Source organism: Ursus americanus, chromosome 32 (genome assembly GCF_024610735.1).
Source record: "Ursus americanus isolate L20-20 chromosome 32, mUrsAme1.1.p, whole genome shotgun sequence".
NCBI lineage: Eukaryota > Metazoa > Chordata > Mammalia > Carnivora > Ursidae > Ursus > Ursus americanus.
The window spans coordinates 29,314,311-29,558,103 of NC_142158.1; the positions used below are offsets into that span (position 1 = coordinate 29,314,311).

The 243,793-nt window shown below is 55.3% G+C and overlaps 1 protein-coding gene and 1 long non-coding RNA gene across 3 annotated transcripts; one reads left to right on the forward strand and one right to left on the reverse strand.

Annotated features, from left to right (window-relative positions):
• Positions 1-88,495: 88,495 nt before the first annotated feature.
• LOC148107344 (uncharacterized) lies at positions 88,496-93,173 on the forward strand. Its single transcript, XR_015722633.1, has 3 exons — positions 88,496-88,780; positions 91,897-91,973; positions 92,339-93,173. It is a non-coding gene; the product is annotated as an uncharacterized LOC148107344 (long non-coding RNA).
• Positions 93,174-124,892: 31,719 nt separating this feature from the next.
• GRM4 (glutamate metabotropic receptor 4) lies at positions 124,893-232,057 on the reverse strand. Of its 2 annotated transcripts, XM_045795736.2 has the most exons (10): positions 231,539-232,057; positions 190,025-190,241; positions 162,867-163,002; positions 159,376-159,530; positions 157,171-157,311; positions 143,335-143,535; positions 142,977-143,113; positions 139,001-139,936; positions 131,998-132,244; positions 124,893-125,842 (listed from the first exon to the last, which is right to left on the reverse strand). In XM_045795736.2, the coding sequence occupies exons 1-10, from the start codon at positions 232,055-232,057 to the stop codon at positions 125,793-125,795; spliced, it is 2,739 nt and encodes a 912-aa protein (XP_045651692.2). In that variant the 3' UTR covers positions 124,893-125,792. The 2 variants fall into 2 exon arrangements, with proteins under 2 accessions (XP_045651692.2, XP_087714154.1); XM_087858028.1 differs by lacking the exon at positions 157,171-157,311.
• Positions 232,058-243,793: the final 11,736 nt, after the last annotated feature.

Here is a 243,793-nt window from a genome sequence, read left to right on the forward strand (position 1 = left end):
ACAAGATCCAGTTCCTGAGAATTCTGGAAGGGAGCTTCAAGCACTGTGAGATCAGTCCCTTTAGCCTACAGAGGGTCTGGTAGAATCCCTTTAAAATTACAGGAAAAAAATAAACTGATATCTCACTCCCGAGAATGAGTGTGCAAACATACCATCTAAGGCAAATTGTTTTAAATAAAATTCGACTTAGTGTGCCAGGCACTGAGCTAAGTGCCATAAGGAATAGAAAGTAAGACAGCGCCCCAGCTCTTGAGGGGCCAACAGTCTAGCTGGGGTGGCCAGACTGTATGCAAGTCATGGGACAGATCAAAGAAAGGGGAGATTAAACTACGCTCCACCATGATCCAGCTTCTTGCTTGCCAGGCCCTCTTATTCTTTCCCTTGTCCCTCCTGGCACCCAGATGTCTGTGCAAATCCTCTGTTCTCAGGTTTCTCTTGTTGGGCGAGGACGCCTACCCTCAGGGATATCCCCGGGGACTTTCTGTACTTAAGCCCCAGACCACCCCATTTCTGCCCATACCCCTCCAACCCACTTCTACTTTGTACAGCAAGCCCCAAGGGTTCAGTTTTTCTCGTTTCTCTGAGAGGGATCTGGCTCCTCTCAAGCCTAGCTGTTGAGAAGAAGTTTTCCTGCTCCTCACTTCCTTGCTGGGTTAAGGGTTTAACTACAGAGAAAGAAAGTTGACCAAAATAGAAACATTCAAAAATGATGAGACGCAGAGTCTTCAAAAGATTCAATGAGTCCTGGCCACTAGTTTATAGTTTCTGATTTCCTCTTGGAAGCACCATTGGAGTTTGGCCGTCTGCTTTTTAATGCCAAGGCTGTGCTAAAAAAAAAAAAAAAATTGCCCCTGTATGGAGGCTTTCCTGAGCCTGACCCTCTAGAGAAACTGGCAGAGGGCTTCAGAGGGGAATCGCAGTCAACTGCAAATGCTCCCTGTGTTCTGAAGTCCTCCTGGTGTGGCCAGGCATTCCACACTCTGTGGCCTCTCCTCTCTACCATCCCAAGCCTGGTTATCCAGTACTGATGCCTGGTTAGCCCTCACACCAGGCTTCAGCCCCTTTCCTAGAATTACCAAGGTTTTCAAAGACACTCTCATTTGGGATGTGACATAACCGAGCCCCGAGCCCGTCTGCAGGTGATGTGAAGTTGGCTCTTCCGAGAGAAGAATCTGTTGAGAGTGTGACTATCCCCCTCTCAAACCTCAGCCTACCCCTCTGGCTCCCCATGAAGCTTGGTTCTCACACACACACACACACACACACACACACACACACACACACACACAGAGCCAGTGGCGGTGAAAGCACAGCAGAGCACAGCTGGGAGCCCTTTCTAGTTGCACCTGCTGTCACTACCACTTTCACCAGAGACACGCTGTGCTTCTCTTTAGTCTGAGACCTCCTCTCGGCTGTGCAGCAGAGCAGCTCTGGCTTCTGCTGTGGACCACCTTAACCTGTCTGCCCCGGCCACAGGGAAGAATTCTCCACCCTGTCTTCCCTACATCCTTCAATATCTCCCCCCTTCAGACCATCACAACACACATCTGCATTTTAAAGGTGAGTAGTTGGACTGGGGTCATCGATGAAAATGAGGACAATTATAAGCTTTCTATTTTAATGGATTTACACTAACAGATGGTATAATTCCAGAGCCACCTCTTGTTTGCCTCAAGAAATAGCCAATTCACTTTACATTTTGTAAAAGGTCTTCAGGTATTTAAAAGCAATGGTCGGGGGGTGGTGAGGTGGGAGTATGTCAGGGATTGGTGGCAACCACTTTCAGCTTATTAATTCTACTTCCTCCAGGTTCCTCTTAGAGCCCGTTAAACTGAAAGGAAATGACTTTTCACACCCTCTCTTTTCACACCACTGCTTTATCTCCTCACTAGAGTTGGAACCTCAGTGGGGAGGAAAGGCAGAGTAGGAGAGGAAAGACAGGGATTACCCAGGACTCTGTCTAGAATAGGGAAGGAGATGTAGCCTGCCAGTCCTTCTGGCAGGAGGGTGCTTTGGAGAAACTGAGGCCTGAATTTTTCTTGAGGAAGCTAAAAAAGATCCTTTAATTTCAGGGTGGATGGGGAGGAACGGAAGGTTCAGGGGGGAAGTGAGCCCCAAACTTCTGGGCAGGGCTTTCAGTCTCGTTGGGTGAGGGGAGTCCACCCTAACCCCACCTCTCTCCTGCTCACTCAACGTCCTTGGCCTTGGCGCTGCCCATTCCTCCTCAAGCCCAAAGACTTGGAAGGACAATGTCCATAGCCGTCCCCACCCCGCCCCCCCCCCCCCCCGCACCTTGCAAAAAGACCTTTCTGATCCTGGGACAATCTGGTGGATCAAGCTATCTGAACATAGTAACCCTCCATCAGTTCTATTCAGCTCAATCTGAGACCCTTTAGGACGTGTACGATTGGGCCATTCTCCAGAGTGCGGGGAGGGGGGCTCCGTCTGACAACGGGACAGGATATTTGAAATCAGGGATGTCTCCGGAAACCCTCTAAGTTGGTCCTCACCCCGCCCCGCGCGCGGAGCCTGGAACAAAAGCCCGGGCTGTCTGGCATCTGAGTGTCGGACATCTGAGCCCACAGGGGCGGAGGGCCGCAGACACCCACCGCCGAGAATCTCCGAGCAAGTGCCTCTCCGCAGGGGGCGGCGGAGGAACGCGGCGTGGGGCGGGGCGGGGCCCTGCTGCTCAACCCCACCTCCGGCGCCGGCGGTTGGGGTGGGGGGGCTTAGAGGGGGCGGGGCTTCTGGTCCTCACCCCGCCCCCGCGCGGAAGCCCTAGGGTAACGGCAGTTCCTAACCGCCGCTTGGGTGCCGCCTGCGCTGCAGAGCAGTCCTGCGCTACCTGGGGGGCGGGACGGGCTTTGACCACCAGAAGGGTCCGAGAACTCGGGCGCGGGAGGAAGCGGGGCTGGGGGCGCCGTCCTGGAGGCTGGGGAGCCCGGAGAGAGGCCCCCAGTCTTCTGGGTTCGCGGTCCCCCGTGGCCCCAGAGGGAGAGGAGGTGGGCTGGCTGCTGTCGCGCTGCCGGCTTCTGCGCCTTCAGCCCGCCTGCTGCCAGGAGCCTCTGTTCTTGGTCACCGCGGGGTCCCAAACAGGCGAAAGGCGAAGGCTGGAACAAAGACGGGGCTGTCGGGCATCTGAGTGTAGGGGAGGCATTGCAGGGGCAGCGACTTGGATGGAGTATGCTGGGATGGAGGCCGCGCACCCCAGGGGTGCAGCATTTGGGCCCCAAATAGAAGGCAGGCAACTGTGTCCCACTCCCCAGGTCATGATAGTGTTGCGATGCTTTGGGGGCAAGGATCTGCCAATTCTATCCCTTTTAAAGTTGCATTTACAAGTCCGGATAACTTGGCCTACAACTTGGTTCCTGTGAAGTGAGCTTGCTAGGGCTGCCTCTTTAGGGGCAACTGGGGTTACTTGGAAGAAATGCTGGCATGGAGGGTCTAGGGAGAGGCACAAAGGAGCACTTGTGATCCATGGAGTGGGCTGGAGCCTGCTCTAACAGAGCAGAAGTCAGTGACCGCTCGTTGCACGTAGGCCCTGGGACTGGGACATGTGGGAAATTAATGGGACTTCGATCAGCTAAGGAGACTGGCAAACTCCAGGGGTGGGCAGGTGCCAGCCAGGGTTATTAGATAAGGACTAGGGTGTCATAAAAGGGCTTGGAGGGGAAGTGGGTGGGGTGCTCCAGGTCACCCAGCATCAGCCTTTTGCTCTCAGTCCTCAGCTACCTTTGGGAGACATTTCCTGAAGGATCTGTACAGTCAGTGCAGTGGGGATGGAGGAAGAGAAATTTGGGACCTTAACTGGCTCCCCACTGAGACACTCTAGAGAAACATCTTTAGGGCAAAGGAAAATCTTTTGAATCTGACCCTGAGTTCCAAAGGTGCTGGGTATCCAGGCCTTGATTCCATCAGGCATGACTGTTTCTGCCTTAGTTTTTATTTACATCATGGGCCTCTGGAAAGGCGCCCTTTCTATTCTCTTCTCCGGCGAGAACCCAGAGGTGATAAGAAATGATCTTGTGACAGCCTCCTGAGTGGAGAAGGGGAAGGGTTGGCGATGGCCGTGGAGGAGGCTTCCATCCTCTGGTGTTCTGCGAGGATCACAAGGCCTCAGGCCGAGATTCAGGTTAGCTGTGGTTCAAGATTTCGCCTGTGGGGCAAGTTCACCAGGGCACTATGCTCTTCAGTGCGTCTGGTTTTCCCGCCTGAGGCAGACTCGCTTCCAGGCAGGGAGTGTCTCTTTCCCCTCTGGGCCCCTGCAGCCAGGGCTTTGAACAGGCACATAGCCGGCATTGGTGGTGCCCATACTGGGTCCTGAAGGCCCAAACCATAGGCACATTTTGAAGATCCCCATGATCAACGGGGCAGGGAAGAGCTGGAGAATTAAGTGAAATCATGTAAAGTATCTGAAGAAATAGATCGATTTGAGCTTTAACTAGAGCATTCTCTCAGTTGGAAGTACCTTCTAGAAACATAAAAGCAACTAGGAAGTTCTCTTCTCGCTGAAACATGGAGGATTTCTGGGTGGACGCTGGGTTGTCTATAGGCCACAGCAGTAAATACTCCTTTACCTCCCAGATACCTTCCTGCTCCCTAAAAAAATGTATGGAGACTTCTTGCCTCCTGACCAGCGGGGGCTAACTCCTTGAAGAAAAGGGGCCAAGGAAGCCCTAGGCCTGCCCGCCTGGCCCAAACAGGTTAGAGTCGAAAGGGAAGCGTCTTTGAGGTGACAAGTGGTCCCAACAAGTGCACAGAATCAGAGCCGGGAAGGAAGTAAAGGCCCCTTAGCCTTGCTGGTGACTTGAGCCCTAGCTTTGATGACTGCCCATTGGTGCTCTGTGGAGTCGCTCTCTGCCCAGGGCCGGTGGGCCATAGTTGGCCTCCCAGGTCACGTCCTATCCTGGATGCTGTACTGGTCTTTGCTAGGTCTGGTTTTCACTGGCTGTGGCAGAGCGTTTGGTCCCCGGAGCCCAGGAAGCTGAGGCCTCATGAGAATAACCCTGAAAGCACCTGAGACAGCTAGCTGCTCCTGGGGACACCACCGCATGTGACGGTTTTCAAGGCTACCGAGTGGGAAATTGTCAGCCATTGTCATGGCCGCAGGCACTGATGTCATCATAAGCCACACCTAAGTCCTGTTAATATGCGTGCTTTCCAGACCCTCTTCAGAGGCAAACTCCCTCGCCTGCTCTGCAAAGTTCACTGTGGAGGCATGAGGACTCAGGAGACTTTCTGGACTTAGAGTAGCCCCCGCCTAAGGGGCCCAGGCCCCCACTGAGACAGTGGCTACCTACTTTGCCCAGACAGAAATCCCCCAACAGATGAGCTGTCTTTCAAGAAGAACAGATGAGAACAGCAGGATAATCAGGCCTCAAAAAAACCCCTTGAGAACCGTCAGAGAATTCTGTACAGTGGGTCCTGTCAGGATCTGTGTTGGGGGCTGAGAGCAGGAGCTCATTTCACAGGGACCTCTGCAAATGGTGTGTGACAACAGTCAAATATTGGACAAGGCCAAGGGAGACTCTGTCATGTCTGAAGTCATAGTCATGGTTTCTTCTGGACTTCAGCCAAAGGCAGAGCCGGCAGCCCCAGCCTAGAACCCTCCAAAGCTTTGCCTCGAAGGAAGCAGGGAATTGTTTTCTCTCCTCCGCTCTAGAATCACCAGTTCCCCTTTTGGGGAGGCACAGTCCAGCCTGTGATGGCTCCTTACCTGCGCATTGGGTCACATGAACCTAGGCACCAGCTACTTGCAATGGCTTACTCCTCTGTTTGTGTGGTGCTTGTGTGTCCTCTGCCTCCAGGACACCCGTCCCTGCACAGAGCCCTTGCTGGCCGCATCCTGGGGGTGTCAACCCACACTTCCAGTTATTGCAGAGTTTCCCTCCTTCCCCGGATGCATGTCTCTAATAATTGCAGTGGGGCCCACAAATGAGCTCTAGCCACATACAAGACAGTGAGGGATTCACCCCAAAAGTGGTCCTGGGACCATGATATACCCCTGGGAGTCAGACAGAAGCAAAAGCAAATCTCCTCCTGGGCACCTCCTCCCCCAGGTCTCCCAAGTAAAGATGGGGTGCAGGAGGAGGTGCTCTCAGCCCGAGGCTCTAGACCTCAGGCTACAGAACCTCAGAGAAGTCTAGACCGTGGCTGCGGTGGGATCAAGGCTGAGGGCATGGAAAGATTAGGAGAGGCGGTTCACCAGCCATGATTTACCTGCCCTTGCCCCCGCGCCTGCCGCTTAGAGCATCTCTCTATGGCAGACCCCCTAAGCCCCCAGAGAGCAGCTCCGGGAGGACGAAAGGGGGCCACGCAGGCACAGGAATCTCTGCGAACTTCCAAAGCACCTCCATTTCTCCCCGCCGGGGGCAGTTCCAGAGCCCAGAGGGGCCCTGAGCCGGGGCAGACAGAGGGCAGGGAAGAAGAGTCGCTCAGGGCAGAGCTCACCTTTCCTTTCTTCATCCTGGTTAGGCAGAAAAACGGACGTTGAGTGCTTAGCCCCCTCTCAGACTACAAATTCTCTGAGAGCAGGGCCTTTGCCTGTGGGGAGCGTTTACCAGCCCCCCACCCCAAATGTTTTAAGTTGCCCTCAGCACTTGGCAGGCCTGCCAAGGAGTTTGCCGTGAATTCAGGACGAGAACGGCGAGCCTGCCTTAGCTTTTTCTGCCTGCTCCAGCGACAAGAGAGGCACGGATGGGGTCATTTAGTCCTGCAGCCCTTTTTCCTTTAGAATTTCAGGCTGACTTCTCCATCCCAGCTATGTTTCTTTAATGGCATGACCTGGGAAAATTTGGCTTGAAGCCTGGGGAAGCATGCCCGGATCTCACTGAGTTACCATTCGGTCCAAAACAAGGGCTGATGCTTGTCTTTTCTGGTTGGAGAGTGAAGGATGGGTAACACTCTTTCTCCAAATCAAATTAGAATCTTGGCCAGGTTTGGGGTGGGGAGTAAAAGAGCAGGCAGCAGCAGGCTTGGGGCGAGCTAGAAACACTCATGACACAAGCTTGTCAGAGCACAGGCTTCCAGTGGCAGGGAAAAATCCAATTTGGCTTGTAGTAAACATGTAAACCTGTTAAAATAAATTGATTAGTAAAGGATCTCCCCTCAACACTCTTTAAACACCAACATCTGTTCCCAATAAATAATACACATAGTAGATATTAATTAGAAGGCACGGGAGGAGGGGATGGCAGCTTAAAAAGGACACTGAGATGCCTCCTTGCCAAGAACGGTATGCTAATACCCACACCCAGATGTGGAGGAAAAAGCATGGTGACAGGCCGCCTCCTTCCTTCTGTCCCTTAGTTCTGGACTCACTGTGGGGGGACACCTCACCCCACCCCTGTCCCCAGCAGGCAGGTGGCGTGACAGCTGTCTCCCACCTCAGGGACCACAATGCTGGGGAAACAGCTGTCTAAGCGCAGCTGGCCTGCTGCCCACAGCCACGAGAGGGGTGTCCCTGGGTTCCTAGAGCTACAAGCGGTGGAAGGCAGCCCCCTCCCCAACCCGCATGCCACACCTGCCCTCCCTGGCCAGCAGGCAGAGGACTGGTTGCTCAGACATCCACTGAGGACTGGGAAAAGCATCATGTCCTGAAGGCAGCCTGGAGGCTTTGCTGAGTGAGGCCACCTTCCCTGGGCTGTCAGAGCCCCCCACCTCTGATAAGGAGCAGAAGTTAGGGGCCAGCGATAGGCAGATATTAGACCTTCCCAGAGGACATAGCTCTCGCCTGGGTTTTTGAGGGGTGGGGGTGGGGTAGTTTCAAGTCCCTTGCCTCCTTTTCTCAGCAATTTCCTTGGGAGTTTTGGAAAGATCTGGGAACCCACCTTGGGGCCCTGTATTTACACTCCTGGACAGAGTGGGCGGCTGGGCTGACTTCTCCAGGCATGGCAAACCGGCTGCCTTCCATGGAGCAGGAGGGGAGCTGCCCCCACCAGCTCCTGGGAGGGGCCAGGGAGAGCGAGTTCATCCTATCTTCTCTAAGTGAATAGTTTGCAGCTCACTGAGACCAACTGGGATCTGAGAAGATGCACGGAAGTGCTGTATGCCCTCTGATGTCTACTCTCCGTCACGTACTGGAAGAGTCTAAGGACTGGAGTTGAGAAGCTGCTGGAAGTAGCCTGGGCCCTGCACCTGCCCTCACGGGCCTGTTGCTTCCTTCGTGCAGAAGACGGTTGCCCAGTTTGTGTTGGAGAACCAAGGTCACTGAGTACTGTCTCCACTGGCACCATAGCCTATTGAGACCCTAAGCCAGCACGTCCCCTGGGCTGGGAAGCCATAATACCTGGCTCGGGGCCCAAACGGCAGGTGGGGGAGCTCTCGTGGGAGCCACGTGGCTGCCCAGGTGGAAGGAGTCCAGAAGCCATCCACATGGTCTTTTTCTCCAGGAATGAACGGAGTGTTTAATTCCTGAAAGCTTTGTTCTCTTAAAGGGTTTGGCTTCATTCATTTTTGTTCCGGAATCTCCCGGCGCTGTTAGCGCAATGGCTGTTCTCCTTCTGATTGGAGGAGGTCTTTGAAATGGTATGCAGCTCTATGGAGGTGCCTCGGGTTGAGAAGGGAGAGAGCTGTTGAGCTCTTAGTGCACACTTTCAGAACAAAAATCCAGAAAGAAAGGGCGGTCTCACCTTATGGAGAACTGCCGCCTCCCCCCTTGCTACAAGTTCAAAGTCAGAGACGCAGCCCCGGGCAGGTGCCGTGGCGACTCCTGAGGCCAGGCTTAGTGGTTGGTAATCCGTGTGGACAGGCATGAGGGTGAACTGAAGTGGGGTCACAGGGAGCTTGCTCATGTCTGTAGGGCTGCTGTGACAAGGGGGTGGCAGCTGGTTGGCCTATTTCTTGGAGAACTTTTAAGTCCTCACGCCATGAGCCATAGGCTGCAGACAAGAGGCCAAGGTGGCCAGGGAAGTAGGCCAGGCCTTGGCATTTCTTGTGTTAGCCGAGGGGGTTCGAGGCATCAAATACAGGACGGCCAGGTGCTGTGAAAAGAACTACCACCTCACACATTTCAAACTTTAGTGGAGGTGGGGCGGGGGAGGGTAAATCTCCTGGGGGACGGAAGCAGGGCCTCCGTCCTAGGGAGACAAAAGGGAGTCCCTTTGGCTGGAGGTCAGTGCGGCGTCTCTGGGCAAAGAGCGGGTGGTTCTTGGCTGATAGGCTGAAGGGAGGGACTCGAGACTCTGTGTCACCTCTTCTTTCATTTAGGATGGTGCCTGTGGAAGCCTCTTGCATAGCCAGATGGGGCAGCCAGTGGTCAGACCACCATCTGGAGAGATTTAAGTTAGATGGACGGTGGGACCAGTGGCCAGTGGCCGGGTTAAGTGGCTTTGTTTTAGTCACAAGGATCAGCATTTCTTAACCTTAACTGAGAGGTGCCCAGATTGCAAGAGCAGAAAATGGCAGTGAATGAAAACATCGACCCCCCTCATCATGAGAAAGCATTGCCTGGCACAGATCCCCAGAGCTGAGAAAAGCATGCCTCTGGAAGCCAGCGGGGGGCTTGGCAGAACAGAAGCGTAGACTCATTGGTCAAAAGCCAACCTCCCTACCCTTGGCTGTGGCTCAGATGTTAACCTGTGCTCTCCAACGACTCAGTAGGAAGCGTCTGAGTGTCCAGCCAAAGGGAAGGGTTATATCTGCAAAGGCAGAATATAGGAAAAGAACAAAGACAGTCAATGAGAGGCAGGGTGGAGGCCTCTGCTCCCTGCTTCTCCCTTCTCCCCGCTTCTCCCTTCTCCGTCCCCCCCAAACTGTACAGGTCCCGTGGTCTGGGAGGGGCAAAGCTGGGGGAGCAAGAGTTCTTCTGTTCTTTCCTGTGGCTAGAAATTCAGGCAAGGTCAAGAGAAGGAATATCACAAAACACACATCTTATTTACCCCACTGCCTGCCTCTTGGCCCCAAGTCTTTCCCAAGCCCTCAGCCATGTATCAAACTCTGTCCTCCTGCCTTGAGGTTCCTGGAATGTGCCTTACTCCTCTCTGGCCAGGCCTTCTGTTCCAATGCCGAGAGCACGTCTCTGACCTTCATCTGCTCAAAGCCTGTGCATCATTCAGATCTCCGTTCTAATGTCGTTCCCTGGGGAGCACGTTCCTGGGCCCCTTGAATCTGGCAGCTGTCCCACGAATCACTCCATTGCGGCATTTAGCCACACTTTGAACTCCTACATCTATTTGTGTGATTATTTGTATTCACATCTCTTTCCCCCCCAAGCCTGGCCTTGCCTGGTTCAGCTCACCATTCCCAGCCCCGATCCCCACCCCGCTTCTCTTGTGATGCCCCGGCACTTAATAAGTTCTCAATAAATATTTGTAGAATGAATGAATGAAAGGGTCGAGATGAGTTCTCCTTTTCCTCACACTCACCTGTGCAACCCTCGTTCATTGGGCAGTTCGCTTGAATTGCTTGGCTTCCCAGCTCCTTGAGGCACGTGGAAAGAAGGGGTCTGGGGCTGCAGGGGCTGGTTAGAGACCCATGTGAGGCCCATTAGCATAAAGATGATACAGGAGGCCATTCAAAAAGTAAACACAGGAAATTCAGGAGACGGGGGTGGGGGGGTGGAGGGGAGGGCTGGCCGGTGTGGAGAGATGGGTAAGACTTGAGAAAAGGTCAGAAGAAATCCAAGGGGCAGAAGTGTTGGGGTGAGGGCATGCCACACATGTCCTGAGGGAATGGTTATCAGGCACCTGCCCAGGCATAGACAGAAGCAACTTCTGGTGCTGGGGGTGGGCAGGGAGTGGGCACAGCCTCTCTGGGGGACCCTTTTCTAACATAAAAAGCAGTTTCACTTTTGGCCGTGCCTCCAACAGAAATGCTCGAGCAGATTTGTGAGGTTATGCATGCAAGGAGAGTTGCGGTAGCCTTACGATGTTAAGCAAATTTGGAAACAAACTGAACAGTCCTTAATTGGGGAGTAGCTAGATTCACGTACACTCGTGTGATATATGACGCCCGCCTCACCGAAAACGCAATGGGGACTGTGGGCCCTGATAGGGAAACATGTCGATGCATTAATTGAAATAGAGCAAGCCACAGATCGGGATGTGTACTGCAGTCCCACTTAAGTTTTTACAACTATTTGTGTGCATAAAACTTTATATATGTTTGTGCACTGAAAAATATCTGGAAGGGTACATACCTATTCCACCTTTCACACCATTTCCTCTGAAGAATGGCATTCAAGGTAGGATACTGGGGGGACTCACACTATTTGTCCCTGTGGGATGGTGCAAATGAGCGTGTGTTTCTTCTGTGATAAAAAGGAAAAAGATTGTAGGATATGGCAATGAAGAGGGATTCCTGCCCTCTGGGAGCTCAGATTCCTTAGACTGCGGAGCGCAGAGGCCAATCGCACTGGGTGGAATGGACAGAAGGGATGGGCAAGCTGTCTACAGACTGCGAAGATCTTTCCAGAAGTTTTCTGGTGAACAGCATTTTTGAAAGAGGATGCTAGCTTAAGGAAGAGGCGGGGTGGAGGGAGGGTTTCTATCTATTGGGAGGCGTTGGCACTGGGAGGCTGGGGGGAGGGAGCAAGAGCAGAAGTAATTTCACAGGATGCTAAGCAGACGGATACTGGCTGGAGGGCCAGCCTGGCGTACGCGCAGAACGGTCTGTGGGATCCAAAGTCCCGGGTGGAGGAACTATCCTGAAAGAGTGGGGAGCGTGTTTGGGGGAGGGTGTGGACAGATAACAGGGTGCGATAGGGCCAGGGAGGGAGTTCTGGTAGATGACCTGGTTTTTACCTTGAACTAAGAGTGGATATGTCGCTGAAGGGAGTGCGCTAGGGATGGAGACGGTTTTAAGGACAACGTCTGAGGGCGACGTGAAACTCTAGGAATGGGAAAAAAGGTTGGTAAACTGGCTGCTGGCTGGCGGCAGAGGAGCGCCCGCCGAGCTGCTCTTCATACCTTTGTAATAGAACGAGCGGGCAGCTCTGCATCTTTCTCTTAGCAGAGCTCAAGTGTAAGACTGGAGAGAGAGGTTGCATTGTTCCAAGGCTGGGGACAGATGAGGCCAGCAGCGCCAGCCCAGCAGCGCCAGCCCAGCGTAAGGGAGATGTCAAGAAGAAACACCAGGTAGAAGAAGAGGATCTAGAGCCAGAGGCGGATGAGCAGCCATGGAAGCATTTTGAGGGAAGGGGGCAGTAGAGAGCCAGCTAGAGCCTCGTAGGTGATGTCCAGGTTCAAGGTTTGGCTATGGCGATGAATGGGGTGCAGAAGCAGACAACGTGGTTTGCCCTTGGGAGTTGTTAAGACGGGCAGGATTGGGGCAAAGATAAAACCGTGAGCCCGAGGCCAGAGTTCTCAATTCGTTCATTCAACAAATATTTATTGAGCACCTACTATGTGCCAGGGGCTCTTCCCAGCCCTGGTGGGGCAGTAAATGTCGGGAGTCCGCTGGGTTGCTGATAGATGAAGATGGGAAGAAGAGGCTCATGTTGACAGGGGGCCGCGGGGCTCCAAGAAGAAGAGGAAGCGTCACCAAGGAAGGGGCCAGAATGGTCAGAAAGATGAGGCAGGAAATCAGGAGGGTGCTGCTGGCTGGGATGGCTAGGAAGAGGAGTCGCTTCTCTCTTAGAAGAGCTGGAAGAAGAGCACTGTCATGGACAGGCGGTCTTCAGATGGGGTGTAGGCAGGAAGCTAGCGTGTTTTGCCACTTCCTCCTGGCAGCCTCCCCTGCCTTCCTCACATTTCAGGTCTCTCAGAATGGTATGGGGCTGGTGGAAGGGGAGATGCAAGTCTTTCCTCAGACACCATGAGGCTCCACACAGGGACTGGGACCCCCTTTTCTATGACTTCAGCTCCAGATTCGGCCCTCATCTGCTGGGTTAACAGTGGAGAGAAACAAGAAGGGTCAGAGAGGAATGGTAAGATCAGATACAGTGGTAGGAGAGAGAAGAGTCCAGGAGGAGAGAGACAAGGATGAAAACAGAGGAGGAGGAGCCAAAAGATATTCCCGAGGAAAAGGGGGTGGATGCGCACGGAGGACGCAGGACTGGATTGGAGGAAGGCGACCAAGCCCAGAGCCAAAAGGGGCCGAAGGGAAGAAAGGGTATTATGGGGTAACCACCAGGCACACCTGGCTCTGCCACGTCTTAGGGGTTCCCGTTAGCCAGCAAACGTCCTTCCAATGGCTTTTTCCTGTCCTCTGTCCTTCAGGCCACCTTGAAGTCACAGGAGAGGGAGTGGTCCGGGGGCAGTGGTGCAGAAAGCCAGGGGGCAGCCCGGGGAGAGGGGGATGGATGGGGATGATCCAAAGACCCGGGTTCCCCCCCCCAGGGAGGACGTCTTTCCTTCTACTTGAGCACTCCGGCCCTCAGCCATTGTGCCACCTTCCAGATTGAGCTCCACAGTTTAGGGTTGCCTGCTGTTACTCTGTCCCATTCCCTACACTACTGACCTTGTCATTTGACTTGAGCACCCTAGTCCCCATTTCCCCAGAGAGGGGAAATGGGGACCTGCCCATTGGCACAGCTGGCACAATCAAGTTGTGCTCTCTTAGATTTCCAGATAACGCTGCGAGGCAGGATGACCTAGGGCTTTCAGCTTCCCCTAAAGGCCAAGAAGACTCTGCTCCAGGAGGAGGGCCACTCTGAGTCTGGAAAGGTCTTTCCGGAAGAGCTGGAGGCAGAAGCCATCAGCGGGAAGGAGGGAGGAAAGCTGAATTCCTGAGGTCTTTTTCCCCCTTTTGCCTTCAAAGTCTCTGGGATGACAGCGAGGCCTGGGGCGTCCATCAGCCCCACCCGCTGGTAGTCAGGTCTCTCTTCCTGCCCCTGGCTCCCATCTCAGCAACTGCTGCTTCTGGAGAAAGAAAACAAAAGCAGTTTCAGGAAGGGACAGCAGGAGCCCCCTGGGGACGAATGCTATTGCCCACCCTCCCCCCAAAGAAGGGTGGGAAGGAGACTCTACCCTTGTAGTCCCCAGGGGCACCTGTGTGTAGCAGCAGATAAATCCAGGGGAGAACAAGGGGAGAGGCAGAATGGCTTGAAGCTGCTGAGAAGAGGACCCGAGGCAGGAGAGTGGCAAAGTGCTGGAAACAGATCCCCTTCTGGGGTGGATGGGGTGGAACACGGGCTCCCTTCCACCCACCGTGAAACCCTGCCAAGGTTCCTTGTGGTGGGGGGAGGGGTCGTGTTACAGCAGGTTCCCTCCTAGGACCCACCCTCCTCCTGCAGCCGGCTCCCACGAGCACTCCCGGCGTCCCCTTGCCCTTGCACTTCCCAGAATGGCCTCCCTGCCAGCGCCTCAGGGATCTGGCAGACTGTCCCCACCCCACCCCCACTCCCAAGCTTTCGGCTCAGCCCCGACTGAGCTCTGCTTTCTGCGGAGACCATCGGGCTCCTAGCTGCTTGGAAACCACTCCATTTCTTACAGACCAAACCTCTTCACCTGCCGTTCCTTCACCACACGCAGGAAGCACTCGCAGGTCACAGCGCCAGATGACAGATGACATTGTGTGCGCACGCCACAGTGGTGGGAGTGTAAGAGAGGCCACACCTGGGCCCTCTGTCCAGGGCAGAGGCGCCGAAGGCTGACTTGTGGCAAGGGGCAGGACGTGGCCCTTCTGAGGCTGGGCCTGCTGTCGGGGCTCCCAGAGCTCCCCCCATAACTTTCATGGGGCTCCCCGCATGCTCTCCATTTGCCTAGCCCTACTTTAAATGCATTTTAAGCTTAGCAACCTCTCCTGAGAGAACTACCTGCTTCGTTCTGTGGGTCTGTACAGCCCCAGGGGTGCCCTAGTCCCGCGCTCTGATTCATGATCTCTGCCGACAAAGCCTTATGCACAGATGCTATGTCGGGATTTGTAGACAGCCCTTTTCTTTCTAGAACCCCTTGAGCTTCCTGGCTCCCTCGTCTGGACTAGAAGAAGCCTTCTATTGTCTCTCGAGGTCGAGTGAACAGAGTTTCCAGTGGGTGTCAGGTGCGGAAGCTCCTTGCTGTGTCTGGGTCAGATGAGCTTCGACCATGCTTTTTGCTGGTGGTCTCACCCCTTCACTGGGTTCCCATGCCCGGGGCGCCCAGATCCACTGCGAGGCCCTCCCGGAAGCCACGCTTCCCCCACGGGCACTATCATTTGTCTACCCTGAAGTTCGAGTCTGCCATTTCCTCCCTCCCGCCCCCAGCTGAGGCTTCTTCCGCCCTCCCCCATGGCTGGGTATCAGGATTCTCTTTTGTGTGCCCCGTGTCCCCAGGAAATAAGATGTGTCCCAGCGTGGCTCCTCAGAGAGCCCTCGTGCTAACGGTTCTCCGGTCAGATCTGTGTTCAGTTCTACTCTCGAGTTTTGCTTTTGGTGATCCATTTCTCTTCTCTATGCATGTGTTTGATGACCCATCTTCTGTCTCCGATTTCTTCCTCCTTAAAATCCAGTCCCTAGGGACCTGCTTGTTTCGTCTTTCACCAGCTGCCTCGACCGGCTTTCTAACTTGGGTGGCACTTCCCAAAGACAAAATCCTAGAGGTAGGACCCCGCCGTCCCGCACCTTGCTCTGCGCTTTTCTTCTTACATGGATGCGAGCACACAGACCCTCTCTAGTGAAGGCCGGGTTTGATTGGTTACTGTTCCAGGCAATACAAAAGGAGGACCAAGAAGGAGGAGGGCGGGGGGCTGAGGCTCCAGTGATGTCAGTGGGTCCCCCCAGTTTTACTTCATCTCTTCCATAGTGTCAGGGACAGTCCTCTGTCTTCATTTTATGTCCCAGTGGAGCTGACCCATCACCCGCTCACATTCTTCTCCAGAGCCACGCTCCAACCCGATCTGAGGCCTCTCTGTCCTGCTCTGGGCTGCAGGAGGCTGACCCGAGTGGACCGCAGCGATGTGTCCCAGGGGGAGAATGAAGCTGGCGAGAGGACAGGCTGGGTCCTTCAGTGGGAGGCCGCAGCTCAGGGCTGGCTGCCCTCTGCACACAGCTGCTCTCCCTGGGTCTCTTAACAAGGTGCTTCCCCTGCTCGAAGGTCTTCTATGTCCTACCGAAGCATGTTCTAAATCCTGTCCTTGTGGACAGTGGGATCACTGAGCTTTGCTCAAGCTCCCCGGGGAGGCGGGCCCTTTGTCCCTGCTGGCTCCCTAGCTGAGACAGCCCTCCTCTCCCGTGTGGTTTCTCAGCCTCTGAAATCCATGTTTCCTTTCGGTGAGCACGCAAATCTGGCCCTCCACCAGGAATTCTGGTGCACCTCTTGGGTAGTGTGGGAGGCCCCCCACCCCGTACCGATTAGGCACCATGGATGCTCGGGAGGGACAGACTGCTTGCTCTGCAACCCACCTGCCAAGGTTTTGCTGGGCTTTACATTGTGGGGTTTGTAGTGCAATAACACTTGATGGTTTGTTTTCTCATCTGAATGTGCTTTTATTGGAAAGGTGTCTTTCTGAGGCTTCTGGGATCTTCAGATGGGATGGCTGGGTACAAAGCCTGAACTCTGCGGTCGGCGGGGGGGAGATGGGACCAGGGATGGGGAGAGGTTGGGGCAGGGTCCCCCCAGTTGGTGTTGCTGAGAGGAGGATGAAAATGGAGATGAACCCAGAACACCGGGTAAACTTGACACTTAAGGGGCGGCCACAAGAAGAGAACCAGGGAAAGAGGACTCCGAAGGGCAGGCTGTGGGTGAAGGGGGTAGAGAGAGAGAGAGATTAGGAAAAATCACTCTCCTAGAAGTCAAGGGAAGTGCGCGCCCTTGACCCATGTCAAATGCTGCCTCAAGGTTACGTTTTGAAGGTGCCAGCTGTATCCTGTGGACTTAACAAGGCTGGTAGCAAGCTCGGCTGGGGCTGCTTCTGTGGCGTGGGGGAGGTGCTGTGTGGCCCCAGCAGGGAGCGAAGGCGCTGTCCAGTTAGCAGCTCGAGGGGGAGATGCCCGCAGAGCCAGAGGGGCCGAGGCGTTCTGGACTGAGGGAGAAGACTGAGGGCCAAGTCCTGGGCGGCTGGGGAAGGGGGTCCAGGCCCTGGTCGGGGGATCTGCCAGACCTCAGACCTCGGGAGAGAGTCAGGGGCAGCTGGTGAGCACATGGGTGGTGGGGTGGGAGGCAGGTGAAGGCCACCAGGCTCCAGGCCCTTCTGTCCTCGCGAGACAGCTGCTGCGAGGGCATTGTCAGAATTTTTGGCAAGTAGTTTCATGGAGTCTGGAGACTTCACAGACTCACAGAAAGAGGGAGGGTGGGTGCTGAGGGCATAGACCTTCCTAGATGGCAGCTTTCCTGAGACAGAGGCCTGAGCATTTGAAGTTGAAAGCCTGAGTGGGAGACTGTCCCCGTTTAGAGGTCTCCAAGGAGGCTGAGACAAACGGGCAAGAGCCCAGAGGGCTGAATCTTGGTGAGACAGGATCTAAGCAGTGAAGGAAGGAAGTGAATCCTGGATGCTGAGACCCCCAATGGGACTCTGGGACCTGGAATTCTCCATGAGATTGAAAAATGGGGGACATGTTTTAAAATGACTATTGGATTATCTTTGTAATCTGCCAGAAAAGAAAGCCAATTAAAAAAGCCAAATGGCCTTCATGCCCATCAACTGTATAATGGATGAATGAATTGTGGTGTATTTCTACAGGGGAACGTGTCGCAATTCCATGCAATAGCATAGATACACCTCAAAAACATACACCGTTGAGCAGAAGAGGTCAGACATAAAAGACTGGCGCTGTTTGCAATCCTTTCTGTAAAGTTGGACAAACAGGCAAAAGTAATCTGCAGTGTTCGGTTTCAGGACAGTGATGACTCTTGGGGAGAGAGGTCCCTAGGAAGGGGTACCCATACTCCCCAGGGGCTGCTAACTGTTCCACCTGCCGATCCCAATGCCAGCTCCACGGGCCTGTTCAGCCAGTAAAATGCGTTGCCTGTACATTTATGACCTGGGCATTTTTCTGTGTGTTTATTCTACTTCAATAAAAAGTTTAAAGAGAGACTAACGTGAAGCAATTCCCTTGTGCTCCAAGGCCGGTGGCTTCTGAGATGGCCTCCTGTCACAGAAGTTGGACCTCCTCCTGGCCAGGTGGAAACAAGAGCCGTCGAGTGGCCGTGACTCTTCCTGTCTAGTGCTGTAGGTGAAGAGCCCGCCACTCCGCCTTCTCCCCCTGCCCTCATCAGTCACGGCGAAAGACCTTCCCGATGTCCAAACATTCCTAAATACGAAAGGCCATTTCCCCTCTGGAATCCTCCGGGCCTTGTGTCCAGTGTCTCCTGCAGCAAGGCCTAAAACTACGGTACCACCTAGTTGCTTCGCCCGAAGTTGAGGACCCGGGAGGGCCGTCTCGGGGGCCATCCCTCCGCTGGCATGTGGCAGCTCCTGCCAGCAGGCCGATCAGCGTCCAGTTGCCCTGGACCCACCCCGGCGGGGGGGTTGGAGGTGCTTTTTTCTAACTTGTCCCAAGGTGCCCAAGAGATCCTCAACACCCCTACTAGAAGATGTTCGCGAACATTCTCGAAGTCTTACAATGTCGGGGCCAGAAAGAGGGGAGTGTGAAGGCTTAACCATAGTGTTACGCTAACAATAGTGGTGGGACAGAGAACCTTTTCTTGTTCAAGGCGCTTGAACGGACATTACGTGTGGCCAGGGCTTTGCCCAAGTCCTGGCGAGAAGGACCAAAGCATCTCTCCCGGCCCCAGTTGGCTCTGGCTGCTGAGGACCCAGCTGGGTGGCCATGAGGGGAGGGCTAGTGGGGCCAGCGGGCACGGCAGTCCTTCTCCCTCTGTGTGTCATGGGCGGACTGGAAGGACGCCTGCCACTAGTTTGTAAGACATGTGTCTGGGGTTCTGTGCGTCCTGCTGTCATTCTATCGCTGATGGAATCCTCCTGTGGCCCCCATCGTCCTTTAGTTCCTGCTTTTGATGTCCGCGAGCGGCCCCTTGGGAGGAGGGGGGGTAGGTGAGGAGCCCCGCGGCTGCTGGCCCCCCAGCACACCCCAGTGGGCTTTCTGCTCACAGCAGCTTTGCAATGGGCATTCCGTGGCATCTGGTCGTGGCCCGAGACTTTGTCCTGTAAGACGCTTGTTTTTTTTTTCTTCTCCTGTTTTCAAGTATTCTCCAAGGCTTTCTGTGGAGTTCTTGCTCTTCAGAGAGTTTCTTTTGATTCTTTTTCCCCCTTATTGATGGCCACATTTCATCCTAGGTCCTTTCTTGGAAATTGAGTACCTGTGGGGGCAAACCAAGGCCCGGCCTCTGCCACTAGAGCATGAAATACCACGTGGGCGTTAAGAGCCTTGCGGCGGCCCTGAGGACCCCTCCCACCCCGGGGTCGCTCCCTTTGGAGAAGGAACGCAGCGTATTTCCTATCTTTATGGATGAGAAAACTCTGTATTTGAGGGAGCAGCATTTATCTTCACCAAGAGCCTCATCTCCACGCCTCGTCCTGATGAGGCAGCCGGAGCCCAGAGAGGGGAGTTTCGTTCTGAGCAGTGAAATGGCAACTGACTGATGGGAATAACGTAGGAACTCATCATCCAGAAAAGTGGGGCCACTGGAAAAGATGAAAGTTCTAGAAAGCTTTGGGGGACATCTCAGGGCAATTAGTAAAATGAGATTTAGTTCTTGAAACCAAGTGCATTCTAGCCACGGGACACCTGCTTGCTTCTCAGTGTATAGTAGAACGGTTGCGCAGCCCCTGGGGTGCAGCCCCTGCTAGCTTCTTCCTTCCTGTAGAATTTCTTGTCCATCTGAGCCGCTTCCATCGGCCCAGCTGCCTTCCACCAATTCTCTTTCACTCACTCCTGTCGAGACCGCACCAACCACCCCATCTGATTTCTCCACTTATGATAGGTGTGTGGACACAGTTACATGTTTTCTTTGCTTTTCTGCCACTTCCCGGGCCTGCCGGGGGTCGGATTCCCTGGGTAAATGTCCTTACCATTTTTTTCCAATCCTTGCGCATTTCTTCATGTCTACTGACCAGCCCCGGGTAGGTACCAGCCAGAATCCTAGTACAGTGTGACACCAATTGTCCTTTTCTCCTATTTTAGTCAGAAAACCACCCTGATTCCATTTGAATCCCACTCCCCGCGACTTGGAGCCCCTCCATCCAGCCCGTGCTTTAGGTCTCAGAGGCCCTGCCTGCCTTGTGTCCTGCAATGTAACTGAAGTCCTCCCGGGAGCAGGAAAATTGAGGAAAATGAATCCAGCAGGCAGAGTGGGCGTGGTAGCACGAGATGGTGGACCAGCCTGGAACAGGCAGGGCCGGAGAGGGTGGCAGCAAGCACTCGCTATGTGCGGATTGACCTAGAAATCCAAGGTTCCAGAATCCAGGGCAGATTAACGAGGGGGCTGGGGTGGTGAAGAGGATGAGGCAGAGGGAGGCAGATGAAGAAGATCTCCAATGTATGAGGAGAAAGGGAGAGGTGTGAAGATTCCTGCTGGGGCAGGATGCTCTGTGGACCTGGAGTGGCTGGAAAGGCAGGCATTCTGGGCCTTGGGAGCAGGGAAGGGAGTAGGGGGAAATGACGGCCACCCTTTTGGGCCACCTCTAAGCAAATGATTGGCAGTGCGATGGGAACCTCTCTTCTGCAGCCAGACTTGTGTCACTTGGCGGGCTGCTTCACACCTCCCTTGGGGGGCTTGTCCCTGGCCGTGGCTGCAGCGCCTGTCTTCCCTCCTCCCCCTCAAGACCCTCCACCTGCACCAACAACAGAGCCCGAGGTCAGCCCACTTCCGGCCAGGCTGAAAGGGCCTCTTTCCTGGGCATGGAGGTGGCCATGCCTTGCCTGTCTCACTCTCCTGCATGCCCCCACATCCGAATTACTGAAGGCCCCCCCACCCCCCACCCCCAGGCTTTTCTCCACTTGCTTCCTCGTCCCCAGCAAGCTCTCCAGAACCACCCAGCCCTCAGCCGGTGTGTCCTCTGGGACAGACCAAAGAGGAGGCCGGCTGCTCAGCCCTCCCTGCTGGGCTCCCCAGTGCCTTCAGCGACACAAGGAAGCCGCCGGAAACAGGCCACCAAGGGCTTCTCCTTCTTCTTGCCCCAGGGATTCATTGGGTGTGGGAGGGGACTGTATCTAAATCCCTGCAACTTTCCCGCTGCTCTCCTGGCTTCTCCTAGCACTCTCAACCTATTCTCCGAGGCCTGCCTGGGCCCTTCTCCTCTGCTCCAGCCCACCACAATTCCCCAGTCCTCTGACATCACAGAGATGTGATGTCTGCATCCCATATTTTATTTAGCGCTTATGATACTCCATTTATGGCTTACCTTGGTTTTAATCTCTAAGACTAAAGCAAGGTCTAGCAAGATAGTATTGAAGACAGGCCTGACACTGCATTTTTGTAAAGCTCCCCTCCGACTCCCTGGGGATAAATGAGGAGCTTCAGGGAAGCCAGGCTGCCTGTGTAATGGTGGCCGATGGTCCAGAATGAAAAGGTATTGAGGGCGTACTGGGCGCTGGTCATAGATGGCATTGGCTCTGACATCAAGTGGCATCTCCGTGGGGATGGAACAGAGGAGTTCAAGGGCAACAAAGAAATTAAACTTGGTGCTAGGGACACTCTCGGGGAGCAAGGGAATGTAGGAAGGGCTCAGGTGGGTGTGGTAGGAGTGAGGTAGTGGGGGTGAGGGGGCCAAGCAGGGAAGACCTGCTCAGGAAGGATGTGGACTTGGACACTGGGCTGAGGGGACTCACAGGACAGACCATTGTCTCAAGTGGGCAGGCTGGCCTTGAAACAGCTGCTTTGCATATGCGACCCGAGCCCCCCCCCCCCATGTAATCAGGCAGCTCGGAGGGAGGGCTGTGGAGCAGACGGATCAGGTTTGGGACACAGGGAGAAGGAAGGACGTCCCTCCCAGGGCAGAGCTGGGGACCGTGGCCGGCTCCAGGATGGCTGCAAGCAGGCCACAGCCCAGGTGGGCCATGAATACAGGCTAGACTGAACTGAGCAATGGAGGCGATCAATCATCCTTCAGATGCTCTTGCCTCTTAGTGAGGGACAGACAGTGGGGAGTGGGGGAGAGGAACTCCGATGTGATTGTAGTCCGGGCTGTGCTTTGCCCTTCCTCTTCAATGACGGCCAGCTAGAAGTAGGGTAGCAGGGCAGGCTCCTGGTGGGGTGATGGGAGCAGGGTTCCCGTCAGAGACAAGCCCGAGGACGCTAGACAGAGGGGCCTGGACGGCCAGTGCTCCCTCCCTAGGGAGCAGAGACCTTGCCTTCCTCCGACCCCTGACTGGTTCCCAGAATAGAAAACTCCTGGCTTCTCCTGAATCACTCTCTATTCCTCCGTGCATTGCTGGCTCATCCTCGTCCCTCCAGCTCAGCTAATGTCCTCTCAGAGAAGCCTTCTCTGATGCCTCTCAGCTCCAGCGCCCACCCCCTGCCCCACTGCCCCAATTCCAAGACTGTCCTGTCACCCTGTTGGTCCTGTTTTCTTGACATTATCGGGATTGATCTTGTCCATTTCTGTTTCCTTATTGGTTGTCTCTCTCTCCTCCCTAGAGGGTAAGCTCCATGTAGGCAGGGTTCTGGTCATTCTTGGCTGCAGCTGTACCTGCAGCTTCTAGAAAGGGCCTGCCACAGATGGGCATTCAATGAGTATTTGTTGAATGGATGAATGGGTGGATGACCACAGATGGACAAACACCAGGTCTCCATGGTGGGAGTCTTATCAAACCTCCCGGATGCTCATCCCAGGACTCCCTCTAGGAGAGTTCCTGGCTGGGGTAGAGAATGCATTCTGGGCCTGGGCTGGCCAGTATTTATTCCCTGACAGAGGGCATGCTGAGAGATTTGTGGAATGAGACACAAGCCTAGTTTCATTTGAGCCTGAACCTCTGGAGACAGGGAAAGGAAGGACCAAAAATGTGTAGTTCTATTTCCCCTGCCTAGGCATAGAGCCTGCTCTTGAGGGCCGGACAGTCCAGAGGGGTCTCCAAGGGTCAGAGAGGGAGAAGCGTGGTCCTCAGACTGTCTGATGGAGTGGGAGGTGTGGTGCTGTGCACACAGAGCCCACGGGGTGTCACAGTCCTTGGGTGACAGCAGTCAGTCCAGCAGTGGGCAGCGGGAGGGCCTTGATCCAGGTGCAGGAGCAGGTGGGGCTACACCCCTCCCGCCACCCCCCACCCAGATGTGGGAGTTCTAGATGGAGGCTCTAACCTGGACCTCTTCTCAGCTTTGACATAGGTAGTTCCAACATAGGCCTCCTTTCTAGCTAACCACATTGCCACTGCTGCCTCTGAGACCCCAGCACGGCCAATACAATGAGAAGGAATAGAAGGCACCTTGAGATTTCCTCTTGGCCCACAGGGTGCCACCACTTCAAAGTTCAGGAAATATCAGACAGTGGGACAGGGAAGCTCAGAGAGGAACTTAAGAACTTCACTGAAGTTGGGTTCTAGAATAGGTTGATGATGCCTTTTTCTCTCTTCTAAGGGGCTCCTTCCCTTTTTTTTAACTTGTGAGGGAGTTCAAATCTCTTATTTTTAAGAGAGAAAATATCTGGGTTTGGAAAGAGGAACCCCAAACTGATACCAGTCTGAGTTGGGATATTTGGGACTGGTCAAAACTAGTCAAAGAGCGAGGATCAGGGGGCAGATTGCCTTCCACCCCATCTATGTCCTCTTGGCCTGTCCGGCCTTGGTCAGCCCCCTCACCCCCTAATGGAAGGTCTGGAAGTGTCCTAGGGCATTCCCGAAGAGCATTCAAGGCTGAGCCTTGGGAGAACCTCTAGGGCTTGGTGTCTGGGCCTGGGGGCTGTAGAGTGAGGCGTGGCTTTGGACTCTCCTCCCTTGCCCATCGGGCACCAATCTGATGAGCCTCTGCAGCCTCCCCATGCACCGTCGCCACAGAGCGAGGTACCCCATTGGACATTTCCTCTGCATGGACCCACCATCTTCCACATCTCTGTGTCACCCCCAACTCCCTAGCCCACTCACTTCCCACTCCTTATCCCAGGCCCCTGTGTTTGTAATGGGGCTCTTGCCATGGAAGCCCTGTCCTCCTTCCCGGGTTTGGGTCCATCCCTGTGGGTCCCCCTCTTGCTTGAGCCTCAGGGTCTCAGGTCAGCATCCTCTTTCCTTCACAGCTGCAACCACCTGCCCTACCCTCACAGGCTCTTCTCCCTGCCTTCAGCAGTGGCCTCGGAGGGACGCTCCAGCCGCCTGGCCAATCAGCTCCTGGTCAGGCATGGAGTCCTGTCCATTTTAAATGCGTCTCTGCCAAGAACAGTGGGGTAACAGATCACATAAAAGATGTTCAAGAAATCTCAGAAATGACATGTCCCTGACCAAGCAGAAGTGTCGATGGCTGGGAGGGCCTCAGCCTCTGGTTGGTTCTTTGTGGCCCCCACTGCACTTTCATACCTCTTGGGGTTTTCTTGAGTCTCCCGAAGGTCAGCTGTGATCCAGTTTGTTCTGGGTATTGTATGTGCATTCAGAGGCTGTAGGAAGTCAGGGAGAAACGATGGGGAGCCAGAATCAGCCAGCTGGAGCAACACAGGAAGACCTCATTGAAAGTGAGGCCACCACTCCAGATGGTGGGAGTTGAGAGAGCCTGAGATCGATGGGGGCCATGACAGATTCATGTACCAGTCCCTGGGCCTCCCTGGCAGCCCCAAGGTCCCCCTCGGTCAGAGAAGACCAAGTAAAGGGTCTTACGCAACACTGGTACAGGAAGAGGGGGGGTTTCTAGGCAGAAACACTCACACTAAAGGACTTCAAAGGAAGCAGTCTCCTTTGGGACTGATCCTGCCTGTTAGTCTGGTTCATAAGCAAAGGTAGTGGAATCTAAACTGGGATAACTGGCTGCAAAGGTTTTGGGGATTATCATTTTTGTAAGGATCAGGTATTAATGTTTCTGAGGTTTGACCTCACTGCTGTTCTGGTTTCTGGGGAATACATAAACTTAGGAGGTTAGAGTAAATAAAGTTAAGGGGACGGAGGGCTAATGGTTAGCCCCAAATAGCCACCAACGCGGAAACCTGTATGTGTGGCATTTGGGAGCCTAGCAGTACAGAGGGTGCAGGAATGATGGGGGAGCTATGAGGTGCCCTTTCTAGCAGGAAGGGGCAGCCAAGAGAGTGGGAGAATTGCTTCCGAAGAGTCTGGGTTGGAGCCAGGAAGTGCTTTAGTCCTAAGCACTGTCCCTGGTTGAAGAGCTTAGAGGTACAGAGGCAGGGCCCTGTGTCAGGACTGTCCATGGGGCCAGGCCCCTCTGGATGGCGGCCCGGCCTTGCTTGAACTTGGTCTGGATGGCCAAAGACTCTTCGTTTACAGGGCACTTGCATTCTACCAGCCTCAACTTTTCAGGAAGAGAATATATGCAATAACAGGGTTGGGGGTGGTTTGGGGATGGGCTGGGGCATTGGGCTTTTAATGGACTAGGGTGACATCAACTCCCATAGGGAACTGGCCAGTTTCCATGCCAAAAAAACCATCCAGGAGCAAGAGAGAAAACCCAGGAATGAAGCCCAGATAGAGAAGTGGCTCGGCATTACAGCTTAAGTTGGCATATGGGAGCATTCCAACAGGTTCTAGAAAGAGCAAAGAGTCAGTGGAAATGATCACCAGTGTCTGGTTCTACAGCAGTACGTGAGCTACGATCCCAGGAGCTAGCGAACTAGGTTTTAGCTCTGAAAGCAGGGTGTCTAACTCTCCCAATCATATTCAGTGTTATGTTGAGGGCCAGGCTGAGTGAGCTGGACTATGAAATTGTTGCTTAAGTGAGGTCCAGGTAGAAAAGGAAGGGGCAAAGCTGACCCTGCCTGCCCAGGGGATTTCTGGGAAGGAGAAGAAAGCAAGAGAAACCCCTCTCCCAGGGTTCGGCCCCAGAGCATCTGGAGGAGAGCATTACTAACTAAGCATGGCCAAAACGAAAGGGTGTCCCACAGATACCTTTCATGGGATGCCTTTCACGGGCAGACTGAGGGGTCACTGAGTCTGAGTTTTCTTGAGCTGCCCTGGTTCCCGTGTGCTTTAGGAAAGACCCAGAAGAGGCTGCCTATTCTGTTGGAGGCACCTGGTGGAGGGGTCACTCCAGCGCCAACACCATGCTGGACCACGTGGAGGCCACAGCTGGTGCAGAGTGTCAGCAGGAACACTGCTGGGGCCACAGAAGGAGCCACGTCTTTGCACCTGGGGTTGGGGGTCAAAGAGCCCCACCCTGAAGACCGGAGCAGGCCACATGTGGGGCTTGGAAAGATTCTCCATTATTGAATGGGACTGAACTTTAGACCAGATTGAGCATTTGGGCAGGTTTTTTGTTTTTTTTTTTTAAGCTATAGACCAAATAAAGAAATGTCATTTTCTCTGCCCAATTGTCATGTTGGTTAAATGTGAAGCCCTGCCCCATCAGTCGCCATTGTTGTCAAGGGCGGTGGCCCTTCTGCCATCAGGAGGGACTCCTTGGCTGCCAGCATCCCTGGTCCTTTCCAAGGTGTTCACGGGGTCATTAGTGTTGAGAGTCAGAGCAAACTGCTGATCCTGACTGATCCCACCTGTGGCCTTGGGCTGAGCTTCCTGTGTCCTACAAGACCATTCTGGGCCCAAAGCCTACAACAGGGGCACCGCACACACACCTGGGCTTGGATCCCAAGCAGGTGCGCCTGGCTGTCCCTCTCTGCACCGCCAGCCTCGAGGTCCAGATGATCCCTGGACAGCGGAGTGCCTCCTTGGGGTCTCCTAATCCACCCTTCAGGAACAGGGGACAGGCCCGCAGGGCCAGGGGTTTCTGGCAGCCGCAACCAAAGTAGATAGGGGAGACAGACCAGAATTCGAGATCTGGCAGTATATTAGCCCTTCCTCCAGGGGCAAGGAGGGCTCTGGGAACCTCAGCTCAGACCGAGGCTTGAAACACATATCACAGAAGCTTATAAGCCTGGGAACGTCCTGACTGGGCTTGTGGGCCAGGACTGTGCCTGGGGTAGGGTCTCCTGACCAGGGGTGAGGGTAAAGTGGCAGGGAAAGGAGGTGCCCTCAGGTCCCCAGGGGCAGCCATGCCATCTGAGGAGGGCAGGAGGAGTCTCCCCCAGGATCTTGGCCAATGGCCCAGGCACAGCGCCCACATCCGCTGGGAGAGGAAGCATGGAGGTGGGCAGCTGGGGTGGGGGCTCAGGCCATCGGGACCTTGTCTATCTTTCTGCCATCTTTAGCGTGTCATCCCCACCCTCATGCTTACATGATGCTAATTAACGCTCCTTCAGCCACCAGGCCCAGAGGAAAGGGACAAAAGGCCTGACGGGGCAGACTGGGCCCTTTTGGGCCTACCCCTTTGCTTACATCTCATCAGCCAAGACCACCTCCCATGCCATCCCTGTGTGCAGTCACTGAGGATGGCCAGGGAGGAGGAAGGGCCTTGGGATGCAGGCCAGCACCCCAATCGACTGCATCCTGGCACAGCTGCCTGCCTATCTCCTCCTCCATCCCGCCAAAGGCCCTCATGTCGAGGGCAGAGTCCTGGCTTCCCCAGCCTTCCTGCTGGCCCCCGAAGAGTGGATTAAGATTTTATGGCAATTCAGCAAAAAACAAGATGGATGTGGCCTTTACCACCACAGAGCAGGCGGGAGTGCGAAAGGTATAGGTTGGGGACAGCGCGGCAGATCTGAAAGCACACAGAAGAGGCGTGATGCCCAGTGTAGACGGGGCAACAGGCAGGAGAGCTTCCAGGAGGGGGAGTTGTCCTGGCTGAAGCCTAAAGGATGGAAAGGAGCAAGTGAGGGGAAGGAATCCGAGAGGGAGGCAAAATGGCACAGCTAAGGAACAGGGAGGAATTCGGCCAGAGGGTTGGGGAAGAACCATGGCTGGAGCAGTAGGCCAGGGCACACGGGGCCACGCCGCGAGGAGTGAGCAGAGATGGGACCCCGTGCGGGCTGGGGAGAGGTCTTGGCTGGCCGGTGGCACAGGGGACCAGGGCCAGTTAGGAGATGATGGCAGTTAGGCAGGCGGGGATGACAGGGGCCGATGCTCAGCGAGTGACTGAGATGGAGAGAGACTGCAGAGACAGATCGGCTTAAAGGCTTAAAGATCGGCTTAAAGATCGGCAAAGGGGTAGATGAAGCTGTCTGGAGAGAGAGTGACTCCTAGCCTGGGGACGCCAGGTGTGTGGCCGTGGCCTTCAGTGAGGGAGCGGACGCAAGGGAGGAGTGACTATAGGCAGAAGAGGCCACGTCCGGGTTGGAGAGGCCGGGTTCAAGCGCACGGGGGAAGAGATGGAAGATGTGGGTGCCTGGTCTAGGAGCTCTGCAGAGTTCTGGCCTGGGACCCAGTGCTGCCCCCTGGCAGAGGCCAACCCCAGGGATGAAACCTTCCTGCCACTGGCCACAAGGGAAACAAGGAAAGGCCAAGGGATGTACAAGTGGGTCTTTGCTTTCCTTTGGGCCACCATCCAGAGCACGCAGCCGGTCTTGGGTGGGTGCCTGGGTGAGTTCCCAGGGATCTCCCTCCCCCCTTCCACCCATCCCATCCCATCCTCTTGACCCCAGTCTCCCTCCTGTCTCCTGGCACCCCCAGGGGCCCGGCTCCCCCGTAGAGAGACTCAGATCTCAAGGTTCTGAGGGTAGCAGGGGGGCAGCACCTTTGGGCCCTTCAGATTGTTCCCAGGGGATGTGGAAGGGGCACAGCCCTGCCTCCATCAGAGTGGGCTTTGGTGCAGACCACACCATCCTGTGCAGGGACCTGTCACAGACGCCTTCACCTCTAGGTTGAGAGTGGGATCAGTTCCCCCGTTAGGAGTTCAGGAGAATCCAGAGAATTCTCATCCGGAGGCAGTGATCAGGGCTTCTGTCACCCTACGTGCCGCTGTGAGGCTGCCTGGGAAGTTCCGTCTTCCAGAAATGAGGAAGCTTTGAGCTTTGGGGGAGCTGAGTAGGGCTTCTGGCATCCCGCCCCAGCATGCCAGATGCCAAGTGGGGAGAAGGGTGTGATTAGCCAGCTCAGACCCCAGGTGTGGCTCAGCAGCACCTTGTGGCCTGTCCCAAGACACCTCTGCTGGTCTGTCCCAAGAGCATGTGAGCTACGGGGCATCCTTCATAAACCTCTTATCTCTCAAACCAACCCAAGGGGCTTTGGTGAAGGACCCCGCACAAGAACAGCACTGGGGGGAGGAAGAACCCCAGCTGACCCCACAGAGGAGGGGGCTTGACGAGGTGAGCCAGGAACAGACAGAGGCGGGAAAGGAGCCCAGGATGGCAAACAGGGTGCTGGGCCAAAGCTGGAAGACTTGAGGGGCCCCGGGAGCGGAGGGGCTGTTTTAAGTAGAATCAGGATGAGAATAGTTACTCACTCACTCATTCATTCACTCATTCATTCATTGAACAAATATTTTTGGGCCACAGCCACGCGGCCCAGGCCTCGGGAACACATCTATGAACAAGACAGAAAAGCACCCACCTTTCTGGAGCTGATGTTCCAGCTGAAAGGGTCGGGGAACAAACAAATGCCAAACAAATGAAGTCTGAGGGCTGTGGGTGTGGGTCAGGACACAAACCCAAGAGCGGTACAAGCCAGCCGGGCTGGCCTGGGAGCAGCGTGGGGGAGCAGTCCCTCGGCGCCGGAGGTCCTTGGGAGGCTGGGTGAGATGACAGGCTTCAGCAGAGGCCCTGCATCTAGGGCCCTGTGTGTTATGATGGCAAAGACAAGAAAAATGCTTAGCATTTATTTAGTGCCTTCTATATGCCCTCTCTTCACTGGTTGGCAGCCACAGCCTCTTTCCAGCCCCACCCTCCCAGCCCACTAAGTTCCCGGTCACTCCAAGTGAGACAGCTTGGTGGGCTCAAGGGACAGCCACTGAACATGCTCTTTGCCCAGAGAAAAAGCCTGTCTGTGCGAGGCCCAGGAATGGAGGCCCAGCCCTGGGGGCCTCCCCCTTCAACTGCCTCCCCCTTCGGACTGCCTTCTGAGCCCTGAGTGGTGGGAGAAGGTGGAGGCTTCATTTGCCAGGGAGGTGGGGGTGGGGGTGGGGAAAAGTCAGTGGGAGCCCAAGAGAGCCTGGGTGAAGTTCCACTGGAAGACAGGAGAGATTGAGCCTGAGTTGGGGGTGGGGCAGGGGGGAGAAAGGACACAGCTCCTGGGGAGACAGCCCCAGGGTTTGCAGGGCTGTGTGCTACCCTACCTTCTGGGGCTGCCCTCCATGTGTTTATGGCAAGGGTGCTTAGCCCGAGCTGGGCACCCAGCAGGTGACTCAGCAGCAGTGAGTGAATGGCAGCCCCATGCTTGGCAGCTCAGGACCTCAGGCAAATACCTAACCTCTCTGGGCCTCAGCAACCTCTCCTGTAAAATGGGGCTGCATACCTCTCCTAGGATCCCTGGGAGGCAAAAAATGTGATAAAGCATTTCCAATTCTAAGAAAGATGTCCAACACACGGCAAGTGCTCTCCACCCCAGCTCCATGCTCAGCCCACGCTCCTGGTCCCACCAAACTGCCAACCTCTCTCCAAATGGCCACTGCTCCTTTGTGGCCTCTGCTTTGTATTCGTCGCAGTTCCGTGGATCTGAACCATGCTGGCCTTGGCTTCGGGTCACCTTGCCAGTCCCCTCTTCTCTATCAAAGCTTCTCCACCCTGCCCATCCTCGAGACAGCCCTGGGGGCGGGGCTGCGCACACCTGTGCTGTGGAAGCAAGTTCTCCAGCTCCACGGACGACTAGGTGAGAACGCCAAGTCCCGGCCCTAGAAGTGGGCAGCGTCTTGATGGCCGAGGAGGGAGGCCACAGTCGGCCCTTGTTCTCCAGCTTCCTGCACCCTGACACGCTTCTGAGCATCTCCACAGGGACGGTGGGGCGTGGCAGCTGGCAGCCGCTGTCGGGGATCCGGAGTCCTTCCACCCTCGCCGACATTGACCATCCTGCCGGGCAGGGCCGTGGTCCCTATGTGACAGACTGCTCTTGTCCGCCTCGTCCAGCCCGGCCTCTCGGATAGCAGCCTGCCATTTAGGTGGAAGTGAAGTGGTTGCACAATCCCACAGCCCTCCTTGGCAGCCAGGCGCGGCCCTGCGAATGGACACGCCGACGATGGCCATGGATGGATTTCAGGAAGCGCCTCAAAGGGACCAGCATGTTCCTCTACCCACACTTTCCTGCTGCCCCTGGCTGGAAGGCAGACAAATGATGGCTGCCATCTCTGACCACGAGATGGAGGCCACGTCGTGAGGATGGAAGAGCCAGCGGTTAACCATGGCACCACCAAGAACCAGCCCCGATTGCCTATGTGAAGGTGAGAGAGAAACATCAGTCTTCTTCGTCCCCCATCATTTCCATGCAGGCAAACCTGATCCTGCCACCAGAACTGTGCTTCCTCCCACCCCCTGTCCCTGCCTCTCCCCTCTCTCCACCAACACTGATGAAGCATCTACCGAGTGGAGAACAGAGGAGGAATATGGAAGCTGCTAGAGGCGATTTAGAAAGTGTAGGATGCCAAGAAACGAGGCCATGGAGGCTGCACAGAAAGAGGAGGACAGAGCCCAGGGAGGATTTGTCAGTGCAGGGGTGGTGGGAAGAACCTTCTGGAAGAGCAGAGCAACAGGAACTTCCTACCCACCCATGCCTAGCTCAGCTCTCCCCTCGAGGGCCCAGTGCACTCCCTCACCTCCCCGCTGGCCAGTGAAGGCCCAGTGCCCCTTCCTGTTGAGGCAGTAGTTGGAGGGTAGGGGTGCTAGTCTGGTGAGAGAGGTGTTGAGTGAGGGCCTGAGGCTGGGGACAGCGAGGGAGTCTCTCCCCAGACCTACACGTTTTTCCCAAATCAAGACAACAGGTCTAGCGTTGACCACGGAGATCCCACCTCATTCCTGAGCCCCCGAAGTACCCACGTGGCTTGCTTCTTAAAAGTGGGCTTCCTCTGGGTCCCTGTTGAACTCGGTTCTGGAAACATCTACTAGTCCTACTGTACATGCTACATGTACACGGCGCCAAGTACTAAGAAGCCCCTGCACCCCAGCCCCCAGCGCATGCTGCCCTGACAGCCTGCCCCAGGATGGTTGTGTGCTGGTGCGTGGTTAACGACCGGTTCTCCGAGGGAAAAACGTCCTGTTCTGTAGTCTTTGCCGACTTCTGTGGCCTGAATCCTCCACCGAGGCTGTTACTAAGCTGTAAACATGAGGTGCCAGAGGGCGGAAGCATGATGGCCCTCGACTGGCCCTCAGTAGTGCCTGTAGTCCGCCACCATCGGGGCCTTCTCCTCACCTACCCTGGTGTCTTGGCTCTGAATCCACAGGTTGCCTGGCCTGGGTTCGGACCCCTGAGCCTTCCCACCAGCCTGTACCTTGTCACTGGTGGGTTGGCCTCTGCCGATGGGTAGAGAAGAACGAGGGGACAGTCAGCCACTAGAACATCGCCTTGTGGTGCTCACTTTCCCGGACTTCGGCCCCTGCCCTCCCATCCACCCCCCACCCTCCCGCACCCCTGCCAGGCCTTTTCCTTCCCTTCCATGCTTTTCCTTACCCTCAAGCTCTCCTCCCCCTCATCAGAAGGGACCATTCCCCCCCCCCCCCCGCCGAACCCCGCATTGGGAGCTTGGGCCTCCTCCCAGCCCCGAAGAAGCCCAAAGCCCGCTCTCTAACCCCCAGGCTCGTAGGCCCCGCTCCCACACATGCTTTGGCAACTGTCTCCTTCCTGGGCTCTCATCCTCTCAGTCCCGCCGCCTGGCTGCCAACCCCCTGCCTGTCCCAGAGGAGGCCTCCATAGACACTTGCTGCTTCAGGAAAGCGGAGGTTCTGTCAGCTCTCCGCTGGCTGCCACAAACCGCTGTCTTCGAGAAAGGGTGGCTCGTCCCCCTCAGCCTCCCTGCTGGCTCTCCCATCCCAGCCCCAAGACTTCTGGCATCATCTGCTCCACCTCCAGGCTGCTCAGAGCCAGGCCCGCATCTGCCCTGGCAGCCTGGGGCACTGAGGCTTTATGACCCCAGGGTAGGACACAGATCTGGGCCCCCCAGCCCCCAGGCTCCAAGGTGCCAACCCTGCAGGGGAGCTGCTTAATGACCTTGTGAGCAGTAATTACACCCCAGGGCCCGCTCTTAATAACCACGTATTCTCCCTGTCAATGTGCCTTAATTGAAAATGAGTAGGCGATACAAGTTGCTGTGAAGTTGGCTGGCAAGCCCTTAACGTGATATTAATTGTAGTAATTAGTAGTCACTTTGTGTTGGAGTCATCTATAAATAGGGGGTCCATTAGTTTAGCAAAAGAGCATGATTTAAAATGCAAATAAAAGCCCAATTAGACAGATAAATCACTCGTCTTTCCCAGCAAATTATCATCTTGGGGGGGTGAGGGCAGCAGCCACTCTGAGGATGCGTTGGTCAGTTCAGGGGCTCTGGAGTCTTACACCGTGTGAGTGGCCCATCTGGGACACTGTCCCTTTAAACAAGTGGGCTCGGGCTCCCTCAGGAGGCTGTCACTCTGGGGCCTTCCTACAGACTCTTTATAGGCAGGACCCGGCCAGGCTCCCAAGTTGCTCCTCCCCCATCTGCGGATTGGTTTCCTCTGGCAACACAGGAGTACTTTTTAAAGGCACAGTAGCAGAGCATGCCTCTAGACCCTGGGAGGGGTCCCATCTTTAAATGCAGCTCTTCACCATCCAGAGGGAACCCACAGATGCCATGTGTTATTCTGTGACCCTAAAGAGTTAAAAAAAAAAAAAAAAGACCCACAACATTGTTCTGGGGGTAGTCAACTTACTTTCCACTTCCTATTCCCCTTCCACAAAAACACTTATGGAGGTTACTGGAATCACACACACACACACACACACACACACACACACACACACACACACGCAGTATTTCTCACAGGCTTTGGGTGAACATTGGAGATGAAAATGACTGGACGTAGAAGGGGCTGGCTGGGGAGGTGTTAAGGCCAGAGGGACGACTGACTGATCGTCTAGTTCAGCCTTGATTTGATTAGAGCTTCACAAGTTCTCAACACCTTCTCCCAGGCCTGTGTCTCCAATCTCACAGCTAGGGAGGCGGTGAGATGTGTCTGGGCACGTGGGTCCTTCCCTCTAGGTCTGCGCAGCTGCCAGAGCCTGTGTTCAGAGCCCAGATCTGAGTTCTTTCCACCCCCCCATCTGCCTGCCACCACCTCCTCCAAAGGCCCATCACTCCCTTATGGACGAGCAAGGCTGACTCTTTCACAGTATCTGCGTTCTAATGAGTCAAAGCCACGAGATGAGGTAGTCGGGCCCAAGCTCCGGTGAGAACGGTCCATTCCAAGAGGGCTTTCCACCACTGCCCAAGAAATGAGGGGTATGAAGGCAGTTTGAGAGTATTATCCTTTATTTTATCTATTATCCTTTCTTTTATGACACAATGCTTGCAACAGGTGGTAGTACATGTGATTTTTAATGTCCTATTTAACAGCATAAAATGTTGGCAACCCCACGTGGATCCCAGAGACGTTTTAGAAAATTTGGCCAGGTATAAAATCCCAACTGTCTGGATGCCGCTGAGCTGAAAGCCTGAATAGGGACTTGAGGCCAGATGAGTCAGCTGCGTGGGGGGCGGGGAGAGGGAGAGAGAGCCAATGTGTGTGTGTATGGTGGGTGTGGGAGGTGGTGAACTGGGACGCATATCAGCGAAGATTTCCCTGTCTCTGATATAGCCTAAGAAGATGGCTACGTCATGGATAAGGAGCTGGAAGGAGGTCCAGGTGCGGGCCATCCCATCTCCCTACAGTACAGGTGAGGAAATTGAGCCCCAGGGAAGGAAAACGACTGGGCCCAGCCACACGGTGAGTTAGTGGTCTAGACTCTGGCCAGTGCACGTCTCCTATGGTCCCCACCTGCCCCTTGTCCCTGTGTTGGCCCCTAAAGCCAGCTTGAGAGTAGATGTTGTAGGAGACGCGGGGTCTGGCCTGGGTGGCTGGGGAAGCTCTGCTGCTTCTACGGCAGGGACAGTTTGTTGACTTCCAGAAAATAGAAAACAGCCCTGCTGACAATCAGACCAGGGAGTTCGCAGAGGAACGAAGATCGTGTTCAGAAGAGCACACAGACCAGGCCCCCACACCAGCCACTTCGAGTAACAGGGCTCCTCCACCAGTGACAGCTCTAGCCCTATGGAGGGCTCCCACTTCTTAGACGTGAGTGAAGAGCCCCAGCCCTGAATCGCCTCACTTCTTGGCAGCGTCTACCCCCAGACTGCCTCAGCTCCCAACCTCTCCTCAAATCACTCAGCACCAACCTGAACCCTCTAAGAGCATTCTCTCTCTCAGAACCTTCCTTTTGAGATTCTCAAGAGAGCCTGTAGGGTGTGTTCTCCTTTGACTGCAGCAAACTAAATGAACCTAACTTTTTTGATTACAGGTGTGTTCCTGGTGCCATTTGGTGGCTGGGTTTTGAACATCCAACAGATAATGTGAACAGGCAGGGTGCCAAGCAATACGGTGGTGACGAAAAGCAACAGAATTCACAATTGTGTGGTAATAGATTGTTAACTAGACTTACCGTGGAGATTATTTTGTAATATACAACAACATCAATTTACACCTGAAGCTAGTAGGATATTCCATGTCAATTAGTCTTCAATTAAAAAAAAAAGGATTCACAACGGTGTGGTACCAGCTTAAGGACAGACATATAATGTGATCCATGGAATGGAACTGAGAGTCCAGAAATAAAATCATGTGTTCGTGGTCAACTGATTTTTAACAAGAGTGCCCAGATCATCCAACGGGAAGAGAAGAGTCTTTTTAACAAATAATGCTAGGGGAACTAGATGGTCACATGCCCAAGAATAAAGCTGGATGCTTAACCTTACATAAAACTAACTCAAAAAGACTCAAAGACCTACCTATAAGAACTAAAATTATAAGGGCGCCTTGGGCTCAGATCACGATCCCAGGGGTTCCAGGATCAAGCCTCAATTCGAGCTCCTTGCTTAGCGGGGAAACTGCTTCTCCCACTGCCCCTCCTCCCTACTAGTGTTCCCTCTCTCTCTTCCCCTTCCCTCTGTCAAATCTTAAAAACAAAACAAACAAAAAACCCTAAAATTATAAAATTCTTGAAAGAAAACATAAGGATTAATCTTTATACCCTCAGACTTGGCAATGCCTTCTTAGATACGACACCAAAAGCACAAACAACAAAAGGAAAAGGTATATTGGACTTCATGAAAATTAAAACCCTGTGTGCTTCAGAGGACGCTATTAAGGAAGTGAAAAGACAACCCAAAGAATAGAAAATATTTGCAAATCGGATATCTGATAAGGAGCTTGTATCTAGAATAAAGAACTCTTACAACTCAATAGTAAAAAGACAACCTGATTTTTAAATGGGCAAAAGATCTGAATAGATACTCCTCCAAGGGTGATCTACAAATGGCCAATAAACACAGGAAAAGATGCTTGACACCCTTAGTCATAAGGGAATGCAAATCAAACCCATGAGAGAAGGGGCACCTGGGGGCGCAGTGAGTTAAGCACCTGACTTTTGGTTTCTGCTCAAGTTGTGATCTCAGGTTCACAATCTCAGGGCCATGAGATCGAGCCCCGTATCAGGCTCTGCGCTCAGCGAGGCGTCTGAGTTTCTCTCGCTCCTTCTGCCCCCACCTTGTGCACACACATGCACACTCGCTCTCAAGTAAATCTTAAAAAAAAAAAAAAAAAAACAAAACCATGAAATAGCACTTGACATAGGATGGCCATGATCAAAGAGATAACAAATTTGGGGGAGAATATGGGGAGATCTGAACCCTCAAACTCTTCTGGTGGGCATGTAAAATGGTTCAGCCACATGGGAAAGGAGTCTGGCATAAGATGTTAAACAGAGTTGCCGTATGACCCGGCCATTCCAACCCTAGTTATATACTCAAGAGAAATGAAAACATATGTCCACACAAAAATGTGTACATAAATATGTATGTAGCATTATTCATAATGGCCAAAAGGTGGGAGCAACCCAACTGCCTAACTGATGAAAGAATGGATAAACAAAACATCGTATATCCGTATGATGGCATATTATTCAGCCATAAAAGGAATGAAGTGCTGTTTTTTTTTTTTTAAGATTTTATTTGACAGACCGAGGGAACACAAGCAGGGGGTGTGGGAGAAGGAGAAGCAGGTTCCCAGTGGAGCAGGGAGCCCGATGCGGGGCTCGATCCCAGGACCCCGGGATCACGCCCTGAGCCGAAGGCAGACGCTTAACGACTGAGCCACCCAGGCGCCCCATGAGGTGCTGTTCTACACTGTTACACATGGATGAAACTTGAAAACGTTACGCTAATAAGCAAAGGAACCCAACCACCAAAGACCGCCTATTATGTCATTCCATTTACATGAAATGTACAGAATTGGCCAATCTCTAAAGACAAAGTAAATTAGTAGTTGCTCAGGGCCAAGGGGTTGCTTGGGTGGAGGGATGGGGGGCTGAGCAGTAGCTAATGGGTATGACCTTCTTTTTTGAGGTGAGGAAGATGTTCTGAAATTGACTCCACGGTCCATGAGTCAATGACGGTTGAACTCACCTGTGAATATACTAATTCATTATACTACCGAATTGTATACTTAAACTGGGTGAATATATGGTATGTAAATTATATCTCAATAAAACTGCTTGAGAGAAAATAAACCCAGCCCTTCCCCATGGAGGCTCCTTCGTAGAGGAGAAAGTCTGCCTGAAACCAGTCACCTCACAAAAGTATAGCTTCCCCAACACACGAGCTGTCAGGGAAAAGCAAGGGACCCTGAGACGGCGAGGAGCGCTGTGTTTGGCGGCAACCAGGTCTCCGTGAAGCCTGCTCTGGAGAAGTGACCCTTCAAAATATCTTTATTTTGCAGCTTTAGTGAGTAACATTTCATATATCCTAAAATCCATTCCTTTCAAAGGGACGATTCAATATTTAGTAAATCGACTGTGCTGTGTATCCATCATTATAATCCAGTTTTAGATCATTTGCATCACCCAGGAAGGTTCTTTAAATGCATATACAGTTCATATCGTTCCTGGCAACCACTAATCTACTTTCTGTTCCTGTAGATTGGCCTTCCATGGAAATTTCATATAAATGGAGTCCTATGATATGTGATGTGCGTCTGGCTTCTTTCAACTAAGCAGGTCTTGAAGGTCCATGTTCTAGAATGTGGCAGTAGCTCACGCCTTTCACTGCTGACTAGCGCTCAGCTGTATAGACCACATTCTGTCCATCCATTCACCGGTGATGGACAACGAGGCTGCTTCCAATTTTTGGCTTTTACGAAAAAGCTGCTCTGAACATTTCCCAGCAAGCCTTCGCGTGGATGAGTGTTTTCATTTCTCTTGGGTAGATTCCTAGGAGAGGAATTGCTGGGTCCTACGGTGAATTTAACTTTTTCAAAAATGGCCACACTGTTGTCTGAAGCCTCACCACCTTACCTTCTGTGGAGAGGTGACATTTAAGCTGAGACCTAACAGATGACAAGGAGCCGGCCCTGCAGTGAGTGGGGGAGCGTTCTCAGCATGGCAGACGGGGACTGGTGTTCCATGTGAAGGCCCTGGGGCCCGGGACAGTGAAAGTCCACCGGAAGAGGAGCCAGATCGCTCTGGGGAACCGGGTAAGATTTTGTATACTGAGCCCCCTGCAAGAGTATGAAAATGAGTCTGTCAGAGAGAATGAGCTTAGAGCGGGCAGACAGAGGAGGGACAGGTCATGATGTGACCACAGTGATCCTGGCAAGGTTATAGGAGCCCAGGGGAGGAAGAGGGAGGGGAGGTTGAGAGGGTGGAGGGGCTGCCTGGTGACTGGACTGGGGGGTGTGAGATGGAGTCAGGTGTCTCCAGGTGTCTGACTTGGGCTGGACATACAGGGGAAGACTGAAGCCTGGGGACAGCAGGCTTGGAGGGGGAAGGAGGGAGGGAGTGAGGTGTTCTATTTTGGACACACCGGGTGCGAGGTGCTTTTGGAGAGCGCCCACTGGAGGCCTGGCCGATTTCCAGAAGAGAGGACCCTACTTCTGGCCCAGAGTGTGGACTCAGCTGTCCTCTGCAGTGGGCCTCTCAGGCTTCTTGCCACCAACATGCCTGCGGTCACAGACCTCAGGAAGGGGCTGCTCTCCTTCCTCATCCATCTTGTTCCAAGCATGGGAAAAACTATTCCCTGATTGCCTGCCTCCCGGGAGGGTCCCAGCTGTGGCTTTCCACAAGCCCCTGAAGAGTTCGGAATAATTCTACCACACAACCACACCAAAGGGTCTCTTCTGCGGCCAGCTCCCTGCATTACTTCTGGCCTTGCCCTCTGCTTCCTTCCAAATGGCCACAGGCTCCTACCCCCACCTCTCCAAACCTGGGGGTCTGGCCAAAGTGATCCCTGTACCCAGAAAGCAAGGGTTCCCCTTACCACAGTCTGCTAATGTCCCCAGTGTCCACTCTCCTCTATGTGCTCCTTTTTTTTTTTTTTAAGATTTTATTGGAGAGAGTGAGAGAGAGCCAGCGAGAGAGAGAGCACCACGGTGGGGGGTGGGGGGAGATGGGCAGAAGAAGAGGGACAAGCAGACTCCCGGCTGATCAGGGAGCCCAATGAGGGTGCAGGGCTCCGTCCCAGGACCCTGGGATCATGACCTGAGCCAAAGGCGGACACTTAACCATCATGAGCTCCATCGTGAGCTCCTGAATGAGCTAGGCATATACCCATCCAGCATAACCTTACTTACCGTTGGATGTGGTCGTGTGATTAAGTCTGGCTAATGGGGTATAAGCGTTATTTCCAAGCAGTGTCTGTGGCGGGACGAGGTGTGGCCTTCATCGTCCTTCCTGACAGTTGGAATGCCGATGTAATATCTGCAGCGCCAGCAGTGACCCTGGATCATGAGACGGGGTGACTTGGGATTGGAAGCCACACCCAATGGACCGAAAGGTCTGGCATACCCTACATGGCCCGACTCCAGGTGGCACCCTTTCCATTGTCTTCTGTGGCAAACAGAAACGTGAAGGGCATCCCTGGAGTTTGCAAAGCCGTGGCGCTAGAGCCTGGGCCCCCGATACCAGCGTGCCATATCAGCCTCAACGGCTAAGAGTTCTGCGCCCAGTTTCAACACGGGGGGTGCGGTTTCCTCACATCACCAAGCAATTCTCCAACACCAGCCGGGTGGCCTATGCAACTCTAGTCTGACACGGTCTATCTGGAGATACCAGATTCCGCAGGTTAAGGATTCAGTCCGCAAGACCGCTCCCACTTCAGATGCCCATCCCAAGTCCAGGCTGTCACCTGTCCTTCCGACCGATTAAATCAGAGGTTCACATGACACCCTCCTTGGGTTTTATTAAGTTGCCAATGCAGCTCACAGACTGTCCTCCCCAGAGGTCAGGAGGCTGGGACTGAAAGTTCCAACCCTTCAACCACAGGGTGGGTTCACCTGGCAACCAGCCCCCATCCTCGGTGGGGTCCAAAAGTCGCCTCATTAACATAACAAAAGACACCATCAGGAGCTCTGTGCCAGGTTCAGTGGACAAAGACAAAATACATATTATAAATCACAATATCACAACTGCCTACCTCTGGACACTGTATAAGAGAGAAACGTACTTCCATTATGAGCAACTGCCATTTGAGAATTTTCTGTTCTCTGCAGTGGCATCTACTCCTGACACCCTTGGGCTAAGACCCAATCCCATGTCCTCCTTTGCCCGGATCCATTACGCTCAGAATGAGTGACAGTTGGCTCCCTTCAGAAGAAAGCTCACCCTACCCCGACAGTGACCCCACAAGACGACCCACAGAAGTGCCACAGCAGGGATTCCCCGAAGTCCAGGCTCTTCTGCCTTCAGTCTCATCCGAACTCATCTTGGATTTGATTATCTATTGCCATTCGTTCCGAACAGTGGCTTCACACACGATTTCTCTCTTATGGGCTTTCTGGGCTTGCCAGGCATTTCTGGCTTAGGGTCCCCATGAGGTTGCCATCAGGTGATGGCTGGGGCAGGAGTCCTCTGAAGGCTCGAGGTTCAAGATGACCTCACCCCACTGGCAGGTGGCGCGGGCTGGGAGCTCAGCTGGGGCTGTGGGTTCCTCCCAGCATGGAGGCTTGGATTCCAAAGATTGTCCCAGCAGTAAGGCTTCTAACGCCCCAGTCTCCAAAGCCACGCAGCATCCCCTCTGGCATATGATTTGGGCCGACCCAGGTTCATGAATAGAGGACTAGACAGGAGGTGAATACCAGGAGGTGTTTCGTGGGAGGCCACTCTAGTGCAGAGAGGAGTCTGGAGCTCAGAGAGAGGCTGGACCAGACCCAGACTGGGGTGTCAGCAGCATTTCCGTGCGAATCGAAAGCCCGGGAATGGATGAGTGCCATGCGTCCTTGAGTGTGCATGTGGCGCCTGTGGGTGTGTGTGTGGCGCGTGTGGGGGTGTGTGTTGTGTGTATACGCGGGGGTTGTTGAGTGGCACGTGCTGTGTGGTAGGTGCAGTGTGGAGGTGGTGTGTGTTCATGGCTGGGAGCGGGAGGCTGGCAGAGAAGAGAGGGGAGTCAAGGGAGGGGTGTGTCCTTGAATTAGAGTCTTCAGAGACTGGATTCTCTTTTCTGCCACCTCCCACTCTCCTCCTTCGGACCCACCCTGGCCCCTGCCAGGCAGGGAAGAAGTTACCAGCGATCACCTGGTGGGAGGAGCCCGGTCCTGGGCCCCTGGGGCAGCACACATACCCCACTCCCTGAGTACGGCAGGTCCAGGTCCGGCTGAAGGCCCCGCAGTGAGGCGGGCTGGGCTCACGGAGGCCGCCACCTTGCCGACAGCCCCCAGAGGGCACTGTTCCTGTCATACCTCTGCCTCATGCCCGCAGGCATCTGGGGAAGGTGGGGGGTGCTGTCCACCCGGCCAGGCCTTAGGGTCTGATGTGCAAAAGTTACCGAGCCAGGAGTCAGGGGTCCGCCATGTGGCTGCAGGTGGGTCATGCGCATTCTCTGAGCCAAATAAAAAGACCGTTAGATCCCTTCAGATTCCCTCCAGAGTCCCAGGACTGAGCACAGCCCCACTCAGCCTCCCCAGGCTCTCTCATTCGTGCTCTCCTGCTTTCACGGGGGAAACTTGGAAGGGTCCGCAGAGGCAGGAGAGCACCTAGGCTGCAGAGGTCATCTCCGGCAGCCCCCTGCCTGGGTTTCAGGTGTCCTCTCTGCCTGAGCCAGAGGCCCTCATCTGTCAGGCAGGGCCCAGCGGCTGCAGGGGAGGGAGCAGAGGGGGAGTTAATCTTCCCTGGAATATTAATGGCCCCGTCAGGAGTGCTGGGGACGAGCTGAGCAGCAATCTGCCTTTATTAACGAGGCGGGCGCCAGCTGGAGCGCAGGCGCCTTGGGAGACAGGAGCCGAAGAGCAGAGGCAGCTGGGAGGAGCCAGCATCCTAGCCAGGAGGGTGGGGCAGCAGGTAGATAGCTGAGGGGGTGCCCCACGGCCACCTGAGCCCCAGGCCGCCTCCCATCTCAGCCACACCACCACTTATACCCTAACCTCATCCCTCACCTTTTCTGCCCCTTCCTCCAGGAAGCTTTCCTGCAGTCATGCTTGGCTGGGACTCCCAGGTGGTCTCCATCTGGGCTGTGCCTGTCACCCCAGACCTGCTGCCCTCCCAATAATTGTCTGACACGGTGGTTTCGAGCCTTGCTGCATAGGAGAGTCCCCTGGAGAGTCTCAGCAATCCTGATGTCCTGCCCAGAGATACTGATATAAGTGGTCGGGAGAGGGCCTTGTCATGGATATCAATATGTGCCTGACCTAGGGGACCGCTCCCACCTCTCCCCAGCACCCCGCTGCTGCTGCCAAGAGTGCTAGCCCTTATGTGTGCTCACTGCAGGCCAGGCACAGTTGTCCATGCTTTATATACTCATTGGACCCTCACAACAACCCCAAGACCCAACTGCGATGCCCTGGTTTACAGATGGGGAAACTGAGGCACAGAAGGGTTCAGTAACTGGCCCCAGGTCACACAGATGCAGCCAGTGGGACTCTAGCGCTGGGCTCTTAGTCGCTCTGCCAGATGCACGTGCCAGGGACCTGGTGAGGAGAAAGGCTCAAGTTGCAGTTACCTGTTCCAATGTCCATGTTACTGATGGGGAAACTGAGGCTAGGAGCAGTGAGGGGCCAGGCCAACTTCTCAGGACAGTGCGGGCAGGGTTGGGGCAGAGCTGCATGTGAGAATGTGCAGAGCGCTGGGGTGGGAGGGCTGCTTCCCCAGCTCATCGCACGTGTGCATGCACATGTGTATGTATGCACACACGCGTGTGCGTGTGTATGGGGGGGGACAGGCCTGTGAGCGGGGGGTGTGCGCACAGGTCTGCAGGCATGGAGGCTGTGCACCCATGCCCTGAGCCCAGGCATCAGTGTGCACCGGCCATTGGCTCGCTGGGAAAGCCAGCGTGGGGAGGAGGGTTCATTTAGCCCACACACACTCTGCTTCATTATTTAAGCCACCACCAGGACAGGGTTAGGAAGCCGAGATTAACCACTGGCCCTACGACTAGAAGCAATACATATTTCCCTCTCTTTTGCCTTTTTTGTTCACCAAATTAAATGAATTTATTAAACTTGCTCACAATCGATTTGTTCTGATTCTCCAACACTGAAGAGAAATGAAGCATCAGGGCCCCGGGGCCAAATTCCACTCATTGCAGTGAACCCCAGCCGCCCGAGGGGGCCCAGCCAGCCTGTCACATGCCAGTAACCCCCTCCCCTTGACTCACTGAGCTGCCCCATCCCCCACACTGAAGGCCACCTTGGCCACATGCCCCCAAGATGAGACACACCCACACCCAGGCACCCCGCTCTCTGGCCCCAAATATTTCAAATCGAAACCAAATCCTGACCCCACCTGCCTCTATGGAGCTCATCACATCACTCGTAGCTCAGTGAGCTGTACTTTCCGAGGCAGAACCCCACAGGATGGGGGGCACGACCGACGCCCCACCCCGACACACTGCCACCGAGCCTCAAATGCCACCGTCGGAATTATTAATCATCAAGGTCATAATACTGACTAATGTTTGTTGAGTGTTTCCCTTATACCAGGCGCTACGAATTAACTTAATGATGTGACATTATAGTTACACCCATTTCACTGATGGAGACGCTGAGGCTGGAGCAGTTGAGTGACCTGCCCAAGGTTTTGCCAGCAGTGAGAGGTTGTGACCCACATAGTGAGTGAGCCATCCAAAAGCTATCAGCAGGGGCGCCTGGGTGGCTCAGTCGTTAAACATCTGCCTTCGGTCCAGGATGTGATCCCAGGGTCCTGGGATCAAGCCCCGCATCAGGCTCCCTGCTCCACTGGGAGCCTGCTTCTTCCTCTCCCACTCCCCCTGCTTGTGTTCCCTCTCTCACTGGCTGTGTCTCTAAAGCTATCCGCAAGTCCATTTTGGAGTCTGCCTCCTGGGAACCCAGCCCAGGTGCCTGAGCTGGAAAGACCTGCATCGTGTGGGCTGAAGAGGCCCCACCCTCCATGAACAGAGACGAGAAGCAGGAACTTGGAGCAGTGAGCAGCAGGCATGAGACCACAAGGCCCAGGGAGGGAGCAAGATAAAGCCCATGTCTGTGTTGATGCTTGATATTGCCCAGCTCATGGTGAAGCCCTCGGGTTCTGTGAGACACCCCTGATTGCTCCTAATGCCCCGTCCACTAGCTGGAGTGGATTTCTATGTCTTGCCATCAAACTCTCCTGTTATTCTGTGTTTTATGAGTAGGAAACCAAAGCCCAGAGGGAAGGGGCCTTCCCTGAGATCACAGCTCTTCATCCTTTATTCATGTAACAAGTAGCTACTGAGGTCCTACAATGTGCCATGACTTTTGTCGATTTGAGGCTTGTAACTTGTGAGCAAGGCAAACATAATCCCTCTTATCATTGAGCTCACAACCCAGTGAGAGAAAAAGACAAGCAAACAGACAATGACAATGTAGGGAGACTAGTGCTATGGAATCACTGAAGAGGGGCACTTATCCTGGGTGTGGAACCTCACAGAAACTTCCTTGGAGTAGTGACATCTCTCCCAAGGCCTGCAGGAGAGCAGAGCCCTCCAGGAAGAGGCAAGAGAATGCCAAAGGCTCAGAACTGAAAGGGAGCATGTGCGGAATCCGCATGCTGGTTTATCTGCTCGGCATCTTCTCGTTGGTCGGAGCAGGGGGGGCACAGCTTCCCTGGCTCGGTGTCACTTCTGAGAGGTGGCCAATCCCACTGATGGTAGGTGGTAAGAGCTGAGGCGGTTTGGGGCAGGACCGGAGAAAGACTATCTACGCTCCTCAGATCCCCCGAACTGCCCCTGCCCCTCTCCATCCCGAGGCCCGTGGTCTAGCTTTTCCTTTCACTCTGTGACCTGCTTCGCTGCCTCTTCAATAAATCACCCACTCTCGTTTCACATTTTCAGAGTCCAACTTTTGATGCTTGCAACCAAATAATCCCAAACCAGGAGTGAGATTCATGAAAACCCTTAGGGATGTATGAGCTCCTTGGAATTGGTTTTTGTAACTCCGCAAGGCCCAACTCAGGAAGCCTCGGGTTCGTATGATTAGACAGAAGAGAGGTTGACCAAGGGGACACAGTGGTGAACAACTAATCATGTTCCACCCTCCAGTCGCCCGGGACCATGTCCCAGCCGAAAGTGAAAGGTAGCAGCTGCCACGGCCAGTGTATAAATGATGACGAGTGCTGGGCCCATAGGCTGGATGCTTGTTCCTAACGCTGGATAATTTAAAGCCAGAAAATGACAGGTTCAAATCAAAACGTTTGCCCCAGGGCACAGAATACAATTTAGGGCCATTAGATGACCATGCTGAAGGAATCTTTCATTGCAGATAGCCACGGAGTTGAAATTGCAGAAGACTGAACTTACAGATTGATTCGGAAGTTACTGAATGACAGTGTCTATTGAATTCCCAACCTCACCAGTTCCCCTCGGTGGAAGGGTGGGCATTGGGCAGAAACATTTGTATCCTACTGGAACGGGGATATCTGGGAGGATTGTGAGGATTCGGAGGACCCAAGCCTCCAGGTGGCTCACTGTCCCACCCCTGACTTCCTTCATGACCTGCCCTTGGTTTCTCCCAGAATCTTGGGGATCTGGGCTCCATGGGGTTCAGATGATACAAGGCAGAACCAGAGGACAGGAAGAGGTATACCCCAAATGATCTGCAGGAAGTCCCTTCTTTGTCTTTCTATGGTATGAGGGATACATGTGGGGATGAATTTTGAGGGTGCCTCCATCAAGCTGGGAGGGATAGGAGCATGGATTGGGCTACATTGATGGAGGTGGGTGTAGTCCCCAGAAATGCTGCATTTCGGGTGCTCTCTGGGCAGTTGTCACAAGTTCTGACATTTTGCTGAAGTCACCAGTGCAAACCTGGGCCAAATGATGATCCTCACTAATTGGGTAAAAAGGCCTAGAAAATCCCTGGCGTAATGAGACGAATGGAGGAAAACAAGACCAGAATGCTGACTAGATCTATCAATCCCCATCCATGCCAGGACGCTCCCGTGCTGTTCCCCGGAGGATACCGCCAGTGACAGGGGATCATAATCTTTCTTCTTTTAACCAAAATCAGGAACATATTTCAGACAAAAGATATAAAGAATAATGTAACAAACATCCACGAACCTCTTATCCAACCTAACATATAGAATGAGTGAATTCGAGTCCTCCAGGAAAGCAGACATCGAGAGGGGACCTGGAAAGGTCTCTGAAGGGAAATGGGGAGGGAGGAGGAAGTGGGGGGGGCAGGGCCACCAGATCGCAGAGCAGCCCAACCACTGGGGAGAGTGCAGGGGAGGGAGAAAGTCTCACTAGGAAGAATCCCTGACAGCAGTGCTGTTCTGATACATTCATCAAGGCCAATGGGATGTCCTGGAGCCAAAGTCACTCGCAAGAGGAGCCCTGCGTGGACGAGACAGGGCTTGCCTGGTGTCCCTGCCAGGCACACTGGGGCTCGGTGCCACAGGGGGTGTGTTGCCTTGACACAAATCCAGGGGAGGACTGAGCAGAGCAGGGAGGGCCATGGGTCAATTAGGAACCCCGGAGGAGGCCACCTGCATTTTCATGGCCATACACGAAATACGGCAGGTGCCAATCAAACTCCTTATGAACTGTTACCTTCCAAGTCTTTAAACAAAGACTTTTTTAAGATTTTGTATTTATTTGACAGGGATAGAGACAGCCAGTGAGAGAGGGAACACAAGCAGGGGGAGTGAGAGAGGAAGAAGCAGGCTCCCAGCAGAGGAGCCCGATGTGGGACTCGATCCCGGAACGCCGGGATTATGCCCTGGGCCGAAGGCAGACGCCTAACCGCTGTGCCACCCAGGCGCCCCCTTCCAAGTCTTTAAAACGGGCTCAGCTACCTGCCCTCTGTAGTTGAGGAATTCTAGCAGAGGGGCTGCTCCTGCCACGGGGTTTCTAATCTTAGAGTGGGTGGCAGAAAGGAGCTTTGGGGGCCCAGCCCAGTAAAATCGTCACGTGACGATAGTCGGCATGGTCATCCTCAAGAGGCAGAGGGCATCTGGGAGGCAGGGATCCCTGGGCCTGGGTACGTGCTCGACGGTCCCTTGGGATGGGATGAGCAAGGAGCCCACTGAGGACTGCCTCACCTCTAGGTTTGCCAAGTAATGGGCTCCCTGGGGGCCCTGTAACTGAAATAGATTTCCCAGTCCAGGGCCTCTCAAATGCAAGGGTGGGCAGTGCCTCTGAGCAAGGACCTTGTTGTGACAGCACACAGAGGACGTGATGAATCTTCCGTCCAGCTTCCCCCAAAGGAAACTGCTGCCCTTACCCAGGTTGCTGAGCATGGAAGTGCGGGGTGGTTAGATGAGTACCTGGCTGATTCTCACTCCTGGGGACAGGACTCCTCGTGGCCCAAGGTCAGAGCTGACTTTGGGAACTCAGGGGTCACTGTGCTCCCCGCTGAAGTCACCCCATGCTAGGTCAGTGGGGCCTCAGCCCCCTCTATGGGTTATGTCTCCAGTTCCGAGAGGAGATGGAGGTCCTTGTGGGTGACATAAAACCCACATCAGCTTCCCGAACAGAAAACCAGGGTCTTTTACAAGAGGAGGGGCCAGGAGGAAGCCATGAAGCTCCCCCACCTACAGACCCAGTGAACCAAAGCAGCACCACGGCCCCGAGGGGACAGCAGAGCTGAGCGCCACCCTCAAACCCTCAGACGGAGCTGTGATGAGCCCAATCACACCCTTGCTCCATCCCACAGCCCGGCCAGGGCGGAAAGCAGCCGGTCTCGGCGAACCACCATGGCGCGCTGTCAGCTTACGCGGGTGGCGACTCTATTTGCAGCTGGATTCCAGACGCGGTCTTCTTGGTGGAGCAAATTCCTTCAGCCCCAGTGACTGGTATTCAGTGGCTGATCTGGAAAATGGAATGCACTCCATCTGACAAACAGAGCGCCCCAGAAGCAGGTGGCTCCCGGCCCAGAGCAGTAGGAGAATGTCACCGTCCTGCCTCTGGGATGCTGGCCTTGCAGCTCCTCCCTGGACCCTCGCCCCATCCCACGGGGCATCCCCCTGCCCATGGTCTGTGCTCTGAAGGGACAGCGACACACTGACAGCGTCCATCAAGAAGGACGTCACAGGTGCCCTAGACATCTCGGTAAGATGCACGTGACTGAGACGGGGACATAATTCAGGGCCCGCCACGTCGGTGAGGATCCTGCAGGCCCGGGTCTGAAGCATGTTGGAATACTCTCTCCAAAGTGAAGGAGAATTGGCTGCAACTTGACCTCCTGCCTCTGGAAAGGGGGCACAATGCTTGGTGGATTTCTTTGGATTTGGGCCTTGAAGTCAACTCTGCCAACACCTTTTCTAAGCAGGGAAGCGTCCGGCTTGGGTGGGGTCCCGAGTGAGTGCAGGCTCTGCAGGGGCCTGGGCTGTGGCGCAAGCCCCTCTGACCTCAGCGCCTGCCCAGCGATGCTCAGTGTCTGGGGCAGGGCTCAGTGCTCCAGGCAAACACTTCTCCAGGGGGAAAGTCCCAATGGAGTCTCTAGCACTTTCTCCTTTGAGGAAATGGGTTCTTGCCTTGGGCTCCACAGAGACCAAATACCTAACCCTGAGTCACCAAGCAGATGCCATGGTTGCCCCCGGCCCTATATGGGGTGTGCCCTGCAGAGCTCCATCTTTAGTAACCCCACAATTAACCCTGTGTCGGGGCCTCTCCTTTCCATCTCACATGGGAGTGACCCTCTAAACTCCCTGGAGCAGAAACCAGGACTATCAGGAGGGAATATTTTAGTTGCAAGTAGCAGAAAAACACTGGCTTAAAAAGTTGAAGGGCTCACATAATTTTGAAAAAATATGACATTAGCTGCTTCAGGTGAGGCTGGATCCAGCAGCCCCATGATGTCACTAGAGACCTTATTCCTGTCACTCCTCTCTGCCATCCATGGTATTGACCCTATCCTAACCTTGCCATCTCTGGCCCCCACAGAATGGCCGTTAGCATTCTGCATACTGCCTTCCAGTCTGCTGATGGCAAGCATAACTCTGCTGGCAATTTCTTAAGAAAGCAGAGAGTCTCCTTTCCCAGAATCCCTCAGCATCCTTGTGTCTCCTTGGCCTAAATTGGGTCAGGTACCCATTTGTGGACCAATTTCTGTGGCTGGGGAGGGTCACTGACTGGTTGTAGGCATCCAGTACCCCCCCACACACATATACCAGCCCCCGGAGCTGAGAGCCGCCCAAGCAGCATGTCCAAGGGTAAAGAGGGGCGTCCTCTAAAGGCAATAAGGGCTTTATTGCCATAAAGTGGGGACAATGGATGCTGGGCCCCACAAACAGCAGACTCCACCATGGGGAGGCAGGGAGAGGAATCAGGTTTGCCCCTCCCCACATGATTATAGAATCACAGCCCTTTCTGTGTTTTGGCTTGAATCTTACAAGCTCAGACTCTAACCCTGTCCATGAGGTTTTTCCTCCTCTGGGCCCTCAGCTAGCTGTTTGGAGGGGATGGAGCTCTGGCCCCGTGGGGTTGGAGGTGGGGAACACCACGTGCTTCAGCCCTAGCTCTGTTTCTCCTGAATTAGCAGATGCCCTCCACCACGAGGGCTGGCTTCTCCTCCCAAATCCGGAGCTCTGGCCCACACCCGGTGGGCGGGCGGGGGTCGTAGACGCCCCCTCCCAATAAGGCTGGGGACCTGGCAGCCAAGTCCTGGGAAGACACAGGCCTTTGCCTCAGACTCTGCACTTGGAGATTTTTGCTCTACTGGCTCTTAAACAAGGTACACAACTTTACAGACAACAACTCCTCCCTTTTTGTCCGTGATAAAACCATTGCACCCCCAAGCCCGATAATTAAATCAGCTCTAAAAGTGAGAGTTCTGCATGCTGTTTTCAGACAAAGACACTCTCGCATCTGTTTGCTCATCTCTGCGGTCTCTGGCAGAGGCCGTCCTGTGGAATAACACATCAGAGTCCGGGACCACGTCCCCACGGACCAAAGCGGTCCACTTTGTCACCGTGCACAAGCGGCGGGAGGCAGGAGGCAGCTTCCGCCGGCTCTCCGGCTGTGGCCACGCCTGCACTCCATCTGTTCGCAGCTGCGCTCCGGTAAGCCTTGACTTTGGCCTGAGGTCCACTTTCTCAAACTACTTTTGGGTGCTAGAAAAGCGTGAGCCCCCAAAGGCACTGCCTGAAAGTGGGTCCCGGGAGGCGCCCGCCCCTGCCGCCTTCCCCACCGACCATGGGGCCCTGCCCCTCCCGTGCGGGAAAGAGGAACCGTCGTCACGTTGTTTTAGTTACCGACCAGTGTTTAATTTCAGGCCGTTGTTTATTCCTTCCATAAACATGTTTCCCTTGTACAATTGCTGTTTTTCCATCTGTGAGAAACTGGGTGTCTTGGTATGGGATGGAGCACACTGTAATTTTTTCATTAAAATTAATGAAAACATTTTTTCATCTTTATGGCTTTCCAGCCAGGGGCAGGGCTTTTAGAAATTAATTAAAGTCACCGAGTGAGGGATAGGTGTATTCGCCCGGGAGCTTTACCTCCTCCCCGCACCTCTGCTCCTGACAAATTCCTCCACTTTTGCAAAGATGGCCTCTTGGGAAGGCAGGGGCTGTCCCCAGCGGGGTCCTCCAGGCCCCACGTTTTCCCCTCCTGTCATGACAGTGTTGGTCATCCCACCCACGCACCCACCCCTGGGCCTCAAGAGTAGAGAGGTAGGTGTGGCCCAACAAGATTCAGCCAAATCTAGCCTGCACCGGCCAGAGTGGGCTGTTCTGGACAGTTCCACCCTTCGGAGGGTCTCCAAGACGGCACTGGACTTCTGTCTCCCTCCGCCAGGAACCAGACTCTTCCCAGAGTTCCCTGACCTCCCCTTGTGGGCCATTCAGAGCAGTCCTGCCAGGCTGCAGCACCCCACCCGAACATCAGGGACCGAAGAGAGTTTGTCCCCAACACACCTGTGTTTAGAACGAGGCCCTGCCTGGCCTGGGTGGAGAGAGGGCAGACCTGGATGTTGGGGGAGAGAATAAGAGGGCGCTAGCACCATGGGCAGTGGCGGGGGGCAGTGAAGGAAGCCAGAACACGGGGGTGGGCCTGCCCGGGTGGAGGTGCTGGACTGGTAGGGCTGGGACCAGGGCTGCGGTGGTGAAGGGGACAGAGGGCTGCAGTGCAGGCAGGCGGGGGCGGATGTATTGAATCTGGGACATGTAGCAGATGCGGTGGGTACCAGGCTGTCTAAGCCGGCATGTCTGGTGGGAAGCTAGGTGGGGCATGTAGCTCCGGAGCTCCGAGGGGTTTCTGGGCAGAGACAGAGAGGATCTGGGCTCAGCAGTGAATCAGATAGAGGATGGAGCCAGCTGCCTGGGCTCACTGGAGAAGCCAGGCCTATTCCAAATATTCTAATATATTCCTTTCCTTAGCTTATTCCTTTAGGGTTTAAATACGTCTCCACCTCCAGAGCTCTTTCTATTTAAATCCAAATACCCATGGACAGGTGACATGGCAAACCCTTGTATTAATCAAGCTGTAAGTCATAGAAACTACATTCAAATTAGCTGAAGTAAATAAAAACGGGGGAGGTGGAGTTATTTCCTCAAGTCAAGGTGAAGTCTGAAGCTTCAGGTACAGCTGGATCCAGGAGCTCAGGCAACATCATCAGGATTGTCTTGACTCCCGTGAGCTGCTTCACTCACAGGCAGGCGGGAAACAGCCCAGCAACCCAGCTTTGCCTCCTACTAGTGGGAAAGCTCCCACAGAAAGGGGACAGCTCCTCAAAGCCCTGGTATTGCCGGGTTTTGTGAGGCTGGGGTCATGCGGCCACCTGAGCCAGGAGTGGTGTCCGCTCAATCCACACAGATGGAGGAGGACGGAGATCCCCAAGTAAAAACTGGGACTCTGTGGCTGGAGCTGAGGCCTGGAGGCAAGGCCCTTACTCTGCATAGGAGCTTCCGGAGGGCGGGAACTCTGTGTCTGCTACGTCCTCGTGGCCTTGAACACATTCGTTGAATGAATGAATGAATCAATCAATCCATCAATCATTCAAGCAAGCAAGCAAGTGAGCAGGCTAAGCTGGCGGACGAGGTTGGGAAACCCAGGCCAGAGAGGAAAGCACTCCCTAGCAGAGGCTTTCCTCGAGGCCATCCTCGGTGGGGCACTTAGTGTGAAGAAGAGAGAAGGCAGAAGTGTGACCCGTCAGGAAGGAGCTGGCGGGGACGAGGAGCGGCTGAAGACAAGCTCTGCTTTGATGTCAGCCAGGCCATGAGAGGAGAAGGTGGGATGTGGGGCCTCTGTGGGCAGGGTAGGAGGGGGAGTGTCTAGCCCAGGGCCTCCGGGGCTAGGGGCAGAGTCCCACTGAGTCCTCTTTGTTCTCCGCAGTGACATACATGTGATCGCCTCCTCTAACTCACTGACAGGCTCTTCAAGCTCCCCTGCACGCCCAGCGCCTGGCCTGGTGCTGAGGACCTGTGATACTGTGGAAATCCTGACCGCTGAAAAGAAAGACAGGTGGTGGGCCTGCCCTCACCAGAAGTTGCCCCCCTGGAGCGAGCACAGCGTCTGGTTGGCTCCTGGGCCGAGCAGGCCTTACTAGCTCAGGCTGTCCACCCCCCGCCTACCCCTGCCCTGGACCAGAGGATGTCGTGGTGGGCCACTGTCTCCCTGTAGGGTTATGTCCCCAGAGAGGCTGGACAGGGACAAACTCCCAGCCCATATCCCCCTGGGGAGTCAGCCAGGAACAGTGGGAAATGGAGAACACACTGAATGCGGGAGCTGACCTCTGGGGAAAATCCTGCTACTGATGGCCCAATATCTGCTCACCCTGTCTTCCAGTTGGCTATCTGAGTAGAAAGACGTTTTTCTTGCTGCTAGGAGTGGTCATGTAAGTTCTGGCCAAAGAGACGTATGTAGAGCTTCCAGGAATTTTGCTTAAAGACAGTTGGCATACACACTTTGCCCCTTCTTCTTCATCCCTTCTTCTTTTCTGCTGATGGAATGGAGATGAGATGGCTAGAGCTGTGGCAACTCTTTTGGACCATGACGTGACCCTGGAGTGGAGACCATGGTTAGCAAAGCAATAAGAAAGAGCTCAGGTCTCTGAGGACTGTAGAGCAGAACTGCTATGTCATCCCTGGACTACTTGACCCTGGACTTTTACATGAAAGAGAAATGCACTTTTATATGATTTAACGTATTGATATTTTGTCTCTATTACTCCCAGTCAAACCTAATCCTATTGAATTCATGCTTCAGTCCTATGACTCTCCTAGTGGGCCCATTATGAAAGCCGTGGGGCAGTGGGGTACAGGGGCTATACCCGAGCTCCAAAGCCTGAGGTTATTCCTCAAAGACACAGCTTCCCCCACCTCCCCACCGCCCAACTACTAATTCTCAACTCCTCGCACATATACACCCCCATATCAGGATCCCATAGCTGGAGTAGACCTCAGAAAGCACCTCGTGCCCCCTCACTCCCTTGGCAAAGAGTTACCGTGCACGACTCCATGTAGCTCTTGGGGGTATATAGCTGACCTGGCACGATCCTCCGGAAGCTCTGTGTCACAGGGCAGGTGCGCACGGTGCGAAAAGAAAGTCAAAGAGCAGCGTCTTCATGGATGAGCCACATGTTGCTAGACAGCAAAGAGCATTCTAAACTGAAGGAGGAGCCCAGATGCGTGGGGAAGATAGGGAGAAATTCCCCGTGGCTGGAGTGTGGGGCGCCTGGTGCAGGAAGCTGGGGAGCAGGGCTGGAAAGGCAGCCTAGCCAGGCCCCCGGGGTCTTATAGGCCCACAGAAGACCCTGGGCTTCCGTTCCATAAGTAATGGGAGCCATCTGGAGCTCTCTGCAGGGAAACTGCAAGGTCAGACCTAAGATGCCGGTTTGAAAGATGAGGAAATTGGAGACTAAAGAGAGGAAGTGACATCCCTGGGGTCCGTTCTGGTCACTCGTTTATCAGAGGTTCTGGGTACACGTGAGCCCTGGATGTGCAGAGCTGCACCCCCCGCCCCCCACCGCCTTCGGGCTGACCAGCCCAGGCTGCTCGCAAGGGGCGAGGCACATGGGAGGGATTTGTCCTTGCTCCCAGGTGGGCCTGCCCTGGCCCGGTATGAGTGCGCAGTCATGCCCCCGCCTCGCTGGGCTACGGGAGGTCGCCTTGAGGAGCTGGAGCCAGGGAGGAAGATCAGGGGCCTCCGGGAGCAGTGCTATTCAGGAGAAGGCCCCTACCCAGGCCCCGAGGCCCAAGGGTCCGTGTTGACTCCCGCTCCGATCAGGCACCAGAGTATCAGGGACGAGCTGTAGAACTGTCCCTGTCAGCTCCTCCGTCATGCCAGACCCCGGCCGGGGACACGGCAGTAAATAAAACCCAGTCCCCATCCTCTGGAGAAGTTGAATCTGTAGACAGTCGCCGAGGGAGCCCATTTCCTGTGGCGCTTTCCTACTACCAGTATGGTCACATCAACTGTTAAGGCCTCTGGTTGTTACCTGCCCCCCATCTGCTGGCGGGCTCCCGCGGCTTCTCACAGAGGCCCCACCCCGGGAGACCCCAAAGGGATGGCCCATGTGGGCTGCACGCAGCACCTTCTCAAGTCCTGGCAGCTTTGGGCCATGTCCTCCCCACGGACACTGTGGTGACACTGTCAACAAGACATCATTGTCCCCTGTGTAAAGATGCGGAACGATCCCCTCTCTGAGCCGTTTCTCGGCATGCAGACACTCTCGTGTCCCTCATGGAAGTGGCTCCTTCACCACATGGCACAAGGGCTGAACGGCGCAGGCCCCCTCCACCCCTCCCCAACGAAAAGAAACCATACAGAGCCTGGCGGGATGGATGGGAGGCATCTGGGCCGATGGGAGCAGCACGGAGCAGTGGATCTGTAAACAAGGCCCCCCGGGGGCTGGTGCTCAGGTTGCTGGAGCGCAGGGTGGGTTACAGGAGGCCACCGGAGGGCCGGGCCCTGGGGGAGACCAGGCAGACAGGCAGACCCCGCTCAGACATCACAGGGGCTTGAACATAGGCCTGAGACCCCGGTAACGGGGAGCCCCTGCATGTTACTCAGGACAGTGGGCGTGGGGCCTCATGCTGGCTCCACCCCCCCATCCCGGCCCGCCAGAGCTTCCCTCTGTGGCCCCTCCCACCCAGGCAGCACCCCTGCTCCAGACCGCACCTGTTTACAAAGCTCCCCTTGCTGCCCTGCCTCCAAGGCCGGTGATGGAGACCTGGGGACTGCAGGGGTGTGGGTGTGATGGAACCCCTCCTGAGGATGGACATGGGAGCGCCAGGAGTCTCGGCTGATGCAGTGGGGACACGCGTAGGCACCTGCGCCGGGTGGTGTGAACGAGAGGCCCTGCACCCCAACAACAGGGCCCTTGGCCCTCTGGCCTCCCACAGCATCCCCCAGAGGCCTCTGTCATTGTCCTGTGTTCTTGTTTGGTCTGATTCCAGGGGGTCTGCCGTTTCCTCTGGGGCAGTGACAGGTACTATCGTATCCCAGGGAGCGCAGGCCCTGGCACATAGTAGGTGCTCAAGAAATGCCTACGGGCTGAACGGAGGGCTCTAGGACAGCACAGGAGGCCAATGCGGGTCTGCGTACACCTGGGGGGGGGGGCTGTGCACGTGGGATGGCCTGGGTGGGAGGGGCTGTGGGTGCGTGATGTCCCGTGTGGTCAGGCCTGCATCTCACCTCACCCACAGAATTTTCTGGCAGGGCCAGGAGGAGGGGCCGGTTTTCCTTCCTGCTCCATTTGTGTGACAGGTGTTGGCAGTTTATCTAACTGTGATAATGAAGAGGATGGGGGGTGCTAATTCCTTCTCACTTTATTGAATCCACCAATCCTTCACAGCCTCGGGGCCCTGAGAGGGGGTGATTAAAAGACACTTCAGCGCGCTGGTTATTGCCAATTAACAGACTTCAATATAAACAATTAATAAAGCCACTGTGGGAGGCGAGAGGGAGGGATTCAAGGCCCCAGCCTGGGCAAGCTCCACCTGTTCCTGAGCCCCCCAGGCCCAGCCACACTCAGAGGGGTAATAAACACCTGGGAAGGGGTTGGGAGATGCTGGCAGAGTCTTCCGCGTCTCAGATCTAGAGATGGGGGAGGGGCTGCAAGTTGACCTCAGAGAAGTCCCAGGAAGGACAGCGGCAATTTTAGTCCCAGGAAAGGCAGGGGCTTGCCCAAATCCCCAGGGACGACCCCTCTTCCCCCACCTGCCCCCTTGCCAGGCAGTGGCCCACCCTGATGGGTCTCCTCTCCCACCCAAGGCCATGGTACTGCACCCTTGAGGAAAGGCCAGTTGACTACCCCGCTTATCAGGCTGGTCCTGCCATGGCCCTGGTAGCTTGCTTTCTCCAGGATGAAATGGGCCACACTAGCCTCTTTTTTTTTTTCAACATTTTATTTATTTATTTGAGAGAGAGAGTGAGAGAGAGAGAGAGCACAAGCAGGGGGAGGGGGAGAGGGAGAAGCAGACTCCCCATCAAGCAGGGAGCCCAACGTGGGCCTGGATCCCAGGACCCCGGGATCATGACCTGAGTCACCCAGGGGCCCTGCACACCCGGCCTCTTCAGGGCAACTCTCAGGGGTTGCGTTGTGAGCTTCTGCTCTTGCCCATTAGCGCCACCCAAACCCATCTTGTGAAATCCTCAAACTGCCCTTAGTGGGAGGTATGAATTACAGGTGGGAAAACGCTCACACCTCGAGGGGTAAAGGAGCTTGGTTATGTGATCCAAGCCAGCAGATGCGGGGGTGGGGGCATGGACTTGCCCCCAGGTCCATGCTCCACAGGCCTTGGGCTCTAGGCCAGGGGTCGGCAGACTTGTCCTGTAGAGGGCCAGCTATCAATATTTGGGGTTCGCAGGCCACATACTGTCTGTCACAACCACCCAGCTCTGCAGACATGGTGCAGAAGCTGTTGCAAACAAGACGTAAATGAAGAGTGTGGCTGCATGCCAACAAAACCCTATTTATGGACAGTGAAATTTTAATTTCATGTAATTTTCACACCACTAAATATTTTCCTTATTTTGATTCTTTTTCACATATTTAAAGATGTGAAAACCATTGGTAGCTCACAGACCATCCAAAAACAGGTGGTGTGCCAGATCGGGCCCACAGGCCATAGTTTGCCAACCCCTGGTCTAGTCTTTAGGAATCTTCTGGACTCCCTGAGCATCCCAAACGGCATTTTCCTGGGACACGACCCCTCCTGGGGCAGGGAGTTTGAAGTCCCATGATACAGCCTTATTAGTGGAGAGCTGGGACGGCAAAAAATGAGGTGCCAGACCCTGTTTCACGAGAACCAAATGGTCACAGTGAGGGACAGAGACAGGCTGAGAGGCAGGATGTGATGCAGAGACAGAGAGGAATGGGTGTGAGTGCAGAGAGACAGACAAGGACTGATACCACCAGCTCTTCCACCATCTAGCTGACTTCAGGGCAGGGCACGGACAATCCAACATGGCAGCCAAGCCTCAGCACTGGGACCTGGGACAGCCCCCCGATCTCATTTGGGTCTGTGGGTGCATCTGATGTTCTGGGACTTCAAGGTAAATGAGCGAGAACAGACTCAGAGAGGGCTGAGAAGGTGTCTTTCTCTCCTTATTATTCACCTCATTCATTCAGTCATCAAGCATGTTCCGAGCATCGACTAAGGGTGGCTTGTGTTTCAGTTTGGGACAAAGCCTCCTATTCTTGCAGCTGTCTTTTGGAAATGACCCTGGAGGAGGGGGAGGCGTGTTGGAGGACGTTCCTGAGCTGCCTGGGAAATGAGAATAAATAGGGGACATCCGTGTCAACAGAGCAGATAAGTAATCTCTTGAGGAAATCCCTGGGTGTTGGCAAAGCAGGTAATTTAGCAAAGCCAATACTATCTAGAGGAAGCTGGAAGGTGTCCTCAAAGACTTTTGTAAAAGGCAATAGTGATTGATGGGAGAGGGAGAGCGTTTGCTCTGGAACGCCCGAGGGGTGAGTTTACAATCCGGCCCCTGGTGGGGGCTCCCCCCTTAACCCTGCCTCCTGCCTCCGCTTCCGCAGGGCACCTTGAGGGGTAGGGACAGGTGGTGGGACCAGAGCTCCACAACCCCGTCTTGTGCAGCAGGGCCGAGGGCCCAGAGCCTTCGCTCTCCTAGCAACCCTCTGGCTGGGGTCAGGGAGTAGGGCAGGAACGCATCTCTTTTTCTCACTCTGACCTGCAACCCTCATCAGAACTCCTGCTGGCTCTGCCTGAAAAGTGTGCCCCATAAATCCAACCACTCCTCCCACCCCACTGCCACCACCTGGCACGGGAGCCTGGAGGAATGCAGTGGGTGCTCCGCGTGCGGCCAGAGCGCCCCTGTGACAACATTGGTCAGACCGCCGGCCTCCATGGTCTCGCTGCCCTGCGGTTCCTAGGAGGAATCCTAATTTTTAGCATGGCTCAAAATTCTGCAACCTCATGACCATCTCTCTCTACCCACTTGGGCACCCCCACCTCACTGGCCTCCTCCCCGTTCCCTCTTCCCCCAGATGCCCTCAGGCGCCCTCCCTCACCTCCCATAGGGGCTCCTGGGCTCCCTCCCTGACCTCCTCGCTGGTTGTCCCTGCTTTTCACCCCCTGGCTAGTAGCTGTTTGTTTTCCTTTGTCTCCAGCTCCCAGGAAGGGCCTCAGGTCCAGGGACTAACAAGGATCCCTGATCCCTGGGAACTCAGGGGGTCAGTGAATGGGAATGGGAAAAAAAAAATCACGTCTTTATTTTACTGATTTTAGCAGAAATTTAGCATTTCCTTCCTTGTGCCTGTTAGCAACTAACCATAGTAGTCACAGAACCCTGCAGCTCTGTCACACACAGAAAGCACAGATAATTTCAAATCATATTATAATTGCAGCACCAGTCTTGAAATATCATTTATGCTCAACCCTACTTCAAAGTGATGGTAGTTTTATTAGACCCACTGCTCAATCTTATTATTTAGTGCATTAATAAAGAAGGCCATGTATTACTCCATCCCATTTCTTAATATTTTGATAACTGCATTTTATATAATCAGTTTCCTTTCACTCTTATAACTTTTATTGTTGGATGTACAAATGTTATTCTGAGAAGGGGTCCTCAGGCTCCTTCAGATGCCAGAGGGTCCATTGCACAGCAACAGTGAGGGGCCGTCGTTCTAGAATGTAAACTCCGTGCAGAGAGGGCCCAACACGAAGCAAGAAAACAAATATGGATGGAAGAAAGGAAGGTGGGGGGGAGGGTGGAGAGAGGGAGGGAAGGAAGGAGTGAACATAGCCCAGGAGCAAGAGTGGGGCCTGAGTCAAAGTGCCCTGGGTGAGCCCGGCTCTCCATGCTCAGTGTGGAGTCCTGGGTTCATCAGGTAACCTGCCAGAGCCTCAGTTTCCTCATCTGTAAGATGGACACAGTCGTACTTGCTTCATACGGTCGTTGTGGAGATAAAAGAGTGTGCTTGGTACATGACCCGGCATATGGTAAATGCTCAATAAATTATAATACATTTTGATCAATGCTGTGGCTTCCCTAGTTCTAGGCTTTTGCCCAAAGATCTGGCTCTTCAGCCAGGAAGGCAAAGGCATTCCACAGAGCTCTCCCCCCTGCAGATGTCCAGGAGCGTGCTAAGGGGACTGACGGGGGCTGGGCCCTGGGCAGTGTCTGGAAACAGTGTCCATCAAGGCTGGGCTGGGGGTCGTGCCTGCACGGGCATTCTTGTCTACAGGAGTGGGGTAGAATTCTAATCATGCCCCTAGAAGGGGAAATCCTCCAAGACCCTAACTGGTGAGTCTGGAGGCATTTATGAGGATGGTCAGGCCAGGAAGGCATCTGGGAAACCATGAGGACTGGAGGTCCTGAGACTGGACCAGCTGGGCCGCCGTGGCCAAGCTCCATCCTTGCTGCTGTGCAGTCTGAGTTTCCCCATCTTATGCAACAACTGCATCCCAGGGGCCAGCATCCTTGCCCTTCCTGCACAGGGAGGGCTGGGTTGGCGTCTCTCCACTCCCTGGGGCACCTCTTGCCCGAGGCCCTGCTTCCCAACCTTCTGCCCACTACCGCACCACAGAAAATGAGAACCGTGGGCAATGGCCACAGTGGCGAACAGAGGTCAAGAGAGCTAGAGGCAACCAGCCTTGCCAGCACCCCGAGGGCTGAGGACACAGCCCGCAGCAGCCTCCTTGTCCCTACACAGCCCGGCACATGCCTGCCTCAGGGCTCTGGCCTTGGTCTTGGCCAGACCCCTCCGCTCTAATCCAAATAGCTGCGTGATTTGTCACCAGCACTTCCTCTCATCTCGGCCCAGATGCCAGCCTTCTGTGCAGCCTGGCCAGGAGTCTGAGGTGATGGGAAGACCCCGGCTTTGCAGTCTGTTCATCTGTAATTAGGACAATATCAGCGTCCTGGGGTTGGCCAGAGGACAGAACACGGCGACTGGGCCCCAGGATGACCGACCGTCCTGCCCAGGCTGGGCGTCCTGGCTGCTGCGGAGAGAAACGCCCATTGTTCTGGGCTGGAATCTCCACCCAGCAAGGGGCCTCCTGGGCCCCCAGCAGACCCCACTCTGCCTTAGAGCTTCCCCAGCTCAAGTACACTTTTGCTGATCAGCTCCATCTACTATCCTTTGAGGGAGGTGAGGCAGTCACAGTGCCCATTTTACAGATGGGGAATTGGAGGTTCCGGGAGGTGAGGTGACATAGCGTCCAGGTCACCGCCCTGTGTGCCGGGCTGTGGCCCTTTATCCTGGACTGTGGCAGGGCTGGTTCAGAGGTTATGTTGGGACGCCACAGAGGAGGGCCGTGTGAATTCAGGGCTCTGCAGTGATGCCAGATAATCTGCATTTCTTGAGCCCCAACCTGGAGCCAAGTGTGTGAATCCTCACACATCTAGGAATAGGCGCGCTGTCCCGGGCAGGGATGAGGAAGCGCGCCCCGCGGCCGCAGTGAAGCCCAGTCTTAGGGAGGGGAAGTCTGTGCTCGCTCAGCGGCAGCGCTGCTGGCCGGGACGGGGAGCGGGGACCGGGAGGCGGGCGTGAAGAGGAGAGACTATGCTGTCTTGAAGGAACTCTGAGTTGGGAGAGTCTGGGACGCTGGAGGGGAGGCGAGACGGGGGAGCTGATCCAGGAGACAGCTCTAGCCGGGAAAAGCAAGCTGCCAGCCACTGGGGAGCAACCCAGCAAGCCAAGGAAGCTACCAGCACATCTGCACTCTGGGGAGCCCGCTCTGCCGGGGTGAGGAGAGGGCTCCCAGGGACCCTGGGGAGATGCTAGGCCATGAACCCCACCACTCACCATCCCCGCTCTGCCAGGCAGCTCAGCCCCTCCTGACTCACACCGTCCTTCTCCTGAGCCCAGAGCTAGGAGCCGGGGATGATCAGACATAGTAGGTCCGTGGGTAGACAGCTGTGTTTCTGAGGGCTGGTGTCCCCAGCGCGGGGTAGCTGGGCCAGCACAAGGCAAGAGGGCATCTTGTCACTTTTGGTGGCTGGGTGTGTTTGCGTGCTCCTGCACGTGTGTGCATGCGTGTACTAAGCGTGTGGTATCTGTGCACGGCTTCACGCAGGGGCCCCTGGTGTGTTTGCATGTGCACCAGCTGTGTCCGTGCACGCATACGCTCACGTGTGGGCCAGGGCTCAAGAGCTCCGCAGAGAGCGCACGCAAGTCACGGCAGGAGGATCCCTGCTTTCCCATCACCCCCCCCCCCGCTGGAGCTGGGAGGGGGCTGTGCAGGGAAGGCCTGAGAAGCCAGCTCCCAAAGGTGCCACCAAAAGCAGGGGAGGCAGAGAGGGAGGAAGCAGCACCTTATTTAAATGCAAATGACTGAAATACAACTTTCTTTATTAAAATGCAAATTGCACTCCAGTCTCACACCTCCCAGTGCCAAAGCCAGAGAACACGATCAGGAATCAAAGCGGCAGGACCCCCAGTCACCTGGGATGGTGAGAGGCCCCACTTGCTGGATACGGGAAGAAACGGGGGACAGAGGATGGACCTCATCCTGCCTCTAGAACTTCTGGGAGAAATAGCTACTGATGCCAGAAGTGGGGGCCGGAGGTCTGGATGGTTGCCCCCACAGCAGACCAGGCTGGAGCTTTCCGTGGGTCCTCCGCTGGCTCTCTGCCCAGCTGGGGCAACGTGCTGTGTGGTTTCCCAGTGAGCCCAGAGCCCTCCGTGGGGCGATGGTAAGAATTGTTTGTCTACTTGCCAACATGGTTCAACAGACCGCCTCTTGGATGGCCCGAATCTGGCTGCCGGGGAGCAGAGCCTTGCGGTCCACCTAAAGCAGCCCCCGGCTCGGAGCTCAGGCCCCAAGGCAGGGTCGACTCCCTCAGCCTCTCCGTTTGCTGGGGACTCAGCCAGGCACAGCTGTCTAGGTCATGAGCGAGGCTGTGACAGGGCCTCTGTCCTGCTCCCCACGCTGGCTGCCCTGGCATGGGGCCACCTCTTCTGGGAAAAGGGTGTCTTTCTCTTCACACACAGACACACTTTCACCCTTTTCTAATTCAATCCTCCCACAGAGGGCGCCTTTTCCTAATTTGCACACAGTCACCGTGCTGGTGTGTGGGGGCTTGTGTACCCCTGAGACCTCGGACTTCTCTTCTGCGCTACACCTGCCTCTCAGATCTTACCTCTCCGCCCTGCTCCTTGGTCCCGCACCACCCCCACGTCTCTACACTCTGCTCCCTGCACCCCCTCCTTGCTCCTCATCTTCTAGCCATTATCCACCTCTCCGTACCCTCTGTCTATGGGTCTCTTTGGTTTGTCCCCGGCCCCCAGAATCAGCCCGACATGGAGTCCTTACCCACTAGGGTCTGAGGCAGGTGCAGGCAGCCCAGGAAGGGAGGGCCAGGCCCTCGCTGGCTCAGGGCCGTCCTGGCACATGCAGGGAGCCCAGGGCGTGGGGGAGGGTCCCGGCTCCTTCCATCTGCCAAGCTCCTAATATAGGCAACAGCAGCCGGGGCGCAGAGCGGGGGAAGCAGGGGAAGCAGAAGGCAACTTGGAGCTGGAGGGTGACAGGGCTGCATTTCCTCCATATAAATAGTCCCGTCTGTCTCCCTGGGGCGGGTGGCTTCCTGGGGCACTTCTGATGTCATCAGCTTCCCAGGAAAGCTCCGCTGGTATAGCGGGGGGCCTGGGACGAGGGGCCCCCATTGTGCCTCGGGGCCAATGGCTTGGGCGGTGCTGACCTCTCTCAAGCATCTTCTTGGTTGCCAGAGACCCAACACCCCAGGCTGTGCGGGTCATAGCACGAACCCCTCCGAGGTCTGGCTCTTCCTTGACGTCACCCCCAAATCACTCCGCTGACCTCACCAAGACCAGGGGCTCTGGGAGGCTGCCCTGGGGGACCTTGAGGGGATGGCCACCCCATTTAGATCCCCACCTCGCTGTGAGCCGGGTCAAGCACGAGAAATGACAGAGATTTTGGTGGGAGACACAGATGGCTTCCGGCTCTCGCCATCCTGGCCTCACCCTCCCCTGCATGGCCCTGCCGGGACCGGGCTCAGCACACTCCAGGAGTGGAGCGCTCATACCCACCACAGCCCCACCCGCCCCAGGTGCCGAGCCGCTGTCTGGTGCTTCTGAGCATCAGTGCGGGCTTCTTCAGAGCCTGCTACCCTGTCAAGAAGGTAGAGGAGACACACGGGGAGTCCCCAGAGGACAGGGACTGCTCCTCCCAGCAGAACCACGGAGGGGATCTGAGGAGGCTCTGCCTCTGTCCTCAGACCAGAGTTTCCCTCCTTCGAAGGCGGTCCTGCTGGCCTGCTGATGGTGCCCCTGGTATTCTGTCTCGAGAGCCGGATCTGTCCTTGAAAGTCCCTGGGGGGCCCGGGGGCCGCTGGTGTTCACCCAGACGCTGACTAATAACAACAGTCTTACGAGGGCATTGCAGTGGAAGAGGCGCCAGGCCGCTGCCGAAGCCCCGCACTGTGCCCCGCCCCCACTCCCACCGCTGGCCACCGCTGGCCACCGCTGGTCTGAGATCAGCAGGGCGGTGGCTGGGGGCCCCCCTCACCCTGGGGAAATGGGTTCAAACATCCTCCGAGGAGGAAATGGGGAGGCTTGGGATAAGCGGGCAGGAGGCTGTGGACCCCTTTGGGCCTGGTGGCTTTCCAGCAGTGTGGGTCATGTAGACTGGGGCGCTTGGTCTGTGGGGCCCCTCCACTCCGCGCTCAGGAGCTCTGTGATGACCCGAAAGGCATTAAACCCTCTGAGTCTCACTTCCTCTGAGGGGACTCAGAAGAGGACCTGCATCACGGAGATGATATCCTACCACAGTGTCTGCACACGGCAAGGACTGCCCCTAGGCCAGATGCACCTCCCTTCCAATTCTTCTGCTACAAAAGGTGCTCCCAGCCCCACCTGCCCCGTAGGGCACTTACTCACACTGAGCGGTGACAAGGTGCTTTGCTGTGGGGCTGACCGTGAGCGCTGCCCTACGCCCTAGGCCCTTTCCACTCAGTGCCCACCCGCTCAACGTCCAGCCAGGAGTCTCTCCGAGCACAATGACAGGTCAGCGCCGCCATCCCACGCGCCAGGCCTGGATTGGAAGCCCCCGTGGGGTAACTGTGGGCTTGCTCTGCACCCCTCCCAGAGGCCCCTAGGGGGCTTGAGCCCTCACTGCCCACGGTACTGCCTTCCAGCATCCCAGCCTGTCCTGGGATCCCCTCCTAATTAACCTTGAGTGTAATTGGGTTTGAGTTCTGGTCGCGGGGCCTGACTCTGGGGGAGCCCCAACTGAGAGTTTCACATGGTTGTGAGCTAGCTCTCCCCAGGACTGAGTGACTCAGGCTGGATCTGGGTCAGAGGGAGGGCTCCTCCTTTAGGGTCGCTGAGGGTCCAGGACAAGGGCTTTGTTACCAGGCTCTGCAGACCTTCTGCTGCCTTTGGTGCCATGAGAAGGGCCGTCTCCTTTCATGTTCTTGCTTCACGTGTCAACATCCTTTTAGCAGCCCTTGTAAAGGAGGCTGCCGACAGCATGTGGTAGCAGCAAAGTCATGCCCAGTTCTTGAGGAGGTAGAGTCAGAAAATTGGAGGATTATGAACATAAATTAGGTGTGATATGTTATTTACTCTCATAACAACCCTGGAAGCAAGGCCGCCACATACAGTCGGACAGGTTGTTCACTGCACAAGAGCATCTGGCCAAGAGGGCAGCACATGTTCTTCCTAGCAAGCAGCATACCTGGCACATATCTGTGTCTCTCTGGGTGGTGAGGGGAAGGGGAGGAAAGCTTTTCATCATTTGGAAACTGAGGCACAGAGAACTTAATTTGCCCAAGATTTCTCAGCATGTAAGAGGTCAGACAAAGCTCTGATTCCAAGAATTCTGGCTTTAGAGCCTCCGGTCCTTGCTACACGACTTCATACAGCCTTGGCAGGGCTGAGCCAGTAAGGAGGGCTGGAAAGCTGGAAAGCTGGGGAGAAATTTGACTCTTGGAGGCCAAGTCTGTCCTGAGACATGGGGACTCCAAAGAATCAAGGGGAGACAGTCCTCTCCCCTCGGCTGACCAGGGGTCCTGAGGCTGAGGCTGAGCTACATGCCACGCGGGATGAGGCCACAGCTGGAGGCAAGGAGACTCACACAGCCTCAATTTTCCCACCTGTAAAATGGAGTTCACAGGCTCCACCCCACCTGTCTCGCTGGCTAGGTTAAACCAGATGTTTGAAGGATTTCAAAGGGAAGGAAGCATTCTCCAGTGCCTAAAATCACACCTCGAATGGCCTAAGTTAAAGCTCAATACGTATTTGCCATCTGCTTAATAAAACCATTATTTCCCAGGTTTGTCTGGCGACACCCTCCCCACCCCCGCCTTTCAGCGCCTGAGAGCGTGTCCTTCCCTGCGCCGCCTGCTGCCTGCCTTCTCTGACACAGGAACGGCAGAGCCCAAAAGCAGGGCGCTCCGGCTAATGACTCAGCCTCCATAACGAGTCCAAACATCTGGCTGACAAAGGGCACGGCTTGTTCCCGAAGCGACTCCTTCTGCACAAATATGTTCTTAATATTCAATTAGTATTTATCCACCACGAACAACAATTATGCCACTGACTCTCAATGAAGTGCCTGGTTAATTCATTAAGGCCGTCTTTAACATGCTGGCAGTATTGCTCTGCGAGTGCAGCAGTTAATAAGCACGGTGACGCCAGGACGAGCCGGGGGCTGGCGGGGGTGCCCTGGGTTCCCCAGGCTCCAGATGTGAGTCTGGAGCTGAGCATGTGTCACACAAGTCAGCTTCTGGGTTAAAACACACACACACCCTGGGATTTATCACAAGCCTCTTCACCCCCCCGCCCCACCCCAGCCTGTTTCCTCCTTAGTAACAGGTGGTCCGCAGGACCGCCAAAGCTCCCTGGAGTCCTGAACGCATGGGTTCCGTCTGTGATACTCAGATGTGTATTGACCCCTCCCATCTCCACACACAAGGACTGCCTTACTCCACCTGGCCCCATCTCAGGGGGAGCTGCTGACCACACTCCCGGCACCTCTTTCCCCTCCACCAGCCCCCTTCCCCTGCTCCCTCCGTGCAGGTTCCCCAGAGCTAGGTCCCCCTTCTGCTTCTGTTTCTGACCTCTGCCTTCTCCCAGCCTCCCAGCCCAGCCCCTCGCCTAGCAGCCTCCAGGTCCCCACTGCCCCCCTCTGCCCCACCTTTCTCAGAGCCAACTGAGGGCACAGAGCGTGGGGATCAAGCTGCCTGGATTCATCACTCCACTTACCAGCTGTGTGACCCTGGGCAAGGTACCTGAGGCCCCGTGCCTCAGTTTCCCCACTTCCAGCATGCAGATCATCACATGGGAGTGACCCCTTCATTAGTCAGGGTGGGTTAAACTGCCATAATCGACCCAAAATGGAATGGTTCAGCTTATTTCCCATTCACATTTAGCCAGGGAAGGGCAGCCCACACCAGCAGGCGGGTCAGGCTCTTTTCCTCCTGTGGCTTTTCCCGGCCCAGGGGCCCTGCCGTTGTCCTCCTGGTTTCAGCGGGGTCTCCTCTGTGCCCTGCTGGCGGAGGGCAAGGAGCGTGGAGGCAGCGCAGTGGCCACCTCCCTTCTGCTCAGATTCCCTCCCTCGCTGAGAAAGGGTTACGTGGGCTCACTGGGCTGCAAGGCAGACTGGAGATGGGTCAAGTCATGTGCCCACGGAGGAGAGGGGGACAGTGACGGATGGAGAGCAGTCTTTGCCATGTGACCTCAGAGGGCTGGTAAGGAAGATCAAATGAGTTAATAAACATAAACCCTTAGCACCTGGCACATGGTAAGCAGCCTATGAGCAATTGCTGGGATGTCTCCGTGTTCCACACTAGGCTCTCCAGATCGCAAGGTGAAGGACACACGCCCTGTGTGTGAGGACCCAAAGAGGAGGGAGGCAGAGGAGAAACACATACAACTCACACAGAATTCAGAAGCTGCCACACCCGAGGTGCATTCAAGGCACGGTGGACGGCTGAAGTGAGGGCCTGGGAGGGGACATGGGGCTGAGTCTTAAGGAATGGCGGCAGTTGATAGGTAGCCATGGTCACATCAGGAGGACAGACACCGATCGAGCCTGAAGAGACCAGCTTTCTCCCAGGAGCACTGGGAGTTGGGGGAAGTTAGCAGAGTGAAGTGACATTATCTGACCTACGTTTCAGAATGCTCTGTGGGTGCAAAAAGGAGGGTGGACTGGAACAGAGCCGTGGACCGGCCCTCAGCCTCCCTTCCCACTCCCTCTGGCACGTCTGCCTGTCCTGCAGGGCCTGGCAAGCTAGACACTACGTTTCCAGACTCCCTTACAGCTAAGTTTTAAAATCTGAATTTTCTGAATTAAGTTCTGCCTGAAAAAAATCTGAATTAGGGGGCATGTGCTGGGCTCAGTTGATTAAGTGTCTGCCTTCAGCTCGGGTCATGATCTCAGGGTCCCGGGATCGAGTCCCACATTGGGCTCCCTGCTCAGCGGGGAATCCGTTTCTCCCTCTCCCTCTGCCCCTGACCCCCACGTGTGATCTCTCTCTCTCTCTCAAATAAATAAATAAGATATATATTTTTAAAAATCTGACTGAGGTTCTGCCAGGTAGAAGCAGTTGCCCATGGTCTGGAAGGCGCAGTGAGGTGGGGCCATCTCTCTCTCGCCTTGTCTGTTTCCTGCTGGCAAGGAAGAAAAGACACAGGGTGGCTCTGCCATGTCTGGTGTCTAGCCTCCGGCGTCCTGCAGAGACCACTGCAGGAGACAGGGGCCTCCTCCTCCAGCTTCCCCACCGCTGCTCTCAGCTCAAGGATACGGGCTGTGTTCTTAAACTAACAGCTCTAGCGTTGGCCTTGGGATTCCCCACCTTCATGACCAGACAGAGGCACTGCTCTCCTGCTGGGCCAGTTCTCAGTGTGGCCATTCTTCCTGCCGGCTCTTCGGCTCTTCGAGGACTGGGTCAGCACTCAATGGCCTGAGATAGGGAGACCAGCAAGGGGGTTTCAGGGGGGCTCTAGGCAAGAGATGGCTAAAAGCTTGAGCCAGGGCAATGGCTGCAGGCTGCAGATTTGAGAATAGATTTGGAAGACAATTCCGAAGACTCTACTTGGCTCATTGATTTACTGGAGGTAGATGAGAGGGATTAAAAGTGACTCCAAATCTCCTAGTTTGCCTGGCTGTGAAAAGATGAAGCCACTGGTCAAGATAGGGAAGAAGGAGGGAAGAGCAGGAACGAGGAGGAAGGTGATGATTCTGAGTTGACCCATTGGTTTGAGGACTTGGGGGGCGTCCAGGTGGAGGTGTCACCAGTAGGCAGGTGCAGACTGGAGTCTGGAGGGGAAAGACTGGGAGACACTGGCCCAAAGGTGGGGATTCTGGCCTCAGGTTGGGATGGGTGGGAGGATGTAGACAGAGAGGAGAAGGGGGTCCGAGGGTGAACTCCAAGGAACCCTGCTATTTAAGGGGTGAACAGTGGAAAAGCAACCCAAGGAAAGGTCTGAAAAGAGGGGAGGGGAATGGGCCAAAGGTGTCACCTCATAGTGATGGCAGCAGTGTCATGAAAGCCACCAGCAGGGACAGACCCAGTCAGATGGTGTTAGGTGCTTCTAGAAGTCACGCTCACTGGGATAAACCTTCCCTTGCAGCCAGCCCCATAGAAGCCAGCCGCCTCTTGCATACAAGGCTGGAATGAAATTCTATTTTCTTGGTTTCCTCAAGGGTTTCCTCATAATTTTAGCTCCTCGGTGGGCTTCTTGAGAAAATTGTCAATATAAGATGGGGTCAAAAGCCACATTGTGAGGGACCGAGGAGTGGGTGGGAGTCCTGTAGATGGGGAGAAGCAGCTGCTCTTTCTGCTTGTGTGCAGGGGATGGCGACAGGAGAGGGGAGAGAGTGGGACTAGATGGCAGGGCTGAAAGCGGAGGCACTACTTTCTTTTGGTGGGGAGGGGGAGGAGAGCAATACTGGAGACCGGGAGGAGGGAGAGACTGACGGGGAGCTCCCTCCCCTCCACTCCTACTGCCACCACCGGCCCTCAGTGGCCAGGCTCCCTCTCCAATGCACCCTCCAGGCAAATCAGAGTGAGCTCAAGCCTGTCACACCGAATCACTCATTGGTTCCCTGTCGCCCAAAAGGCAGTCCCTGACTCCTTGTGCTCCCAGGCCTCCGGCCCCAATCTCCCCACCGCCTGTCTTCCCAACCATTTGCCCTACTCCTTCCTAACTGAAAAACGGGTTTCTGCAGCCAAACCCCTCAAGCTTCATTGTCTCCAGATCGGCCGTAGTCCCTCATGCGCGTGAAAAAGCCATTTCTGACTCTTTTTTTTTTTTTTAAGATTTTACTTATTTATTTGAGAGAGAGAGGGAGAGCTTGAGGGAGAGATCATGAGCAGGGTGTGGGGGTGGGTGTGGGGGTAGATGAAGAAGCAGAGAACTCCATCCTAGGGCCCTAGGATCATTATCTAAGCCAAAGGCAGATCCTTAACGGACTGAGCCACCCAGGCGCCCGCCATTTTTTTACTTAAACACTTGTCTGAGTTCCCCTGATGGTTTCAGAAAGTGGGGAAGCAAAAAGATTTAACCTTTTGAGAAGCCAAGCGGTCACACCCACCCAACGGCTACGCTCTGTCTTCTGCTGTGGGGGCTCAGGGAAGGAACGCTCCTCCCCAAGGCCTGGGGGCTCAGGGAAGGAATGCTCCTCCCCAAGGCCAAAGCCAATCACAGCTAGCCCATTGCTCCCCTTTGCCAGTTATTGGATTAAAGGTGAGCATGCGACCCAGTCTGGGCCAATAAGTCATAAAGAGATGTTTGCCTAGGGATTCTGGGAAAGGTGTTACTCCCTGCTGAAAAGAAAGCCCTGTGCTAGAAGAGGAGGCCTTCTTTCCTGCTTTTGGATACTGAGGTGTGAGTATGTGATGTGGCAGCCACCTTGTGACCATGAGGGGAGACATGGCTGACATGCTGAGAATAGATGAATGGAATAATGAGCAGAAATGAGGTCTAAGATAATGCGCTGAGCCACTGTACTACCCTGGATCTGCTCAACCTCCTGACATCTTGTTAAGCAACCTACTTCGGCCTTCCCCATTTGTCAAATTCAGATGTAGGAGAAGAACGTGCAGGAAGAAGTAGAAGACCTATCACATAGGGTTGCTATGTGGATAAAAGTGAATCATTTATAAATCTTTTAGATATATGCCTGCACATACACCTGGAAATATTGGTGTTAAATAAATAAAAATAATGAAAACTAAGCCCCTTTGAATTGGTTTTTTTGAAACTTGGATGGTGAAGAATGAGCTCCTTCAGCTGAAGACTGGGGCTAAAAAGCTGACACGGAGGATCCTATATGGGGGGAGGGATAAATGTGCAGACTTGGAAGGATCTAGAACCTCTGGGACGATGGTGTGGCACACTGGCCTCTGGCATGTCTGGGGGGTTGGCTGGCATCTGCATGGTCTGGTTGGGGGGGACACCCACACCTCGTCTCCAGCAGCACTCCCCTCCCCACTGGCTCAGAGGGCCAGACTTATTGCCCTTACAGAGGAGTTAGAGTGTGAACAGGGAGCAGAACACGATGTCCTGTCAGCGAGGAGAGGCAGGAGGTGAGGCTCTGTGCACCTCAACTTCCCTTGCAGACCATCTAAGAGCCAGTTTGCTAACTAGACATGCCCTGCCCTGTTTCTGCGGTGAAGACCCTGACTCTCCTAACTTCGAGTCTTCTGCCAGATTCTGTGAGCCAAACCTGACCCCTCCCCAGGTGGCTTTGTGGCTCTGTGACCTGGGCAGTCCCACAGGCCCCACGCCCGGCCTGATGCTCTGCTGTTGCTGCCTTGAAATTATTCATGGTTTTCCAACAGAGGAGCCCATCAGGCCCTACAAATTCTGTAGCCAGCCCGGCTTGTCATTCCAGCTGCCTGCCCTGGGTTTCTGTCCTTGCCACCACAGCCCCGAGCACACAGGCGTCCCAGCCCTGGTGCCAGCAGGTGCTGCCCTCACACAGGGACACCTGGATGCCTCCCCTCCCCAGCCCTGGTGGAGTCTCCCAGGCACCTCTCCCCATGGCCACCTCCTGGGTTCGGATTCAGGTCTTGGTCTGGATGACTGACTATAATCGTCCCTAACTGGTCTCCTGGCTTCCAAGCCTCCCCCTCCTCTGCGCGGCAGCCACCAAGATCTTTCTAAATTACAAAGCAGATCATGTCTCTCACCCACTAATAGCAACTCAGGGGCTCCCAGCAGCTTAAGCTATAAATTCCAAGCCCCTGTGGCCCAGGGAACAAAGCACTTCCTGATCCAGCCCCTGCCTATGTATCTAAAAATCACCCCAAGCCATGTCCTCCCTGCTCCCCACCAGCCTCCCTCCACCCTCACTGCACCCGCAGCGTGCTTCCCATTCCCAGAAAGGGTCTCATGCCTAGTGTCTCTGCACAGTGTCTCTGCTGCCAAGCGCTCTCTCTCCTGCTCACCCAGCTAACTCCTGACGCCATCGGAACTCAAGTGCCACCTCCTCCAGAAAGCCTGCCCCTGTGCGCAGCCCTGAGGGCCTCTCGGAATGGTGGCCCTGATGGCCCACTAGTCTTTGTCCCTGTGTCCTTGGCAGCCAGCACAAAGCCTCCTGGTGCAACAGGGGCGTGCTGACCCCTGGGGCGCCAAAGCCACTTCTCTCTGGGCCTCAGTCTCCCAGTTCATTGGTTCAGCAACAAGTGCTGAGCACTTCCTCTGTGCCAGGCGCACCTGCCATGCAGCCGGCATCCAACCAAACCCAAGCCCTGGCCTCGGGCAGTGAGATGAGCAGGGAGGGTGACAAGCGCAAATGCTGCACAGGTGAACGGACACCGGTGACAATGTCCACTGGTGATGCGTGCTGAGCACAGACCACAGCAGGTCAAAGAGGGATGGTGGTGCTGTCTTCTATCAGGTCCTCAGAAGAGCCTCTCTGGCAAGGGGACCCTCCTGAAGGAAGTGAGGAGGGAGCCCTGCTGGTGTAGGGAGTGGGGGGGGGGTGTCCAAATAGAAGGGACAGGGCGGGAATGTTGGTGAGTCCCAGGGACGGTTTAGGCACCAGTGTGGCTAGAGCAGGGTGAGTGAGGGGGAGGATGGAAGATGGATGAGGTCAAGGAGGCACTTGGGGGCCCATAGAGGCTGCAGCAGAAGCCCTGCCCAGTCCTACTTGGCCCTGAAACCCACCCACCGGATCTACCTACTCTGGCTTCCCTCAGTCCTTCAGTGAGCAGGTCCGTCCCTCCAGGCCTTCTGCCCCCTGCCCCTTGGCTTTTCCACCACCTCCTTACCCCCTCAACACAGCACCTCCTTCCTTCCTCCTGGGGGAACTCCCAGTGATCTCCTCACCTCCCTGTCTGCAGACTGCCCAACCCATCCCTGTAATAATGCAGCCCTGCTGCATATCCCACCAGCCCCCCTGGGATTTCCACTGTAGACAGCTCCCCATACTCAAGCACCCCACCTGCCGCCCATCCACTCTGTCTGGGGGAGGGGCAGGGGCAGGGCTCATGCAACCTGCAGACACAGAGACGGAGGGCGTAGGAGTCAATACCCCAGGGCAACCTCGTTCATGGACGATGGGAGCAGACAGATAAACATCCTTCTGAAGGGCAATGCCTTCTGCATGTTCCTCCGAGGGCTCGGAAGGAGCAACGTCCCGTTGCCCATGGTGGTGACCGGCTCAATAATCTCGTCCCACCTTAGCTTTTCCTTCTTTCTCTCACTCCTTCCACTCCCTCATTTTTATTTCCTGGGATCGCCTCACAGATAAACCTGTCTCTGCGTTAGACTCGGCATTAAACTTGTACCAAGTCTTATCTCAGGCTCTGCTTTCAGGGAACCCAAATGAAGCCAGTCCCGGTGGTCTGGAGAAGGGGTCCTTCCTCCCTGCCAAGGTCACACTTGCCACCTCCCACCCGTGCAGTATAATTTCTCCCCTTTTCCAGAGAATCTCCACAATCCAGCCACCAGTCGCTCCTCTATGTTCACTTATAGTCTCTCTCCCATCGTTTACGTTTAAAAGGACTCAAGTCTCTCCCATCCGAAGGAAAAATGAAACATCCTTCCACCCCACTTCCCTCTGGCTTCTAGGACTCAGCTTGCTCTGCCTCACAGGTGGGTTTGGCACCACTGCCCACTCCCACACCTTGAGACACACTCTCTACTGGTTTACCTCTTCCTTCTTTCCGTCTTCTCAGCCTCATCTGCTGGATCATCCTCCTCGACGTGGCCACTTGTGTGACCCAGGCAGGGCCCTGGTCCTCCTATCCCTGCACAGCGTGCTCTCTGCCTGCAGGACCCCGCAGACACCTGCATCTGTGTGTGTCCAGCCCAGGCACATCCTGAGAGCCAAGCACCTGCCTCTCATCTTCACTTGCACGTCTCAAAGTTAGACTAATCGGTACATCCCAGCTGTCCACTACAGCCAACCCACTCCTTCTCCTGGCTTCCCCATCTCAGCAAAGGCACCAGTCTCCATCCAATGAGGCACAGGTCCCATGCGGCTGTGGGGCCATCCTGACTCCTCTCTCTCTCTCTTTCTCCCCCATGTCCCATCCATCACCAAGTCCTCTAGATTTTACCTTCTAAATCTTTATGGGTCAGTCTACTTATCCCCATCTCATCGCCACCACCTGTCATCCTGGGCACCTTCACTCAAAATAATGTCCTAACTAGGGTTGTCAGATAAAATGCAAGATGCCCAATAAAATTTGGATTTCAGATTTTTAAAAATGATTTTAAAGTATAAGTATATCCCAATATAACATGGGACATACTTATACAGAACAATTTTTCATTGCTTATTTGAAATTCAAATGTATTTTTTCATGTTCTTTTCTAGTTAAAATTCTATGAAATTCTCATAGTGTTTCAAGGATCATCTTGCATTTTTATTTGCTAAATCTGGCAGTCTTGTTCCTTACCGACCTCCTTGCAACCCTACACTGTGGCCAGATGACCTTGTTCAAACAAAATTTGCTGAGTAGTCAGAAAAGTTAAGTATATGTATTATAATCACTAGATCCGCCACCTGAAAAAAAACTATATGTAATGTACAATAATACTGGATTGTATATTTGAAGGTTACTAGGGGAGTACATTTAAAAAATTCTCATCACAAGAAAAAAAAATTCATTAATATGTATGGTGACAGATGTTAACTTGATTTATTGTGGTGATCATCTCCCAATATATACAAATATTGAATCAATATGTTGTGCACCTGAAACTAATGTTGCATATCATATTTCCATTTTTAAAAATAATAATTAAAACTTTATTTTCAGAAAAATGTAAGTACAGAAAATTCTGTTTAAAAAAAAGAAAATTCTGTTGATGACAATAACTTAAATCAGTTAATATTATCTTGAGTGTCCACTGTGTGCCAGAAATACATGGAAAATGAAATGTTCCATTTAACCAAAAATTCTGATTAGTCAAGTTATCATAGATAATATACATCACACTTAGCATCGCTATTTGCGAGGATATAACAATATAAGCAGCAATATGATTTAATTCAGGACTTTGAACCATATGATGCTTCAGAGTCACCACCATAAAATACCTTAGGAGCACAGAAACATTAGCCTAGAATCTGGAAAGCACATAGAACTGAGTGCAGGGACACAGAGGTCTGGTCCCGGTCTCATTCTTACCTTATTGTTGGATTTAAGCAAATCATTTTACCTCTCTCTGTTGCAGTTTCCTCCTCTATGAAACAAGGGGCTACACTAAATGAACTCTCAAAGCTCTTCCAGCTCTGATTCAATCATCTTACAGGGTGATAGACTGAAGAAGTGCTGCCTCATGGTGTTTCTGTTGAGAAAATGCTGAATATACTAGTTTTTACTATATTTTGATAAAAACAAAAAATCCATAACTTCATATCTTTGAGGGGAAAAGATTTATCTTCACTGGACCAGAGAAAATACAGTCAATTGATTGTGATTCTGGACGAATGGAAATGGATTAAGAGGGTCCTGTAGGGTCTGTAGGGTCCCCAGAAATCCGAGGACAGAGCAGACATTAGATCTCATTAATTCCAAGGACAAAGGTCCCTGAAGAAAATCTTCAGGATCTACTGAAGCCAACGTGTATGAAATGGGATGGTGAAGTCTGAAGAAAGTTCGCACAGCCTTTAAGCAGAGCACCTTCCTCCAAGTTCAGGGAAATCCAGGTGGATCTAGCTCCTTGAAGGCATGCACATAGTAAAATAATACAATGTGTTTTCAAGTGGTGGTTTATGTTTCTCTCAGAAGTCTCAAAAATGAGAATCTTGACAGATTCTTTTAGACTTAGTTTGTATTATCTCAAGGAGCTTTGTGAAAACTTGGGAAAATAATTTAGAATCTACTCAGCCTTCCTAAGGTAAAAGAAAAAAAAAGTATACAAGGAAATAACAGTAAAACAAACAAAAAACCCTCAATAAATAAATTCAAATATAATATAAAAAAATAGTCAAATAATCCAACAGAAAGTAGACAGGGGGAAACAGAGGAACTAAACATAGGAAACAAATGGAAATCAAATTATAAAATGGAAGTTCTGGGGCACCTGGGTGGCTCTTGGTTTCAACTCAGGTCGTGATCTTGGGGTCATTGGATCGTCCCCCTCATCGGGCTCCATACTCAGCAAGTAGTCTGCTTAAGACCTTCTCTCCCTCTCCCTCTGTCCCTCCCCATTGTGCTCTCTCTCTAAAATAAACACATAAATCTTTTTTTTAAGAAAGGAAGTTCTAATCCAAGCATATCAATAATTACATTAAATGCAAATGACCTAAATTTCCAATTAAAAATCAGAGATCATAAGAATGAATAAAAAACTATAAGACTCAACAGTATGTTGTCTATAAAAAAACCATTTTATAATAGATAGTTAATAGTAAAAGGATGGGAAAAGATGTATCTTGTAAACAGTAATCAAAAGAAAGCTACAGTGGCTATTTTAATACCAGGCAAAGTGGATTTCAGAGTAAGGAAATTTAACAGGGATAAAGAGGGACATTTTATACTGATAAAATGATCAATTCACCAAGAAGACATAACACTCCTAAATGTGTATGAACCTAACAGCAAAGCATCAAAATACATGAAACAAAAACTAACAGAACTGAACAAAAAAAATAGAGAAAATCTACAATTATGGGTGGAGATTTCAATAATTCTCTCAGCATTTAATGGAAAAAATATACAGATCAATAAAGATATAAAACTGAACAACACCATTGACAAACTGGATCTAATTACATTTTTAGGACCCACCTATCAACAGCCAAATACTCACTTTTCAAGTGCACATAGAACATTCACCAGTATAGACCATATCCTGGGTCATAAAACAAATGTTAACAAATTTTAAAAGTTGAAGTCATACAAAGTATGTTCTCCAACCATAATGAAATTAAATTAAAGTCAGTAACAAAAAGGTAACTGGTACATTTCCAAACACTGGGAATAAAACAATACACTTATAAATAATCTACAAGTCAAAGCAAATGTCTCAAGAACATTCAAACTGAACAACAACAACAACAACAAAATTACAGGTCAAAATCTGTGACATGTAGCTAAAGTAGGGCTTAGAGGGAAATTCATAGCTTTAAAATGTTTACATTAGAAGAAAGTTCTCAAAAGATCAATCCAAGTTCCATCTTGAGAAACTACAAGACTGGGGGTGAAGGTGGAGGAGGGCAAAATAAACCTAAAGCAAGCAGAAGGAAGGAATTAAGAGTAGAAAGCAATGAAATTGAAAATTAAAAAAGCAATAGAAAAAAATCAATAAAACAAAAAGTTGATTATTTGTAAAGATCAATAGAATCGATAAACCACTAGCCAAATTGACAAAGAACAAAGGAGAAAACACAAATGATTAATATTAGTAAAGAAAGATGTATGTCACTACAGACTCTGACATTAGAAGGATAATGAGAGAATACTATTATCAACTCTACACACATTACATTCAACAGGGTAGATGAAATGACTTACTCCTTGAAAGACACAACTATCAAAACTCACTCAAGAAGAAATAGATCAGAAGAAGAAGAGGAAGAGGAAGAAGAAGAAAAAGAAGAAGAGAGGAGGAGGAAGAGGGGGAGGAGAGGGAGGAGAAAAGAGAAGAAGAAGGAACAGATTGTCCAGAGTATCTATTTTAAAAAATTGAATTGTAAATTCAATTCAATGATTACAAAAAATGTTCTCTCCCAGCCCAGATAGCTGCACTGGCAAATTTAACCAAACATTTAAAAAAGAAATAACAGGGGCGCCTGGGTGGCACAGCGGTTAAGCATCTGCCTTCGGCTCAGGGCGTGATCCCAGCGTTCTGGGATCAAGCCCCACATCAGGCTCTTCTGCTATGAGCCTGCTTCTTCCTCTCCCACTCCCCCTGCTTGTGTTCCCTCTCTCGCTGGCTGTCTCTATCTCTGTCAAATAAATAAATAAAAATCTTTTAAAAAAATAAATAAAAATAAAAATAAAAAAGAAATAACACCTCTTCCAGAATATAGAAATAGAATAACATAGATAAATAGATAATAGATAAATAGATAGATAAATAACATAATAAAATAGAATAACATCACTTCCAGAATATAGAAAAGGGAACACTTCCCAACCTATTTCATGAGGCCAGCATTACCTTGATACCAAAGCCAGATATAGGTAGTAAAGGAAAAGAAAACAGACCAATATACCTCATGAACACATATTTTTAAAAATCCTCAGCAAAATATTTGCAAATAGAATCAGCAATAAATAGAGTGAATAATATACCATGACTAAGTGAGGTTTATCCCAGGAATGCAAGGTTAGTCCAATATTTGAAAATTGATCAATGTAATCTACCGTATTAATAGACTAAAGAAGAAAAATCAAATGATCATATTAATTGAAGCAGAAAAAAATCATTTGACAAACTTCAACATCAATCCATAGTAAAAAGCTCTCAGCAAATTAGGAATAGAAAGAAACTTTCTTAATCTGATAAGGGACATCTACAAAAAACTCACCATTAACATCATACTTAATAGTGAAGAACAAAATGCGTTTTTCCAAAATCAAGAGCAAGGCAAGGGTGTCTACTCCCATCATTCTTATTCAACATCATGCAGAAAGTCCTAGCCCATGGGATGAAGTAAGAAAAAGAGCTAAAAGGTATACAGATTGGAAAGGAGGAAATGAAATGGTCCCCATTTGCAGACAACAGGATTGTCTTTTTAGAAAATATGGAATCTACCCAGAAAGCTCCTAGAACTAACAAATGAGTTGAGCAAGGTTGCAGAATATAAGGTTGATACGCAAAAATCAATTATATTTCCATATGCTATCAATGAACCCTTGGACACCAAAATTTTAGAAAACAGTATCATTTACAATAGTTCCCTAAAATAAAATACTCAGGTATTAATAAAACAAAACATGTGCAGCATCTGTACGTTGAAAACTACAAATGCCGATGAAAGAAAGCAAAAAAGACCTAAATAAATGGAGTGACATACCATGTTCATGAATCGGAGGACTCAATGTAGTCTAATGTCAATTCTCTCCTATCATAATCCTGATAAGAATTTTTGGTAGATATAAGCAAGTTGATCCTAAAATTTACATTGAAAGATAATGAAACTAGAATAGCCAAAACAATTTTGAGAAAAGAAAGAGTTGGGTGAATCACACCACCCAATTTTAAGACTTAATAAAGCTGCAATGATAAAGGCAAGGTGCAAGGGATAGCAACTAGGGAAATGGAACAGAATGGAAAGCTCAGAAATAGACCCACATAAATATGGTCAATTGATTTTGACAAAAGTACAAAGGCACTTCAGTGGAGAAAGGGTAGACTTTTCAACAAATAGTGTTGGAACAAGTGGAGATGTATATCTCATATATACCTCAACCTAAACCTCACAACTTATACAAAAATTAACTCCAAGTGTATCATAAATCTGAATGTTAAGTGTGAACCTATAAGACTTTTAGAAGAAAACATAGGCGAAAATCTTCACAACCTCAAGTTAGAGTTCTTAGATATGACACCAAGAGCACAATCCATAAAGAAAACAATAGATAAAGTGGACCTCATCAAAGTTGAACAGTTTTGCTCTGTGAAGGATGCTTTTAAGAGAACAAAAAGGCAAGCTACAGAGTGGGAAGCAAATATTTACAAATCACTTGCATTGAGAATATATAAAGAACTCTCCAAACTCAACAGTAAAAAACAACAACAACAAAAAACAAAACACAAGTTTTAAAATGAGCAAAAGCCTTTAATAGTTCACCAAAGAGGATACATGAATGGCAAATACGCACGTGAAAAGATGTTCAACATCATCAGCCATCAGAGAAAAGCGGATTAAAATCGCAGTGAGGTATCACCGCACCCCGAAAGACCAACTAGAATTAAAAATGTCTGATGCAGATGAAGATCTGGAGCAACTGGGATTCTCCAAGTTGCTGGTGGGAATGCAAATTACACGGCCACGCTGCCAAACAGCTTAGCAGTTTCTCATAAAGTTAAATATGCACGTGTCATAGGACCCAGCAGTCCCACTCCTGGGTATTTATTCTAGAGAAATGAAAACTCATAGGCGCACACACACACACACACACTGTAGATGAATGTTAATAGCACCTGTATTCCTAGTCATTGAAAATTGGGAACAACCCAAATACCCATCAATAAGCAAAGGGATACACAAGCTGCGGTGCGTCCATTCAGAGACATACTGGTTCTCGGGAAAAGAGACTGAGATAAATCCCAAAGGCATTATGTCAAGTGACAGAGTAAGATCGCATCCCCATAACATTCTGGAAAAGGCAACACTGTGACAATGGAGAAGAGCGCAGTGGTTGCAGGGCTTAGGGCTGGGGGGTAGGATGATTGCACAGGGGAGTCTGGGGGCTGATGAAACTATTCAGTGTCCTGACGGTGGTGGTGATGCCACCAATCTCTGCATGTGTTAAAAACTCATAGAATCGTACGCACTCCCCCCCAAAAAAATTCCAGTTTTCTGTACTTCAATTAAAATTTTTTTCCCCTTAATTTGACCATATTATTCTGCTGCTGAAAATCTTTAAAGGCTTCCCAGTGAGGTCCAGCAAAAGCCAGACTCCTCACCAGGCAGGGTCTCCAGCCCTCATCTCCTACCGGCCAGCCTCCTTTCCCACCAGCAGCCCTGCCTTCTGCACGTGAGCCTTTCTTTTCTCAGTTCTTTGCAAGTGCAGGCTCTCTCCCGCCTCAGGGCCTTTGCCTAAGCCGGCTGTCCTGCCCTGAGGCTTCCTTCTGCTGTCTGCAGCCACCTGTGAGTAGCAAGAAGGGAGTGCGTGAGGAGGCGCCCTCTGACCTCACTCCCCGCACGCCCCCAGCCTACCCTGCCAGCCTTCACCTGCTCCAGCTGCCCCTGAACTTGCCATGGTCCCCAAGGACCAGGAGTTAAAGACGCGGAATGTAAAGTAAACCTCAGAACACACCGCTCACCGGAGGTCTTCAAATTTGGGCACCTCAGACACACGGGGGAGAGGGGAGGGTGGCCCTGAATGCAGATATGAGTGGTCACCCACGGGGCTAGTACGGGAGGTGGGGTCCCGGAGGCCAGCGCCGTCCCCCCAGCCCAGCCCTCCTAGCAGCAGCGCAGCTGCGTGGGAAGCTGGAAAGCGCGAGGCAGAGCTCCCTCTTTACAGGCAATCGGGAACCTTTTCATTGTATTCCTTTTAAAGGAAAACGGGAAACAAGGCTGATTTCTCTCCGCCGGATTCCAGGGCTCTGGAAAGCACGGGACACCGCAGGCTGGAGCGCACCCGGCACTGTGCGCGCCTGGGATCCTGAACCTGGGCCGCGGGCGCCCCGACAGAGGGACAGAAGGCTGGGGTAAGGACGCTGAGGACCTGCAGGGACACCTTCCCCCAAGGCGGCACCTCCCTATTCTGACTGCCTATCACCCCCTCCTCAGCGGTAAAGAGCCATTCAGGACCTGCAGAATCTCCCACTGTGGCGCGTGCGCGCGCGCGCGCGCGCACACACACACACACACACACACACACACACACACACACACACGCCTCATCCATCCACGGGGAGGAGGCGCCTTCCAGCCCCACTCAAGACTTCAAACCCTAGGGTGTACATCCGGGGTGCAAGGATGCTGGGGGTGGGTAAGAAAAAGGGTGGAAAGACCTCAGTAGACCATTCTCCAAACCTAGGCTGCTTCCCCCAAGGCCCCCGAAGGTTCCTGGAAGGGGCAGAGGGGCCAGTCATCCAAAAAGAGTCAAGACCCTGAAGGATAGGAAATGTGCTGCGTGGAAGGCTTGAGCTGGCCAGAGGCCTGAGGAAGACAGACCAGCCAGGACTCAACCCCGGATCTCTGCTTCTACTTGGTTCTACCCTCAAAAGATCCAGAATCCTAGCCCTTCTCTTACCTCCATTGTCCCTACGCTGGTTCAGGACCCCATCACCTCCTACCTGGACAGCTGAAGTTGCTTCCTCACTGGTCCAGCTTCTTCGTCTGCCCTCTATACTCAGTTTCCCCTTGGAAGCCACAGAAACCTTGGTCAAACCTTGTCCGATCTTGTCACTCCCCTGCTCAGAGCCCTCTCCTGCCCCCCATTTCTTCCCGGTGAAACATGGTGCACATAAGGCCTGTGTCCTCACGTGTCCCTGACCTCATCCCCCCTCCCCACTCTCCCCTCAAGCACCACACTTCCACTTACTCAGCCCCTGCTCCTCAAACAGACCAATCTTGCTCCCACCTCGGGGTCTTGACACTGGCTGTTTCCTCTGCCCCCATGCTTTTCCACAGATACCCATGTGCTCCCTTGCTTGCTTCAGGGCTCTGCTCAGATGTCATTTTCTCAGAGAGGCCCTCCCTACAGCCCCCTCTAAATAGCAGCACCTCCCCTCCTGCTACCGCACACTCAGCGTCCCCCTCTTTGTCCACCCTGCTGACCAGCTTCTAAGCCTTGGCTTAACATCAGCTCGGTGAGGACAGGATCTTTGCTGACGTCACTGTGTGTCCCCACACATAGCAGGTGTGCAATTCATATCTGTTAGAAGAATATGGGATCCCAGGTCAGGATTCCCCCTCCCACATCTCAGCTCCCTCTTGCCTTTCTCCCCCTCACGCTCCACCCACCACCCACTAAGAGGACCACTGGATGTGGAGTAGGGTGGGGAGGGAGCTGGAGCCAGAGCCACTGCCCCCAACACAAGCCTGGGATTCAGGTCGGGGCATGGGGCCCCTGTCCCCCAGAATCACGCTCCTCATCTTCTCAGCCATGTGCCTCACCCTCCCCTGGCCTCCTCCACCTCTCCCCAACTGCTCCTCTCCCCTGGGGCCCCCCTGGCACACTGTGGGTGAGCAGAATTGTCAGGACACCTGCTGCCATGCCAGGGGCTCAGCATGGTCTCCTGATACTCTACCAGGCCTCATGATACTCTCTGTGCCCATTTTAGAGGTGAGGAAACTGAGGCCCAAGAGGCTAAGTGACTTGCCCCAGAACATGTAGAGAGTGAGATTGCTACCCATGATGCCAGACGTGGGGACCGCTTTTCCTAAAGCCACACATCCAAGTTCCAGTCAGCCTACAGCCCATCCGTGCTCTGTAAGTCAGGAACTGCCTGGTGACTATTCCCCACTCAGCCCTTCGTCCTCCCTAACCCCAACCAGGCGGCCCCGCCATCAGCACAGGAGCCGTGGTTATCTGCGAGGGAAAGAGAAGGAACTGTTGTCTATTGGGTTCCCACCACGGGCTGATTATCACGCCAAGCGTTTTACATGTATCACCTCTGTGAGCCTCACCATGACCCCATTATACAGATGAGTGGACTGAGGCCAGAGTGGTTAAGTAACATGTCCCACACTGCTCAGCGAGTAAGCGGCAGAAAGGGGCTTCTGGACCAGCCCCCATATCCCAAGATGGTCTACAAGTCCCTGAGGCTTTCCTGTCCTTCCTCCCGAAAACTCCAGTACCCCCTGCCCTGGGGAAAATGTCCCTGCCAGCCCCTCCGCGGGCAGGAGAGAGTGAGCAGAGGCAGGCCAGGCCCTACCGAGAGAGGGTGGTGAGGGTAGCTGCTGTGTTTATTAATTTTCTGCCTCTGTGGGTCGGCCGCCCCAGCCGGAGCCCGCAGACTTACCATCCAGTCTATTAAATAATTCTATCTGGGAAGAACCTGGCATTCGAAGGACCATGCTGATGGGCCTCTAAAATTTAATTGCTCTACTAAATGAGATCAGAAATGGGGGGGGGGGTGAGCGGGGTGAGCCCAGATGAAAGGATGGCTGGGTTTCAGGAGGTGAGGGGGACATAGCAAACACATTTCTGTCAGCCCCTGTCAGCCTGGCATCGCACACCTCCCGGACAGACCACGGGAGTTGGTGGGAGCCCCCAAACCTGAGTCCCCTACACCTCCCCTCACCTGGCGAGTGTCGGCTCCCTTGTGGCCTGCCATCCTGCCCCTCCTTCCCCACCCCACAGGCTCCTCCAGGCCAGTCACACCAGACACCTTTCCTGAAGGTTCCCTGCACTTCCTAGCCTTTGCTCATGCAGCCCCTTCCTTAAGGTGCTGTTCTCCCTTCACCAAGCAAACTCCCCCCACCTATCAGAAGCCCTCCCAGGGGCACCTGGGGGGCTCAGTCAGTTAAGTGTCTGACTCTTGTTTTTGGCTCAGGTTGTGATCTCAGGGTCGTGAGATCGGGCCCCATGTTGGGCTCTGTGCTCAGCATGGAGTCCACCTGAGATTCTTTCCCTCTCCCCCTCCCCCAGCTTGTGCCCTCTCACTCACTCTCTCTCTCTAAATAAATAAATAAATAAATAAATAAATAAATAAATAAATAAAATCTTTAAAAAAATTAAAAGCTCTCCCAAACCCCCCAGACAGAGCCAGCAGCCCCATCTTCTGTGGGGTGGGACCCCTGCAGGGAAAGCCAGAGTTCCCCTAGGGTTCTGAGAAACCCAGAGCTGCGTGTCTGCTGCGGCCATTGGCTAACACTGTGACCGGATAATATTTTAATATCTTAAAAGCTCTTTTTCGAATTTTCTCCCTCCCTGCATTTCTCCCTCCACCTTTCTCTCAGCTAAGTAGGTAGCCAGCGCTGGGCCTCACTCCCCTGGAAAGTAGGGTCTAGTGAGGGCCAGAAACAGGGCCCCTCCTCTGTGCCCCCTTGCCCTGGTATCTTCCTTTCACATCACTGAGACCCAGAACCTTCTGCCTTCCGGCTGGCTTTCCCTCCGAGCAGGTTTCAGGTCTTCTCACATGCTAGAACTCCTGCTGCCGCCCCCCCACGCCCCCCCTGCATACCAAGGCTTCACTGGCTACACAGCCACTCTTCCCCTCTACTTTCCTGTTGCAAACCCCTCTCTCCATTTCCCCACTCAAGGCTCCAAGCTTCTGTGCTTAAAAATGAAGTCCCCCATTTCTCAGGAAATCATCTCTGAAAAGCATGCCCAGCTCCAAAGCTCTGAGCTCCTTGATGACACACACATTTGTGGAGTACCCACTGTGTGCCAGGCACAGTGCTAGGAGCAAGGGACACAGCAGAGAACAAGGCAGATGAGGTCCCCGCCCTGTGGAGCTGACCTTCTAGTGTGGAGAAACAAAATACTCCATGAAACAAGTAAGTAAACAAGACAGCTGTAGAAAACATGAGATGTGCCATGAAGGAAAGAGAACCCAAGTGACAGAACAGGTGGTGACAGGGCAGGTGAGGCTACACTGGATGAGGTGGTCAGGGGAGGCTGTCTGGGGAGGTGACCCCTGAACTGAGACCTGAGACTGAGAAGCAGCCTGCTGTGCAAAGCTTTGCAGGAAGGAACTTCCCAGTAAAGGACCTATAGTAAGTGCAAAGGTCCTGCGGTAGGGGCGTGCTTGGATGGGGGTGGAGAGGCAGACCAAACACTGGGGTTGCTGAAAGGTAGAGAGAAGGAGTGAGTGATAAGAGATGAGGTTGGCATTTTGATCCCCAAACCTTCACTCAATCAAGGCCATGTCTGGGGGCCATTTGGAAAGGGGGCCTTGAGTCTTGCTGGGCTAGCCAGATGGCCTCTTTCTGTGTCGAAGTCAGAGAGTCCATAGGGCAGACACACATGATAGAAATGAAGCCAACAGGCATCTATGTGACCCCATAAATAGCCTTAAAGCCCGGCAGACCCCAGAAGGGAATTCTGGAAGAGAAGACAGCTCAGGGGCCAGGGTAGCCACGGCCTCGGGGGCTCTTTGCCAGATTACAGAGCAGAGCAGGATCAAGGATGGAAACCAGCTCCCATCTACCAGTCCCTCTGTTCCCAGCAGAAGATGCCACATCTCTGTGTATTGTTCTCCTACCTGTGGCCCCTTCTCCCACAGTATTTCTGCTCACCCGTGGCCCCCTGCATCAGACACCTGCACACAACGTCTTCTGAAGGTGACTGGGCTCCCCCCCTCACCACCACGGCCTCTCCTCCAGACCTCCCTCCTAGGGGAGGACCAGCCAGAATGTTCCGGCTGCCCGTGTTTATCCCCGCACCACAGTGAACAGATAAGCTCCTTCCCCACCGCTGGCCCGGCTCCCGAGCCTGTGGTCTGTGTGTCCGGAGAGGCAGGGGCTGTAAATCTGCATCGCGACCCCCTCACCCCACCTGGCTTGGAAAGGGTGCGGGGGTGGCAGCCGAGGTCACTTTGCTGTGGTGACATTCCAGCGTTCTCAACAGCAGAGGTAGAATTACAATGGGCAAAACAGATAAAAGTCGTGCTTTGCTGGTATAAGCGCACTTGATACGCTCACACGTATGCCATGTTCTTATTGTAATAAGAGAGAACAATTACAACAAGATTAGATAAGATGAGAACAAGGTTGTTTTGTTGACTGTAAAATAAAACTAAGGGCTTATGGATGCAGTTTCTGTCCTCGCTTCCAACATGTCTCACATTTTGTTTGTGTCGTACACAATTTATTCGTGCAGATAAGTAATGGCAAGGTAAAAGAGGTTTTTTGTTCCCCTATTATCCCTCCTTGCAATATTCTTCAATTAAACGCAGATGCAGGACAATCTTTAGCCCCAGGTCCTCTCAAAGCAAACTTTCTGGTGATTTCAAATGGGTTAAAAGTTGTGTAACCTAATCGCCAGCCTCTATCTATTTTTAAATACTGCTTTATCGTAAAAAACGATACCAGAAATGAACTTGAGTCAAACATTTGTGGGCTCTGCAGTGCCTCCAGAGGACCCAAAGGGGTCCATGCAGCCACATCTCACTCAGCAACCCCTCCACCTGGGGCCCTGAGCCCTGCCCCCAAAACCCAGTTCATTCCCTGTTTCCCAAGCACTAACACAAGCTCAGAGTTGGGAAAGACCCCAGAGCTATGTAGTACAAAGCCCATCTTCTGCAGGGATTCCTCTATAGCCCCCCAACAGCTACTCCCCCAGCCTCTGCTTGAATGCTTGTAATGATGGAGAGCTCACCACCTTCTGAGGCTGCCTGGCCTGGTCCATTATAGGGCAGCTCTACTTGTTAAACATGGCTTCCTCTCTGAGCCTCTTTCCTTATCTATAGGACGGACATAATATTTCTCAAGCCAGGCTGCTGTGAAGACCAAATAAGATGACACAGAGCTGACACATAAGAAATGTACAACAACGCTTGTGTCTTTCTCTGCCCCCAGAGCACCCCATTTTAGAGGAACAGACAGCCTTATGCCTGTAGGGATAAGTTCCAGGTGTGGAAGGTGCTTTGCAGAATGGGCAAGGGGTGGAGGTGGGGTGGGGCGTTCTCATTCCCCCAGGGGTCCCTAAGGGAGGCCTGCCTGGAAAGGCTGCCCACAGGAGCAAAGAGCATGGTGCACTCCCCCCCACACCTCCCTGTGAGCTTCTGCAACTTCACCCCAGCCCCGGCCCCCTCCCCTCACTGGCCTCAGAGCCTCATCTGTCTTCCCTCCTGTCACCAGAGCTGGAGGCTTATCCCAGATGCAAAGGGATTAAATCCCAGGGCCAGCCGCACCCCCACCCACGAGCTGGCACTTCATTACCCGCCTGCCCAGCTGTCTGCGGCCATCGATCGGCCCTGGCCTGAGTGACCTCTGATTGATGGGCAGCATGTTATTTACTGGAATCTGTCCCAAGCCAGCTGGGAAGAGGGGAGAGGGGCCTGGGCAGAGCCTCTGCATTCCTGAGGCAGAAAGAATCAGCCACCAGCAAGCCCTGCGGTAGGAGGGAACTGAGAGCAGGCGGCTGGGAAGACTCCCCTGGGAGTCAGGGGTCCCAGGCCCAGCACAGCAGGGCGATCTTGGCTGAGGTCTCTGGCCGTCCCTGTCCCTGGGCCTCAGTGTCTCTATAAAAGGATCGGGTGCTACGGCCAGGCTCACAGACTCAGCAGCCCTCAGGGCAGCAGGTAATGAGGATAAAGTAAAGGGTCGAGTTGGGGCTGGCACCCTGTCCAAAGGGGGCAACATGCTCCCTCCACCTTGCCCCACGCCTTGTCTCCCCCCTTGTCTCTGACTTAACTGTAGCTGGGGAAGCTTCTTTGCCCTCTGCAGGTAAACACTGGCCCTCCTCTTCTCTCCTCCGTCCTGCCATGGGCCTTCTTGCCAAGCCAGCCCCTGTGCCATGAGCCGGAAACTGCAAGAAAGTTCGGTTTCTTGGAGGAGATTATATTTGAGACGGGCTTTGACAGGGCAGAGGACTTGGGGACATGGGGACAGGACGGCTGAGGGTCATCACCCCCTGCCCCCACGGCTCCGCCTCAGCCCTTGGGAAGGTCAGCCTGGTGAGGACCACGTGATCTCATGCCTGCCCCGAGTGGACCAGAGCAAGCACCTGACTGGGGGCAGCTAAGCACTAGTGACAGAAGCGGCCTTGACCTTTGTGGCTTGTGCTGGAATCTGCTCGGGATCTTGACCCAAATGCAGTAGACACGGCAGTTATCCGTGCAGGATGGGCAGAGGAAGTACGGGAGAGGCCACGGCGGGCCCTGTGCGATCAAACCCATGCGACAGCACATTCTATGAGGACTGGGGGAGCAGGCAGCCGCCTGGTGGCACAAGGAGAGGGGACCATGCAGAGGCAGGAGTGCCCAACCAGGACTGGAGACACTCATCGAGGGGGCCTCGGGCTCCAGGGGACCTACATCCTTCAACAAACCTTTGATTAAGGTAACTTGAGTGTCTCTGCTCTTTGAAGCCCGCCCCTGTGCCTATCTGAACTAGGACTCGAGGGGGAAGAGCATCCCAGTCCTGAGCAGGGTGTAGACAAGATGTAAAGGCAAGAAAGTTCTAAGAGGTATTCCCCGAGTGAGGACGGTGGATGGCCCACCGAAGCCAGAGCAGAGCACGGTACGCGGTACGTGTATATATATGTGTGCACAATTGCACACCTGTCCCCACCGGGTTCAGAGACGTATGTATATCAGACGGGGTAAGAGGCCAGAAGAGCCGGCTGGGGCCACGTGATGGGGGCCCGGAGCAGAAGAAAGTACTGCAGGGAGATGTGTGTCCCCCACAGAGCTGGCTCAATGGAGCGGGGAGGGAGGCAAGAGAGAGAGAGAGGGCACACGGCGGAGCTGGGATGGGGCGGCGGGAGTCGGTAGAAGACATCATCGGATGTCCTGTTTCCAACGTGGCCAACCAAGAGAACTGCAGGGCTACCAACCCAGGAAGAGAGCTCGGCTTGCTTGGAGGGCGTTGGGACCTGTGATTTGAAGGGGAAACCAGACCAGGCCACTGGAATCACTGACCAGGAGCCCAGGAGAGAAGTCAGTGGTTCAAAACAATTTCGGAGGCTTCGGCAGGCAGGGATCCAGGGGAGCAGAGTTCTCCAAGACTAGGTATTTGTGCCCACCAGGCCTGCTTGCCTGCCCACCTCCACTCGGAACCCAATTCCAGTTCTGACACCAAATCCAGCGTCTGCACCGGGTTTCCCCCACACCAAGCGCTCTGTGACAGCTGCCGGGTGTCCCACGGGTTAGCTCAATCGGGACACTCTCTACCTGAAGATTCAAGCTCCCGGCTCCCTTCCTTGCAGGTCTGAGGGTAGGACGGAAAGTTCCAACCCTCTAATCCCAGCGTGGGGTCTCCTGGCAACCAGCCCCCAGGCTTAGGTGCGGTCGGAAAGTTGCCTCATTAACATAACAGAAGACACTGTGGCCTTTCTCGCTTAGGAAATTCCAAGAATTTTAGGAGCTCTCGTGCCAGTCATGGGAAGAACACCAGTAAAACCACGCTTCCCAACCTCCCTTGCAGCTGGTGGTGGCCACGTGACCTCCGTGGGCAGCCGGCCGGCCATCCGGACTTCTCATTCTGTGAGAAAAATAAAAAGGGGGCCATCGGTCAAGTCTTCCTTGCTCGCTGCTGCAGCTGGACATGTTCCCAACAGATTCAGGGGTCAAGGGCGGTCCCTGGGCCAAGAGACAGCAGAGGGGTGGAGAGTTAGCCAAAGTACTGGAGAGGTGGGGGCCAGCAAGGTGGGTGGGTGCTGACCCCGGCTTGGAGGCCGGGGGGGGGCAGGGGTGGACAAGGCATCCACGGGCCTCTCTGCCGGGGTCGGAAGGAGGGGGTCGTGCTGGGGCGGCTGGATCTGACCACCTAGTGTCCATGGTGCACGCAGCACCCTAGGAGGGAGGCGTCTGTAAAAGCCCGAGCGTTTTGATCTGGGAAAACAGCTCAAATTGTTGGTTTGTAAGGACTGGAACTTCCCAACAGCCAGGCCTTGTCCTTATAACAAGAGATGACCACACGTCACAGGTCCCCTCCCCTCCCAGGATCCTGTGTGTACTGAACACATATGGATCTAGAACCTTCAGCCAGCTGTCTTACACATTCTCCCCTGAACCTCTCCCGTAAAACGCTAGGCATCCATCTCGGGGCTGAGAGGTCAGTTGTTAAGGCTCAAGACTGCTACCTGCCCCCCGTGGTCGTCGCCTCAAATAAATCCCCCCTTTTCTCTCTTCCAAAGCCCTGTCTCTTGAGTTATTGGCTTCATTTATGACAAATGAGTTTATCCTAGTTTGTTTGGCAACGGTGTTGGCAAATGCAGCCAGGAGCTTGCTTTCGATTTCTCCAGACCCCTCGGGATTCCCCAGGCCAGGGCAGTTGGCCCCAGCCTCGCACCTGGGCTCACCTGTTTCTTTCCGGAGTTAGCGGCTATGAGAGATGGAATGGTAACACTCATACCAGCCTGTGCTCTAGTAACCTGGACAATCTCCTGTCAGCTACATTTAGTTGAGTTGGGTTTTTTTAAAGATTTTATTTATTTATTTATGTGACACAGAGCAAGAGAGCAGGGGGAGCAGCCGGCAGAGGGAGAAGCAAGCTCCCTGCCGAGGGGGAGCCTGACGCGGGGCTCACTCCCAGGACCCCAGGATCATGACCCAAGCTGAAGACAGCTGCTCAACCAACTGAGCCACCTAGGCGCCCCACATCTAGTTGAGTTTTAAGGTTACCTCCTCCTGGGAGCCCTCCTGACTTACAGCAGTCAGTCCATCTGCCTCCCACATTAGCTCTCACCCTGCTGGGTATCACTGTGCTTGTTCCCCACCCCACATGTACTAGACCACTCAAAACTTTGGGTGTCAGGACCCCTTTACACTCTTAAAAATTATTTAGGACCCCAAAGAGCTTTTGTTTATGGAGGTTTATCAATATTTTACCTACCACATTTGAAATTAAAATGGAGAAAATTTTAAGTATTCATTTATTAACTCATTTAAAGTTGAAAATAATAAACTCAGTAGATGTTAACGTAAGTAATATATTTTTGTGAAAGATGACTATTTGGGGAAACAAATGAGAGAAGAGCAGAATTTTTCACATTTTCACAAATCTCTTTAATAGAAGACAGCTAGATCCTTGTATGTGCTTCTACATTCCATCCCCTGCAATATGCTGTTTGGGTTGAATTAGATAGAGAAAACCTGGGGGCGCCTGGGTGGCTCCGTCGGTTAAGCATCTGCCTTCGGCTCCGGTCATGATCTCAGGGTGCTGGGATCGAGTCCCACCTAGGCTCCCTGCTCAGGGGAGAGCCTGCTTCTCCTTCTCCCTCTACCCTTCCCCTGCTTGCGTGCTCGCTCTCTCACTGTCAAATAAATAAATAAAATCTTTAAAAAAAAAAAAAGAAAGAAAGGAAAAAGAAAATCTGGCCCCACCCAGATGGGGAGCTGGGAAAGGGATAATTCTAGTAGCCTCTTCCATTGCAGTGGACATTCTTCTTTGATATTACATCAAACCTCAACATGTCATAGATTCTTTATTTTTTTTCTTTATTTTTTTTTAAGTTAGTAGTCTTCGTGTCCAACATGGAGCTTGAACTCATGACCCTGAAATCAAGAGTCATGTGCTCTACCAACTGAGGGTAAGTTGAAATCTGGAATCTGAAACCTTATCAACAAACTTCTCATATTCTGTTACATTAAATCCATTGGTCTATCTTACACTTTGAATGGACCTTTTACCCGTGTGAGATTTTGCAATTCTATGGATTGGCCACTTGAAAATAAGGCCTTGAAGTGTTAGGAAGCTGTCCAGCTCCTGGCTGCAGACAAAAGTGGTCCAAAATTCCAAATTTTGCTTGAAAGGTCAGATTTTATCATTGGCAACAAATACTAACAGTTGTTCTCCTTGCAGCGACATGCTCGCTTCATTCATTTTCAAGAAAATGTATGTCAAATACCCAAGAAAAAGAACGAATTTGTCTACGGGTTTGTTTTGTTTTCCAAGGAAAAACGAAAGTGGCTGTTCTTGCTTCCAACTCAAACAAGCACAGAAGTGCGATTCTTTGAGACAATGGCCGTGCTTCGGGATGCCGCAGCAATGCTTTATATGTACTGCCCACCTGATCACACAGAAAATGAAAAGGATGTGTTCTCAAAGATAGAGATTTAATAAAGGTAATGATTTTTATTGGCAAATCAAGGACTCTTTGTGAAACTGGTGCTGGAGTTCAGGGCTGGCCACCCCCAAATATGCCACTTTGACATATTGATTACTTTGAGTTACAGTTACTTGGGAAACAGCCAGGGCAAGAAGGACTCTCTGACCCTCCTTTGTCCCCTTGAAAGCAGCAAATAAATACCCCGTGTGAAAGGTGCCCTCCCTGTACCGGGAGGTGAAGAAACAACCTTATCACCAGCAGTAGGGAATTTGGGGCCAACAAGGCTGTATAAATAAAACCTGTTACTTTGTCATTAATTTACTATCACCAGTCCCGACTTCGTTGTCTTATCAATTCTTCACAAATGTATTGTTTCTTGGCCTAAAAAGAAGGAAAGCTGCCTGCTTTGGTCACTTCTCTGAGTCTCATTTTTTTTTTAGAGGAAGAGAGAGAGAGCATGTGGGGAGGGAGGCACACAGAGGGAGATGGAGAGAGAGAATCTCAAGCATCTTCCTCGCTGAACATGGAGCCCAACACAGGGCTCGATCTCATGACCCTGAGATCATGACTTAAGCTGAAATCAAGAGTCGGACACTTAACTGACTGGGCCACCCAGGTGCCCCTGAGTCTCATACTTTTATGAGTTCCCATATGTGACATTAAATTTGTTTTTCTCCTGTTCATCTGTCTTCTGTCAATTTAGTTTTTAGACCAGTAGAAACAACCTAGAAGAGAAGAAGGGAAAAGTTTTCCTCCCCTTCCTGCAAGAAAAGAAAATGGCCGCCGTTCGTTGCGTAGTTTGCTGCCACTGCCAAAACACTTACTGAAGCACCAGCCTGTTTAAGCACCAGGGCCTGGGTACCGTCAGTTGCACATAGAGCGCACAGTGACAATGGCAAGTAGCACCTGAGTGTTATTATGAAAATAGTTTTGAACTTGAGGCTCCCCCAAAGAGTCTCCGAACCACATCTCGAGAACTGAGCCCCTGAAAGGCAAAGACTGTGTAATCTCTCTCTTTTTTAAGATTTTATTTTTAAGTAATCTCTACACCCAGTGAGTGGCTTGAACTCACAACCCCGAGATCAAGAGTCACACGCTCCACCTACTGAGCCAGGCAGGTGCCTCAGGGGCTGTGTAATCTTGTCCCTGGGTCCTTGGCACAGAGACAATACCCAACAACCATTCACAGAGTAACAGTCAACACTGCTGAGTGCTTCCTGGGCTCTTTCAAGGCACGAATTCACTCCCGTCACAAGCTTCAAGGGGGGTACTTTTACCATCACACCCTTTCCACAGGTGAGGGTATCAAGGCACAGAACGGTGCCTCTCTCTACCTCCTCTCTGTTAGAAAGAGAATCAGTCCACCTCCAGAAATGAGGCTGGGAAATGATGACACCCCATGTTTCTACTTAGCTCTTCAAATTCTACAAAGTTCCATCAATACACGGGAACCTCCCAGGGAGCCCTCACCTACCTACGCTGCAGCCAGAGAAACAGAGACCCCACATGGTTGAGGGGCTGCCCGGGTCTCAAGTCCTGGACCCCAGAGCCACCAGATCAGCTGGAGGACAGCCCCAGTGCTCCAGCGACAGTGCTTAGCCCGGCCCTGAGCGCACAGTGGCTAGACACCCCCGGTCCCTCACCCACAAATGCTTCCCCTCGGTTGGGCTGTGACCTCCCCTCTCTGGACAGCAGGGTGGGGGTACAGTTTCACTGACCTCCACGTTTCCCTCTGGCTTGCCGGGGCTGAGCCCTCCGAGTTGTCTCCACGCTGCCCTGACCCAGGACGCACGCCGATCGCCTCTGGGAGGTGCCTTGCTGGCTGACAGAATCAGTTAACACACAGACGCCTCTCTGCTGTTTGCCGAGGCCCCTGGAGGCCCCATGCTCATTTTCTTCCCCTCCCAGAATCCCAGAAAAGTAAATACCTACCCGGAGACGCTTCAGTGGGTAAACAAGCTAGAGTTTGCTCTCCAAATTGCCACCTGCCCCCACCTCCAAAGGCTGCCCTGAGGGCTGACAGGTTTCTCTGTAATTCATTGCCCTGGATTCCCCTGTCACCCACTGCCCACCCGACCCGTGCTGCAAGCTGTCGGGGGCTCTCCGGGGTGGTGGGAACGGCCTCCCCAAGGAGAGCTCAGAACTGTGACATTCGCGAGCTCAGAAGGAGTGGGCAGGCCTGAGGGCTGCAGACTGGAGGAGACAGATGTGACCTGCAGCCATCCAGGACCAAGGACCCTCTGCCAAAGAATGGCTCTCCCAGGAGCCAACCCCCAATGTCCAGATCCCCCTGGATGTCTGCCTGTTCTTTCGTGGTGTGCCACCAGGGGTCACCTCCCCAAGGCTGCCCAGGTCCTTCCACCCTGTTCTAAGACTCTCTTTGCTCTGTCCCCAACTGCTTGTCATCCTGGCTCCCTCAGATCTCTGTCCCTTGCCACCCTCGTGTCCACACTGCTCCCTGTTCTTACCTCCTCATCCCCACCCCACCCTAAGGAGCCCCTGTGACCCCTCCGCCCCCACCCTTGGGTCCCTCCGTGTCAGTCAACAGAATCACTGGCCACTCAGGTCAACGTGGGAGCTCTGAGTAAGGTCCTGGAGGGCCAGGCCCGAGGGGTCCCTGCCCTGGAGAGCCTAGGACACAGCCCAGGCATCCTTCTTCCCACTTGACAGGTTCAGAAACCCACGTGGCTGAGGCAAAGGGCCTTGCCCATGGTGATGCGGCTGGCGAGTGGCTGAGCTGCACTGGACTCCAGGCCTTTTCCCTGACTTTGGGAAGGACATAGCCACAGAGCTGCAGGACACTGTGGCCTGGAATCCAACCCTTGGAAGTGTCTGTTAACACCTCTGAGCCTCAGTTTCTTCATCTGTAAAATGGGAGCAAACAATCCTGCCTCAGGAGATGTAAGGACATCTGTCACCTGTAGGCATTTAGAAAGCAGTCACTCTAGGGGCACCTGGGTGGCTCAGTTGGTTAAGTGTCCAACTCTTGATTTCTGCTCAGGTCATGATCTCAGGGTCTTGAGATTGGGCCCTGTGTTGGGCTTGGTGGGTGTGCAGCCTGCTTAAGATTCTCTCTCTCAAGGTACTTGAGTGGCTCAGTCAGTTAAGCAGATGCCTTGGGCTCAGGTCATGATCTCAGGGTCCTGGGATCGAGCCCCAAGTTGGGCTCCTTGCTCAGCGGGGAGTCTGCTTCTCCCTCTGCCCCTCCCCCCGATTGTGCTTGCATGCTGTCTCTCTCTCAAATAAATAAATCAAATCTTTGGGAAAAAAAAAAAAGATTCTCTCTCTCCCTCTGCTCCCAGGCCCCACTGCCTCCTGCGCACGCGCACGCAAACACACTCTTTCTCTCCAAAAAAAAAAAAAAAAGCAGTCACTGTAATTACTACTATTACTGAAGTTATTATTGTTGCCAGTCTAGTGAAAGTTCCAAATCCAAGAATGACTTTTAAGGGATAGTTGTGCCAGATAAATAGCCCCTGGGATGGCCACCTGCTATGACTCAGTTGGCGGAGTGGGGGAGTGGAATGGTGACAGCTGGGATCAGAAGCCAAAGGCCGAGAGGACAGCGGGCCCAGAATCCGACAGCTGCAAGTGAGGACGGCCTGAGAAGATCAAGTATTTGGTGTGTGAACATCGCCCAGACCTCAGCAAGAGGGCAGGAGGCTATCTGATAACCTGCTGCAGGGCCCGATAAGGGGAACTCGCCTCCAAATCCCCAGGCCCCGGGAGGAGGGCCCTGGACACTGAGAGGTTGTCTGGGGACAGAGATGGTGACTCAGAGCCAGCCCACGAGCACAGGCTGGGAGCTGGCCCAACCCCGAGATGTCCGGTGCTGGGAGCCCCCAACATTTGGAAGATTTTGCCTCGGGCTCAAGGGGCCCCTGCCCAGCAAACAGGCAGGCGTCAGAGGGTTCACCACAGTGTGGGCCAGAGGAGTACCTACATCTCCTGGAAGGCACAACGTCCTGTGGTCACCTCAAGTGTGAGGCCCGATGGCCAGGCTTTATGTTCAGAACTGTGGCTTCCGCACTAACACGGAATGTTGGGAGAGTGGGAGCTGGCTCAGAAATCCGTGATATTGGCTGGCTCCAGTTTTTACATGCAGAGAAATACATTTCTATCTTGTTTGAAGCCACTGTTAATTTGGGCCTCTGCTGTGCGACACCAATCTGCAGTTGTCACTAATGGAACCAGCTGCAGTGTCACCACGGCTCTGCTGGGGCGGGAAGGGCAGAGAACAGTCTCTACGGTGGAGTCTCTCTTTATTTGTTTTATGTTTACTCTTGTGCAATGATTTGATTTTTTGAATAGATAATACATGCACATAATGCCACATTTAAAAAGCGCAAAAGTTTGTCATTAAGAATAGATTTGATGGTAACAGAGACTGTCGTTTGACAGTGGCTGAAACCAGGTGGCTGTTTATTTTTCTCTCACCTGAAAAGTCTGGAGCAAGCAATCCAGAGCATTTCTGCTCCTGCAAGAGCTCAGGGTCCAGGCTCCTTCCAGCCTCCTGCTCCTGCACCCCGGCTGTGTCCCCTTCTCCGGGGTCCAACGTGGAGGCCATGAGAGCCGTGTCCCAGGCAACAGAAAGGAGGTCGGGGCCAAGGACACCCCAGCTGTCTTTTAAGGACGGTTTTTAGAAGCAGCTGCATAATGCTTCTCCTTACACTCCACAGATAAGAGCTTAATCACAGAACCACGCCAAGCTGCCAGAAAGACTGGGGAATGTAGTCTTCTCCGGGAGCCACATGCTTAAGGGGAGAATGGATGCTGGTGAACATCAGTGATACAAAAGAGGCACAGGGAGGAGTGTCTGGCAGGGATTCTCTGGGAAGGGGCATCAGGGAGCTTTCTGGGGTGATGTCATGTTCTGTATCTTGACGGAAGTTGGATTACACAGGTATATCCATTTTACAGAGGTCTAGAAACACTCCACTTAAGATCTGTGCATTTCACTTTGTGTAAATATCTCCAAACCTCCCCACACAAACATAAAAAAAAAAAAAAACCCTAAACAAATATTGAACTCTAGTTAATGCCATACGCCCTGCGGTGTTTAAGGGTAGAATACACTGATGCTTGCAACTACTTGGAAATGGCTTTTTCTTTTTAAGTTTTATTTATTTATTTGATAGAGAGCTAGAGAGAGCACCAGTTGGTGGCGGAGAGGGGCAGAGGGAGAGGGAGAAGCAGGTTCCCTGCTAAGCAGGCAGCCTGAGACAGGGCTTGGCTCAATCCCACGACCCCAGGATCATGACCTGAGCCGAACGCTTAACCAGCTACCCAGGTGCCCTGAAACTACTTTGAAATGTATCAAAAAATTAGATGGATGGAGACCTGTGGGATAAAGTCAATCTAGTGAAATGTAATTGTAGAACTTAGGTGGTGGAGAGATGGGTGTTCTCTATTCCATTCTTTCAATCTTTCTGTATGCTTGGAAATTATCATGATAAAATATTGGAAAAAAATAAAAGTCCCCCTTGTCCCCCTCCCATCCTCAAGCCACCAAACACTCCTACCAGCTTCTCTTGGATCCCCCTGGCAATAGCCTAGACGTGAGCAAACATACCATCTTCCAGTAGTCTCTGTCTCACCCATCGCCAGCCCGGTGTGTGTGCTGTTTGCTCCTGGATGGAGACAAACCCAGATCAAATCCCTCCTGGGAGCCACTGTCCCCTGAGCTGGCCCAGGCAACGAAAAATGGTGGCCCCTCTAGAGACTTCCCCTCATCACCTCAAATCCCTGTGGCTTCCTGGCTGCCCACCAGCTCCTGCCCCACCTTCTACCTGCTCCCATGAGTCCCATCAACTCTAATCCTCTCCTCCCCACCCCCTCCTGGGTTATCACCGTCTCCCTCCTCTTAGAGCCTTCCTGCCACCATAAGGCCTTGTAAAACCCAGGTGATTCCTTCCCAGTACAGTCAACCGCTCCTGCACCCTCCCCGCCCCCTATTTCAGGATAAATGGGGCTGGAAGGTGACCTCCCTCCTTTGCTCCCCTGGGTCTCTCGGTCCGATCTTTCCTTCAGGCTCTTGGCCCCTGGGCTTCCTTGCCGAGCTTTGTAGTTGGTTGTCCTGATAACTCACTGCACAGAGGAGAGGCTCTGACTGGGGCTCTGGAGGGGTTCTCATGGAGGTGCCATCTTGGCGAGGTCTTGAAAGGTGACCCGGGTTTCAAGAGATGGCGAATGGAAATGGCATTCCAGGTACTGCTCCGAAGTCCCAGCCCCCTGCCAGTCCCCAGTCCCGTCCTCCTCCTGCCTGCCCTCCCTTCCCCTACATTTCCCAGGCTCACAGCTCCAGCCTCTGCTCTTCACCCCGGGGAACCCCTCCCCCAGGAAGCCCCACCTGAACCGCACACGGGCAGCGAGAGCCCCTTCTCTGCCTGCTGTTCCTGGTGGGCTTCGCTGCACCTCCACACCCATCTCTGTGCGCTGCAGCTCTTAGTTTAAGGTGGGGCCCCATGAGCTGTAAGCAATTTGGTGAGCGCGAGGCGGGTGGGGGGGAGTGGCTCTTCCATCTTTCCTCCTCTGCCCTAAAGTCACTGGTAGCCATTCAGCCAGCACTGCAGGTCTGCACCCTGCTGGTAAAATGGTCTCTCTGCTTTCTTTAAAAGAGGGCACAGCCGGATGCCTGGGTGGCTCAGTCGCTTAAGCATCTGCCTTCAGTTCAAGTCATGATTCCAGGGTACGAGGATCGAATCCCGCATTGGGTTCTCTGCTCAGTGGGGAGCCTGCTTCTCCCTTTCCCTGCTCTGCCTGCTGCTCCCCCTGCTTGTGCTCTCTCTCTCTGACAAATACATACATACATACATACATACATACATACATACATAAAATCTTTAAAACAAAAAAACAAAGAGGACACGGCCATTGCAAGATGGGTGTAAAGATTTGGCCATCACAAGATGGGATCCCAAGATGGGTGTAAAGATTTGGGTGGGGGGCGCCTGGGTGGCTCAGCCGTTAAGCGTCTGCCTTCGGCTCAGGTCATGATGCCAGGGTCCTGGGATCAAGCCCCGCATCGGGCTCCCTGCTTGGTGAGAAGCCCGCTTCTTCCTCTCCCACTCCCCTTGCTTGTGTTCCCTCTCGCTGTCTGTCTCTGTCAAATAAATAAATAAAATCTTTTAAAAAAAAAAAGATTTGGGTGGGACAAGTGGTTGGAGTGCAGTTTCTCAATGCCAGATTGGGGTGGGGGCAAATCCAAGAACTCAAAACCTACGGATGTGAGTGATCGAGAGAGACCGACAGCATGTGACTGCTCCGCATTTCCTTATCGTAAGGACAGGTGACAGACACACGGGCACATCGTGACAGGTAAGACAGAGGGAAGACCCAGGGGATTCAGAGTGCAGCACTGGGGTTCTGGGCTTGTCTGTTACTGCAGCATAATTGGGCCTGTCCTGACAACAGCAGGGTCAGATCCGAGAGCAGCGTCATCTCCCTTTATATAGACAAGGGACACAAGGCAGCACTTTCAGCCGCACAGCACTCACTGATCAATCATTCAGTGGGTGTTTATTGAGCCTGAATTGTGTCAGATGTGTTCTAGGCACTGAGAATACTAAGTAATGCACAAGGGTTGAAAGTCCCTGCCCTCATGGAACTTATAGTCCAGTGGGGAATCGACAGGCAATAAATAAAAAAGCAACAGATACATAGAATGTTTGTCTCGCACTTACGAAGGAAGGAAAAGCAACGCTGGAAGATAGAGGCCTGGGGAGTGTGTGCTATTTTAGATGGGGTGCTCAGGGGAGCCTTTCTGAGGCAATGACATGTGAGCAGAGACGAGAAGGAAGTGGAAGAGTGAACCATGTGGGTATCTGGGGAGAGAGAGGTCCAGGCAGCAGGGATAACAGGTGCAAAGGTCCTGAGGCAGAGTCTGCTTAGCACTTGGTATGCATCCTGGAGGCTGAAGCTGGGACCAAGACCTAGGTCTGTCTCTCTCTCACTCTCCAGCAGCCAGGAAAGACAACATTGGACCAGGTTCAAGAGAAGCAAGTCAGGCAGGCCGCCCTAGGAACTCCTTCCTGTGAATCCCCCTAAACCACAGCCCTGGATGCCTCCTGCCAGCCCTGGATGCCCTCCCTAGGTAACAGGTAGCCACATAAGTTGCTTCATGCCAGGAATCCAGAGCATGCCTTATTTGCAAACACCATAATGCCTGACTGCCCGTAACGACTCTCCCCATCTGGATGCTGTGGGCCAGGAACCAGACAAGGGCAAGTCCTGTCCCCGCCCACCCTTATGCAGCCTCTTTAGTGTCCAGGGGTCGGAGGAAGGAGGAAACCTTATGGGTAGATGCCCCGCCCCCAACCCCTGGGAGCAACTGGCTAAGGAGGGCCCCGCAGAGGGCTTGGAGCTCGTGGCTATAGGCCCGGTGGAGGGTCACCAAGGGCAGAATGCCCCAGGTGCTTCTAAAACGATGCCCCTCCTTGCCAGCTGTCCAGCGAAGGTGTATTCCAAGCAGGCCACCAGGGCTGATTATGGGGCCAGGCTACCTGGGCTTGAGTCCCAGCTCCGTCCCTCACTAGCTGTCCACCTTGGGCGGGTTAGGTTCCCTGTAGGTACCGCTCACCTATAAACGGGGGATGGTAATAACAGAGTTAGTGCAGGGCTAAATGAGATAATATGTAGCCCATGACAAGTGCTATGAAAGTGTTTTTTAAGTAAAAAGAAAGTGCTTAGTAAAGTGTATTTTAAAATCACTCTCTTCCATGTAATTGTATTTAAAATGTTCAGTAAGAAAAGGGTTTGCCCCTTTTAAGAATAATCTGGGAAGAAACTGCTTTTATCAGCACAAAGTCAGTGATTAGGAACCAAAGCAAGAGTTGCCAATGGTTTAATTAGTTCCTTTTAGCATTAAAGCCAAGCCCCCAGGTCTGCACAGGTGGGAGTGGTGGCCGGCTTGGGGAGAGCCAGCACGCCCTGGGTTAGGGGCACCAGCGGCCAGGGACCCACCATCCGAGCCTCAGCCAGCGGGCAGAGCCCAGGGCCTGTGGTCCCGAAGCTCACTATAGGCATCTGACCCTCAACAGCCAGGGCGGCCCAAGGTGGGGGGGACTGCGGGTGCCTGGGCCTTGAAGCTGGGAGGTAGAATGAAATACAAGTGTATCGAGAAAATGAACAGTGTTCTGATAACAAGAGGAGCACGTCAACAAGCCACCGAGCCAGGGCTCCATTATCTGTTCTAACTTTCTGGATAGATGTCATCTTTCTTTTTGCAGCTCTTTGATTACTAAGGCACTTTCCGTTCACCCTTAACAGGAAAAAAAGCAGGACTGGAGGGAGGTGGGCCTGAGCCTGGTCCTTTCCAGTTTTATGGCATCAGTCTTCTTTGAGGCCAAAACAAGCACCAATATCATTAACTGAGCATCTGCTAAGTGCCCTGCGCTGTATACTCTCCACTCCTCGCAGCTGCTGTTCCACACTGAGGCCACACTCCCATTTCTGTCTCACAGACAGGAAGACACTGTAAATGGTTGCTCTGCGAAATTGCCGAGCTCCGCCATCTCCCATGTGGCAGATTTTCCTGGAGAGCGGTGTTCGGTGATCAGGACTGTGGCTAGGGTCCCTACTGCCCCTTTACCTCCTTAGATCTCTCCACATGACCCTCTCCCTCTCTCAGGGCCTCATCCCCGGTGTCCCTTGGAAGGGCTGCAGCCGGCACCAAACTCCCTTCGAGTGACAGCAGTCGCAGGGATGGAAGTTCATTCCCGCCAAGTGCCTGAACGGCAGTGGGGTTTTAAAAAGAATTTAGGTTCCCAGGAAAAATTAAGGAAGACATTCCTAAATGGAGATAAACATGCTTCTGGGCTGAAGATTCCATATGGGTAGTGTCGATTCCCCCCCAAATTATCTGTAGATTCAGCACAAGCCCAGTCAAAGGCCCATTTCTATGGAAATAAACAAGCCTATTGTAAAATGTATATGAAAATGCAAAAGACCTAAAATAACCAAGACAATCATGGAGAAGAACAAAGATGAATGGCTTAAACAAACTGATGCTAAAACTTTCTGCAAACTATGGCAATTCAGACAGTGATATTGGTTTAAGGGTAGACAAACTAATATAATAGAATCCAAAAATAGATCCACGCATACATGGTCAACTGATTTATGACAAGGGCACTGAAGGGGAACAGAATACATGACCCCAAAATATGCCGCTTTGCCATATAGATTATATTGAACTGAGAGCAATCAAGACACAATAGACTCAAGAAAAACTTTTACTTTTCCCTTAACTACCTGAAACAATTTGATAGGGAGCATGACTCAGAGAGCTATTTCCAGAGATAACTTTTATCTGAAGGACCTATCTTTATGGCAGGGTAAACATCTAATTACCAAACGTCTGCTTTTCTTATTGCCCTGTGAATTACCCTCCTCCCCTTTGAAGCCCCAGGGCCCTGTCCCATGTCTTAGCTCAGAATAGCATACAAGCCTCACCTGCCTGACTTGCCCTTGGGTCTCATATTTTTATGGGCCTCTCATATGTACAAAATTTAATTTGTTTTTTTTTTTAAGATTTTATTTTTTAATTTTTGGGGGAGAGATTGAGAGAAAGCATGGGCGGCGGGAGGGACAGAGGGAGAGGGAGAAGCAGACTCCCCACTGAGCAGGGAGCCCCATTCAGGGCTCAATCCCAGGACCCCGAGATCATGACCTGAGCTGAAGGCAGACACTTAACTGACTGAGCCACGCAGGCGCCTCAATTTGTTTTTCTCTTGTTAATCTGTCTTACGTCAACTTAATCATTAGACCAGCCAAAGAACCTACAAGGGTAGAAATAAAAATTTTCCTCCCCAATGACACCGTTGCAATTCAGTGGAGAAAGGACTGTCTTTTCAATAAGTGGTGCTGGGCCATTTGGCTCAATTAGATCATTTGGGGGGGGGGGAAGCTTGATTCCTACATCATACTATAAACAAAAATTAATTCTAAATGGATCATAGATCTAAGTGTGAACAACAAAATAATAAAGTTTCTAGGTAAAAATATGAGAATATTCGCATGACCTTGGGGTAGCAAAGATTTCTTACACATAACACAAAAACACTAACTGGAAAAGAAACAATGGGTTTCATTGAAATTTGAAACATCTGTTCATCCAAGACAGCCATGAGGGGGGCCCGGGTGGCTCAGTCTGTTAAGCAATGAAATCCTGGTCTCCACTCAGGTCATGAGCTCATGGGTCCTGAGATCGAGCCCCTCGTCGGACTCCAAGCTCAGCAGGGAGTCTGCTTGAGATTCTCTCCTTCTGCCCCTTCCCCCCACTTGCTCTCTCACCCTCTCTCTGGCTCTCTAAAATAAATAAGTAAATCTCTCTTTAAAAAAAAAAAAAGACAACCATGAGAAAGTGAAAAGGCAAGCTGCAGGGCAGAAGCAGCTACCTGCTCATACATATATCCAACAACTCACATCCAGAATATATAAAGAGTTCCTACAAATCAAAAAGAAAAAGACAACCCAATTAAAAATGGGCAGAAGACTTTACCAGCTTACATTCAGTAAGCTATGAAAAAGTGCTCAACATCATTAATCGCCAGGAAAATTTGAATTAAAACCAAAATGAGATACTACCATACACCCACAAGAATGGCTAAGACGAAGAAAGAAAAACAGCAAATCTGACAACAGCAAGCATTGGGGAGGACGCAGAGCAACTGAACCTCTCATACACGGCTGGGAAGAAGGGAAATTGGTACAGCCACTTTGGAAAATTATTTGGCTCCATCTAAGCAAATGTCAACAAATGTCATCTAAGCAAACCTAAGCACATGTCAAACTTAAGACCTAGCAGTTCCATTCCAAGGCATTTACTGGAGAAAAATAAAAACATACGTTTGCAAAAAGGCATATGCAAGAATGTTCATAACAGCTTTATTCAGAACAGTCCAACTCTGGAAAGAACTTTCACGGACATCCAAGGGAGGAAGAACAAGCAGTTGTGATATAATCATTCGATGGAGAGCTACACGGCAAAGAAAAGGAGCAAACCTGATGTCTGATGACAGGGATGGACCTCACAGATATTATACTGGCTGAAATAATGATCACACACGGAAGAGTATGTACTGTACGATTCCATTCACCTGAAGTTCAAAACCAAGCAAAACTAACCAATGGTAACAGAAGCATGGAGGTAAGTTATTAGCTAGGAGGGTGCGTGGGGGACCTCTGTGAAGTTCTGGAATGTTCTATAAATTGATTTGAATAACGGTGATGTGGGCATATACATGTATAAAAATTCATCAGGCTGCAGACTTTTTTTTTCTTTTCTTGCCCCTCCCCTCCTCAGCTCTAGACTTAATATTTGTGTACTTAACTGTAAGTCTATTTTAGCACAATTTTAAATCTAATAAAAAGAAAGAAGAGCGATGGATGCTAGGGCTCCCAGGGGCTCAGCCTCTCTCCCCACAAGAGCCCCAAGACCCAGGAAAGGCCCGGAAACCTGAAAGGGGGTGAAGTGTATGCCTTTGATGAGATGAGTCCTTGGCCCTGCTCTGGGGCCCTTCCTCCGTCCACCTCTCATTCCCGGCCCATAAAAAATGGTAAAGACTCACTGTCCTGTCTATCGCACAGCCCAGGGTTATGATTCCACAGGGTCCTCTGCCTTTCATTGCTTAGGAGCAGTGTGTCCAACTCTGTAAGTGATACAAAACTGATGGTAAAGCAGATGCTTCTTTTCCATAGAGATGCAAGTGACTTTGGCCTGGTAGGGGCACAAATGATTATTGACCTGTGGCTATTGACCAGTTTCTCATCTATTTGTAAATTCACTTTCCCGTGTCCCATATACGGATCTTTGTATTCTCCTTTGAACCAGTTGTAACATTTTACTGGTTTCCACTAAGTCTTTCACACAGGATTATTTTTTATTTGTATGAAAGCTGTGATTTTTTAACGTCCTTTTGCTCCAATTCCCTCTCTACCACCCTCTCCTCTGGGTGAAAATCTTGGCCTCTCTCCATCTCCCACATGAGTTCAGGCCTGGGTTTCCTGGAGCCTCTGATTTTTCAAATCCACCCACATTTGTTAAACACTTGGTGTTGGCTGGGCTCTGCAGACACACAAAAGAGGGATGCCCAGTTCTGCCCTCTCAAGCCAGGAGGGAAGACCTCACCAGTTTATAAGAGTTTCCTGGACCTTGTTTGGTCCTTGTAATGAACCTTCAAGGCAGTGATCATTTTTTTTCTGAAGATTTTATTTATTTGAGAGAGAGAGAACGCGCACAAGCCAGGAGAGGGCCAGAGAAGCAGACTCCCTGCTGAGCAGAGAGCCCAAAGGGGAACTCGATCCCAGAACGCTGGGATCATGCCCTGAGCTGAAGGCAGACGCTTAACCGACTGAGCCACCCAGGCACTTGGCAGTGATCATTATTACTAATGTTGTTTTTCGCATCTCTATTTTACTGGTGGAAAAACTGAGACCCAGAGACGTAAACTAGCTGACTCAAGAGTGGAGCCAGGCCTCAACGCCAGGACCTCAATTTCATTAGAACCACTGAGTGTTTAAATATCTATTTCACAAAGGCCAACAACTCCCCGCTCCTCCAATGGAAACCACGAGAACCTGGGTTCCTCTACCCATCTCAACAGCTTTGTCCTCCCCCACATCCCCAGATAGCCTGTCCTGTGATGCACACCAGAGGGGAGAAGTGGGCTGGAGAGGAGGCAACCAGGGGAGAGGGGAGACTCACCCAGCTTTTGGTGAGATGGGCTGGGCTTGTGTGTGTGTGTGTGTGTGTGTGTGTGTGTGTGTGTGTGTGTTTAAAGGGGCTGATCTTCCTGTTGAGGCAAGGCCTGGAGGGCCCACTCACTGAGATGAAAGCCGGAGGGAGCTCTGGCCAGCCTGGGAGACCCTGAGACCTGAAAACCTTCCGAAGTCTTCAAAGGCACTTTTTTTGGAAAGGGAAACCGGGCTGTTGCCGTCCAGGCTGAGCCACACAAAATCAATGGTTCTGGCTAACAAGCCGCTGTCACTGGAGCGCTGATCGGAACACCTCAAATCCCTCCAGTTCCAGAATCTGTTTTATCCAAAACCCTGGCCAGCCCGTCATCCTGCCTCCCAGTCCTGCTCATCCACTTAGGGTCTCTCTGGAGCCCACAGCAGAGACAACCTCGAAGCATCAGAGGCAGCAAGAAGGCTTGCGAGGGGAAATGAGGGAACACAGGTGCTGAGGGTCGGGGAGGCCAGAAGCCCGGCAGTGGCCATGGACTGGTAACAAGAGGTGACTTCTGTGCCCACGCAGGTGTCCTAATCCCCAAAGACTAAACACAGAAGGAAACCACCAGAAACTTTTGCAGGAGGCCGGGTGATCTGGGGCTGGGGCAGCTCTCAGAGGACAGAGAGAAAAGGAGAGACAGGGTTGGGGGCAGGACCTCCCTCTCCCATAAAACCCATGGCCTAAGGTTTGAAGAATAAAAGCTGACACTTCTTGAAGACTCAGTATGTGCCCCCCTGTTCTAAAACCTTCTATATTTGGATCAGTTAATCCCTACAACAGTGCTATGGGGTCATTACAATTATTCTCTTCATTTCCCACATGAGCTAACAGAGGCACAGAGATGCTAACATTCCCAAGACCACACAGCAGTAAGTGGGGAAGACAGGATTCAGACCCAAGCAGCAGAGCTGGCCTATTCTCCAATATCCACCATGGTAGAATGTGGGGTCCCTCTTTCATCACTGAGCATTCCACGCATATTAAAGTACATGTCATTGTCAGGCGGGCATCAGGCCACAGTCTAGAGCAGACAGAGCTCCCGTCCTTACATAGATCACAGTCTAGGGGGCTCCCCAATGCTTCTGTGTGGGTGTCTCCCATCGTGCGTGTAAACAGGCACAGTGCGTCTCCCCAAAGCAGCTCAGGGTTGAAAATATTTTGTCTGCCATCACAAGCATGGGTCCTCCTCGTTCTCACCCTCTCCCCAATCTTGCACGGAAGGAACCAGTATTGCTCTTACGGAGGAGGAAATGAATGAGGACCAGAGGGGGAAGTGGTCGGCCCAAGGTCTCAGAGCCAGAGGGGGCAAGTGGAATGTGAACCCGGCACATGACGGAAGCAGCCTCTCAGAGACAAGGCTGTCGGGTTCCTAGGGCTCGGCAATTGTCACAGCTGGCTGTGCAGGTGGTGGTGGGCTGAAATCAAGTGTTGGGGTGCAGTTCAGTCGATGAACCAGCCGCCTCCCGCAGACACACGCGCGCGCGCACACACACACACACGTTGGGAGAGGTTGCGTGGTGGGTGCAGGTGAGCTAACCCGTGCGAGTGTGGACGAGCCACGACAGCGGGGGTGGGGCCCGGGCGCTGAAGGGATGTGGGGGGGCAGAGGGGCGGGCTGGAGCAGCGCTGGGTGCGGCGGCTACCGCGGTCTCCATGGCGATGCGGGGGCGGGGTGGGGGGAGAAGGAGGGAGGAGGGAGGGCTCTGCGCATTGATCTTGCTCCAGTCAGATTCAATCCCGAGTGAAAATGGATTTTTTAATGCGTCTATTAGCTGCTTTGAAAACGCAAATTGAGTTCAGGAGAGACCGGGCCGCCATCAGAAGGCAATCTGGCGTCTGAGGCCCTGGGCGACAAGAAGCGCCCCAGCATGGGGTAGCCCCAAGCCTGAATTTAGCCTCGATGCGGGGAGGGGGTACTCTGGGGCCCTTACTCCTCTCCAGCCCCCAGGGTACTGGGGATTTAGCCGGAGCGGAGGGCCAGCGCTTCTACAGAAACTAGCAAATGGCGGCCCCAGAGGAAAGCCAGTTCCGGGGAAGGGCACAATCCAGGAAGGCTTCCGGGCTGAGGCAGGATTCTAAGGAGCCTTTGAAGACACACACTCAACCCATCCCGGGGTCAGGTAAAAAATACTGCCCAGCAAGCTTTGACCCAGAGCTCTACAATTTATAAAACGCTCCCTCACTTGTGTAGTCGTTTCAAGGACTGCAGAGCGCGGGTGTGCGAGCCCATTTTGAAGTTAAGGAAATCTGGGTTGGGGAAGAACTTTGCCAAGATCACTCGGGTAGGGCCAAAACTAGACTTCCCCATCCCTGTTTTGTAATAGGCGCCTCTCTAGCGAAAGGAGCTGCAGAAGCCGGCCTGGGCCAGCGGGCTTGGGGAGCAGGGGTCCTGAGTGGCTGAGCTGCGCCCCGGGGGGCAGGGCGGGGGCGGCCTCTCAATCAGCTTTCTAGAGAGGCTTAGGAGGGGGCTGGAGGAGGCAGGAAGCGGTAGGGAGACATGAGCGTGCAGGTCAGATACACAATTACTTCTCTCTATTGTCATTCGCTGTGTAGGGAGCCTTCTTTGCATATGCAAATGAGTTCATCGTCCTACAATTACACAGTAATCAGAAGCAAATTACCTTCTTGCTGTTTACTTTCAGCGTCCTTAATTAATCTGGTTATTAGACGATTAATGAAGCTTGTTTGGTGAGAAATTCATAGCAAGAGTAGAGAAGGGTGTGTGTGCGTGTGCGTGTGTATGTGTGTGCGTGTGCGTGTGTGCGTGTGTGTGTGTGTGTGTGTGTGTGTGTGGAGGGGCAGGAGAGGCTGCATTTATCCAGAAATAGAGGCAGCCCATCCCTGGGTTTTCCCTCAACCTTCTGAGCCTCTCTCCTGCCCTCCCAGGTTTGCTGCACACACCCCGGGGCACCTCTCCCCCAACCCACCATTCTCATGTTTTCTCCACCAGGCCTTTGTGGATTGGCAAGATGAACACCACTCTCCTACACACACGCACCCCTTCACCGCCCCATCCCACCCGTGTCCTCCAGAGTCCCTTGAGGGCAGTGGTTCCAAATAGGCCTGGAGGCCAGGCCATCAATTCCCAGAGCCACTCCAGATCCCCAGTTCCTACTCCTCGTGTTCACTGGCTCTGCGGGCTGTGTCCAGGCAGTGTTCCAAAGGTGGCCCCCTCCCTGCTCCAGGCAGAAGTAACCTCCCGCAGCCTGTGGGCCAGGCTTCTGCCCAGAGGTGACCGAGTGTGTCCCCACCCCACACCCACATACTGAGCTGTGCAACCACCAGGCCCTGGTGAAGGGGACGCTGAGATTATAGTTCTGTTAATATTTAAATAATAACAGTCTGTGGCCCCACCCCTCATGCTGACAGCAGCAATGCCGCATCCCTCCCCAGGGACCCTTCCCCGGGGAATCTCTGGCCAAGTGTTCACGCCCCACAGTTCCGTCCTGGGCCCTTTGCAATCTGACTTTTCCTATCTGTCTGCTTTTAAGGTCTTTTCTTTGGAGTTCTGCAGTTTCACTACGATGTTTCTAGTTCTGCGTTTCTCCTTATTTACTCTGCTTGAATTCTTCATGCTTCCTTCCCAGCATTTGTCTTTTTTCTTTTTAATCATTTCTGGAAAATCCCTAATCAACATGTTGTTAAATATCGCCTCCCCCAATTCTCTCAGCTATCTCCCCAGGAATTCCTAGATGACATTTGTTAAATTCTGCATTCCGTATCCCATGTCTTTTTCCCACTTGTTCATATTGTTTTCTGTGTGCTGCATTGTGGCTAATGATTTCTTCAAATCTATTTTCCATTTCACTAACTATCTCTTCAATGGTATCTAATCTGTTGTTTAACCCATCCATTGGGTTTTAAATTTCAACATTATCACTTTAATTTCTGAGTCTTTGTTCATTTTCATATTTGCCTGGTTTTTCTGGTAGCATCTTTATTTCTCTCAACATTTTAAACAAGCAAATTTTTTTTTTAATATTCTGGATCTGATCATCCCAATATCTTAAGTTTTGAAGGTGAACTCTACCATTTGTTGTTTTCACTGACTCACTCATGAGATTCCTCATGTGCTTTGTAATTTTGTATTGTAAACTCAAGCTTGGTTGCGCTCTATCCGTGAGAATCCTATACAGCAGGAGTCAAGGGTGTGTCTCTCCAGGGAGAATTTGCTTTTGCTTCTGCCAGGTGCCCCAGGTCCTACCAACATACTTGGGGTTAATTTCACCACTCGGGAGTTTCCTAGAACACATAGGTAATGCAAATGTTTACCCCAAACCCCTGCGTGGGTAGGCATATGGTTACAAATGTAAAGGCTTTTCTTTCTACCTAGAGCACATGCTGAAATAGACCATTTCTTACCATTTCTCTTTGCCTCTGGATGGATTTTTTTTTTTCTCTATCCTTTCACCCAAAGTGTGGCCTTGGAAAGCCCTGGTTTTTCACAGAGGTCTCAATTACAACTCCCCACCATGAGAGCCTACAGCCTGTTTCCTTCTTCCTCTAGACCTTTATTTCTGCACCTGGATGACTTTGTTCCCCCAGGAGACATTTCTGGTTGTCACAACTGGAGGAGGGAGCTGCTATTGGTATCTCTTGGGTAGAGACCAAGGTTGCTGCCAAACATCCTACAATGCACAGGACAGGCCCCGCCCCAACAAAAAATAACCCTGCCCAGAACATCAACAGTGCTGCTACTGAGAAACTCCGATCTAGGTCATGGAGATGTATGTGCAAATGACCTGAGGTCTCCTGCAGGTTGAGAGCTCCCTAACACCCAGGCTTCCAGCACCCTCTTTATGTTTGACAGTCTAAAGCTTTCCCTTTCGTTCATTCATTTGAAAGGATAGTTGTCTATTTTATGGAGCCTTTCTGGGTCCTGTATCTCCACGTGTCACTCCTGTCTGCATCCACCTCTCTAACATTTGCTGCTCTGGCTCACGTCTTGTTGTCTGGTAACCACCCTCTCTATTTCCACCCCTCTCCCTGCACCTGTGTGTACCTGGAAGCCCCAAGAATGTTACTGAAGGCTTGGGAGGCAAGAGAGTCCTGAGAGGGTGTGATGTGCCCACTAGCAGCATGACTCTTGGGGCTCACAAACCCCTAAATCTTACCCTCATGGCCCCTGCCTGATTCCATAAGGCCGAGGCCTGATTCCTATGATCTCCTCCGCCCAGATCTCCAGGTCTCTTCCCCTCCCTGACCCACAGCCTCCCTGACCAACAGAGAGTGCCCTTTGCTCCTCCTGGCCCCAGGCTCAAGCAGTTCCCACAGCAGGAATATTCATCCTGTCCTTGGAGTCTGTGTTGGCCTTGTCCCCTCTGGTGTCTGGTGCCTGGCCCACAGGAGGCTCTCAGTGTGGACTTGTCGAATGGATGAATGGATGAATGAATGAATGAATGAATGGGGCTTGGTTTCTGGGCCCATACAAGGCAGTCATAGTAACTGCACATAGATGTCCTGTAGTCTAGATTATTCAACTTCAACGTGACACTATGTTGGGTAAACTACAGTTTAGCAGAGTTCCCCAAAAACACATTTAGGGAAAATTGTTCTCTAATGCTTTGAGGGCACAACCAGGCTAGAAACGCTCCCAATTTACACAACTTAGCGCACTTAACCTCGCAAACTGCAACATTCACACTCCAATTTGTGGTGACTTTATAGTTTCCTCCGAGAACAAATAGGGGCGGGCTCTCGCTTGTTTGTAACCACAGGGCCCAGCCTGGGATGAGGACAAAGCAAATGAAGCCTGTTCCAAAGCCATTAGTTCTCCACCTCTGAAAACCCAAACCAGCCTCTTCCTGGATAAAACAAAACAAGATCTCTGTTGCCCCAGCAGTCCCTGTAATTCCAAGGTCATTCCCACTATTCATTCATTCAACAGATATTTCTAGAATATCTTCCATGTGTTGGGCACACTTTCGGGCATTAGAGGTTTCATAGAAAACAGAGTAGAGTCCCTGCCCACTCAACACTTTTGTTCTCCCCAGGGGAGAGGCAAAATCAGTGTATTTGTGATGCCAGGGAGTGATGAGTTCCGTGAGGAAAAATGAAGTGGGGTGGCAGTAATGATAGGTGTGCTGTTGAGGGACCTGATTCCTATGACCTCCCCCCTCCCCAATCCGGAAACATTTCTTTCTGAAGACAATTTAGTTCAGTGAAGCTCACCAGAATTAGGTGGAAGAAGGTTCATGGTGGAAGAGCAGTACTTGAAGCACTGGGAAGTGTGAAAAAGGGGAGGGGAGGAAGGATGGGAGGAAGGAAATGAGGCAGGAGAAGCACCGAGGGCCCACCTCCTGAGTCTCCCAGGCTTGGCCAGAGGTCTGAGGGGGAAACCTGGAGGGTTTTAAGCAGGAGTGTGAAAGAATCCGATTTATATTTTCCCAACACCCCTCTGGCCACAGCTTGGGGAATGGAGTAAGGGGCAAGAGCTGAAGCCAAGGGCCACTTAGGAGGGTGTCTAAATGACCCAGGCCAAGGATCATGGAGGTTTGCACCCAGCAAGAAGCAGCTGGACTCTGAGACATCCTAAAGGTGAGCCAACAGGATTTGCTGACATATTGGATGAAGGGTGGAGATTAGGGGTCAAGGTTGAGCCCAAGGTTTCGGATCATGAGGTTGGTGGGGTCTTTTATTGAGAAGGGAGAGGAGGGAAGAGCAGGCTGACGGGTGCTCAAAAGTCTAGATCTGCACACGCTAAGGTGGAGGTACCTGGTAATGGGGTTCAGGACACAGTACCCCAAAATATGGTACCATGGCATATTGAAGGTTTTAAACTGAATGTGTTTGAGAAAACAGCTCTCTCCCGTGAAACAGGTCATAAAACCCTCAGGTGAGTGGCACCTTCCCTACACCTGAAGAAAGGAGCTTCCTTATCTCTGAAGACAAAGCGATGATGAGAAGAATCTCAACAAACAGGCCTGTTGTGTCCCCCTGGTTTGTTACACTTCCCTCGCACTCCCTAGCCCATCCTGTTTCTACAGGACTGCCCCCTCTTCATCAAACCTAGCATAAAAATAGTCAGCTCTAACTGTCTCTTTGGGTCTTCATTTCCTTTTTTAAGATTTCATTTATTTATGTGAGAAAGAGAAAGAGGGAGGGAGAGCACCGAGGGAGAGGGACAAGCAGGTTCCCCACTGAGGAGGGAACCCGACATGGGGACTCGATCCCAAGACCTCAGGATCATGACCTGAGCTGACGGCAGACGCTTAACCGACTGAGCCACCCAGGGTCTTTGTTTCCTTATGAAGGCTCCTGTATCATGTAAAACTTACATTACATAAATTTGTATGCCTTTCTTCTGTTAATTTGTCTTTGTTTTAATTTTCAGACCCAGCCAGGGACCCTAAGAGGGTGGAGGAGATCTATTCCCTCCTCTACGCTGGCAGAGCTGAGAAGTAGGTACAAGAACAGAATTAAAGATGCACATATGTGTGTCAAAGCCATAGGACCTGATACGAGCCCCTGGGGAGAAACAGTTGGAGAAACAAAGGAGGCTATGGCCTGAGCCCTGGACATACCAATGGTTCAGAAGTCATTAAAGGTGCATGTCAGGACCCATCCTGCTTAAAGCTTTCCAGAAAGCTTCTGGGTGCATGCTACCAGGTCCTGGGCCTCTCTGTCCTCACTTCCTTCATACTGCCCCCAAGTCACTCTGCACCAGACTCAGCCTTCTTGCCAGACCCCTTCCCAACCCAGTGCCTTTGCACGCACTGTTCCCTTTGCCCAAAAAGTTCTTCCCCCACACTTGTCCCCTGACTTCCTTTTTCTTTGAGTCTCCTCTCAAAGGCAGCCTCCTCAGAGAGGACTTCCCTGACTCTCCATTCTAATACAGACAGACACACACGCACCCCATTATTCTCTTTCATGCGACCCTGTTCTTTGCTTTCAGAGCACTTACTACAAACTGTAATTACTTGTATGTGAGTATGATGATTTGAGAAATGTCTGCCCCTCTTCCCCCGCTTGACCATAGGCTCCATGAGACAAGGAACATGACCTGTCTTTCACCACAGTGTACGTTGAAATACACGTCGAACGATGAACGACTAGGGAGCAAAACCCAGCCCTGGTTGACCACTGCACTACGTTCTCAAGATTGTACCAGACCTTTTACACACCCGGCTGTGGCCGCCATCACCAGTGCTAACCAGCGTGTTCAGTTCTCTTCTCCTACTGGCACATAGGATTACAAATCCTCGTCCCCTTGGAGTTATATGGGGTAATAGAACCTGCTCTGCCCGACGCCATATGAGCAGAAAGGATTGCGTCACTTTCAGGTAGAAGCACTTAAGAGCTGTTATGCAAATTCTGCACGTGCTCCTCTCCTGCCAAGAAAGCCTTGTGCAGAGATGACGAGGGAGCCTCCAGCATCTGCGTCCCTGAGTAACTATGATACGAGCGGTGCCCTCTCCCCCTGACCTGCAAGCAAGGCACAAAATCTTTGTGGTTTTAAGCCCCTGAGAATTTGTGGTTGTTTGTTACACAGCATAACCTGGCACACCTGACTATCACAGTGGGCTCACTGAATTCTCCCAGAAGCCTCATGATGAGCTCTCCACGCCCACCTCTCTGAATCATTCAACTGCCACGTATTGGTTGAGTCCCCACTAGAAGGGGGCTCCGGCCACACAACGAGGAATAACATATGGCCAGCCCCTGAGAAGTGGTGGTCCTGGATACAGAAGTAGTCAAGAAAACACGAGAAAGTGGAGTGCAGTGGAGGTACAGCAGGACTTGTCCCAGAAGAAGAAACACCAAGGCAGAATCTTGACCTGAAGGTGCCCGTTGTCCAAGCAAGTGCAGGTGGAGGTGGCAGAAGGAATGGCATCCCTGCTACAGGGACCAACATAGGCAACGGTTAAGACAAGAGTAGGAAATTCAAAACAGCATGATGGAGAATCAGCGGAATATAGGTTCATTTGTTCAAGAACATGCTAAGCTGCTCTTACAGAGACTGTAAAATATAATGGCTTGAAGACAGAAGTTGAGTTCTCCCACACAAACAGTCCAGAGCTGGGTGCTCGTGGGCTGTAATGTGTCTCTGCCAACCCCAAACTTGGCTTCAATCTCTGAGTTCAAGGTGGCTGCTCCAGCTCCCACCATCACATCTGCATCCCAGCCACAGGGAAGCGGAAAGCATTCACTGGAGTGCATGCCCACTCCATATAGAGATATAACTGAGAAACACAGCTTGCCACTCTTCCTTTCCAGCAGCTCCACCATCCAGTCATCCAAGCCAGCCTCGGCCCCAACTCTTTCCCCTCAGCTACCCTCTGCATCCAACCAAGTCTCTCCCCTCCAGCTCCTCACTTTTCTCCAGGTCCTCACCTCTCACCAGGCACAAGGCAGTGGCCTCCTCACAGGTCTCCCAGCCTCCAGGCCAGGCCCTTCCAAACCACCATCCAGAGAATGGCCATCCCACTTTGCAGTTCTGACCAGGTCACTCCCTCCTCAAAAGAAAGTCCAGGCCACTTGGCAGACCCTACAAGGCCCTCCTCCCCTCACCCTTGCCCACCTCTCCAGATTCATCTTTCACCCCTACAGTGCTCCTCCCCATCTTCCCAAAGTTCCTTCTTGGCTCCTCCCCCTGAATATCATGTTATTTATCACCTCTCTCCCTTTGCTCATCCCTCTTTCCCACTTACAGACCTCTCATCCTTCTGGGACTGGCTCCGGTGCTACTCCTTCAGGAAATGGACTCAGAGCCCCTGAGCTCTGGGGGCACGGACCTGCCCTCCACTTTCCCCCTGGTTCATCAGTATTTCTTCAAGCTGGTTGCTCTACATCTCCAGTAACTAGCAGCATACCTGCCCACGTGGCAGTGCTTAAGAAACAACCCAACGGAGAAAGGAACGGCAGACAGAAGCCGGTCAGTGGGTCTTAGAGAAGCAGCGCAGCTGGGAGGCTAAGGGTGGGCACCGGAGCGAGACCACCTGGGTTCAAATCCCAGCTCCACCACCTCCTGGCTGTGTGTGCCTGAGCAAGTGATTTTACCTCTCTGAGCCTCAGTGTGTCCATCTGTAAAGTGACAACAAAACCAGTACTCCCCTCACGTGTTAGAGTAGTGCCTGACACTGAGTTAGCCCTTCTTGTAGTAGGCCAACATCACCCAGGAACCTCGGATAAAAATGAGCAGGAGATGGCTGAGCCTGTCTGCATCTTAGAAAGACAGGAGGACACTTCCACTTCCAACCAACATGAAGTAGCAGGGCCCAGATTTACCTTCCTGTCTGAAACAGCAACAAAATGCAAAAAATACATAGAACCCTGGTTCTCAAACATTGGACATTAAGCAACAAATGACAGTGATCACTGAGACATGAGAACAAATGAGGTAAGCCCTGCAATTTCCCCCATATGCCCAAAGACAGCTTCCAGGCTCTGGCCCAAGGAGAGGGGACCCAGTCAGAGCCTGGAGTTTCCTGTGTTTGGGCAGACAGAGAGGCCAAGGTGGGTAGAGTTCACAGGTCAGAGGCCAGAGAGGAGAGGGCTACATAGAGAGAATCCCAGAGCCCTCCCTCCAGAGCTCAGCTGAAGAGCAATCAGGTTCCAGCAGGAAGCATGCAGAAGCTGCTTAGAGGGAATGATCCCTGGGATTGCACACACCCCACCAGCCGGAGCAGGAAGCCTACCGTTTCTGCTTCATAGTGGGGCAGAACGAGGCCTGACTGCCGCTCCGCCCCTCCCTAACAAAGCTTGAAAGCAAGACCTGAAAGGACGGAACCGTTTCCAAGTAACGTAACCACACTTCTGGACAAAGCTCAAGAGTATTTATTATATGTATACAAAAATAACCAGCACCCTATGAGATAAAATTCACAATATCTGGTATCCAATATGGAGCGCCTGGGTAGCTCAGTTGATTAAGCAGCCAACTCTTGATTTCAGCTCAGGTCATGGTCTCAGGATCCTGGGATTGAGCTCCTCACTGGGCAGGAAGTCTGCTTGAGGATTCTCTCTCTCCTTCCCTCTCTGCCCCTCTCCGTGCTCACTCTCTTGCTCTTTCTATCTCACTCTCTAAAATAAATAAATAAATCTTTTAAAAAATGATCAGGTCAAAGAAGGAAGAATATGCAGCCCAATGAATCAATTGAAACCAACGCAGAAATGACACGGCATCAGCAGACAGGGATATTCAGTTATTGTAACTGGGTTCCACATGCTCAAGAAGCCAGAGGAAAACGAACATTTAACTAGAGACATGGAAGGTATGAAAAAGACCCACTCAAACCTCTAGAGATGAAAGCTACGTACTGAGATGAAAAGCACACTAGAAACAATTAACAGCAGCTGGATACCGCAGGGAAAAAGGTTAGCGAACTTGAAGTCATAGTAATAAAAAGTATACAAAACGAAACACAAAGAGAAAAAAGACCCAAAATGAAAGAATAGAGCATCACTGAGTTATTGGACAACTTTGAGACCTAATACATACATGTGTATAGAAGTCCCTGAAGGAGAGAAGATGGGGGGGGGGGCAGAAACAGTTTTGAGGAAATAATGGCCAAAAACTTCTCAAATATGAAAACCCACAGATCCCAGACACTCCACGAAACCCAAGCACAAGAAATACGAAGAAATGCCATACCAAGGCACGTCATAATCAAATTCCTTAAAACCAGCGATAAAGAGAAAACCTTAAAAGCAGCCAGAGAGACACACTATATATGAAAGGACAAAGATCAGGATGACGGCCGGTTTCTCCCCAGAAGGACACAAGCCAGAAGGCAGGGAGCAACACGTTTAAGGAACGGAGATGAAGGCTGGAAGCTGGGGGAGCTGTGCCTGCCGTCCAGGCGACAGGTGGTGAGGGCATGAGGTCCAGAGGCGGCAGGGAGAACGGTGGAGACTTAGCCACTGACCTGAGGTGCGAAGCGGGGTGCAGGGGAAGGGGCGGGGTGTTTGGCTCAGGAGGCTGCTGGATCACCAAAACGCGGAGCGTGGGAGAGGAACACATTTAGGAGAGGCTGTGGTTTCCACCATGATGATTCTGAGTAACTAGCAGGGTGCACAGAAGGAGGTTTGGTGGCTGAGAGAGAAATATAAATTTGGCAGTTGTCTGATGATACATTAGTCAGAACAGGAAAAGCTAGAACTTAGAAACAAATAAATTCTGAAATCGCAGCATCTTAACAACAGAAAAAGCTTATTTCTTATTCATACGAAGTTCACAGTGGGTCGGCAGAGAATGTGCTCCGACCAGTGATTCTGAGACCCAAGTGCCCTCCATCTTAAATGCCACTATCTCAAACCGCGCCATCCACGGCTGTCACAGCAAAAGAAACCGCCTGGCCCAGGGACGCCTGCACCTGCACCTGCACCTGCACCTGCGCCAACGCCCAGCGCGCCGGTGGGATGGGCGTGGTCGCTCCCCACAGCTCATTGGACGGAGCTGTCACGTGACCTCAACCCTACTGCAAGGGAGACTGAAAAATGTAGGGGGAGGTTGCAGAACGTCGCGGGAGCGCTGAGGCCGCGAGGTTAGATTGGGAGAGACCATGGACTTTCAAGATAGAAGAGAAGAATACGTGGACAGGGGCCTGGAGCCCCAGCATTTGAGGAGTAGGGGGGAAAAAAAGCCCTAACCCACAGAGGAGGGCAAGTGGGATCTTGGAGGGTAAGGCAGCCAAGGCTCCGGGGCAGGCGCGAGGCCCCTCCTGACCTGTTGTGTTTCCTTTTGAAGGCTTGAGATCGTCTTCAGTAGATAGTTATCTCCGTTTCACAGATGCAGACACCTAGGGTCGGAGGGCTGAGTGTCTCAGGTGCCCGAGTCACAGTGACCCGGCAGAGACCAAAGCCAGGCTTCTTCCCTCCCAGCTCTGCTCCCTGCTTTCCCAAGGGCACCCACAGAAGGGACAGTGTTTCCCAGGAGAGGCTGGCCGGGGCCCTCTGAAAACCGTGCCTCCCTAATGTCCTAGGTTGACCAGGATGGTCGTAGGAAGGGTCTGTCCGGGGCCTCTCAGATCCTGATGAACTCCTTGACCCTCTGGGCCTCAGTTTCCTCCGCTGCTGCTGTTTCAAAGGTAAACCAGACACCACACCGTGGTAGAGCTCAGGGCTGGCAGGCCCACCGGGACTTGTCCTGCTCCCCAAACAACCCCCATCATTTCTCCATCCTCTTCCCCTGCCCCACGATCTTAACAAAGCCTCCTCTGATCACACACAGACGCAGACGTCAGAGACTGGGGATGCCAAAGCAAGGGCCTCATTTGCATAGCAAGCCCCTCCCCCGCCCCTTGGTGTGTGCAGTTGCCATAGCAACATGCCCCCAAAGACTCTTCTTTGCAGTCACCTCCCCTTCCTGTACTGCTGGAATGCTGGCTCCCTACCCAGGCTCAGAGGGCTCAGAGCTCCATCCCTCATTTTAGGGATGAAGAAACTGAGGCCCACAGAGGGGAAGCAGCGTGCCCAAGGGCACACTGTGAGTTAGCAGCAGAGCCTTACCTAGACTCCGGGTCTCCCCATTCCGACTCCGGGGTGCCCGTCACCCTGAGGGGGTGGGGGGGTGGTCAGCTCCCTGCCCGGTCACCGGCATGCTACATCCCCGCTCACCTCAGGCCTCTGGGGACAGACACTGGGCAGCTGCAATGAAGAAATGACCACTGGACTTTGCGCAGAGACTCAGATGGAGGCAAGCCCTGGGGACTGCGGAGGTGGGGATACAGCTAAGTAGGTCCCCCTGGGTCTCCAGCCCAGCCCTTCCCGCCCAAGTCCTTCATTCCACAGGGATTCATTATATGCCTGCTGTGCGTCAGGCACCGTCCTAGGCCCTGGGGGTTCAGCTGTGATCAGCCGACGGGGCCGACACTCTTGTGGGAGGATGAAGACGGTGGACAAACCACGCGGACGTAACACGATGCTGGGTAGATGTGATACTCTGAAAGTGGCGGAGGGACCCCTTGCTACTTGATACTTGAGTTAAGGTAATCTGCACATTCTTCTGTCCCCTGCTCCGCACCCCAGGGCAGCTGGTGTCTCAGTACCTGACTCCAGTACCATTGCCAACCACCTGATGTGTTTTGGGCGAACTCACCTTGGCCCATGGGCCTAAGGCTTTACCGGTAGAATTTTCGGCGGCATAGGTGGCAGCTGGGAAGATGTTTGGGGGCAGTGGGCTCCCAGATGTGGGCAGCTGCCCTTCTTAGCATGGCCTACAGGCTCGGAGAGTCCGATTTCAGAGGCCCCGGAAAGACGGCCTGCCACCAGTCGCCAGCATTACAGTACTGGCTGCCACGTCGTTCCTGGTGCAGAAAGACAGCCCTTCACCTCACAGTGAGAAAGAACAGCAAGTCACAAGTGCCCCCGAGAGCAGATTCCAGATGCCAGGCTCTGTTAGCAGACCCCTTCCTGGGAGGGGAGTTTTATTTCACTTTCTGGGGAAATCTTTACACATCTAACAGGAGTGTGGTAGAAAGCACTCCCAGGTGCCTGTGTGCCGCTCAGGAAACCAACTCGGCCATCTCTGCTTTTAGCCCCATCCCCCTTCCTGCCCACTGGAATGCTCTGAAGGGAACTGGGGCTGGTTTTATAAGGAAAGGGGAAGAACAGGATGTCCCTCCCCCCCACAACCCTGGAAGAGGAAGACTGCAGAAGTGCCAGCGAGGCAAGCCAACAAGGAGGCCATCTTGGGCAGGGAGTACCCCGGATGGGCCCTGAAGCCGAGGAGGCCGAGGGGTTGCTGCACCCAGAATGGGGGTCCTGGTTCTGCCAATGGGGTAGAGGAGCCTGGACGAGGGAGCCAAGCCCCATTTCCTGCCCCAGTTTCACCTCTTTGTTTTCTTTCCTTCCTCTTTTCCCCCCTCACTCGCAATAAAAACATAATTACGGGCTTTATAAAAAAAAAAAAGGCAAATTATGGTGACATGCTTTAATTATCTGCCGAGCAATGGCGGGCTGAATTACACAGGCAGGGCCTCGGAGGTTACCTAAAAATAAAGCAAGAAGCCTCATTAAATGCTAATTGCTGCTTTTGCCAACTGAAGTGAGATTTGGGCACCATGTGCCATTCAGTGCCAGGCTGTCTGCGGGGAGGTCCTAGCCCTGGGAAGCTCCGAGTGCCAGGGCCGAGCCCAGCTGGGCACCCAGGGCAGTGCAGGGCAGGTGGTGGGGGCAGAGAGAAGCTCTAGATGCCCAGGAGAGCACCCCAGGCTCCCCTGGACGTTGAATGGGGAGATGGAAATCCCGGGCTGGGAGGAGGAAGCCGCAGGCCTCAGTGAGACCTCTAAAACCAAGGGCCCACGGCCTGTCCTCTGGCTGGAGAGGAGCCACACGGCCTTCCGGAAGCTCAGCATCTTTGTGTGGGCTCCCGAAGGACCCTCCCTAGACCTGGAGGCCAAGATGGTGCCGGGGTGGGGAGCACCTGGCATGGTGCTAACAGGCCACTTTCTGGCCCCCTTTGCCTCTGCCTCCAGGGCCCGAGGCGGCAGGATAGAAAAGCAGACGCTGAGACATTGGAACCCCCAGCTGAGCTGGCAGAGGCCCAGGCTTGTGTACCGCCTCTCGAGCTCAGTCCCCGGGGACCCAGGGGTTCCACAGAGGTGGCCTGTGTGCCCTGCTGGCTTGGTAGCCACGTGGCCTCCTGCCCAGGGCTGGTAGCAACCCAGTCTTGGCTTTGGGCCTCAAAAGCTCTTGAGTAGGTGGTGTTCCCTCTTGGCTGCAGAAACCCCAAGGTCTCGTTCATTACTGCGCACCTGGGGCCTGGCCCATAGTAGGTCCTTAACTCCTGTTGGAGGGATGGTTAAGCACGGGGTCTGACAGGGGCCAGTTCGTCTAGTTTTTCCAGGGCTTTCTTGGTTTTGGCACTGAAGGTCCGGCATCCCAGGAACTCTGCCACCCACCCCCAAGCCCCAGTCCCTGACAACCTTAGGCTTGAACACCACCTCCTCCCACCCCCACCCCCAACACATTGCCACCGCACCTGTTGGCCTTCCCACACATGGTTAGTTTTAGACAGTCGTTCTCCAGCTTGGGCTTGCATCGCAGGGACCCGGAAGGCCTGTAGAACAGATGGCAGGACCCCGGCCCCCAGAGCTTCCAGCTCGGCAGGTCTGGGGTGGGCCCAGAATTTGCTTTTCTAACAAGTTCCCAGGGATCCTGATGCTGATCTGAAGAAAGGGTTCTGGTGCTGGAACAGCCTGAAAACCACTGATTTACCTGGCCCACAGGGCTGCATGGCCCACACCTGGGGCGATGGTAAAATGTCTTCTCACCGGCCCTAGCCCCAGAGGAGGAGACCTCAGCCCTGGGGCCACCACTACTAGCACTTCTGGGCCTCTCCCTGGGAGCCTGGGGAGACCCCATCACCCCCCTTGCAGAGCAAAGGTCTCTGAGGGCCACTGGCCCTCTCTCCAGGGAACCAGGAACCCTGCAAACCCACCCCCATCTTACTGGCATGTGAAATTCTGAAGGTACTACTGATCTGTCCACTCTCCTGGGGGTCCCACATGAGGGGAATTCATAGCATGGCATAGGAAGCAAGGGGAGCAGCCGTGGGTCTTCCCCACCCATGCATCAGAACAGGTCCCACCCAGGCCCACCTGTGGGATCCCAGCCCAGGCTTCCCTAGCTGTGCCTTCTAGGTGATGGGTGGCTCCCGCCCTCCCACAAGGGAGGTCTGACTCCCGGAAGTCCTGGGGAGACTGGTCCTTCCTCTCCACCTCACACCCCCGGAGTCTACACACCTCTCCTCTATTCCCCTGACACAGCTGCTTAGAATTCACACCCCACCCAAGGCTTCCCCATTGACCCACGCTACTCCCATAATGATGTTACTTTGGGATATTTAGCAGTTCAAGGTTGTAGAATGATGCTGGGGGCTGCAGCTCCCCCATCAGACTGGAAGCTCCCTGAGGAGAGACTGTGTTTCTCCTCTCAGACAGAGCAGTCCCTGAAGGTGGGGCTATGTCTCCTCCATCTGACTGGTACCCCCCCGAGGGCAGGGCCTGGGTGCCTCCTTCCCACCTGCCCCTTCTTTGAGTCAGAGGCAGGCTGGACTAGGCCAAGCCTCAGGAATGCCTGATGGGTCTATGCCCACCAAGAGCCTCCCTGGGTTCTAGGTGCTGAGGGGAGGAGAGGGGGCTGCACCCCCCTTGGAAAGAAGGTGATTCTCCCCCCCTGGAACCTGGAAGACGGGCTCCACAGGTGTGGGGAGGGCACCTGGGGAGGTCCTGGGCTGAGCATCAAACCCTCCCCCAGCCTTGGGCCTCAGCACAGCAATCACCTTGAGGAGACAGACCGGAGAGGGGACAAGTTACCCACACTGGAGATGCCACCCTCCCCTTCTCCATCCAAACCACCCCCATCTCACACACACACACACACACACACACACACACACACACACACACACTCTGCCCTGGGAGCTTCTGGCAAAGCTAGTCTTGCCTGATTAGGCTAGAGCACGGGCTAGAATCTATTCTGGGTGCAGTCTTAGGAACCATCCTACGAAGGCAAGGCGGTCAGGGAGAAACACGCTTCCCCCTCCTTCCCTTACAAACACTTACTGAGCGTAAAGGAGGTGCTCTACACACATGCGGTCTCGGGATCCTCCAGGGGACCAGATCTCCTGAGCAGAGGTGTGTGACACCCGTCGTCCCCCAGGAGTAAGATGGGCTTACCCAGGGGCCGCTACCCATGATGCACCAGCCTCACCTCTACACACACACACCCCCACACACCCAGTCCCGGCCTGCCCCCCCCCACCCTCCAGACCCTTGGCCCCCACAGCCCTGCACTGCAGTCAGCTGGCCGGGGAGGTGGGAGGGGGTGGGCCAGGAAGGGGCGGCCCAGGAAGCCTGGGCTTCAGCTGCTGCTTGTGGCCTCATTGTGTCTCCAGCTCTGTAATTTTCCCCTGGCAGGGCCCAGCCCCTAGACGGCTTCCCACTCCCCACCTCCCAACCTGCCAAGGAACAGCTGCTATGAACACACACTTGTGAACTTGCCGCCGGCCCGGGGCAGGCGTCCTCACAATGTCGGTGCTCTGCGGACTCTTGGGCCTAAACAGACACACTACCCAGACAAGCATGCCTACGGGGGACCAGGGGCACAGCCACGCAGCCAAAACAGACACACACGCAAGGCTGGAGGAACCACACACGCTGTATCCTGCAGCTGGCTCACACGGACACACGCCACGCTCGTCTCCAGGACAGACACTCATCATCCTAGCACCTGCGACCTGGAGACAGGACAGGCGGGAGCGGAGGGCTGTGGGGGCCGATTTCTCAGGAGGAGAGGTTCCAGGCTGGACAGAGAAGGAGAGGCTGGGGTTATGGGGCAGGGGTCGGAGTCCCAGGCATGAGGAATGCGAGTCCGGGGAGAGGCAGGGCAGAGATGGTACCTTCCTTAGGGGCTGCAAGGCAGGGGACAGGAATAGAACACCCCCCCTTACTGAGGGGACCACCAGGGGCTGAGTTCTAGAATCTGCTGCGAAGTCCTGGTCCTTCCCTGCCCAGGGCCTCTCTGTGCTCCCACTCCGTGCCAGCCCCAGAGGCAGCCTCCACCACCCCGAAGCCCTAAGTCTCCATCATGACCCACTTTCTCCTTGCCTCTAATTCCAGCTCTCCTGCTGCAGGTTGAGACGGGGGTCCCCCTGCAGGACCCGCGGTGGACGTGGAGCCAGGGTGCAAAACCATGTGTTTATTTTTATTAGAAATGTTCTTGGTATAAAAACAATCATGCGCTACACATTGTCATCAATAACCATCACCAAACACCCAGGCACTGAACTCCGTGTCATCGGCAGGAGGGGCAGGCGGGGGCAGGCGGGCAGGACACACGGCAGACGGGCAGGGGGCAGGCGGGCAGGCTGCGGGCCACAGGGACACACACAGAGGCCACCGGGAGGACGCGGCACTTTGCAACACACTCGAGATTTGGTTTTGTTTTGGCTTTTTTGTGTTTTGAATTTTTTTTCCTTTTTTCCTCTTTTGCGACACGTAAGATTTGGTGAATTGGGCGACGGTGGCAGGGAGAAAGCAAAGGCTGGATGTAATGAAGGCAAGGAGGGGGCTGAGGACAGGAAAGAAAAGGGCACAGGAGACCCAGGCGGAACACAAGAGAAAAAACCAGAGAGACCTGGAGATGGAGGATGCATGAGCGAGAGGGAGCAGAGGCAGAAAGAAAGAAGATAGGGAGAAGCAGAGCACACAGACAGGTGGAGACAGAGAAAAGGCAGGGATAAAATAAAGACAGGGATGGAAACAGACTGGACGGTCACCAATGGGACAGCAGAGACGAAGGGAGAGAGAGAAAACCAGCTCTGGGGCCCACACAGCCTGAGCCCCTGTCATTTGGGGCTGGGAGGGGCCATGGTCCAAGATGCAGGCTCTTGGGGTGGCCTGCAGCTGCCCCGGCCCCTTGTCCTCCTCCTGTCACCTGCCCAGCTTGCCCAGGCTGCCCAGCAGTGACCGCCGGGGGCTCTGCTGTCCTCAGCACCAAGCCACGTCCGTGGGCGCCCACGGGAAGGCAAGACATCAGCTGGGCCCCTGGGAGTGGCCCTGGCCCGATGCGTCAGCCACAAGGGTCTTGGGTCCTCCTCCTCTTGTTCGGCTCTGGCGGCCTAGCTAGATTGCGTGGTTGGTGTAGGTGACGTAGGTCTGTTTGGTGGCCAGTGCTGGAAGGAGAGAGACCAGGGGTACCCAGCATCAGGGGCTGGCATCTTCAAACCCCCACTTCTACACAGGCACGGCCCTGCCCGCGGCACCAAGTCCAGACCCCTGAACCTAGCAGTTCACATCCCCCAAACTGCATGGTGGCCCCACCCCACCCATCCCATTGCTTCCCTGCCTTCCCTTCCCCCACCCTGCATCCCCCACCCCCCACCAAGTTCCCCCACTCCCTGGACTCACGCAGTGTCTGAACATCCTTCCCACCTCCACACCTTTGTGGGGACTAGGCCGCTTCCCTGGAGTGCCCTGCCTCTTCACTCTGTCTCTTTGGTTGGGACCCTCCTCTGAGCAGCACTCCCTTCCAACCCCACTGCTCTGGGAGGGTCCCCCGGAACCCCACCCCCGACGAAGCCCCCCCGCCACCTCCTGACTCCACCACGCTTGAGGAGAATCATTTTTATTTGTGATATAATTATATATACCCTTCAAGTATTATCAACAGAAGTGTTTCAGGTCGACAGCACACATTCTGGAAGAGGACATGCGAAGTACAGACATTAAACACAGCCTCGCAGCCTAGGGGACCGGAGTGGCGAGCTGGGACAGAGGGATAAACGATGGAACCAGCGGCGGGGCCCTGCGAGGCTAGACACTGACTAGCTGACCAGCCGGCCCCTTTGACTAACTCGGCCCCCGTCCCTCTCCCAAGGAAGGCAGAAGAGCTCCAGGTCCCATCAGGCTTCTGTGTGGCTACCCTTCCCACTTTTGGGCGTCCCTGTCTCACCCCAGCCTTGAGTCTCCCCTATCTGCACCCATCACTCTGGCCCTCACTCAGCCACCGCCGGGACCAGGGCTGCATGTCTGGGTACCCCCATTTTCTGGTCTCGGCCCCCTGGGCACCTCTCCCCCCATCCCCAGCTGGGTGAGAACGTCAGCTCTTCCGGGCAGCATAAGCCTACCCCACCTCCACCGGGCCAGGGTTCAGGTCTCACGGCAGCCTAGTGACAAGGCCAGATAAGGGCCACCCTCCTGCGACAAACCAGGCACTGAGGCCAGAGGGGTGAGGACTCTGGCCAGGTCCTTGCTTTTGTCCTGTCCGGATCCTGAGTCTCCCTCCACGGCCTGGGACAGCTCAGTGGAGAGTAATCAAGGTCAGAATTGCTGCCGGGGGTGGGAGCTGAGCGCCGGTGCGCAGAGGAGGCCGGACGGGAGACGGGCACGGAGCCCTGGTGCGCACAGCTGCCCTGACACTCCATCGGGCCTGTCCGCTCAGAAAAGGGGTGCCTCTGCCAGGCTCGGCCAGGGTGTCCGGCCCAGAGCAGAGGACAGGGAGGGGGAACAGTGTGGCAGGATGCACGCTGGACCCTCCGATCCTCTTTACCCCGTGCGCTGGGCCCATGACTGCCGAGTTAAGACCACATTTCCCACGCTCCGCGCTCAATGACATTCCTGCTAATGACACGTGAGTGGAAGGGCTGCGTGCCACTTGCATGCCATTTGATTAAAACTGTTTCTCCCGTACATCCCCCTCTTCTGCCTTCCATGGGCAGAACAGACACAGACAGCCTGGCCTCAGCACAGCCCTGTGGGAACGGATGGAGCAAGAGCGAAGAAGCGCGCGTCCCCGATCCTGCCCACCCACCGCACCGGTGAGCTGGAGGCCCACCGACTTAGGCAGGATTGCCGGGTCCCCCTCCCAGAGGGCCCATCAAGTGTGGCCAGAAGCAAACTTGTGGGGGGTGGGGCGAGCAGAGGGGTACCCCGTAGGACGAGCGGGGCGGCGGGAGGGGCGGCGTGCAGCGAGAAGAGGAACTTTCTCCTGAGTGGAGAGGGTGGCCTTACGTGGCAGTTCGGCTCCCCGTCAGCGGAAATACTCAAGCAGAACGTGAACGATCCCTTGGCCGGGCCGTAGCCGGGAAGGGACAAGTCTCAGGTGCCACCCGGACAGGAACAATGGGAGAAAATGGCCCGTGACTTCACGGAGGAGGCTTCAGCGTGCCAAGACTCGCCGCCTTGTTTCTAAAATGACCCGTGTGCCTCTGGGGTGCCAGCTGAGCACGAGGGAAGAAGGGCCGTGGACAGGGCAGTTTGGAGGGGGCAGCGCCCAGGAGGGGCCTGGGCTGGGCACACTTGGGCAAAGGAGCCGGGCCACGAAGGCTGCGGTGCTGAAAGGGAGGTGGGAGGGTGCGCAGATCAGCGCTCTGGGGACAGGAGCCTCTAACTGCCTCCCTCTGTGACCTCTGGCAGCTCCTCCCCCGCCCTGCTAGGCCTCATTTCCCCACCTGTGACACGAGAGAGCCATGGCCCTTTGGCCCAGACTTCTTTCCCCGAGGGGCTCCCCCAGCCCCACGTCTCCACCCCTGCTCTCTCCAGTAGGGTCAGAAAAAGAGGCGGCAGCTGGCTCCGTGAATCACGTGAATCACGAGCCGCAGGCCAGGCCGGTGAGAATCAGTTCCCCAGGGCTCCATCACCCCCTGGGTGAACTGATAAAATTGAGTTTCCAAACCTGTAAACCCGTCAGCAGCCGTGGCTCAGAGGTGAAGGAAAACTGCAGCAGGAGCAGCCAAAGCTCTACCAGCTGCGGCGAAACGAGCACTGAGACCAGGGGCACCAGGGCAGGCCGGGGGAGGAGAGAAAGCGGTGGGGAGGTGAGGGACAGTTGGGCCCTGCTGTCCCTCTAAGACCAGAGCTGTCTCCAATAGCAAATCCAATCCTTGGGTTCCAGAACCTGGAAGCGCATTCGGCCCTCAGCTACAAGCCAGGGGCCCCAGAGTCCTTCAGCGGGGCTTCGGTCTCACCATCTGGAAAATGGGAGCAGTGAGTCTGCCCGGGCCCCCGGGAGCTAACCGTGAGGCTCCAAAGGAAGCACTCTGGCCAGGAGTCAGGAGACTTCGGGTCCAGTCCTGCCCTCCCCGGTACAGGGGATCTCAGCACCTGCCAAGTAGCCCTTCGGACAGGTTGAACCTCTCAGAGCCTCGATTCCCTCATCCGTAAAATGGGTGGCTCTCAGCCATGGGGTGGAGGGAAATACTCTTTAAACCCTGCCAAGTGGTGGGCAAAGGGGCAGGGCTGAAGTAACTACAGCCATGAGAACAGCGTGGGGACGGCGATGCTCCAGGGGTGTCCTCAGCCCAAAGGGGGGGTACGGGGGCTATGAGCCAAGGGCCCCGAACCCACCCCTTGCCCGAGATAGGCCCTTGCTGGGTGTCAGACCCTGCCGCCTCAGAGAACAATTAACCGGGCAGTGGCAAGCCTGAGCTGACAGCCCCCATTTGTTGCCCTGTGTCTCCATGCCCGATCTACCCACAATCGGGCCCCTGAATTATTTATTCCGTTGTTTGTGTAAAGATACGTGGCCTGCCAGTGACAGAGTGAAAAATGTCCCTCCTCCACAGGAGTGACATCTCCCCACTCTTCCTGCTCACACCCCCTCAGTCTGGCATCCCCAGAATTAATCACCTGGCTCCCACCCGGCCCCTCCGAAACTCCTGCTGCTGCTGAGCTAAGGGACCCTGGGGGCGCGGGGCCCTGGCCTCTGGCTCCCACGGCAGGGGGGAGGGAGCAAACAGCTCTCATCCTTCTCTTGCAGGGAACGGCCCTGGGAACACTGTGTCTCCCTCCCCTCGGGCCTCCATTCCCCTCCTTGTCTGGTGGGGGCTGGGGTGGGAAGGGGTGGTAATTCCACCTTGTCCCCAGGGGACCAACCTCAACAGAGGCAGAAGAAGCCACATCAGTGAGGGGCTGTCTGGGAAGGCCCTGCCCTCTGGTTCCCTCTGGCCAGTGACAGCACCATGAGGATCACCCTATGGGGTCAGGGTGTTATCTCCAGTTAGACACCCATGGTCCCTGGAGGGCTAATGCCCCACTCGGATGAGCCCTGGAGCAGGGCCCATTTGACACACCTGGTCCTGTGCCAGTGGAGGAAGGCATGGAGGGTGGAACCTGGGAAGGGTAAATCTCTGTGGGAAGGAGGAAAATGGAAGTCAGGAGTATGGGGTGGGGAACAGTGAGGGGTCCCTGCTTAGGACAGAAGGGTCTGGTGAGGGGCTGCATTTGAGGTTTCTGCAGATCTAGACACAAAAGGCCAGAGGTGGGAGTCCTGGGAAGACAAAGCCCCTTGCCATCTCAGAGTGGAGGGCCCAGGTGGCCCCTGAAGCGAGTCCCAGGGCTGTAGGTCCCAGGGAGGCTCTGGGAGGAGGAGCAGGATTGGAACCAGCAGTCATCTGGAGAAGATGGGGCAGGGGCAGGGCACACATTGTCTTCAGCATGTCAAAGAAGGGGGCATGTCAGAAGCCACCCATACTGCTCCGCACAGAGACCGGGGCCCCAGAGATAGGGAAGCAGTGTGAAGTCGAGGTCAAGGGAAAGACACCGTGTGGGGTCAGCCAGCCACCGCCTTGCTGCAGGACCTCAGGATAGTCACTCATCCTCTCTGGGCTTCAGCTGGGGGGGTGAGGGGTCAAACCTCTAGCCCTACCCCGGCCTCACAGGACTGCTGTGAAGATCACTCAACAGGGGCGAGGGATCTGGGAGTGAAAAATCCTGCCTGAATGCAGGATGGGACTTTCCTTCTTTCCACAGATGGCAGTCTCTCACATGCGGGAGCCGTGCTGAGAAAGGAAGGGAAGACAATTCCCCAAGGCCCCAAGGTGGGGAGCCTGTGAGAGGTGCTGCCCCAGCCGAAACACACCACAACGGCCCGGTCTCCTGTTCTCCTGACCTCCTGATGGGTGACAAAGGGCCTCCTCTCTGGAGCCTGTGCTCCAGACCCCCCTGTAATCTAGCCCATATCCCTCCTGCTGCCATCAATAATGTCCATTTCTGACCTTTCCCCCAGGATGAGAGGGAAGAAGCTGAGTGCTAACTGCCAGGTCCCACAGGGACTGAGAGTCTCCGGGGAGGGGGAGGAGCTCTTCTCCTCCTTCCCCTCCAGTGGGAGCCCCCCAGGACTTTCAGAGAGTGAGGGAGGGAGCAGCTGCCATTTAAACTATTTGGACACTTGCACGATGTCCAGGGAGGAAGCCAGTGGGCAGGGGTGACCACAGCCACCCCACCATCTCTCCCCCTGCTGGAGCAGCTAGAAGGGAGGGCCCCAGAAGCCCACCCCACAGGCGGGAGACCCCACAGCTCACCCCAGGGCAGAGGCCCCCGTCTCTCCAAGAAAGCAGTAGGGATACCACCGTGGAGGTCAAGTCCAGCCCAGCCCCCTGCTGGCTGTGAGACCTGGGTGAGTCCCTAACCTTGCTGAGCCTCCCTTTCCTCACCTGTATTACACAGATGATAAAAAAATAACAACCTGCCTTTCAAGGTCGCATGCAGTGTGGCATACACTCAGGATTCAAGAAATGGTTGCCACCAAGACTAGCACCCCCAAGGCCCCACCTGTCCCTCGCATGCCCTTCCCCTCCATCTCTTCTCCTCATAGAGGCCTGGCTGGGGGGGTGGAGATCAGAGAAGCTGGCAAAGATGGTGGCCTCACTCCCTCCCATGCACAATCCTGCCCAGGCCCGGACCTTGGGCCTGCCCCTCAGATGCCAAGGTCCCCTTCAACGTGTGACCCTCTGCGGAGGTCTCCTCGGACAGTCCCTTGGGAACACCCAGCTACCTGAGAACTGTGGCCTCTGGAGGCCCTCCATCCAACCCACCTCTTCCCTTACCCATCCTGAGTCCCCATCTCTCAGGGCCCTGGTAAGGGGTGGCCAGGCGGACGCCAGAGCCTCTGGGCCCGGGTTATTAAAGGGCCAGAAGACAGGGGCCCTCCAGACAACCCCTTCTTCCAGAGGGACTGAAAGGGCACAGGCCCAGATGTGGGCACCAGGGCAGAGAAATCCCGGAGTCCCCTGCCACCCTGCATGAACCAGGTTCCCCCATGGCCTCACCCTTCGTGGGCAGAGATCCCTGGAAGGGCGCAGCTCAGGCTAGGTGGGGTGGGGCCTCGAGCTGCTCTCTTGGTTACCAGGATTGGGCGGGGCAGAGGGCCACTACCCTGGTGCCTCAAGGTTCTCCCAGAACTCCGCCCACTCACCTGTGGCCTGGGGCTTTCCCAGGACCCGGCTCAGGGAGGGGCGTGGCCAGGGCCCGGGTGGGGGGCTGGCCTTCTCCAAGAAGGAGGCGGGCCTGGGCAGGACCCAGAGGGGAAGGGGCGGGGCCGGGCACTCACCCGGGGTCTCGAGGTTCTCGCAGAGCTCAGACTTGGCCTCCCCATTGGGCCGGAAGCTGCCCTTTTGCGTGAACTTGTTGGACATGGTGGCGGCGGTGACGACGGCTTTGAGGCTGCGCTTGCGCTTGGGCACGTTCTGCTCCGGGTGGAAGAGGATGATGTAGACCTTGGGCATGTAGAGCATCCCCAGCGACACCGAGGCGCTCAGACTCACCGAGACCGTCAGCGTCGTCGTCTGGATGTACAGCTGGAGGTAGGCCGGGGGCGGTGTCAGAGAGGGCTCCGCCCCGGCCTCACGGTCCCGACCCCAGAGACAGACACAGGGGGGACAGACCCCCACAGCTCTGTGTCCCTGCCCTGCCCTGTGTCCCACTGTCTTCGGGCAGACGGGAGTCGTGGTGTTGAGCTGGGACTTTAGACCAGACTCTCTGGATTCAAATCCGGACTCCACCACTTCCAGCTGTGCGACCTCGGACAAGTCCTACCCTGTGCCTCGGTGTCCCCACGTGTCACATGGGCACGATATAGTACTTACCTCATAGGGCTGCTGTGAGCATGAAATGCCTAGGTAAATGGTGATCGTACGTACAACAATGCCTGGCCCCTGGCACTGCATGGAAGTGTTTCCCACTGCTACATGCTATATGGGGGAAGCACCCTTAAGGAAGGGTCCTCAGGGGACCACAGCTGACCCTCCGAGGAACAGCCCCCTGCACAGGGCTGGGAGTGAGATGAACGTCTGCTGGTGCCTTGCAGTAACTCCCAGTGCCCGTGCCACAGCCCCTCAACCAGGCCCCCATTCGGTGACTCCCGCCGCCACACTGTGCAGAGCAGGCCACTGGCACGGGAGCCACAGCGCCCGGCGAGATATGGCGATGGCAGCACAGTCAAAGCTCATTTCACGCTCGCTCACCAGCACTAACGGTGACAGATGTTTAGCAAAATGAAAGTCCATTAATCTGGGTGTCGGATAATCCATTCTTCAATAGTGGGGCCTTCCAGGCAGGGCCTGACAATTCCCACCGCCCCCTGGGGTCCCCTGCCTGCCTCCTCCGTCCTTCCCAGTTCTCCAGGCCTCTGCTGTCCCTCCAGCCCCCCTCAGCCTGCACGGGGCCAGAGGAGGCCCAGGTTGTGGCCCCTAGGTCTGGGCATGGAGAAGGCAGGAAATGCTCTGCCCCCTAAATCTGCTGTTTCTAGGCCTGGGTCCCCTCCCCGGGGGCCTGGCTGATGTGCCACCTCCTCTAGGAAGCTCTCCCTGACCCCCAGCTCCAGCCGACCCCCTCTGACATCCATACTCTATCCCGTCTCCTGCCCTTCTCCAGAAATGCTCCATGACCTGGATCTGTCCTTTGAGAGAGAGGCTGGAGAAGCCCTAGGGTCTGAAAGGAAAGAGGGACGTGATCCTGAGCATGTCTCAAGCCCTCTCTGGCCCTCAGTTTTCTCATCAGAGCAATGGGATGATAGCTGCTACCTTTCCCAACCCACAAGGTCAGCCAAACCCAGACTGTGAGGCTCTGTGGACTTGCATAGCACTGTGGGGAAGGAGGCTGGGAGTGTGGAGAGGCTGTTTCATTTGTCACTGTTCAGAAAATGTCGCAGCCCAGGGAAATGACAGCCTGGTCCCCAGGGAGCACACAGCCCTCTGGACACAGTCATCCCCTGTTCTCACACGCCAGCCGTACTCTCACTCTTGTGCAACAGCGCTGCCTCCCAGCACGGCTGGTCAGTGGGAGGGTGCTGGCTACCTCTCCCCCCCGCCCCCCGCGATGGGGCTGATGGCCAGGGCAGGGGGCGGGGAGGAGGAAGGGCGACAGGGTCCACACCATTGGGGAAAACAATGAAGGTCTGGGCTAATCAAGATGAGGCTTATTTTCCGGATCTTTGCCATTGGACTGGAGCTCCCTGGGTGAGGATACGTCTCCCTCATTAGATTGGGGGTCCCTGAGGACAAAGGCAGTCTCTCCTCTCACACTGGGCATTCTTGGGTGTTGGGGTTGCATTTCATTTTTTTTTAAGATTTTTTATTTATTTATTTGACAGAGAGAGAGAGACAGCCAGCGAGAGAGAGAACACAAGCAGGGGGAGTGGGAGAGGAAGAAGCAGGCTCATAGCGGAGGAGCCCGATGTGGGGCTCAATCCCAGAACGCCAGGATCACGCCCTGAGCCGAAAGCAGACGCTTAACGACTGTGCCACCCAGGCGCCCCCGGGGTTGCATTTCAAATCAGATATCCGTCTTAGGCCCTCTGCTCCCTCCTTGTTGGGGGGGGGGCGTGTAGTTGGGCCCACATGGAGTTGGTGGAACCAAGGATAGAGGCCCCCTCTCTGGACAGAGTGAGCCCTTCTGTGGACACAGCCCCGTGTTGGGGGCCAGATTCCACTCCGCCCTGACCCACTGTGAGATGCTAGCCCCTCCACGAATGCAGGCAGAGGCAGCGCCATGGGCATATTTGATTTCATGCCCTGCTGTTACTGTCTCGAATCCTGAATCATTTTTGAACAAGGGGCCTTCACTTTTGTTTTGCACAAGGCCCTGAAAACCACGGAGCCAGCCCTGAGCACAGAAAAGAGTACAATCCTTGGTGTTCTATTTTGCTTTTCAGCCTAGGAGCCTTTTTGCAAACAAAATGCAAGATGGGGTGTAAACAGACCAAACCTAAGCAAAGCTGCCTCCAGCCACTGGGGCCCTGCCCTTCCAGCATGGGCCTCAGGGTTTCTTCTAGCCATCACAGGCTGGGGGCAGCCGGCCCTGTGCAAGCACAGTGGGGCTGCACACCCCCAGTCTCTCTCCTTGCTCCAGGGTCTGGAATTCCCAACCTCCCACCTGCTCAGGCATTGTCCTGGAGCCCCCTGTGTGGAGACGCACGCTGTCACCAGGAGGTGGTAGCATGCTGATTCTATCAAAGAAGCAGTGGTCCTCTAGAACCTCTAGAACCCAGCAGACACCCCCCGCCCAGGGAGGAGGCCCAGGCACAGACACAGCTCTCAAAGGCAGGTGGGGTGAGAGGAGATCCCCAGGATCTCATTTCGTCTTGTTTCCCAGCCAACCCGTCTTCCAGACAGAGGTGCCTGAACTCCTGCTCCCCTTTCTGGTCAGGCCCTGGCCACACTCTGTCCTCGGCAAAAAATCCTGCCTTAGCCTCCCAAATGACTGCTCCCCAGAGTGAAGAGGTTGTCAGAGCTGGGTCTGATGGGGGTAGACAGAGGTCACCGCGGGTGAGGCAAAGGGTGCAGAAAGGAGCTGCTGGGGAGGGAGATGAGGAGTTTCCTGTTTCTGCTCGAGGCCTGGTGGGCAGAGGGTCCAAGGGGCCCCACTGGGAACACAGAGGAGTTGTGCCTGCTCCGTGCTTCGGCCCAGGCTGACCCTAGTGGCTACTGAGATCCTCAAAATCTATACAAACCAGATAAATGAACTTCCCCACCACCTGGCCAGCCTCTGAAGCTAGGTCGCGCCCAAGGGCAGCTGAGCGAGAACCCCACGCGGTAGAGAAAGCACACCCCAGACGGCTCAGTATCGCCACGTGGCGGCAGTGATAACCCCTGGCAATCCGGGCTAGTGCGGGGAAATCCACCCGCCTGCTCACCCGAGCAGCACACACAGCTTCGCTCTGCGCTGCCACCTGCTCACTAGGGAAGTGGGCACCGCCGAGCCCCCGCAAGCGCGTGTGCACACACAGCTGGGCACAGCCGCACGCCCACAGACACGCACGCCCATGGACACATGCATCTCCGCGTTCACACACGCATACCTGAACTCACAGCTGGACGCTCATCCCTGACTCAGACTCCTACCTGGGGGCACACGCACGCGCACACACACTCCTTCATCACCCGGGTACACTCACATGCATACACACAGACACATTCGCCCACACCCGCACACATACCTGAATACGCACATACGACTGCACACACACACGTCTGCACATGCATGGCTGGGCACACACACCTAATCTACACACCCACACACGTACCAGCAGCCACGAAGCTCTCGGCATACACACCCACCCGTCCCCACTCAGTCTGCACACACGCACCCACCTGCACACAGACACACGCACCACGCAGCCACGGCGGACCGTGTACAAGAAGGCACACACACCTCTCTGTAACCACACAGCTCCCGCAACAGCCCCACCCCACTCTCCATCCGCATTTGTAGAGCTGGCAGAAACCGGCAGAGATTCAGCCCCTGGGCCCCCTAGCCTCTAGAAGTCGGGTAGTCTGAACGGCAGGGACTTACTTCAGAGCTCATCTCCCCGCCCTCCTCATGCAGAAGCCAGAGGGGAGGGGCGTGTCCCGTGTCCCCCCCTCCCCATCAGGGGCAGAGCAGGGTCTCAGGGCCACCTGTGGGTATGAGGCTAGCCTGCTGTGTGACCCCAGGCAAGTAAGGCTCTGCCCCTCTCTGGGCCTCAGAAGAGATCATATCAGAGGCTCCTTTTCATCAGCTATACTGAGGGGAGCCTCCTAAAAAGGGAGAAATCAGAGGCAGGCCGGGTGGCCTGGAGAGAGGTGGGGGAGAGAGGGAGGGCAGGGCCTCAGCGGCTGGAGGCAGGAGGGTCTAACCCCCTGGGAGGGCAGGGCCCCCACCGGGGAGCGGCGCGCTGGCCGGCAGCTGGCAGCCAGAGGAAACTGTGGGAAGGCAGAGTAAGGGGCTCAAACACCATGCTGTCTGCCTTCCAGCCACGCACCTTTACTCCCTGAGGATGCAGGGGAAGGAGCCTCCCAGCGTTGCTGAAGGTAATTTCTCCAGCTACCAGCTTCCTGGAGTGGGGGGTGGCTTTCCCTGCTGGCTCTGTGGGCCCCCTGGGCACTGCGGGGCTTGGAGCTCCTGCCTGCACCTGTCCTCAGCAGGGAGGGCCTCCCGCAGGCCGGTGGGGGCAGGAGACCTGGCTCACCGTGCGAGCAGGGCCTGGAGGCTGCTTTGGCTCAGGTGTGCAGGGTGACCTGGAGCCAAACCTGGTCTCTGATCTCAGGGCACTCACTGCCAACCCCAAGATCTGCTTCTCAGAGCCCCTCAGCCCACAGGCCACCTTGGGAAGGCAGGGCACGGGCCTCCCTGGGCCAGGCCAAGGGTTTCAGGATGGAGGGCACAGCTCCCGCCCTCGAGGAGCTGGTGGAGCAGAGGTGGCACCCACCAAGGAAACCCCAGGGCAGGAAGGTGTCCCAGGGCTGCAGGGGGCAGTGTGGACTGGGCTTGGGGCGGGAGGCTCCTGAGTGAGGCACAGCAGGGTCAAGTTCAGCCATGCCACCTCCTGGCTGTGGGATCTCAAACAAGTTACTTGGTCTCTCTGTGCCTCTGCGTCCACATCTGTAAACGGGGACGGTGCTATCTATGCTGCCCGGCTACTGTGGAGCCTGCTGGCCAGTAGGTAGAGTGTCAGGCACGTGACAAGCACCCCATCCTTCGTGGCTTTGGCAGCAGCCTCACCGAAAGCCAAGCATCCCTAGTAGCTCACACCTGGGCAGGCTCTGGCTTCAAACGCCATCCGTGGGCAGGCGACTCCCCCAGCTCCAGCTCCAGCCCAGCCCTCGGCCCTGAATCCCAGACCTGTATATTCAACTGTTCGCTCAACAGCAGCACGTGGACCTCTCATGGGCAGCCTGAGCTTAGCACATCCAAAGGACTGCCCAATCTCGGCCCCCAAACAGGCTCCTCTGTGGTCTTCCCCACCTGAGGGCGCAGACATTCCTTCCTTCTGATCCGAGCACCAAAAACCAGAGTCATCCTTCACTCTCCTCTGCACTTTTTGCCCCACGTGCAATCCATCCAAACTCCAGGCAGCCCCACCTGAAGACGCAGCGAGGAGCCCCCGCTTCCCATCACCCCTGGCCCCAGCAGCCCCTGGCTGGGCTCCCTGCAGTCACGTCCGTCCGCATGAGCCGTCCTGCTCCTGGCTCGCCTTCCTCAGGGCTCCACCCAGCAGCCAGCGAAATCCTTCTAAACCTGCGCTACATCATGTCCCTCGCTGCTCAGAACCCCGAGGTGGCCCCCTTCTCCCTGATGGTAGAACAACCTTCCCACAGCCCTGGGTCCTCCACCATCTGCCCTGTCATCTTTCCCACCCTGTCCCCAATCACCCTCCTCTGAGTTCCTCAGCCCCAGCCTCCCCATAGTGGGTAAACAGCTTCCATACCCATCATGCCATGTGATGGTTACACCTTAAGGATTGCAAGAGAAGGATCATGGCCCCAATATACTGACAGAGAGACTGAGGCAGAGAGGCCAGCTGGCTTGCCCAAGATCCCAGACATGGAGCTCAGACCAGGAGCTGGGGTCCTTGGCCCGCACAACCCCTCCTGATTCTAGCCTCTGGTTTCAGTGACCCTCACTCCTTCAAGATAAAACACTGCAGAAGCCAGGCAGCGCTGGGGCTGGGATGTGGGCAGAGTGCACGGGGCCCTGGGGTGTGTCCAGGCCCACAGGATGGCCTGACAGAGACAGCAGGAGGCAGCCCCTCTGCAGCTCTGGCTGGTGGAGGAAAGGACCCTCAGCTGACACCCAGGCTCCCGGGCTTCAGAGGCTTGGGGTCGAGGAGAGGAGTGAGTGTTGATCCGTCCCCCACCCAGAGACCCGTGGGGATCCTGCGAGGGCCAAGAGAGGGGCAGACAGAGGGTGAGGAAGAGAGAAGTGGATGGCAGGGAAGATGGGGCTGGGTAGGGAGAGAGGTGGGGAAGACTCTAGAAGAGAGTGAAGTCTGACAGAGAGGAGAGAGGGAGGCAACAGGAGGCAGAGGCAGGGAGGGAAAGAGAAGAGGACAGAAGGAGGGAGGGTTGGGAGGAAGGAGAGAGATGAGATGGTAGGGAGGGAAGCTGGAAAAGAGAAAGGGTGGGAGAGAGGAGGGACAACCCAGAAGCTGGAGAACAGACTGGAAACAGAGGAGGCAGTGAGGCATGGAAGGAGACATCTCCAGAGCAGGGGGAGAGGCCAGCGAGCCCCCGAGGCTGCCGCTGGCTCGGGGACCTCCCTCAGCCCCCCCACCCCACCCCGGCCCTGCTGCTCACCTTGTCTGCCGACTGCGAAGTGCCAAAGAAGATGGGGATGAAGGCGAGCCAGACGATGCAGGTGGTGTACATGGTGAAGCCGATGGGCTTGGCCTCGTTGAAGGTCTCGGGCACGCCGCGCGTCTTGATGGCGTACACGGTGCACGTGACCATGAGCAGCATGCTGTAGCCCAGCAGGCAGATGAGCGACAGGTCCGAGATGTCGCACTTGAGCACGCCCCTGGCGAAGCGGGGGTCGAGCGTCCGCTGGTCCTGGAAGTCCACCACCGAGTGGGAGGGGTCCACCACGAACCACACGCAGATGCCGAGCAGCTGCAGGGAGATGAGGCTGAAGGTGATGGCCAGCTGCGAGGCCGGGCTGATGAAGCGCGGGGCGCTGACCGACCGCTTGCCCTGCTCGAAGATGCGGTAGATGCGGTTGGTCTTGGTGAGCAGGGCCGCATAGCTGATGCTCATGCCGAGCCCCAGGAAGATCCGGCGCAGAGAGCAGGTCCCCAGGTCGGGCTCGGCGATCATGAGGAAGGTGGTGGCGTAGCACAGGAAGATGCCGGCCAGCAGCACGTAGCTCAGCTCGCGGCCCGAGGCCTTGACGATGGGCGTGTCGTTGTAACGCACGAAGGTGACCACGACGAAGAGCGTGGCGGCGATGCCCACCACGGCCAGGAAGAGCGGCAGCACGGCCCAGGGCGAGTCCCACTCCAGCTTGATGATGGGGATGGGCCGGCAGCCCGTGCGGTTCTCCGTGGGCCGCATGTCATACGGGCAGGTCTTACAGGTGTAGCGGTCCACCTGATACTGGTACCCCGTGCAGGGCTCACAGTGCCAGCAGCAGGGCATGCCCTTGACGGTCTTCTTCCGCTCACCTGGCTGGCAGGGCAGGCTGCAGATGGAGCGGGGCAGCTGCTGCCCGCTCCCCGGCCAGTGCATGCGCTCTATCTGGCAACGACAGCACAGGGGAGCTGGCCTCAGGACATGCCGCCCGGTGCCCTGGGCCACTCCACTGGCTGGCACCCCAACCACAACCTGCTGGACCCAACAGCTGGATTTAAATAAGCCCCCCTGCATGATTCAGACACGGCTGACCTATGAGGCGTCCCGATCAAATCCAAAACCGTCAAGGACCGTATGGAGACACTGAGCCCAGAGAGCAGCAGTGAGAACCGGGAGCCCCACAGGGAAGCAGACAGCACTCAGGAGCCCTGACCTCAGACCTGCATCAGCATCGCCCAGGAGCCCATTGGAAGGGCCACTTTTGGGCCCACCCCAGACCTACTGTCTCAGGATCTAAGTTTTAACCAGACCCTGCAGGTGACTTATGTGCTTGCTGGGAGATGCGCTGCCCCATGGCTCAGCCCACGGGGCCTCCTCTGGGCGGCACAGGAAGCTGGGCTCAGCAGAGAGCAATGAACAGAGGTTTGCGCAGAGGATATGTAATCTGTGCCCAGGGGTTAGAGTTTCTTTACATCTCGCTCTAAATGAGTGCTAGTCGCCGTTGTGTGTCTCCGAAGACACAATCGCTGTGAGCAAAGGAGCCACAGGTGTGTTGGCACACTCTACCGAATTCAGTGTTAAAGAAAAGTCTAGAAAGTAAGCAAGAAACCCAGAAGAGCTCCCGGCCCTGAGCAAAGGGCGTTTGACCACACTTGGGAGCCATATTCAAAGCATCTGTTCCAAATTGAGTGGCTCTTAGGAGGAGTTCACACTTAGGGAGCAGCGGGCCTGGCCAGACAGGTGCTCCTCTGTGCTGGGTCCTTGCGCCCAGAGAAGGAATAACCAGAGCCTTGGGCAAGGGGACGGTTTCAGACCTGAGGGAAAGGGGAGGGGGAGCCAAAGATGGCCTCATGGGAGGCGGGAAGAAAAGGTCAAGGAAACAGCTTGTCCTGTGGCTCTGGGCATGACAGGGTCGTGTGGTCCCCTCGGAGCCAAAAAGCATAGGAACGACAGGGGCCACCGTCCCCACAGGAGCAATAAGGCAGCACAACCCCCAGGCACCGGAGCTATGAGACCACAAGGGGACACAGGGTGGTGGTGGCTGTTCTAGCTCCCGTGGCAAAAGCCACGAATGCGGGCAAATCCCAGGATCACAGGCGTGTTGCTAGCTGGCTGTGAGCCCTGCAGCAAACACCTCAGTGTCTCTGAGGTTTTGTTTTCCCAGCTGATCCAAGGACAGCAGATATGAGGCCACTTTGCCCTTTGCTCCTTCTTGTGGCTTCCATTTGTAAGTCATAACGGAAATTCTGACTATTTCCCCAGAAGGTCAGCCCCACGAAGGCAGGGGCTCTGTGCGTGTTCCCTGCCTCATGTCTAGCCCCCAGCACAGGGCTGGCACACAGGGGACCCCGGGACTCTCTGTGGAATCTGTGACAGAGGTAGTGAGGCCCAGGGACTGGCCATGAGAGGCCACCTCACTTTCAGACCCTGGAGGAAGACAGTGGCGGGCAGGTGAAGTCTCTTCCTTGGGCCCCCCACCCCAGCCTGGCGGGCTCTGTGGCCGCCACAGCACAGCCCAAACTGAGCCCTCAGGAGAAAGCGGGGAGGGCGTGATGGTTGAAGTCCATTTCCCCCCAACCTTCCCCCCCCTCCGCCCCAACTCCACGCTGGCCGAGGGGCCTTGTATCCTCAGGGAGGAGTCCGCTGCCCACCCCACACCGAGGCCCTGCCTTCCCGGACCACAGCTGTAGAATGGGATGAGAACAGTGCCTGCCTCACAGGGCTGCCGTCCACACAGTATGGTCACAAGCTTACCACAGTCGCTATACACAGCAGGCACTCAATAACGGTGAGCCACCGCTGCTGCTAGTGAACCACTGGCCCCCGCTGCCCCTCCCACTGCACCCAAAAGAGACACACCTCCATTTGGGGTATCGTCCCATTTGCCAAGTGCTCCCACCTGCCCTGTTCTGTCTGCCTGTCTCCCTTCAGCAACCCAAGGAGCATCACCCCAGGAATGGGCTCCGCCCGCGCCCTGCTGTGTGGCCTTCAGAACATCCGTCCAGCTGGGCTTGCGGAGATACTCCCTCTGACTCAGAAGATCGTCAGAGCTAGATGGGATCATGGGCAGAAAGTGCTTTGAGGAGCTCGAGGGGCTCGTCGCTGGAAGAGATTCGTACAAGAGGGGACAGCAGGGTCATGATGCAACTCTCCCAGGATCTGGAACAAGGGAAGCTGAGGCCAGACACGGGTCTGGGCCTCCTGTGTCCCTCTGGGCCACCCATCTGGCTGTCACACTGTGCCCACCCCAAGCACAGCTTGCCCCGTCACCTTGCAAGGTAGGGGCCAAGTCTACTGGCATTTCCTCGGGGAATGAGCCACAGGTCCTTTCTCTCCAAACACACGGGTCTAGTCACAGCTAGGTACACTGAGGCCAGAGAAGGAGAGCCACCATGTCCCTGGGACAATCGGAGGCTGGGAAAATGTGGCTAGGAGGATTCAGGAAAAGACCCCTTCACCCCCAGCTGCCCATAATACCCAGAAAAATGATGACCTTCTAGGTGCAGCTTGATGGCTTTAGGACGCTCTCAAACAGCCTTCTACCCACCACCAGAAACCCGACCTGACTGTGCCCTTTGCCTTAAGACCCTGTCCTCCTTTGTCCAGATGCAGCCCTCCCGCCCCTCACCTGGCTTCCCTGCACGCACTGAGCCCTTCACTCCAGGGTGAATTAGTCTATCCAGGGTTTTCCTCTGCCAGCAGGTGGCAGGCAGGAAGGCCCCAGGCCAAGGGAAAGGGCATACAGCAGAAGCCCTGCTGCCCTGTCCCTCCATTTCGGGCAGGGGTGACACTCAGGATCCTTCGAGGCCTAGAGTGGGGCACGGAAGAAAGCCCGGGCTTGGCAGCAGCAAACTGAGAGTCAGGGCTGGTCCGGGCTAATCAGTGGCTGCCTCCCCTTGCTCTTCCCTCCCACAGGTTGGGTAGCACAAGTGACTCTGTCCATCCCTCCGGGGGGCCCCTCCCTGCCCTCCCACCAGGCACTTACTCTGAGCTGCAGGTGGTCAGTCCAGGAGCCGATGACCTTGTACTCAGCAGAGCCATTGCGCAACTGGTACTGGTAGATGTCATAGCGGCCAGGGGCATCTCCGTTCTCATTGAAGGTCACGGGGTTCCCCGCGATGCCTGTAGGGGCCGGTGAACGTTACACACTCCGTATCTTTGCTGAGCTTTCACAAGAAGCAGGGAGGACCAGGAGCCCAGAGCACAGACACCTCTGGGGAGGTCCCTGCGTGGAACATCTTGGGAGGTTCCACCCCCCACTGGAAATATCTTTGGAGACCCCCGACTCCCCCCCCCCCAGGGAACCCCAGGACCCCTTCCGGTGCACAGCCCAGGACACCCACCTGAGAAGTTGACGTTGCGGATGTACTTGAGCAGCTGGGTGCCGTCCACAGGGTCCATGCGCGGGCAGAGCCCCACGCGGCCGGGACACAGGTCACGGTGCATGGCGTGCAGCGCGTGGCCCATGGCGTACACAGCATCAATCACAAACTGCACCTTCCCCTCCTGCTCGTATGCCGAGTCCTGCCCAATGCGTTCTCGGTCTGCAATGAAACGCCCAGCATGGGGGCGTCAGTGAGACCCACCCGTCTGCATAGACCACGTGGCAGGAACCAGAGCCAAGAGAGGTGGCACAGCCCATCTCTGCACACCTAGGCCTCCTGGCTCCTGGCCCAGTGCTCGCTCTATCACCCAGGAGATGGTCTTAAGGGAGACGATCCCAAAAGGTGACAGGGAGGGTCCACTGCCCTCGCCACTGTACAGCCAGACCCTGGGCCCTGAGGCCCCAGAATAGCCAGGGAAGGCCCCCATGTCACAATCGCCCTCAGAAGGCAACGGGCTGGGGGGGGTCTCCCTGTGGCTGTGAAGCCTCCCTGCCTTCCCCCTGCCCGGCCTGGACTGATCTCGGGAGCCGCTGGCCCTTGCACGGGCTGGGAAATCGCCAGGACAAGAGCTATGTCTCTCAGCGGTACCCTACCACAGCTCACAGATGCGCAGTCACGCCAGCCAGGGCACAGGGTACAGATGGGGAAACTGAGGCCTGGGGAGGGTGAGAGCCTGGCTGCAGATCCCTCAAGGTTTAGGACCTAGGCCACCTGGTGTCCTCGATGGCTTCTAGTCACCCCAGCACCAGAAGTCAGCATCACCCCCACCCACACCTTCCCCATCAGCCAGAGTGAGTGAGCTTTGCCAAATGGGGAACCACTCCTACCACCACCTCGCTGCAAACAGCAATGGCTCCCCAGGGCCTCCCATCCTCACCCCCTAGGCCCTGGGCCCAAGCTCCCCTGCTGCCTAAGGCTTCAGTGTCTTTTCAGTAAAAAGGGGATCATAATCCTGCCCCAAGGAGGCTTAAATGAGATGAGGTGCAGAAAACACTTGGTACCAAGTAGGTGACTGATCCACATTATTATTGTGCTAAGCGGTCAGAATGGGAGGTTTCTGAGGTGGGCAACAGAGGTCCCAGGGCTAGAGCAGGCCAGGAAGGCTTTCTGGAGGAGGAGGCACTACCCAAGCCTGGGCCCAGGGTAACAATCATAATGAAGACTGAGGGCTGCTAAACTCAAGTGAGCACCTGCTCTATGCTGGGCATCGTTCTAAGCCCCCTTTATGCATATTAACTCAATGAATTCTCACGAGGGTGCCATGAGGTGAGGAATTATCCCCACATCAGAGATGAAACTGAGGCACAGAAAAGCCCGGTGACGTTCCAGAGCCATGAAGTGCTGACCCTGAACCCCAGTACTCCAGCTCCCAGCCTGTGAGCCAAATGCCTGAGGGATTCTAAGAGCGGGATTGGGGGGACAGGAAAGCAGGGAAGGGAGAGGAGGAGGGCACAGGAGGGGGCTGGAGGATGCAAAGTGGAGGCAGGGAGAGGACAGGCAGAATGCTAGAGAAGCCCGGCTTCCCCTCCTGAGGCCACAGCCCCTCCCCCCATCACAGCCCGTAACCTCCTCCCTGGAGACCAGGACAGAGAAATTAACTCCCCACCCCCGCCACGTACACCCACTGCCTCCCTGCTGGGGGCCAGTGCCACCCCTCGCAGAGCTGATTCCCCAGCGGGCAGCAGAGTGAGTGGCTGCACCCCAGCCTAACCCCATGGGCCACAGCCGGAGCCTCCCATGTCTACTGCGTGGGGGCCAGGCTGGGCTGGGTCAGCGCCAGGCCCTGCTCCCCTGCGAACTCGAGGTCACTATGTCCATCCCTCTGCCTTGGATACTTCAGAGGATATACATATATATATATAAGGAGGGTATGTATATAAGGAAATATATCGCCGTCCCCGGGGTCTCTCCACCATCTGATCCCCTCACACCAGGAAGGACAGTTGTGGCCCCACCAGGATGTGGGGATGAGTGGGCTGTGCAGATGTCACCCCTCGTCTGCCTGGGTCAGGCGGCCAGGACACCACCCCGTTCACAGCCTAGCTCAGGGTGGATACTCAGCTCTTGCCGAGTGGATGACAGAAATCATGGGATCACAGTGCTAGGAAGGGCAGGACCAAAGGGGACCTGCTGCAATTCTGTCATTTTACAGATGAGAAAGCTGCCTGCACGGGGCCCCCACAGAGCCGGGGGCACATTTCCTATCCCTGCCTCAGCCCCTGTGACCGAGGGCAGAACCTGACCCCAGTCACCCCAACCTCAGGGTCAGAGATCAAGAGTCACCAGTACTCAGATTGGACGGTTTGGGGCAGATGCCCCGTTGGCTCTGGTTGCACTGTTCAGTCCAGACAGGCCCACAGCTGCTATGGTGTGGCCTCAGGGCTGGAGGCAGGGTGGGCTTGGGAGCTGTCTCCCTGGCTCTCTCCTGGTCAGCGAAGGCCCTCACTGCCTGCCGTCACTGCCCTGCATTTGCGGGGGCCTGGACTCCAAGTCCAGACTGTCTGGACTGGAACCCCAGCTCCAACAACCACTCTAGCTATGTGACCTTGGACCTGTCACTTCGTTTCTCGGACTTTCGATCCCTCGACTACAAAATGAGGATGACGATGATATTTGCCTCATGGGGTCAGGACAGGGTCCCTAATGAGGATCAGTGGGTTAATATTCACAAGACCTGAAGAAAGGCGTGGTCCTTGCCAAGTGCTACAGAGTTTGGTCAAGCACCTGACAGTACAGATAGGTGTAAGTCCGGCCCTGCCTCGGAGCTCCTTGGCCAGCAGAGCCTTGCCAATAAGCAACACTATTTCTAGGCCAAGGCACAAACAGACGGGAATAAACATGAAAGGCAAATTCTCCAGCTTCACCAGCCTGCCCTCTTGTCCGAGCTCCTGATGACAAGGTTCTGAGAACCAGGAGAGAAACCCAGGGACAATCCTGTCCCTAAAGGGAGGGCAACAGAGGGGGCTGGGGCAGGTTTCAGGTTGCAGCCCCAGCCCTGGACCCCACCCAGCCCCCACGTCCTGCTCCCCTCAGCCTGAAGAACGGAAAACATAAAACACCACTCAACAACCCTGCACTCCCATCACACCCTCATTTCATATGGGTGAGAGACTGAATTATTAACCAGGACGGAGGGGAGGCTGCGGCCACTGCAGAGAGCAGACAGCGCTCTCCCAAAGCCAAGGACACACTGGGCTGATGGGACCTGGCTGCACCTCCCCACCTGAGCTGCCCGCAGCCTCTCCTCTCTCCTCCTCCAGGGCTCCCTCCTCAGTGGGTCCAGCTGAAGCAGCCATTCCCGGGGCCACTCGGCTCCAGGACCAAGTGGGGTCTCGGGCCGCCTGTCCCAACGCCAGAGTGAGGACGAGCCTCACCAGGAGCATCCCCCTGTGCCCGGGGAAGCGCCCACGACAGGGGCTCCGGGGTCCTGCGGGCTGTCAGCGGCCCATCAGTGGTGCTCCTCCAGAAACTCTACCCCAGAGCCGTCACGGTGCCCGCCATGGACTTCTAGAGACTTCTCGACACACTTTCACATCCTTGACTTTTGTCTCAAATCCAGCCCCAATGACAGATGAGAAAATGTGCAGTGAGGTGACCTGCAAAGGATCTTTATTTACGGGGACACCAGGCCTCGAGCGTGCCCTCTACACACAGACATCCCTCAAGCCCCAAGGGCCCTTCCCCTGAGCAATGACAGGGGAGGCAGCAATGACAGGGCCCAACCAGCTCAAATGGTGGGGGGGGGCAGGGGGGAGGCGGGAATCATAAGTACAAGTTAAACAAGGATGTTTGAAGCTTTGCCCATAACCAGCACGGCTCTCCGCACCCCTCCTGATTCCTCAGCAGATAGCCCCACAGCATGAGTGGAGCTCACCGAGAGCCTTCACGGGCCCGGGGTTTCTCTCCCCCGAGGCTTGGGGAGGTAGGCTGAACTGCCCCCCTCACAGAGGACGTAACTGAGGTTTGCAAGTGGTCAAGTGATGTACCCAGAATCTCACAGGAATCCTGTCACCTAGCACATGCTCATACATACCTGGGGATGGGCCCGGCTGGGAAGTGGCAGAGCTGGGATTTGAACCTGGATCTCTCTGGAACCTGGATTTGAACGTGGAAACTCCGTAAGAGTTTCCACCACGCCGTACTGTCCCTCCCCTTCTTCTTCCTCCATCCAGCCCCTGATCTGCCACCTTCCCCTTCTCTGAGGCCCAGGCCTAATCGGGAGTTAAGGATCCCTGTCTGCAGGGCCAGAGCTGGTGGCGGCCGCGGAGAGAGGGCGTGGGGGTCAGAAAATCCCCTGGTGAGTGGGCAGGAGCCCCAGGCCCAAGCAGTTCTGGGAGGAAGCAGGACACACATTTCTGAGCACTACTGGAGGAGATAAATCCCAGACACATGGTGGCAGTGACAGCAGCAACAGTTTGAAGATGTCCTAATTGTGTCCCGGGGTACAGTGAGCCAGAGATGCGTTTGGCTCTGCCACGGGTGACAGCCAGGCGGGGAAACCATCAGGAGAGGATTTTCTCCGTCAAAACCCCGCAGCTATGGTTACTACGGTGACTGCAGCCTTTGTCTGCAGGTTGTAAATTGTAATTGAAATGAGTTTTCAAGGTTGAAATAATCAGAGTTCCTCCTTGTCTCCCCCATCACCTCACCACAACTCACCCCGCCCAGCTGCAACCCTCCGGAGCGGCACGCTTGCACGCACACGTGCGAGCACAATTCTCGAAGAGGCTCCCTCGCATAAAGGAAGACAAACTCAATGATGTACACACGCACGCATTTCCACATCTGCACATCCAGGGGGGCTACACAACCCTGCAGGCCATGAGACACACGTCTACACACACCCATGTCCAAACACGTATAAACATGGGGAACGCAGACACCGCTACTCAACCAGCATGGCATGCGTCCAAGCACACGGCCCCCCAGATCCGCACACGGCCCCCCAGATCCGCGCACTGCCGGGCTGAGAGGCCCACAGGTGTTTCCCTGGGAGGTGATAGCTGGAAGAACCAGCAGGGCTAGGAACCTGGGCTGGGAAAGCGAGGCAGGATACCAGGCGTGGGGCTCGATCCCGCTGGGGCGCCCCAGGAGATGACGCGGAGGACACCTCAGGGTTGCCCATCTGAGGAGACAAACACTCAGGCTCCCCGCAATCTTAGGCCAAGGCCTGCTCCCAGGGGCATTAACTCCACTGGCAAAGACGGGGCTGGTGAGCACTGAGAGGACAGGGGGTGCCGGCGTGTCTTTATTCACAGGCAGACGCCCGCCCGGGCAATCCAGCACAGGTGCACGGACACACCACTCACACCTGCACGCAGAAGCCTGCATTTGCAAACAAATATGCAAATGTGCACACCAGTTTTCATACCCGGGGCAAACTTCCAGGGAGCAGGATAAGAGGGTCCCGGGACCCGCCCAGGAGCTGCAGTCTAGCAAACCCAGCGGGGCCTGTCTCCTGGCTCTGCCACGCAGCAGCTGTACGACCCAGGTCAAGTAAAACATCCATTCCTCAGATGCAAATTCAGGGTAATAATACTGACCTTGCGGGGCCACGGGGAGGGTTAAGGAGGAACAGGCAGATCACAGCAGCATCGCTACATGCAAAAGCACTTTGTAAACCCTCTTTTCTCACCTCACGGGCACTCCTCCACTGGGGAAGATCCCACACCCCCGGCCCCCCCTCCATCCTGCCTATGGCCTGGTACGTGCCGGCTCTGCCTCCCTCAAGATGAGATGAGCAGACAGGGGCCCAGGTCAGGCCTCCCGCCCATATATAGATGGGAGGACACAGCTGCCACGCTGTGCTTCCAAGCCATCCCCCCCTCTTTCCTGACTCACCTATGTTTGAGTCGTTCTCCTCGTCACCTCCCTGAAACACACAGGTTTTTCTGAGGGTCCTGGGAGTCCTGCTCCTGAGGCTGGGCTCCACGCTCCCCAGTCCTGCCCATCATGGCCCAAAATCACATGGCAGTCTCTCCCTTTCCTAGGGCCACACTCCTGTTCTTCAGCCTCACACCCTGGTTTCTGCAGGACCCTCCCCTCCATCAAGACACCTGCTTTCCAATCTGATGCATCTCTAACTCAGCCTGGCCCCCTCTATCTATTTCCCCAAACCCCCAAACCCTGCCTCAGCTCTCCACCCACCCTGTTCCAGGGAACTCGGAGCCAGCTCAGGTGTCTCCAGGGATTACTGGTTGGGGCAGATGGGGAGGCGGGGAACCCGTCCAGCAGGGTGGGCTCCTGACTCTCTCAGGGGTTCGCTCTGGCTCTGTGATAGTACAGCCCACAGCTCCTCAACCTTGAGCCAGCTGCAGGCCCCTTTTGAGGGAAAACAATTCATACCCTCAAGACTATGACCCCAGGGTGAAAATACTGACATGGGACGTTGAAGTCACCGCTACGACCGTGACTTCCGATTGCAAACGCTCACAGCAGCAGAGAAGTTTGTGTCTCTGAAATTGGTAGAGAGCACTTCTGGATGGCCACCGAATGAAAGCGCCAAGTTCAAGGATCATCATGGAACTCCTAGTCCCTGAGAGTCTGACTTCAAGAGGGTGTCCCCAGATGTCCACAGACCCCAGTTTGAGAGAATCAGGACGTGTGTCAGGGCCCAATGGGAGCAGCTTGCCACCACCACCCCCCATGGGGCCTCTTGCAGCCCTGGCAAGTTGCTTAGCATCTCTGAGCTTTGGCCCCCTTGTTGTGAAATGAGGCCGGCCCCCAGGACCACTCGACACTAGACAACTGGACAGGAAGCCACGCTTGCCACCTGCACAGGCCAGCTCCCAGGCAAGGCTGCTCTCTGCTCCTGGCTGATCCTGAGGCCTGCACCCAGGACCCTGGGCTTAGCTCTCCCAGACAGGGTAGGACAGGGCCTGGGGGCAAAGGGGAGGCGGCTCTGGGGACTAGAATCACAGTTTTCCCACAGGGACATCCTCTCACCCCAACCCCCGCCCGTCACCCAGCCGTGCTCCTTCCCCTTCCAGCAGCACCTTTTTCCCTCCAGTGGATCTTTCCCCTCAGCACAGAAACGCCTTCATTTCCTCCATTTAAACAAACAAAAACCCTCTCTTGACACCCCCTGCCCCCAGCTAGCATCCCACCTTCTCTTCTCTGTGTGCAACGGAACTTCTCGAAAGCATTGTCCCTCCTCACCTGCCATCAATTTCTCTCCCTTGTTTTCCTGACCAACTCCAATCCAGGTTTTGAACTCATCTCTCCGAGGAGTCCCACACTGCCAAATCCCCTCACCCATTCTTCGTCCCCTGTCTCACTTGGTCCTCCACCCCTCACCCAGCAGTGTGACAGCAGGTAATGGGGCTGAGCACTGGTTTCCCTCCGTCCTCCCTGCTGGCTCCGCTCTCCAACCCCTTTGACCTCCCAGTGTCCAGAGCTCAGTCCTGGGATCCCAAACCATATTCCCTCCCTTGGTGTCCCCAGCCAGCCCCATCCATATGCCGACAACTCCCCAAATCCCAAGGCCAGCCAGGCCTCTGCACCAACACCTGCTCCCACTCCCACACCAGACAGACATCTCATGCCTAAACCGAGCTCCTGACTCTCCTCCCCAGCCCGACCTTCCTCCACCCATTTCATGCACAGCCAAGTATCATGCGGCCATCCTTGATTTATCGTCCCGTTTCTCTCACCACAGATCCTTCAGCAAACTCCATGGCCGCTCTGCAAAACTTGCAAAGAATCTGACCCCTTCTCACCTCCAAGGCCGCCACCGGCTTGAGACCTTGTCACTTCCCGCCCGACCTAGAGCACCGGCCTCCGAACTGGTCTCCCACTCTGCCCTCACCCCCACCTCCTCTCCAGGCCACGGACAGAGTGAGCCTCTTAGAACAGAAATCGGATCACATCAATCCTCTTTCAAACCCTGCCATGGCTCTGTCTCATTCAGCAGAAAAGACTAAATCCCTACAAACTGCCTACAAGGCCCCTGGATGGGCTGGCCCACCCCGCCTCTCCGACCACATCTCCTTCCCGTTACCTACTCTGCTTCAACCACACAGGCCTCCTCACTGCTCCCCCGACCTGCCAGGTACGAGCCTGCCTCCAGACATTTGCAAAGGCCGTGTCCTCTGCCTGGCATGCTCGTTCCCAGGCCTCCACATGCCTGGCTCTCTCACTAGCTTTGGGTCTTTGCTCCAGCATCACCTTCTCCGTGAGAACTTCTGACCTCCTGATTCAAAAGTGCAACTTCCCTAGTCTCCCAGAACTCTCAATTTCCTTCCAAGGGGCTCCCTGGGGTCTGCTCTCTCTGGTCCCACGGTTGGGCCCTCCCTGGAGACCCGTGGCACTGACTGCCGGAGCTCCCCCACCACCCACCCCCTTGTCTGGAGAACTGAATCGTCTCCCAGTGGCAGTGGGAGCTCCCCGGGCAGGTCTCCCCCTCACAGAGCCCAGCACGGGGCTGGGCATGCAATCAGCCTCTTAGTGAAAGCCGATGGAAGAAGGGAGAAGCAACACAGACCAGGTGGGCCCAAGATCCTTCCGGCCACCCTGTGCCTGATGGCTTGAGTAAAGGTGAGTTCCTCAAATGGGTGGCACAGCCTGGCACCTACCAGAGATAACGAGCAATTCCAAATGTTGACCCCCTTGCCTTTCCCCAGGAAGGAGGCTTTCTCAGGGCCCTTTGGGAATGTGTAGACCGACAGATCCTTCACAGCCATGTTGGAATAGCCAGGAGGGCCCTGGGGCTCGGACATCAGCTACTCTGAGTCAGGACATTTCTGGAGATAGACTGCCCAGGTTAAAACCCCAGCTCTGTTATTTATGACCCTGTGACCTCGGGCAAGTCTTTAGCCTCTCTGTACCTCGGTTTCCCTATCTGTAAAATGGGATGCTGTGAAGATTAAATGCCAAACATTAGAACAGGGCTTGACAAGCAATAAATGCAATGTAACTATTAGCTGTTATTATTACTGGTGGTGGTGTTGTGGCTGCCAGGGCAGGCCGGGCGACAGGAGTCTCCCTACACATCCCCAGCTGCCACACAGCCACCCTCCCTCTCAGAGCTCCCAGCCCCTGGGAACAGCAGACAGTAAATTTCTCCTGTTTCCTCATAAACCGGGCCTTCCTCCGCTCAGCCATCACCTGGCTGGCAATGCTGTCAAAAAGACGGATGCCACAGCTACCTTGTTTACGGCTTTAATTCCCAAACCCTCTCCGCGTGCTCCCAGGGAAGGGCCTGGGAGACAGACAGGGAGGCAGGTGCTGCCTCCCATGGGCCTTGACAGCTGCAAAGACAACCCCCCGCCCCCCGCTCAGTGAACCCTCCCTGGCTCAGGTGTGGGGCGGTCCCTGGGCAATCTGCAGGTGCTTCCCACAGATCACCTGATCCCTTCTCTGGGAAAAGGTGAGCAAGGTAGCTCTGCTGGGGATGGGGCTCTGGGGGGAATGGGCGTGGGTAATATGATTCCCACTTTACAGATGAGAAAACTGAGGCCTCAAGAGGTATAATGCCTTGCCGAGGTTACACAGGTCTGCAGGACCCTCCTAGCTGCATGGTTGAGAAAGAATGTGTGATACCCTCTCCCTCTTACCACTTTGAGACACACCAGCCCGATCTCCAACCACCAACATCTGCTGCTCTTCAGAGACTTTCTCGGGTCACAGCAGCTCTCTGCCGAGCCATTTGGCAGGCAGGATGGAGGCGCTGAGGAATGAGCGCCCCCCAAGAGCAGCCTGTGGGACTAAAACAGGCAGAGGCCAACTATGGAATCTGTTGGCACCAAGGGGACCAGATTGGTCTAATACAAGGCCACCAAGGTCGACGGGCAGGCATCCTGGAAGAAGTGAGTGGGAAGCCAGGCTCTGGAGACAGAGTAGGGGTCAGTGGAGAACACAGAGCCTGCCTGGGCTGGCTGGGGGCAAGAGAGAGGGGGCCTGGAGGAGGGGGAGGGCAGGAAACTGGAGAGACAGGGCAGGGCACCAGCTCTAGAGAGAGGCTGCCCAGGTAGAAAGCCAGTTCTGCCGATTCTCTAGGGCTGTGGTATTCTCCAATGGCCTCAGTAGCCTCTTCTGTAAAATGGGTGCTGCACCTGTGACAGCCTATACCAACTGCCCTCCCTCACGCAGGATCCTACCGCTGACAGACAGCACTGGTACCAATAGACTTAGAAATCCCATCACTCCCACTCCCTCTCCCCACAACCATTTTACCAGTAGCGATCATACACGTTGTGTTTCAGCCCCCCTCTTCATACCCTTCACCTCCAACCCTCATAACAGCCCACTGAGATGGGCGTGACCTCCCTGTCTTCTCTGAGACTCAGAGAGGTTAAATGACTCATCCAAGGTCACACAGCAGGGAGGACACAGAGTCAGATCCAGGTCCCGGGGCCAGTCCTTCCCCAGCCCCCCATCAGGTGCCCAGTGCAGAGCCAGCCGTCCGTGGGCATCACCCCACCCTCCCGGCCTAAGACATTCTCCCAAGGGAGCGGCTCAACTCCAACCTGGGCAGGGCCATGGGAAGCCAGAGCTGCCTCGCCCCCACCCAGGGTGGTTTTCAGGTCCCACAAACACTCCCAGCAGCAGCCCTACTCCTCACATTACCCTGAGATGGCCGGGCTCACTGTGCCTGACTTGGGGCCACACCAGGACTCTTACCAGCCCCTGCTGGGGCTTCAGATGCAGCAAGAAGGATCAGGGTCAGCTGTAAGGTGCTGTCCCTCCACCCCTCCTCACAACCCTGTGTTCATTCCAGCCTCTGCTCCTTTGTTCACACCTTCCCCCCTGCCTGGGGTGCGTGCCACCCTCCCTCCCATCACTGCCTCTCCCCCTGACCTAGGGGCTCCCACACTTTGCTGCACAGGAGAACCACCTGGGGTGCTTTTTTTAAACTCCTGATGTCCAGGTTGCACCCAGGATCAATTCACTGAGAATGTCTGGGGTCAGGCATCAGTAGCTTTAAAAAATTCCCCGAGAGGGGCGCCTGGGTGGCTCAGTCGTTAAGCGTCTGCCTTCTGCTCAGGGCATGATCCCCTGGGATCGAGCCCCACATCGGGCTCCCTGCTCTCTTGGGAGCCTGCTTCTTCCTCTCCCACTCCCCCTGCTTGTGTTCCCTCTCTCGCTGGCTGTCTCTCTCTGTCAAATAAATACATAAAATCTTAAAAAAAAAAAATTCCCCAAGAGATTCACTGCGAACCAGGCTTGGGGACTTTCCAGCCCTAAATGCACATAAAATCAAGCGGGGAGCTTTCACAAAACCCATAGCCCCAACCCCACCCCTGGGTTTCTGATTGAATGGGTCTGGGGTGGAGTGCTGCTATCGTTTTCAAAGCTGCCAGGTGATTCTACTGCACGGCCAGGCCTGAGAGCCACCATTTTCCAGTTCACAGAATGCCTCCATCTTTTCTCGTTTCCATCCCAAGATACCCTCTGGGTGGGCTCACCATCAAGCCCATTCCTCAGATAAGAAAGCAAAGGCCAGAGAGGTCACAGAGCTTGCCTGAGGCTCCCAGTTGAAGCTCCTACTCTTCTGAATTGTGCTCTCGCCCTCCTTCCTCTGTGGCTCTTACAGCCCAAACAACTCCCTTAGGGCTGTGGAGAGCTGCCCTTCTCCCCGGTTCACCAGCCAGGCGGGAGACATTTGCGAATCCTGACCCAAGGACTGGGAATCTGGGTAGAGCCTACAGGGGCTGACCAAGGCCCTCCTCACTCCCGCCCCTCCCAGACCAAGAGGTCACTCCAGAAAGCCCCTCGCCCTTGGCAGGCTGGACATGGGAGGCCCCAGTTACCCATCCTGTCCCGGTTCCAGTCTCACTAGCCCCCCATCTTCAAGATAGGTCTGGTGTCCTATAATCAGGGCAAACATACAATTTTCCACCCCACTTAGGCACTTTTAAGAATAAAATGGATGTTTTTAGAGGCACCTGGGTGGCACAGTTGGTTAAGCAACTGACTCTTGGTTTTGGCTCAGGTCATGATCTCAGAGTCATGAGATCGAACTCCATGTCAGGCCCAGTGCTCAGTGCAGAATCCGCTTGAGATTCTCTCTCCCTTTCCCTCTGTCCCTCCCGCTCGTGCTGTCTCTCTCTCTCTAAAATAAATAAATAAATAAATCTTTTAAAAAATAATAATAAAAGAGATGTTTTCTAAAATTATGCCAGGAGAAAAGGCGTCACCAAAATGCACTGTCGCCCTAGCCACGAAGGCTCAGTCTCCCATGCTCAGTCACATTTGTACTTCTTAAATCTCTGCTGTGATTATGGCCCGATGAAGCATTTGCTGTGCAGCCTTCAGCAAGTTGCTTGGCCTCTCTGACTCTCCATATCCTCCTCTATAATATGGGGCTCACAAAAGTCCCTAGAGCTGTTGTAAGAGCGAAACAAGATAATGTCTTTAAAATATCTGGAACATAGTAGATGCACAACAAACAGTAGTGATTCTGGTTATTAGCTCACCCAGAAACATAAGCCCCCGCATCACACAAACACACACATACCCCTTCTCCCTTAGACATACTGACTCATGTACACACACAGTGTTACACACCAGTGTGCACACACACACACTACCACGTACAACCACACCACAGCATGCCTGCTGGGCGGTGGGGAGAGGGAGGGATCCCCATGGTCCTAAACGGCCAATATTCCTGATTCCCAGAGGGCCCTGGCCACCAGAGGGCAGCATCCTCCCCACCTGCCCACAACCTCATCCAGCTTCCTTCTCCCCTGGCCCTGGGGATCTGCCTAAGATTCCAAGCAGCATGCCCCTGCACCCAGGCCAGTGGCCCCTTGCTCCTCTGGCCCTCTGCCCAGGCTCCACCGATCGGTCTTGTACCAGGAGGATACAAGAGGGAGTTCATCATCCTGCCACAGGTACCACTCATGTTGAAGGCACCCAGAGCTCCCTCAAAGTCACTGAGGCAAGGTCCTGCTGCAGAGCTGCCCAGACCAAGAGGGACCTACAGGGACCCACATCGGAATGTGTCCAAACGTGGACACACCGTGATGGCTACCCTAGGGGACTTAGGGCCTAGAGCTCAGATCCTGGTTCAAATCGGGCTCCACCATCTTCCATCTATGGAAACTCAGGTCCCTTTACCTACCTGAGCCTCTGTTTTCCAATCTGTAGAATGGACCCATTGCCCCATCCCCCTGTGGCCCATTCCCTATCCTTCTCAGGACTCTGCTCAGATGTTACCTTTACAGGAAAGCCATCTCTTTGTTTTAGTTGTGTCTACCGCAAATTTTCTTTCTGACATATTCTATATAGTTCACTTATTTATCTTGGTTAAACGTTTTCCTATTAGGATAAAAATTCCAAGAGATTTTTGACTCTTTCGTTCAGTGCTATATCCACCGTGCTTCCAACAGGGCCGGGCACACCCTGGGAGTCAACTGGTGTTTGCTGAATGACTGAGTGAACCGTGAGGGGTTAGAGACGGTTTCTGCAAAATGCTCAGACCAGTGAGCATCTGGACTCCCCCACGGGGCAGCTGGGGTCAGTTCTGTGGGCTCATCCTAGGGACATTCAGATGAACCCCAAGGTGGCCACAGGCCGGACGGAACCTCTTCCCGAGACCCAGGACCCCCTTCCCCCAGCAGCACCACGGAGAGTGGAAAGCAGGGCGGAAAGCAGGGCGGTTTCTTGGCTTCTAAGCCCTCCCACCCCCGAGGCCTCCAATCCGACCGGCCCCGCCCCCCGCCCCCTCAGACCCCGCCCCGAGAGCCCCCAGCACCGCCCCCAGGCGCCAGCCCACCTCCCCGCCCCGCTCCCGCGGTAGGCCCACCCCCGACCCAGGGCCCATCCTGGCCCCGCCCCGCGCGTGCTCACTGGTGCACTTCTTGACGTGACTGCCCTTCTTGAGCGCGTGGCGGCTCAGCTTGCAATGGAAGTTGTCCTCCCAAAACTCGGCAAACCAGATGTTGCGCCGGTTGTTGTCCAGCGTGCGGCTGGAGAAGTAGCGGTCGAAGCCTGGCAGGGAACCAGGACGTCAGGGCCTCGCACTCCCCTTCCCCACCTGCCCCAGCCCTTACTGCTTCCACTCCCCCAAACCCCCGGTTTAGAGATGGCCCAGGCAGAGGGAGGGAGGAAGGGAAGAGCACAGCCTCTGATCCAGGGCCCAGCCGGAAAAAAACAACGTGGAGCATTTGATTTCATTCAAAATGAAAAGGGCTGTATTAAGTCCCGGGGGGGGGGGGGGCATGTGTCATCTTACAACTGCTGCCTTTATGGGAGCAAGTGTGCTTCACGCTTTGCCTTTGAACCACCCAAATGCTAATATCGGGCCTCTTTGAGAAGGAGCCACCTGGGGTCCCGAGATTAGAGCAGAGAGGCTGGGGGCGGGGGGAGAGGGGGTGACCGAAGCTGGTAGCACCGAGCTCTCTGGTTCCTTAGAGGAGACCAGACAAGAGAGGGCAGGGGATGACCCAGGTCACACAGCAAGACCAGGGCCTGGATCTTCCGTCTTCAAGTTCAGAACTTTCCGATCGCTGACAGGGCTTCCTCCTCCAGATGTTCCAAAGGGGACTCCCCGCCTCTGCTCTAAGCCCAGAAAACCCCACCCCAGGGTGGGTAGGCTGGAGAGTGAAGAGTGCCTGCTCTCTCCCCCCAGGGCCCCTTCTGCATCGATGACTGTTCCCAGTAACACGCATCGTTGACCGAGCTGCTGGGGGTGGGCCAGAAGGCCTGGAAGTTCAGTAGGGTCCACACTAGGGCAGGGTTCAAGTGGAGGCTCAGTGACTGTCAGAGCTGGAGGAGAATGCTGACGTTGGTGAGGGACTGGCGAGGGCAGGCTTTCCCAGCCTTGGTGCTACTGACACTTAGGGCCGGATCATTATGAGTTGCGGGGGCAGGATATCGAGTAGCGTCACTCCCTAGTCGCGACAACTGAAGATGTCCCCAGACTTTGGCAGATGTCCCTTGGGGGTCACATTGTCCCCTGGATAAGAAACACTGCTCAAAGGCTTCTCTAATATTGCAGGGGAGAAAGGGACTTCTCAGACAAGCTCTGGGTTCCATTCCCAGCTATGCCACTTAATAGCCACTATATGTCGCTTCGTCTCTCTGAGCCTTAATGTAGTCCTTTACTAAATGTGGAAAAAAGTGTCTTATGGGGTCGCTGGAAAGATGAAATGAGATGTCTCCCAGTAGCCATGGTCACTACTGTTTTGTGTTTGCTATGGCCCGAGGCTGAGAAGGATAATGCGGAACTTCTGCGGCCTGTGTCCCCTCTGCCTGCTGTGCGACCTTGAGCAAGCGCCCTTGGTCTCTTGCAAATGTCGGTAGAGACGGATGTCTGCGGGCCTTCCCAGCAACTTCGATGCTGGCTGCTATTTAACGAAGCAGGAACAGGGGAGAATGCCCTGGGAGCCTGCCTCCCCCGTGGTGAGGACAGTGAGGTCCCTGCCAAATTGGGCCACTAATGGGAACTTCATGCCTCACTCACAGCGAGATTCCAGCCAGAGCAGACCGTTCCTGCCCAGGGTGATTGTGGGTTCTGCCCCAGGAGGAAGGGATGCCGGACAGGATAGACCCAACCCCAACACTCCCGAGGGCCTGCCAGACCCAGGCAGGGGCCGCAGGGAGAACCTGGCACATCACCCTCTTCTTGTCCCCTGCTGGCAGCTCCCAGGCCCTTCTGACAGAGGACATGCCCCAGGCAGAGTGAGGGCCTTGGCTCTCTGTCCCAGATGGGAGTAGGGCTGGAAGTGTGTGGGGATGAAGGAAAGTCCTTGATAAATAAGCTTCCTGTAGGTGCCACATACCTCCCACACCCTAAAACATCTGAGAAGGGAGAAGAGAGCTCCTGAATCTGGGTTTGAATCCTGCTGGGTCGAGTGTAGCTAGAAAGGCCATCCAGCCTCGAGCATCAGCACAAAGAGGGTGTGGGCCAAGGAAGAGGAAAGCAGGGCGTGGGAGGATGAGGAGTGGGCGAGGAATGGAGTAGGGGGCAGCAAGAAGAAACAGCTGGGCAGCACACCGACAGTGGCGGCAGGTAGTAGCGGGGCGTGTGCAGTCCAGGGCTGCCGGGCCTACCTCGCACAGACATCCTCTTGGGGAGGATGGTGACAGCGCCCTCGGCTACCTCCTCCAGGTGCAGCACGGGCGCGCTCTTGGAGCCCCAGCTGTCCGAGCCCATCCAGAAGAAGTGGCCCGTCTGGTTGGCTTTCCGAGCTGCCTCTAGCACATGCCTGTGGGAACACACACCGGCCCAGCCCCGCCGTGTCTGCCCCTGCAACTGCCCACCCTGGCCACCCCTGCTCGCGGACGCCCTTGGCTGACCCCTGTAGGCAAGCACATGTCCCCCGAATAGCCCATGCCTATCCCCCAGGCCCATGGCTCCCCCTGCCCCTGGCCTACGCTCGCCTCTAGGCCCAGGGTGCTCCCCCACACCCACTCCTGCCCCTAGGACCACATCTGTCTTTGTAAAGACCATACCTGTTTCCCTTGGTGTGAGCACACCCCGGATCTGACTCAGACCCCCGCACTACACCTGCCCAGTTTGTGTCCTCGGGTTCACACCACCCTGGCCCTAATCCCACAGCCCATCTCTCGTCTCCTTCTCACATTTATATGTGTGCACACGCCCACACACCCACACACGCATGTGCACGCACGCACACACACCCATCTACACCGTTACCCCTCTGCACTCGCTGCTCCCTGCCAGCAGAGCCCTCTCTGCCCCTCCTCTTTCTGTGCCAAAGGCCTAGGGCCTCCGAAGAGCTGCTTCCCACACCCTCCTGGATGGATGAAAGGGTGCGAGTCTCACCCCTCCACAGTCCTACTGTGACAGCGGTTGTCATCAAATTGGGGACCCTAGAGCCCAGCACAGGGCAGCGCCCATAGGAGGCACTCAGGGAGGAGAAAACCAGTGAGGACTGGGCAGAATTCCCCCAGCCCAGCTCTTCCCACTGGGGGGGAAGACTAGAACACAGAGGAGGGGAGCACCTTGCTCAGGATCCCACAGCAAGCGAGAGGCTGGGATACTAGAAACTGGGACAGGCCACCAGGGCTTGGGAGTGGCTGCTGAGCCCAGGCAGGGGGGGACAGCCTGGGGCTGCCAGGGAGAAACGTTTGCAGGCCCCAGAACCCACACCTTCCCTCCTCCAGCAGCTCCTGACTCTCGACGATCCCAGACCCCCAAACTTATTGCAGCCCCTCCAGTGCACACGAATGTGGGGGAGCTGTTCCCAGAAGCCACACCCACAGCCCTATTAATACCCGCTTGCATCTGGCCAGCCAGAGATGACCAGAGCTCCCAGGCCTCCCTCCCTGCAAAGTCACCTGGGTTTATTTTTACTTCTGTTTGCTTCTGAAAATGCATGTGGATTTCCAGAAATGCCTCTGCCCCTCCCTCTTCGTGCTGCCACTTCCCTCTGGAGTCAGTCCCTCCGCTAGGTGCCTCTTGTCTGGGACACAGGGCCCAGTGCCTTCATCCTCCCCTCCCAGCCCATGGGTCTATCTGAGCTAAGCAGGAGGCCTGGCATGGGGTGCACCTCTGGGTGGGGGGTGGGATTTGAGTGCCAGGCTTTGGGGTGGGGGTGGGGACAGGAATACAGGGACCAGTGATTTAAGTGAGGGAAAGGACTTCTGAAGGGACCCTCCTGCTCTGGGAGCTGGCAGACCTGTGGGCAACAGGAATGTCCCAAGGCAGAACTTAGGGGGCCTGTAAACCTTAAGGGGGTCAGGGGCCGCCCCTGGTCTCGGTAGCCTCTGATTCCCCCTTCCCAGCCTTTCACTGCCAGAGACACCGTCCTTAGAGCTGATCTTCTTGGCTTTTGTGGTCTTAATGGTCTTCCAGAAGTTCCTGCTCCCTCCCTGCAGGGACCTGGCAATGTCTCCCTGAAATCTATTTTGGGCAACTCAGGTCTGGGATACGGTCTTTACCAAGTGGGGAAAGTGCTGGAAAGAATGGGACCTGGATGGACATGGGTTAACAACAGGGAGGGAGGCACATGGGGGCAGGGGCAGACAGGCAGCTTTTGTTGGCCAAGGGGAGGGGAGGCCTGAGGGCACAGCAGGCTTGACACCTCAGGCCAGCCAACTGACGGAGGAGGTCTGAGGGGGACCACATCTACTGTCTATCCTTCTCTGCAAGTGCAGGGGCTGTGTCTCTGCCCCCCCCCCCAGACTGGGGCTCCCTGAGGGCAGGGCTGTGTCTCTCTCTCAGACTGGGGCTCCCTGAGGGCAGGACTGTGTCTCCCCTCAGACTGGGGCTCCCTGAGACAGGGCTGTGTCTCTCCCTCAGACTGGGGCTCCCTGAGGGCAGAGCTATGTCTCCTCCCTCAGACTGAGGCTACCTGAGGCAGGGCTGTGTCTCTCCCTCAGACTGGAGCTCCCTGAGGCAGGACTGTGTCTCTCTCTCAGACTGGGGCTCCCTGAGGCAGGACTGTGTCTCCCCTCAGACTGGGGCTCCCTGAGGGCAGGGCTGTGTCTCCCTCAGCCTGGGGCTCCCTGAGGCAGGGCTGTGTCTCCCTCAGACTGGGGCTCCCTGAGGCAGGGCTGTGTCTCCCTCAGACTGGGGCTCCCTGAGGGCAGAGCTATGTCTCCCCTCAGACTGGGGCTCCCTGAGGCAGGGCTGTGTCTGCCCTCAGACTGGGGCTCCCTGAGGACAAATCTGTGTCTCCCCCTCAGACTGGGGTTCTCCCTCAGACTGGGGCTCCCCGAGCTCAGAGCTTGCGTCTCTCCTCCTTGAACAAGACAATCGCGGAGGCCGGGCCCATCTTGGCCCTGACATCAGTCTGAGACGTAGTAGCAGGGGAAAAGGCAAGAGGAAGGGAAGTGGGTTAAGATGGGTGCTTTCCAGTGCACCCGAGCTTCTGACTCTGCCAGAAGCACACGTGCAGAGAGGTGGGCTGGCCCCGCATTTGTACGGCATGGTCCTGGCACCCAAAAGTCCACCTGTTTCCTCTGCACATGTAGAGACTGAGGCCCAGGGAGGGGACGGCACTGCCACCGTGAGTGTGCACCCAACCTGGGACTAGACCCACAGCCCAGGCCTCTTCCCACTACTACAAGCTTTGCCAAAGAGAGGAGCCAGGGGCTGACAGGGTCCGGTGCCCCAGCCACCTGCTGCCTGCCGGCCTCTGCTCTAGGCCTCTGCTCTAAGCCGTTTATGCACATTCCTGCATTCAGTTCTCAAATAACACTGTCAGGCAGGCATCCTTAGCTCCCCCTTTTTTTAAAGCAAAAAAGAGGCACAGAGAGGTTGAGAAACTTGCCTCAGGTCACACAGCTAGGAGGAGGGAGAGCAGGATTAGAACCTAGGTGCTTTGGCTGCAAGCCCAAGGCCTTAACTCCTCTATTGAAGTACCTGTTACCATCCCCAGCTGGTAGAACGAATGCAGGAAATGGGGAGGCGGGGGAAGGGGTGCCCATTACCAGTAGCTGTGCCCCAGCCTGATGGATCTCCCACCCCACCTCTCTGGATCCTACAGAGGGCCTGTCTCGGAAGGTCTCCAGCAGGACCCATGGCTCTCCCCACAACCGGCTCCCAAATCCCCCCGGCTGCCGCCTGCTCTCACCTGATGTCATCCTCATTGGCAAAGATGATGACCGCCCTGGCGTTTGAGGTCTCCAGGAGGCGCCGGATGATCTTGTCGAACTCCCCGGGCTTGGGTTCCCGCGGTATCTTCACGGACTGAGCAATGCACACGCCCCCTGTGGGAAGGGCGCCAGTCAGCCCTGGGGCAGCCGGGCAGTGCAAGTCTCTCCCCGCTTCACCCCACGCCCTCCCACACACACTCCCTCCAGGAGGGAGAGGCCAGGGGCTGCCCACGGGCCCCCGGGTGGACTCCTAGCTCCCAGGTCCTGATCTCCAGGCACAGGCTAGAGAACAGCCACCGTACAACTTAGGCTTCCACCGCTCACCAGCGGGATGACCGTGGGCATGTCACTTCAGTTCTCTGTGCCTCAGTGCCCCATATATAAACCAGGCTGCTTGCAAGAGGCAATACAGCACCATGTTTAGGAGCTAGACGGCCTGGGTTTAAATCTCAGCTCTGCTACTTCCTGCTGTGTGACCTCAGGATGGTTACTGAACCTCTCTGTGCCTTAAATACATCATGTATAAAGTGAAGAGAATAGTTCACAGCGAAGCAAGTAAGTGCACATAAATACGAGACTATCTGGCACACGGGGCGTGCTCAGCAAACGGTGGTTATTGTCACTGAAACCACTTCATAAGGTTTTTTTTTGGAGGAGTCAATCCGAGAAGAGAGCAAGTTGCCCACCCTGGGCTATCAGCATGCCATGCACCCACAGCCACACGCACCTCCCAGGGCTCTTGTCCCCAGGTCATGTGCTCAGAAACAGGCCCCTTGATAAGAGCTCTGTGCACAGCGGCTGACTCACACCCGTCCGTCCCAGGCCCGTGCCTCCAGGTCGTCCCAGGCTTGCCTTCCCAGCTCCCACACTATACCCTGGCCCCCACACGGTGCCTTGACGCCTCTCCCCCTGGTGCCAGTTCAAGAGCCCCCAGGAAAGCCATTCTAACAGAGGGCTTCATGAGGAGTGACCAGAGGAGCTCTGAAGGGCTGAGGGGGTCTTTGCGAGCCTCCTGTTTCTCCGCCTCTGGCCCACTGCCGGCCTGGCTGGCTCCTGGAGGAGGGGGCAGGGGCCAGGGCCTGACCATCTCTTGAGCTCGTTCCCCTGTAAGAAGGCCAGCCCGATGCCTGTGGGAGCATCCAGGACGCAGAGTCAATACCTTGAGGGCCAGATTCACACCCAGGCTGTGCAGCTCACAGAAACCCTGGAACTTCAGACCTCACCCAGCCAGTTCCTAGCCTTAGACATATCTCCAGTGCTGGCAGGGGACAGGTATCATCCGTGCGCTGAAATCCCACCTGATCTCCTGGTATGAAAGCACTTGAGGACCACGGTTGCTGCTATCGACAGCCGTGGACAGATGAAGATAGAGAGAAGCAGCTTGCCCAAAGCCACACAGTGCCCTGTCCCTACTGCGATACAGAGCAGGGAGCCTCCGGGGATCAAGAACCCCAGCGCCCCGCGTGGCAGTCAGGGCTCAGCTGATAGAAAAGCATAGGGGGATTATTCTTAATGAAGCTGATCCTTTATCTAAGACTGTCAGTCTCCTCCGGGTCCTACTCAAGGGTCTCAGCCCAGCTTCACCCCAGAAACAATCCCTTGGGAACTCAGCAATGCCTCAAACCATCTACCTCCGTTGGGCTCATGGCTGCTACCCCTGGGCCTCCAAATGGCCTCTCCGCCCACGCTGGGGCCACCTGACACTCCTGTAAAGACTCCATGCGTCTCTGTGGGGGTCCCACCCACCAGCCCCACCAGGAGAAACGCCAACACCCAGCCCCACTCAAGAAAGAGCCTCTACCCTTGGGCGGGGAGGTAGCAACCAGGGAAGGCTGCCCAAAGGCAGTGACCCTGAGCTGAGTCTGAGGGAGGAGGCATACACAGCCAGATGGGGGGCATTCTGGGGAGAAACAAGATACACCCACTAGAAGGGGGGTTGTTCTGTGCCAGGCACCTGCCAGGCCTGGGGCCACATGACACACACGCACTCTCACATCCCTGTCCCCAGGAAGTAGACCCCTGGTTCTCTACGGCCGGCAAAACAGCCATGGCTCTCTGCCCCTGCCCCCGACAAGAACCCACCTCCCTTACTTTCTGCCTCTTACAGGCAGGCCAAGCTCCTCAGGTCTCTCCTAAGGCACCAAAGAAGTCCCAAGCACTAGAGAAGCCCAGGGTCACCAGGAGCTCCTGGGGAAGGGAGAGAAGGAGGGAGGGTCCTTGGGCAGGACTGGTCTCTCCAGACCCGGGTCCCACAGAGAGAGCCAAGGGGAGCCAGTCTGCTGCCCACAGCGCTGGCCTTGCACTAATGGCGCTGGGCAGACGCTCAGCTCCCGGCTAAACCCTCCATATGGTTCCTTTCCAGTTAGAAAGTGGGCCAATTGTGACATTTCCCCCCCATCTGGAGAGACAGATGGACAAGGGGAGGCGGCTGGAAGGGGGGTGAGAATGAGCCACCTGGCTCCAGGAGGGAGGAGGGGGGCCAGGGGCAGACGGGGGGAAGCAGGGGAGGGGAGTTAATTGTCCTCAAATGGGCAGAAACTTGCAGATTAAATGGTATTTCTGGGCCATGCCCCCGAGGAGGATCCGTGGGCATATCTTACACGCTTCCCCTCTGGTGAAAGAAGAATTAAATGACACGGCCCCGTCAGCTAGAACGTGAGACAGCCATGAGGTTCTTGACACGGGAGTATGTCTGAGCAGGATACTCTTACAACCGCAAGAGAGGGAGGCGACTGGAGGGGAGTCTGGGGGGTTCTGCAGAGCCCGAAAATACCAGTGAACGTTTCAGAAGCATCTAATGCTTGTTGAATATTACTCTGCAAATTTTACATGCATTCATTCAACTGGGGTGTCATGAGCACATCTCCAATTTCTAGACGAAGAAACTGAGGCACAGAGAGGTTAAGGGGCTTCCCAAGATCATGCAGATAGCCAGGGGTAGGGTAGGGGTTTAAACACAGGCCATCTGGCTCCCGCGACCACCCCCGCAGCCAGTCCCTCGTGTCACAGCTCAGGCCATGTGCGGAAGGGGTTGGGGGACAAGGTCAAGGGAACACCTGCAGCCCGTAGACATGGGCACATCTGGGCACCTGGCCTGCTCTGGAGGAAGTGCCCCCTGGTGTCACTGGCCCAAGGGGAGAAGTCAAGTACCCACATGGTCCCTGTGCACCACAGCCCAAATGTCAGCCTGGCTGCTCCAGGGACCCCAGAATGGGGATTAAGCGGCTGGCTCACCAGGCTCTGCTGGCGTGACACGAGCTCCCGGCAGTGAGGGGCATCTACTTCAACTGCCCTCCTCGCCCCGTCGCTGCAGCCAGAGAGGACCGGAGTAGCCCCAGAGGGACCAGCATTTACTGAAGCAGCCAGAGCAAGCCTGGCACGCACCGCCGGGGCAGGGCTAATAGCCCGGTCTCACAGATGAGGGCTGAGGCTCAGACATGCTAGGTGGCCTCACGGAGGTCACACAGCCCGTAAGTGCAACTGCAATCTGGGTCTGTGTCCAGACCCTCTCTCAGGTGGAAAAAGAAAAGGCCTGGGTCACTGGGTCTCTGTGGACCCCTACCTCCTGCAACCCCTCCCCACCCCTAGAAAGACCCCAATCACACGCCACCATCTTTCCCACCATCCCTGCCGTTGCAGATCCATCACCATCACTGGGGGGGGGGGGTCCTGTGACTAACACTCCCCTGGGATTCCCTCTTCAAACCTCTCTACCAGGGAGGGGGCCCTTCTCTGCACCCCTACTCCTTTCCTCTGTGGCCTCTCTCTTTGGATAAAACATGAACCCATGAGTCCACATGGACAATAAATAGAATTGAGTTAAACCTAAGGGACAAGGAACAAGCCCACTCCCTATCTCTGCTCAGAGGCTGGAACCTTCCACCTCTCCCAGACTCCAGGCACAGGATCATAAGAAGGAAGGGAGCATGCAGGAGTCTGGGGTTCCCCCTTAAGTCCCCCTTGACAAGCTCTTCACTCCACATCCCAGCCTCCCAGCACCCCCGGCAAGCACCCAGCTGCCAGCTACGAGCTCTGCTGTCCACCAAGTCAGTGCGTCCACTCGCAGGGCCATGGGCACGAAGCCACAACCACCTGCCAAGCACATCTGAACACATGGAGGCGTAGGGACCTCAGAGACCTCCGGGCCCAAGCTGGGCAGGGAGCGAGGAGAGAGAGGCCGGAGAGGAGCCGCACTCTGCCCAGGGGCACGCGGCAGCTGGGGCAGAGCCCATCTCCAGCTGAGGCTCTCGTCCGGCACCAGGGCTTTCAAATCCAGGCCAGCCCTCGGTGGCTTCCTGCCTGCTCTGTCACAGCCTCAGCAGAGCCACCCCAACTAAACCGGCAGTGAATGCAGGGGCGTCCCCTCACCTCCCTGGGCCCCACCTTCCCCCTCCAGCCCTGCAACGAGTGCCCAGATCACCCCGAGCTGTGGCAGCCCAGAGCCCGCCCTCTCTCCACACCTTCCCCTCCCACTGGTCAAAACGGACCGTCCTGGGTCCCATCCCTCAAGGCCCTGCCTCTGCTCCCAGACAGCTGGACAGTTCAGTGGGGGAGCATCCACTGAACACTTGGGAGACCACATGGTGACATCTAGTGAGTGTGGCGGCATGCTCCCTTCTGCATTCCCCCAGAAACGCACACGTGGGCACCAGGAGCCCCACGCAGGCGTGCTCTCCGGCACAGTTTGAAACAGCAAACACGCGGAAATGACCTATGTATTTTACAACAGAAGAACGGGTAAACTGTGGCGTTGGTACAATGGAAAGAAAACAGCTCTCACTTACCAGCACAACAAAATCCTAAGAACCGGAAGTTGATCGGAAAGGCAAATCACAATGTGATCTGTCCTGTTTATGAAGAACTTAAAGACCACATATAATAAGATTTAGCACCTACGCAGACACACATCCGTATGTGCAGGAGCTTCTGTCTGTCACACTCACTGCAACCTCCCCAGTGCCTAGAACAGTGCCCGGCACACAGTAGGTGCTCAATAAATGCATGCTGAATGACCACGCAGGGGCAAGAAGGGAACCCACCCCATTCAGAGTCATGGTCACCTCCAGGGAGGGAAGCAAAAGAACAAGACCAAGAGGGGCTCCACAGGGTGGGGAGGGAGAGTGTCGGCTTCTAGACAATCCAGGTTTCATTTTTTAAATAATAATCAGAAGCAAATATGGCAAAATGTAAATGCTTAGTAAATATGGAGCCCAGAACCCAAACCAGACAAAACTTTCAGACACGAGCCACAATGACGGTGCTCTCGTCCTCATGTGTGCTGCCTGACGGAGAAAGCACCCGGACACACCCAGCCTCCCTTTCCCATCCGTGAAATGGAGCCCTCAGCCACTCCCAGCCCAGGGGCATCCACAGTGTGCTAGAGGGGAGGGGAGACACGTGGATTGTTCAGTTGGTTAAGGGATTGCTTTTGGCTCAGGTCCTGATCCCAGAGTCCTGGGATCGAGCCTCACATCGGGCTCCTTGCTCAGCATGGAGCCTGCTTCTCCCTCTCCCTCTGCCTGCTACTCCACCTGCTTGTGCTCTCTCTTTTTCCCTGTCAAATAAATAAATAAATAATCTTTTAAGAAAAAAAAAAGAGGGGAGGGGAGTGGGGTGCCCTCCAGCCTCCTGACTCCTGAAATCCTATCTTCCCCTCCAGGCACCTGCCCTGACTTGAATGTGACGTAGAGACTCCACTAGCAAAACTCGATCCTGGTTTCCTGTTGTATTTTGTGGTCTCTGAGCCCTTTGCATTTGCGGTCTGATGACCTTTCCCGGTGTTCTCCAGGTCCAGCTGAAGTACCTGTGTCAGTGTCTGCCTCCAGCTGCGCTCCCCAAGGGCAAGGCTGCATCTGTGCGTTTGTGCATTCATTCATTCGGGCATGCATTCATTGGACAAGTGCCCTGCTCAGTTCCTGGCACGATCAGATGCTGAGAAATGAGAACAAGGAAGATCCCTCCCTTGGAGCTCACGGTCTAGTTGGGAAAAGCAAGACCATCAGAAAAGAGAGCGATCGGCCCGAGGACGAGCGTAAGGAGACAGCCCACCTGGCCGGCAGGAGCACACAGTGGCAGGGCCGGCCCCCTGGGTGCCGGGCCCACTGCCTGCTTCTCCACGCTTCACCACGCATTCGCCAACACACCCTGCCTACGTGCTACCACTGCGTTCCCTTCATGGAGTCAACAAATGCCTACTGAGCCCGTTAGGGGCCTGGCAAGTTCCAGATGCTAGGACACAGCCGTGAGGAGGCCAGAGCCCCTACCCTCAGACAACCTACTCAGCTTGGCAGAAAACCTCCTGGAGGCAGGGCAGAGGAGGAGACCAGCAGGGTGACGTGAGGGTGGGAGGTGGGGGCTGTGTCCCCTCGCTCCACCCTGTTGTGTCCTAGAGGACAGGGAGGCTTGGGCCAGGTGGTGCAGCTGAAGGGCAGGGACAGCTTCGGACTCTGCTCTGACTTTTCCCTGGGAGCCGCTGCCTTGCCTGAGAGCCAGGAATTGAAAACACTTTAGACCTGTAAATCCCACCCTCAAGTGAGAGCTCGCTGCTGAAATGACCTGGTTTTTCTGTCCTCTGCGGCCCCGCACCGTGTGCACCTGGCTCCCTCCATCAGCACGGATGACCCGGGGAGCTTGTCTGAGGATGGGGACATGCAGAAACCACAGGCATGAAGGGGCGCCGCACTAAGGGACACCCAGGGGGAGTCAGTCAGCCAGACTTCCCACTGGCAGGGTCTCCCTAACGCCCCAGGGGACTCGGGTGTACACACACCGCACCTGCACCCAGCTGCGTCCCTCCCCACATCTCCCTGCCCCCCACCAGATGGCTTTCCCCACTCCACCTGTCTAAGCCTTCCCCACAATCCTGCCACCCCCCCAAGCAACCCCCCGATCCCCTGCCTTCACAGCACCCCCGCTTCTGGGCAGTGCCCACCCTAGCAGCCAGGGCAGGCAGGGAGAGAAGGCCTCCCCACCAGAACAGCCTGCTTTCAGCCAAGCCCACCGCCACGAAGGGGGCAGTCAAGGGACCTGGGCTCCCTGGTTCCTCCCCAGGGGTCTCCCCCTCCCTGCTTGGGCATCTTTCTCCAGTTCTATTCTCATTCTCTCACTCACCAGGAGACCTATCCTTGCCAGGCCCTGAGGCAGGAGCTAAGTGGCCAGCATGCAGGGCCCCACGGGGCAGAGTGGCCAGGACAGGGCGCCGCACCCAGGGCTCCCCCAGGAGGACTCCACATCCTCCCGATCTTGCTCCAGCACCCAGGGCCCCGGGATCACACTCTGCAATCCAGGCTGCTCAACTGGCCCAAACAGCACCCCGGGGACAGGGCTCCCGACTAGAGAGGGGAAATTTCCCTGCGGCTGCCGGCTGTAGTGGGCAGGGCAAGCAGCCGCAGGAGGCCAGCACAGACATGGGCTCCTCTCCTCCTTCTCTCTTTTCCTTGCTTTTTTCTTTTTTTTTCTTCTTTTGTCCTTTTAAATTTAAAAAAGGAGAAAAACAATGAAAAGACAAATTCTGGGAAATCAAGTGGAAAAATCTACATTATGGCAAAATGTGAAGGCAGCAAATTGCAACATGGAGAGAAAGGTGGAGGAAGTTACACAACCCAAGGGTGGCTCCCAGGCTCCCATAAGTTCCCAGCAGAGAGGGAGGTGGGGGGAAGGCACGAGGGAGGCTGGGAGTTACCCTGGACCATATCCCCCCCCCCCCCCCGCCCCGCAACAGACACACACACACACACATACACACACACACACACACCCCTGCCCTCCTTTCCTCCCACTCCAAAAGCCAGGCCCTCTTCCCAAATCCACTTTCAGGAAAGGGAGCTACTCAGAGGGGTCAGTGACTAATCCAGTACTACTTTCGTTTTCAGCAGCGGAGCTGTGGCCGGAGGGGGTTTTGAGGTCTTGAAGAGCCCAGGCTCTGAGACAATGCTGTTGCAGGGCGAGGAAGGCTGCGGGAGACAGTGAGGGTGGGCCCAGACTCCCACCAGCCCTGGTTCCAGCTGGGTCCGGGGCTCCACAGGGGCCTCGAGGCCTCTGAGGTGGGGGAGGGGGAAGGGGAGGAAGCAGCTCAGGCCTGGTTCACGGCCACTGTCCCTCTCTGCTCCTGCTCCCGGACCTACTCCCCACTATCCACTCTCCACTCCAGCCTCCATCTGACACACAGCTCCCTGCCTACAACCCTCCATGGTTCCGTGTGTGTGTGTGTGTGTGTGTGTGTGTGTGTGTGTGTGTATGAGACAGACAGACAGACAGAGACAGGGACTCAAGGTCCACACCTCCTCCTCAGGTCTGCAGCACCCAGCCTTACCCGGGCCCCTACGAGAACCTGCCATTGGACCACACCTGCTGCCTCCACAGGCCTTTGCAGAGGCCGCAGCTCAGCCAGGAGGGCCCCTGCCGGCACTGTGCCGCAGTGACCCTCTGCAGCCTTCCCTCCCTGGGCCTCGGTTAACTCCTTAGAGTCTGCATCTCCGCTCAGAGCCTCAGGGGGCCCAGCACTCATGCCGCACGTGCTCGAGAGACGGGCACTGATTCATCCTTGCTGCATGAGCGAGCCACAGAGTACCCGAGTGACGGGGATGGCAGGGGCCGGAGCTGCTAGCACGGTGTAGGGCAGAGACTCTGGGAATCCAAGGTGGACACCTGCACCAGCTCAAACCCTTCTACCTCCTCTGGGAGCTCCCTGCGCCCTGCAACCCACTGTCACCTCCACCCTGAGCCACCGCCTGTCGAACCGAGTGCCGGGACATCTGTATGCACAGGCACTGGGCACCCACTTTGCACCTGGCACCTACTTCATGCCAGGCTCTGGGCTACAAAGATAATCCACTCACGGCCTCCGCCCTTGTGGGACGCACTCGTGAGCTCCATGCCCAGCAGGTGCTGGGCATCACGCACACCCGGATATCTCTCCAGTCCTGCCTTGCCTGGAGATTTTACTTCTCCACCTAGATGCAAATTCCTTGCTATGAGGACTTTGGAAATAACGTGCAAAAGAAGAAGTGAAGGAGCGCCTGGCTGGCTTATTTGGTAGAGCACGTGACTCTTGATCTTGGGTTCGTGAGTTCAAGTCCCATGTTGGGGGTAGGGTTTATTTAAAAAAAAAAAAAACAAGAAGAAGAAGAAGAAGTGAAGACAAGTATAAGATAGCCATGCAAACTGGCAGGTGCTCGGAGTCTGAAGACGGCAGGGCCCACAGACAAGAACATGAAGTACAATATTCACCCTCCCTGCTGACTCCAGCCCCGGGGAGGTCGTGGGCCCACTGGGGGAGATTCGGCTGGAGCCAGGAAGACCCAGCTACCAAGGGACAATGAGGAGAAGACAGTCCCCCGGTTTCCCGCCTGGAGGTGCCTCCCTAACGCACTCCACCAAAGGTTTGTGCGAAGCGTGAAGACTGCGCCTGTGTTCAGCTCCCTCCCCGCTCCAGCCGGAGGCAGAGCAAGCTGGCTCCACAGCTTCCTTGCTGGGTGACTTTGGACAAGTCACTTAGCCTCTCTGAGCATCAGACTTTGCAACTGCAAAATGGGAAAGGACTTAAAGAAGCTGCACGCGGTGGAGTTGGAGTGAGGGCCACTTGTGGTGGAGTCAATGAAGGCCTGGGTCTGCCTCCGGGAGCCAACACCTCTGGGGAACAGGAGAGGCCAGTGAGGGTAGGAGCCGCTCATGCGGGAGGGCAGGAGCCGGGAAGACAGAGACCTCCTCACCCAGCCAGGGCCAGGACCCAGCGCCCCTGACGGTGATATACGCTCTGGGGACCAGGGGCACCATGCTAAGCCAGGAACTGTCCCCAGAGAGGGGTGCTGGGCGGAACCCCGGGCCAAAGCGTGCAGGCCCAGGGACTGTCCGGGGCAGAACACGCACGTTTCGCTCCCTGAATAATCTCAGCGCTGCCCACCACTCCCAGCCGCCCCCTCCCAACACACACACACAGGCACACATGGCAACACACACCCTCACAAATCACTGTCACAATCTCACACAACCTCAGGGCCACAAACCCTCCCGAGGACACACACAGCCCCACGCCATCGCAGGCACAAACCTGACGACAGCCCTGTGCAGCCTCGCGGCCACCAGGACACACGGCCACACACAGGCACCGACACACAGTCCCACAGCCACACAAGCTCCCACGGCGACCGCACAGCCTCACACGACCACTCTGCATACCCAGCCCCCCACAGTCACATGGCCGCAAAGCTGTGCACACCGGCACACGAGTCGTGTATCCACACTTCCTTGAAGCTGCCGGGCCAGCCGGACCACACCTCAGCACCATTCACACCTCTCCTTTGCTACTGGTTCGGAGGGGGGCCTGGCTGGGGAGTGCCGTGGGCGGGGGGGCAGTTAGTGCGGGGTCCAGCACCCCTGTCATCTGAGCAGCTGCCGTGGCCCCTCCAAGGAGGCAAATCCTGTCTTCCTGCTGAAACCCTCTCCCTCTGCCTCGGCTCCCGCCCAGCCCTGCCCCTATGGAGAACAGGGCCGGCTCTGGGGGTGCAGGGGACACAGGCATCAGACAGCTGGCCTGGTGTGACACAGGACGCTAAGTGTGGGCACAGCGGGGCCCATGTCCCACTTCAACCACCTACTTGCTTCGTGGTAGAAGCTCCCTTGCCCAACCTCTCTGAACACCCATCTCTGCATCTATAACACGGGATGGCATTACCCCCACCCCCAGACGCACAGGGCTGTTGTGAGGATTGAAGGGATCACCCGCCAGTGGGCAGGCCCCCCTCAGGGGATATTTGGGGGGAGGGGGAGGGTGCAGGTTTGGGGGGACTTGTCAGGGCAGCCGTGGGTTCAGTGGCTTTGAGCTGAACGCTGCTGTCCCCTCCCCAGGAGGCTGCTGGGCAGTGGCAGCCTTGTTCAAAGCTGCATTATTCATGGCGCTCAGCTCTGAGCAGAGGGAAATTTGCTGAGTGATCGACCTAATATCTTAACACAAACCCATTTAGGCAAAACACCTTTGAAGTGAGAAAGGCAGGGGAAAAAAAAATAGAAAAGGAAGCAAAGAGGTTTGGAGGCAGGTGGTGGTGAGAGGCTGGTTCTTACCCGCCCCCCCAGCACACCCCCCCCAGGAGACCCCTGCCCTGACCCAGCCCCCCAGGCCGCACCTTTCCAACTCTCAGGGGCCAGGGCTGGCATCCTTTGATTGAAGGAATCCTACGCACTTCTCAGATTTGGCTCAGAGGGGGAAGAGTCTGCACAAGGCTCACACAGCAAGCCAGGGGTCGGTCAGCCAGAGCCAAGACTGCTGAGTATTAGCTCAGAGTCCTCTGCAGGGCAGCCCCTCACAAAACAAGACCCCCAGCTGCAGGGACAGCCCTGCCTCCTCGGCCTCAAACTCCACACTCTTCCACAGCAGGACCTCTTTCTCCAAGTCCACTTCGACTTTCCCACCCTCAGTCTCTGCCCGTCCCTCTGCCAGAAATACCCTTCCCGCTCCTCTACCTGCCCAGCACCCAGTAGGGGCTCCTTTTCTCCACCTCTGCCCCCTGGAAACATGCCAGATCTCTGCCCCAGCCAGACCTCATCATGTCCCCTTAGGCTCTCCTCACACCCTCTCCACTTGCACCCACCCTCCTCTGCCTGGGCTGGGCCCATTGGGTAACTGCCCTGCTTCAGGGCATGAGGCCTTCCAGCTCTGCCACTTCTTAGCTGAGTGACCTTGGACAAGTTACCGACCTCTCTGGGCCTTATCTCCCTGTACTCCAAGAGTAAGTGAACATACGTACGGTGCTCTGAACACTCCTGGGCGCACATGCACTCAGTGTTTGCTACTGTAATGTTATTGGTTCCCCCATCAGTCCGTAAGCCCCTTTAAGGGGAGACTGTGTCTTTCTCCTTTCTAACTCCCCCATTTCCAGCAGAGTGCCAAGCACACATAGGTGCTAACCAACAGTGGTTGAAAAGAGCCTCATTTCCAGCAATGTTGTCGGCCTGGCCTCTTCACACCAGACCCCTTGAGAAGAGGAGCCAGTAAGGGGTTGATGGCAGGGACCCCTGTGTGGGGCAGGGCTGTGAAGAAGATGACCTCTAACCAGCTCTCCCCCACCCCCCAGCAGGAATGGAGGCTCAGCTGCGCAGGGAGGGGCCGGGGCGAGGGGCCGGCTGCCGGACCTGCGGTTTGGCCAGGGAGGCACGGGCGGCTGCAGGCCGGGATGAAATATTTAGGAGCCCACATCCCCAGGAAGTGGAAACTGACAAGCAAAATGAAATGCTGAGATGTAATTACCCAGGCAGGCCAAGCATGTCTCCCCGCCGGCGGCAGGCTCGGCACCACCCCCCACCTGCCACAAGCAGGCACTGAGTAATGAAGTCCTCCTGGACCCTCTCCCACACCAGTCCTCGCCCCTTCCGCTTCAGGCCAGGCCAGCAGGAGGGGTGGCAGAGCAGTGGGACATGCAGCGAACCGGGGGGCCTGGGTCCAGCCCTGGCATTGATCTACCCCAGCAATCCCTTCACCCCACCGGGCCTCAGCTTCCTCAGTCAGAAAATGGGGCTGCTGAGGCACGCCTGGGGGGGAGGACCCAGACAGTGAATGTGCGCGTGCTTCATTAACTGGCTTCAGCAGAGGACGGCGGAAGGACAGCAGTGAGGACAGCAGCGGACACCAGTCTGACCCAGCGTGCCATGAGAGGCTTTCTTGAGGTGCTGGGCTGCCCAGGACTCAGGTTAGTAGAGGCTGATGGACAAAGGTCTGGGGCTGAGGCCTGATGTGGGCCTGAGCTGCAATGCCCACCTCACCCCAAAAAACTCTCCCAGGCTCTCCCAACACTGTTAGGCCACATCTCAGAGCAGAGAGACCGGGACCTGGACAGGGGCTCCAGGCCTAGATTCTCGGAACAGCCTTGAGTAGGTCTCAGGAGGGCATCCAGGAGCAGAGGAGCAGGGGAAGGGGTGCTCAGCTGACCCTCAGCCCACACACCAGATGCTCCTTTTTGATTGAAATCAGGGTCAGAGAGGGTCCGTGATCGGCCTAAGGCAGTCCACACCCACATGCTGCTCTGGCCCCTCTCCAGGCTGGCTCGGTGCTCCTCACCTAGAAGCAGCCAGCTGACCCCTCAGCCAGAACCCACTGTGCATCCCCACTCCTGTCCACACCATCTTACCAGACCAGAGCCCCACACCTACACACAAACCTCAGCCTGCCCACCCTGGCCCCCTAGCTCTCCACCCAAACTCCAGTCCCATCCCACTACTCCCCTGCCTCAGTGGCTCTCACCCTCCTCAAGGCAAAGTCCAAACTCCTCAGCCCAGTCCTGCCTGAGGCTCTGCGCCTCACCACGCATCTCTCCCCACCTCCAACAGCACCTGTAGTTTCTGACACACACCAAGATGTCCCTCCCTTCCTGCCTTTGCTCAGACCCCTCTCTGTCTCTGTGCCCACTTCCCCTTCCCAGACTCCTCCTCCCTCAAGTCAGTGCCTGTCCATTCTTGAGGATTCGGTGCATGGTCCACTCCTCCAGGAAGCCTTCGTGGGTATCCCCTGGGCACGTCCTTCTCCCCTGGGTGCCCAACATCTTGATGACTCCCAACATCTTGATGACTGCGCTTAGCACAGTGAATGAAAATTATGGGAGATGGTCGCTGCCAGGCTCAGAGCATTCACTGATTCAGCAACCATTTACCAACCCCCCCACTGAGTACCAGGGACTGTCCTAGACACTGTGGGTACGGCTATTAATAGGACAACCAAGAATCCTGCCCTCATGGAGCTGTTAGCTATTTATGAAGTAGACAACAAATGCTGAGGAACGAACTAATTAATTAATCAAGAGTTGGTCTAGTGTCCAGAAAGTCTCTTGGTTCCATCTCCAGCTCCTGTCCCCCTGTTTTCCTCTTCCTGTCCTCCCCCACCCCATCCTCTGTCTCCTCTCTCTTTCCCTCTCTCTCTCTCTTTCACACACACACACATGCATGTACACTCCCCCATTATTCCACAGCCCCTCATGTTTATGCAGTGCTCAGATATTCTTTCATTAATTCCTCACAATCAGCCCATGGCTTAGGTGACCATTTTACAGATAAAGAAACCAAGGCCTAAAACCCAGAGCTTCATCCTGGCTGCCTTCACCTTCCCTTTCTCCAATTTATCTTCCCCCTCTCCACCACCTTTCCATCTTTCTCCCATCTTCCGGGGTGACTGGCAACTTGCCTCCTCTCTCTGAGCCCATTTCCTTATCTGTAAAATGAGGCAGGCAAGGAAGGCTCTGGGAGATGGTAAATGCGGCTCATGCTTCCCTCTCCCCTTCCCCCTTCGGCAGCCCAAACTGAGTCCCTCTCCATCTTCATTCTCCTCCCTCCCCTCTCCTCTTGCTTGTCACTTTGTCCTGCTTCCTCCCCCAATCCCAGGCCTCCCTTGGGTCCCAAGATGTCTGTAAAATGGTCATTAGCTTTCCTTCTGGCTCATTAAAAATGAGAACGTGCATATAATATCCATATGATCATTCTGTCTACAGCAAAATAGGACACGGACATAAGGCACCACGCAAATCAGGGAGAAAGGGGAGGACAGTCACCATGGTGGGGGGAGAACCCCAATCAGGAAGAGGCCAAGTGCTCACCACTGGGGTCTCAGGCCTCAAAGTCAGCCCCCCTCAGGCCCTTTCTTGGCCTTTCTGATGGCTAATTCACCTGTTTTTGTCATTCTTACAATAACCAGCAAAGTAGGGACTGCAATTATCCCCATTTTACAGATGGATAAACAGACAAAGAGGCACAGTGGTCTGTCCAAAGACACACAGCAAGTCTGTGGCAGTCCTTGGGGGCAGCACTCTCTGCCACGGGCCGGGCTCCCCCAACCCATGTAGGCCTGCTGCCCTCCCAGGAAGACCCCTCCTCACTCTCAGGAGGAAGATATCATGAAGAGCCACACCAGTCATGCAGTTCTCCCACCCACAACACCCTCCTGCTCCAATGGGACAGGCCCACCTGCTCTTTAACTCTCCTCCCATCACCCCCTCCTCAAGGAAGCCCCCCTCCCCCAAACATGTTTGGCCAGATGCAGAGATTTTTGGAGACAAACGTGTCCAAACCTCTTCTCCCAGCTATATATAGTTGGCCCTTGAACAACACGGGTTTGAACGGTGCAGGTCCACTTGTATGTGGATTTTTCTCAATACAGTACAGTACTGTAAATGCATTTTCTCCTCCTTATGATTTTCTGGATAACATCTTCTTTTTTCTAGCTTGCTTTATTAGAATAGCACAGTATATACATATAACATACAAAATATGTGTCAATCAACTGTTTATGTTATCAGTAAAGTTTCCGGTCACCAGGAGGCCATTAATAGTTAAGTTTTGAGTCAAAACTTATATGCAGATTTTCAACTGCACAGGGGTTGGCTCCCCAACCCTCATGCTGTTCAAGGCTCAACTGTCATTACATTTAGATCTGCCTCATCCCAAAAAGAATTCGCCGCAGTGCCCAGAAATAAATACACTTGGCAAAAAAGAATTTGATAACAAAATAGAAGGGAAGGAACCTGCACTTTACAGATGAGGCTTTGCTCAGCAGCCACAGACTGGCAGAGAACTGGCAGTTTGTGGGGACCAGAGCCAACCTGGGCTTCCCCAAACGTCTGGCCTTGGGGCAACTGCCACTGTCCGTGGTGCTGAATCCAGGAGTGCGTGGGCAAGGTCCTGTCCACGTGCAATCTAGGAGCAAGCCCTTCAGGTTTGAGCTTCAAAATACACCCTAATCTGTCCCTTCTCATCATCCCCACCCCCAGTCTAAGCCATCATCACATCTCACCTGTACAGGAGGAGTGGCCTCCTCACTGGCATTCCTGCCTCAGCACCCCATCCCCAGTCTGTTCCCCACACAACAGCCGGAAAGATACTAATAAACCCAAGTCTGTTAACATTCCTCCCCTGCTCACAACCCTCCAGTAGTTCCCATCTCATTCAGAACGAAAGCTAAGGTCCTCCCAGTGGTCCACGAGGCCCCACGTGATCTGCTCCTCTTCCTCTACTTCCCTCTACTTCACTCACTCTGTTCCCGTCTCTTGGTTACTCCCCAAATGCCAAGCAGTCTCCCACCTCAGGGCCTTTGCACTTGCTGGTTCCTCTGCCTGGAGCACTCTTCCCAGAGACTACAAGCTTCACTCTCTTACTGCATTTGGGGCTCTGCTCAAATGCCACCTCTTCAGAAAGGCCTTCCCTGGCCACCTTATATGAGATAATCTCTCCTACCTGGCCCTTTCTGCCCACTTATGCTGCTTTAGTCTTCACTATAGCATGCCATCAGCTCCTGTCTGAAACTGTATTATATAGTGATGCATTTACTTGTTTGCTATAAGGTCCTCTGGCCCTCTCCCTAAGTGGGAGTTCACAAGGCCAGGGACCTTCATCTGTTTGGTTCACTGCCATATGCACAGGGTCCTGGTTCAATGCCTGGCACACAGTAGGTGCTCAATAAATATTTATCCAGCAAATGAATGAATTACCATACAGAGGTGATAGATGAAGGGACTGAAGAGAAGAAGAAATGCCCCACTCTCTTCCTCACCAGCTACGTCCCATGGAGTTGGCTCTGTGTGATTTAGAAGCCTGGACTCCATCTTTCTGCATCCTTGAAAACCCCAGGAACATGAGGGGAACCAGCACTGAAGAAGTGACCACCAAGGGATGTGTCCCTCCCTACCTCTGGGACCTGTTAGACAGGACCTCTCATAGGCTCATACACAGCCACCATGACTTGATGACTCCTGACCCATGCCACACACACACACACACACACACATACACACACACATACACACGCACATACACACACACACACACACACACACACACAATCCCCATCAGAGGAGCCCCTCCACCTCTTCCTTCCCCCTGGCCCTGAGCAGAACCTCTGGCCTTTGTTGGGGGCAGTCCTCCTAGGACCCTCCTCCTGACTGACCCACCAGTGTTTCCCTGGAGAAAGCCAGGTGAAAGGAAACAGATACTTCATTGAAAGAAGGCTCCATCTTCCTTCTCTCGAGCTCCACAGTCACACAGACCTAAGTGCCAACTGCAGCTCTGCTACCAATAAGCAGCAGGGGCCAGGGCAAGCCTGTGGGCAGTCTGAGCCACACTCACCTCTATTTGAAAAAAAAAGGGACAGTTCTCAGAGTGTCTGTAGGGGCTGACACTGGGGCCAGGCCCTGGCAGTTTCTGTGAGGATGGTTAATGAGATGTCCCCGAGAAATATGTATATTAAAACAAAAGGAGGGGCACCTGGGTGGCTGAATCAGTTAAGCATCTGCCTTCAGCTCAGGTCATGATCCTGGGGTCCTGGGATCAAGCCCTGCATTAGTCTCCTTGCTCAGCAGGGAGTCTGCTTCTCCCTCTGCCTGCCACTCCCCCTGCTTGTGCTCTCTTTCTCTCTGACAAATAAATAAAATCTTCAAAAAAAAAAAAAAAGGAGATTCAGGGGTCTTCACCCAGGCCAGGCCAGGCCGGCTAAGGGGCCAGTGCAGGAGTCGGAGCCTGTTGGGGCTCAAAGACTCTGGGAAGAGGGCTGGTGGGCATGGAATAACAGGCAAAAAAGGCTAGGTTCATCTCTCAGTGTGTCCACGTGCATGAGCCCATTGAAGCAGGCACCCAGCCCCTTCCTCATCTTACTGATGAAGAACAGGAAGCTCAGGAAGGGAAAGGGACTTGCCTAAGGTCACACAGGAGTAGAGGATGAGTCTGAGACCCCAGCCAGGACACTCGGCAGCCCCAGAGGAAAGAAAACGGTGAGCTCACAGGGTCTTCCCAGAGGGAAAGGGGAAAAAGAAGTATGGGGCTTGCTTCAGCTACATCTCCAAGGAGCTCAGAGTGGGGGTACTGGGGACCCCACCTCAGATAGGAAAACAGGCTGAAGTTCAACAGGCAGCCAACAGGTGAAGAGGGTTCCTGGAGGTCAAGTCCCAAACCCGAGCAGGAAAAGGCCACTGGGCTTCACTGCTTCCTCTTTAACAAAGGGGCAGAGCTCAGAAGGGATCAGGTTAGTGTGCACAGGGCTCCTCTGTGGGCTCAGGTCTGAGCCCAGGAACGAGAGACACACCAGAAGCTGGAGGCCAACCCCATGGTCCTGGACTTCCGTGTGGCAAGGACAGATAGAAAAGCCAAGAGAGAGGCACCTGGGTGGCTCAGTTGGTTAAGCATCTGCCTTCAGCTCAGGTCATGACCCCAGGGTCCTGGGATCAATCCCCACATCGGACTCCCTGCTTAGCGGGGAGTCTGCTTCTCTGCCCTTCCCTGGCTTGTGCTTTCTCTCTCTTACTCACTCTCTCTCTCACTCTCTCCCTCTCAAATAAATAAAATCTTAAAAAAGAAAAAAAAAGCGAAAAGAGGTGAATGAGACATGCAGAGATGCAGGCTGGGGGACCTCAGAGGTCCCCTAACCCATCACCTTCACGTTGACCATCAAGCTGACTGTCCTCGAGGGGGGGAAAGTGGCCGGCCCAGGGTTACACAGTCACCCAGAAACAGAGGCAGAACTAGACTGTGCCCCCGCGCCCCGACTCTGATTACTCATGGTGACAACTGACATCTTTAGCAGCCTGCTGTTTCTTGCAGGGCCCAGACTGTGCTGAAGGCCTTACACCGATTCACTCACCTCGTGCCCACAGCAACCAAAAAGGCGGGTACTATCGATATCCCCTTTTCACCAGGTGGAAACTGAGGCCCAGAGACCCTAAGGGACCATTCACGGAGGTGCAGCTCCTGGTGGCAGAGCCAGCATCTGGGCTCTCAACCACTCCACCCTACTGCAGCGTCCAGAGGACAGGGTTCAGAAGGTCAAAGCCACAACGGGGCTGCCGCCAACAAAGGGAAGTTTTTTTAAACCCCAAAGAAATCTTCAAACGTGTTCCACAAAGGAAGCCGGTGAGAGAAAACGTTGCTTCCTGTGCAAAAGGGCAGGCGTGCAAATTCAGAGCAACAAGGGTTTGGCAGCTAACATCTTCTTCCTCCTGTCACTCCCGTCAAGCTTAGAGGCAAACCCAGAACGGAGCGCGGCCCCGCTGTGATAGGCCAGGGTGAACACATCAAAGATGAACTGGAGGGAGCAGGAAAAGTGACCCAATGACACCCAACCCAGGGGACTCACAGAATCAAGAGGTGTCAGCGCCCTGCCAAAGGCCAGAGTGGCAGAGAAATCAGAGTGGACAGGCCAAGTCCCCAAGGCGGGCCCAGCAAGCTTGGGGTTCGTCTTCACAGGAATACAGAGATTGACCTGGCAATCACCGAGCAGTCACATTGATGCCAGCACCTTGCCAATCTCCAAGCACCGGCCAGGAGACCCAGCTTGTGCGTGGTAGGCCTCGGGCTTGGCAGGGGGTGCCCATGCCAGGTCCACTTAATTTCCACCTACGGTAGAGTGACAGGCAGCAGACCAAGGCAGCGTAAGATGTGACAGGTCTCAAGTTCAGGGCGGCCTGGTTGCTAAGCGAAAATGGTGGCGACTGGTTGCCAAGTGGGGCCCACTTCCCCTCCGCATCCTTGGACAATGCACGGCCAGTGGGCAGGGCACCCTGGGCTCTGGCTGCCGGGTCCCTGTGCTGTGACTCCAGGAAGCAGCTGAGGGGAGAGTCCAGAGGTCTCCCCCAGAGAAGATGCTACAAGCTCATATACAGCAAGCTAAAGCCAGCGACAGGACCCCTCCCTGCTTCCAGTTCCCTGGCCCCTTGGCTAATGTCAACCACATTTCATCTGATTGGGGGCGAGAAGACTGTACGCTCCAGGCTCCGTCCCTGTGCAATTGGCCCAATCATCCCTGAACCAAAAGACTAAACTCTGAAGCGTCCCTATTTGACACCCATTCCTTCAGGTCTTGAGGGATGTCTTCTTTTCCAGCACTCCTCAGGGAGCCTTTGCTTCTAGAGAAAAATGCCTGGAGCCCAGGGCCATGGACTGTGAGAACACAGCCTGTAGGGGGCAGAGCTAGACGCTGGAGATGAGCTGACTCTCCTGCACCTGTTACAGAGGAGAGAAGGAGGCCCCACAAAGGCAGTGATGGACCCAAGGACACAGGGCTGGTCATCTGTTGGCTCACGTGTTCACTCTATAAACACCTATTAAGGCCCTGCTGTGTGCAAGGGAGGGAGAAAAGCACAGAGCCAAGCGAGCCCTGTCCTTCCCCAGCCTCAAGGGGCCTAGAGCCATATGGAAGAGGCCCAGGGAAAGTTCAGTAGGCACTGGGGTGGGTGTACTTGAGGCTTCCCAGGGGGTGAGCGCTGGGGACCATCATCCTCCCTCCGGGTGAGCAACCCCGCCTGGGGGGAGAGCAGATGAGGGAAGCCTGCAGGGAGGCAGGGCCTTGGCCTGAGCCTTAAGGGCAGAGAGGACCCCCCCAGGGCCCTGAGAAAGTGGGACACAGCAGGCAGAGACGGCATGTGCTAATACATTCCCTTGGGTAAGCAGACAAGACCCCAACTGCCAACAAAATTTAAAATCCAGGATTGGCTTGAAAAAAACTCTGCTCAGCTCCATCTCGCATTGGTCCCTGTCCCATGGCCACTAGGACCAGGCCAGGCCCCTCAGTGGGGTCCCACCTGCCTGACTCACTCCTACCTCTAGCCTCTTGCTCATGCTGTTCCCCCAGCTGGCATGCCCTTCCCCTCCTCCTCACTTGTCCAAGCCTGTCTCGCTGGGCCAGTCTGGTGCAGCCCTGCAGCAGATCTCTTACTTTAACGGATGCCTCACTACCTCCCTTCATTCGCTTATTCAGGCAAACTCTACTGAGCCCCTACTGCATGCAAGGCAGGGCTCGAGGTCTGGTGGTGTCCGCTCCTCCCGTGCCCACCAAGAGCCACCAGGGCCCCTGGCGTCTCTCCTCCCCTACACGGAGGCTGCGAAGCCCAGGCCGGCTGGGAAACTCAAGCAGGTCTGGAAGGCTGAGCCTCTTCCCCCTCCTGCCCTACGGGGCAGGCAGCACCTCAGGATGAAGAATCCCAAGACAGGCACGGTAGCAAGAAATGAGAGCAAGCGGAGCCCCGCATCTCAGCCTGACGCAGCTACAGAGCGGCCCTGAGCTCTCATCTCTCTGCTTCTGCCTCCGGGAAAAGATTCTGTCGTCGGGGAGTCAGGAGAGGGCCGGGGCCAGCCAGGGAGCTCAGTGGGGGAGGAAGCTGGGGTCCCAGGGCCACCGAACCTAACCCCAGGTGCCTCCTCCGCTCTGTCGGCCTCAGTCTGCCCTTCTGCAGGCTGGGAGAACAACCTCAGGCCTCCTGGGAGAAGGGCTAAAGAAGTAAGTAGCTGGGGGCTGGGTTTTGTGATCAGTCACCCACTCCCCAGACATTTACTAGGCAGCTACTATGTGCCAGGGACTGTGTTAGGGATGCAGCTGAGAGCAAAACGGGCAAAACACCTCTGCCCTCATGGACCATAAACAAATATAAATTTACTTGCCAAGTGCTATAAGAAAAACGGAGCCAGGAACAGGGAAAGGAGAGTAACAGGCAAAGGGAGGGACTATTTTAGATACTATGGTCAGAAAGGCCTCTCTGAAGAGGGGACAGCTGGGAAGACCCCGAATGCAGGGAGGATGTGGGCCACATGGATATTCACGGAAAGACAGGTCCAGGCAGAGGGGCCAACCTGTGCAAAGGCACTGAGGTGGGCTGATGCCCAGAGTGTTAGAGGAGCAGTGAGGAGGCAATTGTGGCTACAGCAGAGAGATGGAGGAGAGACGGAGAAAAGGCCAGGGGCAGCAGTAAGGGAAGCAGGCATTCTGTCCGCCCTTGAGGGGTCTCTGGACCCTGGGGGCGCCCTGGGGCAAACCTCTCCTCTCTGCTTTCCCAGATACATAAGCAGAGCCAGCACCAGTGTCACAAATCTTTCCAGCTGGCTCTTTCCCCTCCCCTTGGAGCCTCCAGGGCAAGTGTTCCCTTTACAGCGAGAGAAGCTGAGTCCAGAGATGTCACAGAGGCAGTGGGATGAGGAGGCGCCCCAGCCCTGGGCCTCGGCTGCCAGCCGCGCCAGTCACCACCCGTGCTGCTGCGCTGACAGGGGCCATCTACATGCAAGCCTGACGCTCAGCCCAGGGAGTTGGAACTGGAGGTCAGACCAGCAACAGCTTGACTCACCAGTGTCTCCAGAATATCAATAGGGGACACGGGGACACAACAGGGAGAGGAGGCTTTGGAACTTCTCATGTGCAAGGGACAGGACGTCCTCCAAGGAGCAGGACTGACCCATCCGCCCCCTCCCCCTTCTGCCCTGTCACCACCCAGAGTGGCCATCTTGTTCCCACGCTGGGAGCACAGGCCTGGATGTGCCCAGGGTGTTGGAATTGCTCACCAGAGAGGACCAGAACCAAAGCCCCCAGGGAACCTCATGGAGAGGCCCCTGCCAGGAACTGGCCTGTGTCCTTCCTGCCACATGTATGTACCAGAGGTTGGGGAACCATCTGCTGGGTTCAAATCCCACTCCTTCTATTTTTCCAGCTGTGTGACCTCAGGGGAATTACTTAACCTCTCTGATCCTCTGTTTTGCCATCTGTATAATGGGGTTGTCTTGAGGGCTAAAGGAGTTAACATGTATGAAGTACTTAAAACAAGAGCTCGTCCACAGGACTCCATCAATATTACCTACTAACATCATCCATTCTCCGGTCGCCCACACAGGGGGCCTGGGCTGCTACTCAGCACTTCTGTGTGACCTTGAGCAGGGCCCTTAACTTCCCTAAGCCTTCGTTTTCCTCATCGTGAAATAGAGCACTACAGGAAGTAAACTGAGGCTCACATGGGACCCCATGTGCAGAGAAAGGCTGTGGGGATATAAAAGTTTATACCCCAGCCCCCAACCCTGAGGGGGCCCAGGATGGTGGAAGGAGGCGCTGAGGACAGGGCCACGTCCACCCCCTCAGGCCTGTCTCTCTCTCCCGGGTGACTCACTAGCATTATCTCCAGAGCCCAGGCAGGGCCTGCTCTGCATGCCTAATTCCAGCACGGGTTTTACTCCTGCCTCTGCATTTCGCTCAGCGGCCTCAGCCCGGCAAGGAGGAGCCGGTCCCAGCGTTCGAAGATGGGGAGAGGCACCAGACGCCTCACGTGAGCACGCACATGCACACAGGCCTCTCCACGGACACCCCTACCAAGGCAGGCCCGCCAGTCACATGTCCAGAAAATCACATCCGTGCACCCCTCACCCCCGCGTGGGTCCCGCTCGCCTCGCTGCCCTGGCGCCACCTGACCAGCGGTCCTGTAAGAAGCGGGCTGCCCAGGCTCCTGGGGCTTTGTCCCTGATCATGACCTACAGCTCCGGTTAGTGCCCAGCCCTGTCCCCGCGGGCCCTCCAGCCCTCAGGGCCTCCCTAGGAGCGCAGCGCAACAGGGAGGGCTGTAGCCTGGGCAGCCAGACCCCTGATAAGAACCCTCTGATGTGTGCTCCCGCGCTCCCACATCCGGGGGCCAGCAGCACGTTCCATTCTAGTAGCAGCCAGGTTTATCCCCATTTCACCGGTGAGAAAACCCAAACCGAGCTTCCGACTGACTTTCCCGGGCCCTCACAGCCAATAGGCCGCCGAGCCAGAGCCCGGATCTGTCTGCCAGAAGCTGTCTGTTAACCACATGCTGCCACCTCGGTGATTCGGGCGATGGGGAGATGGACAGCCTGGCTTCAAGTCCTGCTGCAACACCTCGCTGCGTGAGCCCGGGCAAGCCACCTCACCCCGTGGAGCCTCAGCTCCCCGCTCTATAAAATGGGAACAGAAATAGCAGACCCACAGCGTTGTCACCAGGATTCATGATAGTGCAGGGAGGGTGTCTGGCAGAGGGTAGGGCTCAGTCAAGGGCCACAGGATGGCCGAGGATGAGCCACATGACTGAATGATTGGGGTGGGAGAGCTGGGCACTGATGGGGGCTGGGAAACGCGGAGCCAGGGCTTTCTTTAAGCCAATGGCCCAACTCATGCTGGGTGCTACACAAGAGCTCCCCATCAGAGGACAGAGCTGGGCTCCAGTCCCTGGTCCTCCACATCCTGCTTATACGGCCTTGGGGAAATGACCTACTCTCTCTGGCCTCAGTTTCTTCATCTATAAAATGGATGCAATGGTGCTCCCCTGCAGAACCCCAAGGGCACACAGCAGGCTCCCAGGACTCGCTGGCCAAGCTCTCCCCTCGGCTCTGATGGGCATCCTCAGCCTGGAAAGCACGGCCTCCCCTCTACTCCACTCCCTGGCACTCCTCTGAGCAACTCACAGATGATTTATACTTCAGAGGACGAATCAATACCATATACGGCCAAAGACATCTTTAATCTTTCACAGGGATTAGGCTACAAGGTACAGCAGCCTCTTTCTACAGGCCGCTCAATTCTGATTTCAATTTGGCCAGCTGGAGCACGGCTTTCTCTCTCCTTTTCTTTTCACCCACCTAAAGACGTTCCTCCAAATCAAATTTCATTTAGCGGGTGCGGTGGGGAGACCTAGCTGCCCATACACGACGGCAGGCCCAGCCAGGGCCCTGGGGCTGCAAGGGGAGACAGGAGGAGGGTCTAAGGACATGGAGGTCAGGCCCTCGGCGATGGGATGGGGCGCAGGGGGCAAGGGGCGCCGTGAGGGACACTTGCGCCAGGCCAGGAGTGCCCCCTGAGCCGCGGGCCCCGGCAGCAAAGCCAGTACTCTTCTTTTTCTAGAATTCCTTTTTAAAAGTCTTGAGTAGGGGCGCCTGGGTGGCACAGCGGTTAAGCGTCTGCCTTCGGCTCAGGGCGTGATCCCGGCGTTATGGGATCGAGCCCACATCAGGCTCCTCTGCTATGAGCCTGCTTCTTCCTCTCCCACTCCCCCTGCTTGTGTTCCTTCTCTCGCTGGCTGTCTCTATCTCTGTCGAATAAATAAATAAAATCTTTAAAAAAAAAATAAAAATAAAAATAAAAGTCTTGAGTAGACTATATATTTTCTGACCACCAAATGCTTTATTAGATGCTTGTGGAAAATTCAAACAAAAGTCTGAGTTTCAACCAAAATGCAATACCTTGGGACGCCTTGGTGGCTCAGATGGTTAAGCCTCTGCCTTCGGCTCAGGTCATGATCCCAGGGTCCTGGGATGGAGTCCCGTATTGGACTCCCTGCTCAGTGGGGAGCCTGCTTCTCCCTCTGCCTGCCACTCCCCCTGCTTGTGCGCCCTCTCTCTCTCTCTGTCTGACAAATAAATAAATAAAATCTTTTTTAAAGTGCAATACCTAAACCTCACCCCAGTCCCATGCCTCTCCTGCTCTTAAGATGTCAGCAAATGTTCCTCCAGGCTGTGTGTGTCTGTGTCTGTGTGTGTGTGTCTGTGTGTCTGTGTGTGTGTGTGTGTGACTGTCTGTCATGCCCCCATCTGTGGGAAACGGGGGCAGAAGATGGAGTGATGACTACAACAGTAGTTATGAGCTCTAGTCCTGGAGCCAGACTGCCTGGGTTCAAATCCCTTCTCTGCTTCTTTACTTGTATGACCTGGAGCTGGTTATTACTTGCCCTCTCTATGCCTCAGCTTCCTCCCCTGTAAAATGGGGGTGTCTACCTCACTGGGTAGGGAGGAGTAGCCAGGACAACACGTATCAAACGGGTGCTCAGCAGATGCAAGGCACGTGGGGAGAGCTACGTCAGTCCTGGGAGTGGCCTCTAGGTCCCTCATGGCCGGGACTGAACACTACAATTCTAGACTTTCTGCCCCTCCTTCCAGCACCTTTGTCCCCAAGTTCTGTCGAGATTGCCCCTGAAAGAGAAAGGCGGTGGGCCTGTTTGGGAAAGGATGCCAGTCACTGAGGATAGGAACTGGCCGAGCAGGGTGGGTGGTGCCCGTCCAGAGACAGGCACCCGTGTGGTAGCAAAGCAGTTTAGGACATGTGGGCAGCCAGAGGGAGGGGGCTGCAGCACCAGGGGTCCGACACTACCAGGGGGCCCCAGGGAGCTGCGGCCCACCTGCCTGGAGGCGGGAGTGGGGGCCCACCAAGCCCATGCTCCCCTCTGCCTGGCCCGCTGCCGGCGTGGGGAGTGGCCTGGAGCCTGGCCATCGGTCAGCCCCGCCCCACTTCCGTCCTCTCCACCAGGTTGCAGGCACCGGGGCTGCTCTGGCTGTACAATTAAAGGGGCTTATCTGAGATTTATAGCAGGATTATGCCCGCAGGGTGTCACCAACACCAGCTTCTGGATACTCTGTGGTCCTTAGGAAAAGCAATTAGAGTCCCGGGGTTACGCGGGTATAAATATACAGATGCTATCCTCCAAGGTCGAGGGCGCCACAGTGAGCTATTTAGAGATAGAGCCTTGGGAGAGGCCAGGAGCCCCTCTGCCAGGAGCTGGGTCTGTCAGGAGCGGAAGAGCCTGTCTGCTTCCCCCCACACCGCACCCTCAATGAACTGGCCCACTTGGCAAGGCTCACCCAGACCCAGGGGCCGGACTGCTGTGCTGGACGCCCACCACCATGGCCCCCGCAGGCTGCCCCCTCATCACAGCCATCAGAACTGACCCTCTCAGTGGGCCAGGCTTCAGGCTGCCCCAAATGTTAACTCTTGCTATGCCAGCCTCTTATGGCTTGTGGCTATCTAAAAGCTTTATCCCTGGAGCTCCTGAGGACAAGTAAGGGAATGCGGGGAGCTTAATGGGGGAAAGGTGACTTGTGGTAAGGGGTGGGAGGGGAGACCTCCAGGAGAGCACATCACTTTCCCAGCTCCTCACATCCCACCCACGGGCACTTACTTCCCTGAAGCTGCAAGGGACCGGCAGAGCCCTGCCGGGCCCCCATCTCTCACTCCCACCACACAGCTCAGTCCCTCACATAGCCCTGGCTCCAAGAACCTGCTGGCTGAGCCCCCACTCCAGGATCCTTGAGACCCTCCCTAAACAAGGCCACCTCCACCCCAGCCCCTTCTTCCTCTGCCTGAGAACAGCAGCTGTTCCACGGGACCCAATGCCAGGAATATCAGCTGTCCCTCCATCTGCCTGGTCTCGTCTGCAAAAGTCATTCGCATCTACCCCCTACCCCTAGGGGTTACCTAGCTGGCCGGCAAGGCCACGGATGGCTCCCCAGGGCTCAGGGGACAGACGGAGGTCCATGAGGGGAACGGCCCAGGGCAGGCAGAGCCCACAATAGGACCCAGAGACCGGCTCTCGGGCAGAGCTTGGCCACTGTGCCCTGACATCCCCGTGTTCCCAAGCACGACTCACCATCCTCTCGGGACTTCTGGATGAAGGCCTCCACGCCGCTCTCGCCGTAGCTGCCCTCCGAGGCCAGCGTGGACACGTAGTTCCACTTGAGGGCGCGGACGATGTCCACCATGGCCTGGGCCTGGTACGTGTCCGAGGGCACCACACGGGAGAAGAAGTCGTAGCGGCTGTTGTCACTCAGGTCGGGGGCTGTGGAGGCGTAGCTGATCTGGGGGATCTGGGGGCGAGAGGGGCCGCTGATGGGGGCGGCTGGCACCCCCACCATGCCCAGCCAGCACCACACCCCTCCACACCAATCTCCTTCCCGTCCCCACAGCCTCGGGACTGCCCCAGCCCTTCTTGTCCTGGGGGAGACCCTGTGATGAGGGCTGGATGGGTCCTAGCCCACAGGAGGAAACTGAGGCCCAGAGAGTGTGAGCACCTGGTTGGGTGGCCCTTCCTTGGCTCCGGCTCAGAGTCCCAGTGCCTCCCACCTCCTCTCAGCTCCCCCCACCCCCGGGCCTCCCCACGTCCTCCCCCTCCCCAGCGGGAGTAACACTGGCATCAGGGTGAGAAGGGACCGGCGCCTCAGCATCAAGCCCTCCTCTTCCAGAAAAGTGTCCCAACCAGCCTCCCCTGGGTCTTGTGGCTGGTGGCCCCCCAACCACACACACACACACACACACACACACACACACACACACACAGGCACACCAGGATTACACATAAACACACACCAGCCTACAGATGGGGTGAGGATAAGGTGTCAAGAGGGGCCCTGAGTGGTCATCTGGGCCATCACCCTCCCCCAGGTAGCCCCTCATGTCACCACCTAGCCGACCCTATCCCCATAGCTCCTCCATCCTGCCCAGCTCAGAGGAGACAGAACCCAGGTCCCTGCTGTTACCCCACAGACCCGGCCACCCCAAGGATGGAATCTGGGAAGACAGAGCAGGTGGGGCCTCCAGGAAGTCTCTCTCCCCATAGCCTAGGACACAGGGACCAGACAGGCCTCCAAGGTGGACTGCAGGACCCCGGCCCCCAGCCCCGGCTCTCCCAGCCATAGCACAGACCTCCCCTGGGCCCTCTCCATGCAAGAGTGAGATGCAGAGCCCTCAAGCTGTCCTTCTTCCTGTGGCTGACATCCAACCGAAAACCTCCTGGCCAGTCTGCAGCCACTGCGGGTGGGAAATGTTCCAGGGGCCAAGAGGATTTGGGGTGCACCCTGGACAAGTGGTTGTCCACCTGGCCTATACCTAGGGTGTCCCCATCCCCAGGGTCAGTAGGGGTCCACCTTCCACCGAGGACGCCCATAAGGACAAGGACATGGCCCAGCTCAGCCCCCCTTGATGCCCCCCAGGTGGGCCCCAGCAGGCCCCTCATTGCCTCCCCTCACCGAACTCACTCAGGAGAAAGGGAAAGTTGGGGTGGGGAAAACAGATGATGGCTTGTCCGGTTTGCTGAGCAGCTAAGGGGAGCCCCCAAGCCCTCTCACTGTAGTTCCTGTGGTCTCCCTAAGATGGCACAGAACTGCTGTGGCTGTTTGTAAGAGCAAACCTTTGGAAATAGTCTGGTAAAGGAAGCCACAGCCCCACAAGGAATTCTACTCAGCCGTGAAAAAGATCTGGGCCGCTTTCCTTTAGGCTCTGGACAGCTCTCCAGCCCCACGGCAGGAACAAAGCAGTGAGTCCAGCTCTGTGCGTGAGCAGTACCCCGCCTATCACGTGAGGGGGCGGGATGCACCGTCCTGTGAAACAAAACCACCTCCGGAGAGGGAACCGGGGGACTGGGGGACAGGGTTGAGGGGAGACCCTTCCCCTGATGCCCTTTGTACGTTTTTGCATGCAGAATCAGGCACACATACCACCTGCTTGGGAAACAAACCACACTAGAATCTTCCCGAGCTCCTGCCTCCATCCCCTCTTCTACGGGCGTCAGTGGCCTCAGTGGCCTCAGAAAACGAGCCAGACCTCTGTGCCGTGGAGAGCACTGAGCGTGAACACAGCACCCTCTAGAATGCGGTCTCTGGTGGACAGCTGGTGGTTAATTTCAGGAGCGTTGTTATTTTTACGGTCCGCCAAGGGGTATCATAGTTGTAGGGGTTGGTTGGTGTTTAAGGATCTGTTGTTCAGAGCAATGTCTCTCAGCCTCGGCACTATTAACACTTTGGGGGGCTGATTCTTTGTTGGGGGGCTGTTTTGGCCACTGAAGGATGTTCGGCCGCATCCCCATCCCCTACCCACTAGATGCCGGTAGCACACCCCTCCCCCAGTGGCAACAACCAAAAACGTCTCCAGACATTGTCAAGGGTCCCCCGGGGTGCAGAACTGTCCCCAGTGGAGACTTAACGGCTTTAGAGATCTGTACTGAAACATTGAGGGGTGCAGTGATATGATGAGGTCTGGGGTCAAATCAAAAGCAATACAGTGGGAGCACATGGAAGAAGAAAAAACAATGGTCAAGAGCGGACAACTGTGAGTCCCGCGTACATGGGGGCTCCCCACCCCATTTGTTTTGCACACAGCTGAAATGTCCAGATTTAACATATTTTTAACAATAAAACAAAACAAAATCTACAGCATCCCTGGGGCATGCCTCTGAACAGAAGAGCCCCGAATTTGGAGCTGGAGCTTGAGCAGGTGGTGGAGAGGGTGGGGCGGGGGCCTGTCCTTCCAGCCTGCCTCCCAGCAGGTCCCCTAGAGAGAGAAGACAGGTTCGCCAGCTTCCTCTGTGCCCGGTCCTCAGCACACGCCCAGGAACCCACTCTCTGCCTAATTAGAAGAAGCCTGTCTCCTACTTCTGATGTTTTCTCCCAACACGGCGCTGGCGTCAAAAGGAACTGCGTCCCCCAGAGGGGCAGGAAGCCCGGGGAGGTCTCAGGGCCCCTCACTCATCACCCCTCAGTCCTCCCTCCAAGCCACCTCCCACCTCTCCTCCAGTTCAGGCACTCAGCACCGGCTGGGATGGCAGATGGACAGATGGATGTCCAGATATTAGGACCCAGGCCCCCGCCCCACTGCATGCCCCCATTCCCACAAAGGGTAGGAGGGCCAAGCATGGGGTTCCTGCAGGGTAAGCGTGTCTGTAAGTCTGCAGGTAAGTAAGGTAAGTAAATCTGCAGGGGTGCCCCAGCCTCGGATTTCAGGAGCCCAGGAGGGGCCCTTGCTCTGCCACCCACGATTCCCGAGACCCTGGAACAGGGACCCAGCCCTGAGGTGGTTGAGAGGGAGAAGACAGCCTCCTGAGGGGCGCCTGGGTAGCGCAGTCGTTAGGCGTCTGCCTTCAGCTCAGGGCGTGATCCCGGCGTTCCGGGATCGAGTCCCACATCAGGCTCCTCCGCTGGGAGCCTGCTTCTTCCTCTCCCACCCTCTCCCAGTCCCCCTGCTTGTGTTCCCTCTCTCGCTGGCTGTCTCTCTGTGTCAAATAAATAAATAAAAAATCTTAAAAGACAGCCTCCGGAGTAGGGTCAGAGCTGCCGCATCCCCTGGCAGCTCCTCCTCCCCCACCCCTGGCAGGCTCTTCCTCAGCTCCAGGCCCTCCGAGCTTCCTAGCAGGGTGGTTTCCAGCAGAGATTTGGGATCTCAACTGCTCAGATGCCAACCCCGGCTCAACCACCCATCAGCGGGGAAGCCTCCAGCAAGTTACTTCACCTCTCCAGACCTCAGTTTTCTCAGCTGCAAAATGGGAATAATTACAATCCCTGTCTCATACGGTTGTGAGGGTCACATGAGGGAATTTTCGTGAACTGCTGGCAGGCATAAGCCCTCGAAAGGCTAGCTCTGAGGTGAGTTATAATCCCTCCAGTTACACCTCCAATAGCCCTCTATCCCCACACTTCCCAGCTCTCTCCCAGTGAGGTCAGGGCTGTGCTCCCAAGGGTGGGGCGCCTTCTTCTGGCATGACTGTCCCCAGGCCCTCCAAGGCCCTCTTCCTGCCTGGCTCCACCCAGGCCTGCAGAGAGTGGGGAGAGGCAGGGACCACCCTGGGACGCCTGGACAGGGTGACTGGGACAACCAGCCCCATGAGGCTCTGAGGTCTCCTGGTCTCGCTGCAGCCCAGCTGGAGCAGGAGGGGCGCTTGATTAACATTCTCCTCAGAGAAGTCCTCTCCTCTGACAACAGCAGCGCCACGGAGGAGGGGGCAGCCACACCCATCCAATGCCGCACAGCGTCAGCCAGAACCCAGATTCTAGTGGCACCTGACCAACCTCAGCTGGCCTACTCTCAGTCCATCTGCCTGGCTTCCTCTGCCCACAGAGCTCATGTCACCTCCTCCAGGCAGCCCTCCCTGAGCTCCAGAGAGCCTGCTCAGACCTCCCGCAGCACCAAGTGGGGCTGCTCCGGGGCACCAGGCATGTCCTCCTGGTATGAGGATGCCTGGCCTACTTGTCCACTCAGCAGGCGTCCTAAGATGCCCCCATTGTGCTGGGCAAGGCCACTGTGGAGACGCAGAGAAAAGTGGACTGCTCCCAACACCCACTGCATCCCCAGAAGGGGCAGCTGGGGCACCCCAGAGCGAGACACTGTCTCCCCGCAGAACTTCCCACCCAAGGGATGAGTGACTGAGGTGGGGGGGAGTGAAGAAATCTCTCTGCCCGCCCCCCCATGCGCGCTCGCGCTCTCCCTCTCTCTCCCTCTCTCAGGCTTCTGGAGTGACAAGGAGGTCCATGCCACGTGGGAAAAGACAAAAGCTGCTTCCGGGCTTGAGCAGCAATGAAGATGAATGCCAAGTGCATCTGTGTGTGCGTGTGTGTGTGTGTGTGCGTGCGTGTGCACGTGCTGCCGCATGTGCCCTAAGCGCGTGAGCGCCCAGCACATTCATTCATTTACTCCTCCTACCGACAGTCACTGGGTACAGACAGGCTGCCAGGCATAGTTCTGAGTGCTGGCCACAGACGGGTGGGCACTCTGTCCTCGTGGGGCTCCCAATCGACACAGAGGCAGGCCATGGAAAGGTGATCCCAAGCTGTTAGATGGGAATCAGGGTCCAGGAGGAAAAGGAAGAACAGAGCAGGGATCTGTTAGAGGGGCAGGGGGAAGTCCCTCCCACCAGGCAACATCTGAGTCAAGACCTCAAGGAGGTGAAGGAGGGAGCCATGTGGGTATTTGAGGGAGGGCATTTCAGGCAGAAGGAACAGCCAATGCAAAGACCCACGCACATATGTGTGCATGTGTAAGTATGTTCCATGCACGTGTGTCCAGGTGCACACGTGTGTGTTTAGAGCCTGAATCTGTTCTCAGGCTGTCCCAGGCCTGGCCAGCAGCCCCACATCCCCAGTAGGTACGGCAACGCTAGCGGGGCCCCACGATGCCCACAGCTCAGGCTCTGGCTCACTGGCTCCCAGACTAGCAGAATCGAGGGACTCCCTGAGAGTGACTTCTCCATGTCCCACACCATCCAGCGGAGGAGAAGGGAGCTGGCAGGTAGGCAACATGCCCAGCACCCCAGAGCCACGCAGGGCACAGTTCCCTGAAAGCTGATACTGTTTAGGACAGCCAGGGATCAAACCTCTACCTTGACCTCCACGAGGCCTGCAGCACCCTGAGACACGCAGCTGGGTGTGCATGACCATCACCATGGACACCCCAGGGCCACCCCACAGGAACACCAACCCTCTTCCTGTGAGCTTCAGTGTTTAAAAGCACCTCCCCTTCCCATGTCTTCCCTAATGCTTTGCACAGCACGGAAGCTTCCAACACACCCTGCAGCCAGCCTGCCCGTGCCTGTGTGGTGACCCAACCTTGTCATCCAGCTTTGTGACCTTAGGCAAGCGAGCAGCCTCTCTGGGCTTTAATTTCCTCCCCTATAAAGAAGCCACAGTAACAGCAGAGAAGACCGCACTAGCACTTACAGGCGAAGTGCTCAAAACGGGCGGGCCCTGGGCAAATGCTAGGTATTAGCAGGAGAGAGGGAGGCGAGGCTGGGACCATTATGCCCATTTTGCAGATGAGAAAACAGAGTCTCAGAGAGATGAAAGTACCCTCTGAGTATCACAGCCACGAGATATCAGAAACAAGGCAGAGGGGCGCCTGGGTGGCACAGCGGTTAAGCGTCTGCCTTCAGCTCAGGGCGTGATCCCGGCGTTCTGGGATCGAGCCCCACATCAGGCTCTTCTGCTATGAGCCTGCTTCTTCCTCTCCCACTCCCCCTGCTTGTGTTCCCTCTCTCGCTGGCTGTCTCTATCTCTGTCAAATAAATAAATAAAATCTTTAAAAAAAAAAAAAAAGAAAGAAACAAGGCAGAGACTGAGGTGCTCCGCCTCCCTGTTCACCACCCCCAAAACCTGGCCTCGGGCCCTGCCCACTCCCCCAGCTCACTCTGCCCCTTCTGCTCCACCCAGAAGCCAGGCCAGGCAGCCACAGTTTGAAGCTGGACCCCGCCACCGCCTCTGGCCGCCAGACCGGGCCAGGACCCACACAGACCTCGGGACCCCCACCTGGCCGGCTGCGGCCCCTCTCATCAGGGAAGTGGGGAGGCCCTACAGTGAGTGGGCCAGACAGACCTGGGTTGGCTTCCTGCTCCTTGCCCTTCTGACCCCGGCCCCTCGAGACCTCAACTGCCCAGCTCTCAGCATCCACTATTTTCCTCAAGATGAAAGGCAGCCGGGCTTTTAGGTATATGAAAGTGGCACGAGCAGGAGCTGGAGTTCAGAGAGCCGGTGAGAGGAGAGAACGCCGGCTCGCAAGGGCCTGGCCGGCAGGGACAGGACTGAGGGACGCGGTCCCCCACCCGCACCCCCTCACCCGCCTGAGCCACGCGCCGTCTCCCAAGGGGCTTCTGCTGCAGACACACAGCGTCCAGAGGGGCAGGGGGTGCTGCCAGCCACCCTTCCTCCCTCTACGGGGCCTCGGGAGGGGCGGGGGAGGAGTGTGTCTCCCTCAGAGCTGGGCCCACCGTGGGCACCTCGCCCACTCTCAGCACCTGGCTGAGAACTAGCCTGGTGGGGGCTGGAGACCCCCCTCCTCTCACACTGTGGCTGCAGCATTTCCTCACTGCCACTGAGAAGCGGACCTCAGATTTTCCCAGGAGCTGGACGCTATCTTCAAAAAAAGCAAAATTTGCTCACCAGGGCCCTGCGGTCCCTCTGTCCCGGCTGTTCCCGAGGCCACCAGCCCTCCCCTCCCACACTCTGCCGGCCCACCCGCACTCCTCAGAAACTCTGTGGATTTGTTCATTCATTCATTCGCCCACTCGGCAACGGTTTACACACCACTTGCACTCTGTCTGGCACTGGGATGAACATGCAGAGACAAATCCCTGCCTTCATGGAACAGACATTCTAGGGGGAGGGATAGCAATAACAAAGGAACACACACGCATTCACGTTGTCCGCAGAGCCACCGGAGGCACGGCCAGCTCTCGCCTTCCCGGTGCTGCGCTGTAAAATTCAACTCCCTGACCCTTGTGGTTGGCTGGGGCCGTGTGACACGTTCTGGCTAATGAGGCGGGAGCAGAAAATGCCATTCCTTCGGGGCCAGAGCATTGCAGTGCGGCTGTGAGACCCTACAGGGTACACATGCCCTCTGCTACCAAGACCAGCAACGTTCCAGACCAACCCGGGTCCCTGAGGAGATGGGGCAGAGCACTCAGTCAACCCGCACAGACATGTGAGGCGCTAAGTATCTAGTTTATGTGTTTTAAGCCACAGAGACGTGAGGCTGGCTTGTTCTCACGGCACAGCCTCACCAGTGCTGACGGACGGACGGCGGCAGAAGCACCCTCCTCTGGCTCTGGGACGGCCCCGAGCGAGTCTTCTAGATCTCCGCCTCACCAGCCTGGAGAGGTCGGGTTCACAGTCAGCACACGCTGGTTTGGGCTGACTGAATTACATTCACACACACACACACACGTGCACACGCAATCATCATCACCATGAAAACTAGCATTCAGGGACGCCTGGGTGGCTCAGTTGGTGAAGCGTCTGCCTTTGGCTCAGGTCATGATCTCAGGGTCCTGGGATCGAGCCCCGCATCGGGCTCCCTGCTCAGCGGAGAGTGGCTCTGCCCCTTACCCCACTCGTGCTCTCTCACTCTCACTCTCAAATAAATAAATAAATAAAATCTTTAAAAAGAAAACTAGCATTTATTGAATGCTTACTATGTGCCAGGAACTGTCCTAAGTGGTTACAAATGCCTTCACACCTTTGATTTTAGAATAACCATATGAAGTAGATGCTCTTATTCTTCCCATTTTCCCAAAACTGAGGGACAGAGAGGTTAAGAAACTTGTCCAGGGGGGCGCCTGGGTGGCACAGCGGTTAAGCGTCTGCCTTCGGCTCAGGGCGTGATCCCGGCGTTATGGGATCGAGCCCCACATCAGGCTCCTCCACTATGAGCCTGCTTCTTCCTCTCCCACTCCCCTGCTTGTGTTCCCTCTCTCGCTGGCTGTCTCTATCTCTGTCGAATAAATAAATAAAATCTTTAAAAAAAAAAAGAAAAAGAAACTTGTCCAGGGTCACACAGCTAGAAGGGGCCGAGGCAGGATTTGAACCCAGAGGGACAAGCTCCCAGGGTCCCCAGGGCAGCAGCGGAGGGAGTCAGCTCTACTTCCTCTCCGCGCTCAGTCGGATCCTGGCGGTCGTCTCACTCCTGGCTGTCGCACACTGGGCTGAAGTGGCCCATCTGTCTCCAACACAAAGGATCAGGCAGGGGCGGGGGCCAGGGGCCCCAGAGGGTTGTGTAAATGGCTCTGCTTTGAGCAACAGCTAATTTCTAAACATAATTATTAATTTCATGCTTATCATATGCAAACCTCTGTCTCCCAGACGAGATGAAATTGATTTAATTAGAAATTCCATCATCAAGCCTTTCGGATCCAAGCTTTTAATTAGGATCACCAACCCCACCCAAGGCTGCCAGAAAGTGGGCTTCTGGCCCCTGTTTCTCTTCCCGAGGCCCCAGGCAGAACCAGGACGTGTGGGGAGCTCCACTGTCACCGGGGCCCCCTGGCTAGGTCAGGGCCCCTCGCCAACATCATTACCCACATCCCACCCTACCCAGGGTGACATGGCCCCACAGTCACAAGTGGCCTCTTCCCTCCTGGCATCATAATGGGGGAAACAGCTTGGCGAGAACTCGTATCATCCTGCAGCAAGAAGGGCTGGGTGTTGAAGGTGAGCAGGAGACAGGAGAAGTAACAGACCTCCCCTCTTCATGCAAAATTCAAATAGCCGCCTCCCTTTGGGAGCCCCTGCCAGGTGCTAATAAAATGCCTTTTACAGCTCAGCTCAGGGCAGTCTGTCAAAATTATCACCAGCACTTGGCATTTTAACAAAGCCTTTCCAACACATTACCTCTGACCTCATCTCCAGCCACTCCCATCTTGGTCTTGCATTGGTCACAGGGCTCCAGTCACACCCGCCTCCTTGCTGAACCCTGAACACACCAGGCACGCTCAGCCTCAGGGCATCTGCGAGAGCTGTTCCCTCGGCCCAGGTGCTCTTCCCGCAGACACAGACATGGCTCACTCCCTCACATCCTTCCCTTTGAGAGGAGACTGTTCAAACATCACCTTCCCAGGAAGGCCTTCCCCAACCACCCTAGTTAGTAGGCATCCTGCTTCCCTCCCTCCCCTGCCCCCCACTTCCACCTTCCTTCCTTCGACTTTCCCCAGAACAACATCGCTTTCTAACACGCTCAGCATTTACTTACTTTTTCACTTACTATCCATCTCCTCCTCACCCATGGGCTCCACAAATCCAGGGACCTTTCTTTTATTCCCCATAGCATGCCTGGCTCAGCACTTGGCATGGGCAGGTGATCAATAAGCAAAGGGGCCACCGCATTCCTGCCACTGAAGCAGCCTGAGGACCAGCTCCACGGTCTCACGAACATGTGAGACAGGTGAGGAGACCCAACCGCACAGCCCTGGGGCCTTGCCCAGGTCATAGAGCCCATCAGTGGCCAAGTTCTGACTCTCACGTGGTCTGACGCTTTGCCTTGTAAGCAGGCCCCACCATGACCGTGCCTGGCCCACACAGATGGTCTCCTTCCTCGGAGGTCTCCTTCCTCCCTTCCCAGGGCTCAGCAGGGGCGTCCCTCACCTCCTGGGGCCTGCTGAGCCCTGTCCCCACCCCCCTCGCCCCCCCCCCCCCGTTTCCCAGCAACACCCTAGAAGGCAATCACTGTGGGGCTGTCTGACACCCACCTCTGTCTCCCCCTCCCTGGGGCCCACCCAGCCTCTTATCAGGAGAGCATGCGGACACTTGGATTAATTTCCAGGACTGTTCTGAATTATGTTTTCCAGGAGAGAACCAGACAGATGCAGGCAACAGGACTTTGAACAAATATTTCCCCAGAAAGTGCTTTATTCAGTCCCTTGTCTCACCCTTTTAAACATTGTATGTTTTCTTAGGAGCCCAGGAAAAAATGGGGCCCCGATAAGGCACCGAGGCTAGAGAAGAACAGAGGGCACAGAGTGGAGGCCCTGGGAGGGCTGACAAAGGAGCCGTTCGGATGCAGGCTTGGAGGAATTACCGCAGATAAGAGCACAGGCGGGGAGCGGGCAGTGCAAGAACGAGAGCAAACAAGATCCGCAAATCAGCACTTGTCCTATTTCATAAGCAAAATGTAGACCAATAAATTACACTCACTTTTGCAGGTTTTACATGCTGACTCCGTCCCCTTGTCAAGAGTGATACATATGGGGGAGGCCAGAGGACGGAGGAGCCCAGAGGTCTAGAGAGGAAGGGCCAGGGACCTGGGGGAGCCCCAGGGGCCGCAGGGCCTGCACCCCTTTTTCCAAGAAGGGCTCAAAGCCCAAGTTCCCCGAGGTGAGGACAGGCAGCAACATCATCCGCCCACTGCCTTACTGTGTGACCGTGGGCCAGTCAACTTCCCCTGTGAGCCTCCATGTTCTCATCTGTCAAATGGGCACAGCGGTGAGAGCCTGGGCTCTGTAAGCCTTACTTTGAGGCTCATATGGGAGGATGGATGTTAAATCTTAGAAAGAGAGCAGCAGGGGCGCCTGGGTGGCTCAGTCGTTAAGCATCTGCCTTCGGCTCAGGGCGTGATCCCAGGGTCCTGGGATCGAGGCCCGCATCAGTCTCCCTGCTCTGCTGGGAAGCCTGCTCTTCCTCTCCCACTCCCCCTGCTTGTGTTCCCTCTCTCACTGGCTGTCTCTCTCTCTCTGTCAAATAAAAAAATAAAATCTTTTTAAAAAAAGAAAAAAGAAAGCAGCGGTCCAAGACGCTAGGGGTCATGATGACACGTCTTGCACGCACACCGGGTGCAGTCAGCTCATACAGACTCTCCCTTTGTTGATTCTCACCACGGCCCCGAGACAGGAAGCGGAGCCTCATTCATATGAGGCACAGAGGGCTGAGGAGCTCCCCCGGGGTGGCCCAGGCCCGTCTGAAGGCAAAGCTGGGCTTTCTCTGTGCCACACCACTGCCCACCAGCCAGGAAGCTGGGCGGCACTGGGCCACACACAAGTGTCCAAGCAGTGGGGGTTCCGGACCAGCCCAGAGTGGCCACAGCACCCCAGGGGGCCAGCCTGTGGGCCCTGAGCAGGGGCTGGACGTGGGGGGAAGGGGCAGCGGGCAAGAGGCTGCCCAGGTGTCGGTGGTAGGTGTCCCTTCATGAGCACCTATTCCAGGCCGAGCCCTTCTCAGGAATTATCTCGTTTAATCCTCACACCATAACCCCATGAAGCCAACGCTGCTTATTACCTTCGTGTTTCAGAAGAGAAAACAGAGGCCCAAGAAAATACAGAAGTAAAATGACAGCAAGTGGCAAAGCAGGATCTGAACCCAGGGCTGCCTGACTCCAGCCCCTGAGAGCTTGCTCTCAGCCCTACGCCACACCTGGAGCACCTTCCACCTTCATCGACGGCTCCCGCCCTTTGTCCACACCATCCCCGCTGAGGGGGGCGGGCAGCCAGGATGGAGAGTCAGGAGTCCGTGCCCCAAGTGTTTCCCCAGCACATCCCATGAGCACACTGCTTTGTCTCTCTGAGCCTCAGTTTCCACATCTGTTCAAGGGATAAGGGTTTAACGACCCCTGCCCGCTGGACTTACAAGGTCAGGACAGAAGGAGGGGCCTCCACAACACAGGAGTGACATCTGCCCACAACCACAAGCCGCAGGAGGTGCAGGCAAGGCTGGGACAAGCTCAGCAAGTGGGGCGCGCCCGAGGCACCCGGAACGACGCCTGCGCCCTGCGCCCCACGACCCCGCTCGTGCACGAGGAGCACCCGCCGTGAGGCCGCAGCCGGGTTGACGGGGAATTAACCACAGCGGCTGCCCCCGTGCTCTCCTAAGTAAATGTGCTGCGCCACGTGTAATATACGGCTCTGGATTAATATAATATGATATAATGGGATGTATTAACATTATTGAACACATGAGCCGATAAAAGTCACATCACCATCACTCCGTGTAATTTATATCACAGCCCGGGCAAGAACCAGGCTGGCGGGGGAGGGGAGGCCCCACTGGAGCTCTGGGGCTCCCGCTGGGAAAGGGCTCCTGAGCCCTGAGTGGGGGAGGGGAGCCAAGGCCAGAGCAAAAGGGCCGTGCCACCAAGCAAGCAAGGCCAGGTGATCCCCAGCCAGGGTGCCAAGTTGTGGTTTGGGAGGCTCTCAGCCTGAGCCCTCTGGCCAGTCCTCCAGGCACTTGACCCCACAGCGACATCTGACCATGCTTGGCTGCCCGGCTCCTTGCTCCCCTGGTGCCTTTCTTCCTCTAAGACAGCACCTTCTCAGGCTCCTTGGTCAGTCCTGAATGCCAGCAACCCCAGGACTCAGTCCTCCAGCCCCTCTCTCCTCTCATTCCCAGGCCACCTATAGCTTGACGACCCACCCCCACACTCCAGGCTCCCACCCACTGCCTGCGCCCCTTGGCCATCTCCTGGGACCCCAGATCCTCCCAAAGTCCTTCCTAGCCAGGTAATTGCTGCTCAGCCCACAGGATCAGACGGGTCCTTGATTCCTCTTTCTCTCACCACCTAAGCCTGATTTATCAGCAAATACTGGTGGCTTTAAGTTGAAAATAAATCCAGAATCCAACCACAGCTCAACCATGCTGCCACTATCACCCTGGGCTCCAGCATCTCTGGCCTGGATTATCCCAGCAGCCTCCTCACTGGTCCCCCACCTCCCACACTTACCACCCATCCCATCACATAGCCCATTCCCCAGCTGGCACCCGTTTAAAACCCAAGTCAGATCACGTCCCTCCTCTCTTCAAGAGGCTCGCGTTTCAGCCAGAGTTCACTAGGCCCTGTGTGAGCCGCCCCCTTAGCCTCCTGCCTTTACCACCCACCCCTCTCTCCCTCACTTGCTCTGCTCCAGCCCCTCGGGCCTCATGCTGTTCTTCCCAACACACTAGGTAGGAGCCTGCCTCAGGACCTTGGCACTGGCTACGCGCTCATCACCACCTGTTGATACTACACATTTCATTCATGTGTCCTCTTGACCATCTGCTTCCCCACTGAATGTCAGTCACACAAGGATGGGGGGTTTTATCTGCCTTGCTCACTGCCATAGCCCCAGGACTTAGGACAGTGCCTAGCACCAAAGTCCTGATTTTGCAGATTCTGCAAATAAATATGAATGATCGACGAATGAATAGATGAACTAAAGCCGCAGTCTGCTTTTACCTGATTCTCATAAATGAGTTTCTCTACATGATTCTGTTGGTGACATGGATCTCCTTCTAAAGAAGGAGTTGGCAAAACACTGGCCTGGTCCAGATGAAGAAACCCAGGAGTGGAGAGGCCAAGTGGCAACAATTTATCCAAGACCCCGGGGTGAGCTGCCGGCTGGCCATGGGCAGAGCTGGCCTCTCGGCTGCCCTCCCCTCCGACCCAGCACGGCCTGCAGTGGGGTCCCGGGGTGAGCCGGTGGCTGAGCACCCAGCCTGCAGGGGGTGCCACCACCCCCCCAGGGCTTCTCTGATCCCTGGCTGCCCCCACCGCTGTCCTCAGGCACCAGCAGCCCCTCACCCTGAACCAGCATCTAACTTCAGCACCGTCAGGGAGGGGCCCACACGTGGCATACTCCCAGCAGTGTCCCACCCCAGGGGTCCCTCTTGGGGGACGTTTGTTGTGGAAGCCCCATCTCAGCCTGCAAAATGAGGGCTTCTGGCCCCTGGTAAAGGTAGAGGAGATATGGACTTCCCACCCCATCATGCACACATTCAAGATACGTCTACTGAGCACTCACTATGCGTCCGGCACCACAATAAGCACCAGGCGTGCCGGGGTGGGCGAGAGCAGACAAATATCTGTCTTCATGGAGGTGAGTCCAGTGGGAGAAATGGTTTCTAACCAGATATGCACACCAACACAGACATAATCACAGCCTCTGAGATGTGCTGGGAAGAAGAGGCAAGGGGCCCATGAGAGCCTGGAGTAAGGGCTTGATCTGGTCAGGGCACCCAAGGAGATTCCTGAGCAGAGGCAGTAAACTGACACCTGAAGGATGGGTAGGCAATACCAAGGTGAGGAGGGAAGGAAAGAGCATCCTGGACGGAAGGGGTAGCAAGTGCAAAGGCACTGTGGCTAAGAGCCCATGGCAGTTTCAAGGAAAAGCAAGAACACAAAGAGGATGAGAGAACAGAGCATGAGACGGACCTGTACAGAAAACAGACGTGGGGAAAAGATGGGGACAGAGGAGAGCAACAGGAGTGCCGCAGCCCTAGTCCAGGTAAGAGGCGAGGGCAGAGGGCCAGGGGGTATCTGTGGAGATGGAGAGAAGTATGCCCTCCCCACAAGCCCTCCAGCTCCCAAGGGCCTCCCTCCTCGTGACACTTAGTGAGCCCTTTGCTAAATTCCAAGCTCACCAGAAACCAAAGGGAGGGCCTGGAGCCAGGAGACAGGCAAACACGTTCTCCGGATGCCGGCTTCTGCTCCGCGCCGAGCCCATCCCTTCAAGAATAGCAGGCCCCGGGGTTCTCCAGCTGCCCCGTAACTGGCAGGGTGAGGAGGTGGCCGGGGAGTAGGCCCAGAGCCAGGAAAGGCCAGCCCTGCCTCTCACCTCCACTGCCATCACCCTCTACAGCTCCGTGAGCTTGCCACGATGAAAGAGCCTGAATTCCAGGCTATCACCAACCCACCGCACAGCCTCGAACTAGATGCTCCTCCCTCCAGCGCGCCAGCTTTCTCGTCTAAGAATCGTAACAACTACAGCAATAGCTTACATGTATTGAGCACTTACTGTGTGCCAGACTCTGTTCTCAGCATTAACTTATTGACTTGTCCCCAGAACCCTGTCACAGGCAGAGGCACCAGCATTCTGCCCATTTCACAGGTGAGGGAACTGAGGCCCAGAGAAGTTAAATTACTTGCCCAGAGATAGGCACCTGGCAGGTGGCCAAGCAGGGATTTGAGCCCTCGCAGCTGGGCTGCACTGCCCCCACCCCACCGACTGAATCCCCTCTGGGACCCTGCAAGCTGTGCGGCGGCTGCTGCCTGCGACTCTCAGCCCAGAGATCCAGCCTCCAGCCTGGAAGGCCCCAGCGTCTCCGGAAGGACGGCAGGTATGATTTGGGGTGGATCTCTCCCCAGACCCTTCTATTTCTCTCTACCTTCTGCAGAAACGTCCACATGTTCCATTCAGTTCAGCAACCACATTCCACCCGCCCACAACGGGCCAGGTATTTGGACATGGTGGGGAAGAGCACAGTCCCCGCCCAGTACCAAGGACCTGCTCTATGCCGTGTCCCAGCAGTCCCCAGTGGCATGGGCCCTGGCCCCCCACTGAGCAAACCCGATCTTTACCCCTGTACCGGCTCCTTCCCTTCTCCTCTGTCATTGGTACATCCTGAGGTCACCTCCAGGGGTCTGACAGTGCTTTCTACATTTACCTCAGTTCATTTACTTGTAACAAAACCCTTCCAAGGAGACACTAAACTCTGCATTTTGTAGGCAAAACTTGGGGACTAGAAGAGAAGTCGTCCTCCCTCAATCACTCAGCTACTGATCGAAACCCAGGCCCACCAATGCCAGCGACAGAGCCACGGCAGGAACCACCAGCACGTCTGGGTCCTGTCCAAACAATGAGGGGACAGGCTGGAGATGCCCACAGGCTCTCCCCGTCCCGGCCCGATGTGTCCAGTTTCCAGCAACTGGTAATCTGAGCTGACACCGCTCTCTGGAGGGAAGCCCTAGGTGGATCTTGGCCCCTTCCACCCTGTCTCATCCACTCAGGCCCCTGCCTCTCCGGGGTGGACAAAGCTCTGCCCATTAACCCAGGCCTCCGCAGGTCCCACTGGGGGCAGCCTCGGGTAGCAGAGCCTGGAGAAGGGTCCGGCCACCCTCGTAGCTGGGGACACTGGCCCTCCCTCAGTGCCAGCGGACAGCAGGCATCCACAGGGTAAATTCAGAGGAGCACAAAGCTCGGCTCAAGTCCCCCAAGCATCTCCCAACACCTGTACACGGGCCAGGATCCCCATCGCTGGGATCAAAGTGAGTTCTTTCGAGCCCACCCATGTTACCTGGAAGAGGGAGCCTCTAACCATAGACTCCTAGGTGAGGACAGGGGGACTGCCCCGCTACAGTGCCCCTGACAGGAACCTGGGCTTACCCACCTCCGAGGACAGGCTGCTCACCACTTCACGAGGGAGCCCATCCCAGCTCCGATGCCTGCCAGGTTTTTCGGGATTCTGAATTGAAATCTGCCTGTCATTTCCATGTGCTTCTACGTGGTTCTCTGGAGCCACAGAGACCCAGCCCATGCCCCCAGCTGGAAGGCCCCCCAGGGCTCGCTGACTCCACTCTATTTATACCTGCATCCCTGCTTGGGCATCTGGCCTGTTCTCCTCCATTTGGGGGTCTAGGTGCACACGTGTGCCCACATGGACACACAGGGGGCACAGTGGGGGCACTCCCAGGCAGGACCACCGCTTAAAACATGCATCAGGCCACATCACTCTCAGCCCCAACACCCTCCCCAGCCCCCAGCCCCCCTGCTTGGAAGCAAAGCCCAAGCCCTGTGTGGGCCCTGCTGCCTTGCTGACCTCAGCTCTGACCAAGCCCCCCACTTCCCTCCTTAAACAGTCCGACCATCCAAGCGTGTTTAGCCTCACAGCCTTTGCACCTGCAGAGCCCTCTGCCTAGCTAGCTTATCCCCACACAGCCACAGAGCATTCTCTTTCACTCCATACACACCTCCGATCAAGTGGCAGCTTCCCAGAGATGCTGTCACTGAACAGCTCGTCTCAAGCAGCCCCACCGCACTCCCTGTCCCCTTACCCAGGCCCTTCTCATTCCAACTTTATGTAACATGTGTCTCTCTTTGAGTAAGTGTCTAGCTCAGTCTTCTGGCTGTGCCTCACAGGACTGGCAGCCCCGACAGCCCGAGAGCCACAGGGGCCAAGGCCCCCCAGCGCTGGAGATCGAGATGGTGCCCCTCCCCTCCCTGGTCCTGGCTCCAGATTCATCTGCCCTTCACCGGACCCATTCCTCCAGCGCCCGCCTGGAGATAGGGAAGACAGCAGGAAGACCCTCCAGGGTGGGCTGGGGGTGTGGAGAGTCAGGAGCCCACAGGAAATGGCCCCTTTCCAGGGGAACCCCGTGCCCCACGGGCTAAAAAGAGCCAAGAAGAGACAGGCTTCTCCACAGTCACCCTGGGGGCTGCCATGGTGGGGCAGACAGCTCCAGACAGTCCGATCCCATGCTCCAGAATATCAGCTGGTGGTGGCAGGGGCCAGGAAGGAGAAAACACACGCATACAGACGGACACATACGCTAGAACTCAGCCCTGCCAAGCCCAGCAGACTCAGAGTCAGTCCACCCAAATCGAAGGACCTGCACATGTGTGTGTGCCACACGGATATCGCAGAAAGACTCACACACACACACATGCACACACACCACTCTGGTACAGTCAAAACTGGTGGTATCATCATTCACAGTACATTTGGGGAGCACCAAAGAGTGTTCATAGCCCCCTCCCAAAAGTCACCGCCCAGCCCAGGTGCCCATCAAAGCAGCTGGAACTCTTAACTGCCTTCGAGTGAGCAGGAAAAGTGCTGACCTGCTATCCCCCATTAACACCCGGCAGGTGGCAGTTTCTCTGCAGGGCTGGATGGAGCCAGTGGGAGATCCAGCCTGGCAGGGGCAGAGCTCAAGGTGGGTGAAAGCTGATGGGCCGGGAAAGGGTCAGACCAGGCAGTGGTCAGGGGGTCCTGGGGGCGGAGGAGGACTGAGGGACTGGGCACCAGCTTGGGGCAGCCCAGAGGCTGTGTACTTGCCTACTATGCTTGCCCGCCTGGCCTGCTCCCTTAGATACCGGGGTGGGGGCTGGGGTTGGCAGGCCTGCGCCCTGTCCCAGGTACCAACTGCCCGGGTCATTGGCACTGCTGGGAGGAGGATGCACTGGCAAGCACCCCCATACTCCTTTTCTCGGTTGCCTAGATCTTCCATGAGGCTGTGGGGACACAAAAACCCCAACAAGAAATAGGGGGGCCTTGCCCAGAGACCCTGAGGCGGGGAGGCCTCCTCCCTTGCCCCAGGTTGCACCTAAATAGCCATAGTAGAAAGTGGGGGGGGCAGGATCACTCCCTGCGAGCCAAGCCCCGCTCCAGCCTAGGGAGGAGAGAGCAGTGTCTGTAATTTGTTTTAATAATCCTGCTGAACTGGGAGAAAATTAACAAACGAGACACCAGCTTGAAATTAATCAAACTTCTCCCTGTCCATCCCCCCACCTTCCATCTTAATGAAGGTTATTTATCCAACGAGCAATAAAACATGGAATTAAATTAAACAGGCCTTTTCTTTTTGTCCTCTCCCCCGCCCCAGAGAGGCAGTGTCTCCTGCTTACAGCTCTATAAGCCACACCACCGGGAGGACCACGGTGGAGCCATGATTCCCGGATGCCAATCACAGGGGTTTCCCCAGAAGAAGCCCCCCAATTAGCGCACTCCCGGTTTAGGTCTCACTGCCCGCTCTCTGCCAAAAATATGAACGGCACTTAATTCAAGCACCCTCCAGAGATGGGACAGAGAGAGCTTCCTATGGTTGGGTGGGGGGCTCACCAGCTTCCCTGTGGGGAGAGAGAAGGGCCTGGGTGTGGATGGCGGGGAGCATGAGCATCCCCCCCAAATGAGGACACTCTGATGCCCACGGTTCCAGCTGGAAACACCCTCCTGGCCCCAACCTCTTGGTAGGCAGGAGCAGGAAGGGGCACAGAGCACAGAGGGTGCTAAGGAAGGACTTCCCATGAGGACAGGACTCGTTCTCCCCAGCTCAGGGCACCAGGCACCAGAGGTCACTGCATCGCCCTCAGGCCAAGAATGCGCCCCACACCCCTGACTTCCTCTGAGTTTGTTGGGCAGCTGCCTCCCCGAATTTCTCTTCTTCACAGCCTTTACATCCACTTATGCTTCTGCCAGGCCACCCCTTAGAGTCACACGTTCCTAAATAACTACTCTCAAGGTCCCCCCTCCACCACTGTCTTTGGTTTTCCCTCTGGCTTTGAAAATTGTAAGAATAATCGCCTGCCATTTACAGCTTTCACATACATTCTCCCATTTAAACCTCACATCAACCAGGTGAGGGAGGTATTTGTCACTGATGCTCACTTTACAGGGGAGAAACGCTGGGGCTCAGAGCAGACTGTGGGCAAGGTGCTTCTGGCTGTGGCTGAGGGTCCTAGCCCTGGTGGGCGGGGGCACGGGGACCAGGGGTGCAGGGCCGAGTGCAGGGCAGGCTCTTCAGAATTGTTGCCAGGCCCCTGGGAAGCCCCTTCAGGGGCTTTCTGTGGAGAAGGACTGGGGGTTGATTACCCCCATGGGAGGAGGGGAGGAGAGGAAGAAGGGAGGCAAGAATGGAAGCGAGGGATGGAGGAAGATGGAGGGTTATTACAAAGAAACTCCTCCCTGCTGGCCATCCCTGACAATGCTGCAAATCCAGGCTACCCAGGGCAGCCAGAGAGCACCATTTAAACCAGGTATCTGATCGCATCACTCTCTGCTTAAAATCCTCCAAAGGCTGCCCACGACAACTGGAAGGAATAGCTCAACTCTGTCCTGGGACCCTGGAGTCCCTGCTGATCCAGCCCTGCCAACCCCTTCCCCTCCTCTCTGAACAGCGTGCTTATTCCTCAGATGAACCACGAGTGTTCCTGCCCCAGAGCCTTTGCACTGGCTGTGCCCTCTGCCCAAACACCATCCAGCCACCTGTCCCCCTTCCTTACTTGCCTGGGTCTATATTCAAACACCCTGTCCCTGAGTACCTTGTTCAAAAGAGTCCTTCCCCTCCTCAACTCTCTTGAAACCCCTGACCCTATCCAATGCCTGTCACCACCTGAATTATTGCTTACCTTGTTAACTGTCCTTCTTCCCCTCCAGAAGGTCAGCTCCGGGTGGGCAAGGACTGTATGTATGTGTTTTCCTTCGCTGATGTATTCCTTTTTTTTTTTTTTTAAAGATTTTATTTATTTATGTGACAGAGAGACAGCCAGTGAGAGAGGGAACACAGCAGGGGGAGTGGGAGAGGAAGAAGCAGGCTCATAGCGGAGTAGCCCGATGTGGGACCCGATCCCGGTACGCCGGGATCACGCCCTGAGCCGAAGGCAGCCGCTTTAACGACTGCGCTACCCAGGCGCCCCTCGCTGATGTATTCCTAACCGAGCTCCCAGCATCTGACTCACTATTTGACTGGTGAATGAATGAATGAATGAATGCTCAAGGCCATCATTCGGGCCACCATCACCTCTAGTCAGAATTGTTCCATTGGCTCCCAAGCACCCTCTGACTCAGGCCTCAGCCTACAACCAACCCTCCACTCCATACCCAAAGGAATATTTCTAACCCTCAAATCTGACCAGGGCACTGTTTGTTCTACAGGGTCGAGTCCATACCCTTGGCCTAAGCCCCCAGTCCACCCCAGACCCCCTCTCCACTTAGCCACCACCCAACTCCCCCCTACCAATGCCACGAGCTTTACTGTATCCAACCAGACATACCTGAAGTTCCAGCTACATACACCTGCCCTTTAGAGTACTGTCATGGCTCTCTCTCTGCCTGCAGGACACTGACCACCTCCTCCAGGCAGCCACCCCATGCATGCCCTCTCAGAAGTGACTTCTGCCTCCTCCAAGGCCTCACAGACCCTTACCTGCACCTCCACCACAGCCCTCCCACACCCCAACTTGAGCTATGACAAATCACATGTATGTCACCCCTCCCCATCCAGGAAGGACCGATTTATTCACTCTGGCAATCTCTCCCATCCCTACCACCTGCTCCGGTATCTTGCACAAACTTGGAGCTCCATAAATATTTGCTGAATCAAATGGAACCAGTTCAAACACAGTCCAGGGAGAGTGCCCATTAAGAGGGGCCTTTCCTCCAGTCTGCTGGCATTTCAGGCTGGTCTGAGGACAAACGGACCTTTAAGTGCCACTTAATTGCAGCACATGGGAGCAACCGGCCCCACATTCCACTAATCTCTCCTTGGGGGATGCCTGGGAGGAAACCAATTCACCAGGATTGAGAGGTGGCCAGGGCCCTGTGAAAACGGCAATGCACTGCCTCTGGTCCAGCCCATAATAGCAGCTCCTGGCCCACCCAGCAGCCTGCATGTATGAGCACAAATGTGGCCACCCCCATGGGTGAGGACAGCAGGCACAACACAGCCACTGCTGAATTATTTATTGCGTACATTGTTAGCGCAGTAGAGAGAGCAACCGTGTCTCCAGGCTTCAATTAAAATATCAAGGCACCCGCACCGTCTGCCCGGCCACATGCCCAGCTCCCACCAAAACTGGCAGGATAGCACCCCCTGGGAAGCCATAAGCACCCCCAAGGCCAACACAGCGGCCCTCCCTTGCCTCCCCACAGCCTGTTTCAGAACCACGGACAGTGCCCCCTCATCTATGAGGCTGCCCTGAACTCTAACCCAAAGGCTGCCCCGAGACACCTGGCGAAACCTTCAAGGCTCGAAAAGACCATTTAGTAAATCAGTGACCTAAAAGGCCCTTTCTGGCTTCCCAAAGCGGCCCTGGGACAAGCCTGGCTGGGTTTGAGCCTTACTCTGGTTCTCCACCAGCTCCCAGCACGCCCTGAAACACTTTACAGCCCCGTGGCTGGAAGGCAGGAGTTCAAGAAGCATGGTAGCTCTTCTCCACCCACCATGATGAACTCCAGGCACATCACACCACCTCCCTGGGTTCTGTCTTCCTCAGTTGGAAAATGCAAATGACGATGCCCAGGCTGTGACGCAGGGAGTGTCACAGTCAATGGATAGGGACTTGGAAAAGCTCAAGTGAGGTACAAATGTGGGCCATGCCAGGAGAGGGCTTTCGTTTCATAAGAGTGGGTTTCTGCAGCCTCACCACCCGTACCCCAACCTGAAAATCCCTGATTCTGGGGCACAGACTCACGACGAAGAAGAAGCTGGCAGATCCTTCAGGAGCTGGCTGGGTCACAAGCTAACTAGGTCACCCACGAGATTTAATTCAACAACCCCCGGACTGGAATATGAGGCCGAGTGAAATCAAAGTGGGCGAGCTGAAAAAGAGCAAGAAATTGCAAACACATGCCGCCAAGAACAGTGGAATGAGCGCAGGCTGCGGGGAGAGGCACTGCGCAGGCCCCTGCTGCTTCCCGGACAAGGCCACTTCCTCACCTGTAGGATCCCCCAGCTGGTCACTTACATTCGATAACCTTTGTGAAACCCCGACTCAGTGCCAGGCACATACATTCAACCACCGGTGTTAGTAAGCACCTCGTATGTTCCAGGCCAGGAGGTAGAGCAGTGAGGAAGAGAGACACGAGCCTGACTTGTAGAGCTCACCCCTGAATGACCAGTGTGGCTCTCCATCAAGATAATGGGAAAGGTAGCATTTGAGACAGGCCCTGAAGCCCAGGTATAATTTCCAAGCAAAAAAAAAAAAGTGGCAAGAAGGCATAATCCTTTTGGGGAAATGTTTGGCAGTGCCTTTTTTTTTTTTTTAAGATTTTATTTATCTGAGAGTGAGAGAGAGAGGAGAGAGCACGAGCGGGGGGGGGGGGCAGAGGGAGAGGGAGAAGCAAGCCCCCGGCTGAGCAGGGAGCCAAATGAGGGGCTCGATCCCAGGACCCCAAGATCATGACCTGAGCTGAAGGCAGACGCTTAACTGACTGAGCCACCCAGGCCCCTCTTGGCAGTGCCTTCTTAAGCTAATCATTCATGTAGCTGATGAGCCAGCCATTCCGCGTGTGCACACATGTACACGTGAGTGTTCGTATATATATATGAAATGTATACACGTCCACTAAAAGACGTGTATACTAATACTCAGAATAGCTTTATTCGTAATAGCCAATCACTGCATTCAGCCCAGACATCCAGCAGAAGCAGAATGGGTAAAAAAATAATAAACTAAGCAATCACACAACGGAATAGTACGGAGCAAGGAAAAAGAACAACACCAACCCCATGGATGAATCTCCCAGACAATGTTAGTGAAAGAAGCCAGACAGACTCACACTGTGTGATTCTGTTTATGTGAACCTCAAAGCCAGATGCAAATAATCTATGCTGTTAGAAGTTGGGCTAGTGATTAGCCTTGGGGAAGCAAGGCTATTGACTAGGAGAGGCTCAAGGGAACATTCTAGGGTACTGAAGATGTTCTCTGTCTTGATGTTCATACAGGTACATGCATGTGTGTACTTTACTGTATATAAGTTAGACTTCAATTTTCTTTTAACGTAGAGGAAAGAGAAGGTGGACAGAGCATTCTTCAGGGACTGAGGGAAGAGCAGAAGCAGAAGCCAGCAGACCAGACCTTGGGAAGTTCAGGGAGTGGTGCAGGGGAACCAAAGTAGAAGTGGCAGGGGCCAGAGGGAAGGACTGGGGTGGAGGGCGGCCAGAGAGGCGGCTGAGGTAAAGCCACCCTGGAAGCCCAGGGGCTTCTACCTCCTTCTCCAGGCATCCCCTGCCACACATCCCACCTGTCCACAGCAAATGGTACATACGGGTGAGGGCATTTCCCCTCCCTGCCAGCCTGGCCCCCTGCCCACCCCCTCCCTTGGCCACCACCCTGGATTAGAATCCCTGAGCTTTATTTCTGGGGCTTTGGGGAGCTTTCGTCCTGAGCGGGAATAAAGTGGGAGTCACAGTCTCTGAGCCCCAGGCCTGTAGTTGAGCTGAGCATGTCTCTCCAGGCCCCCGTGTCCCACGCCCACGACATCACTGAGGACACCTGGCTCTGCCTCCCACGCTCCACCTGCCATGTCCACCTTCCCATCCGCCCTCTCAGGGAGCTCACCTGAGCACCTGTCTCTCCCAGGATAACCAGTCCAATTAGGTAGGACCCTCCCACCTCCTGCTTCCCACCACCCAGCACCCAAGACTTCACCGCCCCATCGCCTCATAGAGAGCACGCCCACTGGAAAGGTACAGACACGGCTGAGGGAATAGCCCAGAAACCACCGCCACCAGCCGCCAGTGAGACGTGCCACATTAAACACGACAGGGTCCCTGATGGGGGATTACGTAGCCATTACACACCATGTTTCAAAGACTATTTAAGGATGGTGGAAAACGCTCCCAACAGTAGTCTGGTGGGCAAAAGCTGGCTACAGAACCACAGAGATGTTATGGTCTCAACTTCATAAATTATACACAAGAAAGGCTAGAAGGAAATACACACACGCTTCAAGTTTGTCACTCTGGATGGCGGGATGAGTGGGCAATTTTCATTTGCTTCTTTATGCTCTGCTGTTTTCTTCCAAATCTGCAATGAACGTGTTGGCTTTTGTAACAGCACCAACAGGAAGGAGTCAGGGGCCATCAGGCCACACTCACACATAGGGACCCAGGGCTGAGTGTCCTGTGCTCCACAGGGCAGAGGGAAGACCAACATGACGCCAGCCTACAAACCACCTTCGACACCACCCACGGACTCCTGCGCTAGGAGCTGGAGGCCTCAAAGATCTTGCCCATGACATTCAAGAGTGTGCAGGGGGCAAGCACAGGGCTGGGAATCTAGGACCCCAGTTCTAAGCCCAACTCTGATTCTGACTAGCTAGGTGGCCTTCACACATTAACTTCTACGAGCCTCCGTTTCTTCATGTAAAGTAGGGCATCTGTCCTGACCACTCTGTAGGACGTCGGTCACGTGGAATGACCAAGAAGTAACTGTGAAAGATCGTACACTGTCCGTGGTGGGAGTGACCCGTCTCCCCTATTCCTGTTTTTCACCAGGTCCTAAGGCCCTACCGGGGTTTCTGAGAAATTCTCGGAAGCTGCCTACAGCAGGTACCTGAAAGGTCCCAAAATCATGGACCACACTTACATGCTGATTCTCAAGCTGTACAGAAAACAGAGTATTTCTGATTAAATAAGGAAAAAGCCAGTTCCTCCTTCAACATTGCCAAAGACCACTGCACAAATTGGAGCAAAACCCACTCATTTGATCGCTCACGAAATAGGGAAAAGTTCATTGTCAAAGCAAGTACTTGCTGCCTCAATTCCAGCCGGCTCTGTGCCCGATTTCTTTTAGGAACAGAGATTTTTTTCTTTCCACATTGACATCTTTCTATCAAAAATATTTTTCAACTCGGAACGCCTAGGTGGCTCAGTCTGTTAAGCATCTGCCTTCAGCTCAGGTCATGATCTCAGGGTCCTGGGATCGAGTCCCTCATCGGGCTCCTTGCTCAGCAGGGAGCCTGCTTCTCCCTCTCCTGCTCCCCCTGCTTGTGCTTGCGTGCTCGCTCTCTCTCTGACAAATAAATAAAATCTTTAAAAAATGTATTTTTTGACTCATCCTCAAGATTCTGTGGAGACCCACAAAAGAGATAGGTGACACAGTCTTTGACCTCAGGGTCTCTCTCGGCGGGGAGGCTAGAGGGAAGGAAAGCTCAGGGGCCCACACAGACTAGGGGAAGTTGGAGCCCGTCCAGGTGAGGACTGGTGTAGGTGGGAAGGGTCCCGGGGGAGGAGGAGGTTTGAAGCTAGACATGAAGAATGGGGAAGCATAAAGAGGGTTTTCAGTAAGGGAAGCCGCGTCTCTTTCAAAGAGAGTTTGGTGAATTATGCAAAATTAATATAATAAATATGTACAGTGTGCTCCAGGTGACAAGGCCTTCCTTGCGTCTCCCTGTGTACCTTGGGGTAGAGAAAGCGGGCAGCGGATCCCATGATGCTTCAGGGAAAGTATAACCCGGAAAATTTACAGAGAAAACAAGAACGGTTTCAAGCCCCCCAAAAAGAAGAGTTTTGAGGCCCTCCGGGCAGAAGTGGGAAAGCTCCTGCCTCACCACCCTCGGAAAGTATTCAGTGAAACTGGGTCTGGATGCATCGTGCAGATGAGAAAATGGAGAGGCAGACAGTCTGAGCGATTTTGTCAAGGGCCCAAGGCTGCTTAGAACAGAAGGCGGGCCCTCCCAGCAGACAGAAGCGTCTAAACCAAGGTGCGGATGGAGGGATGAGCAGAATGTGCGGGCCTGGGACAGGAGTGCTCCTTGAGGAGCCAGGGAGGCAAAGGACCAGCCGAACTCCAGCCCCGAGCCGCTGCAGGACCCAAGGAGTCACCACCCCTCCGAGCTGCATCTGTTACACGGATACACAAGGCAGCTGCGAAGTCCAAAGACAGCAGAGTGTGGGCATGAAAGCGGCTTTGCTAGGAGTCGTTGCACCTGAACAACGGGGGGGGGGGGGGCGGGGGGGGATGGGCAGGCAGCGAGCAGAGCCAGGCCAGCGATGGTCACCCCCACCCCCACCAGTTCTCAGCACCTTCCCAGAGCACGTGTGGGATAGAGGCCCAGGGGCCCAGCTCCTGCTCCTGCCAGACCTGCCCAGAGCCCTGGGGCTGCCCCTGCCCCTGCCCCCACCCCGACCCCACACAGACTCACAGTGAGGGAGGGGCTCACTCACTCCTCTGGGCAGCTCCTGAGCTAAGGACTGGGGTCCCTGCTCCCCATGATCTGGTACACAAGGCTGCCCAGAGGCCAGGTCAGCATCGGCCATGGGGCCTCCTCCCAGCCCCACCCAGCTGCCAGCAGATTGGAGACCCGGCCCAAGGGAGTCTGGGCCTCATCCCTGGCTGGCAGGAGGCCAAGAGATTACAAATACACTGGCCCTTTAACCTGGCATTCTATAGGAATTCACCCTACGGAGACGTGCAAAGGGGTTCAATGCACCAAGGCAGCCATCACTGCTCTGTTCACAAACGGGCAAGGTTGGGAACCACCTAGTGTCGGTCGCGGGGAGACCGGAAGCAGGGAGTACTGTGTGGCCATGCAACGGACAATCCCCAAGGTCAGCAAGCAGGTGCTGCGGTGGTGTGAAAACAGTGGGGGAGAACATAGGTGTGCATGCATTCCCCCGATCCACTAGTGAATGGCACCCCCAGAGTGTGCAACATGGTAGCCCCCAGTCCAGCCCCGAGCCCTCTTTGGAAGGAAGCAGTGGCTGCCTCCGTGATGGGGCTGGGGTATGTCCTTTGGTTCCTTTCAATGGCCATGGGAATGTATTATGCACTTCAAAAATATTACTATAGGCCAGGGGGCTCCAGGGCCCCTGGATAAAAGGCACATTCAGGAGAGAGAAGCATCTTTAAAGGAGACCCTCTCAGGCCCCTCCACATACAACCCCTCTCTCTGCCTCCCACCCCTACCCCTCCCCACACCCCTTCCTCTCCCCTCACCTCTCAAAATGCTTGAGAGAGAAGCCAGGACTCCAGGCCAGGAGGGCCCAGCACAGAGGTTGGGGGTTCCCCCGCCTGACGCTGGAGGTGAGAGGAGGGGTCCTGGTCCAGGCCGACTGGCCAGGGCCGGGGCCAGGCCTAGGGGGGCGTGGGGGAGGGCAGGCAGGGGAGGGGGCTGCCCTCCCTTCGTTGAGGCTTGTTGTACTTTCCTAATTGATTTTGTGTCTGTGTCCCCAGGATACTTAGGACCATCTTAGAAACCACTTAAGCAATTTAAAATAATCAAAGTACTTAGAAGGCACTTAACATTTCCTCACACTTCAGGCTTCCCATAAAGCCCCTTCCAGCTGCAACCTGAGGCCTCAGTCAGCAGCGACCACGGCCAGAAGGTCGGCGCCTGTGTCAGGCCCCGAGTCCTACCATGTCACCCCAAGCCTCAGCAGGGCCCAAAGCGAGACAGCCGACCCCCACACAAGCACCAGGCTCTCCCTCTCACCACCAGGCTTTTGGACTCCTGGGTGCCTCCGCCTGGAAGGCCCTCCCCTGCTGGCCAGCACAGCCCCTCACCCAGCTCACTGTATCCTGGCTATCAAGTTAGTTGCCCTCCTACAGGAAGCCTTCCTTGACACGCCCTACAGGCTGGCGAAGGGCTCCTCATCCACCCCCATGAAAGTCTTCACCTCACTGTCATGAAATTACTGACCATTTGATTCCCGAAGTCAGTAGCCTGACCCATAGCCTTGACCCTAGAACCCTTGAGCCTCGGTTCTAAAGCATGGTCTGCACGAAGCAGAGGTCCGTCATGTTTGTTGAGTAAAACAATGAATCCAAGCCTGGCTTCACAGATGGAGTCAAGGAGGTACAACCTTCCCCCTCCCCTGGTGACACGAGAGCCGAGTCAGGCTGTGGCTACCCTGGACACATCACAGGCCTCAAAAGCATGGAGCTGATCCCAGGGGAGGCAAGGGCCAAACTTGACCGAGTCCTCACCATTTATTGTTATCCCCATTTTATAGAGGAGGATACCCAGGCTCAGAGAGACCCAGCAACTCACCCAAAGTTACACAGCAAGTGAACGGCAGACCCAGGCGAGGCACCTCCAAATGCAGGTCCACAAAGCCCCCAGGAGCTTGATGAAATAAGACTTCACAACCCGAGAGTCTCCTTAGCAGGGCTGTGTAGGCCCAGGCAGCTATGAAAACTTGTATTTTAACAAGCCCCAGGACGTTCCAGTGCGGAGGCAGTTTTGGAAACCAGCGCCCCGGCATACAATGTAGAGGGCCACCTAGCAGCCTCTGGGAAAGCTCAGGAAGCTTATTCCCAAGTCCGCAATTCCACTCCTGGGCACAACCCACAAGAAACTCTCCCAAGAACACAAAGACACACTGGCAAGGACGGTCGTGAGGCACCGTTGGTGAAACCAGGAAGATCAGGGAACTTGCCCAGGTGCCCACAGCAAATGAACAAGTAAATGCACGGGGCGCTGTTCCAGCAGGGAACTACACGGCCAAGACAGGGAACAGGGCCGCCAAGGAGCAACGTGATACCGAGCAAACACAGCAAGCCGCAGGACGTACAAGACGATCCCATTTTCAACGAGCGTGAAATATGCAAAATGAAACTATTTTTAAGTGCACAGTAATTAAAAGACTTAGAAACAATCCATACAGGGGACGCCTGGGTGGCTCAGTCAGTTAAGCATCCGCCGTCAACTCAGGTCATGATCCCGGGGTCCTGGGATGGAGCCCCACATCAGGCTTCTTGCTCAGCAGGGAGCCTGCTTCTCCCTCTGCCTGCCGCTGACCTTGCTTGTGCGCTCTCTCTCTGTCTCTGTCAAATAAATAAAATCTTAAAAAATAAAAAAATTAATAAATAAAAAAGAAATCACAGATACAGGACAGGACAGTGGCTGCCTCCGAGGACAAAGCGGAGGAGGGGCACACGGGGCAAACACAGGGCCTCTGATGACACTTGCGATGTTTTCGTTCTTAAAATGAAAACAGATGCTGATACTATTACAGCAAACCATCAATATTTGACCAAGCCAGGTGGTGGGTACGGGGCAGTTTATGAGGCTCTGTAATTCTCCATAAGCTTGATATTTGGGGGTAATAAAATTCATGACGCCTTGTGAGAGACAGAACCCCTTTCCTGTCAGGCCCACATGGGAGATGCCACTCATTTTTGATAAAACGCTCCTCTGTGAAAGCTGTGTGCACCCCACGTCCCCCATCTCCCCTCAGAACAGACCCGATCCTGGAAGCCACGCCACACACACACACACACACACACACACACACACACACACACGGGGGTGGGGGCCAGTTCTAACCCTCAAATGTCTCCCCTGGGGAGAATTTCCACCCAAATTCCTTCCTAGGGGTCCGGCCTTGCCCTCTGCCTACTGCTCTGGCACGGGGGTGGGGGGGCACACTGGATCCCCTGACAGCTCTCAGGATGAACTCAGAGGGCGGCAGACAGCTGCACAGAACACAAACACCCACGGTCCTGACCCTGACCGAGGTTAATGATACCGGGCCTCCCCCAAAACCACAGCCCCCAAGGGGGGGGGGATGGAGAATGAGGTAAGTGCTGTCTCCCTACCCCGCAGCCCTGGCCAGAGACACCAGAGGACCATTAAGGGCCCCTCGCTGCTCCTGCCCAGCACGGGGGTGGTGCTCAGCGGGCTCCTCAGGGCATTTCAGCCTTAAGGAGTTTTAAATTCCTCCTAGGCCCCTGCGGACGGCTGGAGAGCGGGCAGCCAGGCCTGGTCCCACCTTCACGGCACCTGGCTGCCTGCCTCCGGCGTCATCCCAGGACACCTCTCAGTGGAGCCCAGGAAAAACTAAAGCCTAGGGGAGGACTCATGTCTGGGAGTGAGGGAATGAAAGAAGGGGACAGGAAGAAAAATCCAGCCTCCCTCTCACGCGTGAGCTTGCGTGCCCACAGTTCCTGTTTCCTGAGCGCCTGCTACGCGCTGGGCACGGCGCTGGGCACTGCCTTGTCTCATTTCACGCTCACATCTGTCCTCCCCATTTTACAGATCTGGAAACGGGCTCGAAGAAGTTACGGGACCTGCCCAAGGTCACACAGCCAGGAGTGGCAGAGCCAGGATTGGCCCTTTTTGAACCAGCGTCACATCCAGGCGACTGACCCGACCTCCCCACACCCTGGGCCGCGCGCAGAGCCGGCCCACGTCACCCCACAGGCTAGAAGAGCAGAGCCTGGGGCAGCAGCTGCCCACGGCCAGGCCACGTTTTCAATCAAGGGGAATTTTCTGGAGCTACACTGGGGTCGGAGGGACAATCTGAGTCGGGAAGGGGGGCCTGGAAGGGTCAGGTGCCCACCAGGGAGCACTCAGTCCTGAGATGGGATGGCTATAATCAAGGAGTGAGGCAGGCAGGTGGCCAGAGTGTCCGTGAGACTGGGGCACACGTGTCCAGGACCAGGTGAGCTTGGGGGCCACTCCTACCTCTTGGCCTTAACCGTGGATGAGGCCCCCACATGATCCAGAGAGAGACCCAGGCAGAGCCAGAGAGGGTGTAAGGGCCAGGAAGGAGAGAGATGTGGGAAGAATAGGACAGGGAAGCAGAGAAAACCACAGAGTCCCACAGGATGAGGCAGGGGCTGGGAACTAAGGCTGGCCCTGCTTCCCTGCCCCCAACACAGCTCTGGGGTACCACTCTCCCCCGCAGTCCCAGAGCCCGGAGGCTGGAGCCTGCGTCTCATCACCTCGCCCCAGCCCGGGCCCCTGAGCCAAGTGGCAAGCGTAAAGGTCAATTGGAATATAAAGTAGAATTTGCCTTCTTTTCATTTCCAACATGTCTGGGTCATAAAAATGCTAGTTTAATAAATTGGGAGAAAACTGAAAAGCACACACAGCTCATTCAGGGTTGGGCAGGGGGAGGTACCGAGTGTAACCCCTCAGACAGCGTGGGCCCCGCCCCTGCTGCAGACTCAGCTCCCTCAGGACTCCCCAGCACTGACAGGGCCTGGCACCAGGGGTGGGGGGAAGAGGAAGACCAAGAAGGGTCCAGCCCGATCCTGCCCTGGACAAGCCTATGGACTTCAGGGAGACCCATAAGAGCCACATGAAGGACCCCACGTGCCCCAGGATCACCTCTGCCCTTGAAGAGGTTGGATTTTGAGTCAGCGTTTGAAGGAGTCTGACTCTGCCCATCAGACATCAAGAGGGGCATTCCAGGAGGAGCACAGGGCCTGGCAAATCCCCGAGGCAGGTTTTGGAAAGCAGCACACAGGCTCAGAGAACAGGCAGGGTCAAGGCAGGCAGGACTCCACTGGAGAGACGACCAGAAAGGCCCCGGGGCCATGGCAATCCAGTGCGACCTGACCACTGGGGAGTAAGCTCAGCGCTCCTTCTGCAGGAGAGGCCACGGGGTAGAGGAGTGGGGTCAGTCTGCCTGATCCAATGCCCTCCTTCCACCCAAGGTCACTCAGGGAGTTGGCAGCAGACCCAGACCCAGAATGCAGGTCCCTGAGCTATGGGAGGCCTCAGTGGTAAGATGACCCATAGCCCTCCCCTGAGTGGGGAGCCAGAGATCGCCCCAGCATCCCCCCCACACCTCACAGTGAGAGTCAAGAGAGCCCCAGGACCATCACACTGGGGACACTCACCAGTCATCCCTCTACCAGGAGTCATCGATCCGCCCAGCTCCCCAGCCTGCATGGCTCAGACCACACCCCCTCCCCCTTGAACCCCCCTTGAATGCTCAGTCAGCAACAGATGAGGACTAACATTCCCGAGCCCTACTGTGCACCCACCAACCACCAGCTCCTCACTGCATTATTCCACATCCTCACCCTGAAAGGTACATGTGATTCTGCCCATTTCACAGATAAGACGAGCAAGGTCCAGAGAGGCGGAATGATCTGGGGCCAAGATCTGAGCTACCTACCATGTGGCTGCCTCCAAGGCCAGTGAGCGCCCGGGCTGCCCCCCACACTCAGGCACTCAGCGGCCATCTACAGCCGGCATGCTACGTGCCGCCCCGAGCCCTGGCCATGCCTTCATGTAATCCTCCCAGTGCCCTGTGACGTGGGTTCCTGGCATTTCGCAGACAAGGAAACTGAGGCAAAGAGAGGTGCCCCCCCAGGCAATAAATGGCAGAGCAGGGGTTTGAAACCAGACCATCTGACACTGGAGCCCATGTCTTCACCACGGCACCCTACTGCCTCCTGGGGCTCCCGGTCTGGCTGGCCCTGCCTTGCCCCTGTCTCCAGCTCCCCTTCCTCAGCCAGGGTGGGGGGTGGGGTGGAAAAGGGGCAGTGGGGGCATGGGTGGGAGGAGGCCAGCAGGATGGGAGCCAATGGAAAGAATGAGCCTCTCGCTCAGGCTCTGCCCTTATAGCTCTGCCCCCATCCCCTCTGAGGCTCCAGAGGACAGTGCAGGAACCACTTGCCTTTTTTACAAGTAGGGAAACTGAGGTCCTAAGAGGCCCAGTGATTGCCCAAGGTCATCAGACTCCTGCTGACCCCACTCCTACAAGACCCTTTGCAGCAATAAGGATCAGGATGTGGGTTTTGAAGCCCCCTTTGTCCCCCTCTCCCTGCCCCCGGGGCTATCTTAGTCCTCCCTCTTGAGTTCCTAGGTCAATAAGCAGGCAAAGTCCCACCACAGGGCCTTTGTACTTGCCGTTCCCTCTACCTAGAACACTCCTCCTCCAGATATCCATAGGGTGACCCCCCTTACTCTATTTGAGCTTATGTACAAATGTCCCCTCCTCAGAAAAGCCACCCCCAACCATGCCATCTAAACTGGCCCCCCTCTCCCTCGCCTCTCTAGTGACTTCCCTGCTTTGTTCTGCGGGAACTGCCCCTCCCCATGAGATATTTATCTGTTTTACCTGTTCACTGCCTGCCTTCCCCTCAAACATGGAAGCCCACCAGGGCAAGGCCTTACTCCATTTTGTTTCCTGCTTTATAAAGTTGCTTAGAGCAATAGTTCTTCACCTGAGGAACCCAAGCCCCATCTCAGACCAATTAATCTGAATTCCTGGAGTGAGGCTCAGGTCCTAGGATTTTTTTAAAACTCCCCAGGTGATTCCAGTGTCCGGCCAGATGGAGAATCCTGTTCTAGCAGTGCTGGGCACAGAGGAGACGTCCAATACAGAGTCAGGGGGCGAATGAGCGTGTGAGTGAGTTAATTTTTACAGATGGACAAGCCGAGGTCCAGACAGGAAAGCCAGATGCCAGCAGTCATGAACTTGAGCCTCTCCAGGCTCAGTCCCACCTCAGCCCCTCCGCAAAGCCCCACACCTCACCCAGGGGCCTGGTCAGCTTCTAGCTGGACTCCAGGAGCCCCCAGGCCTCCCTCCAGGGCATTTCTGAGAAGTTGCCCCAGAGGCCCCACTCCCTCCTTTTAGTTTCACAATAAGGAGCCTGTTTGCCGCATCCCAGCTTCCACCCCCAAACTTCCTGTATTCAGAGCAGGTCTGCAAGCCCGGGGGCACCTGGGAGGCTGCAGGCTTGTGAGGGCTGCAGAGTGGGCAGGGTGCCCCCCCTCCCCGGGGGAAGCCAGGCAGGAGGGGGATACTAGGCCACTCACAGCACCTGCGTCTGGTGACCAACCAGGCCTCCCTGCAAGTGTCCAAACACAGGCCCGGCCTTCAGGTCTCATCAGCCCCCTGGGGGCTGAGGACTCAAATGCTCTAGTAAACTCACCGGTGACTGTGATGAGCAGCCAGGCTCGAGAACCACTGGAGCCACACAACCTCCACCCCAGCAGCCCTACCCGCCGTCCTTCCGCCACTGTCTCCCCAGTATCTGACTGTATGGCGGGGGTCCCCCTCCGCCATGGGCAACGTCCAGGTGGTTTGGAGAGAGCTCAGAGGGCACAGAGAGAATGGGCAGAGGAGTAGAGGAGCGGGGGGGGGGGGCTCTGAGCCTCCTCCTTGGGGCTGCAGCTGCTCCCCAGAGCCACGTGTCTTCTCCCCCCACCTCCCTCCCCTCTTTGCGCAGGCTCCGGCCTGACCCTTATGTCCTGAGGTCCCCCTTTCCGGACTCTCACCACTGAGGGACACCCAGTGCTGGGAGGAAAGAGGCACGCGGTGAACGCAAGGGCTATGTGCTCCCCACCTGAGGACTACAGCCCCGTATAGTCGCCCTCAGCAAGCCCCACTGCCCACACCGCTCCACTCCCCCACCCCTCCCGTGGCCCAGCACCTCACAAACACTAACATCTATCAAAACCCTTGCAGTAACACGAGTGTCCCTTAAGCACCTGCTAAGGGCTTTGTACACATTAGCACCTCTGCCAGGTGAATACCAGCTGCCCATGAGTAAACTGAGGCTCAGAAACGCCACGCAGTGAGCATCAGGCCAGGTCTCAAACCAAGCCTATCTGATGGCCAAGAGGTAGGAGCGCAGAGTGGCAAAACATCCATTTTGATTCAGGGCCAAACCGCCTGGGTTTGTATTCGGGCCCCACCACACCAGCTGTGTAACCTGGGGCAAGTTGCTTAGCTTCTCTGGGCCTCGGTTCTCCATTCGTACAACGGGGATAACAACTGTGCCCCGAGGCTTGCTGTGAAGATCAGGACAAGCCCTGGCACAGGCTGTGGGTTACGTAAATATTGTGATGATTCCATGTCAGAAACATCCTCTGGAGGGTCCCTTCTTCACCCCCAAATATTTATTAAGGAAGCTTTGTTGGGACAAATCTCTCATAACAGCCTCAAATGGAACAGGGTTAGATACCCTCCAACGGGGAACAAAGCTTTAGGTGAAAGGAATTCTATAGGTCAGGGAGGAGCTGGACATGTTTGGAGGGTGGAAATACATCCAAGGGGCCCTGGGGTCACCAAAGTGGTGGGCACTGGTGGGCATTGGCTTGACCCAACAGTAAGACGGGCCCAGCTACAGGCATCCCCACAACTAGGGGCTTATGCAGGGCTCTGCAGACCATGGCACCCCTGCTGATATCCCAGAGTTTGGGGGGACATGGGGACAGGGGATGCCTCACTCTCCATGAGTCCATTCAGCCAAGATTCCCAAGAGCCCTACTATGGGCTTGGCACCAAGTGGGGGTCCTGCGGGTGCTGCTGAGAGTCTCGCAGGGTCAGCTGCTGTCCTCTGTCTCATCTACTGGGTTCCCAGACGGCAGCTCAAGAGCAGCCGGACACCCGGTCCGTTCAGGTGGTAGAATGCATGACTCTCGATCTCGTGGTCGTGAGTTCCAGCCCCACATTGAGATTACTTAGAAGTAGAGATTACTTAAAAAATAAAATCTTTGGGGGCACCTGGGTGGCTCAGTCACTTGGGCATCTGCCTTCAGCTCAGGTCATGATCCCTGGGTCCTGGGATCAAGCCCCGCATCGGGCTCCTTGCTCAGCGGGGAGCCTGCTTCTCCCTCTCCTGTTCCCTCTGCTTGTGCACTCTCTCTCTGTGTCAAATAAATAAGTAAAATCTTTTAAAAAATAAAATAAAATGAAATCTTTAAAAAACAAAAGAGTAGCCCTAGATAATACCTAAATGTGGGCCTGGTATATACCCACAAAACTTTATGGGCACTGAAATTTGAATCCCGCGTGATTTTCCTGTGTTGTGACATGATTCTTTTGATTTTTTTTTCTTCAACCACTTCAAATACCAAGACTATTCTTAGCTCATGGGTCACAAAAAATGGGTGGTGGGCCAGATTTGGCTCTTGAGCTATAGTTTGCTAACCCTTGGTCTAGAGCAAACAGGAAAACAAGGAAATCTGGACAAGAGTACAAACTGTGATGAGAGCCATAAAGGGAAAGACAGGAAAACAAGACAGAATAATTGGAGAGTGGGGCAGGGGAGCTTCTCTGAAGAGAGTCCATTTAAGCTTAAGGTTGAATAAGAAGGATCTAGCCTCACAGAGTCAAGGGAGAACATTCCACATAGAGAAAACAGCAGGTGCAAAGGCCCTGTGGTGAGGGAAAATAGTGTCGTCAAGGACCATAAGGAAAATGGTATGAGTGTGTAGAGCATACCCAGGAAAGACAAAAGATGTGATCAGGGCACCAGGTAGCATAGAGCCTCTCAGACAGGCAGCGGTTTGGGAGTTTGCGTTTTAATCTAAAAATAATGAAATATTTAATAGGGGTTAGTAGATTTGATCTAGCTCTTAGAAAGATCCCTGTGGCCCCTGAGCAAAGGTTTGGCTGTGGAGAGGTCTGTTTGGAAGCAGGGAGACGAAGAGAAGTTTCCTGCAATGGTCTGAGGGGGAAACCCCAGGGGTGGGAAGGGTGAGCGGTGTCACGTCCAGGACACGTTCTGAAAGGAAAGCCTGTAGGGTTTGCTGACAATAGAAAAAGGGTGGTCAAAACTGTCACCACGTTTTTTGGCCTGGGCGCTGTAAAGATGAAGCTGTCTTCAAGGGAGAGGGGCAAGCTGTGGGAGGGTGGATGGACTCTCTCAAAAGTTCCTCCTGGTTGTGCAGTGAAAACACTTCAAAGACACAAAGCCACATCCTCAACAGAACATCTTGTGTTATCTAAGCCACAATGGTTTCCCCAGAGTCCTGGGCCAGGCGCTGAGGAGCAGAATGAGCCAAGCACCAGGCAGGCAGCTTTCTCCAGAAGCAAGCCACAAACCTTTACAGCACTCACAGCCCCACGTGGGTCAAGAGAATCACATGGCCAGGCTGGGGGGGGCGGGTGCACAGAAGGGGTAACATGGCTCACCAGTGCCCTGGCCCAGCCTCTCCTAGGAAACTGGGGCACCTGCCCATCTCCCCCCCTCCCCCGCTCACCGTTGTCCCCTCCACCCCCTCTGCCCTCCCTCCACTGCACCCCACTCCTTCCTCCCATGCCCCACCATGTGTCAGGGAGACATAGCTCGTTATCTGAAAGTTAGATTGGCTGCTCGGTCGGCAGGAGGACACGAGAGGCCCAGCAGATGGTGGGGCCTCTCCAGGATCAGTCTCAAAGGTCACCGTCTGTCACTGCCCACCCGCTCCAGCCTCTTCCACATCACTGGAGTCTCTCATGCTGATTTCAAGCCCCGCGACAAGCTGTGCAGTGACATTTCCTGCGGGCTGACTGTGTGCCAGGCACCGTGCTAGGCCTGCTCTGGACATTAACTCTTAATTCTCTCACCTGGCCTATAACACCTTTCTCATCCCCATGTTACATGTGAGGAAACAGAGGCACGAACAGGCAAAAACATTAGCCATGGCGGCAAAGACTGTCTGGCCCCTGCATCCAAATTCTTAACCACCATGCTGGATAGCCACCCCCCTTTTCTTCAAGCCTCAGCTTTTCTGTCTGTTGCAAATGAATGAGGGACTCAATGCAATGATTTCTGGATCCTTCTAGCTCTTACAAGTCTGGGATTTGAAAACTGCTTCCTTCTAAGGCACTTGATATATTCTTTCTCCCCCCAACAACGGCTGCTCTCAGGAAAAGATCCTATTGGCTCATTCACACTGTGGTATAAATGACCTAAAGGGTGAACGGAGGTGAGGAGCTCTGGTGGAAAGAAGATTCAAACCCAGACCTAACTGGCTCCAGAAGCTGGGCTGTCCCAACATAGCCTTGCGCAGGTCACATCCTCGGCCTTTAGGATCTCTTCCAAAAGGTATTCTTTACAATCATTGATATTCCCCGTCCCAGGAAGAGAGAGCCAAAATGAGGATGAAGGAAGAGGATGGGAACAGGAAATAAGGGACACAAGCTGTCAAGTCAGATCACGACTTCCCAGAGTCAGGGCTTCTGGTCCCTGTGAAGGCCTGGGTCCCACTTCCACCCCAGTTTATTTGGACAGGCATTCTGGAAGGAGTCAGGCCTGGGAGCTGGGGACCTGACTTTCAGCCCTGCCCTGTCACTGAATTGGGGCTCAGATTCCACACCCGTAGGTTGGGGAGTTGGCCCCTCCCAGAGCTACCAGTTTTGAGTCTGGCTCACACCCTGATCCTGGCTGCACCCCGTTAGCTTTTGCCAGGGAGGAAATCACCTCCAGTGCCCCCAAGCCCAGAGCTCCTCGCTGAGCCACGCACAGGAAACTCATCTCTTGGAGGAAGGGGAGCTATGATCAGGGAACCTCTGGTGGAAGTTCCCAGCAGGCCCCACTTACTGGCCTTGGCAGAGCGGGGCTGGGGCCGCAGCGGTGCCCTTTGAAAGAGACATTGGACACAGCAGCTACCCCGGCCTGGGCTCCCCTGCCTCATGCTCTCCAGCCAGGGGACCCCGCTCCCGACCCCCCGACCACCAAAGTTCAACCTTTTTGCCTCTGTAAATGGCTTTTAAGTTTCTCACCCAGCCTCTCATTTCTATCAGGTTAATTAATGAGGAGTCCTCTTGTCGCCAGCCTAGAACATTAACGTTGTTGAAAGGAACCCAGGGAACGCAGACCACAGACGACTGGCTCCCTCTGGCTCTCTTCCCATCTCCCCTGCCCTGCCCCTCCCTTTCCAGCATGTCCCCCTGCCCCTCATTCCTTCTCTCCTCCCCAGGCCTCTACCTCCCAGTCCCATCTCGCTTTCTGTGCAGCCAGGGAGACTCCTGACCCCTGCCCCAACCCACTCACCTCTCTGCAATCTGAGGACACACAGATGAAACTGAGGACTCGGCCATGCTCCTAAGTGACCAGATGGACAGAGAAAAGGGAACACCTGGGAGCCCCTAGGCTGGTAAGCCACCTTCACCCCACCAGAGACCCTTCTCCAACCAGACAGGGACTAGCACAGAAGTCACAGTGCCCTCCCGTGTGGGGTCACTGGATGCCTCACCCCAAAATATCCATGTTTCCAAGAACACGTGAGTCCTAACACTCACAGATACCATTCTTGGAGCCTTTACCCTGTGTCGTGACACTTCTCCACTGCTTTGAGCTTCTCCGTGTCCCTATGAAGTAGGCACTAGCTCGCCCCTGGGAGATGGCGGGGGGGGGGGGCACTCACTGATCACAGCCACAAGGGCGCCATCAGGCTGTCATCTGAAACACCCAGAGTCACCAAAAGTATTTAATAAAAAGCTCCAATAAGGAAACTGCAGCAGCCCCACCTGTAGTCTGGCCTTCTCCAAGGCGGGAAGGGGGTCTAGGCCCCACCCAGATGAACTGACAAGGAGTCTGGGGCTCATCCGTCCCCTCTGCTGATGGCCCCAGGTGGCCTCACCTCTCAGGCCTGGGGCAGGCAGGCTGAACCGATGACTCAGCTAGCCTGAGCCAACTCCAGGCCCTGGCTTGGGCAGCTGAGCCCTGCTTCCTCCTCCACTCTGGCTCTCCACTCCTCAGTGCAAGACAGGGCAGGTGGGAGAGCTGGACCAGGCTACCCATTCCCAAGCCATCTATGAGGAATGACCTCTGGCAGCACAGCCCCCGAGGTGTTGTTCCAATTGTCTGCTGCAAGGACAAAGTTTCCTTCAAGCCTTCTGTTTCATCTTAATTTGGCATTCTTCATAATGCATCCATTTGCTTGAAAATTAAGATAGTGTTTCCATCTGGATCGTCAAGTAAAACGAACGCTCCAGGAAGAATAGGTGAGGACCACATGGCACATGACCCCTCAAAGTTCCAACCCCCACCCCACGCTGTGACAGGACAACTCCAGCTCCCTGTCTTTCCCACCCACTCCCACCCCCCTGCCCAACATGGTAGCCTTCTACACCATTCATCCCCACTTCTACCCAGGCCCCTAGGAATGCCCCCACGTACTGTGTATCATGGGACTGGGCAAATGGGCTCTAGAAAGGCTCCAGGTGACAGAGTTCCAGCCTCAGCAATTCCCATTCTGCATGGGCCCAGACAGGCTTTCTCAGCCCACTGTGCCTAACTCTGGAGACTTTGTGGAGGGAAGGGGTCACCTCGAGAGGCTGAGAACCTGACACCAGGGTGAAGGAGGGACCCAGCGGCTTCCTCTGCGCATTCCTTCCTCCTCCTCCAGCATATTCTCCCTCTCTCTCTCTCTCTCCCCCCCACTCCCTTATACACACACACAAACACACACACATGCACACACAAGCACATGCACACACAAACACACAGAGCAAACAAGGCAGGCTCCAAGAGAAGAGCGGCTCATAATTATTGGTAAAATGCTTGTAATGTTTTTCTCTCTACCCGGTAGCTTTCAGTTGTTTTAGCAGCTTAGCGAAGCACTTGGCTCCAATTGAATTGCAAATCAGCAGCTCTTGCCCCAGGAAGAGAGGAAGGGAGGTAGCTAGGAGGGGGCAGGGAAGGATTCCAGAAGGAAAGGGAGAAAGGTGTGCAAGGAGAAGGGCAGAAGGAAGAAAATGAGCAAGGGAAGCTTGGTTCCAGGTGGGGAGCAATAGCAACAGAGATGGCCTGCTCCTGCCAGGCCCTGTCCCCGTCCTCGTCCATTCTGTGCAGGTGCTGTAGCCCAATGTCCCAGCCAAAAAATCAAGACACGTTTTATAACCATAATCCTGGGGTGGAGTGGGAGGGCCACACTGGGCTTTCTCAACTACTAGAAGAAAAACATATCTTTCTTGGGAATCGCAATTATTTGAAAACAACGTCAAAACAAAAGTCTTGCTTTAATCTCTCTGGCAATCTCCAACATTCAGATTTCCATTCTACCTATCTATCTCTTTGACTCTGTTTCCCTTTCTACCTATATTTCTACACATCCATCTGTCTGTCTTTTTACATATCTGTCCACCTATCTCCTCCTCCCTTCTGTTGTTCGCCAGCACTTCCTTTTCCTCTCTTGGTTCAGAATTCCCCACAGAGGAGCTGAGTTGATCAAGGAGCGCCGGGCTGCGTCAGCACCACGGTCAGCACCACAGAGCTGGGTCCCTCCCAGACACCCTCACTCCGCTGAACCTAAGCTCTGACCACAGGACTACCCCCCAAATTCTCAGATACTGCTGGGGGAGGGGGGTAACAATCTCCCTCAGAGTCCAGGAGGGAAGAGGAGGAAGAAACTTAGCCAGGCCCGGCACCCTGGGTGTGGAGGGCTGGGGCTGTCGGTGGAAGCCCACATTTGGGGCCAACCAGTCAGGCACTAACCTTGAAGAGGCGAAGGATGTTGGCCACCATGATGGAGACTGAGCTCCCCGAAGCACCGATGACGCCCACCACACGTTCAGGTTTGGTGATGATGGGTGGGCCGCCACTGCCACAGCGGACCTCCGTGCCATCCTTCTCGATGAGCGCCTGCACAAAGGTCAGCGACTGCTCGAGGGCATGGGTGTCCCTCGAGCAGGTGTCCAGAATGCGGGCGCCCAGCGTGATGTTGGGCAGCAGGTCCGGGTCATTGTTGATGCGATCCAGGGCAAAGAGCATGGCCTCCAGCCGGTGGATGCCTTTCTCCTTCTTAAGTTCTCCGCAGGCCTTGCCCTCCGAGCCCCGGCCGTGCACTGGGAACAGGCCTCCCAGTGTGATGTCCCCATCTATGCGGATGGAATTCATGTGGGGGTGGCCCTTGGGCTTCCCCAAGGAGGAAGGCACCCAGGGGCCATAAAGGCTAAGGAGCAGGCAAAGAGGCAGCCGGGCCCACCACCAGCCCCAGCCTGTCTTCCCAGGCATCTCGGAAATCCCTAGAGACCCATGAACGGCAGGCCCCACTCCTAGCCTTGGCAGGCCCCTGGCCCCACAGCCTGGGTGAGCATGGGTGGGACAGCCCCCACAAGTCTCTCCACGGCAGCTTCAGCAGCAGGGTGGCTGAGGGCGGCCAACGGGGTAACCCATGCTGGTGCTCCTCGCCACTCAGGCAGTGCTCAGTTGCCCACACGAGCCATGCCCCCAGGCAGCCGGGAGTGGCCAGGGAGCAGCAAAGCTCTAGTCTTGGTCCCCACGTCCTGCAGGCCTGCTCTTGACGGATGAGTGTGAAAAAAGAATGCTCCTAGCTTGACGTATCTTGGCATCAAGGAGAAAACAGCTCCAATGCTCTCCTCCTACCAACCTTAGAAGGGAGAGAGAGAGAGAGAGAGAGAGAGAGAGAGAATCAAACAGAAGCCCAAAGAAGACATTAGCTATTCTGATCTCTCCTCAGGAGCCTGAGAGAAGGAGATGCTGGAGGTTATCGCCACAGGCTCCACAAATCTGAACTTGGTTTTCTCCCAGCTGCTGCTCAACTTTGGTTCAAGTGGGAGAGCCTGAGGCAGAAATTAGGTCATGTTTGAAGATTTCACAAGGCCTGTACACTGCCATCAGAAATCTGGATGTCAGAGAGCACACTCCCCGGGAACAGCCTGGAACTGACTTGTGAGGAAGATGGGTCTTCCTCAACACTCACCCCCATGAAAGAGTAGCAAGAAACCAGTTCCACAGGGTCCGACCCCATTTTAGAGATGAGGAAACTGAGACCCAGAGCAGGAGAACATTTTGCCCAAGTCACGCAGGTAGTGAGAAGCAAAACACCACACAGAACTCAGCTCCCCAGCTGCCAGCTCGAGAATCAGAGACACTTAGGGTCCTTGGGGACTCAGGGATAAGGAAAGCCAGCAAGGCCCCCTGCAGAAGAAACCAGGCTGGGAGCTGCTCACTCTGAATGCCAGGGAGAAGCTGGGGCTCTCCGGGTTCAGGACCCTCCTCCTGAATCAGGCATGCAAACTTCATATTTCCACCCCAGCTGCCCAGCCACCCCGGAGCAGAGGGTAACCCCAGGAGCTCCAAGCTCAAGAAGGCAAGACTCCTTTTCATCTGCTTGGCCTCCCTCCCCGCCATCTTTCTCATGGTCTTTATCTCTCAATTTCTCCACTGCTCCTCCTCTCTCCCCCACTTCCTCCCTCTGAGAGTGGGGCTCAGGTTACGGCCCGAGCTACTGCACATTATTAGGATCATTGTCATTATTATTGTTGTTGTGATTAAATATTTATCTGCAAGGGTAGAGGAGAGAACACCAGCTCTTCCTCATTCTCACTGCTAATTTGGGCTAATTTCCCCTGGGGTTCCTTCCCTTGCCCCAGCCTCCCACTCAAAGCCAGCAACCTCCCTCCTCTCAACTTAGACGCAACAGGGAGAAGAGCTAGAAGCTGAGTCAGGGATTGGCTGGGGGGCTGACTCCCAGGCCCCCCTCCCGATGGGCTTGTCAAATGAAGATCTGCAAGCCACGTGCCCATTCTACACCTCAGTTTCCCTAGCCATTTAGAAGAAGGGTTTGCTTTTGGATTGGGAGGTTTTCCTAGAGATGTGGTCCCCACATCCAGGTCAAGCAGGGGTCTCAGAGCCACATGTCCCCCACTTGTAATCCCCCCCACAGAGGCCCTGACTGCTCTGTTCTGGGGAAGGGAGAGGGAGGAGGGTACAGCACCCCAGAGTTCAGCCTCAACTCCTGGGCTTCTCTAGCAAGCGCCTTCTGAACCCTCACCTCACCTCTGACCTCTCATCAAAATGCTCCCTCACCCGTTAGCTCCTCAGAGGCCAAGAACACAGCTACTAATTCCCCTGCATCCCATTCTGCAGGGGAACCGGAAGCCTGGAGGCATCCCATAACCCTTCCAAAGTCACAGGGCAAGCCAAGATGGGGCAAGACTCAGGGAGAGACCTGGAGAGACCGGGGTCAGCCTGCAGGAAAGCTTCCTAATCCCACCATCCCCCAGAAAGCCAGGAGCCAGTGACCTAGCACAGGGGGTGGGGTGGGGGGGGATCAGTGCTTGGAGGAATGCGAGATAAGAGCTGTTCAGATGCCGGGAGGGGGCGGCTACCCCTGGATGGAACTGTCATCTCATCAGATGGCTTCCCCCCCCTCCCCGGCTGCGGGGAGTGAGGGGCTGCGGGGGACTCGCCGCTGATGCTAGGACCAGACAGTCGAGACAGGAGCAACTGGAGGAGCCCGGGACAACACCCCCAGTCCTGCGCCCACCCTGCCACCCCCTGGAGAGTCCTTGGTTCCCAAATCTCTAAGACAGAGGGTTGGAGGAGGACACGGTCTGGGGGCCATACTGCCCCTGCAGGGCATTCTCAGTTGTGACAGGGATGGGCAGGAGTCCCCTTCTGGCCTGCGTGCGTCCCACGGGTGGGTCAGCCTGCACCATGAAGCGCCGTCTTGTCCAAAGGCTGTAGGGGGTGTGCGCGGAGCAGTGAGAATGTACCGCGCTGTGCCGGGCACCATACTAAGCGCTTGGCTCCCGCTGTCAGGTGGCACCCCCACCCCCAGGGGCTGGCTGGTGGTCTCATCCCTTCCGCAGTGAGGAGGAGGCGGACGCTCGGACTCTCACACGGTGACCTCCGCCCCCCTGCGCCGGCCCAGAGTCTCTCTCGAACAGCCTGCAGTCCGGGCTTGGTCGGCCTGGATTAGACATGGAGGGATTGTTGGCATCACGACAGGCCGTGCCAAGGCCGCAGCAGGGCAGATGCGGGGGGGGGAGCGACGAGCAGCAGCCCTGACAGTCGGGCCCTGCTCAGGCTTCCAGACTCTTCGTGAGGGCTCAGCGCTGGCTTCTCCTGGAAACCTGAGCCCCTCTAGGCCGAGCAACGTGCGCACAGAGGTACGTGTACACACACCACACGGACACACACACCGCACACCACACACCCACTGTAAACACACACCCTACATAGACACAAACATACTACATACCACACACGCACTGCACACACACACACCGCACACACATACAGCACACACACCATACACACACACACCACATAGTCACAAACATACCACACCCCCCACACAAATAAAACAGCACACAACACATACCACCACACACATGCACAACATACACACACACCACACACACAGACCACGTAGTCACAAACATGCTACACACACATATACCACACAGACACAAATACACCACACACCACATACACCATATACACACGCACCACACACATACCACACAGACAATATGCACACACACACACCACATTCCATACAGACACACACTGCACACACATATACCACACAGACACGAGCCACATACACACCACACACCATACAGAAACATACACACACTACACACACCATATGCACGCACACCCCCCACACCTACTACACAACACATATGCACCATTCACACACACACCCCACACACATGTACCACACAGATACAAACATACCACAGACACACACGCGCGCGCGCGCACCCAATGGGGAGAGGCAGAGGCTACATGGAGGAAGAGGCCTCGGTGAGCAGAAAAGCCAATACTTGCAGGATTGGAATCAAGAGCCCAGGCCCCAGGCCCTGCCCCAAGTTGGTCAGACCGCTCACAGGCTTCGCTCTACCAGGCCTGGGCTCCGCCCCAGCCTACAGCGGGTCCCACGCCATCCCTCAGTCCTGCCAGGTCTGCCTTTTCCGAACATCTCCAAAGAGCTGGGCAAACCACCGCCTCTTTTAGCCTCCCCTCCTTCCTTTGATCCTGTAACAGGAACAAGGGAAAAGTAAAAATATTCTGAGTGAAAGGAGCCATCAAGAGCAGAGGCTGGGGGCGGGGCAGCAGGGGGAGCCGAGGCCATCCTTCCAGACCCCACAGGGCTGTCTCCATCTTAAGGAAGGGGGACCAGATAGGGGGAGGCTGAGTCCTCAGACCACCCCCCAAATCTAAATTAGCTCACACCTCAGACGTTTGGGGGTTGGTGGAAGGGGATATATCCCTCCCCAGATGAAATCACCAGGAAGGCTGCAGGTCTAAGCCAGTGAGCCCACCCACTCCCAGGGAGCCTCTCATTTTATCCTTCCCTCTCCTTCCCACCTCTCTCCTCAACCCCTGTATTCAGCCTCCCCTTACCCGCCCCCCCCCCACCAGATCTTTGGCTCCAAACAGGTAGGGAAGGGTGAGGAGTGAGGGAAGAGCACATGGTCATCTCCACACACAACAGCATTTCTCAGAACATCCTCTTCAGTGAAAGGGGATGTGAGGAGAGCCGGGGGTGGGGGTTGCAGTTTACTCTCCTCCCCCAGCCCAGGCACCCCACTATCTGAGGGCCTCTCTGATATCTGCAGGCCTGCAGGGAGAAACTCCTCCAACCTGCCTCAGTGACCCCTTCCAAGTCCTAAAGAGCTGGATCCCATGCTTCCTCACGTCTAACCTAAATCCTTCCCTCCACAACCAGGGTCCAAGCCAGGAAGAACCACAAACCACCGAACAACCACCAGATCCAAAGAGAGCCGCTGTGATTTACTAAACTCCGATTTACTTTTCACTAAGCTGCTTGTTATTCTCCCAAAGCTAAGGAAAGAGAATTCCCCCGAACACCAAAGTCAAGGACGGAGTCAGAGGGAACGACCCTGCACTCTGCTCCCAGGGAAGGGGGGCAGCACCCAGAGCTGCTCACTCCTGCTTTCAGCCCTCCAGGGCACCCTCAGGCTCTGGGCTCTTCCACTTGCCCCGACCCAGCACCCCCCCAACCTCTGCCTTCCTGGAGCCAGGCCTCCTCCCTCCCCTCAGCTTTTCCACTCGCCCTCCAGCACTGTGTCCTCTCTCTTCACCTTTGCCTCTGCGGGCGGCCCAGCCCAGGTGCTCGGAAGAGCTGGGCACTGTGGACGGAGGAGCAGAGTCTGTCTGGAATCTGGAATCATCACCCCCATCTCACACTTCCCCAGGAGGGGCCGGCAGCTCGGCTCCCCAATGGGGAAAGTGAGGGAGAACTGGAGGCCTCTCCCTTCCTTCCCATACCACCCCGTGCCCACAGGAGCCCATGCAGACCTGAGACGCTGGCCTGCATGCCACCTCTGCAGTCCCCTCTCTCCTCTCCCCCTTGGGACCCCACACTGGCTCAGCAGAGGTGTGCTTTGCTGGACAGTCTCCTCCCAAATGGGCAGGGCCAGGAGCCAGGGAGCAGGTAATAGGAAGCTGCCCCCCACCTCGCTGCACCAGCAACAAGGCCCATAGTTCGACTCTGTCCATGGGGGAATGGGGGGATGGCCAATTAGCTCCCTCAAACCCCAGCAGCCCAATCCTCTCTCCACAGGGACCACAACCTGGGGGATCGTGTCATACTCCACATGATGTCTCTGCATCCCATCCTGGCACAGTGCCTGGCATCCCCCACCAGGGGTCGTGGAAGTGAATGAATGATGTGATGTGAGCGAAGGATTCTGGGCTCTTCCCACCCTCTCTCCCAGATCATCGATGTTGACAGAGACAGCAGCCTTGCTCCCAGACACTCCCCCAGGCCGGCCAGGCCATGTTTGAAAAGCCAAGAGGAGGGCCCAGTGGGGGTCTGGGCTCCATGCCCCCTTTCCTTCCCAGCCCCAAGCAGCTCCAGCTCACCAGCCTGCATCAGGAACCCTCCCAAGTGCAGAAACCCCAGATCTCGCTTCCCAAGCCATCCCTTCCCTGTTCCACCTGGAATAGCAAGGGCCTGATTCAGAAGTGACTGGGAATGTGCTGGGCATGTCGTGGGCAATGCAGAAATGTACGGGGAAGGAAGGGAGAAACAGTTGGAGGACAGGAGGGTTGAGGAAGTCATTTGTCAGCTTAATGCCCGTAGAACTGAAGAGAAAACTTCAAATCCATCGCTGTGCTTCCGCCACTCTATGACTCCCTCCAGCCTCCTCCCTGTGACTCTCACCCTTCAGGTAGCAACTGAGACCCTTCCTCCTCCAAGAAGCCTGCCTTGATTATCCCAGTTCCTGTTCCCTCCTTCTCGCACATTCGCGCCTTTCTCTCTGTTATTCGGCAATGATGAGCCTGGAAGATTTTAAGGGCCTGCATGGGCCACCCTCATCTCTGTATCCCCTGTGCCTAGCCCAAGGCTCGGAACACAGGAAGTTCTCAATAAGCAACAGGACATGGGCAGCTCCTTGCCCCGAGCCAGCAGGCAGCCACAGGCGATGCCCAGGGCAGGGTCTGCAGCAGCATTCTGCATCCGCAGGGTAGGACTCGGACCTGGCACTGAATTCTTACAACGCCCGTGTGGTCAGGCATAGAATACAATCTCTTCTGCCATGGCCATCCAGTTATTGACCGTGTCGTTCAACCATGTGCTGAGCGCCTACTGTTGCGGGCTCTGCTCTGGGCACTGGGAAACCGCTGGGAATGACGGGCACTAGCACCTGCCCTGTGGGGCCGGCCTAGGGGGTGGCACGGGACAGGCGAGGAATACACCTGCATGAAGAGGAACAGCACTTTGAGGAATCCCAGCAGGTAAGGAGAGAGGTCAAGACTCTGCGGCTTTTCCAGAAAAAGACAGTCAGGGAAGGCTTCTCTGAGGAGGTGGTATAGGAGCAGCAGCTAAAAACAATAAAAGCATGAGCCATCTCTGGGAGAGGTGTCCCAGGTAGAGGGAAGCAAGTGCAAAGTCCCCGAGCTTGCGCTTAGCATTCATCGTTCAAGATCCGGCAAAAAAGCCAGCGCACCTGGAGGCCCGTGGGAAGGGAGAGAGGCAGGAGAGGAGGTCAGAGAGGGCATCGAGTACAAGATCAAACAAGACCGGTGTGGCTGGAGAAATGGGGGCCCACTGGAGAGCCTGGAGCACCATGACAGGCAAGGATTCATGACGAACTCAAAGAGCCGCCACCTGCTAAGGCCTCAGCAGCTCGCAACCGCTGGAGGGCAAAGCAAGCCCATCTCATCAGCCCTGGGCCCCCCCTTGTCCCTGCCAGTTCAGCCCATGCAAGGCCCAACACTGGCCTTCCTCCTCCCCCAGAGCCAGAGCCCACATCGCCTCCACCTGCTAGCCCCCACTCCTGTGCAGACCTCCAGGCCTCTCCTGCTTGCCCCAACTCCTCCCGCCCCCCCCCCCCCAGTCTTCTGGCACAATCCAAGTGGGCAAGTGTCCTTGTTTGCAGCTGGTGCTATTGTGGGCTTCCCGGCTAATGCGGTTTCTTCCTCTCTCCTCCTTCTTTCTGTCCCCCCCTCCTTAAATCAGAGCTCCCCCAACTCCAGCACTGCCCTGGAAGGCTAGGGCCCGGAGTGGCTTAGCAGGGCAAAGCCCAGACTCCGCTGTCCGGCACAGCCAGGAACATGACCACGGTTGTGGGTGACACTCCCCTCCCTAGGCCACACTGAAGCCAGGCAGGGAGAAGGGGCAGTGACACCTGAGAGGTAATCACTCACTAGAAACCTAGGATTCCAGGTCAAGTCCCCAGCCTGCATTTCTAAAATCTAAAGTCGCTGGTAAAGGTGTGAGCCACAGTAATGACAGTGCTTTTACTAGAAGTCACAGCCCCCGCCAGAAAACAGGTGTGGGGGCTAGCTCCTGTCCCCCTGAGGGGCGGAGGGGAGGGAGGGCTGAGGGTAGGACCCAGCCTGGGACCCGCAGCTGGCAGAGCTCTCCTGGGACTCCCCGCGTCACAGCCAGCGGGCAGCCAGCTTTCTGCAGAACCAGGAGGCTAGACACCACAGCCAGCTAGTCAGCCGTGGCTCAGCCCAAAATGGCATGGGCTGTCATTACAGGCTGGCATTTCCCAATTACCGCAGATAATATCTACCTTAATTGAATGGGGTCCAGATAATGTCATTATGTACCGCGTTCCCCAATTTATTTAATCTACGTGTGTACACATCTATTTATGCCTCGCTGCTGCCACGAGATTGCTAACCGGTGAGCTTAATAATAAAACATTTCGACGGGAGTCATCAGCTTTAATTTAAGGGGTGATTTTTTCTATCCTTGTGGTGCTCGTTTTTCCAAGGAGCCAAGAGAAACAACGGACAGGCTGGAAGAGGCTCTCTCAGGCCTGCGGGCTAAGAGACGGGATGGTCAGGGCTGCGGGGTAGGCCTGTCTTGGCCAAGCAAATTCTGCTGATACGCCTCCTTGTCGGGAGCAGGCTCGGGCAGGGAAAGAGAGGTGGGGGAGCAGGGGGGAGGGGGAGCCGAGGCAGAAGCCCCCGGAGCTTGACTCCAGGACTGGTGGGGAGAAGGAAGCTTGTCTGTCATGCAGAGCTTCGAGCCTGGGGTTGAGCTGCGAGGCAGCAGGGGGACACTGGGAGAGAGGCAGGGCGAGAGGACAGAGGGAGGCCAGAGAAGGTAGACAGCCAGGAAAGAGACGGAGTTCCCAGGAGCCAGGAAAAGGCAGCCTGCGCTCTGCAAGGGCCAAAGGCAGTGAAATCTCTAAATTAATTTTTGATAGTCCCCTGCTAACTAGGGTAGAGTTGACATGAAAACAAGCCCTCCTTGCTCTTTCCAGGAGCCGGCAGCAGGCTGGGTGGGAGCCACAGAAAGCTAGCGTCCTTGGCCCCAGGCCGGGCTGCCCACCCAGGGAAGCCCCCGGGGTCTCCTCCCTCAGGCCGGCCCAGCCAGCCGGCAGCTCTCCTGGCAGCCCCAGCAAGCAGGGCCCGAGCCCCGATGCCAGCTCCCCCCACGCCTTCTCCGGGAAGCAAAGGCAGTTTCCACTCTGCAAAGTGAGATAACCTTCCAGCCAGCAGCCAGCAGGGCCCAGCTGCCCAGGCTGCCAGCGGTGCCTGCCCACTGCAAAGTTAGGTTCTCGGCCGAGCAGAGGAGGACAGCAGGGTGGACAGATGTCTTGGGGTGGGTGGTAATTAGGGGCTGCAGGCTCCACACTTGTCTAGGGAAGAGGATGTGTCTTCCAGCTGTAATTATAAAGCGCAGAAACCCGTGGGTCCCGGTCCCATCTTTTCCTGCCAGCTGTCCCCCTGCAGCAGGGTGGGTTCGGGTGTGGCCAAGCATCCTGGAAGCTGGGCCGGAGACCCCTCAGTGCTTTCCTGGCCTGGGCCCACCCACCACTCTTCCTGCTAGACGCTGCTCCGGCTGGTTCCCTCGCTCGCTCGCTCGCTCGCTCGCTCGCTCACTGGTGCTCTCACCTACCTCAGGCTGCCTGTCTGCCGCTGTGCGAGGCACTCCTCCTGGGGACGTCACGCCTCCAACAGAATGAAGCCGCCCAGACGCAGGGTGGGGGAGGAGGGATGAGGGAGGAAGACAGGAGCGGCCTACGCTAGGCCACTGAGGCCGAGAAAGCAGCTCAACTCCTGATGTGCTCCCGCCTCCCCTCCTCCCCCTCTGCCTGCTCAGGACCCGTTCTCTGTGCCTGCTGCCTGTCTCCCCCCCTTCCCATTCATCCCATACATCTCTCGCCTGAGACCCACCCGCAGCAGAGCGTTCTTTTGGGTTAAACATTGCCATCTCCCTCTCTGGGCCTCTCTGGGCCTCTCTTAAATGCAGATGTCCCAGGGAGGGGTAGCCCTTGCAGTAACTACGACCTCAGCGGGATATAACTTTTGGTATTCTTGTCTCTGACAGGTTGACGGTGGTGACAGGTGGGGGAAAGTTTATGGCTAACAGACAGAAGTTGGAGGAAGGTGAAGACAGTGGTCACCTAATTCATGAGTGGGCAGGCATGCCCATCCCAGACTAAGCAGAGGCTCAGGCCCCCCACCCCATGACAAGGACAGGACTCTGACTAACACCTAAGAGGCCCTCCAAGTGGTTTTCTGTGCAGACCAGGGGAAGGGACAAGGGCTCTGACCCTCACTCTCCACTGTAGACAGGTCCTCTTCAGGGGTCCTCACCACTGGCCCCCAGAGCCTGCCCAGGAGAGGCGACCACACCTCTCCAGACACCTCTGTGGGAATTTTCTCTGCCTCCTCAGGAAAGGTCACCAGGAAAGGCTCCCTGCGGGTCCTCACCTCTTGATTGAAGTTCTCCCACATGCCAGGCACTGGCCTCGGAGGAGCTCAGCATGCAGACCCAGAGCCTAAGGCCTGGCATCCCCTGGGGATCTCAGGGGGGAAAGTGGGGCAGGCCCAGCGCAGGCTGAGGGAGGGGGGAGATGGGAATTAGAACATTCTTAATTTCCACCATGAGCCAGCCCTAGGGATGTGAGGCTGAGTAGCGGGCTGTGGGAAGGGGATGTCCAGGATGAAGACTTAGAGCACTGGCTGCCCTAGGCCCCCGCTCTCACCCCAGAATGGAGGACTATGATGGGAACGCGCGCATGCACACACATACACACACACACACACACACACACACACACACACACACACACAGTACTCCCTCCCCCATCACCGAGGGCTTTCCGACTGACGACAGAGGGTCAGACAGACTAACCACCGCTCCAACAAACACGTGGATTCGGACACCCCATTCGAAAAGCCCAGCTCAGTCCCGCAAAGCAGCTCTCCCCGCACCCAGGGGCAGGCACGGTGACGAGAGGGGTAAGGAAACAAGAAGCCTCCTCCAAAAAGGACCTTAAGTCTGAAGGAGGGGGTGTCACTCGTGGCCTGGGGGCAGGGGGCGCTCGTACGTTGGGCCTCAGGACTCCCTGCCGCCGCTACAGTCGCCCCATTTCAGCACAAACAGCCTCAGACCGCCCCGGTGCGGGGGCGCCGCTCTCAGTCCGGGCCTCCACCTCGCAGCCCCGCCCCCGCGCTGGGAGGGGGCACTGCCAGTTCCTGGGCGCCGGGAAAGCCCGACCCCGGAGGGGACCCCCCAACACATACATACACACGCACATACACACACACACACACACACACACACACACACACGGCCTGACCACCCCTCCGGAAGCCCCATAGAAGCTCAGGTTCACCAGGGTCCCGGAGAGAGTCGGGGCCGATGCGAGGAGCACCTGACAGTGATGTCCCGGGGCCGCGGGGAGACCCCAGACCCTGGAGCGCCGTCCCAACCCACCGCGGCCGCAAGCGACCGGCTGCCGGGCTCGGCCGGTGGCGAAGGTGGCGCTGGGGCGGCCAGGGGAGCGGGACGCGGTACAACGGAAAGGAGCCGAGGCGCGCGAGGCTGGCGCTGCCAGCCCTCCCGCCGGGAGACGGCGGGGAAGGGGTGCAAATAACGCCCCGAGCCCCCGCCCTCCCTGCCCCTCCGCAGAGGGGGCGCGCTAATGCCGCCGCCCCAACTGAGAGCTGGCCCGACCCCCCATCCGGCAGAACCCGACATAACCCCCCTACACAGAGACACTTCTCCCAGGCCCGCAAAAAAAGCCGCTGCCCCATTCCCTCCCTCGGGGGCATTCGGAGAGCCGGCCCCAGCCCCGAAGGGAGACCCTCTCGCCTCGGTCCCGCGCCCTCCAGCCCCGAGGGCTCGGGTCCGCCGGCCCTCCTCCGGGCAGCCCTGAGCGCGGGAGCTCGTCAGAGGCCACCTCCCCGAGCCCCGATGTCCCCGCCGCAGCCCGCGCCCCAGAGGCCGGAGGGCACGGTCCCCTCCGGCGTTCCCCGCGGGCCACAACTCACCGCGCGCCGGCGAGGTCTGAGCCGCGGCGAGGGGTCGGTTGCGCTCCCGCCTGCCCCGGGGGCGCAGAGAGGCGGCGGCGGAGGCTTGCTGCTCGCGATGCCCAGAGCCCGGGCCGCGGAGGACCGAGCTGACGCTGCGGACCGAGCCGGGCGCGGAGCCGCCCGGAGTCCCGGACGCAGCGGGGATGAGCTGGCGGCTGCCCGGCCGGAGCTGCCTCC

Excerpts from the sequence above, each read along its gene's own strand:
- GRM4 (XM_045795736.2), bottom strand. The coding sequence starts at position 232,057 with ATGCCTGGGAAGACAGGCTGGGGCTGGTGGTGGGCCCGGCTGCCTCTT. Across the intron at positions 139,937-142,976 it reads CTGACCACCTGCAGCTCAGA|ATAGAGCGCATGCACTGGCC; the intron begins GTAAGTGCCTGG and ends TGTCGTTGCCAG. Across the intron at positions 132,245-139,000 it reads CTTCGCAGTCGGCAGACAAG|CTGTACATCCAGACGACGAC; the intron begins GTGAGCAGCAGG and ends GCCTACCTCCAG.